Here is a 268,388-nt window from a genome sequence, read left to right on the forward strand (position 1 = left end):
CTACACCAACCACCTCAGTGACCAAAAAGCTCGGAGCCACACTAGACTTCTGACATGACAATTTAGCCTGAGTACAAAAGGCTTCATGCTTGGTTTTGAACCCCCTTACCCCTCTTCCTCATTCCAGGGCTAAAATCATAATAAGAGTGCAGATGGAGAGGAACAAAGTGGTCTGCTTGCAGACTCAATCACCAAAATTACATGGAGCCCAGCCCCCAAACCCCTCCTTGTTCAGTGGGTCCCTACGTAGCTCACAAATGCTTCTAGTGGTCACAGTGGTCCTTTTGTGACCCTAGCCTGCCCCCTGCCCCCCTCACCCATGCTCAGCATCCTCCCATGCTCAATATCCATCCCTTCCTTGCTATTCTGCCATAACCCCTTTACCATAGCGTCTGCCCCTGTCATCACTCTCCTGATGCCGTTCCTCTTATCCTAGCCACCCTTCAGCTGGGCTCCGGCAGTCACAGCTCTACCCCCTTGGCGCCTTCCAGTCTCTGGTTCCATCAGTTGTCACTGATAGACTCTGTTTCATGAAGCATTTCCCTCTCTGTGCAGGAATGTGATGCCAGGCACCTGATTGGTTGGACTGGAGGTGAGGTGAGTTCACTGCCAGGACCAGCTCTCTGGGAAGCGTGCAAGCCGTTGGCATATGTCCCCACAAACCAGTCTAGAGAAATGCTTGACAAAATACTCAGCTCCCAAAGAGTCCTTATCTCTTAGATACACACACTGAAATATTTATGGATGAAATGATACAAAGTCTGGGATTCACTTCTGAACAAAACATGTGGGAGGAAGTGGGTGGGGATAGATGAAGCAAGACTGAGTTAAGAAGTACTGAAGCTGGGTGATACTTTCCGATTTTTTTTTGCGTGTTTAAAATCGTCCATAAAAAAAAAAAGTTAAGGGGGAAAAAGGCCTCACATTTCACTTTACATCACTGAAATGATATATTAACGTTTGGATATATTTTACTGTCTAAATAATTGCGTAGATTTAAAAAATAAATAAACCCAGGCATACAAATATTTGACAAAACCATCATTTTCTGTAGTCGCTGGGGTCACAGCAGAGAAGAGAAAGTACTGGATATCTTGACTGATGCTCCTCTTGAGACAATAATGTTCCTGTCCTCCAGAGAAGAAACACATAAAACTCTAGAACTTTATTCCAATAATTTGATTCAAAGAACTGAGGGTATCATTTGCGAAAAGACAGTTTAACTTGATTAAGCAGTAATTGTGACTCTTTAGGATGGAGGTGATGAACTGGCTTGACCTGTCTCAGAATTTTCATTCATTTAATTTTCAGGCAGCATATTAGCATTCAAATCCCTTTGGATCATGAAACGGTGGTTTTTAGCCTCAGTGCAAATCTAAGAAAAACAACTTGAGAAATGGATAGAATTTTCTTTGGAATGCCTTCACCTGCCTTTTCAGAAACTCCCATGAGGCAGTATGATGTAGTGCAAAGACCACAGGCTTTTGAGTCAAAAAGTTGACTTGACTTCCATTTTGGACACCTGCTCTGTGACTTTGGGTAAGTTACATAACCTCTCTGAACCTCAATTTCTTCATCTGTAAAAGGGGCCTAACAGTATCTACTTTACAGGGAAGCTGTGAGAATTATGGATAAATGGATGTAAAATGTGAGTTCCGTCACAGACATTCAGTTAATGGTACCATATTGTTTTTATAACTGCCTCTTTCTCTTTAGCCCACTCCATATCTCCCAATATGATCCCTAGCACACGGGCAGAATCCAACAAATGTTTGCTGAATTACATTAAACCTGGAGATGGCAGAGTTCGTGGGACGAAGTAGTAAGACTATACCAGAATCCCCCCTTGGCAGGTCTGTCACTCATCCTCAGGAGAGCTTCTCTACCTAACTGTCCAAGCCAGACAACAAGGACCCACTTGTAACGTCTCCCTCCTCCTCAGATCTGATCAATCGCCACATTCTCTCCCTTCAAGTTCACAATCATCCCTAGAATCCTTCCACTCCCTCCAATTCCTACTACTACCACTTTAGTTCACAACTGTCTTCTCTTTCACCTTTTCTACGGCAAAGTCAGTTCTCTTCACATCTGTTCTTGCTCCTCTTGCTCCACATCTTGTTCTCCTCCCTTTCTGTTCATTGTAGCTGGAGGGATTTCCTTTCTTTTTTTTCTTTTGAATTGCGGAAGAATTTAAATATTCACAAAAATGGAGAGTATCATGTACCCGTCATTCAGTTTCAACAATGATCAATGAGTGGCCACTTTTGCTCCTTATATATTCCACCCATTTTGTTCAATGTGCTCAGATTATTTAACCCAAATCCAGAAGTCCTAGCTTTTTGCAGGGATCATTTCCCGCATTTAGAATAAAATTCTAATTTCTTTGCGATCTGATCCCTGTTGATTTCTCCAGCTGCAGATCTCAATTTGCTATTTCCCTTCCCCAGACGCAGTCAAACCTATCAGCCTGCACATCACCCTTCAGAGGCCCCTACGCTAGGGTGTGTGCCCCGTGTCTGTGCTGTCAGTACCCTGTGCTTCTTCTCTAATTATACATATGTAATTTGGTAAGAAGTCATGCACAGTTGTCTCTCCTGTTGGTCATAAACTCCATGGGCATAAGAACTGTGTCTATCCTGTTCCTTGATGAGGGACCCAGAACGTAATTCAATACCTTCGGTGTCAGAGGCACTTAAGCATTTGTTGAACGAGTTTCCCAAGAAAGGTACACAAAAGCCACATGCATTGCATGGTGTAAATTGCTTATAGACTGATGTCCTAACCTTCTAAAACCACAAGAACAATGCTTAGGCTTTTAATTTTCAGTGTATTTTATTATGTTCAATATGTTGTATATTCCATAGGACTATGAAAAAGATTATTAGCTGTATTATGCTAAACACTGAGGATTCAAAGATGAATAATACACGATCCTACCCTCAAAGAGCTGTGTCTCCTAGAAAACACAGTCATGTGATTATTTGAAAATTGGTAATTTCTCATGTTTTATGTATATAAATCAGAATATTTAATTAGCCAGAGAATCTGTAAAGTGTCGAAACACTAAGAGTAAACGTAAATTGCTATAAAAATAATAGCTAATATTTATTGGGTCCTTCCTTTGGTCCAGGTATGGTAAAAAGCATATTTCATACATGATGTCATTTAATCCTTATTATACCCTTTGAGATATGCTTTATTCCCATTTTGCCAATTTTTTAAACTACTAAGACATTAAAAGCTTGGATAACTCTAAGTGACTCAGGATTTGAAACCAGGGAGTCCCAATTCCAGAGGGAGGACCCCAACACTCTTTGTTGGGGCCGGCAAGTAATCTTTGAGTACTGCTGCAAGAAAAAAACAAAATAAAGGACACTTCCCAATTCATCAGTGCTTTCTGTGTGGTGTCCTGGTTTCAGATTCATGTGTACACACTTTCGTAGGAAAACAGCATCTGTTGAAAAACCTGTTACTGATAAGGTCGGGTTCCTGTGTGCCCAAGGCACTAACCATTGAATGTGAACTTTGTACCAAATCTTTCCTATCAAGAAATATAAACTAGAAACTCTCAAGTTGGAACGTGACCGCTGGCTGTGAACCTAGCCTGTCTTCTCAGCCAGACGGAAAGCTCCTCACATTTCCTTCATTGTACAGTGTATCTTGTCTTCTTATTTCCTACAGATAGGTTCTGACCAAGAGTAAATTTATTATATTTTAAAAGGGAGAAACTGTTAGGGTAAATTACATGCATGGACTCTGAACCATGAAAAACAACTTTCAATTAATTATGCATGTTTGGGAATTTGTTTTTAAATTTGTTAAATGGTTTATTTTATTTTATTTTTTTGAGGTAGAGAGAGCATGAACAGGGGAGGGGCAGAGAGAGAGGGGGGCAGAGGATCCAAAGTGGGCTCCTCACTGACAGCAGCGAACCTGATGTGGGGCCCGAACTCACTAACCTGGAGATCATGACCCAAGCTGAAGTCGGATGCTCAACCAACTGAGCCCCCCAGGCGCTCCTGTTTTTAATTTTCCCTTAAGAAAAATTTCCATCATATACAAAAGTAGCTCAAATGGTGTAAGAAACCCCTTTGTACCCATCACCGTGCTTCAACAATGACCACCTCATAAGCAATCTGTCATTGATATTGCCACTGACTTCTACCCTCCTTATTTTATTTTGAAGCAAATGTTTGGGACTATTTTGAATGCTATGTTCGGTTGGTAAAATGTAGAATTATGGAATCAATAGAATAAATAAACATGAATTTGTCAGCAAGATACCTGGGGAAACAGGAACAAGAAAGAGGAATAGGTTGGGGCACCTGGGTGGCTCTGTCGGTTCAACGTCCGACTTCGGCTCAGGTCACGATCTCACAGTTCCTGAGTTTGAGCCCCGCGTCGGGCTCTGTACCGACAGCTCAGAGCCTGGAGCCTGCTTCAGATTCTGTGTCTCCCTCTCTCTCTGCCCCTTCCCCGCTCATGCTCTGTCTCTCTCTGTCTCTCAATAAAAAATAAATGTTAAGAAAAAAAATATATATATATTTAAAAAAAAAAAGGAAGAAAGAGGAATAGGTTGTGTGGTTTTGACACACAAAAGACAGGTGTGCTGGCCTGGATTGTTGGCAGCATTTGCACAGGCAGACAATAATGCACCATGTGCGGAAAGTTTTGGTTGTGGACAAGGGAATATGGTGGGTCTACCTGTGAGGTGGTGGTTTAGCACACCACCTCTTCCTCTTGTTCTGTCCTTCCGGCATGTTCCCACCAATGTAATGAAGTCATTTGTTTGTGCATCCATATTGCCTCCCTGTCTGGCCTAAGCCATTGTTGCATGAAAGGAACCCCAAGGTCCAATCAAAACATGAAATGAGCCACACGGGTAAGTTTACGTATTCTAGTAGCCACATTGTGAAAAGTAAGAAGAGGAAACGTATGAAATTAATTTTAGTTTCCTACTTCATTTAACTTTATATGAAATATTATCATTCTAATATGGCATCAATATAAAAAATTATTAAAATGTTTTACTTTTCTATCCTTTATACTAAGTCTTCAAAATGCAGTGTGTTTTTTAAAGTTACAGCATATCTCAGTACGGACCACTGATATTTTAAGGGTTTAATAGCCATACGTACTAGTGGCTACTGTATTGGACAGAGCAGCCCTTGGGAACTCAGGCAGTGGAGTCAACAGCTACATTGCAATTAACTTGAAAATAATGCCACCAGGGGCGCCTGGGTGGCTCAGTCGGTTAGGCGGCCGACTTCGGCTCAGGTCATGATCTCACAGTCTGTGAGTTCGAGCCCCGCGTCGGGCTCTGTGCTGACAGCTCAGAGCCTGGAGCCTGTTTCGGATTCTGTGTCTCCCTCTCTCTGATCCTCCCCCGTTCATGCTCTGTCTCTCTCTGTCTCAAAAATAAATAAACGTTAAAAAAAAAAACCCAAACAAAAAAAAAGAAAATAATGCCACTAAAGATTTCTGGTAAAAGTTGAAGTGTATTGTGTATATGCTGGGCTTCTCCAGGAAATCTACTGAGATGAGCAAGAGAAAACAACAATAAGAAAAAATTTAGACAAGTCCATCTAAAAACAAGGAAATAACTGCAACGTCCAGAACCCGGGCTATGAAGAAATGTGGCTCTTAGGATCTTAGGCAAGGTGGCAGCACGTTTAGAAAGCATGTTAGTGGTTCCTGAGAAGTGCTTCTTCATTTACAAGTATGGTAAAGTGCAGTGGTTCTGGTTACTCAAACCCTGGTTCTGTTCTTTATGTCATGTGACTTGAGCAAGTTATTTCATCTCTCTGTGCCTCTAGTTCCTCATCTTTAAAATGAGCATCATAAAATCTAGGGCGGTTGTATGGACTGAATCAGGTGATAGCTGTAAAACACTTAGAACTATGCCTGGCCCATATGTTTACTTCTCCATAAATGTTAACAATTAAAAGCAAAAATAAAACAAACCCAATAGCAACCGTATTGTGGATGGGGTGCCTGGGTGGCTCAGTCGGTTAAGCGTCCGACTTCGGCTCAGGTCATGATCTCACGGTTTGTGAGTTTGAGCCCTGGGTTGGGCTCTGTGTGCTGACAGCTCAGAACCTGAAGCCTGCTTAAGATTCTGTGTCTCTCTTTCTGCCCCTCCCCCACTCACACTCTGTCTCTCTGTCTCTCTCAAAAATAAATAAACATTACAAATTTTTAATAAAAAAAAAGAATTATAGATAGACCAAGAGGAAAGTGGAGCTGATGATAAACTGAATTCCTTTTTTTTTTTTTTAAGTTTATTTTGAGAGAGATAGAGAACATGCATGCGGGTGCAAGAGTTGGGGAGAGTCAGAGAGAGAGGGGAAGAAAGAATCCCAAGCAGGCTCCACATTATCAGCACAGAGCCCAATGTGGGGCTCAATCTCACAAACCGTGAGATCATGACCTGAGCTGAAATCAAGAGTTGGACGCTCAACCAACTGAGCCACCCAGGCGCCCCGATAAAACTGAATTCCTAAGTCATTTTTATTTTCTCTGAAATCTGGGTTCTAACCTGATGAGATTGCTTGGAGGTGAGAAGAAGAGAAAAGAAAACAAAACTGGCTTTGCAGGTGCTGACCAGCACCCATTAGCACAGTTTAACACAAAATCACCAGTTATCATCCAGGAATCATTATAACAACCTCCTACTTGGGCAGCCTGCTCACCTGGACGGAAACTGTTCCACCAAGAACGAGGATGACACAGATAACTTAGAGCATTCGGAGGCAGCATTTTCACTTTGAAGCTGCTGAGTGACTATGCCAGCTCACTCCCCTGACCCTCTCCAAATTGTTATTGAACAATAGGCAGACCCGGATATAACGTATAGAGGTGAATCAAACACAGAAAGTGCAGCTTAAGTCATGCATAGCCCAACTGAAAAAACAAAGAGAGAGACATGTATGGGAGGATATTTAAGAAAAATACTCACTCTCAAAGAATTTAAAAAGAACCTATGATTCAGGAGTAGAATTCAGTGATTCATCACTTGCATGCGACACCCAGTGCACGTCACTGAATTCTACTCCTGAAACCAATATTGCACCGTATGTTAACTAGAATTTAAATAAAAATTTGAAATAAAAACATACAGAATGTAATTTATAAAAAGAGAGAGGTAAACCAAGAAACATACTCTTAACCATAGAGAATAAACTGATGGTTACTGGAGGGGAGGTGGGTGGGGGGATGGGTTAAATACTTGATGGGGATTACAAAGGACACTTGTCATGAGCACTGGGTATTGTATGTAAGTGATGAATCACTAAATTCTACACTTGAAACTAACATTACACCGTATGTCAACTAACTGGAATTTAAATAAAAATTGGAAGAAAATAAATAAATAAAAATAACGAACCTGTGATTCATTGAACCTATGATTCAAGAGCTTCAGGAAGACATATGAAAGATCAGAAAGGAAGTAAAATGGCATCAACCAGGAAAGAAATGAAATGACATTGAAACCATTTTGGAAATGAAAACCACAACAGAAGTGCTAAGAAGTAAAGATACGTTTGTAAAAAGAATCAATGACTTGGAAGATGGGCTTGAGAAAATATAGCAGTCAGAGGTAAAGGAAAGACAATGAGTCATGATAGGACGGGTGACCCAAAATATGGCACCCATCAACCTTTCTCAGAAAAATTACTTGCAAAATCTAGACAATCAAAGGACAGTTTAAGAGAAAGAGTTCAAGAATGGGAAAGACACTGCCTTAATGGGTCGCTGGTGAGAAAGGAATCATTTAAATACCAAACTAAGGTGAACAATAGCAAGAATTATCACAAGAATTATTACAATGTGTTGCAGGTTTGACATCATCAATGTAAACAATTAATCAGGTGTCCAAGAGAGCAAGTGGGGCATCAGGGCCCAGAGGCACCAGCAGTGAGGCATTCATCAGAGTATTTGGGCATTGTTTCTGTCTGCAGAAGTGCACTTGGCTCTCTGGTCTGCCCAGAGATTCTGTGAGCTTCCTTTTAAAAAATTTATTCTTCTGCTTAAATTAGATAGAGTAGATTCTGTTGTTTGTCAGAGAGACTTTGTCTGACAAGCCCTTCACATAGCATTTAAGAAAGACAAGTATGGGGGCTCCTGGGTGGCTCAGTCAGTTGGGTATCTGACTCTTGATTTTTGCTCAAATCTTGATCCCAGGGTCGTGGGATCAAGCCCTGCATTGGGCTCTGCGCTGACAGCATAGAGCCTGCTTGGGATTATCTTTCTCCCTCTCTCCCTGCCTCTACCCCACTGGTGCTCTCTGCCAAAAGAAATAAACATGTAAAAAAAAAAAGAAAGAAAGAAAGAGGGGCACCTGGGTGGTTCAGTCGATTAAGCATCCAACTCCTGGTTTTGGCTCAGGTCATGATCTCTTGGTTTCATGAGTTTGAGCCCTGAGTTGGGCTGTATGCTGGCAGCATGGAGCCTGCTTGGTATTCTCTCTCTCCCCTTCTCTCTCTGCCTCTTCCTAACTCATGCTATCTCTGTCTCTCTCAAAATAAATACATAAATAATAATTTAAAAATAAAAGAAAGACAAGTATGTGGTCACAGCAGTGAGTGTGAGGGGAAACTAGTGGTCAGTTGGTAGGAATGTTGTTCCAACCTTTTGAAAGGGCAATTTGGAGGGGTTGATTAAAATTCTAAACATAGGGGCGCCTGGGTGGCTCAGTCGGTTAAGTGGCCGACTTCGGCTCAGGTCATGATCTCGCGGTCCGTGAGTTCGAGCCCCGCGTCGGGCTCTGTGCTGACAGCTCAGAGTCCGGAGTCTGTTTCAGATTCTGTGTCTCCCTCTCTCTGACCCTCCCCCGCTCATGCTCTGTCTGTCTCAAAAATAAGTAAACATTAAAAAAAAAAAATTCTAAACATAAATCCCTGTGACCCAGAAATTACTCTTCTAGGAACCTATTTTACATACTTAAACACAACTTTCATTCACTCAACAAATCTATACTGAAAACTGCTAGTTGCTGGAGATCCTGCAATAAACGAAACCAATCTCTACTCTCAAAAAAAAAAAAAAAATCCTTACCCTCTTGGAGTTCACATTCTGAGGCGGAAGAGTGGAGGGAAAACAGTAAAGAAGGTAAACACTTCAAAGATACAGTACGTTAGAAGGTGAAAAGTGCTAAGGGGAAAAGAGAATGCAAGAGAGGGAACCAGAAGGTATCAGGCACTTGGTAATTTGTGCTCAGGGAAGACACTCATATGAGTAAAGACTTGAAGGAGGTAGAATATCAAATCATATGGTATTTGGAAGAAGAGAGTTACAAAAAGAGATGGCAAGTGCAAAGGCCCTGTGGCAGAAGCGTACCTGGCACACAAATAATAGGCCACAAGGAAGCTAGTATGGCTGGAACAGAGTGGAATATGGAAGGAGACAGCTCAGAGAGGTAATGGCATTGGCGGGCAGACAGAACAGTTTTATAGGCCATTGTAAGGACTGGTTTTTCACTCTGAATGAGAAGGAGATCACTGGAAAGTTTTGAGCAGAGAGGGATAATATCTGACCTACGTTTTAACCTGACTATTCCAGCTACTGTGGTGTAGATGGATTGAGGGAGGGCAAGGGCAAACACAGGGAGCTGTTCAGGAGGCTATTCCAATAATACAATCAACAGGAGGGTAGTGGCTTGGAGTTGGTGGGGTGGGGAGGTAACAGTGGAGTGGGGAGACGTGGTTGGCTTACAGGAATTGGCCAAAGCATAGGGACAAAGATGTTCAAGGCAATGTTGTCTGTAATTGAGAGAAACTAAAAATAACCTAAATGTCTAGTAATAGAAGGCAGGTTAAATTAGGCAAGTTAAATTATGGTACTTTTTTTTTTTTTTACTTAAAAACTGCAGTTGAAAGCATGTATATTTTTTAAACTAAAAATCTAAGTAATACTAATTTTTATATTTTATTTTATTTTATTTTTGAGAGAGAGAGAGAGACAGAGTGAGAGCCAAGGAGGGAAGAGAGAGAGAGACATATGCAATCCGAAGTAGACTCCAGGCTCCAAGCCATCAGCACCGAGCCCGATGTGGGGCTCGAACCCACGAACTATGAGATCATGACCTGAGCCAAAGTTAGATGCTTAACCAACTTGAGCCACCCAGGCTGCCCATGAGTAATGCCAATTTTTAATGTTATTCAATTTCCGCAAAGAGGGATATGAGGTGGTTTCAACAAAACCATGTTTTTGGACCATGAAAACATCTTGTTTGGTAATTAAAAATACAAACCTAGAAGCATTGAAAATAGAGTTTCTTATTTTAAAAAGATTCAAACAGAAATATGCACTTGCATTTGTTAACCTACGGTACCAGTAATTCATGACTATTTGCTACAAAGCACATAATTCTATTCTTTTACTTTTTTTTAATTTTTCATTTATTTTAAGTAAACTTTATGTCTAAAGTGGGCTTGAACTCATGACCCTGAGATCAAGAGTGGCATGCTCTACTGACTGAACCAGCCAGATGCCCCTCTATTCTTTTTTTAAAAACAACTTTTGGTACAGCAGATATAATCTAGAAATTGAGGAAACAAGATTGAAACTTTAAGATTGACTTTGTTCCAAAGCATCTAAGACAAGAATAGGCAAAAATATTTGTCTAGGGGTGAAATTGGAAAGTGGATATGCGATTCTGAATCACCATGAGGCTAGGTATCCATCTGGTGGAGGCCAGGAACTCTATCAATGATCATTTATTAGTCACACACCATATGCCAAGTACTGTGCCTTGTGCTTTTATGATAATTTCTAATTTTACAATACATAATCTAGGTTCACAAATTTGCCCAAAGTCATTAGGTAAAAAAAAAGAAGAAGAAGAAGGGCTGAAATTCATACTTGGATTGTTGCATTGTCTCATACCAAAACCCATTCTCTTTCGGCTATAATACTCTATATCAGGTAGGGTATCAATCAGGATTTCTTTCTGAGGCTTTTCTTTGGAAGGAATAATGTATCCATTAGGACTGTATTCAATTGCTTGTAACTATTCAATTGCTTGTAACAAAACCTGACCGAGAGTGCGTAAAACGAGTAAGGGAATTATTCTTCTCATGTCTTAAGTACTGCTCCTCCTTTTTCTGGTGTGTTGTTCTGTGGCCACAAATCGGCTGCACCCCCTCCAACTTCACAACCACCTCACGGCCGGAGGCAAACAGGAGGAACTCTGTGACAACTGCGCAACGGTCCTAAACAGTAAACTCCTCAGGACTCGCTAGGAGACTTCCTCCTACATCTCATTGGCCAGAGTTGAGCCACGTGACTGCTCCGCAAGGCCCGCTGGGAAGATCAGCACTTTTCGCTCCACTTACTGCCTCCCTGACCGAACTCTGCGTGCTCTTAGGAAAGTAGGAGAAATGGGTATTAAGAAGGCAGTGAGCAATGACGGCCCCATGAAGAATATCGGACAGAACAAGGATGTTGGGGGAGGAACAGCGACCTCAGAAGTGCTGCTGGATCTAGTGGATTCCAGGGGCTCTGGGCAACTCTGTTGATGAGTTTTCGTGCAAGAGAGGCAAGGAAATGTTCTGAGCAGCCTTGGGCTCAGCTTCAATTCTGTTATTATGGAAGGAGAGAATAGATATTGGGGAGCAACCAAGGGCTCTGCCTCAGTCCCGCCACAGGCCCCTGAGACAGGGTTCCCCTTGGGAAGGGGTCTGATGTGCACAGTCGTGTGCTCCGGAATCATTTCTAGGCAGGAGGGGTCTGGGGCAGTTAACTCAGGCTTTGGGGGATGGAGGGAGAGCAGTAGGCACTCGAGGATACTTGGGGTTGCTGGGAGCGTCTGAAGACAAATTCGGTCTCCTGGATTGGCTGGAAAGTGCCAGTAATAGTGCGGCTAGCCCCTCAAAGTCACCTCTTCCCAGCCCTGTCACTAGCAAGTCTTCATTTTCCTCTTGGATGAGTAATAACCCTACCTTGTAGGGTCGGTGCGAGCTTAGTTTGACGTGATGCTTGTCCACCTCCTGTTTTATATACACTCCATAGACGGCGGCTGTTATTTTTGAGAGGAACATAATCTGGTCCCCTCACGCTCGCTGCTCGACCTCAGCTCACATCCTTTCCTTCTCAGCTATGCTGAGTCACATGCCTTTTCTCTATCAGAACGTGCACACCCTGCCCAGCTTTCTGCTTCTGGCTTTGCTCACGGTGACATCTCGGCTGAAACACTTCACATCCTGGTGAATCCTATGGTCCTTTACTACACCAGCTCACCTCCAGGAATTCTCTGGGGAAGTCCTCAGTTCCAGTAGCTTCGCACACTTAAACTTCTGCCAAGGCTCGGTTCTTATTGCACCCTCTGGCGGGCGTTTACTAGATTCCTCGTAGAGCCAGTCCAGGCTTTCTGAGGGGTTAAAAAAGGCCCAGGCCACTCCCCTTGTTCAAGGTTCTGCATGAAAAGGAGGAGGAAATTGTGCCACATTTTAAATGTTTAGACGACTGGGAACTTGTAGGTGTTCAACAAATACTTGTTGAATAAATACAATATTTTAGCACCGTTGTTGATAAAAAAGAAAAAGACAATGCAATGTGATTGTGCTATTTGCAAATGTGCTATTTGCAGTTTATATAAAACTGTGAATTCAGAGTGCACTGCAGGCTTTGCTTAGTGGCATGCATATTTCAGGTTCTGTCACCCTGCGTGTACCTTCATCTGGAGACAACTGCCAATGGCCCTGCCCACCCTACTGGGGACGTAGATTCTCCTTGGGTTGGGGCTGGGGCTGAGGCTGGGGCTTCAACGCCTGGTACACGGCAGGGGATGTCACCAAGCGGCGAGTGGCTGCAGCTCTCCCCTTTCTCTACCCCTCTCCCAAGGATCCGGGGTGGCGGCTTCCATCGTTTGTCGCCGCCCCACCGGCAGGCGGCGCCCCTCCGGCCAGCCTCCCGGCGGGGTCGCGACGGGGCGTGCGTGTTTAAAGTCGGCCCCCCGCGGACGCCCGCGCTTCCTGGCGCCAGGCGGCTAGCCGGCCGCAGCTGGGGCTTCGGGCCGGACTCGCTGCCCCCGCCCTCCTCCTTTGAGCGCTCGGGGCGGAGCCGGGCGGGCGCGCGGGGCTCCCGCCCCTCTCTCGGCGGTCACCTGGGGCTGGGCGCAGCAGGTGTCTGGTCTGGCACCCAGCGCCGGGAACGCGGAGCGCAAGCCGGAAACCGCTGCACTTCGGGTGAGTGCGGGGGCCGGCGCCCGGCGGTTCGCACCTGCTTGCTCGCCCCGGGGTCCAGAGTGGTCAGCGGCGCCCGCGTTTTCTCCGGCGCGCGTTGTTCGCGTCGAGGAAGGAGACGAATTTCTCTTACAGGGATTCAGAAGCCGGGGTTTACTACTTAAGAGATCCTGGAGTGGGGCGGAGGGCCCTTGGCGGAAAGCTGCAGACGCCCGAGCCTGACCGCTTCGGATTGGGGGTTATCGCGTAGCCTTCGCGCCGGCGGTCTGTAGTGGGTTTCTGGTCCGGGGTCCGTGGCTTGGGTTGGCCAGACATTCGCACCCCTTTTCCAGTGGAGATAGCTTTTAAACATAACATAGGTGATGTAGAAATGGTCTATGTAATTTTCCTCTCCTGGCACCCAGAGGTGGATGTAATCAGTCACGTACACAGACGCACGTGTGTTCGTTGGGGCGGACCCCGCGTCTCCTCTCTTGGCCCTTCCGCGTTGGGGACCGTGCCCCCGCGCGCGCCGGCACAGAGATTAAGCCCCGAGATTTTTCAGGGCTGTTTGTTCTACGAGACCGTGGTACCCTGGTTCGTTCCTCTTTCCTGGCTGGCTCAGAATTCCTTCTAGATAACCTGGGGCTGCTCTCCGGAACTCGTCATCTGAAGCTCCTTTTTCTCACCTGGGCAGGTGGCCCTGGGAGGCGGCGGCCGGGGCCAACCCCCGAATTCCGGAGGCGACCGCCAGGACCTAGCCCGTGGAGGAAGGTCCTGCGAGGAAACCGGCTCGCTCCGCCCCACCTTTTGCAAAAGACTCGGGTAAGGCTGGGATATGCTCTAACCTCATAAATAAACCCACACGGATCAGAATTGCAAAGGACGCGTGCTTCACTGGCCGTGAGGATTGCTAATCGCTTCAGGTCAAATCGTTTCGCTTGTGCTTCTCAGATTTTTTTTTTTTCTAAACGTATTTAATTACAAAAATGACTGCTTAACATACGTGTCTGACGTTTTTTAAACAAGCCTTTAAGACCGGAGTCTCTGTGGTATCCCCAGAGTTGAATCATTGGGAATTTGCCACTAGGGATCAGCGCGGCTGCCGTGAGAATCACGGGGAAGGGGGAACCTGCGGTTTAAACACTGTTGAAGAGACGTGACACAGCAGTGCAGTCCGTCTGCGAACGTTGGTTGGATTCTGATTCGAAGGGGAAAAAGTTCATGAAACATTGAGCCAATAAAAGAAATGTGTACTGGTTAGTTGATCGTACTATAAAGTAAATATTAGTTTTGTTTAGTTATTTTTGGTAATGGTGTTAGGATTGTGGTTGTTAAAAAAAAAAACCTTTAAAAATACATACTGAAGTTGAAATATAGGTGGAGGGTTTGCTTCAAAATAAACCACTTTGGGGCAACACTGCTAGTGGAAAAGTGAGGGGGGAGCTCCAAAGGAGATTGGCTGTGAGTTGTTAATAGTTGAAGCGGGATGAAGGGTGGGGTATGGAATTCCTTACACTATTGTCTGTACTTTCCTGTGTTTGGCATTTTCCTTTAAAAGTAACACCACCACCACTGCCAGCGGAGCGTTTGTTTGTTTGTTTGTTTGTTTGTTTTCCTGACGCTAGGTTTGGAGGGCACCACCAGTGAGTGTTTCTAGAAGAGATTCAAGGCCTTCCACAGACCCTCACTCTTTGTAAATCGGGTGTAAAACCTGCCTCTTCAGACTCCTAAAACTTCTTTTTCTCCCTCGTGGGGTGGTGCTTTATTTTGCTCAGAAGGCATAGGGTGTTTGCTGAGTGCGACAGAGCTGAGGGGATCAAGTTGATGCAGGTGGATGCTGGGTCAGCCCTTTTGATACAAAGGGTATTAGCAAGCCTAGGGGTTGAGTTGTGTCCAGACAGACAGGTTGTGTAAAATGTGGTAGCAGTTTTTCTGAGCTGCCCAAATCCTTTCCAAGTTATGCACATCAAGAAACAGCTCAGAGTAGTAAACACAGTACTTATCCATTTAAGATTCGTGTATACTTTTGGAAGCATGGTATATACATCAGTAAAGAGTGTACATTATAAAAACAAATCACTAGGTAAGTGGAGGTCTACTTATTGCCTGAAAGAGATCTTAACCTATTTGTATTGCCATTTTCACCTTGTTTGCCCCAGGCATTATGACTTGAAAGTGTTTAGCAAAGAAGCAACCCCTAAAACATTCTGTGGTGTTCTGTTTCCTTTACCAGAACCTTGCTTTGAAGAAGGGGCTGGGTGGGAGGAGTAATATCTGTATATTCATCCAACTTGCTCATTTTTTTCCTCTAGATTTATTATACAATTCCTGCTCATTCTGTCATGCTTGATTGGTAATTTGGAAACATGGCAATTGCATGAGGGAGATTTTAAAGTTTGGGGTGGGGAGAGGCATACTCCTGAAAGGTAAAAATCCTTAGTAGCTTCAGCGGAACTGATTTTAATGCCTCTTTGCTTTTAAGAGAAAACCTGTCCATAATAGTTGAAAGTTGAAGTGTTGGTGCTCCTGGGTGGCTTAGTCAGTTGGGCGTCTGATTTCTGCTCAGGTCATGATCCCACGATTCGTGGGTTCGAGCCCCCCATTGGGTTCTATGCTGACAGCTCAGAGCCTGGACCCTGCTTCGGATTCTGTGTCTCCCTCTCTCTCTGTCTCTTTCCCCTTCACGCTCTGTCTCTCTCTCAGAAGTAAATAAAAATTAAAAAAAAAAAAAAGTTGAAATGTTAGATCAGGCCCCTCAGCCTAGACCTTGCTGGTGTAGTCCCATTCGTGTAAAAGAAGTTGTAAAGATACTTTAAGTCAGTCAGTTGAGGAAATGCCAAAGCATGTCCCACTTTTGTCAAAGGGTGTGGAAAATAAGAGAATTGACAAAAATCCCCGTGCCTTTGGAAAATGTCATAGTGATGGTACTTCAATGAATGTGTGGCCTGTGGCTCAGTTTTCTTTGTGTGAGGAAAAGAAATATTGCAGCTGTTAAGTGACTTGACTTTCTTCCTCGGTTGTCTAAAACAAGGTGTGGAGAGAGAAAACAGACTTGCTGGGCCCTTATGTGACCAGGCAGTGACCTAATGTTTCCTCACCTCTGTGTAAGGATGGTGGGACTGGACCCTGGGGAGTTGATTGCTAATCGCTGTTTTAAAGAAATTACCACAACTGTGACTCCATCTTCTCCCCACATCGCCTTATGGAAGGGGATAAACACATTTAGGAAAGCAGATTGCTGCTTTGTTGGCCTCGAAATGAGAGGAAAGGGTGTTGGCAATCAAGCCGATCATACTTTTCTAAGTTGTAAGCACCCTGCTTTTATCTGCATCACTTCATCCCATCCTGTGAGGTAGAGCCTCAGTGCTGGATGATTATTCTAGTTTCTAACAGATGAAAACCATGAAATCTGAAGAAGTTAAGATTAGGCTAAATCGTTTCTTTAGAGTTACAGGGGAAGGAAATTTGACATTTATGAAGAGTTCATGGTAGTCTTCGCACACACGTTTTTAATTCTCACAAGTCTCCCATCAGCCCATTTTGCAGATGGCATGGCAGCTAAGTAAGGTTAATGATGGACTTGAAGTCTTGCAGCTAATAAAAGCAGAGCCAGGATTCAAACTCAAATCTGTTGGGTCTTCGCGTGGATTCTCCAGCCCCTCCGCTGTCCATACTGCCTTTTGCAGACAGCTGAGCTACACACCCAAGAGTTGGTTAGTCAGTCTAGGCGAACTGTCTTTTGACTATATTCAACTGCCTTGGTTACAGACGGGGTCTGGGCCACATGCAACCAACAGAAGTTTTATCGGGACAGCAGAAAGTCAAAACAAAACAAAAAACAACAACCAAAAAACCACCGAACCAGTGTTGAAAATTTGAAGATTTCACATGTGCTGCCCCCAGGAATTCCCGAAGGCGGTTCTAGAGCAGAGTTGTGCCCCCCTGTTCCCCTGGCCTCCGCTACTCTCTGAAGTGTCCTCCGCTTTGAGACTGGCTCTGTCACACTCACAATGTTGTTTCTTCTACAGTGAGCAGTCTTTTTATGCATCTGTCCAAAAAGGGATAACAAAAATAGGTTCAGAAGCTCTTGTCCCAAGAAAATTGGGAAAGCGCATATTCACCTGAGGGAATGAAGAGTCTTGTTTTCTCTGCAGTGTTTCTATGTCAGAAAGATACAGGCTATGTCATCATTTCCCCCACACCCTGCCTGCTGTGCTTATTACACAGAACTTGAGAGTTTCCTACCCCTGCTATACAACCCAGATGGAGTGATGTGTGGGCAAGACACAGAGGAAAGGGGTACCCCCAATACCCAAACCACTAACTCTCTGTGAGTGGGAATATGGGTCTTGTGCACCAGGGTGTTCCGTGGGGAGAGGGCGCCAGCAAGCCCTCCCTCTAAGCAGCCTGACACTGGGACCCGTGTGGATCCTCCAGCTCGTGCGTTGGCTCTCCATAGCCGCTCTGAGGGTTCCCAGGACTTGCAGGGGTGCTCCCCACTCTCCCATCACTGCCCACCGGTCTGCAGCCAGTGACAGGTCCGCTCCTACCCACTGCTTAGGCATAGCCCCATCTGAAGCCTCTGCAGGAATGAGGAACTGAGGTGCCCACAGTCCAGCCTTTGAGAGATTCCTGTGAGGCAAGTTGAAGGATGGCCTGATTTCCTCATCTTGAAACTTTCAGTTAAGGGTCATGGAACAGATGTTCTCACCTCTGTTCATATCTGGAGTTTTATTACAGTTGAAGCTTCCTTTCTGATCTTTGTTTCCTTCCCCTGAATTCTGAATGTTCATAGATCTGGGGTGTGGGCAGGGGGCGGGTAGAAAAGAGAAAAATACCCTAAATGAAACCCCGTTGGAGTGGTTTTGAGGAAATGTCAGGTGATGTTTTGAGGCCTTTGTTACTAGAACTGTCAATGTAGGCATGTACTTACCCTAGCATGATAAGAAAGAAGGATGGAGGGCTGCAAGTAGAATGTCTTGTTTAGTTGAAAGTAAGTTGAGAGACTGAGCTGTGTGGGAAATGCTAGAACAGCTGGTTGATTGGATCTTTTCCGGAGAACTCGGATCCAGGTTTGTGGGTGCCTGCTCCCTCAGATAGGTGATTACTAAGGCCCTTGCCAACTGACAGATGGCATGGGAAAGCGGGTTGATTGCCTACTGGCCAGACCAAACAGAGGTGAGGCCGTGCGATCCTGAGTGTGGACTATCACGAGATCACTGTATTATTTCCGGTTCTTCTGCTACCTAGCTGTGTGTCCTTGACCTACTTTTTTCAAACCACTCTGAGCCCCAGTTTTCTCCTGTGTAAAATAATAATACCCATCTTGTAGGGCTGTGTGTATTCCGTGGCCCATCAGGTGTTATGGAATAAGGATTCACCATGGGTCAGCTCTTACTGTTGTTGGTAGGGCTTGCCTCCTTCAATTTTGCTTTTATTTGTAGGACTTTCCCCCATAGTTTTAGAAGGCAGGCTATAGGTTCCCAGCTCTGATCTCCCTGTTTTCAGAGTGAGCCAAGAGCTGCCCATCTGAGCAGCCTCATGGCCTTAGAGAAATGTTCTACAGGACAAACCCTAACAGGGTGTTTGGTGTAGCCACAGCTTTGCAATTGATGAAGAGAGCTAGGCCTGAGCCCATGGCTGTGAACCCTGAGCTTTGGCTCTGTTGTTGGGGGATTAAAATCTGCACAGACTCTGGAAAAGAGACGGACTCTCCTGGCATTCTGTGTGGGTGCAGACCCGTCCTGTTGTAGAAGAACAGGCTGATGTCAGCGTGGAATAGGGAGATGCAGGAGTCCCAGCCCCACCTCTGCCACTGCTTTGTGGGGGCTCGTGGCAGACAGAGCACTCTGCGGCCAGTGCCTCGCTGTCAGCTGGGGATGAGCGTTCCTCGCAGGAGTGTTGTGAGAGGCTAACAAAAATTTTGTGAAATCCTGACACAGGTACAGTGACATACTGTGTCCCACTTGCCCCATGTTAGCAGTGAGATCATAGAGCTGGTAGACCAGCAGGTTTACCTTTTAACCTGGAGAAGTAATTAAGAGGCTATTAATTTTTACATAGCATTTTGTAGTTTTAAAAAAAGAGCTAATTTGATCATCGACCAGTGATGCAGGTTTATGTATTTGTATTTGTTTCTGTTGCCTTTTGTTGCCTATCAGGAGAGGGACACAAGTGAAGTGAGGTTCAGGCCAGAAATGAACCCAGAAATGGGAACAAGGCAAAGGCTGTTCATTTTGCTTTATTAGAGAAGGTAAACATGAGTTTGTATTCCTTATGCCCTTAAGGAATCCTGAGGAGCCTGATATCCTGGGGAGGGAAAGGGAGAGATTGATGGGGTGGTCCTGAGAAGCAGAAAACATCCATTCTGTACAGGGAGGCTGAATGGAGGGGTGGCCAGCACCCCCAAATCAGCCAAGACAGAGGTTGCTCCTGTTGACAGCTTCTGCCCAGACCTGTTCGTGGAAGTGCTAGCTGGGGGTCAGGGAGAAAGGTAGTGGGCGGATGGTCTCCTTCCTCCTGCCCCTTGTCCAGACTTGTCGGCTCTGCACTCCAACCTGCCCTCGTTAACCCATTGCCTTTCTCCTTGTTTCTCTTATTCCACTCCCAGCCGGGTGGTCCAGTGAGCCCTCTTACAGCCTCGCGCTCCCACCCCATCCCCCAACTAATAGGCTCCCAAGCCTGCTCCCTGTGATGAGGTTTTTGGGGTGACCATGGGGTTCGTGGGGTCCAGAGCGATGACCAAGAAAGAATTCTTGAAGACATCTTTGCAAAAAGGTGATTTTATTGAAGCACAGGAACAGGACCAGAGGGCAGGAAGAGCTGCCCCGGGGCCATGAGGAGAGACTGGTTACATACTACCGTGTTGGGGGAGACAAAGTTCTGGGGAAGTTTCCAGTGAGATTTTCATACGCTAAAGAAGACTCACAGGATACTGGAGGCCTTGGCTAGTGTCAAGCTAAGGTGGTTTTTCCCTCTACAAAGCATTAGCATTAAGACAGTAGGGACTTCCTGGAGGAACATTTTACTCTGCTAGCCTCAAGTATTTGTCAATGGACTGCAGGTTATAAGGAAATTTAGTTCGATCTGCCATTTCCTTCTGCCTTTGTTTCCCACATCACTATGGAGGGGTGATGGAGACTTAGGTCCTGCGGGACTATGATCTCTATCAGTTAACCATTTGTTTTCCACCTTCCCTTTGTTCTTGGGCCACCAGGAGTGCCCGAGGAATACCACACATACTCCACCTGGTGGGGGGGGGGGGGGGACGGGCAGTGTTTGTGGCCTGTTAGCTTGCCTTATGCTCCCTCATCACCTGTAACCAGCCCTTGAATGGGTTTCTCTCTGCTGCCGCCTCCATTTTCCATTGGTATCCTTGCATCCATGATCGTAATCACATGCAAGCTCCTTCCTGTCAATTTTCTTTTATTCTGGAAAGGAGAAAGGAAAAAAAAAATCTTCTATTACCCCACTATTCAAGGACCCAAAGAACGTTTTGGTGTATTTCTTGCCAGTTTTGTTGCATTTTACTATTTGCTTTTTAAAAAAATAATTTTAACATTTTATAAACATTTAATTCATTTTATGTTAGCATTTAAACAAAGTTCTCATACCGTGATTAAAATTTATCGTTCCATTTTCATGTGATTATAAATATTATAAATATTATTTGTAATAATTGCGTGCTATTTCAGGCTTTTTTTTTTAAGCCATCCTCTTAATATTAGAGAACTAGGTGGTTGCTTATTTTTTGGTATTGTAAATCATTCCAAGTTGCATTACATAAACCTGTGATTCTGTGATATAATAAGAAATAAATATATTTGGCCTTCATCCAAGGTTCTGGTACCAAGCTCCTGGTGAGGGGAGTGTCTTTTGTTATTCAGAATAAGTACCTTTCCATTACACTCAAATTTATGCTAATGAGGCAACTCTAAGGGCTGGTTGCCAGGGGAGCCAACCATGTGATTAGAGGGGTGGGACTTTCAGCACCGTCCCCATCCCCTTCCCCTGAGCCCCCCCCCCCCCAGGGGGCTGGAGATCATCTTAATAACTAATGGCCAGCTATTTAATCAGTCATGCCTATGTAATGGAGGTTGGTGATCCATCAAGATGCTGGGAGGGTGATGTGCCCGGAGTGGGCACAGAAGCTCTGCACCCTTTCCCTGTACCTTGCTCTGTGCATCTCTTCCAATTGGCTGTTCCTGAATTGTATCCCTTATAATAAACCAGTAATAGTAAAGTGTTGGTCTTAGTTCCAAGAGCTGTTAACAAGCCTGAGGAGGGGGATGTAGGCACTCCCAATTTTTAACTTGGTAGACGTGTAGGTGACAACCTGGCCTTGTGGCTGGCTGGCATCTGAAGTGGGAAGCAGCCTTCTTGTGGGGCTGAGCCCTCACCCTGTGTGGCCTCCGCTAACTCTGGGTGGTGTCAGATCTGCTTGGTGTGGAAAACCTCACAAGTTTGGTGGTAAGACGTGTTATGTGTGGGGACAGTGCTTTTTACCTTCTGATTCCATTTCACATTATTTGGAATGGACTCCTGTAAGAATAATTACCGAGTCCCAGGTTTTGAATAGTGAGTTTTCTTTCTGATTACAAAAGCAATGAATTTTCATTGCGAAGGATCCATTGAGTGTAGGGGGTGTAAAAAGTAAATGCGCCCATCCCGTGACCAACCAGAAAGTCACTGTTGGTGTAGTTTGTCCTGCAGGATGTGTGCATCCACAGTTTTGCTTGTCCACGTGTGGCCCATGGACAGCAGCCTGGACATCGCCTGGGAACTTGTTAGGAATGGAGAATCTCTGGTCCGTGCCAGACATTGAATCAGGATCCATTTTTTAACAAGACCCACATTCAAGTTTGAGAAGTGTTGGTTTACAAGGCCGTGATCCTACCAATCACAGGGTTCTGGCATTGATTAACTCTGATCTGTGTATATACATACGTTTTTCCTATTCACCCAGTATTGAGATGGTACTCTCTACCACTGGTTTTCAGCCTCCCAACCCCCCTGCCCTAAGACCATCTGAGGACAAGAGCCCACTCCCCTCAGTAACACGGATTCCAGGATCAGCAGAATCTCTGGGAAGCAGGGGGAATACCACGATGCTCCCCTGTGAGAAGCCCTGATATATATAGCTTTTAGCTTGCTTCTATCATTGAACATCATATTGTCAGCATTTTCTAATACTCTTTCCTGCAAAGCTTGTCTTTCATGTCTGCAGATAGTGTGACTATCATAATTCATCTGACTACTTCCCTGCTTTAGGCATTTAAGTTTTTTTGATTCTTTTGAGGGAAGAGAGTCTTCTGTAGGCTATTATAAGTATGCCCTAGTGAGCTGCTCATACAGTACTTCCTTCCTTCAACTCTGATTATTTCCTTATGATAAATCCCTGGAGTGGAGATAACTGGGTCAAAAGCCACGAACATTTTAAACCTCTTTAAATCTACCAGGAGTGTAGGAAGTACCCTGACACCGAACCATTCTGCGCAGTGGTTAGTGTGGTCTGTAGACAGACTCTCTGGGGAGCAGAGGTCATGGCTCATTCAGCATCACCCCTGCAGGCCTGGCTTAGAGCAGACTCTAGGTTATGACTCTAAGGGGGGTTGGGAGAGTGGAAGGGAAGTTACTGGAAGGGTGGTGGCTTCCTGTGGTGGTGGCCTTCCCTTCCTCCTAGCCTGAGGCTTGAGTTGTAAGAGATGCCACTGAGCTGGCCACAGCTCCAGGTCTATCTTACAGTGGTAAGGGGCAGGGTGGGGGGGTGGGCTGTGTGTGTGTGTACATACATACGTACCTGTAGTTGAGGCCTGACTCTGTTGGACTTGACTGGCCCTTGACTTGGTTTTGCTTCCTAAGTCTCAGACTATTAGGCTAACACTTTTTCTTCCCATGACTAGACCAAGAAACTCACATTAAGCAAACATTCTGAGAGGTACACTATGATTCTGACATAAAGAAAAAGTGAAATATCAGCATTGTAATTGAGTTGCAATTTGGACTTGGATGCCTGGAAAATATTTTTGGCCTTCCATAAATATTTTTGGAGTGAATGAATGAATGAATGTACAAAGAATAAATGAGTCTGATTCTGTTTCCATAACATACAGAAGTTGAATATATATGTGTGTATCATATGACATAATTAAAGCATTTAAAAATGAGTATTGTTGGGGCGCCTGGGTGGCTCAGTCGGTTGAGCGGCCGACTTCGGCTCAGGTCATGATCTCACGGTCCGTGAGTTCAAGCCCTGCGTCGGGCTCTGTGCTGACAGCTCAGAGCCTGGAGCCTATTTCAGATTCTGTGTCTCCCTCTCTCTGACCCTCCCCCGTTCATGCTCGGTCTCTCTCTGTCTCAAAAATAAATAAAACATTAAAAAATATATATAAAAAAAATGAGTATTGAATCATTAGCCACTCATTTTTATTAACTATTTGACATGTTATGGTTTCCGAATAGACACACACATAACCATACCATCTGGAAATAAGTGTGATTGATTGATTCAGAGTTTGTCTAATAGTAAAGTTTTTATAGAGTTTTGGGAGGAATTTTTAATCATTTAAAAGTTTATTGAGGTACATAAGTAAAATTCTAAGTGTTGTGTTTTGATCAGTGTATGCACCCATATAAACATCCCAGTCAAGATCCAGAATATTTTCATGCTCCAGAAAGTTCTCTCATGCCCCTTTGCAGTCAATCTCCCTACCCTAGAGGCAACTGCTGTCCTGATTTCTAGTGCCATACATGAGCATTGCCTGTTCTTTTTTCTTTTTTTAAGTTTTTTAAAATTTATTTTTGAGAAAGAGACAGTGTGAGTGGGGGAGGGGCAAAGTGCGAGACACAGAATCTGAAGCAGGCTCTAGGCTCTGAGCTGTTAGCACAGAGCCCGATGTGGGGCTAGAACTTGTGAAACACGAGATGGTGACCTGAGCTAAAGTTGAACGCCTAACCGACTAAGCCACCCAGGTGCCCTGACTTTGCCTGTTCTTGAACTTCGCATATATGAAACATAATTTACATTATATACAAATATAATATTTGTAAATGGAATAGTATACATTAGAACAAAACTGCCTTTTGTCAACAGGTTTTTGAGATTCATGCATATTTTGTTTCAGTAATTTGTTTCTTATTAATAACTAATACTCTTTTTTTCAATATACACAATTTTTCCATTCTCCTTGGAAGAGCATTTGGGTTGTTTCCAGTTTGAGGCCATTATGATGAATAAAGCTGCTATGAACAATCTTGTACAAATTTTTAAAACAAACTGTTTTAGGGGCGTGTAATTTACATGCCATAAAATCCATCCATCATAAGTGTACAGATCTATTATCTTTATAGACTTTTACACTCATTACCACATTCTAATCTTAGAACATTTCTGTCACTCCCAAGGTTTCTTCATGCCAGTTTACAGTCAGTCCTCTCCTCTAAGCCAGGACAGCCATTACTCTTTCTCTCTCTCGCCTTTTTTGGATATTTCCTAAAAATAGAATCCTAGAATATGTAGTTTTTTTGTGGCTTCTTCCACTTAGCATTGTAGTCTTGAGGTTCGTCCACGTTGCCACATCTGTTAATAGCTTGTCCCTTTGTATTGTTGATAGTATTCAATTTCATAGATATACCATATTTTGTTTATCCATTTACCAGTTGTTGGACATCTTAATTGTTTCCAGTTTGGGCCATTATAAATCATGTACAGGTGTTTGTGTGGACTTATGTTATTTTTCTTGGGTAGATTCTTAGGAGTGTAATTACTGGATCATATGGTAAGTTTAACCTTTTAAGAAACTGCCAAACTTTTCCCAGAAGTGGCTGTTACAATGTTAGAGTCTCACCATCAGTGTATGAGGGTTTTGATTTCTCTACATTCTCACCAACACTCAGTATTGTTAGTGGTTTTGACTATAGCCGTTCTAATGGATGTGTGGTGATAATATCATTGCAGTTTTTTTTTTTTTATGTTTATTTATCTTAGAGACAGCATGAGTAGAGGAGGTACGGAGAGAGAGGGAGACACAGAATCTGAAGCAGGCTACAGGCTCTGAGTTGTCAGCATAGAACCTGACACGGGGCTTGAACTCATGGACTGTGAGATCAGGACCTGAGCTGAAGTCAGATGCTTAACTGAATGAACCACCCAGGCAACCCTCTCATTGCAGTTTTTAATGTATGTTTCCCTAATGACTAATGATGTTGAGCACCTTTCCATGTGCTTGTCAGTCATTCATGTTATCTTCTTTGGTGAAATGTTTAGTTAAATCTTTTGCTCATTTTCGGGCACGTGGGTGGCTCAGTTGGTTAAGTGACTCTTGGTTTCAGCTCAGGTCATGATCCCAGGGTCATGGGGTCAGCCCCATGTCAGGCTCATTGCTGAGTGTGGAGCCTGCTTAAGATTCTCTCTCTTTCTCTCTCTCTCTGCCCCTCTCCCCTGCTCTCACACTCTCTTAAGAAAATCTTTTGCTCATTTTTAAAATTGGGTTGTCACTTATCTTAGTTTCAAAAAACTTTAAATATTTAAAATATTTAATAAAAATTCAGTTGTTTAAAGTCTTTTAAAAAGTCTTTTATCAGATATATGATTTGCAAATGTTTTCTCTGAATCCATGACTAATCTTTTTATTTTCTTAATGGTGCCTTTTAAATAAAAAAACTTAAATTTTGATGAAGTCTGTTACCTGTTTTTTTTTTCTTTTATGGTTTGTGCTTTTAATTAGGTATCTAAGAAATATTAACTAACCTCTTACAAGCCTTTTTTTTAATAGACTTAATCTTTTAAAGCAATTTTAGATTTATAGCAAACTTGAGCAGAAGGTACAATTGCCAAAGATTCCCAATATACCCCCATTTACCCATATACCTCCACACATGCATAGCCTCCCTGGTTACCAGCATTCCCATATCAGAGTGGTACATTTGTTGCCATTGTTGAACCTACATTGACACATTTATAATTGCCCCCAATCCACAGTTTACATTACAGTTCACTCTTGGTGGTATATATTCTGTGAGTGTTGACAAACCCATAAAGACATGTATTTACAGTTACAGTATTATACAGACTGATAGTAAAAATGCTCCGTGTTCTACCTGTTCCTTGCTCCCTCCTCTCTATCTCCTGGCAACCACTGATCTCCATAGTTCTGCCTGTTCCAGAATATCATGCACTTGGAATCATATAGTATGTAGCCTTTTTAGATCGACTTCTTTCACTTAACAGTATGCAGTTTTTCTCCATGTCTTTTCGTGACTTGATAGTTTTGCTTTGTTTTTTAAGCCCTGAATAATAAAGGTTTATCCAAGGACATTTTGGTTGCTTCCAAATTTTGGCAATTTGAGCAGTCTTTTGTGTGGACGTAAGTTTTCTTAAAAAAAAATTTTTTTTAATGTTTTATTTATTTTTGAGAGAGAGAGCGAGAGCGAGAGCGAGAGCGAGCCTGTGTGTCCATGAGTGGGGGAAGGGCAGAGAGAGAGAGGGAGACATGGAATCTGAAGCAGGCTCCGGGCTCCAGGCTCTAAGCTGTCATCACAGAATCCAACGCAGGGCCCAAACTAACGAACAGTGAGATCATGACCTGTTGATTAACACATATTTTGTATGTTATATGTATTATATACTGCATTCGTGCAGTAAAATAAGCTAGAGAAAAGAAAATGTTAAAATCATGAAAGAAAGTACATTTATAGTACTGTACTCTATTTATTGATAAACATAAGTTCCTGTTGTTTGCGTACAAGGTGAATCATCTGTGTGTCAGTACCTCCATCAGTATTGTCTTATATGGTAAAAACACTCTAGCTATTGTACGTATTACTAACACTAGATGTCAAAAATGAGGGGCGCCTGGGTGGCGCAGTCGGTTAAGCGTCCGACTTCAGCCAGGTCACGATCTCGCGGTCCGTGAGTTCGAGCCCCGCGTCAGGCTCTGGGCTGATGGCTCGGAGCCTGGAGCCTGTTTCCGATTCTGTGTCTCCCTCTCTCTCTGCCCCTCCCCCGTTCATGCTCTGTCTCTCTCTGTCCCAAAAATAAATAAAAAACGTTGAAAAAAAAAAAATTTAAAAAAAAAAAAAAATGAAAGGTAATGTGAAAAAGAAATTGTGTTTATTTACAGGTATAACGATCCATGCATTGATAACACAAAGAGGCAACAATATGATTGCTTTATGGTAGCTAGCCTATACACTAATGAATGAATCATTATAAATTTTTTTTGGCATACAGTATTATAGTCCTATTTGTATGACAGTGTTGAAAACATTGTTACATTTTTTTAAAAACCGCTTACCTGTAATGATAGGCTGATACATAATTTCTCCAATCAGGAGAGAAAGGGGCATGTTGTATGGTAGAGTTATTCTTTGAAAACAAACTTTAAAACAATAAGAAAAATAACACATTATTAATTTTATATTATCACTCAGCTTATGCCTATGTAGAGGAGGCTGTCTACAGCCTCGTTTTTCATACAAGTCTTGTACGCGATGTTTTACGTGATGAATACTTGGGTGGTGATGACGAGGATATAAAAATGTGTGATACAGTTCTTGCCATATAGTTATTAGATTTTTCACACGAAGACACTTTTTTCCCAAATACATATAACATAAGCTTATTAACTGGATGTCATGATGATTATTTACTGTTCATTAAGTGGAAGTAGACCATGATAAAGGTCTTCATCCTATCATTGTCACATTGAGTAGGACGAGGAACAAGAGGAAGGATTGGTCTTTCCTGTCTCGGGTGGCGGAGGTGGAAGAAATGGAAGGGGAGTCGGGAGACGCAGGCACACTTGGTGTAGCTTTATGGAAGTATATCATATTTTCTGTCTGATATTTCTTGCTTTTTCATTTCTCTACAGATGTTTCTATGTGGTACCAATCCTCCTACCACCAATTTGCTTTAGCTTTAGTTCTCGTATCCTAGAAGAGTCCACATCATAAAAGTAGAGAGCAGTCTTGAATAATCAGAACACTTCTGCCAGATTGTCTACTGTCCACTTATTTTCTGGCACTGCTTCTTTTTCTTCCTCCTTGACATTGGTTCGGAAGCACTCCAGTCATTTTCTGTTAATTCTGCAGTGCAGTGTCTGTTAGCTCTTCAAAATCCATATCTTGAAACTCTTTAGCCCCACCTTTTTTTTTTTTTTTGGCCATATCTGTAGTTTCTGTCTTTGGCTTTGTTGTAAATCCTGTGCAGACATGCTCAAACTGCATCTGGATGAAGTTTTCTCCAGCAGGAATTTGTTTCAGGCTTGATGGCATTTTCATGCTTTTTCTTTAACAATGATGGCATTTTCAATAGTGTAATCCTTCCAGACTTTCATGACGTTCTCTCCATCAGAGTTCTCTTCCATAGAGTACCGTGTGTAATGAGCCCTAAAGGTCCTTATGATCCCCTGATCTAGAGGTCGAATTAGACATGTTGTGTTTGGGGGCAAATAAGGGGCACTTTGATCCCTTGGTGTTGAACTCCTAGGGTTGTAAGTGACCGTGGGCACTGGCCAATATCAAAGGAACTTTAAAAGGGAATCCTTTATTGGCAAGGTACTTCCTGACTTCAGGGACAAAACATTAATGGAACTGATCCAGAAAAAGGGCTTTTGTTGCCCAGGCCTTCTTATTGCACAACCAAAAGACTGGCAGCTGGTGTTCATCTTTTCCCTCCAAGGCTTAGGGGTTAACAGCTTCATAGATATGGGCAGTCTTTATCATCTACCTGACTGCATCTACACAACAAGTAGCGTTAGCCCATTGCTTCCCGCCTTAAATCCTGGTTCCCACTTCTCTTCCTTGCTAGTAAATGTCCTTTGTAGCATGTTTTTTTTTTCCACAATAAGACACTTTTGTCTTCATTAGAAGCTTGTTCAGGGGCTGCCTTGGGTGGCTCAGTCAGTTAAGTGGTCCACTCTTCATTTCAGCTCAGGTCATGATCTCATGGTTGGTGAGTTTGAGCCCCACATCTGGCTCCACGCTGACATCCTGGAACCTGCTTGGGATTTTCCCTGTCTCTGCCCCTCCCAGGCTTGCACTGTCTCTGTCTCTCTCAAAGTAAATAAATAAACTTAAAAAAAAAAAAAAAAACTTGTTTAGGCAGATGGCCTTTCTCCCCAACATTTTTCTTTATGGTGTCGGGGAACTCATCTGCTGGCCATTGGTCTGCAGAGGCTACTTCTTTTATCTTGACATTTTTTTAAAGCCAAACCTCTTTCTAAAATTATCAGACCATCCTTTGCTGGCATTAAACTCTCCAACTTGAGATCTTTACCTTCCTTTTGCTTTCAGTTGTCATATATTTTTTTTTCTTGAATCTTTTTAGAGTCTGTACGTAAGCCTTTTTTATAGCAATGCTCTACCCACATGAAAGCTGCATTTTCAATACAAGATAAAAAGGCATTTTGCAAACAGTGTAAGATTTTGAACCTGCTGGTGTGACTTCACAAACTTCCCTCCCCTCCCCACTCCCCACTTCCCCTTCCCTCCCCTCCCCCTCCCCTCCCCCTCCCCTCCCCCACCCCTCCCCTCCCCTCCCCTCTCTGTCCCCTCCCCCACCCCTCCCCTCCCCACCTTTCCCTCCCCTCCCTCTCCCCTCCCCTCTCCTTTCCTCCCCTCCCCACCTTTCCCTCCCCTCCCTCTCCCCTCCCCTCTCCTTTCCTCCCCTCCCCACCTTTCCCTCCCCTCCCTCTCCCCTCCCCTCTCCTTTCCTCCCGTCTCCTTTCCTCCTGAATTCAGCCATCTTGACATGGTGAGCAGCCGCAGCTGCAGACCTCAGTCTCCAGTATGTATCAAGCAAGCCAGCTCATTCTTGCAATATCGTGACTTCTCTCTGCTTCTTGGGAGCACTCCCAGCGTCGCCGGTGCGCTTCGTATGGGTCCCGTGGTGTTATTCAAGATTTACGGTATTGCGCTAAACACGAAAAATACGTGAGAACTGTGAGAAATCACTTTTTACTGCGACGTGCATTTCATTTCACTGGAGAGGCACGCTGCTCACGCGGAGATGGTCAGCGTCACGGGGCGTCTTGAGGGGATACTTGCAACCCTTGAGCCCACCGCAGACGGGGATGGCTGTGAGGTGATGACATCGTGCAGTACGAACTACAGGTGGTTTTACGCAGTTCCGATTCTATACCGCATCTTTGTGCTTGTTTACGTTTTTCTCGACAGCAAATGGTGCCATGTTAAGTGGCGGTTAAGTTGAACTTGTTACAACAAATTTGTGGGTGTTTTATGGTAGCAAATGATAAAACTGACAAGTATAATACATTTTCGTATATTTTATGCATTTATGACATACCTGACTTTCTCTTTATTTTTTCCGATATTTCTAGCCTACACAGTTTGTGTCTGAGTTTTTTCAAATCGTTGCAGACCTCCAAAAAATTTTCTCGTATGTTTATTGAAAAAGAAACCCGCATGTAAGTGGGCCTGTGCAGTTTTAAACCCTTATTGTTCAAGGTCCGCTGTATATAAACATGATCTACCTGGTGGTAGTGCCTGGGTGGCTCCGTCGGTGGCCTGGGTAGCGCCTGGGTGGCTCCGTCAGTTAAGCGTCCAGCTTCGGCTCAGGTCATGATCTTGCGGTCCATGGGTTTGAGCCCTGCCTTGGGCTCTGTTCTGGCAGCTTGGAGCCTGGAGCCTGCTTGGGATTCTGTCTCCCTCTCTCTCTGCCCTTCCCCCCGCTCATACTCTGTCGCTCTCGCCTTCAAAAATAAAAAAAAAAAACATTAAGAAAACAATATTTAAACATCCAGAAATAGTTTTACTTTCCCCTTCTAATCTCTGTTCCTCCCTGCCCCCCATGCCCTTGCCTCACTGAACTGACCAGAACATCCTAAAATGTTGGATAGAAATGATCAGAGAGATATTCTTGCCTTTTTCCCAATTTTAAGGGGAAAGTGGTCAGTCTTTCACAATTAAGTATGATGATAGATCATCATTTCTCAAGTTCTTTCATAATTAGGTATGATGATAGATCATCATTTCTCAAGTTCTTGAGGAAATTTCCAACAATTCTTACTTTGCTGAGAGGTTTTTGTCATGAATGGGTGTTGAATTTTGTCAGAAGCTTTTTGGGCACCTCTGAAGATTATCCTATGATTTGTTTTCCTTTATTCTGTTAATGTGAATATGTCTCTTTTACATAGGGCACCTTTTCCCCAAATTAAAGAAAAAGTATTAGGGAAAAAAATATTACTCAATTTTAACACATGAACATTTTGGCATCATTCATGGAATATATGTTCAGGAGCATGATTTAGACACTTTGAATCACATAATCTTCATAAAATACTTTATAAACTAAAAAGCACTGTTTAGGTAGAATTATTTTACTTAAGGGATCTGCCTGCTCCCCAAAACTTGCCTTAATCTCTGAAACTTCTACCATTAGTGTTATGCTTTTAAAAAAAAATCAGTCTGAGGAGATGTGTATGTTGTGTTTTCTGAATCCTAAGGGAATGGAAACAAAGCAGGCAAGTGTTTATGATAGTAGAATAAGCTGGCGCAGAACTCAGGTGCTGTTGTGGTTGGCCAGGCTATCCCAGGTTGTGTGAGGTCGAGAAAAGGCTGTCCCTTGGGCAACTGGCTTGGTTCATATTTTCAGCAATGACAAATGGAGCCATGGTTTTAGAAGCCGTGGACGATGGAACTTAAGGAGTGTCCTCTTCTCTGGTTATTGAGTCATCCCAGGAGCTGCGTTCAGTAGCTTGGGACTTCTGAGTAAGGTCTCAGGAACTACAGAGCATATATTTCTGATTAGTATTTCCCAGGTCATTAAGAGCAAAACTAAAGTTGATGACAGTCACTGAGAACTAGGAAGCCGTCTCTAGCTCCATAGTCCTGTGATGACTTAACCACTTTTATGAGCATGTTTGCTCAGCAGTTATCTCATCTGTATTTGGACATTTCTGGTGGTGGTGTAAACACTAGTTCCCAAATGAACGTATCCTTCTTTCGAACAACTCCCGTTCTTAGGACCCTTTCCCTATTGCTATTATGAGTCCCTGTCCGGTATTTAATTTCTTTAGGTATATTGATATCTTAAAGTTTGGTACCAAAAAATGGATAACTAATACAAGGAATAGAAGTCCTTTTCCCTTAATTCTGAGATTTATACTTGTATTAATTATCTGTTCCCACCAAAATGATGGAGAGGTGAATATATGTGTAGAATCTGCAGTAAATAAGACACAGTCACATTGTGAGGAAAAGATACATTAAAATATACATCACCAGAATGTTAATTTACTATATTTAAGCAAACGTAGGACATTGGGTAAAAATTAATGTGGAAAACTGAATCATATCACTATAACCTAATTTTTTTAAGAACGTTGGAAGGATCTGGAGGAAGCAGGGCACATATGTTTTGACTTTCTCATACCGTTGATTTAATTATGAAAAATGTAATCATCAGCAACCCAGGGAAATGTAGTTTAGGTCAGATAATACCACGATTAGATGGTGGGAAGGTCATACAGAAACATTATTAAGGATATGGTGCTGGTGTGGATAGCTTTGATCAGTTATAACCTTTTACAGGTCAGGCTGAGACCTAGTTCTGTTTAATTAGTTTTAATCCATAACTAGTGATGTACTGTCTACATATTTGTAGGCCAGAAATACTGGAAACAAGTAAAGATAACCTGGATAAATTGGGTACTTACAAATTGGACAGGGCGAAATGAAGGCTAATGAATTTTATAAGTAGGAAGTTCACATTGGTAAATAATTGCCTTTGTGCCTATTCCTGGCAGAAAAAAGCCCCTGGGCCATAGTGAATCACAAGGTAGTGGAGCCATCAATAATTATAATACAAGTACATGCAGAATACCACATTTCGTAAGTCAGTGCTCTGGTTCAGAATATTTATATGAGGCTAAGAGCAGGCACAAGATACAGTGAAGGCTTATAGTGAATAAAAAATCTGAAATAGAAGTAGGAACATATGCAGCAAGAGGGGAAAGATATGAAAAAGAACCAATTAGAAATAGTTTGTATTGGGGCGGCTGGGTGACCCAGTTGGTTAAACGTCTGACTCTTGATTTCGGCTCAGGTCATGATCTCACGGTTTTTGAGTTTGAGGCCCATGTCAGGCTGTGCACTGACAGTGTGGAGCCTTCTTGGGATTCTCTCTCTGTCTCTTCCCCTCTCTCCCTCTCCCTCCCTCCTTCTCTCTCCCTCTCCCTCTCCCTCTCCCTCCTTCTCTCTCCCTCTCCCTCCTTCTCTCTCCCTCTCCCTCCTCTCTCCCTCTCCCTCCTTCTCTCTCCCTCTCCCTCCCTCTCCCTCCTCTCCCTCCTTCTCTCTCCCTCTCCCTCCCTCTCCCTCCTTCTCCCTCCCTCTCCCTCCTTCTCCCTCCCTCTCCCTCCTTCTCCCTCCCTCTCCCTCCTTCTCCCTCCCTCTCCCTCCTTCTCTCTCCCTCTCCCTCCTTCTCTCTCCCTCTCCCTCCTTCTCTCCCCCTCTCCCTCCTTCTCTCCCTCTCCCTCCTTCTCTCTCCCTCTCCCTCCTTCTCTCTTCCTTTCTCTCTCCCTCTCTCTGTACCCCTCTACCACTCACAGTCTCTCTCAAAATAAATGAACTTAAAACTAAAAAAAAAAAGAAGTATTTTATATTAAGTAGGATGGGCTAAAATGCTGTAAAAATAAACCAAAATTGTAATGGCTCAAATCTAGTACAAGTTTCTTTCTTTCATGTCCCAGTCCTGGGTGGGTATTTCAGGTCATTGGGTGGCTCTGTGCACTCAGGGACCCACCTGATGGTAGTTGTGCTGCCTTCACCATGTGTTCTTCAGAGTTGCTCTGGTTGTCCAGGAAGGGGGAATGAGCTCAGCCCAGGAGTGGTGAATATCACACATGCTCACATTCCTTTGGCTAGATATCAGTTACGTGTCCATACCGAACGGCAAGGGAGTTTCCTGGATAAATATAGGTGCTTCGAAAAGGAAGGGGACATATATTTTGAGAGTTGCTAACAGTGTCTGCCATACCTCTAAGAAACAACAGCTAAATTGACAGCAGGTTTCTCATCAACAGTAGAATTTAGAACATAGGAGACCAATATTTCAACTTAGAATTCAGTACTAGTTAAGCCATCATTCAAGAATGAGGGTCAGAAAGGGGAAAGATGGCAGAATTAAAGGCTCCTGAGCTCACCTCGTCCTACAGACACACTGAGGCAATAATTACATCTACGCAAGTAACTCTGAAAACAACGTGAAGATTGGCAGAACAGATCTGCTAGTTGTAGACAGAAGGCAGTATGGAAAAGGGTTAGATGGTTGGAATTGCAGTCTAAAGCCAAACTCCCTGGCCTGACTAACTGTAGACGGGAGGGACATCATAAGCATGGAAGACTGAGGGAATCCGACCCCACACTGAGCACCTTGTCCCTGGGGACCCTCACTGAGAAGACAAGTCCCTTTAACATGGCTTTGAAAATTAGCCTTGGCTTAACTCTGGAAGAGCCAGTGGGTGACAGGAAACCAAGCCCTTGCTCTTAAAGAGCCAGCATGCTAAATAGCTTGCCCAGAGACCCAGCACAGAAGCGCAGTTTGAAAAGCACCTGGGGTATGCATGAAGCAGATTCATTGACTAATTTTATAACATGTGCTGTGGGGGCAGAAATCTGCAGGAGATTTCTCCTGGAACAAAAGTGCTGGTGGGCACCATTTTTCTTGCCTTCCCTTAGCCTAGATAGCCAGACACTTGTAGGAGCCACTCCCCCCCCCCCCCCCCCCCCCCAAGATCTGGGCTGCTTTATTTCTTTTCTTTTCTTTTTTTTTAATATACAGTTTATTGTCAAATTAGCTAACATACAGTGTATACAGTATGCTCCTGGTTTGGGGGGTATATTCCCGTGATTCATCACTTACATACAACACCCACTGCTCATCCCAACAAGTGCCCTCCTCAATGCACTCCTCAATGCCCATCACCCATTTTCCCCTCCCCCTCTCCCCCATAACCCTCAGTTCTCTGTATTTAAGAGTCTCTTATGGTTTGCCTCCCTCTCCATTTGAAACTATTTTCCCCCTTCCCTTCCTCCATGGTCTTCTGTTAACTTTCTCAAGTTCCACATATGAGTGACAATATATGATATCTGTCCTTCTCTGACTTATTTCTTTTAGTGTAATGCCTTCCAGTTCCATCCACGTTGTTGCAAATGGCATGATTTCATTCTTTCTCTTGCCAAGTAGTGTTCTATTGTATATATAAACCACATCTTTTAAAAAAATTTTTTTAAACGTTTTATTTATTTTTGAGAGAGAGACAGGGTGAGTGGGGGAGGGGCAGAGAGAGAGAAACATAGAATCAGAAGCAGGCTCCAGGCTCTGAGCTATCAGCACAGAGCCCGATGCGGGGCTTGAACTCATGGACCGGCAAGATCATGACCTGAGCTGAAGTTGGACACTTAACCAACTGAGCCACCCAGGTGCCCAAAAAAAAAACATTTGGGCTTTTTCTATAATTTGGCTATTATTGAAAGCACTGCTATAAACATTGGGGTACATGTGCCCCATGCATCAGCACTCCTGTATCCTTTGGATAAATTCCTAGTAGTGCTATTGCTGGGTTGTAGGGTAGTTCTATTTTTAATTTTTTGAAGAACCCCACACTGTTTTCCAGAGCAGTGCAGGAGCCACTTCCAACACTTTCCATCTGTCTTGCTGGCACTGTGTGCTCTGGCCCAGAGATCCCCCCACAGACCAACCCCACCCAACCCACGCACCTTTGCAGGCACCACTGCAAAGTGACTCATACCCTAGGGAGACAGAGGAAATAACTCCACATACTTGCATACCCTCAGTTCCTGCAGCCAAGTCTCTTAGGTAGCTGAGCAGGGAGCAAACTCTGCCTTTCATTGTGCCTGCAGCTGTGGCAGAGGTTAATTACAGATACCTGGGCTGAGTGTGGGCCCTAGCCATCAGTGAGCCTACCATAGCTGCAGTTGGTCCTTTCAACAGCATGGGGAGTAAACTGTGCCCAGTGCACTCATAGTAGGTGAAGCAGGTCATTGCAGCCAGCTGGGCTGAAGGCTAGCCCCATCCACCAGCATGTCCACAGCAATCGTGATACAGTCAGAACGGGAAGGTTGATGCAGCCCACAAAGGGGATACCCCTGGAGAACTGGTATGGTGATTAGTGGGGATCATGCTATGGGGAACCACAGGACCTTTCTACACAAGGCCATTCCTTTCAAGACTAGGAACTGACCTAGCTCACACACAGAGTTAGATAGTAATCAGAGACTTAGACAAAATGAGAGTTAGACAAAGAGTTACACAAAGAGTAGACAGAGAGTTAGACAAAACATATTCCTCTGTCCCAAATAAAAGCACAAGACTAAATCATTGAAAAAAAGCTAAATGAAATGGAGGTAAAAAATATGCCTGATAAAGAGTTCAAAGTAATGGTCATGAAGATATTCACTGGACTTGGGAAAAGAATGGATGAATGAACTCAGAACTTCAACAAAAAGATAGAAAATATAAACAAGAACCAGTCAGAGCTGAAGAATGCAATAACTGAAATGAAAAATACAGATGAAGGAATCCATAGCAGATTAGAAAATATAAAAGAAAGGGTTAGCAATCTGAAAGAAAGGGTAACGGAAAGCAGCCAAGCTGAACAGCCAAAAGAAAAAAGAATAAAAAATGAGAAAATATTAAGGGAACTTTGTGACATCATACTGCATAAATAGAGGAAAATTATGAAAGGAAAAAATTCACAGGTAAAAGCAGACCTATAGTAAAGGTAGATTCACCACCAACAAAGCCAGGTATGGAGGTTAAAACACTATAGTAGTAAAATCAATTCTATCTAAAATAAATTAGTCAAGGGGTACACAAAATAAAAAGATGTAAAATATGGCAACATATACATACATTGTGGAGGAGGGAGTAGAAGTTTAGTGCTTTTAGAATGTGTTTGAATTTAAGTGGCCATTAATTTAATATAGACTGTTATACACATAGAATGTTATATATGAACCCAATGGCAACCACAGATCAAGAACCTATAATAGATACATTAAAAAAAAAAAGTGGAATCCAAGCATAACACTAAAGAAAGCTATCAGTCCACAAGAGAAGAGAGCAAGAGAAGAAAGGAACAGAGAAGAACTAGAAAAATAACCAGAAAACAATGAACAAGATGAAATAAGTATATACCTATCAATAATTACTTTAAGTTTAAATACACTAAATGTTCCCATCAAAAAACATAAGGTAACTGAACAGATAAACATCTATATGCTGCCTGCAGGAGACTCACGTAAGACCTAAAGACACACACAGACTGACAGTGGAGAGATGGAAGAAGATACTCTCCATGGAAGAAAAAGCTGAGGTAGCAACTTAAATCAGAGAAAATGGACTTTAAAATAAAGACTGTAAGAGACGAGGGCATTACATAATCATAAAGGTATCAATCCAAGAGGATATAATGATTGTAAATATCTATGCACTCAACATAGGAGCACCTAAATACATAAAACAAATATTAATATAAAGAAAGAAATTGAGAGTAATAAGATAATAGTAGGGGACTTTAACACCCCACTTACAAAGATCATTCAGACAGAAAATCAACAAGGAAACAATGGCTTTGAATGATACATACAGACCAGATGGAATTAACAGATCTATAAAGAACATTTTGTTGGGGCACCTGGGTGGCTCAGTCAGTTAAGCATCCGACCTCGGCTCAGGTCATGATCTCACGGTTCATGGGTTCAAGCCCCACATTGGGCTCTGTGCTGACAGCTCAGAGCCTGGAGCCTGTTTCAGATTCTGTGTCTCCCTCTCTCTCTGTCCCTCCCCCACTCATGCTCTGTCTCCCTCTGTCTCAAAAATAAATAAACATTAAAAAAAGAACATTTTGTCCAAACCAAATACACATTCAAGTGCACATGGAACATTCTCCAGCATAGATTACATGTTTTAGGTCACAAAACAAGTCTCAATAAGTTTAAGAAAGATGGAAATCAGGGATGCCTGGCTGGCTCAGTTGGTAGAGCATGCAACTCTTGATCTCAAGGTCAAGAGTTTGAGCCCCACATTGGGGATAGAGGCAAAAAAAGATAATAAAATACACTTAATAAGATTGAAATCATATCAAATATCTTTTCTGACCACAATGGTATGAGCCTAGAAATCAATTATAAGAAAAAAAACTAGAAAAACACAAATAAAAACTAAAACATGATACTGAACAACCAATAGGGTCAACAAAGAAAGAAGTTAAAAAATAAATGGAGACAACTAGAAATGAAACATAATGGCCCAAAATCTTTAGGACACAACAAAACCAGTTCCTAAAAGGGAAGTTTATACCAATACAGGCTTATCTCAAGAAACAAGAAAAATCTCAAATAACCAATCTAACCTTGTACCTAAAGGAACTAGAGAAAAAAGAACAAATAACACCACAAAGTGTTGTAGAAGAAAGAAAATAAAATTAGAATGAAAACAATGAACTAGAGACTAAAAAAAAAAAGAAACAAATAAAATATTGGTGAAACCAAGAACTGGTTGTTTGACAAAGATATACAAAGTTGATAAACCTTTAACCAGATTCACCAAGAAAAAAAAGTGGAGAACTTAAATAAAATCAGTTATGAGAAGGAGAAATAAAACCAACACCACAGAAATGCAAGTGGTTATAAGAGAATGCTGTGAAAAATTATATGCCAACAAATTGGGCAACCTAGAAGAAATGGATAAATACCTGGAAACAGACACTCTTCCAAAACTGAATCAAGAAATAGAAAATTTGAGCAGACTGATTACTAGTAACAAGTGAATTGGTTACAGGGGCACCTGGGTGGCTCAGTCAGTTGAGTGTCCCAACTCTTAATTTTGTCTCAGGCCATGATCTCACAGTTTGTGGGTTCGAGCACTGCATCGGGCTCTGCACTAATGGCGCAGAGCCTGCTTGGGATTCTCTGGCGCTCTCTCTCTCTCTCTCTCTCTCTCTCTCTCTCTCTGCCCCTCACCTTCTCCCCCACCCCTTTCAAAATAAAATAAACATTTAAAAAAATGAATTGGTCATCAAAAAAACTGCCAAGAAACAAAAGTCCAGGATCAGGTAGCTTCACAGTTGAATTCCACCAAACACTTAAAGAAGAGTTAATACAACTATTCATCTTAAACTATTCCAAAAAATAAAAGAGGGAGAAAAATTTCCAAATTCATTCTACGAGGTCAGCATTAGCCTGATACCAAAACTAGTCAAAGACCCTACAAACAAAACAAAACTATAGGCCAGTATCCCTGATAGACATAGATGTAAAACTCAATGAAATAATAGCAAAGATAATTGTAATACATTAAAAAGATCACTCACCACAATGAATTGGGATTTATTCCAGGTGTGAGGGTGTTTCAATATTTGCAAGTCAATCATTGTAATGCATCACATTAACAAGAATAAGAATAGAAAAAAACATACTTCAATAGATGCAGACAAAGCATTTGACAAAGTACAACATTCATTGGTGATAAAAACCCTCAACAAAATAGGTGTAGAGAGAACATACCTCAACATCATAAAGACCATATATGAAAAACTCACAGCTAACATCATACTTAATGGGGGAAAACTGGGGGCTTTTCCTGTAAGATCAGGAATGAGACAAGGATGTCTACTCTCACCATCTTTTTTCTTTTTTTTTTTTTTCTCAACGTTTTTTATTTATTTTTGGGACAGAGAGAGACAGAGCATGAACGGGGGAGGGGCAGAGAGAGAGGGAGACACAGAATCGGAAACAGGCTCCGAGCCATCGGGCCAGAGCCTGACGTGGGGCTCGAACTCACGGACCGCGAGATCGTGACCTGGCTGAAGTCGGACGCTTAACCGACTGTGCCACCCAGGCGCCCCACACCATCTTTTTTCAACATAGAACTTGAAGTCCTAGCCACAGCAGTCAGACAAGAAAAAGAAATTAAAGGCATCCAAATTGGTGAGGAAGAAGTAAAACAGTCACATGATACTATGTATTAGAAGCCCTAAAGCAGATGACATGATACTATGTATTAGAAGCCCTAAAGATGCCACCAAAAACTATTAGAGTAAACGAAATCAGTAACGTTGAAGGATACAAAATTAATATACAGAAATGTTTTGTATTTCTATACACTAATAATGAAGTTGTAGAAATAAATTAAGAAAATCCCATTTGCAGCTGCACCAAAAAGAGTAAAATACCTAGGAGTAAATTTAACCAAGGAGACGAAAGACCTATACTCTGAAAAGTATAAGACATTGACAAAAGAAATTAAAGACAGCACCTGAACAGACATTTTTCCAAAGAAAACATACAGAGGGCCAACAGACACATAAAAAGATGCTATCACTTATGATCAGGGAAATGCAACTCAAAACCACAGATATCACTTCCAGCAATCAGGATGGCTAAAAGCAAACCCATGGGAAACAACAAATATTGGTGAGGATGTGGAGAAAGGGGAGCCCATGTGTGCTGTTGGTGGAAGTGCAAACTAGTGCAGCCACTGTGGAAGACCATACAGAAGTTTTCTGAAAAAAAGTAAAATTAGAAATGCCATCTGATCCAGCAATTCCAATACTGGGTATTTACCCAAAGAAAATGAAAACGAATTCAAAATGTATGCACCCTTATGTTTATTGCAGCAGTATTTACAATGGCCAAGATATGGAAGCAACTTAGTGTCCAAAGATAGATGAATGAGTAAAGAAGGTGTATGTATACATACATATACACACACAATGAAAATATTACTCAGCCGTAGAAATCTTTCCATTTGTGACAACATGGATGGACCTAGAGGGTATTTGAAATAAGTCAGACAAAGACACATACCATGTGATTTCACTTCTATGTGGAATCTAAAACACAAAACAAAAAACAGACCCTTAAATACAGAGAACAAACTGGTTGTTGCCAGATGGGAGATGGGTGGTGCAATGGGCAAAATTGGTAAAGAGGATTAAGAGAACAAACTTCCAGTTACAAAGTAATGTGTGTATTTAATAATAGAGTGACAGTGTCATATAGTAACAAATGATGAGTTATTGTGGTGAGGAAAAAAAAAGAATGGACGTCAGCAGTCACTATGGAGAATTTGGTGATAGCTAACAAAAATATATGAACATTTCCCCTTTGACCTAACAGTTGCACTTCTAGTAATTTTTCCAGAGGAAATACCTCCACAGGTCATTTTTGTAGAAGATGCTTAGAAACTATAAACCAGAAACAGGTTGTAAGTGGGTGGTGGGCGTGGTTGAAGGAGGATAAGGATGGAAATAGGACTTTTCTGAGTCTCCCTTTGTACGTAGTTTTGACTTTGAGCCATGTAAATATTTTACATATTCAATTACATAAAATTAAGTGTAATGAAAACAAAGCAAATCTTGTAATTGAATATCAAAGAGCAACTGATAATCAAAAACAAATTGATTATATAAACACAGAGTTTAAAAAAAATTGGGGGTGCCTGGGTGGCTCAGTCTGTTAAATGTCTGACTCTTGATTTTGGCGCAGGTCATGATGTCCTGGTTCATGAAATTGAGCCCACATTGGGCTTTGAGCTGACAGTGAGGAGTCTGCTGGGGATTCTGTCTCCCTCTCTCTGACTTTCCTCTGCCATGCACACGCTCTCTTTCACTCGCACTTTCTCTCAAAATATATAAATTAAAAAAAAACAAAACAAAACAGGAAGTCAGGTAACTTTCAACACAGTTCTCTGACTACACCATAATGGCATATGGTCTAGAGACAAAAAGTGGGAAAGAAATGTTGCCCTTTATTTCTGTTGGCAATTGTGTCAGTGTAGTAAATCAGAAACTCAAAGTTCGTGAGTTTGAGCCCCGGGTTGGGCTCTGTGTTGACAGCTCAGAGCCTGGAGCCTGCTTCAGATTCTGTGTCTCCCTCTTCTCTCTGCCCCATCCCCACTCATGCTCTGCCTCTGTCTTAAAAATAAATAAAACATTTAAAAATTAAAAGAAAAAGATTTACAGTTAGAGCCATATCCAGTGTTAACATTTATAGAACTCTGCGAAAACCACCCACAGCTAACCAATGTCATATGTATGATTACAGTTGCATATCCTTTCCTGAACAACTTTTTTGTTTTCCTTTCATCTTTTTTCTTCTTTATTTCTTTATGTTTATCACTAATTCAATCATAAACTCTTCCCTATTCTGTAAATCTCTTCAAGTACATTCAAAAGTATTTGGAATTTTCATTTTCTCCTAGAAATATGCTCTACTCTGATTTAGATGGTGTGTTCTATAACTGGTGTATAAATACACCTTTCTTCCCAGCTAGGGATCCTTCTTCCCCTCTTCGAATGCATTCTCTGTTTGCTGAATTGTATATCTTTCTCTTTTTTAGTTTAGTCTCTTGTTTTGAAGGGGTATGCCTTCTCTTGGCTTCCTAAGAACTTCACGTGATGCAAACATTTTGAGACCTCACATACCTAAAAATGGCTTTGCTTTATGTCTATACTTAATTGACCATTAAGCTTGGTATAGAATTCTACGTTGCAAATTAATGATTTCATTAAAGACTTAAAAGCTTTTTAAGCTAGTACTTAAACCATGTGTATAGTTGAAAGTTTTACCAATTTGTAAATAACTTAGTTTTTCCTTATTTAGTATATTTAATTTTTTGAATACGTAATACATTCATGTGGTTAGGAAAACTTTTGTAGTAGGGAAAACGTATATATTGGGAGTCTCCATCCCATCCATGACCCCATCTGCCAAGTTCCTAACCTACACGAACCTCTGTAACCGTTTCTAACTTCTGAAGTGTCATTCCATAGTTTCGTTACGCATACATGGAATATATATGTATATGTAAATGTTTTTATTTATTTTTGAGAGAGAGAGAGAGAGAGTAGGGGAGGGGCAGAGAGAGAGGGAGACACAGAATCTGAAGCAGGCTCCAAGCTCTGAGCTGTCAGCACAGAGCCCTGTGCAGGACTCGTCCTGAACTGCAGGATATTACCTAAGCTGAAGTTGGATGCTTAACTGAATGAGCCACCCAGGTGCCCCATGGAATATATTTTTTCCTGTATATCCTTTTTCTCTCCCCTTTTACACAAATAATGATATGTTTTATGTACTGTTCTGTGTCTTGCTTTTTCCTTAATAGTGTGTGTATCTTGGAGACTTGCCCATATCAGTGTGTGGAGAGTTTCCTCATTTTTGAAAGATGGCTGCATAGTATTGCATTGGTTAGGTGTATAGTTTATTTAACGGTTTGCTTATTGATAGACATTTAGATTGTTTGCATCCCTTTCTTCTCATGAACAGTACTTCTGTGCATAAATCTTATACACTAATTTTTCATTCACACAAGTAAATTTATAAGATGAATCCTTTAGGAGTGGAATTTTTGGGTCGAAGAACGTTGGTGTGTTTTGTAATTTTGATGTATAAAGCCAAATTCTACCTACCAGTTACATTCCAACAGCCTCACAGATACTCTGTTGATGAATTGGAGGCAAAACAGTATAGTTTTTAAGAGGCAAACAGCATAGTTTAAATTGTTGTTTTTCTTTTTTGTAAGTAATGCTGACCATCTTTTCATATGTTTAACAGCCCATTTTATTATTCGTGTGCGTGAATTGTCTCTTCAGAGCAGATCCCCTGCTCGTTTTACAATTTCACTACTGGCCTTAGATTTCTTTTTTGATTTCCAAGAGTTCTTTATATAGGGAGATTAATATTTTACAATGTTTGGGTTTTTTCCCCCAGTTTGTTCTCTGCGTTAGGTTTTTCCTGTGGTTTTTATGCCCAGAAGGTTTTTGGGTTTTGGGGTTTTTTTTTTTTTTTTTTTGGATGAACTTATCCTTTAGAGTTAAAGGTATCTCTGGCTTCCAGTGTTGCTGAGGGGCCCGATTCCATTATCGTTCTTTTGTTTTACATTTATTTTTAAAAAAATAAAGTACAGATACAGAAAGCCATACACAAAAATGTAGAGCTTACGGAATTATACAGCAAACTCCCTTGTAACCAGCGGTCAGAACTAGGCCTCTGCCCTGTATAGCCCTTCTTTGTGACCTCTCCCATTCCTGGCCCCCTTCCCCCAAAGTAACAGCTCCTTGAACAGTCACTTTCTTGCATCTCTAAAAGATCATTTTATCACCCCAAGTGTATCCCTGGAGAATTTGATTTAGTCTTATTTACTCTTTTAAAAAAATTGTTTGAGTCCTTTTTTTTTGAGAGACAAAGGGAGACAGGGCATGAGCAAGGGAGGGGCAGAGAGAGAAGGAAACACAGAATCCCAAGCAGGCTCCAGGCTCTGCTGTCAGCACAGAGCCCAAAACGGGGCTCAAACTCACAGACCTTGAGATCATGACCTGAGCTGAAGTCAAAAATTATTTGAGATCTTAAGTCTCTTTTTTACTCTATAGACTTCTTCTCCATTCCTTGTTTCCTTTGTTCTTATACTGAAGAACTGAACCATTTGAGCTTCAGAGTTTTCCAGTGTGATTTTGCTGATTACACACTCACAGTACAGCTGTCCTCAGTGTTTCTTTCCTTTTTTAAAAACAGCTTTATTGAAGGGCAGTTGACATACAATAAACGGCACATACTTAATGTGTACAATGTGATGCCTTTTGCCATATGTCTGTACCCATGAAAAGATCACCAGCATCAGGATATTAAACACAACTACCACTCCCAAAAGTTCCCTGCGTCCCTTTGTAATTTTTTCCTCTTGCCTCTCCCTGTCTCCTCTGCAACTAATGATCTGCTTTCTCTTAGTATAGACAAGTTTGTATTTTCTAAGATTTTCTACATGGAATCATGCAGTGTGTACTTTTTGTTTCTTTTGGCCTGGCCTCTTTTCATTCATCTTAATTATTTTGAGATTCATCTGTGTTGTTGCAAGTTTGATACTTTATTTTTATTATTATTATTATTATTATTATTATTATTATTATTATTGCTGAGTAATATTCCACTGTGTGAGTACACCACTTTTTATCTATTCAGTTGTTGATGTTTGTGTTGCTTTTGTGTCCTCTGTATTTTTTGCAAATTGGCAGCTGATCTAGAGATTTTATCAGACTCAGTTTCAGTCTGTAGGAGGTACAGAATGTCTAGTTTTCTCCTGTTGTGATGATGATGGCAATAAGTGCTTAATGCTCACACCTGTTAACTCATGGGTGGGAGGTTGGGAAGAGCTGGTGGCAAAATGATGGAATTCTAAGTCTCCAGTTTTTCATTTTGCAAGTTGAAACCCCCTTTAAGGGATACTTCTCATCTACTACTTGGTTCCCCAGTGGTACATCTCACATGGGGCAGAGTAAATGTCTTATTCTTTCCCTAAATTTACCTGTTTTCAAGAGATCCATTCCATCTCTCATTTCTTTATATGAAACCTGTTTTGTTTTGTTTTGTTTCTCTGTTGGAAAGCTAGTAATTGCTTTGTGGCCACTGTTTCGAAATTTCCAATGATGTGTCTCAGTGTGGGTCTGTTTTCTTCCAGCGAGGTGGGCACTGATGGACTCTCATTCTAGAAAATGTTAGTCTTTTCTTTGATTTCTTACCCTCCAGTTCATTTTCTTTCTGTGACCCCATTATTGAGATTTTGCACCTACTGGATTGGTTCTCTAATTTTCTTGGCCTTTATCTTCTTCTAAGTTTTGGGGGAATTCTCTGAATTTTCTAGCTCTTGTTCAGCTTATCATTTCTGCCATGATTATGTTTTTAATTTTTTTATTATTTACTTTTTAAAACATTTAAATCCAAATTAACAGTGTAATAATAATTTCAGGAATAGAGTTTAGTGATTCATCACTTATATATAACACCCAGTGGTCATCCCAACAAGTTTCCTCCTTAATGCCCGTCACCCATTTAGCCCATTCCCTCACCCACAACCCCTCCAGCAAACCTCAGTTTGTTCTCTGTATTTAAGAGTCTTCTATGGTTTTTGTCTCTCTCTCTGTTCTTATATTATTTTTGCTTCCCTTCCCTTAGGGTCATCTGTTTTGTATCTTAAATTCCACATCTAAGTGAAATCATATGGTATTTGTCTTTCTCTGACTGACTTATTTCGCTTAGCATATAATACACTCTCATTCCATCCATGTTGTTGCAAATGGCAAGATTTCATTCTTTTTGATCGCTGAGTAATAATCCATTGTGTATATACCACATCTTTATCCATTCATCTGTCGATGGACACTTGGGCTCTTTCCACACTTTGGCTATCGTCAGTGCTGCTGCTATACACTTTGGGATGCACGTGCCCCTTCGAATCAGCACTCCTGTACCCTTTGGATAAATACCTAGTGGTGCAATTGCAGGGTCATAGGGTAGTTCTGTTTTTAATTTTTTTGAGAAACTTCCATACTGTTTCCCACAGTGGCTGTACCAGTTTACATTCCCACCAGCAGTGCAAAAGGGTTCCTCTGTCCCCACATCCTCACCAACATCTGTTGTTGCCTGAGTTGTTCATTGAGCCATTCTGACAGGTGTGAGGTGGTATCTCATTGTGGTTTTGATTTGTATTTCCCTGAGGATGAGTTATGTTGAGCATTTTCTCATGTGTCTATTAGCCAGTCTTCTTTGGGTGTCTTCTTTGGAAAAGCGTCTATTCATGTCTTTTGCCCATTTCTTCACTGGATTATTTGGGTTTTTTTGGGTGTTGAGTTTGATAAATTCTTTATAGACTTTGGATACTAACCGTTTATCTGATGTGTCCTTTGCACATATCTTCTCCCATTCCATCAGTTGCCTTTTAGTTTTGCTAATTGTTTCCTTTGCTGTGCAGAAGCTTTTTATCTTGATGAGGTCCTAGTAGTTCCTTTTGCTTTTGTTTCCCTTGCATCTGTAGACGTGTCAAGTAAGAAGTTCCTGCAGCTGAGGTCAAAGAGCTTGTTGCCTGTTTTCTTGTCTAGTATTTTGATGGCTTCCTGTCTTACGTTTAGATCTTTCATCCATTTTAAGTTTATTTTTGTGTATGGTGTAAGAAAGTGGTCCACATTCATTCTGCATGTCGCTGTCCAGTTTTCCCAGCACCATTTGCTGAAGAGACTGGTTTTTCTTCCATTGGATATTCTTTCCTGCTTTGTCGAAGATTAGTTGACCATACATTTGTGGGTCCCTTTCTGGGTTCTCTATTCTGATCATATTGATCTATGTGTCCTTGTGCCAGCACCATACTGTCTTGATGATTACAGCTTTGTTATACATCTTGAAGTCCAGGATTGTGATGCCTCCTGTTTTGGTTTTCTTTTTCAGGATTGCTTTGGCTTTTTGGGGTCTTTTCTGCTTCCATACAAATTTTAGGATTGTTTGTTCTAGTTCTGTGAAGAATGCTGGTGTTACTTTGATAAGGATTTTATTGAATATGTAGATTGCTTTGGGTAGTATTGACATTTTAACTATATTTGTTCTTCCAGTCCATCAGCATGGAATGTTTTTCCATTTTTTTGTGTGTCTTCTTCAATTTCTTTCATAAGCTTTGTATAGTTTTCATTGTATAGATTTTTCCCCTCTTTGGTTAGGTTTATTCCTAAGCATTTTATGGGTTTTGGTGCAATTGTAAATGGGATCAATTCCTTGATTTCTCTTTCTGCTGCTTCATTATTGGTGAATGAAAATGCAACCAATTTCTGTACATTCATTTTTATATCCCGTGATTCTGCTGAATTTGTGTATCAGTTCTAGCAGTTTTTTGGTGGAGTCTTTTGGATTTTCCACATAGAGTATCCTGTCATCTGTGAAGAGGGCAAGTTCAACTTTCTCCGTGCCAGTTTGGATGCCTTTTATTTCTTTGTGTTGTCTGATTGCTGAGGCTAGGACTTTCAACACTATATTGAAGAACAGTGGTGAGAGTAGACATCCTTGTCGTGTTCCTGATCTTAGGGAGAATGCTCTCAGTTTCTCCCTGTTGAGGATGATATTAGTGGTGGGTCTTTCGTATATGGCCTTTATGATCGTGAGGTATGATCCTTCTATCTCTGCTTTCTTGGGGGTTTTTATCAGGAAAGGATGCTGTATTTTGCCAAATGCTTTCTCTGCATCCATTGAGAGCATCATGTGGTTCTTATCCTTTCTTTCATTAATGTGGTGTATCACATTGATTAGCAGATGTTGAACCAGCCCTGCATCCCAGGTATAAATCCCACTTGATCGTGGTGAATAATTCTTTTAATGTATTGTTGGATCTGGTTTGCTAGTAAGTTGAGAATTTTTGCATCCAAGGTCGTCAGAGAAATTGGTCTGTAGTTCTCCTTTTTAGTCAGGTCTTTGTCTAGTTTTGAAATCAAGTAATGCTGGCCTTATAGAATAAGTTTGGAAGTTTTCCTTCCATTTCTATTTTTAGAACAGCTTCAAAATAATATATCTTAACTCTTCTGTAAATGTTTGGTAGAATTCCCCTGGAAAGCCATCCTGGACTCTGGTTTGTTGGGAGATTTTTGATTACTGATTCAATGTCTTTACTGGTTATGGGTCTGTTCAGATTTTCTATTTCTTCCTGTTTCAGTTTTGGTAGTGTACATGTTTCTAGGAATTTGTCCTTTTCTTCCAGATTGCCCGATTTGTTGGCATATAATTGCTTATAATATTATCTTCTGTGGTGTTGGTTGTGATCTCTCCTCTTTTGTGATTTTATATATTTGGGTCCTTTCCTTTTCCTTTTGAACAGTCTGGCTAGTGGTTTATCAATTTTGTTAATTTTTTCAAAGAACCAGCTCCTGGTTTCATTGATCTGATTTTTTTTGGTTTTTGGTTTTTGTTTTTACTTTGATATCATTGATTTCTGCTCTAATCTTTATTATTTCCCTCCTTCTGCTGGTTTTGGGCTTTATTTCCTGTTGTTTTTCCAGCTCTTTTAAGTGTAAGTTTAGGTTGTGTATTTGAGACTTTTCTTTAGGAAGGCCTGGATTACTATATACTTCCCTCTTAAGATCACCTTTGCTGCATCCCAGAAGTTTTGGGCTGTCGTGTTTTCATTTCCACTGGCTTCCATGTACTTTTTCATTTCCTCTTTGATTTCTTGGCTAACCCATTCATTCTTTGGGAGGATGTTCTTTAATCTACAAGTATTCATGTGTATACTTGAATTTTTTTCTTGTGGTTGATTTCAAGTTTCATAACACTGTGGTCTGAAAATACACAAGGTATAGTCTTTTTTTGTATTTGTTGGGAGCTGATTTGTGACCTAGTATGTGATCTGTTCTGGAGAATGTTCCATGTGCACTAGAGAAGAATGTGTATTCTGCTGCTTCAGGATGAAATATTCTGAATATATCTGTTTAGTCCATTTGTTCCATTGTGTCATCCAGAGCCATTATTTCCTTGTTGATTTTCTGCTCAGATGATCTATCCTTTCCTGTAAATAGGGTGTTGAAGCCCCCTACTGTTACGGTATTATCAATGAGTTTCTTTATGTTTGTGATTAATTGATATATGTATTTGGGTGCCTCCATGTTGTGGGCATAAATATTTATAATTGTTAGATCTTCTTGGTGGATAGAGCTCATAATTCTTATATAATGCCTTTCTTCGTCTCTTGTTACAGTCTTTATTTTAAATCTAGTTTGTCTGATATAAGTATGGCACTCCAGCTTTCTTTTGATGACCATTAGCATGATAGATGGTTCTCCATCCCCTTACTTTCAATCTGAAGGTGTCTTTAGGTCTAAAATGAGTCTCTTGTATGGGAATGCAAGCTGGTGCAGCCACTCTAGAAAATAGTATGGAGGTTCCTCAAAAGAACTAAAAGTAGAACTACCCTATGACCCATCAATTACACTACTAGGAATTTATCCACGGGATACAGGTGTGCTATTTCGAAGAGACACATGCACCCCCATGTTTATAGCCGCACTATCAACAGTAGCCAAAGTATGGAAAGAGCTCAAATGTCCATTGATGGATGAATGGATAAAGAAGATGTGGTATGTATGTGTGTGTGTGTGTGTGTGTGTGTGTATGTATGTGTGTGTGTGTGTGTGTGTGTGTGTGTGTGTGTGTATGACTCGGCAATCAAAAATAATGAAATCTTGCCATTTGCAACTACATGGATGGAACTGGAGGGTATTATGTTAAGTGAAATTAGTCAGAGAAAGATGAAAATCATATGACTTCACTCATATGAGGACTTTAAGAGAAAACAGATGAAGAGAAGGGAAGGGAAACAAAAATAATATAAAAACAGGGAGGGGGACAAAACAGAAGAGACTCATAAATATGGAGAACAAACTGAGGGTTACTGCAGGGTTTGTGGGAGGGGGGGATGGGCTACATGGGTAAGGTGCACAGAAGAATCTACTCCTGAAATCATTGTTGCACTATATGCTAACTAATTTGGATATAAATTTTAAAAAATAATAAATAAAATTTAAAAAATAAATAAAATAAAATTAGTGTCTTGTAAGCATATAGATGAGTCTTGTTTTCTTATCCATTCTGATACCCTATGTCTTTTGTTTGGAGCATTTAGTCTATTGACATTTAGAGTGAGTACTGAAAGATATGCACTTAGCGCCATTGTGTTTCCTGTTATTGTTTCTGGTGATGTCTCTGATTCTTTCTAGTCTTTGTTGCTTTTGGTCTTGTTTTGTTTTGTCTTTTCTCCACTCAAAGGGTCCACCTTAAAATTTCTTGCAGGGCTGGTTTAGTGATCACAAACTCCTTTAGTTTTTGTTTGGGAAACTCTTTATCTCTCCTACTTTGAATGACAGCCTTGCTGGATAAAGAATTCTTGGCTGCATATTTTTCTGATTCAGCACATTGAATATATCCTGCCACTCCTTTCTGTCCTGCCAACTTTCCATGGATAGGTCTGCTGCAAACCTGATCTGTCTTCCCTTACAGTTTAAGGACTTTTTTCCCTTGCTCCTTTCATAATTCTTTTCTTGTCTGTGTATTTTGTGAATTTGACTATGACGTGCCTTGGTGATAGTCGGTTTTTATTGACTGTAATGGAAGTTCTCTGTGCTTCTTGGATTTTGATATCTGTGTCCTTACCCAGATTAGGAAAGTTTTCCACTGTAATTTACTCACATAAACTTTCTCCCCCTTGTTCTCTCTCTTTATCTTTTGGGACTCCTATAATTCAGATGTTATTCCTTAATAAGTCACTGAATTCTCTAAATCTTATATCGTGATCTTTTGCCTTTGTTTCCCTCTTTTTCTCTGCTTCATTATCTAAATTGATGATTCGCTGCTCTGCTTAGTCCATCCTTGCCGTCGTGGCATTCATCGAGATTGCATCTCAGTGACATTTTTAATTTCGTCCTGACTAGATTTTATTTCTTTTATCTCCTCAGAAAGGAATTCTATGCTTTTTTCAACCCCAGATAGTATTCTTGATATCATGATTCTCCCTATTCTAGTTCAGACATCTTGCTTATATCTGTGTTGATTAAGCCCCTGGCTGTCATTTCTTCTTGTTCTTTCTTTTGGGGTGAATTCCTTCATTTTGTCATTTTGGAGGAAGAAAAAAAATTAATAAAATAAAAAAATTAAAATTAAAAACAAAAATAAAGGAAGCTAGATCTTTGGTGTGTTTTGGTCTGCTTGTCAAAAGAATCTTTTTTTTTAATGTTTGTTTATTTTTGAGAGAGGGAGAGACAGAGAATGAGCAGGGGAGGGACAGAGAGAGAGGGAGACACAGAATCCAAAGCAGGCTCCAGGCTGTGAGCTGTCAGCACAGAGCCTGATGCGGGGCTTGAACTCATGAACCTCAAGATCATGACCTGAGCTGAAATCTGACACCCAACCAACTGAGCCACCCAGGTGCCCCTTCTTGTTGAAAGAATCTTAATAGAACAGAGAAAAAAGGGAAAGAAAAAAAAAAGAAAACTTTAAAAATTAAATTATAAAATAGAATAAAGGAAAATGAAATAGAACAAGAAATTTTAAAAATAATAAAAAAGGAAGTAAAAAAATAATAAAAAGATAAATATTCCTTTCTGTATCCAAGAATGAGGAAAGGAAAAAAAAAATTTAAGCAAAAAACAGAAGCTAAGAAAATGAGTAAATGAACCAGCAAACAAAATGAAACCCTAATGAAATTACATCCAGTTTCCCCTAGAACTGAAACTATGCCTTCTCTAGTCCTATAGTTTGTACCCTAAGCAGGTGGAGTGACTCGTGCTGTTCTTCTAGGGGATGTGCTTGGAAGGCACAATTGGACAGGGCTTGGTGTAATGGCTCCATTCTCCACTAGGTTGTGCTGCTTAGCTTACTGGGGTGGATCAGTGTGGTGTGCATGTGTGCATGCACGTGCCTGGGAGAGGTGGAAATGGCTTCCCCCAGCTCGCTAGTCTCTGGCCTACCCGTGATCAAGCACCCCTCTTTTGTCTCAGGCCTCCATCCCTGACTCTACCCTGTCCATTTCCAAGCCATCCGCCCGCCAGGTGGCACCTCCCTCCAGAGTTTTAGCTCACTTGGGATTGTATTTCAACACCCCACACTTCAGAGACCCCTGTGGCTTGGACCCACGCCGACTTTCTGGGAGAGGGTCTCGCTGAGCAATGGCTGGATGCCAGCTTTCCCCAGAAAACGTTTGTGTGATCGCATAGCAGCAGAGTTTCAGGGATTACAGCAATCCAAAATCACAGCTAGCTCCAGGTTTTATCACACTCTGGCATCTTTGTCCCAATACCAGCAAACGTGGCTGCTCTCCGGGGTCTGCTGGGATCTTTGCCTGTGGGGAGGCTTTATGGCCTCCACCAAATCACTCCAAGTAGGGGAACCACTTCTCCCTGTGTGGTACATGTACCCCTCAGACCTTGCTGCCTGCTCCTGGAGATTCGCCGTACCTCCTCACCAGAGCGCTGCCAGGCACTGAGCTCCAAAACTTCAGACTCCGCGCTCCACTGTTTATAGAATTCTGGTGGAATTGAAACCCTCTCCTTTCTCCCCATCAGTGGTTTTGGGGAACAGATTTCTTGTTCGACTAGTCCCCTGTGAGTGTTTTCACCCTTTCTCTAGCTGCTTTTGAGGGAGTGCTTTTCTTTTTTCTTTTTTAACTTTTTAATTTATTTTTGAGAGAGACAGATACAGAGTACAAGTAGGGGAGGGGTGGGGAGAGAGGGAGACACAGAATCTGAAGCAGATTCCAGGCTCTGAGTTGTCAGCACAGAGACATGTGGGGTTCAGACTCACAAACTGCGAGCTCTTGACGTGAGACGCAGTCAACCGCTCAACTGACCGAGCCCCCCAGGCGCCCCTTGGGGGAGTGCTTTTCTTGCACAGTCCCGATGCACCGCACTCCCTCCTTTTCCCTTTCACTGTCTTCTCCACAAAAACGGCTCCCTACCCTCAGAGGCTTTTCTCTCCCCCGGTTGACCTCTCTGCATCCTGTACCTGTCATGTTCTGTAGCTCAGGTTATGCAGATTGTTGTGTTAATCCTCAGATAAATTTCTTTTTTATTTTTTAATTTTAATTAAAAAAAAAATTTTTTTTAACGTTTATTTTATTTTTGAGACAGAGAGAGACAGAGCATGAACAGGGGAGGAGCAGAGAGAGAGGGAGACACCGAATCTGAAACAGGCTCCAGGCTCTGAGCTGTCACCACAGAGCCTGACACGGGGCTCGAACTCATGGACCGTGAGATCATGACCTGAGCCGAAGTCAGACGATTAACCGACCGAGCCACCCAGGCGCCCCTCCTCAGATAAATTTCGTAGGTGTTCAAAATGGTTTGGTGCTGATCTGGCTGTGTTTCAGGGATGAGAAAAGCTGAGGATATCCATGCTGCTCTGCCATCTTAACTCCTCTCTGCCTTGATCATATTTTTATTTTCCAAAAGCACTTTTTTGTTTTCTTATTGTTTTAAAAGCCTGTCTTTTTGTTTTAATGGACACAGTATTTTCTCCCTGAAAACAATGAGTTTCTAAATAAAGTTTTCTTCTAACACTGATTGTGTCTGTTTCCTCCAAGTTGTCTTTTTTTCTCCTTGTGGGTTGACATCTCATTAATAGAGATTTTCTTTGAATTATCTAGGATGTTTCCCTAGGGAAGATTCAAGGTCAGTATCATTAGATATTTTTTGTGATAGTAGTATTCCTAAAATCCAAGTGGGGAATAGAAGGCTAGAGAGGTCTAAACTTTTTTTTGTTTTTAATTTTTTTTTAATGTTTTTACTTATTTTTGAGACAGAGAGACACAGAGCATGAGCGGGGAAGGGGCAGAGACAGAGGGAGACACAGAATCTAAAGCAGGGTCCAGGCTCTGAGCTGTCAGCACAGAGCCCGATGCGGGGCTCGAACTCAGACCGTGAGATTGTGACCTGAGCTGAAGTCGGACGCTTAACCAACTGAGCCACCCAGGCGCCCCTGCTTTTTTTTTTTTAATGTTTGTTTATTTAAAAAAATTTTTTTAATGTTTTATTATTTATTTATTTATTTATTTTTAATGTTTATTTATTTTTGAGAGAGAGAGAGAGCACAAGTGGAGGAGGGGCAGAGGGAGGGTGGGCGGACAGAGGGATCCGAAGCGGGCTTCATGATGACAGCAGCGAGTCCAATGTGGGGCTCGAACTCACGAACTGCAAGATCGTGACCTGAGCCGAAGTCGGGCGCTCAACCGACTGAGCCACCCTGGCGCCCCATAATTCTAAGTTTGTCATGGGTCAGCAGCTCTGGTTTGAATGCTAGTGTCTGTCCATCAGCCACATTTACTGGGTGTCCACTGTTTCCTGGGTCCCTGTGTTTTTCTTATTGGCCATGTTAAATATTGACCTCCTGGAATCCACAAGTAGCCGGTAGTAGCCAGCGGTTAAGCAGGCCAGGTTCATGGCATCTGATGATTCCATCAGGAGCGTGATGGGCTTCACATCCAACACATGGAGCTCTACCCTCACCAAGCTTTCTTCCTCGGTAAACATCTCGATCCTTTTGACGTGGCTGAAGTCAGCTAAAAGAGCCACCAGATTGGTTTTGGTGTTTATGACATGGCTTATGCCATATCGGGGCCCCACCAGAAGAGTCACTCCTGAGCGCTTTTCTGCCTGCACTAATGTTGCCTTGAACACGCGACCCCCGTACAGTCGAAGATCACTGAGGAACTTGAGATAATGGACCTTGGCTTGCAGTGCAGAGAGCTTTTTACCCGGTGGTACCAAGTTTTGATTTGCTTTGACAAGGTGTGAAAGTGCTTTCTTTATGTTCTTCTCTTTCATGCTTTGCAGCACAGCAGAGGGAAGAAAAGTCTCTAATCCCCATTCTTTTTCGATGTATTTGAGGGAGATTTTCTGTGTTTGCTTGGTGGTGACGGTTGCGATGTACATTTGCAAGGCTGCCAGCCGCAGGGCTATGTCGTATTTCAGCTCGGGCCCAAATCGCTCCTGAACCACGTCGTTACAACTCTGAACGTAGAGATACTCGAAAGCAACTGGATCTCTCCGTAAAAGGTCAATTGGATCCTTCGGGACAAAGCTAATGCGGAAAAGACACTTCATCTTATGGGAGCTGGGCCGCTGTGTCACCTGAGTTAGAGTCTCCTGTTCATGAAGCAACAGCAGCTTGGTTCCGGCCCCTTCCGTCCTCTGCTCCAGCATGAGGGAGAAGTGTTCGATGCCTTTGATGGAGAGCTTCTCTTGAAGAGTTAAGATGACATCCTTTACGGAGGTGCTGCAGTCAAAGCGAAATGATTTGGTCTGCCCATTTTCCAGATACACTTTCAAAACATTTGGCATAAAAAGAAGTGAATTATCCTTAACAGTTTCCGACACTTGGCCATTGATGATGACCTCCTCGGAGAATCGCACTTTGACTGGATTGGACTTTAATCTTGCCTTTTTTGCAGCACTAATAAATGCTGATTTGAGAGAAGGGTAAGGCTGAATGACAGTGAGGAGGATTGATTCTTTGCAGCTTCTGACCAGGTCGATGACCCGCTCCCTCGGCGCAGCGCTGACAGGCTCATCATTAATCATTACAATCTGATCTCCCGGAATCAGCTTGACTTCGGAGGGGCCACCTGGTGTTACAGAGCGAACGACTACTGGCTTTTCACTCCCCGCCACAAAACCAAACCCCAGCACGGGGTCCCTCCTCATCTCCACACTCCGTGGGGCCGGAGGGACGATTTGGTAGCTCTCCAACCGAGGGTCATCAAAGGGGATGGCCTGTGTCATGTGATTGATGAAGCAGTCCCGGCCATCCCGGTTCGCAGTCATCTCCCATCCATAGGGTGGTACCTGGTTCAAGCCCCAGGTTCCCGAGGGAGGTGGCCAGCCTGAAGACTTCGTCCTGTGGCTGCTTGTGAAGTCATGGTAGCCAGCGTCGTACTGGGTTCTTTGGCACCTGGGAAATAACATTCCTGCAGTTTATGGCCATCATCACAAGAGGCACTGAAAATGATTTAAGCAGCTAGATCACAGGATATAATGCAGGAACAGCCAAATGGAAGAGCTTCCTAGGGCGAGGCATAGGAAAAGGGCATGTGGCCTCCAAGGCCTTCCAGGCGGGCCACTTCCCCCACAACCCCGATGTGTTCACCATCCCGGAAGCTCCTGTTTTATTATTTATTTTTGAGAGACAGAGCATGAAAAGGGAGGGGCAGAGACACACACACACACACACAATCCGAAGCAGCTCCAGGCTCCAAGCTGTCAGCACAGAGCCCAATGCGGGGGCTCGAACTCACGAACCACGAGATCATGACCTGAGCTGAAGTCAGACACTCAACTGACTGAGCCACCCAGGTGCCCCATATGTTTGTTGATTTTTGAGAGACAGAGACAGACCACGAGTGGGGAAGGAGCAGAGAGAGAGGGAGACACCGAATCTGAAGCAGTCTCCAAGCTCTGAGCTGTCAGCACAGAGCCTGATGTGGGGCTTGAACTCAAGAACAGTGAGATCATGACCTGAGCCGAAGTCTGCGCTTAACCAACTGAGCCACCCAGGCACCCCGAGGTCTCAAACTTTTAATGTGTGTATTTTTCCTTGATCTCTTGTGTTTTTAACATGGTATCCCTCCATTCTCAACTCCTTCCAGACTCCAGAGACCATGGAGACAGTCATCTGTTGCACTGAGTCCGTGAAGGGATCTGGGATCCAATCGTTTCTTTCATTTGTAAATAGTCCTCTAGTTTTTAACCCCATCTTTACATCCCTTTCCAAAGTTACCTGAGCCAACAGTTCTTGAGTCTTTTGAGGGGCCCTGAGGTGTCAATTAGGTTTCCACTGTGCCTGCACCACTGCTAGCTGTCCTCAGTCTGTTATCAGTATATGTGGTTCATTTGAGGATTTTATTAAAAATGCAGCTTAGGGCGCCTGGGTGGTTCAGTCGGTTGAGCATCCGACTTCAGCTCAGGTCATGATCTCATGGTTCATGAGTTCGAGCTGGCGTGGGGCTCTGTGCTGGCAGCTCGGAGCCCGGAGCCTGCTTTGGATTTTGTGTCTCCCTCTCTCTGCCCCTGCCCCACTCACACTCTTTCTCTGTCTCTCAAAAACAATGAATAAATGTTAAAAAAATAATAATAAAAATAAAGATTCAGCTTGATTCAGCAGGTCCAAGTTGGAGCCTGAGATTTTGTATTTATAACAAGGTCCTAGGTGATGCTTATTACACCTCTCCTCCTCAGACCTTACTTTGTATGTCGCAAGATGCTAAGTCATTTACCATTCAGCCGTTCATTTTCCAGTGTCTGGGCTTCCCCCCACCCACCCACGCCACCCCCATGTCTACTATCAAATACCTTTGTCCTTGGAGGTTTTGGTCTTTTAAAAAAATTCATGAAAGGGGTACTTGGGTGGCTCAGTTAAGTGTCCAACTTCGGCTGAGGTCATGACCTCATGGTTCATGAGTTTGAGCCCCACTTTGGGCTCTGTGCTGATGGTTCAAAGCCTGGAACGTGCTTCTGAGTCTGTGTCTCCCTCTCTCTCCTCCCCTCCCCTGCTCGTGCTCTGTCTCTCAAAAATGAATGAACGTGAAAAAAATATTTTTTTAATTCATGAAGCATTTCAAAGATACATACAAGTAAATAATCATTAATTTATGGTCAATCCTGCCCCATCTACACTCCCATCAACCCTCACTCCAGCCAAACGCATAGTGTTATGTTTAGCAAATTACAGAGAACAATATTTCATCTGTAAATATTTTAGGATATATTTTTATTTAAAAATTAAAAGAAAATTTAACGTTTATTTCTGAGAGAGAGAGAGAGAGTGCGAGTGGGGGAGGTGCGGGGCAGGGGGGACAGAATCTGAAGCAGGCTTCAGGCTCTGAGCTGTCAGCCCAGACTGAACCACCCAGGTGCCCCAAATGTTCATTTATTTTTGAAAGAGCGAATGCGGGCAGAAGGGACAGAGAGAGCGGAGGGACAGAGGATCTGAATCCCAGAGCCCAATGTGGGGCTCAAACTCATGAACCATTAGGATTATGACCTGAGCCAAAATAGAACGGTGAACTGACCGAGCCATCCAGATGCCCCAGGATATATTTTTATTTTTTTAATTACCATATTAAGTTGTTTAGGGCTGCCATAACGACGTATTAGAAACTGGCTTAGGGGGGCGCCTGGGTGGCGCAGTCGGTTAAGCGTCTGACTTCAGCCAGGTCACGATCTCGCGGTCCGTGAGTTCGAGCCCCGCGTCAGGCTCTGGGCTGATGGCTCGGAGCCTGGAGCCTGTTTCCGATTCTGTGTCTCCCTCTCTCTCTGCCCCTCCCCCGTTCATGCTCTGTCTCTCTCTGTCCCAAAAATAAATAAAAAAATGTTGAAAAAAAAAATTTTAAAAAAGAAACTGGCTTAGGGGCACCTAGGTGGCTCAGTCGGTTAAGCATCTGACTTTGGCTCAAGTCATGATCTCACAGTTTGTGATTTCAAGCCCCACATTGGTCTCTGTGCTGACAGCTCAGAGCCTGGAGCCTGTTTTGGTTTATGTGTCTCCTCCTCTCTCTGCCCCTCCCCTGCTCATGCTCTTGTCCCTCTCTCAATAATAAACGTTAAAAAAAAAAAAAAAACTGGCCAAGATCAAGGTCTCAACAGATTTGGTTTCTCCTGGGGCTGTCTTCTTGGCTTATAGATAGCCACCTTCTTGGCATGTCCTTGCATGGCGTTTGCTCAATGTGCATCCAGTCCAGGTGTCTCTTGTGTGTGTCCAAATCTCTTCTTATAAAGATACCAGATTGGATTAAAGATGAATAATTTAAGATAGTTTAATAAGTTAAGATAATTTCAAGATTATCTCTTTAAAGGCCTCATATCCAAATACAGTTACATTCTCAGGTACTGAAGTTAGGGGCTTCAACCTAAGAATTTTGAACATGGGAGAACACATTTTAGCCATCACAAAATATTGTTACGATACCAAAAATTAATAAGTCATTAATACCTTCAAATTCCTCAGCAGTGGTCTAATTTCCAGTTGTCCTATAAGTGTAATTCTTTGTTTCACTGAATTCAGGTAAGTTCTACACGTTGATACATCTGAAGTCTCCTTTAATCTTTTGTTATTGATACATTGCATTGAACATACAAGTTGTCTTATAGAGCTTACCACCGCCTGGATTTTGCTTATTGCATCTCATGGGGTTATTCAACGTGTTCTTTTGTCCTGGTTTTTGTTTTTAATTTTTTTTTTTTTTTTTTTTGTAAATAAGTAGTTGAATCTGCAGGCTTGGTCAGGTCCTAAGTTTTTACCAAGTCTGCTTCTTAGGTAGTGGTACATCCTTCCATCTCTCCCTTTGGGTGTTAATAGTTAGTGATGATCATTGGCTACCTCCATTTAATACATCAGGAATTACAGAATGGTGATTTTCAAATTTTATTATTCCATATTCACTCATTAGAGTGCTTCTCTAAAAGTAAACACCCCATCACTATTCTTTCACCAAGTAGTACAGTTACTATAGAAAAGGTAGAAAAAAAATGCTTGATTCTTTCCTGTTTTTACTAGTTTAAACACATAGTGACTCGGTTTCTGGTGTACTCACATATGACAAAATGACGTTTGCTTGTTCATTTTATTTTTCTTAATGTTTATTTTTTGTTTTGAGAGAGAGAGAGAGAGCATGCGAGCAGGGAAAGGACAGGGATAGAGGGAAAGAGAATCCCAAGCAGGCTCCACGCTGTCAGCACAGAGCCTGGCGTGGGGTTTGATCTCATGAACCTTGAGATCACGACGTGACCTGAGCTGAAATCAAGGGTCAAGCGCTTAACCGACTGAGTCACCCCCGGCGCCCCTGCTTATTCATTTTAGAATCAAGTACCAATTAAATTTGTTAGTTTAGTGGTATTATGAGAGTGAGTAGAGGTAATTTCATTTATTCAAAATGCCATCTTTCACTGGAAGTCATATCATAATTTATGTAGCCCATTTCTTATTGTTGGATATATAACTTAACACTAGGCTTTCACTTGTATATCCACTAGTGTGAGGTGAACATCCTTAAACATAAATAAAATACTCTCATATTCAGTGTAGAGTTTGAATCTTGGAAAATGTATTCTCTTGTTGAACCAGCACCCCAATCCAAATAAAGGACCATTTCCATCTCCATGGAAAGTTCCCTGGTGCCCCTCTGCCCCAGCCTGGCCCCAGATTTCCACTGATGGTCTGTCTGGCCTTACGGATTTGTTTTGCTGTTCTGGAATTCCGCATGATTGGGAACATGCCGTCCGTACTCTTTCCTGTCGGGTTCTTTCCATTCAGCGTGTTTCTGAGATTTCTCTCTGCAGATACAGTATTTCTGTGTCACTCAGTACTGCATTCCTTTTTATTGCTGAGACGTGCGCTGTATGAATATGCTACAATTTGCTTACCATTCTCCTGTTGATGTTCATATGGAACATTTCCAGTGTGGACCCTTGGTGAACAAAGCTGCTGCACACATTTGTGGCCACGTTTTGTGGACATAGGTCTTTGTTTCTCTTGGGTGGATAGCTAGGAGTCGGATTAGTGGATGAAATGGTGATTGAATGCTTAACATTGTAAGAAAGCTCCAAATGGATTGAGCAGTGTTTGAGAGGTTCCTTGCCAACACCTATACTCAGTCTTTTAAACTTTGCCATTCTAGTGGGTGTGCAGTGGTGTCTCCTTGTGGTTTTCACTTCCATTGGTATCTAATGTGTCCGTTCAGATCTTTTGCCCATTTCTCTAAAGGGCTAATTGTCTGACTGAGTTGTAGGAGTCCTTTTACATTCTGGATTCAAGTCGTCAGTCACATATTTATTATGAATATTTCAATTTCACTTCCACAGTCTTTTGTTTCCAGGTTTTTATTTAAATTCCAGCTAGTTAACATTACAGTGTAATATTAGTTTCAGGTGTTTAAGCGATTCAACACTTACATACCTCACCCAGTTCTCATCACAAGTGTACTCCTTAATCCCTACCACCTATTTAACCTATCTCCCTACCCACAGTTAGTCTTATGATCCATTTTGAGTTTATTTTTATGTATGGTGTAGTGTAAGGGTTAAGTTTTCCCATATGGATATCCACTTTCCAGCACCAATTTTAGAAGAGGGTGTCCTTTCCCCCCATTAAATTACCTGGCACTTTTTTTGAAAATCAGTTGACCATAAATGTGTGGTCTGTTCCTGGAGCCTCTTCTGTTTCATTGATTGATTGATTGAACTATCCTTAGGCTGATACTATTCCTCTTCCCTCTTTATGTACCTTTATAACAAGTCTTAAAATCAGGTAGTAAAGTCCCCCAACTTTGTTGTTCTTAAGGATTATTTTGGCTCTGCTCAGTCCTTTACATTTCCCTACAAATTGTAGAATCAGCTTGCCAGGGGTGCCTGGGTGGCTCAGTTGGTTAAGCATCTGACTTTGGCTCAGGTATCTGGGTTGGTTAAGCATCTGACTTCATGATCTCACGGTTTGAGGTCAAGCCCCGTCGGGCTGTGTGAGGACAGCTTGGAGCCTGGAGGCTGCTTTGGACTCTTAAGTCTCCTTCTCTGTCTCTGCCCTTCCCCTACTCACGTTCTGTCTCACTCTCAAAAACAAACATTAAAAAAAATTCTTTTTAATAAAATCACATATACTTTAAAAAAAAAAAAAAGAATCTCCTTGCCAGTTTCACAGCAAAAAAAATAACTGAGTCTTTCAACTCATGGTAAACGTCTTCACTGATTTAGATCTTTGTTTCTGTATTGTTTAAAATTTTCAGAATACTGTACCAGCATGTGCTTTGTCAAATTTATCCTAAGTGTTTCATATTTGTAATGCTATTAGTGTTTTTATTTCATTTTCAATGGTTTATCACTAATATATAGAAATAGGATTTTTTTTAAGTTTATTTATTTTGAGAGAGACAGAGTGAGTGGGGTGGGGGCAGAGACAGAGGGAGACAGAGAATCCCAAGCAGGTTCTGCACAATCAGCATGGAGCAGGGCTCGAATTCACGAAACTGTGAGATCATGACCCAAGCTGAAAACCAAAAGTCTGATGCTTAACCAACTGAGCCACCCAAGTGCCCTTGATTTTCTAATGCTAAACCAGGCTTTCACTGGCTGTGATATTAGGGTATATTAAAGTTTGGTATTTCTTCCCTAAATGTTTGGTAGAATTCATCAGTGTAGACATCTGAGCCTAGTAGGTTTTCTTTCTGGAAAGGTTTTTAAGTGCAAAATCAGTTTCTTTAATAGAGATTGTTAGGGATCTTTTTGAATGAGATTTGGTAATGTCCTTCCAGAAATTTGTTTCATGACAGTTGCCTCACTTATTAAAATTATTTGTAATGGTCCCTTATTATCCTTTTTTTTTTTTTTTTAATTTTTTTTTAACGTTTATTTATTTTTGAGACAGAGAGAGACAGAGCATGAACAGGGGAGGGGCAGAGAGAGAGAGAGACACAGAATCTGAAACGGGCTCCGGGCTCTGAGCTGTCAGCACAGAGCCCGACGCGGGGCTGGAACTCACGGACCATGAGATCATGACCTGAGCCGAAGTCGGACGCTTAACTGACTGAGCCACCCAGGCGCTCCCCCCCCCTTATTATCCTTTTAATGTTTGTAGGCTCTGTAGTGAGGTTATCTCTTTCCCAAGTTTGGTAGGTTCTTGCTCAGTTTGGCTGAAGTTTTATCAATTTTATTGTTGTTGTTTTTCCAAAGAGCCAGCTTTTGGTTCATCGGTTGTTCTGTTTGTTTTATTATAAACACCATTATTTTCTGCTCTCTATAGCCTTCCATTGCTTACTTTGGGTTTAATTCACCTTTTTTTTTTTTTTTAAGTTTATTTATTTATTCTGAGAGGGAGAGAGGGCAAGAATCCCAAGCAGGTGCCACATGATCAGTGCAGAGCCAATGCAGGGCTCGAACTCATGAGCCACGAGATCACGACCTGAGCTGAAATCAGAAGACGCTTAGCAGACTAAGCCACCCAGGCACCCCACACCCTTTTTTTAAGGTAGAAACTTAGGTCACTGAGACCCTCTTTTCCAAATATAAGAAGTATGTATAGACAAACATAAGAAAATCGGGAAAAAACAGTGCAAAAGCAATTAACGTATTGGAAATTAAAACTGAATTTTTACTTACCAATTTTCTGACATTTGCAATGTTGCTTTTCACAGTTGTTTTCTACTATAGTTTTTTTTTTTTAATTCTGATAATACAAATAATACATGCGGTTAAATTTCAAATTATGTGGAATTGCGTTTGTTAGGATAAGGCATAACAAATAATCACAAAATCCTTGCAGCTTAACACAACAGACTTTTATTTCTTGCCCGCACCATACATTCACTGTGAATCATCAGGGGCTTTGCTCCACACAGTCACTCAAGGACCCACGTCGACAGAGGCTTCACCATCTTGAGCTATTACCATCTGGAACACACGGCCTTTATATTCCCTATGGCAGAAGAGAACACTGAAGGGGGTTCTCTGCAATTAAATGCTTTGGCCTCATAGCCCTTTAGCCAGAAATAGCCACTTCACAGGCTAATCGTAACAAAGAAGTGAAATCTTTCTGTGGGCCTAGAAGCCGAGGAGTAGGTAGGAGTGAATACTGTAATTCTATACTCCAGGAAAAAATAGAGATTACTTCTCATTCTACTGTGAGATAATCCCTACCTACTTCCTGTATTCCTGCCTGGCCTTTCTGACCTTCTTCATGGCCAATCTATGTTTGGGGTTGGTGGGAATTACTCCTGTGATCTGATTCATATTTGATTCATATGTGATTCATATTTTGTTCTACCTTTGCAGCTCTAACATTTTATAAGTATGTGAATTAGACCTGTGAAAGGGCAAATCAAGAATCCTTTGCTACATGAAAATTTCACATTTTTAAAACCTTGCTTTAGAGTATCTCTGAAATGTACACAAGTAACTGGTAACCATGGTATTATCTAGGGAGGGAACTGTACTGGACAGTGATCAGTTGGGGGTGAGGGTGGGCAGGATGAATAATTTTTACAGCAGACACTTCTGTTGAGTTTTATACCGTGTAAATTATATTACCTATTTTTAAAAAAACAAGTAAAAACTTTTATTTTCTGCATTTTCTTTCTATATTGAATTATACCATGTAAATGAATAAAAACATCGGTTTCTTCAAAAGTTGTCAGAGTCAAATGACATTTTGTTTTTTTTCACTGAATTTTGACATATCAAGTAAGGACCGTATCTTGAAAAGTTTATTTGCTTTTCAGAAGAATAAAATTACATTATCCAAGTAGATCAGTTAGTTATAGTCCTTTGGGTACCAGTAATCAACACAGTCACTTTTACTTGGATGTCACCTATTCAGAAAGCTTTTTCATGTACATAAATGGGTCCCTTTTTACATTTCCAGTTGTGAGTTGAGCCATAATGTAGCTTACTGTCCACTCCCACTTTTATCAGTCATCCAGCCAGAAAATGTGCTTATTAACACCTGAGCCTCTTTCCTCATGGGGAAAAATCTATACCTTCCGTGATTATTGTAAGGGGAAGGCGGAAGGTATATAAACCCCTGGACAAGGCTCAATACATTCGTTATTTAGCCACAGGCTTGCCTCCGTTCATTGGTTTCAGCAAATCTAACTACAGTGCCAGTTCCATTTTCTGTATGAGAGTAGACCGGGATGTTAATCCTGCTCCCCTTCGCATACTGCTGTTTAATGCAAATCATTCTGTCAAGCTTTTCTGAGATTGCATGGTGCAACTATTTGATTATAATATCACGTATACACCTTTTTTATTTTACTCTCAAACTCTCATGAATGTACACAGGACTTTGTAAAAGCTACATGATGTACGATATTGCAACTGATTAAATGTAGATAATTGGGCAGCCTGCTATTGAGCTAGACTAACCAGAGCAATCTGTGAAATGTGAAAAAAAAATGCCACTCTGCTCACTAAATCTTTTTGTTTGGTAAAATACAGTAATTTTTCATTACAAAAAAAAATGTTCCTTATGTTAATATGCAACAAGTATCAAAAGGTCCTGAAACCAAACAGTTGGAGAACTTCTGGTTTGGACTCTGAAGCCCGGGAGCGAACACTGCGGTGCAAACAAGGTTTTATCAAATAGGTGCCATGTTACGTGTACACATATCTCAGGGTCTTTGGGAGACTTCAACCTAAATGTATCCCCTTTCTTCCTTTTCCTGGAAAAAAAAGAATATAAGCAGTTAATTACTGCCTCTAATGCCACAGAAAGTTATAGTTTTTCTAAGCAGAGAACTAGAGCCAGTAGATGACATTGAACTCCCATTAAGACGGCTATTAATGATGGTTATTTTTGTTTTCTATCTTTCACACAGAGCTTGTTCACACTGGTATGCCAGGTACCAAGAGTAAGATCACCGAAGGCAGTAAAATTGAAATTGGAAGACTGTCAGCCAAGAAAGACCTACTAGAGGAAGCAGAGTGAGTATGTCAAGTGTTGTGTAGTGTTAAGAATTAACTGGGTTTTAAATAGGAAACCAGAGACCAGATCAGTGAAAAGAAATCATGGTTTGTTTCCCTCCGGCCCTGCTCATTCTTCCAAACTAGCCAGGTTGCAGTGCAAACCCAAAGATGCCTTAAAAAGGACTTCCACATTAACTATTTACATTGTATATGAAGCATATGAATTAATTCATAAATAGTTTAAAAAGTCATTCAGGAAAAGAGCCGTATCTTACAAATCTCTGGATCCCTGCAGTTCATGTGGACATTTTTTCAAGAGAAAATTCAGGACAGGTAGCCTATCAGAGGATTTTTGTCTTGCTTGGGAGGTTTAAAGAACAAAATACTGCAATTTTGAATACCTTTTTAGTGGTTCATGGGGGAAGTGGGACACAAAATTGGTATGAGAAAGTTTTGATTCGTTTCCACAATCACTATGTTCAGGGACCATCATAAAATGACTAAAACCCTGTGTTCCGATAGACTTCTTTCAGCTGCTTTTTATTGCCTCAAGTTGCGTATCTAACCAGGGCCTTTCCCCGCTCCTCTCTAGTTTCTTTCAGCTTCACAATTCTCTTACACACCCAACTTGTCTTCGTTCTTCCAGTCCTCTTGTGAAGAGGTTCATGGCTAGTACCTTGGTGGCTACAACTGATCTTTATCCTCATCATCCCTTCTTACTTTCTTCCTCCAGAGACTAGCCTGCTTCTCTGTCCTTCCAGTTGGCCCCTCTCTGAGAGCCAGTGATGAAATGGACCTCAGGAAACATCCCTCAGATGTTGACCACTTAAACATGGATTCTTTAATCTGTTTAATTTTGGATGAGTTATAAAGGTTAAAACTACTTTATACAGGTAATTCTTTTACCCTAAAGATATTTTTTTAGACGGGTCTAAATATGAACCTACTCTTTTTACCTTTTTCACACCCATTTTAAACCAACACCGCCCATGTTTTTCTCATGTTTATTTAACTTTGACAGAGAGCACACACGGGTGAGCAGGGGAGGGGCAGAAGGAGAGGGAGAGGGAATCTTAAGCAGGTTCCATGCTTAGCACAGAGCCCAACTCAGAGCTCAGTCTAATGAACCATGAGATTATAACCTGAGCCAAAATCAAGATTTGGATGCTTAACCAACTGAGCCAGCCAGGCACCCCAACACTGGCTATTTTAAAACAGCCTTATTTTCTCTTGTCACAAGAACGACTTCATATATTCTTATCGTTCCACCCGGGTTTCCTTATCCAAGCAACACACTTTTAAGGCCAGTGGCATTTGTCAAGGTGGTAGTTATGATTCTCTGCCTTTGTACATCAAATCTGAATGGAACTTTTTTGGCAGAGGGTCAAGTTAAAACTGTATAGATTTAAACTATATATATTTGAGTATAGAAAACAATTGAGCATACAAAAGAATTTCATTGGTTCTTTTCTACCTATGTTTATAAAAATAGGTATAACTGATTTTTTATAATTGTCTTTATATATATATACGTGTGTGTGTGGGGGGGGTAAATACCTAATTTGTGTATCTTAGTAAGTCATCTTATAACATGGTAGATTTATAGCCATGACACTATGTTCAAGAAAAAGTAATTTATGACTCTTGTTAAAGAATGTTAAGGCAGACTCTACTCAGGACCTTTGCACTAGGTGCAGGGACCACTACAATGGGATTTTGCAGTGGGGTAGCGATTAGGCTCAACTCTGAATGCAACAAGGAATAGTAGAAATTTATAGCCAGGGAGCGAGGTGGAGGTTAGTAGAGGAGTATTATTGAGGAAACATCAGGGATAAGGAGGGATTCTTGCTAAGGCAGGCCAGAGTGATAGATCATCACTGGGGGATGGTGCGGGATGAGGAACTTCATCAGATATTGAAGGTCAGATTCTGGCTAACCACACTCAGCAGGATTCTTGCTAAAGTTGGGACAATGAAAAGACGAACACAGAAGCTGAAGAAATCACTGGAACTCTCTACTCAAACGTGGAAAGACTCAAGTTAGGGTTCAATCTGTCCAAAGAACTGATCGCCTTCTCTCACACGGATTTTTTTCTTTACCCTCAGATAATATCCTCAACTACTCCCTTGAAATTATTTAATCATCATTTAACTGGTTTTAGGCACATTGAGTTTTTTGTTTTTTACTTTTCAGGCTTGGTGTTCCCTTACTATTTTCCTTGAAGTTTGAGAAATTCAGAGAAACCTATAACACTATAAATACTCGATGTGTACTCTTTTAGTCACTTTCTGTATAACGTCTTAATAATTAGATGATATGTTGCTGCACAATTTTGTAAACTGCAATTCACTTAAACATTCTGTAGAAATTTATTTTTAACATGTAACAAATTCATAAGGTTAACATTTAACAAGTTATAGAAGAGGAAGAGTCAAAACTTCCTCCTATCCCGAGAAGCAGTTTTAATAACTGCATAATAGTACATTATTAGGATGTGCCATGTATCATTTTTTTAAATTTTGTTTTAATGTTTATTTATTTTTGAGAGACAGAGAGACAGAGCATAAGTGGGGGGAGGGGCAGAGAGAGGGAGACACAGAATCCAAAGCAGGCTCCAGGATCTGAGCTGTCAGCACAGAGCCCGACGCGAGGCTTGAACTCACGAACTGTGAGATAATGACCTGAGCCGAAGTCGGACGCTTAACCGACTGAGCCACCTAGGTGCCCTGTGCCATGCATCATTTTTAACTCATCTCCAATTGTTGGCATTTATGTGTGGGTTTGTTACTGTTTTTGTTTTGTTGTTTATATAAACATTGTGGTGGAACAGTCTTAGAGAAATTTTGGTCGTGTTTTTTTTATGATAAATTCCTCGAATTTCCTTCCATTTTATTTTTATTTCATTTCATTTGGAGTAATTTCTACACCCAGTGTAGGGCTCGAACTCACAACTCCAAGATCGAGTTGCATGCTCCATGAGCTGAGCCATCCAGACGCCCCTCTTTCCATTCTTCCCCTCTGACCTTTCTTTTTCATCTTCTCTTTTTCCTGCCACCAAATGCCTTAATCACTCAAGCCTCAACTCCTATTCCTTTGCCTTTACCTAGCATTTCTTAATGTTCTCAGCCCCTGTTCCTTCCCCGGATTCTTTGTCTTGTCTGTCCAAGTGCCATAACGTGATCTTTGTCATGTCCAAAGATAAATCTTGTATCATTCTTCCCTTTATCTGTGTCCCCATTATTTTCAGCTTTACTGTTTTATATCTTTGAGTGTCAGAATGATGATCCTGCAGCCAAAAAGCTTTGAAAATTGCTATCCTAAATTTTACTAACAAAAACACAAAAAGTTGAGCGGGGGTAATGTTCATTGTCTGGAGTCAGTGAGACTGGGTTAACAGCCATCAATGATTGTTCTGAGTATTACTATCAGGTTGCTGTTTTAAGCCTGTTTTTGTCTCTGGTAGATTCGTTTTCTACTTCTCTCTACAAGTAACTAAAACCTGTACTTTTCTAGAAGTTGAGTAATTTTTATATAACATTTTGGTTAGAGATCTTAAAGTTCTGGACCATCCTGGTCTCAAAAAAAAAAAAAAATGAACAAAGTATACACATTAATTCTTCTTGATCATATTCTGTATTGTGAGAAATTTAAATTCCTATTTATATATTTACAGTTGACCCTTGAACAACACAGATTTGATGTGCAAAGGCCCATTTACGTGTTGATTTTTTTCAATAGATACAGTGCAGTACTGTAAATGTATTTTATGATTTTCCTAACCTTTTCACTAGCTTTACTCTAAGAATATAGTATATGATATATATAAAACCTACAAAATACATGTTCACTGACTTGTCAGTAAGGCTTACAGTCAGCAGTAGGCTATTAGGAGTGAAGTTCTGGTGGAGCTGAAAGTTACACACAGATTTTTCACTGTACCGGGGATCAACACCCCTACCCCCCTTCTTGTTCAAGGGTCACCTGTAATTTATTTGGGAAAATGACTGGATTAAATATGTTCTTTGAGACTAGAGGTGCTTGCTTTGAAAGGTTTAAATTAGACATAGCATCAAGGTTTTCTTTCCATTTTTCTTTACAGGGATGGAAAATAAAGTGAAGCAGTGTTTTGTTGTGTGTATTTCAGCAGGCCTTCTGCAGTTCAACTAAAAACATGACTGCTCTTTCTTCCGGGAACTGCTCTTTTCAGTACCAGTTACGTCAAGCAAATCGGTCCCTAGATGGTAACTGTCTGCTATTCTTGATAATACTTGGGAAAGTATTACTAAATACCCTCACACTAGGAATGAGAAGAAAAAACACCTGTCACAATTTTATGGAGTATTTTTGCTTTTCACTAGCATTCATTGATTTTTTACTTCTAGTAAACATTTCTATTATATACTACTACAGAGATTTTGTACTTTTAGGCGTTAGGTTTACTAAATACCACATCTGCCTATTTACTCAAATTATTTCATTTACTTACGGTTTTTTGCATTATCCGGTTTTCCTGATAGCTTGCATAGATTATTACCTGAATTTCTCTAAAACTCCAAAGCTTGCATTGAAGTGTCAAAAAATATTTTATTTCTTTACAGTAATTTTAATTTGGATTTCAGTCCTTGCTTATGTTTTGAGGGATCCAGGTATCTATCAAAGCCTGAAGGCACAGAGTGTTTATTCTTATCAATGTCCTTTCTACATTAGCATTCAGAGTTACTGGCTGTCATTTTCCATGGTGATGATTTTATTTATGGCTTTTATAACCTCTTGGTCAGAAGTGATTGCCTTGGTGCAGGCTGTTAGGATGACTTCCTATATGAATGAGACTATCCTATATTTTCCCTTTTCTTCCCATTCTAGTTATACTCTGAGCTCTAAGAAAACACTCTTGCCCAAGTTCATTATCTGTTTTCTCGGTACCTGGCTACCATTTGTACTACTTCAAGTAATTATCCTTCTACTTAAAGTACAGATTCCAGCATATATTGAGATGAACATTCCGTGGTTGTACTTTGTCAATAGTTTTCTCATTGCCACAGTTTACTGGTTTAATTGTCACAAGCTTAATTTGAGAGACGTTGCTTTACCTGCGGATCCTTTCGTCAACTGGAAATGCTGCTTCATTCCACTTACAATTCATAATCTTGAGCAAATTGAAAAGCCTATATCAATAATAATTTGTTAATGTTGCCATGTGAAAACTAATTGAAACTGACAACTACACTAAGAATCATAATTTTACAAATGGGAAAGAATGATGACTCCGGACATACAAAGATTGAACTGAAACCGCCCCCCACCCCATGCCTCCAGCCCCAACTTTCATACCTTTTCACAATGTGTCTTTTGGGGCTATGGTATTAAAAACAAAATAATTCCAAGAAAAATGTTTATGCCTGTTCTGGAACACTGCATGTTGCAAATACTAATTTAGCAAAGAAGTGAAACGAGTTAATATTTGGCCAGTAATACTGATCTGTGTTACCCAAAAAATTACTGGATGCAAACTGTTATGTAAATCCGAGATTCACTGCCAGTAACATACAAATGTAACTAAACACTTTTATTAAATTCAGAGCAAGAAAATCAAGATCATTTTGTGAAAATTATTTGATATAAATATTCTTTAACATAAGGGGAAGAGAGAGTAGCTCAATTTAAATTTACGTAATTGAAGAAAAAGAATGATCTCTGTTCTTAATGCAGATAATCCTGGAAGAAAAGTTTTAGTTGCTCACCTTACAGAATTGGGAGTAGTGACTAGGTCTCTTTCCATGACATACCAGACTCATTTTCATTTATAACTTGTATGTCACATACTTGCATGTCAAATCATAATCACATTGGCAGTGTATCACACCGTAAAAGTAAAGGAGGGCTTCTTATCCTCAGCACTATTCACGTTTTGGGTCGGGTAACTTTTTGTTGGAGACTGCCCTGTGCATCGTAGGATATTTAGCAGCACCCCTTCTCTTTGCCCACTAGATGCCAATCAAAATGTCTCCAGACACTGCCAAACTTACCCTGGTGGCAGAATTGCCCCCCTCTTGAGAACTGCTAGAGTAAATCAATCCAAATGGCAGAATCATCTGAAGTCACTTTGTTACAGATTTTGTTTAATCTGTCACAGTTTCTGAATTTGGTCCCTTCTTGGTGTTACTAAGTATACCACTTTCTAATTCGCCATTACATAGGACTGAGATACTTTTTTTTTTAATAAAGTTTTTTAACTATATTTATTTTTTGAGAGAGAGAAATAGAGAGCAAGCGGGGGAGGGGCAGAGAGAGAGGGAGACAATCCTAAGCAGGTTCTGCACTGTCAGAAGAGACCCCGATGCAGGGCTTGAGCTCGTGAACTGGGAGATCATGACCTGAGCTGAAATGAAGAGTCGGATGCTTAACCGACTGAGCCACCCAGGAGCGCCCCAGGACTGAGATACTTTAAAATATATTGTACTTCATTAGTAAAGATTTACACTCTGCAGATTTCAAATAGGCAAATTTGTAACTATTTCAAAGCCCTCATAAACTTAAAAAAAGAAATTATTCAATAGACCAGCCAAATGGAAGAGGCTTTTATTTGTAAAGAAATGAACTTACAACTGGTCTACAATATATTATTGTAAATATAAACAATATAAATAAATGATCCTGTAGGCCCACTAACCTTCCATCCAGACCCACATGAGGCAATGTTAACAATATTCTATGTGAAAATGTGCAGGTAACAAAGGTGCAATTACAAGCAAGTTTAAGCAGCAGAGTATAAGGTGCTTTAATTTAACAGTTAATGTTGCCATCAACAAACATTTGAATGTTCAATTTTACTTCACTGAATACAGACACAACAAATATGAAAATCTAAAATTCATACACATGCTACTTGTTAATATGAAAGTGCTTTCTCTTTTAAAAAAATACACCAAATGGACAGTCTTTTTACATAGATCATGGTGTGCTCTTATTAATGCAAAATTAACTTCATTTTCAGGTATACATTTTAAAACGGTAGCTATAGACACCAATCTAGGAATGCTAATGCTAAGAGTGCTAAACTATTTCATTTCCTGTAAGGAGGACTGTAATACAATATCCAATGTAAAGAATACATGTATATATAATCTTAACATTTGTTTCTGTAAAAGTAAAAAAGGTTTCCTTTCCCCTTGGTGACGCTCTGCTCAACCTGGGTGGATCAGCTTTTGAGGTTAATATGAAAGTCCTATGTTAGGATAATGGGAGGAACCAAAAGGAATTAAAAATCAGTTAACATGTGCTCAAAGCATCAAAAAAAGTTACAACAATTTGCCTTTGTTAAATCAAAAGACCATTTTTTTTTTTAACAAGGCAAGACAAAAACAGTAATTTAACAGAGGCTGGGCATGCCTGCCTCTCCTCTGTCAGTGCCCCTCCTGCACACTGTGTACAAGTCCAGTCTGCACCGCAGCTCACTCCTGACTCTGAGGACCGTTTTTAGAACTCACTTTGACTTTTTCCTATGGAAAAAACAAGACCAAGCTTTTGAATGAAGTGATTAGGAATCTAGTTAAATGTCTTGGAAATGAAACATCTAAAATTGTATCATCTTTGCCCAGCCCGTTCATTTTTTAAAATTTAAAAATACATATACAAAAAGTATGCAGTAGATATTTTAATAGCATAAAATATTTGAAAAATTAGGTAAATTAAAATATTTTAAAAGTACACTTTAACCAATACCATGGCAAATTTTTTTAAACCCAGACTATCTGGTTACTTGGATGTCTGTGTTCTATTTTCAATCAGTTTTAGATTCTAATCTATCACGTATCTGGACATTTTCCTGCTTTAAAAAGCTGTGACTATGATGAATAAAAGATGTTTTTAAATATTAGGTATTTTCATTTTGTATCTTTATGGAGAATGTTAGCATCAAGTGATGTTAATCTGTTTCGCTGGGCCAAAAGCAATTACAACATAATTTCACAGGATCCCCAAGTGGTAAGGAAACTTCACCCAATTAATCAATGCCATTCAACGTTTACTCCCCAAATAGTTGTCAATTCAAGCACGGAAGGGTTTTATGTTTACCAGTTAAAGGAAACCCTTTTCCTATGTAATACGTGTGTGCTCTCTAAAAAGTAAGTATTTGTAATAATAAAATTTATTTTGTGTAATTTCTTGCTTTAAAAACAAAAGAGAATAAAAAACCTGTTCAGCGATCTTTTCAGTTGTAGAAAGTTACTTCACTGTCAATAGTGGGTGTAAAGCTTTTGTAGTTAAAAATGTATAGTAAGTCAGCATCGGCTTCTATCTTTGTATTCTTTGTATTGTTCTGTCACACACCCTGTATAGCAACACTTCTGGAATAGATTCAAAGTGTCAAAATAATTCTGAGAAATATGGGCTGTCACAAAAGTCTCAGAATGTAGATCCTTATTAGGTGCCCTTGATTTTATAACCTAATCAGGTTTATGATTGGCTGATTTGTATGTGAAATGTGTTTTAGGAATTGTGCTGTGATTCACTCAGACCACCCCCTACCCCCACCGCCCCAGTGTCATCTAGTGAAATACTTCACCCAGTGCATAAAAGTTTCCCTCTCAGTTCGATACAGTAAGTAAATAATGTCCATGTTTGTTTTAAGCCACAATTAGAATTTTGTTTTGGAAGATTTTGTTCACTTATTACTAGTTCCTGTCATATATACCACACATTTCACATAAGTGTTCAAATGGCTTGCATTTTAAACGAATGGAAAAATGCATGAATGACAATGTTCCTATGTGTTCACAGGTTCAGTGGTTAACTAGCAAGAAGCATTTAGAAAAATGTCCTCATTTGCTTGTCTGTGTAATTTTTCTTCTCTACATAAATCCTCAAGAGAACAAAGACTATATATAGGTGAACCAGGAAATGGATGCTTAACAATTCTCTTTTAGCAAAAGCTCTTAAGTATGAAATGAACCATTAAAAAGGGAAAGAGAATTAAGCAGAAGCATTTAAAAGCATTTAAGTAGAAGTATTTAAAAATACGTAGAATCATAGTTCTAGATCTGGGAGGTACCTTAAAGATGACTTAAACACAAATCAGCATTTTGAGTAGTATAGGCTCCATACTGTATATTCAGAAGAGGAAACAGATTAAAAGCTAAGTAATTGCCTGAGGTGTCACACACCAGCTAATTCACCAACTGGAAGTAGAATTCCCAGCCCCCCAGCCAGCCTTTATCTTCATTCATCATATTCATCTATTATTTATTATTGAAGTAGATTATTTGGTACTACCTAAAGCAAAAAGAAGACTTTAACACACAGCATTCTAAACAGATTTTAAGCAGTGGACACTTCTGGCTTGCTTGAGGCAAAACTAAAAATTCCTTCTTTCTAAAATAGATTGATGTTTATTTCACTACCAGCCCCACCAGTATCTTATGAACACCAACTTCTTCACCTCCATTAATTAAAGCTCCACAAAACATGGATTTAACACTGATAATATATATTCCTTGAAGTTTAACTTTTAAGCCAATAAATGATGGCTACGATCAATCCTTAAGAAGATTACTGGAGTCAATTTAAATAGGTGGTCTAAAAGGACTTACTAAATTACTGTTATATTTAAAACTATGCCATGTTAGCAATATTTTCAGTTTTTTCCAAATTAAAATTCATCACTTCAACAATACGTTTTAAAACCTTTGTACAGGTTTTCTTTCTATGAACTCATACTGACGCCATCAATATCACTTAAAAGCAATTTACTATTCAAAAGCAGGGAAAAAAATACTTCTCTAATGTACCCTCTTCTCCAATATCTGAGAGTTTTAAAATCATCATCTTTAAATAAAATTAAATGTTCACAAGCTATAAAAAAAAAAAAAAACATTCTCGGAAAACACTTCCCAAAAGGTCCTATAAACATGGCACTTAAGAGGTGTGTGTTCATGGGTTCAAGTAGAACAGGGGATTTTCATTACAGAAGCGAGGCCTCAGATCTGAGACGCAGGGAGGCCACTCCCTTTTAATGTCTGTGAAATAAGTTCAAAAAAAGCCAAACACTGTGCTCTGGAAAATGATGCTGATTTGTATTAGTGCTTTATAACTTTCAAAAAAAAAAAAAAAAAAAAATGCCTTCTCATAGTATTATTTTAAAATAGATTAAATAAGCTCTAAAAAATAACATGTAAAACTTTAAATTCTTAAAAATTTAGGAAACTTTTTCCAAAGAAGATAATATAATTTTCAACATTTTTTTTTCTTTATTGAAGAAATGGCTTGTATTGTTGCTATGAAGGAAACTATATAGTGTACATATTATGGACTAACAAAAGAGGAATATCTTTCCAAAGACTTTTTTTTTTTTAAAGATGTACAGCTTATAATAGATTGAAATTAAATTTCAGTAAGATTGCATATTTATTTTTCCTAATACTGTATTTGTGCTTATCTAAATTAAATTACAATCTTTAAGATGAAATCAAATGCTTTTAAAGAGACTCATAAAATACCAATGTTAATGAATGTGAATTAAACAGTTCATTTTATGATCCACACTACTGTGCATCAAAGAAATAGAGGTAGGCTTCCGCTGAAATCCACACTGATAAAGAGAAAGATAGCTCTTTAGTCATCCAATTCTTAGATACAATCTAACAAAATACTATCTTAAAATGCCTTTACAACAATCTACAAGGGTGATTCAACTGTGGTATCTGAAAATGGATACTCCCTTCTATAGGTCCAATAACTCAATTATAAATAATTAACCTTTGAGTTTCTGACAAATATTCTCCAAGTACAATAGTTGTCACCTTTTTTTTTGAAGTCAAAAACACTAGCTTTTGCATCATTGGAACTACTGATAGGGGGCAGAATCACTTGACAGAGAGTGAAAGAATGAATATGGTTACAGGTGAATTTTATTGCTGTAACTGGGATCAAACCATTACAATGTATTATTTTGAACTATTGAAGGTCCTATCTATACTACACAACCTCACTCCATTAACTGTATTATTACCCTCTTGGGTCTAGAATGTTTTCCTCCTATTTGTCACTTCCTCCGTTTACCTATCCTTCACCCTGGAAAACCTTCCTTAAGGCCCAGCTACATATATGGTGCACAGGAAACAAGAGTGAACAAACACTGCATAGTTGGGCCAGTGTCCACTGCCCAAAGGTTTCACTGACACATGACTGTTAGGTGTAAGAAAGTCCTGCCCCAATTACCTTCCTAAAATTAACGCCACTACAAAATCCTCTCTAAGGATTTTCAGGCAAAAGTGTCAAGTTTTCACGCAGTTCCCTTAGGGCTGGAATAGGCTTTAGGAGAGGAAAGCAGGAAGCGAGGCCCTTTCATGCTATCAGGCAATGCCCAGTGCCAGCTGCACACAAGGCAGCATGTGTTCCTGCCATTCATTAAGGGTGAGGATCTTAAAGCCACAAAATATAATCAGTCTGTTCTAGCTGAAAATGTCTTTAAAACATTTTAACAGTGTGTCCAGCCAGGGATTTCATCTACTCAATATGGCTGTGAGGGTAGCATCATTCACGTACGTCTACAATAATTTATTCTTTCTCAAACTGTTTACACCCATATAAACACAACCGAAGACTATACAACCTATATATTGCCTTCCCACCATACTTGTGCCATGACAGTATTAGAACCTTGCAAATGCAAATGGGACTTTATAACATTTAATTGAACAAGTCAGTGATAGGGGATTCTGTGACAGATTTCAGCCTAGGACCGGTATTTGAATAAATGTCTATAATTTCACACAAAAATTATTCAAAGGTAGCAATACTTCAGACAGTTCTAAGGAAGTGTTTCAACACGCTAGGAAACAAAAACAAACAATGGGCTATCTAAAAAAAATCATTTCTACTTAAGGTAAATCATGAATATTAACGTCAAAAGTGCAGAAATTTGTTCAGTGTTGAAGTGGGACAAGCAAAGTGGCAGGTCTCTTGTCTGCCTCTTTCCCATTCTCACGCCTCTTCACTAACATGTCTTCCCCTCATTCTACCTTCTCTACTCCTACATGACAGCCCTCAAGCTGAGACTAAGGAAAATGTCTGTTTAGCGATGCCACAGCAAATCAAAAGTACCATCCTGGAAAGTTATATGCCACTCAAAAAGTGACAGGTTTTGGGACAGTACTCTGCCTTATATGACAATGATTACATCAAAGGTGCAGAGCCTGTCAGACACATGCCTACTACACTAGGCTTGATGAGAATCCATGTCATGCAAAAACATCTACAAACCAGCTCTCACTTTATTTTCTTAGGAACACATGGCTTAAAGTAAATAAAATTTGAAACTTGTAGGGTTTTTTTACTTCCCTCAAAGGGAAAAGAGTGCATCAGTTTAAAGTCAGAAAATGTACACTTAGCAAAAATAGGAAGAACTTCCCATGTTCTCGGTCATTTCTTCTCATCAATGAAAATCCTAAAACAATTTAGTAGCATGATGGAAACAGAAAATAATACTCTCCCCACCTGTATCATACCAGAACTGTGCTTAGAACTTAGAAGAGAAATGGACATCCAGTGTTATCATCTATATTCATATTTAACTGAAGCTTTGATTTTTAAGATTAAATCCTCTAGAAAAAAAAAACAGTTGCATCAATAGGGAAAACTACCAGTTGAAAGCAAATAGGCCATTTCTAAACAAAATAGCTCAGTTGAAAGAAGCAAGTACATTTTCTGGGTATGTTTTGAGTGAGGTCAAGAGAAGATCTGGACTACTCTTAAGATTACTACAAGATTTAAGATTATAAGGTGCTCTCAATGGAAATTCCCCTTCTGGTAAGCTTTCTTGGATATTAACATGGTGCTAGGCACGAGGGCTTTCAATCAGTATATAATGACTGATATTAAAAGAGACAGTAAAGAAAAGGAGAACCTGTAACATAGTCCTAATACCTTAAAGGCTATACAGATAATTTAGTTATGGGAGGTACCCATTATTGCTAAGGGAGTCTACCCCGAAATCAGTTGCTTGTGGATTATCTATGATAAAGTTTTAATTCCACGGGAGACTTTCCTGTGTGCTCTTCACCCACCCCGCACACAGTGGACCATCCTATTAATGCTTAGCCTATTCCTGTGTTCTGAAACGGCAAGATGAGGGGGAAAAGCCAAGGATATGACAACTGTCATAATGATTAACTGCTAATAAATGAAAACTGACTATAGAGTTCCTACCTTTCCTTGAAACTTTAATCCAATAATTAACAATGTGATATAAAGAAATATGTAACATAGACTACAAGCTATTGTAGGTCTGGAACTTGAGCCTTACACTATATTACACATTCTAATCCTACACATAACTATCAGTAAACATCTTTTTTTTTTTTAAACGTTACTACACAAAAGAATCCCACAAAGCATACATTCAAACAAGAGGCATCTAAAGATTAAAAAAATTACCCGCTGTATTTCTGTATAAAAATAATCAACATTCTCTAATGTACACAAAGCCAAAAGATAAATATCTGTGATGTCCTTAATGACATCTTTAGTCTTCTACTAGCTCAACACAATCTTTTTGAAAAGAGCAGTGACAATGACTGAAACCCATGGACTCTTCCCCACTTACTGAACGTCTGCCAAATATCTGTGTATGTTCCTTCTATTTTAAAACATTTCCATCGTGTGGTAAAGATAAAAAGGATTCAAACAAATTTTTTATTTCCCGACAATAAGGCTCTCAGGGCTCCCGCAACAATTTTGTTTTAATGTCATAATTCTGATAGAACACTAACTGTTCAGTGAAAAATTTTGTTTTAAAATGTTTTTTCTGTAAAACATGTACATACAAAATTATATGTGATAATCCAAGAGATACTAGTTGGTGGGAACTTTGTAGGAAGCATGCAAAGGTTTAGTCAAGGAAAAAGGAATGTGCATTCTAGCTAGACCCAGCATGTTCAACATTAGAAAAAATCCAAAGACCAAACACATATCCACTACAAACTACTGTCTTGCCAGCAAAGGCTATGCACTGGTTCATAAGGTATAATGATATTATGCCTTCATCAGTGCAGAGGAGCAGCTCTCTGCTGCTCTATGAAAGAGAATATGAATTCGTACTTTCTGAGACTCAAATTATTTGTATGCTAGTCCTTACTTTACAGGTCAATTTAGTGGATTTTAGTTTTATAGGTCAATTTAGTGGATTTTCCCTTTTTCTAGTATGCATAAAACTGGGAAAAATACTTCTGCAGAACATTAATGCTGTCTGAAATACTTCCATTGTATAATGTAGTCCTTATTATGTCTCATCTTTTCAAACTAACCCTCTGGGTAAAAAAGAGCAACATTTATCACTCCTACATCAGGGTTTCTGAACCCTGACACTACTTGACATTTTGGACTTGATGAATCTTTGTTTTGGAGGACTGTCTTGTGCACTGTGGGATATTTAGCAACATCCCTGTCCTCCATGACCCAGATGCCAATAACAACCCTCCCCAACTTCTCCAAGCTATGACAACCAAAATGTCCCTAGGCATTGTCAAATATCCCCTGGGGAGCAAAACTGACCTCTGTTGAGAACCACTGCTCTAAATGTACAAAAACTAAGAAAACTAACTTTCTCAGCCACATCAAATTCTTGGGCAAGTTTGGAATAGAAACCAACTCTCTGACTTCCAGATTAGTATTATTCATGCTAGAATGCAATCCTTTTTATAGACAAAGCAATTGTCTGACAGACATGTTTCTTAAAATGTACAACTGATATCTCGTTGCATACAATTCCAGTCACTGGACTCCTACTAAACTATTCCTAAATTACTCCTAAATTATATCTCTCATGACAACCTATAGAAAACTTACAGGGTAGAAAAATGTATAAGAAAACCGAATCAAAAGAGGAAAAATGTAAATCATTAAATTACTTTTAAAAGGATTCTTTATATTAACGATAAACATCACCTTTAAAAAATTATCTAGTATAACACGTTTCTTTGAAAAATATCATGGCCCTCTATATCAAGTCTTTCAATGTTGCATGTAACCTGTAAAATTAATTTTACCAATGTTGGCTAATTAAGAAAATGTATGATGAATTACTGTATCTGTAGAAGAAATATCAGCTTTTGATGTGGAGATCCCAATGTGCTTGGCTATCCACCACAATATATGATAACATTCTAGGCCAGCTTGAGCCTTTACCTTACAAGTTTGTTTAAGAAGAGTAAAACTGCTGTTTTCTCACAGCTTCATGATCCTGTTAAGATTCCTTCAGAGAGTTGATGCGTGCACAGATCTTTAGGGCCGGGCCTAGTTTGATATTCATTGCACTCATAAGATGGTCTTCTTTTAGCAAAAGAAGGGCCTGTCCATCAATCTCCTGTGCTCTGAATTCATCTGCGATATCTTGGCAGCCTGGAATTTGATCAGAGGATGGAAGTTAGCATTAATATGTAACAACTAGGTGTTACTTTAACAGTGACAGTTATTCTCTCAGTGGGTTTGAGTATCTGAAATACAGGCTGGGAAACAAATGAAATTTATTTAGGGTAGTCTTGGGTTCACTCCTGAAGAAGAGAGTATTTCTTGGCATTCTGAAAGTAAGAATTAATTTGATATCCAGGTAAAGCAATTTACTTGGAATTCTTGTTCTAAAAATAATAATATAGAAATAATTAGTAAAAGTCAGGAAAAATGTAGATTCATCGGTCCAGATACAACCTACCTTGACAAAAAGGATAATGGTATTACCTCAAAGCATGCCACACATATAACAAGATTGGATTAACTAGTTATTACATGTCATGAACTTATCTTTGTATAAGAAACCTTCACATGTATGTATGAAGGAATAAAATGTAATGTTCTGCCATGTGAATAACAATTTAGAAATGTTTTCTCAAATACCAGAGTACCCTTTTCGGCATCATTTGTACCTTATTCGAATTTACAACCTTCAATTGCCAAGCACATTTAAAACATTTTTATTTTTCACTCAGGAAAGAACCAAACCATCAAGATTGTAGTATCAATCTACTGTAATGCTGCTTAAATATATTACACTGCTTGACTTGTATTCCAACTTCATATCTTAGCATCACTGGACTCATCTCCATTTTTGGTAAGAAAACATAAATCCCCATTGAAATCATGAGCTTGCCCGCCTAATCTCTTACCAAACAATATTTTATCTCTCAATGTAAACCAGGTGCTTCAGCAGGTAACAATGCTAACATCTACTTGAACCTCAAACGTTTTTATTATCTACCAAAGTCTGCACAGCCAGGTTACTCAATAAACTTCCCCACGAAGGGTAAGGAAACAACCAGGGAAGGTAATGAGTTAAGGAACCAAGAAAGGAGAGAATGCAGTAATGTGGAAGCTTCCTTATAAGAGTGAAATTATAAAAAATGAATTTAAGAATAAAAACTAACAGCTTAAAATCTGTTTTATTCAAATCAACATTCTAAGAGAAAACACAAAGATAATGAAAACTAGAAATGGTTATATTACACCCCTGGATAGCACAACTCTGCTGAAATGATTATCCTGTCTATTGCAAATGTGTCATCCTCTTGTTTATAGAAGATAATGATGTCATCCCTAGAACCCCAGCACCATGCTCAAAGCATTGTTAGGGGCTAAATACATACTTTTTTGTATAAGTGAAGGACTGGATGAGTGAATAAACAAACAATGAACGAAAACAGAATCTGCCACGGAGGAGCTGTTTGTAATAGTAATAATACACTTCTTTCTGTATTTAGCTGTATGGCCTTCTCTTGGTTATTTCTTTTCTGTTTCATATATAGCAGCCAGTTTTTTAACTTCTCTATTTTAATTTCTCAGACTTAAAAAAACTGACCTTTCAAAAGTACCCTATGCAGACTGTTACAGCTTTGCCATTTACCATATAAAAGAAATTATACAGTTAAAATGGGATTACTCACCATAGAAAGCTCCCTTTCTTTTCCCAGAGGTAGCTCTCAAAACTGGGCAGACAAAACTGACTAATCTTGCATCTAGTTGTGACTTCATCCTTCTTTTTATGAAAGAACTAATGTTCTTCTCTCTTCAGTCTTACTTACAAGAACACAGGAAAAGAAAAGAGAGAGAAAGATAGGGCAGGACTTACTTAGAGTCAGAAAACAGGAGCAATGAGAAGTAATGAGGACTGTAAGAGCTACGTTTGGGAATAGAAACAAGGTGTTTTCCATGAGGAAATGTATAGCATGTTTTTGTTCCTCTGTATTGTGAGATCCCTCTTCAAATGTCTTCTGGTACTAAGTAAACGTATTAGCAAAATAATAAAGAACAAAAAATGTTTTGGGAAACCACATGATTGAGTAGGAATGCATTATCTTCAGAATTTTGGATCGATAACTCTCTTAAGCCAACCACAACTAAGGGTAGTTATACTATACATTAGTATAGAAATGAAAAAATAAATTACTTTAAAAAGAAAAAGTGGGGGTGGGGAGGCAGAAGCAAATACTCTTCCAGAAACCCATTAAAGAAAAGTGAATTTTCAAAAAATTTTTAGACGCTCAAGGTATTGAGTTTCTGACACTAGAATCTACTTCTATAAAATGGCTGGTGCCCCAGGGACTCCTACCAAACATATCCTACCTGCAGCAACCAGTCACCTTGTTGGGTTTATGTCACCAGAAGCAGCTATCAAGATGGGCATCGGCCTCTACAAACGGACATGAGTCACAACTAGACTTTGCAATGTCCAGTCACTTTTTCAGCTAAACCCAAAATGGAAGCACTCTACACAAAATTTCAGGCTGGTGAAATAGATCACTTGCCACAATGTAAACAAGTCCCAATATCAGTATTATGAAAACCAATAATCATATATTTTTAGATAATTCCTACTTTATATGCCTACAGAAAAAGTGAATCTACTACATATTCACAAATCAATAAATACCAAATAAACTGATGTTTGCATTGTAACAAGAGTTAAGAGAACTGCAGTTAGTTGAAAACAAGAATCGTTCCTCTAGAGAACTTCTGAATACACAAAACTTGAGAAGAAAATAATTTTTCACTCTGGTAACAGCTCTGAGATTGGGTATAAAGCATACCAGCTCTAACATGGTCTCACCAGGATGGTTCACAAGATGATATTACACGAAGAGAAGAGCAAACTCTAGGAGTAAATATAAGTGCCCTGAATAAAGAGGGAAGTCTATCTCAACTGGAAAGAATGAAAATATAAGAGATTACAAAATTTATAAGCTCGTTCCTTCTATGAGAAAAGTTTGAAAGTAGACTTCTTGGTGGAGGGTGGAACACAGTCCTGAATGAGCTCGAAAGAGGCTTCAAACAAGTTTACAAAGGCCAAAGGAGTACACAGAAATGAAGACAAAAGCATTTTCTGATAGAAGATTTTCTTTAAGTCACAGACATTAATTACTCAGAGAAACTTTGTGAAAGAAGATAGAACTGATCACACAGATAATCTTGTTATTTAGCCTGTCAAAGCAGTTTGGAAATAGTCCCATTTAATCAGTAAAAGGAAAGCAGAGTTACATTAAGCAGACTTACACAGTACCAAGCAATTCTAAATTATAAAGCAGTTTCCCTTTAATGATATGTAATATTCTTTGAATAACTGGCAAAATTGTGTCTCAATGAACTCAGTAAGACAAGCATCTCAAGCTATAAGCAATATTTTTTTTCAACTGAAGAAGCAAGAATGAGACAAGAATTTAGCTTTTGTTCTAAAAAAAAAAAAAAAAGCATATGAAATGCTAGAAGAATCAGATATCTATTAATTGTTCATTATTTGACCAACTACTTTCCTCAGGTTATGAACGAACCCTCCTTTCCCAAAGGAAATAGTTTCCCCCAAATGAGAAATCAGGCTAACAGTTCACACGCCCCATGTGGAGACTACTTCTGAAGAGGACAGAATCGAAGTCAAGCCCCAGGGGATCAGTAAAGATTCCAGTGTTAATTCTCATGATATCTAGACTGGCCTAAAAACTAAAATTTATTTCAGTCCTCATATATTAAAACCACAACCAGTGAAGACTCACCATCCTCTAACATACCAGTTTTAAAGCAGATTCAAAACCTCTATGGTCAGCGCTTAACTCACACCTAAGTTTTCTTAGGTGTGTGCTTCAAAATCTTCTATGAAAAATGTATCCTCTCTTTAAAACAACTGCAATCTTTCTTTAAAAGTGAGTATAACTTGTTTAATTAAAAAAAGACTTTTTTAGCATTTCTAAAACAAGGTACTGAAAAATAATAAAATGGGGCGCCTGGATGGCTCAAGTCAATTAAGCAACCGGGTCTTGCTTTCGGCTCAGGTCATGATCTCATGGTTTGAGTTCAAGCCCCACACTGGGCTCTGTGCTGACAGTGTAGAGCCTGCTTGGGATTCTCTTTCCCTCTCTCCCTGCCCCACACCCCACTCTCTCTCCATCAAAATAAATGCATAAACCTTAAAAAAAGAAAAAACAATAAAATGTCATAGAATTCTGTATATAAGGTAAAATGACAGGTTTTTTTAAAGTAGTACTAGTTCTGAATATACTTTCTTCACTCAGCACATTAACTGTAGGTTTGCTTCTGAGATAGTGGTTACCTTCATAGATTAATCAGCAAAAGTAGCTGGATTAATTTTACTAAGTCTGTAGACAAGTTCAAAGGGAATATACTTTTCTGGAAAGCTTGTGTCAAGAGAAACAGCATGATTCACAATAAAATCAAAATGGAGCAAACATTTAAAAAATTTCCTTGTTTTCCATATTCATAATGGAATGAATAAGATTTGCTGATTTTAAAAAAATATACTCTTAATATATATAATCATTGTGGGTCTCATCATGAGCAATGTTGCAATTATCTTTAGTAACCAGCCCCTTGGAGAAAGTAGATATAAAAGACTGTTGCATTAAAAAAAGATAAAGAACATAAAGAATTAAGCTGATGGAAAGAGTACCAAAATGAGAGAGCAGAAAAAACATAAATAAGAAAGTTACCCTCAATATTGGAATGGAATATCATAAATGAATTTTAGTTGTCTACTTAAAAAATCAAATTCCAGAAGTGTTCTTGATGTCTACTTATTGAAAAGAATCAAGGAATGCAGCTTCCTTTAAAAGAACCAGCTTGATTTTTTTAAAAAGAAACCAAAATGTTATATTCTAAAAGGTCTTGATTAGCTTTCAAAAATGCAAAAAGAAAAAAATATATATATAGTTTCTCTTATTTTATTTAAAAAAGGTTAAATTAGGAAATAAAGAGGAAATGGAATAGAAAAATAGAAGAGCAGAAGGGAAGAAGTGTCTGACTCAATCTCTCTACTGACCTCTCGAGAGAAATCAGACTGAAGAGAAGAGAGCACCTTTAATATCTTCACCGGCTGAGGTGTCACAGCAGAAGCAGGACTAGTCAGTTTTTATCGACTTGGGGGGTATGAGAAAATACCCAGTTGTGCTGAGGGAATAAGCAAGAGGAAACAGATCACATTTCAATAGCAAATGCCATTTAATTAACACATATACATAGTACTTCTCTAGCCCTTTAGTGCAATAGGTGTGGATGGATCTAACATCATTCCTGTGTGTGAATGCACAAGAAAAATATTAAGGCCAAAGTGGTGAATTACATACCAGGCAAAGAATGGATGAAGGCCCAGACATCATCAACTGTCCATATAGATGGCTCTGTTTGTGCAACTGGTAGCAAATCACTGTTCTCAGGCATTTTCCTAATTCTCACATCCCGGAGCTCACGTTCTCTTTCCCGCTCACTCTGCCTGCGCAGGCGTGTTGTCATAGCAGATGGAACAGAATCTTCATGAGAAGCCAAGTCTTCTTCTGCAGATGGATAAGTAATTGGAAGCTGGAAAATGTAGTACAAGTAAAATACAGCATTGCACTTTCCTTACATTTCTGAAAAGGGTATTGTACATTGAAGCAAGGTTTCTACAGACCTGCCTAAGGATATGTTCTCTTGCTGCCCCATCAGGGCCACTTGGACGACGGCCACGATGCCCAAGACTCTGATTATCAGGCTTACGATTCCAACGACTAAGTGCAAATTTTTTAGAACAGCTAACATTGTACCTAAGAAATTCAAGTAAGAAAAAATATTAAATGATATATGGAACACTCCATTTAGTATTTAATTATGACTTTAAAGTGCACTTGTGAATCAGTAAGTGCCAGATACTTCATTAAAGACTGTGATACCTCAGAAAGTAAACCATAGTAGTGTTCAATGGATTTACTTATGGTGACAGTCAAAAAATGGTCTCTGTATATATCATAATATAGCTCTCAATACATTATTGGATACCAATAGGTATTGATATTTTCTCCTAATAACAGCATGATATAGAGGATAACCAATTTACTGCAAAATAATTCAAGGCTCCAGGAAAAAAGAAGTTTGAATTAATTGTGTAGATGTTCAAACTATTTTCTTAAGTAATCTTTTCTGAAGAGAGATTAATATAGTAAGAAAGGTTAGTATAGTAGAGAGGGGGAAATCTCAAATGGCTAGTAAAAGATTTTTCAAATAATACTGAAATCAAAGAGTGAAAACCTAAAGTTGAGATTTTGAAGTTGCACAAATTCATCATAGTTCTCACTATTTAGGAAATTCAAATACACGTAATTCTTTAAAACTGGCTGGAAGATTATTTTCATTTTATCAAAACAGACTAATGTTTTTTTAATATAAGACATGATGACAGTTTAAAAAAAGTCCTGTGCGTGTTTATTGGGTTTCAAGGCCCTAGAACAGGGCTGGTAAACTTTTTCTACAAAGGACCAGACGGTAAATATTTTTGGCTTTGTAGACAATACAAGACTGTCACAACTACTGAACACTGTAACTGTAATATGAAAGCAGCCATCAGCCATGAACAATAATGAATGAGCATGGCTGTGTTCCAATAAGATTTTATTTAGAGTAAAATTTGAGTTTCACATAGTTTTCATGTGTCGTGAAATATTATTTTTATTTTTTTTCCAACCCCCTAAAAATTTAAAAACAATCCTTAGCTCAGGGGCCATCCAAAAACAGGATACACAGATGACTTGGCCTGGGTACAGTTTGCCAACCCCTTCCCTAGAAAGAAGAGCAAGGGATGCCCAGGGTGGCTCAGTCAGTTAAGCATCCAACTCTTGAGATTGGCTCAGGTCATGATCTCACAGTTTGTGAGATGGAGCCCCGCACTGGGCTCTGTGCTGACAGTGAAGAGCCTGCTTGGGATTATCTCTCTTCTCTCTGCCCCTCCACTCTCTCAGGTTCTCACTCTCTCAAAATAAATAAACTTAAAAAAAAAAAAAAAAGCAGAAGAGATAATCTAAGAAACAAATTTCTGAAAAACTAAAGAAAGGCTAAGAAAAATACATACAGTTCCTCTTTTTTTATACATCCAAAACTGCTACTGTAGGGGCACCTGAGTGGCTCAGTTGGTTAAGCATGTGACTTCAGCCCACGTCATGACCTCACAGTTCATGAGTTCATGCTCTACATCGGGCTCTTTGCTGTCTGCACAGAGCCTGCCTTGGATCCTCTGTCCCTGCCACCTCACTGTCTTAAAAATATTTTTTTAAAAAAAATGCACTGTAACTTCATATTGTCAAGACTCTTCCTGTAAGATTTCTCAGGAAAATGACAAGAATAAATCCCAATTAACTTTGCTATTGATAACTATCCTAGGACCAATATACAGATACCAAAGTGTATTTTCCTCACCTATGTTTTATGAAGATATCAGGAGGTGGAAGTAAGGGGTACCATGAAAATGAATAAGCTATTTTTTCCCTAAAAATATATATATATTTAAAAATGTGTTCACAGGGCACCTGGGTGGCTCGTTTGGTTAAGTGTCTGACTCTTGATTTCAGCTCAGGTCATGATCTCAGGGTCCCTTGGATCAAGCCCAGGGCAGAGTCTGCTTGGGATTTTCTCTCTTCCTCTCTCTCTGACCCTCCCCAACTCACACATTCACTCTCTCCTAAATAAACTTAAAAAACAAAAAGTGTCCTGATGGCCACTTCATGTTACCCTAAAACAATTCAACAAGCTCAGCTGTGTTCCTTATGCTGATCTGTGGGCTCAGCACTGTAGGTTTCTGATTTCCATTCATAGCAATTTCCATTCACAAAGCTTCCTTCCTCCAAGACTAGAGACCAGAGAAGAGAGACTAACCTTACACTCACTATTTAGTCCCTAAATATTTAAATCTCCAAGGCAGACATGTAAATAGCAGCATTTCTTCCCTGACCTAATTTATCCTCTCCTTTTTGTTCTGTCTGCATTTCTCTTATGTTAAGATCCCTAACCTTCTAAAGAAATTCACCTACGTAGAATAACTTGACAACTCAGTAATCATCTCTGGGAGGAGTGATGGTAGCATTAAATGTTCTGAAATAACTTCTAAATAATCAAGACCTTTAAAATATTATGAAAGGCTGCCCTTTTTCCTCAAAGTTGTTAATCACTTAGAACCAGAGAGCCACTAGTCTTTCTTATGGAAAACTCCCAAGTTTATTTTTTTTTTTTTTTTTAAATTTTTTTTTTTTTTCAACGTTTTTTATTTATTTTTGGGACAGAGAGAGACAGAGCACGAACGGGGGAGGGGCAGAGAGAGAGGGAGACACAGAATCGGAAACAGGCTCCAGGCTCCGAGCCATCAGCCCAGAGCCTGACGCGGGGCTCGAACTCACAGACCGCGAGATCGTGACCTGGCTGAAGTCGGACGCTTAACCGACTGCGCCACCCAGGAGCCCCTAAAACTCCCAAGTTTAAACAGGAGTTATAGAACTTGCTTAGGGCTATCAATAACGTGAGATAATATGTGAATAAAAAATTGACATGAGAAACCAAATGAAGCCATTTTTGGTGGAAAATACTTCTATTACTTACTTAAGTTTTACTAAGTATATTTAAGTGGCACCATACTAAATAGTATGTTCAAGCAAGAAAATCCCTAGATGTAAACAATTAAGATCTTATATTCTTTAAGAGAATCATCACTTCCTGGAACAGAGAACAAATTTCAAAATAATCTGTACATACACCTCACCTCTAGTGGTGAATACTTATATTAGGATTTATTATCAGCATCAGGTTTTTTTTTTTTTTAATGTAAACTAAATCTGTGACAAGGGTAACGAAGATCCTAAACATTTCTTTTGTTATTAGTACTGTTTACCTATAATATTACTATTGAAAACAGAGATTTAGAAAAGACATATTTTGCTCTCTGATAATGTAACAATGTGGAGAAATTGTGCTACAAGCTGTCCCACTTAAAAAGCTAAAATAAATAGGATATAATTAAAACATTTTAAAACAAAAAAAAGTAAATCCTGAGGTGCCTGGGTGGCTCAGTGCGTCGAGTGTCTGACTCCTGATTTTGGCTCAAGTCACAATCCCAGGGTCGTGGGATTGAGCCCCACATTGGGCTGTGCACTGAGAGTGGATCCTGCTTGAGATTCTCTCTCTCCCTCTGCCTCTCTGCCCTCCCCAGGCTCTCTAATAAAATTAAAATTAAATTAATAAAATAAAATAAACAAAAAACAAAGTAAATCTTGGTATTTTAATACTGACCAACAACCAGGTGATAAAAGAAATACTGTTTTGATACCTTAAGGATTAGTAGTCTGTCTGTTCACAGGAGAGATTCTCCCAAGCATATTCTTAACATGAGATTGCTACTTCAGTATCAGAATATGCTGTAAAACTCACTGTAAATGTTATGAATATGTAATTTTCACAGAACAAAATTTAATAACTAAATATCAAAGTAGCTCCAGATAATGCCTATTTGATATTCTTCCTCTATATTACAATATCTAGTTTTGGCCACTGGTAAACTCTACAAGTTTTTTGGTTTTGTTACAGTAGTTGTCGGTTTATGCTTTAGGAAAGTCAAGAGAATAGAAATACCTTTTGGCACAGGACATAGTACAGAATCGTTTTGACCGAAGAAATTCATTAGCATATCCCATCTTCCCACAGAATTCACACTTGAGCAACTCACTGTCCATTTCTTCTAATGTCTCTAAAAAAGAAGGAAACAAAGGAAAAAAACTTCCAAAAATTTAGTTGTGGCAAATTTTAAGCCTCTACTTTGGTTGGATGCAGCTCGTTCAGTCCTTCCAGGAAACTTAAAGGAATGGTCTTTTAACTTTTCAATCCACAGTCACTTTGGCAAGGAAAATACTACAAAAGCAACTGCATCCATCAATTCCCTCTTGCTTCTCTATAAAAACTTTATGGAATTTTCTCTATATAAGTAAGCAATGCATTTTTAAAGGTTCATTCTGCTAAGAATCCAACATACCTAAAATGTGCAAATAACTTTATTGAGCAGTGTTACAAGAAGTGAAGATGAGTAAGTAACCTTCAGGAGGAACACTTTCAAAAAGCACTGTATAGGCTATGAATTTTGGTTCCCTGTGCTATGAAGATATATAGCAGAGAACACTTCATTGTAACTGGAGACGAGGATGCCTTCAAAGAGGAGCTAAAATTTTAATATACTTGATGTCAGAGGAGCATATAAGATAATTAACCTTTTCAAAGATCTGCAATATATAACAGAAAATATAAAGATATAGATACCTAATTATAAAATAGTCCCTTTTATATGTATCGTATAAAAATAAAAATAATTTATATTAATCTTAAAAATCACAAATAATTTTGTCATTTCTAACCTCTGCTCCTTCTTGTCAGAGCACTATTAAGTTAGAATATCCTTCCCTCCCCCCCCCCCATATCCATAGTTTTCTTCAAGCCATAGCACTAGATCCAAGGAAACCTCCTACCTAAATCCTCCAGTATTCAGCAGCAAGCAATTTAATTTTCATCGCCCACAGCTTTCTCATCTGTAAAATGGGGTTTATAATACCTTTCCCAAAGAACTGCAATGACGACAGTAGGCATAAAAAAGAGGCAGTTCCATTTCCTATTTTCCACATAAGAATTAAGAGTACCAAGACCTGTAATAAGTACTTAAGAACTAAAAACCGTTAACATTCTTAAACCCACCATATTCTACCATGTTCTTGCATCACCATAATTCCTACGCCACGTTATGTAAAATACACGAAACACACTTTACTAATTAAAGCTTTTAGTTATGAGTTCCATGTGTGCTTTTCTATGGTACTCATTTAACCAAAGGCTTATTAAGATAAAGAGACTCTGAAATGTAGGCATGGATGACATATTCTCAGGAAGTTTAGGCAGTCTATCCTAGTGTTCTTGGAGAAGCAATGGCAAAGTGCTAAAGCAACATAAGACGGCTACAGCTACTAAAAACATACTCTGAAATATCTGAAGTTCCAGGGGACATCCAAATACATCATCATGACTGATCAAATCATGAACTAGCAAGAGGTCATTTAAAAAAATTTTTCAGGACTATCTTCATAAGTAAAACTCATCCGCTGAGTAGCAATGAAGAAGAAATGGTCTCAAAAGAAGTAAAACTAAAATTACTCCTTCCAATGACCTAGAAATGCCTTTTATACAACTGTGGCTCAACAACACATTCCTGGGACCTGATGTCACAACTTCCAGTATTGTTTTCACTTTGTCATGCTTGAAACCTGAACTGACTTTGAAAAGCCTATACAGGAGACAGAACCTCTCAGTCACCTACCACTGACACCAATCTGGCCCTAAAGAGTCTGGTCATCAAGTTGTTCCACTTCCAGACTACACTGAAAGCTTTGTTTAAAAAGTTTCTATTAATTAATGTCGCAATATACAACATGTGATAATAGGCTAGAATACCTTATAAAGAACAAGAAATGTTTTGGGTCCAAACAGGTATGGTCTAAGGGCTAACAACCTAACAAAAAATGAACATCAGCTTTATTTCTCATAATGAAGAGAGGAACATTAACAGTTTCAAAAATCTGTTCCTCGGGGCACCTGGGTGGCTCAGTCGGTTGAGCATCTGACTTTGGCTCAGGTCATGATCTCACAGTCTGTGAGTTCAAGCCCCGCATTGGGCTCTGTGCTGACAGCTCAGAGCCTGGAGCCTGCTTCGGATTCTGGGTCTCCCTCTCTCTCTGCTCCTCCCCTGCTCATGCTCTGTCTCTGTCTCAAAAATAAATAAAAACATTTAAAAAAAAATTAAAAAAAAAAAATCTGTTCCAACGTTTGTCAGAATTTTAACAAATTTGGTAATGTTAACAAGGCTACTTTTCTACATTGGTGAATAAAAAATTACAGAGCCAAAAGAGTTCAAAAACTGTTGCTTCAGCTAATAAAGATAGGAGTCTATGGCATAGATAGCTGGTAATTCTCCCCCTTCCATTCTTCACTTTTCTCCTACAGCAACAAATCCTAATTTGTAACAAGACATAGGGTCTCTGAAAACAAAAACTACAGTTTCTGCCCAAGGTGTGGCCATTCATGACGTGTGATGCCCTTTCCCCCAACTCACTCTTTAGAATGTGAAAATGAAGATTAACTATCTTAGAAATGAAAGCAACATTCTAGGGATGACAGAGCCCTAACACACTGGCAGCTTAGGTGCCAGAATAATCCTTACACTAAGTTTTATTCTACTGAATTAAACTGTATATACTACTAAAAGCCACTAAATAAATGACCTCACCATTTCACCCTATAGTACTTCCCATAAACAGTGAAGTACACAGTAATAGAAACACTTTATAAAATTACCTTGGGAAATTAAATGAAATATTTAAAAATTTGGCATATTCTATGTAAATATCTCTACTGTGAAACAGATTCGTCTTTTTCATGGACTACATTTACCTTATAACACTGTGCAAATTTAAAAGTACAATGTGTTAACATTTATATATGATGATTGCTATTGTAGCAATATTTAGCACCTCCATCACCCTGTTATCCTTCCTGTTTAGTGGTTGGAATACTTCAGTTTTAGTCTCCAAGCAATTATATTATGCATTAGATCTCTATGGTTTATTTACTACTTATCCTTGCTCAGATTAATCATCTTTAAATCTTTCTTTGCCTTACTCTGGTAACTTACCCTGTTAAACTACCCTTTGCCTTATCCTCCATAAATCCTTTCCTTTCTCTTCTCAACATAACTACAAGTATCAATTACATGCCAAACCTACATTCATCCTACAGATGACCAGCAGTTTCCAAAAACCTTCTTTGCATGTTACCTGCCTAAAAATCTTCAGTAACCATCCTCTTGAAAAGATAACTCCTAACTACTTGGTCAAATATCCAAGATGCTCTACAATCTGATTCTGCCAGTCTTACTTCTCATTACTTCTCTAACCCAACAGTCTACTTTTTGCTGCCCCCTTATGAAGTTACTGCACATCCTTTGTACATTTATTCATGGTTCCAACTTAAAAGGTTCTTCCTGTTCATTAACTTAAATCTGTGTTTTATCATCCCAGGTCAAATCCCATCTTTACAGAAAACTTACCAAACTGTCAATAATCTCCACCAGGTTTGTTGTTGCTGTTGTTTTCCATCAGCATAATCTTTAATCCCATCACCTAGTTCTCCCACTTCCCCTCTGGTAACCATCAGTTTGTTCTTGATAGTTAAGACTCTGTTTCTTGGGGTTTGTGTCCTTTCTCCTTTGCTCATTTGTTTTGTTTCTTAAATTCCACATGTAAGTGAGATCTTTGTCTAACTGATTTATTTCACTTAGCGTGATACTCTCTAGCTCTATCCATGTTGTTGCAAATGGCAAAATTTCATTCTTTTTTATGGCTGGATAACAGTCCATTGTATGTAAATACCACATTTTCTTTATATATTCATCTATCACTAGACACTTGGGCTGCTTCCAGTGCTGGTTATTATAAATAATGCTGCAGTAAACATAGGTGTGCATGTATCCCTTTGGATTAGCGTTTTTGTATTTTGGGGGGAAATACCCAATACTGCGATTATTGGAATGGAGAGTAGTTCTATTTTTAATTTTTTGAGGAACCTCCATAGTGTTTCCCACAGTGGCTGTACCAGTTTGCATTCTTTTCAAGTGTTCTATAGAAACAACCATAAAACAAGTAACAAAGTGTCAATAAACACATATCAGTAATTACTTTGAATGTAAATGGACTAAATGCTCCAATCAAAAGACACAGGGTGACAGGGTGGATAAAAAAGCAAGACCCATCTATATGCTGCCTATAAGCGACTCATTTCAGACCAAAAGACAACTGTAGATTGAAAAGGAGGGGATGGAGAAACATTTATCATGCAAATGGATGTCAAAGGAAATCTAGGATAGCAATACTTACATCAGACAAAACAGACTTTAAAACAAAGACTGTAAGAAGAGACAAAGGACACTATATAATAATAAAGGGGACAATCCAACAAGAGGGTATAACAGAGGATATAACAATTGTAAATATTTATGCACCCAATGTCAAAGCACCCAAATTCGTAAAATAGTTAATAACAAATACAAAGGATATCATCGACAGTAATAAAATAATAGTAGCAGACTTTAACACCCCATTTACATGGATGAACAGATCATCCAAACAGAAAATCAACAAGGAAACAGTGACTTTGAATGACACACTGTACCAGATGGATTTAACAGACATATTCAGAACATTCCATCAACCAAGTTTTTTTTTAATTGAAGTATAATTGACAAATTAGTTTCAGGTACACAAGATAGTCATTCAGCAATTATATGCATTATGAAATACTTGCTACAAATGTGTAACAATACTACTATATTCCCTATACTGTACTTTTCAGCCACGTGACTTAATTATTTTATGACTGGAAGTCTGTACCTTTTAATCTCCTGCACTAATTTCACCCATCCTCCCATCCTCTCTCCTTTGGCAACCACCAGTTTGTTCTCCATATTTATAAGTCTATTTCTTTCTGTGGTTGTTATTTTTTATTTTTTTAGAGAGAAAGAGAGCAGGGAGAGGAGGGAGGGGAGAGAGAGAGAGACAGAGTGAGCGAGCATGCGAATCTTAAGCAGGCTCCATGCTTAGCATAGAGCCTGATGTGGAGCCTGATCCCACAACAACCCTGGGATCATGACCTAAGCTGAGGTCAAGAGCCAGACGCTCAACCAACTGAGCCACACAGGCTCCCCTGCTTGTTTTATCTTTTAGAATTCACATATAAGCGAAATCAGATTGTCTGGTATATTTCATTTAGCGTAACACCCTATAGGTCCATCCATGTTGTCACAAATAGCAAAATTCCATTCTTTTTTATGGCTGAGTAATATTCCATTGTGATATATACTACATATTTATTCATTCACCTATTGATGGACACGGGCTGCTTCCACATCTTGGGTACTATAAATAATGATGCAGTAAATACAGGGGTGCATATATCTTTTTAAATTAATGTTTTCATTTTCTTTGGGTAAATATCCAAAAGTGGAATTACTGGATCATATGCTATGTCTTTTTTTAGTTTTCTGAGGAACCATCATACTATTCTCCATAGTGATTGCATCAATTTACATTCCCACCAACCATACACGAGGGTTCCCTTTTCTCTACATCCTCACCAACACTTCTTATCTTTTTGATACTAGCCATTCTGACTTGTGTGAGATGATACCTCATTGTGGTTATAAAAGCACAATGTGGTTTATCTCAACTAGTTTTAAAACTTATTTTAAAGTCCCAAGTTCATACTGTCTATATACTTCATTTAAAACTTACTATATGTTACTCCTTAGTTATCTTATATTCATCAGTTCCTACTAGGTCAAAAGCTCCTCTCAGGTTCTAGCACAGTCTAACATATGCTGTATGTCTATTATATTATAAGCCATGAATATATGGCATATGCTATGAAGCTTCCTAAACAGTTTTCCATTTTTCTCCAATGTGTACACACAAGACAGCACATTATATGTGCTTTTTAGTTTAGAATGTTCATATATACACTTATTGTAGCTATAGGCCAAAAAAAAAAAAAAAAAAAAAATCCCTGTACATTCATCTTTACTATTCTTCAGCTCAAATGAAACATTTTCTTTTTTTTTTTAACGTTTTTTTTTATTTATTTTTGAGACAGAGAGAGACAGAGCATGAACGGGGGAGGGGCAGAGAGAGAGGGAGACACAGAATCGGAAGCAGGCTCCAGGCTCTGAGCCATCAGCCCAGAGCCCGACGCGGGGCTCGAACTCACGGACCGTGAGATCGTGACCTGAGCTGAAGTCGGACGCTTAACCGACCGACTGAGCCACCCAGGCGCCCCAAATGAAACATTTTCTTAGAATAGTATGTATAACTAAAGTATTCAGGAATTAAGTGAAATTAAATTCATAACAAAAGGTAAAATGTAGACATTGTTGGATTCTGATTTGAAAAATAACTATAAAAGGATATTTATACAATTTATATAATTGAGGAAATCTCAATATGAATCAGGTACTAGATGACCACAAAGAATTACTATTAATATTGTTTCATGTGACACAGCATTATAGTTATTATATGAGAAAATGTATGCATTTTCATTTATTTAAAATCTTTTTTTTTTTTTAACTTAGTGGGTTTTTCCTTAATGTTTGTTTTTGAGAGGGGGGAGGGGCAGACAGAGGGAGACAGAGGAGCTGAAGCAGGCTCTATGCTGACAGCAGGGAGCCCAACACAGGGCTCAAATTCACGAACTGAACTGTGAGATCATCACCTGATTGACGTCAGACACTTAACTGCCTGAGCCACCCAGATGCCCCATATATATTTTTAGAAATGCGCAATGAAATGAGGACTTTTTTTTTTTTTTTTTAACAGAAAGGAGGAGGGAAGAAAAGAAGAGAAAAAGAAAAGTGACAGAAAGGAAGAAGGGGGAAACGGAGGGAGGAAAACAAAAGAGATGGATGAAACTAGCGTGGCAAAAATAATGTTTGAAATCGGGTAACAGTGTTGAGTCTGGGAGAGGATTCATTATACAATTCTAATTTGTGTAGGTTTGAAATTTCTCATTGTTAACATTTTTTTAAGTAAAAGAAACCAAACTGATCTCAATATAAGTTAGCAGTAAAACCAAATTTGATACTATCATACTCTCCCTGTTCAAATAAAAAATAAACCAGGGATGAATATATTGCAATAGTTTATAAGGTAGTAACAATGACACAGGTGCCTTCCTTTTAATAATCAGGCAAACTGTGGGCAAAGATAATTATATATTTTGTTTACCAGCATGCTATTTTGTTTAATTTAGCAAAGTACAGGCACACAGTACATGCTCAATAAACATGTGAAAATTAATTTCAGATGAAATACACTAAGATACTGAGGACAACTACTTTGACACAGATGTTTATAAAACCACTACTGTGCAGCCCTAGCTACACTGAATGTTATTTGATTCAACTGTGTTGCAAGGACAGGACCATGGTCAGAATCAATAAAAGGTATCAGTTCTGAATGTATTTGTGTTCATTCTGGAATATTCACTATTAGACTAAAGTCTTCAAAAGAGGAGTCTCTAACAATAAGAAGATTTAGTGATATTTTCCTCTTTGAACAAATTTAATTACTTCTTGATTGACAGGTACATCCTTAATACAACTGTAATTCCCACCTGACATCAAACATCAGAATATGGAAAGCCTAAAACCAAACAACCCAGGAGTTTTAAAATTGTAAGCAAACTCAGTCTGCTTAGAAAAAGAGAACTGGTTGCTTTGATGCTAAAATTCTGAACTACTTTCGTATACAGGGGAACTTTTCCCTCCCACACTCCTTCAAAGGTCAATCTGACATTATGCAAATTAAACATCTTGCTATTTGAATTATTTAGCCATTAAAGGTCTGATTAGCTTTCCATTTACTTTTGTCTTCCCAGTGTGAAAATATGTGTAAAATAAAAATCCATATAGTGTTTCAAGCAGTAAAAGTCAAAGTTAATTTAAACAGTATCTTAAGTAAAATCCACAAACCTTCAGCAATCATGTCTTCCATTTCTGTGTCAGATGAATTATCTCCATGCTTTGTATTATTCTGTAGCTCTGGCTGAACACACACAGAGTTTATCACCTGATTATCCAAAAGAGGCCTTTTTTTCACAGGCTGTTCTATTAGCAAAGATGAACGGCTCACCTTTAAACGAGACAGAGAATAAAACAATCTTTTAAAAGGTTTTTCAGAAATAACTTGGTTAAGGGGCCCCTGGGTGGCTCAGTCGGTTAAGCATCCAACTCTTGATTTCAGCTCAGGTCATGATCTCACGGTTCATGAGACTGAGTCCCATGTCTGGCTCTGCACTGACAGCGCAGAGCCTGCTTGGGAATGACTGACTCACTCTCACTCTCTCTCTCTCTCAAAACAAATAAACTTAAAAAAAAAAATCTTAAAAAAAAAAAGAACTTAGTTAAAAAAACCCTCTTGAAATGAACAGTATCTGTGATAATTTACTTGTTCAGCCAATTAGGTCAATCATTAAGAAAATTTTAGGCAATCTAGACATCAACAGTTTGTATTTCAAGTCATCACCAATATGGATGCTTCAAAATCTGTCAAATAGAACCTAGTGTTCTAGTTTAGGCAAATAGTTTAAAAATGTCTTTGGGGCACCTTGGGGGGCTCAGTCAGCTAAGCATCTGACTTTGGCTCAGGTCATGATCTCACAGTTCTTGAGTTCGAGCCCCACACTGGACTCTGGCACGAAGCCTGCTTCAGATCCTGTCTCCCTCTCTCTCTCTGCCCCTCCCCAGCTCACACTCTGTGTCTCAAAAACAAACATTAAAAAAAATTACATATTTTCATGTTTTGAAAAATATGTAACAAATTTTGATTAGCCAGTATCCTCAACTTATTTTTTTTCTGCAACAACTTTTAAGATTTTTCACATACAAAACTTTTTAAAGAGTTATCACCTTAGGATAGATCATTATTGTATGTATTTTCAAAATAAGAGAACTATAGGGCACCTGGGTAGCTCAGTTGGTTAAGCATCAGACTCTTGATTTTGGCTCAGGTCATGATCTCATGGTTTGTGAGATTGAGCCCTGCACTGGGCTCCATTCAAAGCACAGAGCCTGCTTGAGATTCTTTCTCTCCACCTCTCACTCTCCCTCTCTCTGCCCCACCCCTGCTCGCATATGCGTGCGTTCTCTCTCTCTCAAATAAATATTTTTTTAAAAAAGAGAACTAATGTTCAAAGTGTTTAGGTGATTTCTTTACAGAAGCAGAATCAGGCCTAGAACTCAGTCTCCTGACTCCTAACTCAGCAACCTAATCCAATATAATCACAAAAAGAATTGGAAAAATCCTCAAACATTAACATTAAAATCAACAACAAAATATTCACTTATGTTCAGTATACTTGGTTAAGTCATGAATACTTATTTCAGAAATATTTTCAGCAAAAACAACCCAAAAAAAACATTTACTGATTTGCTAGTGAACTTTCAGCTAATCTGAAATAGAACCTCCTATTTCTATTTAAGAATGCTGGTTAAGTCTCCACAGTATCTGCCACAGATGGTAAATGATGCTTACTATAAATTCTACATTTAACTTCAGAGAATAATCACCCGTGAACTTTTAAATTTTGTTCATTTCAGTTAGTATATACATTATGCCTCAAGTAAAACTTACAAAAGATATTACTAAAGAAACTATAATATGCAGTGCTACTAAGAGTTTACACTTCTGCTGTGTGAATATATTTAAATAATCTTTCCAGAAAACAATTTAGCAATATGTATACCAGGAGTCTTATGAATACATATGTAATGTGATCCAGTATCTGTACTTCTAAGAATTCATCCTAAAGAAATTATTACTATTTATCTTTTATTTATTTTGAGAGAGCATATGCACAAGCAGGGGAGGGGCAGAGAGAGTGAGACAGAGAATCCCTAGCGGGCTCTGCACTGTCAGTGTAGAGCCTGGCCTGGGGCTCGATCTCATGAACTGTGAGACCATGACCTGAGGCAAAATCAAGAGTCGAATGCTTAACTGACTGAGCCACCCAGACACCCCATTATGGCTAAAGAAATTATTAAATAATAGAAACCTAAAACGCCCAACAATAATGGAAGAATTACATAAATAATAGTTGTTCATAAAGCAGAGTATTATGTAACCTTTCAAAATATTCCCAAAGTACTATTTATCATATGAGAAAACAAATGCTCTAAATATACTGTGACAGATGCAGAACTGTATATATAATAGTCTTGATAATATGAAATATATATATAAAATAATACACATTGTGGTATTACTGAGGATTATTTGTTCTATCCATTTCCCATATCCTCCATTTAAAATAATATCATTACTTTTGTAATCAGGAAAAAAACATTATAGTTGACACTAATAATTATTAATAATAGAGGGGCGCCTGGGTGGCTCAGTCGGTTAAGCGTCCGACTTCGGCTCAGGTCACGATCTCGCGGTCCGTGAGTTCGAGCCCCGCGTCAGGCTCTGGGCTGATGGCTCAGAGCCTGGAGCCTGCTTCCGATTCTGTGTCTCCCTCTCTCTCTCTGCCCCTCCCCCGTTCATGCTCTGTCTCTCTCTGTCTCAAAAATAAATAAACGTTAAAAAAAAAATTTAAAAAAAAAAAAAAATTATTAATAATAGCAGCTATGGATATTAAGTGCCAGGCACTGCACAAAACAATTTATGCACATTTAATCCTCACAACAACCCTAAGAGCAAAGTATAATCTCCATTTGCCATATGAGCAAAAATGAAGATCACAAAGGTTGAGTGACTTAACAAAGGTTACAGTATGCAGCACTGCCAGAATCCAAACCCTGAGGAACAGGGAAAAAAGACTGTTGTTCCACTATCAGAATTCCTATAGGAGATCCACATTTAATACATGCAGTTAACTGAAAAGAAAGGCAAATGATGAGGCAAGCCACTATCACAATGCAAGATCTTCACCACCCATAAATCTAAAAACCCAGATGAGGGGCGCCTGGGTGGCTCAGTCGGTTGAGCGCCGACTTTGGCTCAGGTCACGATCTCGCAGTCCGTGAGTTCGAGCCCCGCATCGGGCCCCTGTGCTGACAGCTCAGAGCCCGGAGCCTGTTTCAGATTCTGTGTCTCCCTCTCTCTGATCCTCCCCCATTCATGCTCTGTCTCTCTCTGTCCCAAAAATAAATAAAAACGTTAAAAAAAAAAAATTAAAAAAAAAAAAATTAAAAACCCAGATGATTCAAAGGCCTTTGAAGGGAATTATTTTGTTTCCTTGTCTTATTTGGCTTTGACTTTGGCCACCTGTCTTTGATTTATTTTCTAAGGAAAAATGTTCTTCTCTAGATATTAGCATATAAATTACATACAACTAGTCTCAAATCATAAGACTCTCAGTGACAGAAACAGCACCTCCATTTTGATGTGAAGATTTTAAAACATTTTTAAACATTTTTAAAACATTTTTAAAATCTGACTGAAGGCAGAGATTTAAGAATGAGAAAATCTATTTGCTAATTTAAACCATCAACTGGATAACTTCAGAAATATTAGGTCACTAGGAAGTTATGATTTCATGCACTCAAGTTAAAAGTTCACAAAGTAATCACACTATATAAAAAACACCATTTTAGGGGTGCCTTCATGGCTCAGTTAAGCATCTGACTCTTGATCTTGGCTCAGGTCATGATCTCATGGTTTGTGGGACTGAGCCCCAGGTAGGGCTCTGTGCCAACAGTGCAGAGCCTGCTTGGGATTCTCTCCCTCTTTTTCTCTGCCCCTCGCCCACTTGCTCTCTCGTTCTCTCTTGAAACAAATTTAAGAGAAAAAAAAAGAATAAAAAACAAAAAAAAAAAAAAAAAGAGAAAGAAACACCATCTTAGAAACATAAGGCACTTTTGTGTAATTTCAGTCCCCTTAAAAAAAATTTAAAAATTTATTTCACTGGAATAAACTTCCAACTATCTTTCTCTAAAAATTATAAAAATCGATATCCTTAATATCCTGAAATTTTTCTTAGTTTATATATAGCAAGTATAAAAACTCTAGAAATGTATTTGGAAATATATAAAGAATATATAGAGAGAAATTCCAGGCAAGAGATTGACTTTTTTTTTTTTTTAATGTTTAGTATTGTGTGTGTGTGTGTGTGTGTGTGTGTGTGTGTGTGTGAGAGAGAGAGAGAGCAAGAGAGAGAGCGAGAGCGCGCGCGTATGCACACACAAGTGGGGGAGGGGCAGATAGAGGGAGACATAGAATCTGAAGCAGGCTCCAGACTCCACAAACTGTCAGCACAGAGTCTGATGCGGGGGCTCGAACTCACAGTCTACGAGATCATGACCTGAACCAAAGTTGGATGCTCAACCGACAGGAGCCACCCTGGCACCCCGACAGCTTTTTTGAAATAAAATTACAAGCAGTTTATTAAAGAACAATACACTACATTTAAAAATAATACTACATGAATAATTTTTAAAAATACAAATTTGCTTACTACTTACAGGAAATGGCTCCAATCCCTCCTGAATCACAAAGCCTTCAATAACATGCGTTAAAATCTGTGGTTTAACAATAGCCTGTGGAGGTTTGTTTTCTATACTGGGAATGCTGCTGGGTACAGAAGTACTATTACTCCTTGTGGTAGCAGCTGGAAGTAAGAGTGGAGGTGGAGGAACAGAAACATGTGAAGGATCTGATGGAGATTTAATTACTGAAGCACTGACTGATGCCACAGCAGGTAATTCCACTTGCTCTGAAAAAGAAAAGTCAGTTTTTATCTTTATCATTCTGTGCAGGCAAATATGAAAAAAATTCAAGAATAAACATTAACAGCAATAATAGTTAAGATCTAGTGCTTTAAAACAACATCCTAAGAACTTTATATTTAATCTCATTTAATCTTATGAGATAGAAGCCACTATTATCCCCACTTTACAGAAGGGGATAACTTGCTAAAAGTTATCATTCTAACCTTGGTTACAGGTTACATTCCAACCTTGCCCCATAAGACACAAAAATATTTTAGAATGTCAACTTAAGAATATGAAAATTGTTGCTTTTAAAAAATTTTTTAAGCTAAACAGATATTAAATTCCCTGTGTTCCTGTTTATATATTCCAGATGGCATGGGGGGGGGGGTGGTTGGTGGGGAGTACTCTGAAAGTACACTTAAATAAAAAAGGATCATAAAATCCATAAAGTAGAGACTTTTAAAGGATTACACAGCATCCATCACCTTTATTTCAAGCAGTAAGGCTAATCAAATCCATGTACATTTTTTTAATACCTCTTCAGTAGCAATGTGTATGTCAATTTGGAGAAACACTTTAGTACCAGGCAATTGCAAAACATTGGGCTGGATCACTGTGATTCCTCCCCTTCAAACTCTGGTGACCACATTAAGATAGACCCCACAGCCTATGATAGAGACTTTAGCTAGCCGTACGATAGCACCAAACTGTATGAAAGCCGTACGATAGCACCAAACTTTACTGACTGTATGAAATAGAAAGAACCGGCTGAAAGCTAAAAATATCAGTGACTAGAGATGTCTGAGAAAAATAACAAAAAAAAAGAGCACATGTGTAAAGATAACAGTATGATTTACTGAGCACTTACATGCCAGGTACTGTGCAAATGCCTCACAGGTTGTAACTCCATTAATCCTCAAAACTAGCCCAAGGGAAACAGGAAGATAAAGAAACTTGGTCAAGGACACACAACTAATTAAGTAATGGAGCTGGTGGGATACTAACCTAGGGAATCAGTTCTTGAGACAATGCTCTTATAATTGCTGTGGTAACTCCTCTCCATCATCAGTATGAAAAGGGTTGACACCACTATCAAAAATGCTCAAAATATAGCCCAGTTAGGTAGAGAAGAAATAGGAATCCCTAAAGAATAAAATTTTCAGCTAACAATACAGTGTAGCGATCATCTGTATAATCTCAGAAATGGAAAAGCTAACAATTCACACTCAAGAACACGAATGTGATTAACATCATATAATATATCTGATCACAGCACTGTTATTATAAGCCATTTATTAACCTAGTTCCACCAAATAATCCACCAAGATAAACTGTACTGGAAAACCTGTTAAAAATTACACAATCCTTGGGGCGCCCGGGTGGCTGTCAGTTAGGTGTCTGATTTCATCTCACGGTCCATGAGTTTGAGCCCTGCATCAGGCTCTGTGCTGACAGCTCAGAGCCTGGAGCCTGCCTCCAGACTGTGTCTCCCCTTCTCTCTGCCCCTCTCCCACTCTCGCTCTGTCTCTCAAAAATAAATTTTAAAAAGATTTAAAGAAATTTTTAAATTACACAATCCTTTATTAAAAATTAAACAAGAAAGTCAACAGAAAAATGCTAGTTTATTGATTTCACGGAACACATGCAGTATTATTGTATGCATGCATTACGAAACTGAGGAACTCCAGAAAAATTCTATCCCACATTACCAAATCTTCACATTTACTCATAGAGTAAAAGGAAATTAAATTATAAAATTATAAAGTGGGATTGAAAGCCATGTTTTATGTTTGAAAGAAAATATAAATCTACGGGGGTACTGAAAAATAAGATAAAATATTAATGTCCCTTACAGATTTATAGATATTTTGTTACTTTAGAAATATAAAGCTGCATTAAGTGTAATTTGGCTTATTCAGAAAATATTGCTTGGTGTATGTTCCAATTAATTTTTAGATCATACATACAAATGTGCCAATCTTACACAGAGTCCTAAATGTTGTTAAAAATAGAGCTGTAAGTTACTGACTTTTTGAAGAGGCTAATAGCTATTACTTGCCAGTATATATAATCAGCTGTTAAAAATAAAAACAGGTGAGAAACACTGATGTTATGAAAGTAGAAAAATTACTACATTCTCTAGATTTAAGATAACTACAAGAGAAAACACAAGTAATAGGACTTTGCCACAAGGTACTCTACTTATTCAAAGTCTCATTTTCTGAACAAGATCTGTGAGCTTTTTTTTTAATTTTTTTTAATCTTTATTTATTTTTGACAGAGAGAGACAAAAACAGAGTGCCAGCAGGGGACGAACAGAGAGAGAGGAAGACACAGAATCCGAAGCAGGCTCCTGTCTCTGAGCTGTCAGCACAGAGCCTGACGTGGGGCTTGAACTCACGAACTGAGAGATCATGACCTGAGCTGAAGTCGGACGCTTAACCGACTGAGCCACCCAGGAACCCCCATGAGCTTTTTTTTAACAGATGCTTTTTACTTGTATGGAATTTTTAGAGATTTACAAAAACTAAATACTGGATGGAAACAAATCCCTCTGTTTTTGCAGGGTTTGCTTATTTTATGATTTGCTGAGAGCTATTCTAAAAAAATCAACCTGTGCTTGCTCTGCCCCTTCATAGACACTACAGAAGAGTAGTAGGTATGAAGTAAATGAGAAGATTTTCTACACTGTACCTAGACAATTTAGCCTGAGGGATACACATGACAGAATCCTGAACTGTGTTCCTGAGGGGAAAAAAAATGTGAAGCTGTGTTTGTGTTCCAGTATTTCAAGTGCTTAAACTTTCTTTGTTACCATGAGTAATGCTTTTAAGGTAATTCAGTCACAGTCACAATGCAAGGTTAGTATCCAATTAAACTTTTATTTCTGTCTTCAAATCAAACTCCAGGAAATCTGCAGCAAAATTAAATCCATTTTCAGTGTAGAGAAACTACAAAGATTTAATACTATAGTTAGATTTTCCTAAATCTAGTTTTTGTGGTATTACTTTGAGTAAACAAAGGCAATATTAAACTTGTCTTAAATATTTTATCTAATTTTACTGACTAAACATTTTCTGTTTTTCAGGAGGGAGAAAATGTTGGAAGAAAACTGATTTCTCCCTTTTTGTGCCTTCCAGAGATTCTCACGGATAGTAAGGGAATAAGGGTTAGAGTTGTGGCACAACTGAAACAAAGGGATGGCAAGAGTAGCTTTGGTAGCAAAGTCAGTGTCCTGTTACAATCTGTGTCTGTACCTGTGACAGGGGTTCTTATTTACTGTAAATAATCACGAGAGTCATAAGATATTCAAGAGGACTGAATACTTACAAGGAAGACTGAATCAAGATGACTATTATCTGGATCAGGCTTTCTGTAAAGAACCATATGGGCTCCACAACTACTCCTCTTTGCCACAAGAACACGAAAGTCAACATAGACAATATTTGAATAAATGAACGTAGCTGTGTTGTATAGAATTTTATTTATGGACGATGAAATTTCAATTCTGCATAATTTCACATGGCATGAAATATTACTCTTCTTTTGATTTTCCTCTACCACTTAGAACTTTTAAAACTATCCTCAGCTCATGGGACATGCAAAAATAGATAGCAGAAAAGATTTAAAGCATGAACTGTAGTTTGCCAGCCCTGATCTAAATTAAATATTCGTAGTTTTTAAAAATCTAACATGGGGGCACCTGGCTGGCTCAGTGGGCAGAGCATGCAGCTCTTGATTTCAGGGTCATGAGTGTGAGCCCCATGTTGGAAGCAGAGTTTACTTTAAAAATGTTCTTTTAGGGGCGCCTGGGTGGCTCAGTCGGTTAAGCGGCCGACTTCGGCTCAGGTCATGATTTCGCGGTCTGTGAGTTCGAGCCCCGCGTCGGGCTCTGTGCTGACAGCTCAGAGCCTGGAGCCTGTTTCCGATTCTGTGTTTCCCTCTCTCTGACCCTCCCCCGTTCATGCTCTGTCTCTCTCTGTCTCAAAAATAAAAATAAAAATGTTAAAAAAAAAAAAAATTTAAAAATGTTCTTTTAAAAAGAGGGAAAAAAAGAAAAGCTTTTATTAAATAGATACATAGATAAATTAATTGAAATCTAACATGGAATGTATTTTTTTAAGACCCAGACAGAGGGCTATATGAGTTTTATTTTAGTAAATGTTTTAGTTTTAGTAAATGTTTTATATAATGTTTTGTAAAATGTTTTAGGTAAAATACCTAGGATTCACAGTCATGTTAATATTGTGAGGAGGAGCATACAGAAGATTTGCTTGATTTCATGAGTAGCACTAAAGTAGTGAATAAAAATTTAAATGCTTAAGGACAATGATTTTTTTAATCCATGTCTCTAGTAAAGAATTAGTGAGGCTTAATTTAAGAACTGTCTGGGAAAGAATATTTTTAAAAACGTACTCAGCTTGGATCACAAGTAATTACAAGGAATGCCAGATAGGACTCAGAATGTTTTGTGATTTCTGGAAAACATAAGTGAAATCTTTTTATAGAACTTTGATTTACCCTAATTTTTAAGCTTAGAAATAGCTTGACCAATGAACCTGATTGGGCATATAAAACATATCTGTAAAAACTACTAAAAATTAGAAGGCCAAAGTATGTTTTTCACTTGGGTGGCTCCTCATCAATTGTTTTGTTTCTCATGGAAAAAAAAGAAACAAAAAGAAAATCTTGAATTCTATTATATTTTGCTGTAAATAATTACATAAAAAACTAGTTTAATATCATTTCCAGTGGGGGTTCTATACTCACTTTATTACACTTCATTAATTTTACTTTACTCAACTTTATTACTAACATTAACCTAGCAGAAAATTTCCCCAAATTTAGGTATTTCCTCACCTAACAAAGGATGTTCGGAAGTCATATCTTCTCTGCCCACAGTTATAGCTGCTGGAGACAGTGTGGGTGGTGGTGGCGTTCTGTCCATCCGAACACATTCATCTGACTCTTCTGGCATTTCTTCTTCACACACATCTTCTACTTGATAAACCTACAATGACAAACCACACTGCCTTAAAAGGTTTCTAAAAATATATTTACTAAGGTGTTCCTAACTTAATTGAAAAAAAAAATAAATTCTAAGTGTTTTAAATTTTAAAAAGGCAAAACAACCATGGAAGCAGAGTTGAAACTATTTTAGCTTCTATTTAACAGGTTGAAAAGAAAACTTTGAAACAACTCAAATGAGGTTTTTCATAATGCTCGAAAATATTTCACTGAAAGTAAGTTGCGAATCAGTATCTAGGCTACAAATTACTAAAGTTTCCCAAAAGGTGACAGTCAAGTCAGGACATATTCTTAATTTTGAGAATTAAAAAAAAATTTTGATCTTATACACTCAATAACTAATTGGGGGATTTGCTATTGTTTCTATTAACTTCCAACTGTCATAAATAAAAATAAATGCTAGTACTTTTCACAAGCACACTAAGTAATTCTCCAAAATGACACATAATATATCAGGGACTGCGTAAAGGACTATACCCCAGGTTCTTCTTTATTATATTTATGTGAATTAAAGATTAAATTATGAAAGATAACATCTAAGAACATACAAAAAAGGTATGCAATTACATCTTTAATTCTTTAATCTTCTGACCTACTCAAGAATCTAATAAATTTTTATAAGCTAGTATCAGGTAAACAGAAAATACATGTCCTTGAATTAATACACACCCAAACTCACCACTCCTAAGCCATCTGACACATTATTTTTAGTTCTTCAATATTGTTTCATACTTACAAAGTTTTTAATTTTTTAACTTGACCTTTGCAATCCAATGCTAAAGAGTATACTTAAGAAAACATGGACTCAATCTGAGAAGGTACTATGTAACTAAAAATAACTAATTTTTCATTAAACTTAAGGCTGTTTTCAAAGTCCACTTCTAGACTATTTTTATCATTATTTAATCATTACTTTTAATTTTTTTAATTTAATGTTTATTTTTGAGAGAGCGTGAGAGACAGAGTGTGAGTGGGGGAGGGGCAGAGAGAGGGAGAGACAGAATCTGAAGCAGGCTCCAGGCTCTAGCAGTAGCACAGGGCCCGACATGGGGCTCAAATCCACGAACTGTGAGATCATGACCTGAGCCGAAGTTGGAGGCTTAACCAACTTAAGCCGCCCAGGCGACCCGATTTAATCATTATTTTTGAAAGATGATAGGTTACAAAAAACAAAACCACAAAGCAGTTCCTTTTTCTAATATACAAAGCTTATTACTTAAATTTACAAAGGTCATAAGTTTTTAAGATTAAACTGATTAATAATTATAATAAATGTTAAAACAAAAAACCTTTCAACAACATTCACACAAAACTTGAGGTGATATCTAATACTATATGTATTTTTAATACTATCTTTTAATCAAACTATTGAAAAAGCCTGGTGATTTGAAGTATATCTTGGTCAATATAAAAGTGATCAAGATTTCTAAAACCAACATAAACCAAATGTTATAAAAGGGACTATCAAGTTTCATCTACAAAGGCATAGCTAACAGCAATACAGTTTAAAAAAAAAAATTAGGCGCGTGACCCTTGTTCAGCTCAGGTCATGATCTCATGGTTCATGAGTTCAAGCCTTGTACTATTAGTGCAGAGCCTGCTTGCTTGGGATTCTTCTCTCCCCCTCTCTCTGCCCCTCCCCTGCTCATGCTCTCTCTCAAAATAAATAAATAAACCTAAAATAAAATTAAAATTAAAAAAACCAAAAAACACCTAACTTCCAAAGCCTCTAATTTTTTTTTTTTCTGAGAGAGAGAGAGAGAGAGAGAGAGAGAGAGGGAGAGAGAGAGAGAGAGAGAGAGGGAGGGAGGGAGGGAGAGAGAGGGAGCAAACATAAGTGAGTGAGGGGCAGAGATAATCCCATATCCCATGCTGACAGCATGGAGCCTGAAGTGGGGCTCAAGCTTACCCGATGTGGGGCATGAACTCATAAATGGTGAGATCATGACCTGAGCCAAAGTCAGTTGCTTAACCAACTGACCCACCCAGGAATAAAATATCTTAAAAGAAAAAAAAAAAGAAGATCTTTTCCTTTTAAAAAATTTAAAAATCCTAAAAAAATAACTTTAATCCTCCTGTTGCTGATAATTTTATACCAAATAAGATATCCGGAACTGTGATGTGAATCAACTAAGTAGGCTACATTTTTAAAAATTATTGGGGCACCTGGGTGGCTCAGTCGGTTAAGCGGCCGACTTCGGCTCAGGTCGTGATCTCACGGTCCGTGAGTTCGAGCCCCGCGTCGGGCTCTGTGCTGACAGCTCAGAGCCTGGAGCCTGTTTCCGATTCTGTGTCTCCCTCTCTCTGCCCCTCCCCTGTTCATGCTCTGTCTCCCTCTGTCTCTAAATAAATGTTAAAAAAAATTAAAAAAAAAAATTATTTGCCCCCACCCCTGCATCTGGAAACCTGTTTCACCAAGGGAGATTCCTTGCCTGTCTGGATCCTCAGAAGTGAAAGCAGTCATTCATTATTGTACAGTACAATAATGAGAGCTGCTAGTATCTGTTCACATGCCAATTTTTTTTAAATGATGATAATGTCCAACACAGATAAAGTCATCCAAAAGGAATGTCCTAGGGGTTAAAGGGAAGAAAAAAAATCTTCTAACGAGGGGCATCTGTCATAGTGATTACCTTAATTTGACAGTGGCAGGTATGTTGATCAGAGGTTATTAGAAAAGTATGGTTTTATCAACCAGTTAAGGTACACCTGTGCAGCATTCCTTTATTAGATATTTCCTTAAAATGTTTAAATTCTCTCTTTAATATTCATGCTGCCACAAAGTCTAATCATGCAAAGAACTCTGATTTTTTAAAAATAATGAACAAGTTTGAAAGGATAAAAAGAGTCACTAATAGCATATTCTGAAATAATCTATGAAAGAATATTATAAAATAATTTTCATTCTTTATAGGTAATTCTAACTAAACATATTTTCTTCCAAATCTGCTATGTAAAGGCAAAATAAGTTAATAAAAAAAAGTAGGAAATCTATCTATCACAGACATCTGGCACCATTAAACATAAAAAATCTAAGTGCAACAACTAAAATATTGAATAAGACAAAGAAGTTGATGTTTTACTCACAAGATTAGGAAACTCCACAACACAATTTCTGTTTAGCCCATAACTAAAACTATTCTAAAACTAGCAATGACTGCCAAACTTACCTCAATAAAGTACCTTAGTCCTATCTGTCTACTTTTCCTAAATAAACTGTGGGACATTTATTGGTTCTAAATTATCTACTGTCACACATCATACCCATATATCAATGAAAAATTTTAGTTTCATAAATGTATCTTTTATAATATATATTTTTAAGAACTACACTGATGGGGGCACCTGGGTGGCTCAGTTGGTTGAACGTCTGACTCTTGATTTCAGCTCAGGTCATGATCCCAGAGTCATGGGATTGAGTCCGACATCGGGCTCTGCACTGGGTGTGGAGCCTGCTTGGGATTCTCTCTTTCCCCCTGTCTCTCTCCCCCACACTCTCTCTAAAATAAAAAAAAAAAAACAAAAAACAAAAAAACGCTGATTTAACTTCGATATTCATACTTATCTTTCAAAATGTTACATCTCTTAAATAAATATATATTCCTATCTTTAAATATCTGAAACAACCAGGAAACTGAAGAAATGTGTAATTCACAAAGAAATGTGATTTGATAAAAAAAAAAAATCAGATTTGATCAAAGGTAATAGAAGAAAAACATAGTTTAATAAATTTATCTTTGAGAAAGATAAAAAATAAGATAACACAGAAACATCTACAGTATGTATGACCACACCAGTGATAGCAGAAAAATGTACTATTTTCATGGGGGGAAAAACCCAAAAAAACTCCAAAATAAGATAACGTACATTTTTTAATTATTATTTTTATATTCATTAAAATAAAATTATTTTTTAAATTTATTTTAATGTTTATTTTTATTTTTGAGAGACACAGAGAGAGAGAGAGAGGGAGAGAAAGAGAGCGCACAAGTAGGGGAGGGCAGAGAGAGAGAGGGAGGCACAGGATCCAAAGCAGGCTCCTGGCTCTGAGCTGTCAGCACAGAGCCTGATGTGGGGCTCGAACTCACAAACCATGAGATCATGACCTGAGCTGAAGTCGAATGCTCAACCAACTGAGCCACCCAGGTGCCCCGATATTTCTATCCCAAAGTTTCTCCTAACAAAGATAACTAGAAAAATAGTAGGCACAGAAAGAAATTTTACTTTTTACTTGTAATTACTGTACACTTTGAAGCCTGTGTTTTTATGTTACAATATCCACTATAAATTCTTCAGAAATCTAACAGATATGGAGACACGATAACTGAATGACAAACTTATTTCTAGATGTCCATTGCTGTTTGTCAAGTTGTTGTTATTATTTTTTTTTTAGTACTCTCTACATTCAACATAGGGCTTGAACCCACGACCCCCAAGATTAAGAACTACACGTTCTTCTAAGCCAGTGACACAGACACTCCTCTGTCAAACTGTTTTTCATAAAAGTAAATCAAAGTGGAATTCAATCTCTCTATGCATATAAACATCAATGAGGATGACAAGAATAAAGAATCTATAAATTTGCATCCTGTGAACCAAAATGTTTCCCACTGAAGAACAGACTTTGAAACTCCTTTCCTTTCTGAATTAGTGGTTTAAAACCGCTTCAGTGAGGTTTAATACAAAACCTCCTTTGGGAAGACTGTCTTCCTCAGTTATAAACTAATTATGGATTTGATCATTCTGCCTAGACATTTAACAATCTTATTTCAACTTTTATTGTAAATCATTTTATAAATTTAAAGTCTTTTAGAGAATGTTTAAAAAAAATTCTCCAGGATAATTTTCTAGGCAACAAGTACCTTTGCTAAAGGTTTATTCTAAAAATTTCACCACGATCTATCTCAATTATTCAAAACTTTTACTCCTCCCAGTGGATTTTTTCATCTTCAGATTCAATTCATCCACTCAGTTTTTTTAGCTTTTTAAATGAGAAATCTTAAGTACATATTTTCCCTTCATAGAAATTTAAAAATCACAAGTTTAGTAATTCTAAAAGATGGTCTACAGTTAATGTTTTTTGCAAACTTGGATTCTTTCCTAGAATAGATTTATTTATTTTATTTTATTTTTTTACAAAACTTAATTACAAAATGTAATTGTACCCAAAAATTACATCATACAAGCATACCTCCACCTTGAAACCAAAGCCCCTAAAGGCCCAGGACTTCAGAATGCACACAACCAAAAAGGTCAGGTAGATAAACCATACGTTTAAGAACATACAAGCCAACAGAAGGGATCTATGAAGGATAATCACCTTAAGAGAAAAAACTTTGTGCAGATGACACTGGTTCAAATGCATTCCCTTGGGGAAAAAAAATCAACTCTGTAAAGATAGCAGATGGATTTGTTTAAATAGTAATAAAATTAACGAGGGACTTTAATAACCATCACAAATTATCAAGCATGCAACCATACTACAACAAATGGCATTTTTTTTTTTTTGCCCATATAGCATGTTTGTCAGACACTGACAGATGGAAATTTCAAGCTTTTTAAATTCATAGGCATTTAGATCTAGCAATATAACATAATGTGGGAAAAAAAGTTTTTACTCTCAGTTCAGCAAGAAAGTCAAAGAGCTTCCAAGGGCTTACCACTGGTGGATCAACAGGTGCTGGTGGTTGTACTTGTAGGTTTACCGCAACAGTCTGTGGAGGAGGAAGAGTCTGAAATGGCAACTGGACCAAAGCTTCTGCAGCTGGAAGCTCCTCTTCTGACACCAAAGCATTCTGCACCAAAACCTGGCCCTGGGATAGAATTTCAGGCTGCACTTGTAAAGACTGCATAGACTGCAAGGGCAGTGGTGGAATCTGAGCTGGAGGAGATGTCGACATCTGTGGAGGGGTTGCAATTGGGATTGGAGAGGACTGCAGGGTTGAATATGGCTGGTGTGATGTTGGAGACACAATCTGCTGACCTGGGGACACCAAAGCGGACTGCTGAACTGGGCCAATGTGTACGACAGGGGAAGCTGGAAGTGGAAGATGGGATGGAAGATTCAGCTGTGCTGTAGGTTGCACCTGATTAGCAGTGGACTGCTGCAGGTTTGACCCTGGCTGGAGAGCTGATGACACAAGAGGGTGTGGCTGAATAAGTGCTTGTGGATGAATAATTATAGTAGGAGACTGACTTGGTGAATGAGGCGGTGGAGGAGACACCACTACAGACTGCTGTGCTGACTGTGACTGGCTAGGAGACATTGTTAAAGAAGGGGGATGGCTCTGAATTGGTGAACAATGCTGTGACTGGGCATTAGTAGGTGCTGGAGGAAGGCCATGGTTTTGGAGTGGCATACAGTGCTGGGATGGGGGTGGGTCTTGAGTTGGATTCTGAAGTGTGATTGGCTGAATTTGCTGTTGCTGCTGTTGCAATATCAGCTGATGATGGGAAACCTTGGGAGGTGGTGAATGAAGAGGAATCTGCTGATGTTTTATTAGAGGATGAGGCTGAATTGGAGGATATGAAGCTGTGAGAGAAAAAAATGACAATTAGTATTTTTTCCAGAAATATCATAAACATTTTTAAATAAATCTAAAGGAGGCAAGTTTTCACATCAGAATGTCATAATCTCCAGAAATCTTTTATAAGACTTTCAGACAAGAGTGATTTGAAAATATAATAACAACTTTTCCTCAGAAAACTATAAAGACTTCAAAAAATAATCTTACTGTGATAAGGTCAAAAGAAAAACTGCCTAAAGCAATTGATTCATACATCTGAAATATACACATGATTTATTCTTATTAAATTTTATAAGTCATCAGAATATCTGCAGTAACTTAACAAAGTTTATCCATCTGAATTCCTTTTTGGGGAGAAGAGAAGAAGTACCACGAACAAATGTAATATGTATATAAGTAACTTCAAAGTCATAAATATGCAATATCAAAATTCATAAATGTCTCATCTTTTCTAATCTATGTCTAAATACTCTTCCAACTAATAGTCAATGTAATTATTTATAAAGCTTCCCAAATAACTTTCCAAATTTGAGCCAGGATAAAAAGTTGGTATTATTTGACTCAGAAAATGTTTTGTATAAAAAGTAAATTCAGCTAAGCAAAACACGTGTCAATTCTGTACCACTGTTCAATAATCACTGTAACTAAGAAATAAAATCTCAGAGGCCATTCCAAATCTAGGAGAGCATTAGTTTTGCTTGCAGAGAGAATCCATGCTGTCTAAATAAATGATCTTGTTTAACTTCTCTCCCCACCCACCAAAAATAAAAAACCCAACAAAACCTACAGTGATCTATCACTGATACTATCAGTTTTCTCCACACAGGAGTCACTCACAAACAGGGATAATATATGTAAGAATTAGCAAAATCAAGTAGTAAATATTTGTCCCATCATTATGCTTCTTCTGCATACTAGTGTGTATGTTTACACAGAGGGGGATGCTGGGGAAATCCTGTTTACTTAAAAATGGACACTAGTTTCACTAGAAGATAAACTGAAAAGATTGCTTAATATCATATAAAAGCTATATACACTTAAAATAGGTCTAAAGACTCTGCAACATTTTCTTTAAATCTCAGAATGTTAAGATAAACCTTGCATCTATTTTTGTACTTAACCACATTTGTGGCAAAAAGCCTTATGAAACCTTGTAACCACTTTAACATTCTTGCATTTGGTTGGTTATCATTTAAAATTTGGAGATCCTTTAAGGAAATTAACATCTGATTAACATCTCAAAAGAGAGGGTTCAACAAATATCCACAAATTGTATTAAGAAAAATGGAGATTAGGTCTAAAATTTCATTTAACAAAATAATTCTCACATAACTAGATTAGCACTTCAAATTAAGACTGAAAATTTTACACTAGTACTTTATAAATGTGTTGATAAAGATTATATTATAGAACATTCAATAAAATCGTGAAATTCTTTTTTTTAAGCTTTTTTTTTTTTTAATATTTATTTATTTATTTTGAGAGACAGATATGGAAGGCTCATGTGCACGGGGAAGGGGCAGAGAGTCCTCAGCAGGCCTGATGCAGGGCTTGAGCTCCCAAATGGTGAGATCATAACTTGAGCCAAAATCAAGATTCAGATGCTTAACTGACTGAGTCACCCAGGTGCCCCCAAATCTTGGAATTCTAGAGAGTGCCTTTTCTCCAAAGGGCTCAAGATACTATTTTTTCCTCTTTTAAATATAGGGAAATAGAGTTTCTTCCAGGATAACAGCAAAAGCCCATTTTAATTCAACTTTTTAAGTTGTAATTAAAATTTACCACTCAAATTTTAAGTTTCTTTTTAAGTTTATTTATTTGAGAGAGAAAGAGAGCATGAGTGGGGAAGGGGAAGAGAGAGAGGGAGAGAGAGAGAATCCCAAGCAGGTTCTGTACGGTCAGCACAGAGCCCGATGCCGGGCTTGAACTCACAAACCGTGAGATGATTACCTGAGCCAAAGTGAAGAGCTGGATGCTTAACCAACTGAGCCACCCAGGAGCCCCAAAATTTACCATATGATTGAACTACAATGTACATCATATTTATGGGAATAAAAATTCCTTCTCAGCTCTAGCAAATAAGCAATCTTTTTTTATATTCTAGAGCTGATAATTCAATACTCTCTCACCTGAACTAAATTTTTGATGAGACATCAAAGTGAGTCTATATATTTTATATTAGTCCATAAGTCCAACTGATAAGCATATACATTACAGAATAATTAAGAGAATATCTGAAGCAATACTTCTTTTTACAAGAAAAGCCCTAGTGTTCTGGAGAATATCATGTTTGTTAACTTCTCTGATTTTAATAAATATTATTGTTAAGATGGGCTTATATTTGGAGAGTTGATTATCATACTCTCTCACATACGTAGAATTCTTTATACAATTACTTACAATTAAGTATATTATTAATTACACGTTATTTTTTTTAATGTTTATTTAATTTTTTGAGAGAGAGAGACAGAGTGTGAGCAGGGAGGGGCAGAGAGAGAAGACGACACAGAATCTGAAGCAGACTCCAGGCTCTGAGCTATCATATCAGCACAGAGTCCGATGCGGGGCTCAAACTCATGAACTGTGAGATCATGACCTGAGCTGAAGTCGGATGCTTAACCGACTGAGCCACCCAGGCACCCCAACAATTACACGTTATTGTAAATTATTAAACATATTATTTTATTAAATAGTTATAGCAACCCCATGAGGCAAACAGGGTACTATGATAATCCAATATATTACAGATGAAGAAACTGGGCAGTTAAGTGCACTACCTGAAATCAGCTGGCTATTAAGGGGCAGCACTGGGTCTAAAAGAACCCATAGCCCTAGCTGAGTTTGGGTTCCTCTTATGGACTGAATGTTTTTGTCCCCAAAAATGCATATGTTGAGACCCTAACCCCTAATGTGACTGTATTTGGTAATGGGGCCTCTAAGGAAGTAATTAAAGTTGAATGAGGTCAGAAGGGTGGAATCTTTACAAGAATATACATCAACATCAGAAAGCTCAATATCCTCTCTCCTGGCACTCAGATGAAAGGCCATGTGAGGACACAGCAAGAAGGCAGTCATCTGCAAGCCAGGAGGAGAGCTCTCACCAAAATCCAAACACTGCCAGACCTTGACCTTGGGTTTTCCAGCCTCCAGAACTGTAAGAAAATAATTTTCTGTTGTTTAAGCCACCTAGACTATGGTATCCTTTATGGCAGCCTGAACAGACTAGCATAGGCTTTTCACTACATATTAAATCCATGTCTACAGAAAGTGGTATATATTTTTTCCAACTAAACTGATTTTGTTTAGAAAATTTTGTTTGGAACTGAAAGCTCTAAACTAAAAGCTCTAAAAACTGCTATAAAGACTTGAACTCGAATACAGTTCATGATAATATTCAGATATGTGGTTGTTGTTCACCTTTATTTTATATATTAAAAATACATTAACTATGAAGTGAGAACTACACATTCAAAAAGAAATGATGAGGGGTGCCTGGGTGGCTCAGTCAGTTAAGCGTCTCACTAGATTTCGACTCAGGTCATGATCTCACGGTTTGTGAGTTTGAGCCCCATATCCAGCTCTGTGCTGACAGTACAGAGTCTGCTTGGGATTTTCTCTATCCCTCTCTGTCTCTGCCCTCCCCTACTCACTCTCTGTCTCTCTCTCAAAAATAAACTTAATTTTTTTTTTTAATTTAAAAAAATGACAGAAAAAATCAAATTATTTTAGCACCCTAGAAATAAATATAAAGAAATAATAACCATGTCCATTATAATAATTATTAGTCTATACTGCATTAGGACACCAGTAGATTTTTCTCATATTTGAAAGCAACTTATAGGAATAAGCATTTTTCTAAGGAAAAAGACAAATTACCAATTCAAGAATCTCAAAAAAGAAAAAAATCTTCATTTCAGACTAACTTCCCACCAACAAGTGCAGAAAAACTAAGAGTGGAAAAATACAGTTGTTTCCTAGACAGGAGATATAAATTACTTTGCATAACTGCAGTGTAAGGCTTGAATGAATTTATAAGTTTGGTAGCTGCAAAGGTTTTTGTGGCTGAGGGTGTTTCATTGGTTTTGTTTCTAATCAACAACACCATGGGAAACTGGAGTTTGGTTAGTACACGTTAAGAGATCTAAATTTGGAATTGAATTGTCCTGAGACTGATGGTTTTAGCCTACCTGTCTCCTCCATACACACATAAAATACTGGCTATCAGAGGAAGGCAACTATAGGGATACTGTCACACTATCAATGAAAAAAAAGGGGAAGAGTAATTGTCAACTTAGAACCAGGTATTGGGACTCTTGATTTCAGCTCAGGTAATGATCTCAGGGGTTTGTGAGTTCAAGTCCCACATCAGGCTCCACAATGACAGTGCAGAGCCTGCTTGGCATTCATTCTCTCTCTCTCTCTCTCTCTCTGCCCCTCCCTCCCCTCTCAAAATAAATAAACTTAAAAAAAAAAAAAAAAAAAAAAAAAAAAAGAACCAGGTATTGGGAGTTCAGTAGGACTGAAAATCTAAAAGTAGATCTCCTTGCTTGAACTCACCCTGAAAGAGGTCCTAGCTTTCTTTGAAGGTAGCATTCTCTTTGGTAGTAAACTAACCCACCCTTCATTATAATCTATCATAACTGTAAGAGTCACTAAAAACTGTCCCCTAAGCAGTCATTTCAAGTGCAGTGGGTCACTGCTTGTCCACACTGACTCCTCTATTAACACTGTCCAGAGGCTGGTTTGAGGCTGAAAATACTCTGGACAGTACAATACAAAAATCCTGTTATCAAGCCATACAGAAAATAGTACCTAAGCACACATATGTTTATAAAAAAGAATTCACACCACACTACACTATGAATGGATTTATTAATTTATACATTATAACAAAGCCTGTACTTAATTTCCAAAATTCAAATGGAAAAAAAATCAACTATTAATCCAACAAATATTTACTGTCCATCTATTGTAGAAAGTGTTTATAAGGTACAATTTATCGCTGTCAAGATTAAGGGATGAAAAGGTGAATCTGAAAAAGGATTAAAGGAGTTAATAATTGTAAAGTACTTGACATGTAAGTGCTCAATATTATTATCTTACTCTCAAAGAGCTTACTATCTAGGGAAAAGCTAAGTATATAAATAACTATAAAAGAAAAAGGACCATGAAGAAGCATAAAAATGCTATACAAGTTCAAAGTGATGAGAGATTTCTAACTAGGGGAATCAAACAATTACAAGACACTGAGGTTGGGTGCTGAGGATGCTGGCAATATTAACACAGAAGAAAGATGTAAGAGAAATAGGTTTAGGTGAAGAAAAAGGAGACTTCAGTAATATAAAATTAATCTTTAAAAAGTAATGCAGAGTTTTAAAAAGAAAGACGCTTACTTGATGAAGTTGATCAAAGGAGGGGTTTTTTAAGTTTATTTACTTATTTTGAGAAGGACATTTATTAGAAGTAACTTTTTTTTTTAATTTATTTATTTTGAAAGAGAGAGAGAGAGTAGGCATGAGCACACAGGGGGAGGGGCAGAGAGAGAGAGTGAAAGAGAATCCCAAGTGGATCCTGAGCTGTCAGCACAGAGCCTGCAAGGGGCTTGAACCCATAAACCATGAGATCATGAACTGAGCCAAAACCGAAAGTCAGACACTCAACTGACTGAGCCACCCAGGTACCCCAGGAGGATTTTTAATGAAACATATGTGATGTCTAGCCCAGTGAATGACACACACACACATACTTTCAATAAACAATAGTTGAAATAGCTACTGAAATAACATATGCAGATATATATAGGAGAAATCTAAGTATGCATGAGAAGCAAAGGAAAGGATCCAGCATGAGGGAAACAAAAGATGCTGTAACAACTACAAGAAAAAGTCAGGTGCTGGTAAAAAAAAAAAAAAAAAGAAAAAAAGAAAAAAAAGATGCAAATCAATGACACAATCAGTGTTAACTTTAAAGTAGAAAGCAGATAGCTCCTTTTCTTATTATAAGTGAACAAAGCTCAACACTGAGAAATTCTGAGATGAATAGAAGAGATGGTAAGGAAACTCATGCTGGATGGCCCCAACATTTTCAGCATGAGAACCGTGAAACAGTTATCTGTGGACAGCAGAAGGTTTCAAAGGTTGATGAGAATGAAAATGACTTAACTGACTGCCTGACATCTTCCTCTCAGAAATGAAATAAAAGACGGAAAAAAAGCAACACGGTAAGGGAAATAATTACACAAAATCCTTAGTTTTGGAAAGTGGTAAACTCCACTCACTAATGACAACTTTAAACAAAAAATATGTGTGCTTTTTTTTAGAGGTTTTAATTTTGTTCCACTAAAGCATATTAAATAAACTATAGGCAAATCTTTTTTTTTTTTTCTTCAAAGCTAGAAGGTTTTATAATAACAAGCACTGACAGGATGTGGAGAAAAAGGAACCCTCTTGCACTGTTGACAGCAATGCAAACTGGTGCAGCCACTGTGGAAAACACGATGGAGGTTCCTCAAAAAATTAAAAATAGAACTATCCTACAATCCAGTAATTACACTAATGAGTATTTACCCAAAGAATATGAAAACACTAATTCAAAAGGATACATGCACCCCTGTTTTTGCAGCATTATTTACAATAGCCAAATTATGGACGCAGCCCAAGTGTCCATCCATAGACGAATGGATAAAGATGTGTAGATATATACAATGGAATATTACTCAGCCATCAAAAAGAATTAAATCTTGCCATTTGCAACAACATACATAGGGCTAGAGAATTTAATGTTAAGTGAAACAAGAGAAAGACAACTACCATATGAATTCTTCACATGTAGAGTTTAAGAAACAAATGAACAAGGAAAAAAAACCAAAAAAACAGATTCTTAACTACAGTGAACAAACAAAGGGTTTACCAGAGGGGAGTGGATTGGGGGATGAGTGAAATAGGTGATGGAGATTAAGAGTACGCTTATCTTGATAAACAGTGATAAAGAGAATTGTCGAATCACTACACTGTACACCTGAAACTAATATAACACTATACATTAACCATAGAAGAGTTAAAAAAATTTTTTTAATCAAATAAATAAAAAATAAAAGCTATTGGTTTTACTAGTATAATGGGAGACCAGCACACAATGAAGATGTTAATCAAATGTTAACTGACCAAAAAAGTTTATTTTATTATTGTAATTTGTTTTAGCTGTTGGGCTCTTTTGGTTTCCCTTTTTTCAAGCTACAATACTGACTTTTTGTAAACTCATGAAATTCACATTTTAAAATGTTTTAAAAGCATTGTTCTTGTTCAAGTAATAGACATCTTTTGTATGAATAATGCAACTATTTTCAACAAGTTTTATCCTACCTGGTGCTATTAACTGGTGAATACTTGATGTCCGAGTGACAGCTGTGCTTCGTGATTCCAGACTTGGACTTTCTCCTTTCTTATTACTTTCTGGAGAAGGATCTCGTTGGCTGATTTTAGAACTGGTCACTGTTGTTTTGTTATGACAAATTGTCAATGACTGAGTTTGACTAGTGCTTTTTGGCGGACCATTCTGTGAGCTAGATAATACACCCAACTTCTGGCTGCGTAATGTTAAATTCTGAACCTAAGAACCACACAACAAAAAATAAGGATGAAACAGATGGTATTAATTGAGATGTGATAATCATTACCATTATAACAATGACAACAAGTTTTCATTACGCTTTTCATACATAAAGTTCCACTTTAAACAACTGATTAATCCTAAAGGAAAGGGGAGTTAGGACTCTAAGTAATCATACCTTAAATTAAGGAAAAAAATTTTTAGAAGACATTAAGGGAATCATTAAGAACAACATGAAAACAGTATGTATATAACAAACGAACTATGAATATGAGGAAATTACTATGCAACATACTGCACTTTGAAGTTACCAGCTCAGAGACAGCCAAAGGGAGGGGAGAGAAGGGTATTCCAGATACGGGAGAAAACCTGAGCAAAGGTGCAGGGCAGAAGAGCCCAGGGTGCATAAGGGAAGAAGGAGCAATTCCTTCAACTCCACTTTGACTTCCAGGCCAAGATTGTAAAACACTGAAGGTTACAAGGGCCTCATGTTACATGGGCCTCACTGTTACTACACATACAGTTAGGAGAGTGCACAAAAGATACTGTCATCCTCATACAGATCAGAAAGAGGTACCAAAAGGAAAAAAAAAACCCATTCTATCGAGATTATATGGAAACAACTCATCTTGTTTTTTTGTTTTTTGGGGTTTGGGGGGAGGGGGGCACTCATCTTGTAAATAAGAAAACTAATTCATCAAATCACCTACCCCATTGTGATAAATTATGAAAATCATTTCCCATTAACTCCTTTTTAAAATCCTGTTGTTATTGGGGCGCCTGGGTGGCGCAGTCGGTTAAGCGTCCGACTTCAGCCAGGTCACGATCTTGCGGTCCGTGAGTTCGAGCCCCGCGTCAGGCTCTGGGCTGATGGCTCGGAGCCTGGAGCCTGTTTCCGATTCTGTGTCTCCCTCTCTCTCTGCCCCTCCCCCGTTCATGCTCTGTCTCTCTCTGTCCCAAAAATAAATAAAAAATGTTGGAAAAAATAAAAATAAAAATAAAATAAAATCCTGTTGTTATGTAATACTAACTTGTCTCTGAGAACTAGATCTTGTGAACTGACAAGACTGTGCACAGACTTGAAATGGCTTACGGTCAAGGCTCCTGTCTACACCCAGGGTTACTCTACACATACTGCCAGTCTGGATGGTAGCAAGGATCATCCCAATGACTCTCACCTGAGGTTTATAACATTTCCAAAGAGCAAGGCAGAAAATGCCTCTCCAAGAGCTGCCTAACCTTTCACCTATCTGGAACGAATGCATTAAATACATTTATGCTAGCACACGGCATGAGTAGGAAATTAAAGTAAAAGATTCTAAAGTGACAAAGCAAGTGAGATACTGCTGCTTTATGAACACTCCTCAGTTTCATGTGTGGTCTGTCTCTAGAACTGTATCATTAACTGATACTCACAGGCGATCCATTCTCTTCACAAGTGCCAAATGCAGTGTTCAGCCAACAACAGACACTAAATAAATGTTTACTTCAGAGCAGTTGAAGCTTAAATCATTCTATTCTGAGCTACTGAAAAAAATTTCTATGAGACTACATAGAGCATCTTCTCTGATTTTTGTCAAATACTCCATAGCAATGTAAGTGGACTAACAACTGCTGCATTACGAAAATTTAATGCAAAAATAAAATGTGCTAAAATCCAGGTTTCTAAGCTTGCCACTGAAAGCCCTCCACAGTCTAGGTCCAAACCACTTCAAGCTCATCTTCCACTACTCCAATCCACAATATTCATTCTAGCCAAACTGTTCTGCTCACCCTTCTCCAAACACATCTTGTACTTCCTTGATGTACTCGTTCATGTACTTGAGCCCTTGACTCAAGTTTCTCTTGCCTAAAATGCCAAATACGTCCTCAAAGCTGTCTCCTGAAGTCCAATCCATTCTTCAAGGCCCAGTAAAAATCACACTGACTCTCCCAAAGAAACCTCTACAAAGTCCCTAGTTAGAAATAACGTCTCCTCTGTCTAGAATGCATTTCCCATTGAAATTGGATCACATTGGCCTACAGCACTGACAAATATCTAGCTTATTTTAGAATTACTAATGTCTCTGTCAATGAAATACTGAGACTCTGGCTGGCAGGCTCTCATCTCTGACATGCATTTTTATACTCCCCACAGCTGAGTGCTACAGACATAACAGAAACTCCACAAGTCTGAGATATTCTCCTATTTCTGATTTTAAAATATATGTTAACTGGCTTTTATTTATTTTTTTGGTAAGTATTTAGTTCTATTTATGTTTTTTTTTTTTTAGCAAACATTAAAATCTGTTCATATTTAACCAAAAAAAACTCAACAAATATCTAGTAGAGGCACATTAAAATCTTTCAGGAAGCAAGGAGAAAGAGCCTAAAATTTAACATCTGCCATAATTGATCTATAAGGTGAACCACATCACAATAATAACCAAAGGTTGAATTATAATCTAGAAAACTTGAAAGTTTTCTTTCAAATGAAAAGCATATTCACAGTAAATGAGGATTTCACACAATGAACGCTAAACCTGTAGCAGTCCATTTCTGTAGAATCATACACCTTTTCTTCCAATTTTACTTTCTGGAATTCTGAAAGAAAATATATGTGTGCCCTTATTATATATTTTATAAACTATATATTATTTATATGAAGAGATAAATTTTAGAATATGGTTGTAATAGCCATGGTCATCTCGGTTTATATGTTTACAATAAATTTCAAATATGTTAACTATACTCAAAGTATGTTACTGAGTTAATTTAGCTGTTAACAGAAAGATCGACATGTTCAGATTTCCTTGACAGAGCTTCCCTCTTGAGAAGAACCCAACCTTTCTAGATACAGAATAGTAAGGCACTCTAATGTCCAATTTGCTTTCATCGGAACTTTTCCTATGATCAAATTATGGAAACGTTCTGACTTTTAAAAATGTCTAGGTTTCACATGACTTATTTCTGCTAATTTCACACATTACATTTTTACAGTGGATTCCTCAAATACTCTCACATCAATTATTTAATTTGTTTCTAACAAATAGCGCGTGAATTACTATAGCATCCCTTCTTTGCAGATGAGGAAACTAAGATTTAATGTCAGACTGCTAACAGTGGAGTTGAGTTTCTAGTTTTTATTTTAAGCTTATTTATTTATTTTGAGAGAGAGAGTGATGAGACCACACCAGGGGGAGGGACAGAGAGAGAGAGTAGACAGTCTCTGCACTGTCAGCACTGAACCCTATGCAGGGCTCAAACTCAGCAACAGTGAGATCATGACTTAAGCGGAAGTCAGAAGCTTAACCAACAGAGCCACCCAGGCGCTCCTGAGCTTCTAGCTCTTAAACCCAAAGGGCTGTTTTCTTCTCAATTCTAAAAGCATTCCCCCGATAACATTGGTAAGATTTGTTGCTTTTAGTCCTGTATCTTTCTGAAAATTATATTTTTTTACTTATTTTTATTTTCTTGGTCATGGTAGGGAAAACGGATGGAGCATTTAAAATAGTAAATGGGGGGCGGGGGGGCGGCCCTGGATGGCTTAGTCGGTTGAGTGTCCGACTCTTGATTTCAGCTCAGGTCATAATTTCAGTTTGTGACTTGGAGCTCCACACTGGGTTCTGCATGGACAGCATGGAGCCTGCTTGGGATGTTCTCTCTTCCTTTCTCCACCCTTCCCCACTTTCATGCATGTGCACTCTCTCTCTCAAAAATAAACATTAAAAATTTTTTTAAATAAGTAATAGTAATCAAAGGTAAGATATTCCAAATTTCTTATTTTTGGATAGTATGCTACAAATAAAATTTTAATACAAAGAAAAAATTAACTGTTATACCAACTTCTGTAAAAGAGTATTAAAATAAAATGTCAACTTTGGTATTTCTCAATTATAAATTCATTGTTTAAAAATTTTCAAATATGGGGCTCCTGGGTGGCTCAACTGGTAAGCATCCGACTTCGGCTTAGGTCATGATCTCACAGTTCATGGGTTCAGGCCCTGCGTCTTGCTCTGTGCTGACAGCTCAGAGCCTGAAGCCTGCTTTGGATTCTGTGTCTGCCTCTCCCTCAGCCCCTCCCCAGCTCGTGCTCAGTCTCTCAAAAATAAATAAATGTTTAAAAAAAATTTTTAATATAATAAAATTTTCAAATATAAGTTTAAAAATTAACAAAGTGGAACACAAATATTTCAAAACAGCCCTGAATTTGAGGAAAGAATATTCAAAGTATTAGCATCCCCTACCACTGCCAGTTTGATTCACTGCCATTTCAAAACCACAATAAAGAAAAAACATTTGTAGATAAGTTCCTAAAGGTCAATCCATTCCTTTAGTTTCTCAAAGTCTATCCTTGAATTAAGTCAGATCATCACAGAGCCAAATACCTGTATCACATTGACCTGAATCCCAAAGAGTCACTTTTATAAATTATTTTGACTATGTTCACATTTAAAGATACTACTAAAGACACTGTAAGATGTTTTCTCCATGAGAACCCACAACACAACTCTAGAGCACTCTAGAGAGCATGTAGTTGTTTCCTTAACAACTGGTTTATTCTACCTTGGAAACTATGAATCATTTAAATGGTTGTCTTTCTCTCTTCACTATTAGCTACTTAAAACCTAAGAACCAAATTCATGACTCATCTTTAGATACTGTATAACAAAAATGGTGATTAGTGGCATGTGATAGGTGCCAAGCACTATGCTAAGTACTTTATGAGTACTGTCTCATTATTCCTTATAACAACTCTGAGCTATTTTAGTTTACAGTGAAGAAATTGAGGCTCAGGGCACCTGGCTGCCTCAGTCTGTAGAGTGTGTAACTATTTTTTTTAAGGTATGTTGTATCTATGCATGTATGTATTTAGAAAGTGAGAGAGCACAAGTTGGGGAGGGGCAGAGAGACAGAGAATCCCAAGCAGGCTCTGCAATGATAGTGTAGAGCCCGACACAGGACTCAAACCCACGAACCATGAGATCATGACCTGAGATGAGGTTGGATGCTTAACCAACTGAGCCACCCAGGTGCCCTGGGTGTGCCAACTCTTGATCTCAGGGTTGAGAGTTCAAGCGCCACACTGAGTGGAGAGCTTACTTAAAAAAATAAAATAAAAAAAAAGTGAGGCTCAGCCCAGGTAATAGTAACAAAAACATCTAATGAGTGCTACGTATCAGATATTGTTCTATTTTTCAACTATTAACATATCTAATCCTCACTACAAAACTTTGAAGTAAGCATTTTATAAATATTTATTTTATACTGTTGAAACTGAGGCAAGAGATCAATGATATACAATGAGAAAGTGGTAGAGCATGTATTCCAATCGGGAGAGTCTGGCTCCAGAGACCAAACTTATAACACTACGCTACACTATGACCTCGTCCAAAATCAATCAACTGTTAAGTGACAAAGCTGGTAGTTGGTGCTGAAGTCAGAATCTGAACCCGGGTCTTTCTATTCTTCCCTTTGCAAAAAAACTACTGGGTGCCTATAATGTTCTAGACACTAAATACATCTACTATTCATACTTCAACTTAACCTGCAAGTATGTATGACTATTAAACACGTTTGATAACTTGGCTAAAGTTATACAACTAATAAATACCTGAAGTGGGAAATAAAATTAAGTCCATGGAGGACTTCATGCATGTAATTTGATTCGGGAACCTCACTCCTAACTCCATGCCACTTTCCTATTTTAATTTCTGCTTTTTTCATGCATGTTTTCAATTTTTTTATCTCATTTTATTATATGCATCTTGTAAATCAATTAGAATTTTGTTGGAACAAAGTCAATCATTAAAAAAATAAACATATTCTGGAGGTTGATAATGGTCTTCCTTTATTAGGTTTACAAAACCAAAAGAAAACAGGAAGATCATTACTTCAACAAATTCACTCCACAAAGATATATCAAAAAGGCTCACAGCTCAGGTCATGATCTCCTGGTTCATGAGTTAAAGCCCCATGTAGGGCTCTGCGCCGCCCCTCTCCCACGTGTGCGCATGCAAATACTCTCTCCCCTCTCTCAAAATAAACTTAAAAAAAAAAAAAAAAGTTGGAGCTCAAAAAACAAAGTTAACAAAGGTTTCATTTTGTAAATATGGAAACTAAAGTACAACAAAGTTAAGGAATTGTGGAGGGCTCACAGAGCACATTAGGAGAAACCTGACCACCATCTTTATATTCTGATATATGCAAAATGGTCTTTATTATTCCATAAATAATAAAGAGGTTCTACAAAAAGTATCAAAGAATATTACTACTCTCTCATTTTTTACCTTTTACTAAAAAATTGAGATTAAAAATATAAAGCTAAGGATGATTCTAAGATACACCTATTTCTGCCATACGTATCTAAAACATTTTTTATGGAAAAATACCTAAACAGTATCTATCATACAAAGTATTATTCTATACAATTGTTTTAACTTAAAATTTATTCTGGGTGCCTGGCTGGTTCAGTTGGTAGAACATTTGACTTTTGATCTCAGGTTTGTGAGTTTAAGCCCCATGCTGGGTTGTAGAGATTAGTTAAAAAAATAAAATCTTTAAAAAAACAAATTAAAACTTATTCAATTTAATTCATTTTAATCTTTACTGAGGTGTAACTTACATACAGTAAGATGAATAAACCAGTTCTACTGAATTTTGATATATGTATACACCATGTTACCACCACCCTAATGAAAATACAGGACATTTCCATCATCCTAAAAGTTCACCCATACCCTGAACCAGTCAATCTCTCCCACATTCAGTCCCAGGTACCATCAATCTAATTTTTTCACGATAGATTAGCTGTACTTGTTCTAGAATTTCACATAAATAGAATCACAAGGTAGATACTGTCTGGTGCCTGCATTATTTGCTATTATAATGTTTCTGAGATGCATCAGGAGTTTGTCCTTTTTTATTTCTGAGTAATACTCCATAATTTGTTTATCCATTCACCAGTTTAAAGACATTAGTTGTTTCCAGTTCAGGGCTATTCTGAATAGAGCTGCCACAAACATTCATTTACACATCTTTATATGGCTATGTTTCCACACCTCTCAGAGTGAACACCTATAAACAGAATTGCTGGGTCATATGTTAAGTATATGTTTAACTTTTTTTAAAATTTTGTTTGTATTTATTTATTTTTGAGAGACAGAAAGAGACAGAGCATGAGCAGGGGCGGGGGGGGGGGGGGGGGGAGAGGGGCAGAGAGAGAGGGAGATACAGAATCCGAAGCAGGCTCCAGGCTCTGAGCTGTCAGCACAGAGCCTGATGTGGGGCTTGAACCCATGAACCGTGAGATCATGACCTGAGCTGAGGTCAGACACTTAACTGAATGAGCCACCCAGGCACCCCAGTATACGTTTAACTTTACAAAGAACTGACAAACTGTTTTCCAAAATCACTGAACCATTTTACAATCTCACCAGCAATATTATGAAATTGTGGTTGCTCCACATTCTCACCAACGCGTGGTATTATGAGTCTCCTTCATTTCAGCCATTCTAGTGTGTAGTGATATTCACTGTGATTTTGATTTCTAAAGGGATTAATGATGTTGAACATTTTTTTCATGTGCTTATCATGGCCTTTTGTATATCTTCCTTTGCAAAGTGTTAAATCTTTGGCCCATTTTTAACTGAATTGCTCACGATCTTAATTGAGTTGTAAGCATATTTTGTATATTCTGGATACAGTCTTTTGCCAGATGTATGTACTATGAACATTTTTCCTCAGTCTATGGCCCACCTCTTCACTTTGGTAACAATGTTTTTTGAAGATTTTAATTTTGATAAATTCCAATTTGTTATTTTCTTTCATGATTAGTACTTTTTGTGCCCTAAGAAAGCTTTGTCTACCCTAGTGTTGTGAAGATAATGCTATGTTTTCCTGTGGAGATTTTGTAGTTTTGGCTTTTACCTCTAAGTCTACATTGTACTTCTAGTTTACTTTTGTGAATGGTGAGGAGAAAATTAAGGTTCGTTTCTTTCATAGTACCAAACAAGATAATACTCTATTCAATTTTTCAAATTAAAAATATCCCCAATTCACTTTTAAACTTAAAATCTATCTTGACTTATTTATTACACAACTGCTTACAAAACAATCTACACAAAAGAATACAACTCACATAATAAGAGCAATAAATCTGCCTTATAATAAAACAAACATATATAACAGCAAAACCTCGTTAACTTTCACTAAGGTCAAATAACCTAAATATCTGTGTTTAATGGCAATATAATTTGTTTTGTTTTGTTTTGATTGGTTTTGTTTTGTTTTTAATATAATTTGTATAAAACCAAAAAACCTTCTTGAAGTTCTCATGGTATTTTATTAAATTCCAATCTGAAATGTACGACAGAGAGCACTGTAACCATCAGTAACTTAAACACAACGTATGCTTATCTTTAACCTGAATATCCAGACCTCAAGTACCACATTATGAAGCAGACAAGCTCACCTGAGTAGCTGCAGACTGACAGGAAGATGACGATGACGACGAGACAACAGGAATGTCAGACTGTACAGCAGCCACAGTGGTAGCGGGTGTGAAAATCAGCTGTACAGACAGAAAAACCAAAAAAATACCCTAAGACAAAAAGAACGTGTCCCACACACAATGTATAGCAGGCAAGAGAGACTGAAATTTGTGACAGAAAGACAATGCAGTTTAGGATTGTCTCCTAAGCAAAAGGTTTTACGTGACAAAGAGAAGTTTCTAATAGAGAACTAAAAAAAATAAAAATTAAAAAAATAAAAAAACCATAAACAGTTTGAAACAGCTCATGATTCTGATGAGTAGAAAAATAAATCAGTGCTCAAAAAAGAAAATGTATTTTCGTAATATGAAATCCTCATACCAAATTTTGCCCCAAATAAGCTATTATGATGCTTAAACTTTTGCCAGCTTAAAACTATGGCAGAATTCCTAAAATGGAAGTTATTTACAGTGGACAACCATAGTCACTACTCTTGAATACAAATTTCAGTGAGAACCTGAAAAGAAACACAAAAGTCTTTTCAGTGTTCTTCATCACAAAAGATAACTATGCTACAAACTACACTATAGTATTTCACTCAGCCACATGGGATCTATAGTACAAACCTAGGGTGCCCTTGATTTTAAAACTATTCATAAAGAAATATTCATTCCAAATGTAAATGCCACAACATGTCAAAATACAACAATGAAACACCTGCAAAAAAGCTTCACATCAAATAAAGGAAGACATACTCGATTTGTTTATCATCACCATCTCTTCAAATGTTATTTTTTAATATTGAAACAGAATGCCATTAGTTTAAAAAGGCAATACAATCCACTCAGAGATTATCCAATCCAATTTAATAAATTATGAGAGTTATTTCAAACAATGTGTAAATGCTCTATTTGAAAGTTGCATTACAAATTATTCAGTTTCCTATTTAAATTAAAATTACCAGTCAAGAGATCTTTTAAATTTCAGTTCTTTATATGCTAAGTTTAAATGAATTAACCAAGTATAACTTTCACAAGAAGGTAATTCCCAGAATAAACAGCTGAAAGCAGGAAACCTCAAGAGAAAATGTTCTATGTAGCTTGAACCATGTGAACCTGCAAGTTTTATAAAGAGGTCAAAGTGGTCATTTCAAATAGTTCAGTCTAATTTTAAAGCATATTATTAATTAAATAAGATCTCCTGGGGAAATAAAATCAGAAATATGGTAATGTCTACTGAATAATCTGTAAATAAAAGGTCGGTCATGTCATGGTTTCCTCTTAGAAATATGATGGAAAACTCTGTCATTTTAGTGGAAAACTGGTGATCCAGATATATATTCCATTCACTGAACAAAAAAGAATATAAATAAATATATATTAGGCCAAAGCTCTTGTCTAGCTACCCGTAAAGACACCAAATAAAGTAAATGTCAACAATTTCTACATTCCTTAAAGAAGCTCGATAGTCAAATTAGGAAATCAGCAGGTACTCAAATAAAGAATAGCCAAATTAACATTCCTGTATTAACAAAAGATCAAAGTAAACACAAGAACACAAATACCTCTCAGATTTTGAGATGGGAATGACCAAAGCTAAAAAGCATCTGGTAAACTACCAGGAACTCCAATCCAGATTTCAGAAGATTCCACAACATAAATTCTAACTTAACAGTTAACCACCAAGTTTTCATCAAATTTAGGATGTCAAAGATACACAATGGCTTTCATATCACTGCAACTCTCAATTATAATACTGTCAGATGCCATCAGTTATAAATGCATCTCAGTTTCAGAGATGTAAAAATGTGAAAAAGGTTTGAATTCAATAAAACAATTAAAAAATAATCGCTCCATGTTACAGAATCTGTTAGCTTCCCAAAGTTGCTACTATTTGATACACCAAGAAGGCCTACCAATTAAAAGTAGAATTTTTCATGACATATATGTATAAGAGCTAAGCACACATATAAAAAATTTGTTAAACATTTCTTAAATATTAAAAATGCCTCTTATTGCATCAAATCAAGAAACATTTTGATCTCTCTCAAGTCCTTAAACACTGAAAAAATTTGGTAGCTCGTATCTTACCATTTGAGCTCGGAGATACATTTGAGCTTGGCTTGCCGTTAGGGTAGGGGAGGTACTCCCTAGTAACATAGTCTGTTGGGTAATACTGCCGCTGGTAGAACTGGAAGCCTGGGAACGGCTTATTAACTGTGCAGGTGTAGGAGAAGTGGAGAGGTTGATCTAAGGAAGAAAACATATTAGGTCATAGGCTTCCATTTTTTGTTTCCGTGCCAGTGAATCTCACCAAGCTGCAGTTAGGCAATCAATGGTATAAACTATGGCTAAGGAACCTAAAAGAGAGGGCTTTATCTTTGACGGAGCCTCCTTCACTTCTCTGGGCAATTATCTGCACATATGCAAACAACACTATGTACTGATTAGTAATCAGGAAAATTTTTAAGGATATCCTCAAGGTGTTTTGATAAGATTCCAGCATCTTAAAATATCATTTCCACTACCTCCTAAAAATTAGGGTTAATGTTCCATTATTTTAATATTCCTTATAACACTTGAATCAACAGTTTATACTATTTTGTCAGATTCTGTCACATTTCGAGGGTTTTCTCAAGTGAACAAAAATTAAAACACAGATAATCCATTCACATATATATATATAAACATACGTGTAACACATAATTAGTATAACGTTCTCCCTCAAAAGCTCTCAAAGAATACAATTACTACTTGTCAAACGGAAAAATCCTGAATACTGATTACAAAATTAAATTATAAGCACTACCTTAAAGTTAAAACTGCTGTTAAAAAAAAAGAAAACTAGTGCACAGTCTATCTCTAGGATACATAAAAAACTGATAAATGGTTATTATCTATAAAGGCAAACTGGGTGAGGCAGGTAGAGAACAAAGGGAAACACATATAGCCTTTATCTTTCCAATTTCACACCACATGCATATATTATCCTTTTTTCATATTTTTTGTGTTTTCTCTATTTTGATTTTTTAATGTTTATGTATTATCCATATTAAAAATAAATATTTTAACAAGAGTAATATAACCTGACCTCCAATACTTTAAAATTAAGAAATAAATTATAAAGCAGTTTATTAGACTTTTGATTCAAGCGACAAGGTAGACTAGACGAATACATCTATGTGCCCAAATACACTCACTGAAATGCCAAATCAACAAGAAAAACTAGAATACAATTGAACTCCTAAAGGGCAAGGATTGGGGGGTGGAATTCCCAGGTTCCAGAAAGGAAGTAACTCAAAGATGTAAGCTCTAGCTGACAGGAAGGCAGTCTCAGGGGATCCTGGTCTAGAGATAGAAGACCTGATTCTGAACCTATTTCAGGCAAGAGCTGGAGGTAAAACCCCTATTTTGAGCCAAGATCTTCAAAAGCGGTGCTCAGTACGTGCAAAGGGACTGGAAATGCTCCACCCATGTGCCCTGAGAAGCAGCAAGGGAGCTTGCCATCTGCCCTGCCTTCAATGGAAGGAGAGAGGCTCCGATGAGAATCATAACACCAGGCTTGCACCATGTGGGGGATACAAAATCAAATTTACACCACCTGCAGTTCCATAACCCATCCCAAAACATTAGCATTTAAAACAGTTCAGGACATCTGTTAAAATGAATAAGGTATCTATCTGTTAAACTAAGAGTGACTGGAGGAAGCTAAGTGAAGGATATATTGGAGGTTTTGCATAACTTCCTAGGAGTCTATATTTATTTAAAAATAAAACCATTAAAAAAAAAACAGTATAGTGGGTACACAAGAGTTGGTTAATGAATTCTCTAAATTTATCTGTTATCTTTTGATTTAAAAAAATATATGTACTGGCACACCTGTGTGGCTCAGTTGGTTAAGCATCTGACTCTTGATTTCGGCTGAGATCATGATCTCACAGTTTGTGATTTCAAGCCCCATGTAAGGCTCTGCATTGACAGCTCAGAGCCTGCTTGGGATTCTCTCCCTCTCTCTCTGCCCCTCTCCTGCTCTCTTTCTCAAAATAAATAAATAAACATTTAAAAAAATAAAAATACGGGCTCCGTGCTGACAGCTCAGAGCCTGCAGCCTGCTTCAGATTCTGTGTCTCCCCTTCTCTCTGCCCCTCCCCTGCTTGCACTCTTTCTCTGTCAAAAGAAAACAAACGTTGAATAAATTTTTTTTATAAAAAAAATACAAATAAAAAATAATATGTGTACTTAAATCTAGAATTCAGTGCATAAAGGCAATGAATATCATACACAGAATTATTCTGCAATATGGTTTTTACTCCTGGCACACCACTAAAATCCCATTAGCAATAATCACCAATGTCTTCCATCTAACAAATTCAGTGGATTCCTTCCAGACCATTCCCTCTCAATCTTCTTTACCAGCTCTTCTTTCTGGCCCACCCCCAGAGTGTTCATGTTTTGTTCTCAATACTTTTCTTCATGAATTCCTAGATTATCACATCTACACTACCACAGTCTCAAAAAAAAACCCTCAAATCTGATGGTTCTCAATCCTTGATTATAAATTCATTCAGAGCTCCAGATCCAAATACCTACAGAATACATCTTTCTGGATATCTCTTATCAACTCAAATTCATCGTGTTCATACACCAAACTCATTATAATTCCTTCTTAAACCAGCTTCACCTCAAATGGCCACAGGTATCCTCTAAAATCCCATAAGACAGATTATATGGAAGTCATCCTGAATCTTCCTTCTCCTTTACTAACATACAAAATCGGTCACACCTTACTGTTTATACATCTTTATTTTCTTCATTTTCATTTTGATTTTTAATCACTTAGTTTGAGAGTTTGGGCCTATGGCACTTCCAGCTAGATTACTTTAGCAGCTGCAAACTGACCTCCATGCCTGAAATCTTGTTTCCTCTTACTTGCCATATAGTCTTTCCCTGATTTAATTAACTGACCATTTAAAAATCTGGGTAGCTTCAACCTCCCCTGACTACCTCTCTAGCATCAACTCCTTTCACTCCTCCATACACAACTTTCACATTAGCCATATGAAGCTACTTGCAATATCATAATATCCCAGGCCTCTGTGGCCCTAGTAACAATGCTCTGGACTGGTTTGAGCATCCCCTTAGCCCATGCCCCACCCCATCGGCACCTAGGTAGTGAACAACCCTCTTTCAAAAATCATCTGCTCTAATAAGCTTTTTTCAGGCATCCCTACATCCCACAGTAGAACTACTTCCCTTCCTTTTTGCTTGTTATCATCCATATACTTCTAGCATATACTTCTATCTCACTCTTATAAACAATAATTTCTATAAGGTGGGGGATCATGGACTATTTGCCTTAATATATCCAATATATACAAAAGTACCTTCATTCAATAAGTTTACTGAGTTAACGAATGCCATGTTATTTTAAGGCACACTTCATAATTTTAATTAATATATAAGCCCAACACAGAGTATCAGTAGATGTGTATGAGAGAAAAAAAGCCATTTTGGTACAGTCCCTAACAAAGCAGAGTAAAAAGGCAGAGGCAGTGTGGTAATATTAGTTCAACTCTATTTTTGATGTGCTTTATAATAAATTATTAATAGCCCCCTCCCAAAGCTTTTTATTTTCCTATACCTCTACAAATGGACACTTTGAACAAAACCTTGCTGCAAAGATTAAATCACTTAGCAGGGTAAAACTGGACTCAGGTTTTCTGACCCATGTGCTTTGGCGTTCAGAGTTGTCTTCTACACCCTGATCACTTGCTAATTTGGGTCATTCTGCAGTAATAGTGCCATGGCACTTTTTTTCGTCAGTGGAAGGAAGAAGGGGAGGGGCGGGGAGGAACTCTAGTAAGAATAGACCACACACTCTAAACAGAAACACAAAAAAAAAGTCTTTATAAAAAATGATTTGCTGGTAGCTAAAATGCCTGAGAGTGCTCTGTAAGGAAGCAGAACACAAAGTACAAACAGAATGCTTTTCTTTTTCTTAAAAAAGAAAAAAAGGAAGTACGAAAACTAAATTGTAACTTCCTCACCACCTGCATTCCATTCTGTGCAGGCTGTAAGATTAAAAAACCAATATCATGTTTATTTTTAAGTTCCACATAGCAAGTGTCTCCTCACAAATGCCTAACCCATGAGGGCAAATGTATCTGTGCGAGAAGTCCATCTCCATAACTCATCTAACTAAAAAAACTTCCTTTCCTTCCCACAACTGATAAGCCTCTCCTCTACTCTCTGCTTTGGTCTGTTGACCTGAACCAGAGCCCTTAACTGTTTGGATTATATTCTCTGTTAATTCCATCCCAACATTCCTAATTTCTTATCACTTTAAAGCCTTGGCCAATCCTGTCACCTCATACCCAAAGACCCATACTCCATAAAGGACCCATACTCCTTGAGCCCTTATTACGGAAGCTCTCTTCCCAGTTGGAAGCACTAATTCCAAGAGTCACCAGAGAAAACCACGTATACCAAGAAAAGCCATTTGACTCCCAACCATCTTGGTATCTGCCCAAAAGGAGGTTACATAGGGTGTCCGGCCCAGAATTCTCCCTAAAGCCAAAGCCCATTTGAGAACCACTCCTGTTATATGACTGATCAAAATCAATCAGGTATGTCTACAGAGACATAATAGTTCACAGACATTAAAAGGATAATATATATCTGTAATATTCAATGACAGGAAAATATCTTTAATGACCCACTGAAGAATGAAAAAACTGTAGAATAACATATAGAGTACATTCCTTGCATTCCCACTTACATAATTATCTGAAAATGTCTTCATGTATACATACATATCACATGTGAAAAACACGTTGAGAGAAAAATGAATGCATAGTATATACACACAATAATGCACTCATAAAACTGTATGTGATTAAATTTCATATATATATGGATACACACACACACCCCTCTGGAAGAACAGTCACCAAAATTTAAAGGTGACTAATCCCCACTACGGGTAAAATTTGGGATAATGTGTATTTTCTTTTTTGTCTTTTCTATGTAGGTGTTACTTTAAAATAGGAAAGGAAATGTTATTTTCCTTTTTTTTTTTAACGTTTAGTACATTGTTTTGTTTTTACCACTTCAATGCAGTGTATACCTTTTCCTGGCTCATTATTCAGTGGGTATTAGTAGGTAATTCAAGTGTCTAGAATAATAAAATATTAATATTTCAAATAATATCTACCCATTTCGATAATATCTAATATTTCAAATAATATCTACTTAAAGGATTTCCTTTAAGAGACTGCACGCTTTTTAAATTTTTTTTAATGTTTATTTTTGACAGAGAGAGAGAGAGAGAGAGAGAGAGGCAGAGCATGAGCGGGGGAGGGGCAGAGAGCGAGGGAGACACAGAATCTGAAGCAGGCTCCAGGCTCTGAGCAGTCAGCACAAAGTCCGACACAGGGCCTGAACTCACAGACCACGAAATCATGACCTGAGCCACAGTCGGACGCTCAACTGACTGAGCCACCCAGGCGCCCCAAGACCGCACACTTTTAATAATACTATGAAATAAAATGTGTATTCTATTTATTATAGAAAACCATTATTTCTACTATCTGAGATTCAAGCTATAAACATAACAGCAAAACAAACAAGAAACCTCATAATCTCCCATTTGCTTTCAGATTTTGACATCTTAGAAAAACTGCAATGCTGAAACAATTAAAATATGGTAAGTAACTTAAAATGTCCAGCAATGGAGATGGTTATATAAGATAAAGCGCATCCATACTATGCAACACTATGCAATAGCTTAAGTAAGATTGAATTCTGTGTGCAACCACATTTCACCACATTTACTATCACCATCACAGTCTAAGTCACTAATCTCTCAGATAACCATTAAAAACCATTTAACTGGTCTCCCTGCTTCTATCTTTGCCCCCTAGAACCTAACACCGCCACTAAGTTAAAACCTGTCTGAGATCATGTGGCTTCCCTACCGAAATAGCTCTTCTCTCCAATAGCTTCGCAATTAAATGTGAGTAAAAGTTTTATCATCTCTTCCCAACTGGATTACAATTACCTCTCAAATGTCATCTCTACACCACACTCCCACTCTCTCATTCCACTCCAGCCACACTACCCTCCTCTCTGTTCCTCGAGCATGTTTGCCTCCTTCACTCTCCTTCAAATACCATTTTTATTCGCAATGCTTTCCCTGACCACCCTGGTTAAAAAAGCAAATTCCCTCTCCCCATTCCCCCTTCTTGCATTATTCTTCTTTATAGCACTTACCATCTGACATATTACATACCAGCTTACCATCTGTCTATCCCTAGCTCCACAAGGACAGAGAATTTGTCTGTTGTGTTGCTGTGCTCCCAGCACCTAAAGGGTCTGGCACATATTGAATGCTAATAAATATGTGTCGTATAAGTGAAATGTATGAATGAAAAAGAATCATAGAACTGGGCTTCAAAATCTCATCTTGTTTAGCACCATAAGTAGAAAGCTATCACAAACAAGGTTTTTCCTTTTTGACTAAATAGTACAGTGAATGAAAATCAAAACACCCAAGATTAATGTAGATCCCAGGACCAAAAGACAACAAAGAAAAAGAGAATGAGATACAAACAGCTATTGAGTCATTTAGAGACTTATGATTGCAATTTTCAGCTACATAATCCTTTCCAGCTGAAAATGCCCATAAAAGAGAAAGTATATAGAGAATGATGGCACTTCACTTACATTAAAACAGACAAATAAAATTAACTACATAAGTCTATCTGTTTACATTCATGTATAAAAACACACAGTAATAGGAAAGCCTGACACAAAATTTTTTCAGGGCCAAAGGGACTACTGAATCAGGATGTCCCTTCTACTTTATACAATTGTAGTGTATGTCCCTTAAACAACACGAGTACGTTTGTGTTTTATTTAGGCAATATAAAAATTAAAATAAAGCTCTTCAATCTACTTCCTCAGAGATAACAAATGACTAACAATTTGTTGTGTATCACAGATTTTCTTCCTGAATAGTCAGGCAGATATATAGATTTTTTTTTTAAGTAAGTTAAATGACAGGAATTCTGTTTCCAGGAAGATAGAGATACTTTTCAGTATCCCGCCCACTAAATAAAACTAAAAACCTTTGATGTTACATATAAAATAAGCATAAGAAGATCCCGAGAGGTGGAGAGAAGCAGACTGGCTAAGGACCTCAGAACCCACTGAAACATGTTGTTGTGAGGTCCCTGGGTTTTCTTTTTGTCTTATAGAACCCCAAATTTTAAGCTGAAGTAGTCAGTAACCCAGAAATAGAAATGGGTACAAACAAAAAAAGCCCCAAAAGCAGCCTGTTCTTTCCAGCCGAAAGACCAAGAAAGAGGCTACCTACAACATGGAAAACTTTTAGACAACTGCTCTACTCTAGCCAAACACCACAGAAAACACTGTGGCCCACCCACACCAGCAAAAACTTCCACCTACACCAGGATGTAATGAGGTACCCCAATTCTCCTAATCCTTCCAATGGATATGCTTCAGAGAAAACAAGGTAGAGAGGCAGGACTTTCATCCCAGCCAGGCAGTAACAGACTTACCACCACCAACCCACCCTGTCCTTGCAGTATCAGTGGAGCAGTAACAGGTACTCTTACTCCCCTCGCTCCCTCCAGCCAGGACTCTCACCACCACTCAGCAATTATGAGTGTCAATAGAGATCAAATGGGTAACCTGGACTTTCTACCCTCAGACGATAGTAAGGAGGTGGCACACATTCCCTTTCAGAAGCTAGCCAAAACACAAAGTTTAAATATGATACACTCATAATACTCAAAATATTGAGGTTTCAATCAAAAATCACTCATCAAACTAAGAACCAGAAAGACCTAAGCTGAATACAAAAGACAATAAGTAGATGCCAACATCAAGATGAAAGATAAAATTATCTGGCAGATTTTAAAGCAGTCATCATAAAAATGCTTTGAACAAGCAACGTGAGCCCACTTGAATGGAAAAACTCTCAGCAAATAGAAGATACAAATAAGAATCACATGGAAATTTTAGAACTGAAAAACAGAATAACCTAAATATAAGTTAATGAGATCATACTGTAATTTTTTGCTTTTTTCACTTAATGCCTAATGAAAATGTAAGTCTCTGTATACACACACATTTTTTAGCTATAGTATTCCACTGTACGAATTAACTATAATTTGTTTAATCTTTAATTAATGGGCACTTATTTATATTGTTTATAATTTTTCACGATTATAAACCATGCATAGTTGTATAATTATGTCATTTCTGCATGATTATCTATGTCATAATTATCTGTCATTTTTAGTAAATGACGTCACTAAAAATAACAGTAAGTGAAAGGGAACGCATAGTTGAAATTTTCATACACATTGACAAATAATCTTTCAGAAAGGTTGTACCAAATACATTCCCACTTATAGTGTATGAGTATACCTACTTTCTCACATCCTTGCCAATAATGGGTATTGACTCAATGTTGTTCCTTGTTTTCTGATTTAAGAGATGTCCTTGTTTTTACATACACTTCTTTGTTACTAATACAGTAAATACATTTTCATATATTGAGAAGCCAGGAATTTTTCTTTGAAAATTACCAATACAGGTCTTTTGTGAATTGTCATTGTTTATCTTACAATTATAAATGAATCCTTGTTATTTCACAAATATCAGCTGGTTAATCTACAAGGTACTAATATATTTTTAATCATTCTGTTGGTTTTTAACTTTGTTGCTTTTTTTTGCAGCAGAGTTTTTAATTGGTTTGGATTTCATTTTGGCAAATCAAATTTAACTAAATCTAAGTCCAATTCAGTTAAAGTACAAAGGCATCAACTTGAACACTCAGTCCCAACTACTTTTAAAACCAAACAATCATAAAATCACCACTCTCACTACTGATCAAAGTCTAGAATTAGTCTGTTTTAATGAGGTTTGGAAAGAAGAGGATGCTGGCACCCACTGATTACCTATATATTCAATTAACAACAGCCTTCTCTACAGTTTCAACCCTAAATCACAATGACTGGATTTTGACTCCGTTGTTTAATAATATTCTATTTCTCCATTGGGATCCCACTCCTACTCTAAATCCAAATCTATGGATCTGGCTGATGACTTGACAACCTACCTTCTAGCCCTTTCTCCTACTGGAGGCTGGACCCTTCCCGGTGGGATTTCACTGTTGATCTGGAATCCTACCTTGAAATAACCAAAAACTGTGAAAAGTTTCTAGACTGCCACCTGACATGGCTCATTAGTATCACTACCTAGAGATTTCTGCTACCACACTCTTTCCCTCTTTTGGAGACTGACCCATACTTACTAAGCTACCTTGGGTATCATAATTTGGATAGCTAGTCAACTCACTTGAGCTACTGCTCAACTGGGATATAAAATAAAACAAATGCAGTGTATTTTTTTTTTATTTTCCTGGACATCTGCTCTCCATGCTTACCTCTTTCCCCCCACCAACCAATCACAGGTTCTGGCATGTTTTATCATACATACAAGCCTGCCTGGTTTATGACAAGCAGCACTAATAATGTCATAAAAAAATAAATACAATCACTGGAATCAGAATTTCTGTGAAAGTCACATACATAAATTCATGAGAGAAAAATAGTTTAAAAGGATACCTTTTAATAATTTGAAAATCTCTTTGATATTTATGACATTCCAGTATTTCAAAGAATAAAAAAATTTGCCCATAATTTTTTTTAACCAGCTCACAAATGTTTACAGTGCTTGCCTTAACTACCAATGTATTAATTAAAGACACATCGGCATCAATAACCATAATTATAGTATTAAGGCTTAGGGCTAGATTACATTGCTTAAATTTTTCTTTTTCAGTCTGTTTACAAGTCATAAGTAACATCTTTTTTTTTTTTTTTAAGTTTATTTATTTATTTTGAGACAAAGAGGGGAGGGGCGAGAGAGAGAGAGAGAGAGAGAGAGAGAGAGAGAGAATCCCAAGTAGGTATGCACTGCCAGCACAGAGCCTGATGCAGGGCTTGATCTCACGAAGTGAGATTTAACTAATTTTATTCATGTTCCAGGATACTTCCATGCCAAAAATAGGATTTTTAAATTAAAAATGTCAGTAGCCATAAAAATAATCATATGCTCCTATATATGTACTTAGTCAGCAAAGACCATACCCCTAGCTAAAGAAATACAGTACAAGTTATCTGCAATTCCTTAGCAATCTACAACTAAACTCTACTGCAGTCGATTTTACAAAGTATCAGAGTATTATCATCTGGGATCAGGAAAAATTAGTTAGAAAGGATATTATTAGGTTAACTCAATGGTTCTCAACCAGGGGCAGTTTTGCCTTCCAGGAAACATCTGCCAGTGCCTAGAGACATTTTTGGTTGTCACACTGTGGCAATGAGGAGGGCCTACTAGTATCTAGTGGGTAGAAGCTAGGGATGCTGCTAAGGACCCAAACAGTGCACAGGATAGCCCCCCTACACACACAGCAAAAAGTTATCTGGTCCATAACGTCTACAGTGGAGGAGACAGAGAAATCTGGAACTAACGAAATGTGAATATGGACTACACTGTTAAATTTCCTGCATCTGACCATTCTCATGTGGTTTTGTAAAAGAACAACTTTGTTCATAGGAAATACATATTGAAGTATTTAAGAATAAAGGAACATGTCTCAACTAACCTGCAAATGGTTCAGAAAAAGATGTCTGTCTACACGTATATATGTAGAGAGAAAGAATGAATGATAAAGCAATGAACCAAATGCTAACAATGGTGAATCTGAGTAAAAAGTATATAGAAATTTTCAATATTCTTACAATGTGAAATTCTATCAAGATAAAAAAATATTACATGCCTATAAATTTCTTTTAACTGGGAAACTGCACAATTTCTATATATGTGCAATATAGCAAATCAGATTTACTCCTTTCTCAAAATAAATTACGTTATCTTAGGGTGCTGGGTGGCTCAGTCATTTAAGCGTCCAACTCTTGATTTTGGCTCAGGTCATGATCTCACAGTTCGTGAGATTGAGTCCCGCATCAGGTTCTGTGCTGACAGTGCATGCCTGCTTGGGATTCTCTCTCTTCTACTCTCTCTGCCCTCTCCCCTGCTTGCGCTCTCTCTCTCTCTCTCTCTCAAAATAAAAATAAACTTCAAAAAAAAATTTTTTTTAAAGTTACGTTATCTTGAATGGATACTTGTAAATTGGCCAAGATAAGTCAAGTAAGCATAAGCTGAAAAGTATTAATTTCTAAAATGTGAAGTGTCCAAAAAAAGCTAGAAACATTTAGATGTCTACCAAGGGTTGACATTCTTTAGTATATTGCAGGGAATACATGGCCTAATACTCCTGCATTGTACATTTCAGGCTTTCAATACATACTGAAAACTGCCATAATTCTGAATCACATAAAATCTGAGAAAAATCAGCAGGAAAACATATATAAGAAATAATACAAAAACATTTTTTTTTTAAGACTCAGATTTTCACGGCGCCTGGGTGGCTCAGTCAATTAAGTGTCCTACTTCAGCTCTGGTCATGATCTCGCAGTTTGTGAGTTCGACCCGTGTCAGGCTCTGTGCTGACAGCTAGGAGCCTGGGGCTTGCTTTGGATTCTGTGTGTCCCTCTCTCTCTCTCTGCTCCTCCCCTGCTCATTCTCTCTCAAAAATAAATAAACATTAAAAAAAAATTTATTAAAAAAAAAACTCAGGTTTTCAGAAGCTTAACATTAGCTCTGAATTCTTGAAACTTATCATTTCTATTTCTACGCACTTATCACTTAAGTATCAATCAACAAATATACAACAGCAACTTTGTAAATATTAAGTTCACTTTTGGAAAGCAGTAATTAACATTTTTAAATCCAGGAAAAAATTTAGGGCACTTACAGATGTCTGGGACATACTTGACTGTTGTGTGACACTTCCTGTGGGGGATGTAGATGGTCTTCCACTGGACAAACTTGCCTAAAATAATAAGATCTTTATAATATGTCTATAAAAATCTGAAGTTAAAAACTTTCTGGCACCAAGATACCAAAAAATCACAATAAAAGTTAAAACATCTAGGTATGAACCAATGCAAAATTCAATTCACAGTCAACACAGATTAAGCTTTGGCCCAACAGCTTAAGAAAAAAAGGAAAAAGTTGAATAATGAAAACGAAGGACCCAAAGGCTAATCTTATTTTAAGAGCTGCACTCATTGTCAGTTTCACTCTACAAGTCTCTGTCTTCTTTCAAGTGGAATCACCACTCCAACGTTATGAAAAAGAAAATAGAGCCACATCAAGTGCCAGTGGGTTTCAGTTTCCTAACTTGTATCATGAATATGAAGTTATTTAAAATCATACTACAAAGAAGATGCAAGAGCTGTGTTCCTAACAGAAATAAACCTTTTTCAGGTTCAATCAACTGAGATCCTCCTCTCATAAGAATATTTAAGATTAAATCTTCACATACAATCTTATTTAAATAAACAGAGTAAGAATGAAAATCTTTTTTAAAGCAAGCATTTAATTATAAAAATATCCCGTTATCACTAGGAAGTTATGACTAGATACAAGAAAGGTGCATGTATATATATTTTTATACAGAAAATTTCTGGAGGAATATATACTGAACAGCAGCCACCTGTGAAGAATGAAAAACAGCAGTGGGTCTAGAAAATGAACACCTCCACTTTACCTCTTATAAACAATTTTATACTGCTTGATTTTTTTTTTTTTTTTTTACTGCTTGATTTTTTTTAATGAATGTAAATTATTTATATTAAAATTTTTTTCACTGAAATGTAAATACAATTCCTGTAACCCTAAGTATTCACTGTTGTACCCAGAATTTTATCACCCACAAAACCATGACACTAGCATAGTATTTCTGCAATGTAGATAAAAAGAAGTGGGACGGAGCTAGCAACCGAGTAACATATAAAACATATCCGTACACTTTTTATTAACTTCTATCTGGCAGCCTATTAATTTAAGACAAACTAATGACAGGACATCTGAAAATTCCGAAATAATACCCAATATATCTATTTTCAGTAATTATCTGCAAAAAATGTGAACTTTTGCCAACTTTACCTCATAAAGTCTGAATTCAGTTAAGTCTCACCTGAACTGCAGCAAGGCTCTGAAGCTGGGAGCTGCTTAAGTGCTGCTGCTGGAGGGCTGCGGTGTGTAGCATCAAGTGCTGCTGCTGAGCAGCGTACATCTGCTGAAGATACTGAGCAGCAGAGCTGGGGGGGCGATGCAATGCCTGCTGAATCACCTGTGACGAGTCAATTGAACCAATGTCAAATCATGATCTTAATGTTAAGCTGAACCATGAAGTATAAAACAAGCGGTGGTTTAAAATTTCACTACGTTAATATTGAGGGTAATGTTTATTAACATAGTTCTCTCCTAGTTACGTATGACTAAGATTCGCTAATCTGTACAAATCAAAGCCACCCAAAAGAAGCAATTCACAAAAGAAAAAAGAGCCAAATAAGCACCTGAAAAAATCTTCACTCTCATTAGTCAAAATTTACAAATTAAAACAAGATACTATTTTCCAACTTTCAGATGAATAACTGACTTATTTTAGTGTATGCGCTGCCAAAGCAAGAACTGAATAACTGACTTAAAAGAATATTACCACTAAATGGGGAAACAGATAACTCTCACAGTGTCAGTAAGGATGTAAACTGGCGTACTGTTTTAGAGAAAACTGGGTAGCATTCCGGGCTTGGGTATAGAGAGGAATATGCATTTACAGCCATTACAAATAATAACATAGATCAATGCTGCTCAATATAGCAGCCACTAGCCACATGTGTCTCCTGAGCACTTACGAATGCAGCTAATGCAACTAAGAAAATGAGTTTTTAATTTTACTAAATTTTAATATAAATAGCCACAAGCACCTAGGAACACAATACACCTGTATTGTACAGCACAGACATATCTACTTTTAGCAACAAAAAAAAAATTCCCAAATATATCATTTGGTGAAAAAAGCAGATTACTAAATAGTGTATAGAGTAAGATACCATTTTATATTAAAATATTTGAAAGACTATTCAGGAAAACATTAAAAGACTACCAATAGACAGCTAGATTCGAGGAGATTTTTACCTTCTCATTTGTACTTTCCGTAAATATCTGGAAAAAATCTACAAGCAGGTATTATATAAATAATCATGTAAAACTATAAAGCTACTTCCTGTTTTAAATTATTAGTTTTTTTTAATGTTTTTAAATGTCAGATTCCTTTCAACATAAAAAAAAACTATTCTAACTTAAAAAAATTCCTGAAAAACTGTTAATTACTGTGAATATTAGTAAAATATAAAATCTGATCCTGAAACTTCACAAATAGATACATGTAGAAAAGTATTCTAAAAAAAGAGAAAAAAATCCTTGATCTGTCCAAACTCATAAGTCAGACTAGACCTCTCCTCTGCAACCACATTCCAAAGTCACACCATGCCCCACAGTGATCTGAAACAGCACAAAACCCTACTCTCAGGATCAAACCACAGTGTTCAGAACTAACAGAGTAATTGAGCCATAATCCTACAGCTTGAGGTCTGAGTCAGGACACCATGAACCACAGAGCAATGAATCTCTTTATCCAAATTCCAAGAAACGTATTTCCTTGTTTACTTTCATGTATTCATATCTCATCTCTCCAACTACAGATTGGCTGTATCTGCTACAGACTCCTGTCACAATATCAATGTACGCTTTTGACCTCTCAGGAGACGACAGACCAGCATTAAGCAATTTAGAATTACAGCAGTACACCTTTTGGGTCAGGTAAATCTATATATGTTCTTCGAATTCCATAACAAAACTAAAGTCAAGCTAAAATAAAAGATAAATATAATCTATTTGACACATTTTTGTCAGTGTAGCCATTTCTTCTATTGTCAACACAGTCTTTCATTATTGTTCAATGACACACTGATGGAAGAGAGACTCCTAAAAGGCAAGTTAAAGGTGCAACACATTGTTCTTATTTTAATCTTTAAAGAAACAAAAAGGGTAAAGAGAACTCATGGGACTGGAAAAGAATGCTGGACAGTATTAAAGAACTACTTAGGTAATTCAATGAATATTGATTTGACTGTACTTTAGAGGAAGCAATTCTATCACCTCATAAGAACTAGTATAAGTGCTATTTGTGAGAGATACCTATACCTATCCTTCTCCAGTAACATCTTATTTTTTATTAACACATTCAGCTTAGATAAAAACTAGAGATCAAAATGTCATATTAAAATACCACATCAACCACATACTCAAACATCTAGATACTCTCTCCTAGATCCCTTGCCGCAAAGAAGGTAAAAAACATTAAAAACACATTCCTCATTCCAGTTTGAACTTTTGCTGGACTGACTCAATCTTCAACAACTCTGATTCTACCCCATGGTAACTTCAGAATTCTAAACAACACAACAGTTAAAAGCCATTATGCTGGGATATCCAATCTAGAAAAATGGAGTGGAGAGAGGACTATATCGCAACCAGGTTAAGTTATTCTCAGAGTAGAATGAAACATAAAAACTCACGGAGTGATTAAAGGCACAACTCTAAAACCAGACAATCTACTAGCTATGTGAATTTAGGAAAAGTTAATCTATTTAAAACATCCGTTTTCCCATCTGTAAAATGGGAGATAACAGCATCCACTTTACAGAGGTGTGGTGAGGATTAAAAGAGATAATCCAGGAATGCCTGAGTGGCTCAGTAGGTTAACATCCTTTGACTCTTGACTTTGGATAAGGTCATGATCTCATAGTTTATGAGTTCAAGCCCTGCTTCCAGGCTTTGCACTGGCAGTTCAGAGCCTGCTTGGGATTCTTTCTCTCTCTCCCTGTCTCTGCCCCCTCTCTCTCTCTCAAAATAAATAAATAAACTTTAAAAATAAAAAAAATTAAAAAAAAGAGGGATCCCTAGGTGGCTCAGTCAGTTGAGTGTCCGACTCTTGATTTTTAGCTCAGGTCATGATCTCATGGGTTTGAGCCCCACACCAGACTCTGCACTGTCAGCAGGGACCCTGCTTAGAGTTCTCCATCTTTTCTCTCTCTCTGCCCCTCCCCTGCTAATGCTCTCTCTCAAAAATACATAAACTTTAAAAAAAAGATAATCCACGTAAAGCATTCATCAAATGCTTGCCACATAGCAATTATTCAATAAATATTAGCTACTGTTATTGATTGGGAATATATAATGTGCCCCACACCGTTTTAATGCTTCCTTTAATGATCAAAGTAACTGAGGAACTAGGTGGTCTCATCCTCATTTTACAATTTCCTGATGGTCAAAGAGATCATGCCTCTCAGCCAAGACACATAGCTACTAAGGATTAAGAAAATGGAATTCAAACAAAGAGCATATCAGACTACAATGCCCATGCCGTTTTTATGAAATACCATATTGCCTCAACCTCATTATAAAAGTTAACCAAGTAAACTTAATTTTGCAACCAAGTGAAGAGACTAAAACTTTTCCTAAATATTCCCTTCCCCCCTCTGCCCCTAAGAACTTTAAATGATTCTTCTGCTTAGGTTCTTAAGCCACTTGAGTTTAAAATGAACCTCTAGGGGCACCTAAGTGGCTCAGTTGGTTGGGCGTCTGACTTTGGCTCAGGTCATGATCTCGTGGCTCGTGGGTTCGAGCCCTGCATCAGGCTCTATACTGACAGCTCGGATCCTGGAGCCTGCTTCGGATTCTGTGTCTCCTTCTCTCTCTGCCCCTCCCCCACTTGCACTCTGTCTCTCAAAAATAAACATTAAAAAAAAAAATCTTCAAAAAAAAAAATAAATAAATAAAATGAAATAAAATAGGGGCACCTGGGTGGCTCAGTCGGTTGAGCGTCCGACTTCGGCTCAGGTCATGATCTCACAATTCGTGAGTTCGAGCCCCACGTCGGGCTCTGTGCTGACAGCTCAGAGCCTGGAGCCTGCTTCAGATTCTGTGTCTCCCTCTCTCTCTGCTCTTCCCCTGCTCACATGCTGTCTCTCTCTCAAAAATAAAGATTAAAAAATATTAAAAGAAAAAAAAAGAAATAAAATAAACCTCTTAACACATCCACAGACCTGAACAGATCTTCCTAAGTCTATATTTTGGTTTCAAATATAAAAGAACCTAGAAAAGCCTAGATCCATTCTGTATATTTTGGCTGTAGGCTGAGTGTCTCCACATTGTAGCAGCCACCTAGAGAACTTCCAATTATAATTTTCTTGACATATGGTTTTATAAGCCACATGCTGACAAATGTAAGCCCTTTCAATAGAAGGATTATTGAATAACTTTTGATTGTTTCAGATATTAACTATTCTAACTGCACTCATTTAGAAAATATCATGTGACTCATTTGAGGACGTAAAACAACAGGTTCACCCGGCTTAAGAGAAAAATAACGGCATCCTAAGTCTTAGCCCACCCGTCATTATAACTGAAATACCTGTACAGCGTGTCGGTCTGAGCCACTGTAGACAGAGATCTGTGGCTGCTGCATTCGAGAGGAGGAAGTGGTGATAGTTGTGGTGGTGGTACTACTGGCTGTTGTCGACACAGAAGATGTGCCAGGGTTTGCTTCACTATCCATAGCTGTACTGTGGTCCTTGAATCTGTCAGGTAACACAAAGGGTTTGTGTCGGCAAAAGCACTGTGTTACAGGCTTTAAAGAGTATTTAATTATTTCAAAGAAATAATCAGCAACAATCTAAATTTTTAAGACAACCCTCATAATAGCAGAGATAGCATACAGTCACCATAAACACTTAGAAAGGAAAAGTACTTCACAAATATATAGCATATTTGATAGTTAATACCTTCTAAATTTGAGTTCAAATAATTCAGGATATGCAACTTAAATAAATCCTGGCCTAAAGTTTATCTTTTCATTATTGAAAGATGAGTGAAACCGAAACAAGTTTATAAAAAAATACTATACTTAAAAAATAAATACTAAAGCAACATCAGAATTTAAAATATTTCTTTACTTTCTTTTGACCAAAGTCATTCTTAACTATTAAAATAGGATGCCTAAGCATTTGTGTTCATTAGCTTATTTCTGGTTACCATATACACTCTGCTTTTAAAATGTTCTCTTATTAATTTTAAAAATAATTTAAGATTTTATTTTTGGGGGCGCCTGGGTGGCTCAGTCAGTTAAGCATCCGACTTCGGCTCAGGTCATGATCTCGCAGTCCGTGAGTTCAAGCCCCGCGTCGGGCTCTGTGCTGACAGCTCAGAGCCTGGAGCCTGCTTCGGATTCTGTGTCTCCCTCTCTCTCTGCCCCTCCCTTGCTCATGCTCTGACTCTCTCTGTCTCAAAAATAAATAAAAACATTAAAAAAAAAAAGATTTTATTTTTTAAGTAATCTCTATACTTGATGTGGGCCTCCAAGGGGCACCTGGCTGGCTCGATGGGTGGAGCACACAACTCTTGATCTCAGGGTTGTGGTGAATTCAAGGTCCACACTGGGTACAGAGCTTACATTTAAAAAAAAAAAAAAAAAAAAAAAAAAAAAAAAAAGTAGGGGCGTCTGGGTGGCTCCATTGGCTAAGTGTCCGACTTTGCTTCAGGTTCGTGATTTCAAACCCCGCATTGGGCTCTCTGCTGTCAGCACAGAGCCTGCTTCAGATCCTCTTTCTCCCTCCCCACTCATGCTCTCTCTCAAAAATAAACATTTTTTAAAAAGTAAAAATAGTAAGTTTTTATTAACTCACAGCGGCTTTTCCCCTAGTCTACAACACTGTCCACACTACACCTAATAACTCTGGTTATACTTATAAGCAGATTACTCCTGGAAAACAGAGCAGCTGACAACAATTTCCTCACTTCCTTCCAAAAACCTCCTTTCATAAAGAACTGCTCCAAATTTTGAAAACCCGTAATTATGTTACTTTCCTCATGTATGGACAGTAAAGGACATTTTTGTACCAGACTTTCTGATTCCTTCAAACTCACTTCATTGTTGTGGTATAAAATCCCACTTAACACTGAATCTACAACTGAATAAATTCAAACAACATTTTAAGTCAAATCTGAGGGCCTCAATATTGTTAGAAAGTAAAACTTAGAAATGCACCAGAATGGTGAAAAGCACACTACGGATTTTATCTTTCTTATCCAATCTTTTCTTCTGAGAAGCAAAATCTGCCACACATCACATCAGCATCATTGACAAGAATGTAGCAAGAACACTTTCTACTTCATGAAAAGACAAAGGAATTTGGCACTAATTCTGCATACACACACTATTCCCATATGGTGTCTCTTTACGTACAAATTTTCTTTGTTCTTTACACCATTTATGCAAATAGTATTTATAGGCTGTCCAAGGAATTAAAAGTAAAAAAACAAAAAAAACAAAAAACCTCAATTTAATAAAAGTGAAAGGAAAATAGTAGAGGAAAACAGCTGACTTCAGTTTTTTGATTAGTAAATGACTCACATCTTTATGCTTCTCTATGGTTTTTTTTTTTTTATACTTTTTCAAACTGCTTTCCAATCATCAAATCATACGTTCAACTCATACAGATTTAGTGGTAGACAAGGTAAACTTTTTGCCAAATTGCTGGCTGTCAAAACTCTTACCCATGTAGCAGTGATATGCAAAAAGCCAGTTTAAATTCTGGTCCTTTCAGACAGCTATTCTGCACAACCACGTCCTCAAACTGAAACCCCATGGTAAGTTCGTTCACTAACAAACCAAAGATGGTCGCAGATAATCCGAATTCTAGGCCCAAATCTAAACATCAGTGAGCAGGAAGGACCAAACCATTGTATCACATTTGGAGACCTGGCACAAAAAAACAATTTTACTAACTCCACCGTCTGTGCGTAGTACTGTCTGCAAAATACAGCTGGCAGTCGTGGTGCACAAGAGGCCTACCCAGGAAACACGAAGTTTGAGTAGCTAACTAAGGACATCATCACACCACACCACCGCACAAGAACATGGCTCTCTAAGGCAGGCGTCAACACTGCAGCCAGAGACACAGGGGAAATAAGGTCTTTCTTTCCGGGGTGTTTCAGCCTGGCCAGACCCGCAGGAGCCCCCGCCGCGATAAGGCCCGCGCTAGGACACCTTCTCCACGCCTCCTGGGGGAGGGCGGTGAGCAGCCTCGTCTCAGGTTCTCCCTCCGAGGAGGAGTGGGGTGACGCCGGGGCGGGAAGGGGGGGGAGCGCTAAGGAGGCCCGGCAGTGCCCGCCCAACCCTACCCAGCCTCCGCGGGCCCCTGGAGCGGGCATCCGTGACGAAGCTGCCCGCGGGGCCCACTTGCAGGGATGACAGCGCCTGAGGGGCCCGCTGGGGCCCACCTCCCGGAAGACCCCAGCGGTCGGGGTCCCTGGGGTGACTCTGCCAGCAGGGCCCGGCCGATTCGGGATCACACGGCGGAAGGGGCGCTCCCGCCTGGAGGTAACTAGACCCTTACAGTTGGCCTCCGCCCCCCTATATGGGCCAAGCGGGCTCCTCCAAGCAAGATAAGGAACTCCTGGGTCTCCCTTTCCCTGCACTGCCCTCCAAAGAGCCTTGAGCTTTCCCCTCAGGGGACTTGTCGCTGCCCCACTCGCCCCCCGGTTACGACATCAGTCACCAGCAAGCCACTCACTCCGCTTCCGCCATCTTCTCTCCTCCATCACTAACACGGGCTGCGCATGCGCCCCCCGGCGGCGAGCGGAGGGGCGGGGTCGACTCAGCCCGGGGGCCCCCCCCAAGGTCACGTGGCGTTCTCGTCTTCCAATCCCCCCTCCCACCAGAGGCCTTATTCGCTCGGGGAAATGACCAGGTTTCTCCAATTTAGCTGCCAGTATCTCCCCTCCAATCCCTCCCTTTCTCTTGCCGATGGTCATCTTCTTACGGAGGGGTCTGTAACCAAGATATAAAAAGTTCTGCTTGGACAGTTAACTTAAAATTTTTAAGAACATCTAAAATATACCAAAGCCTATGCAAACTGCCATAAGTGAAATGAAAGAAAATACAACCGAGATTGGATGAAGTTTCAGTGGGAAAGGAAATGCTTTGGTGGCTACCGGGCTTGTTACCTAGGGCTTATTGAAGTTGGGGGTACAAACAAGCAGTTCCTCTCTCAGCCTCAAAAATTGTGTTCCAGACCCTGTGAGATTAAGGAATCACCATAATTACCCTATGAATGTTATTCACGTCTTCCGCATGAATTTACTGAGCATTTAGTAGGGATTGCAAACTTGAGCACCGGAAAGAATAAGCAGGAATGGCCACCGGTTTGCTAATATGGTTTGCTGTACAGTGTATATGCTAACTACACTGAGGCAGACTGAGACAAATAAATAAAGATGACTTTTAAAAATCTGTGTCTTCCAAGAAATTTTAATATCAAGAGTGGGGTGTTTTTGTAGAGATATCCGTTCAATGTAATAAGTATTCTGAAACATCCATTAAGTGTTTTGGAAACCTTAAGTTCATGAAATAATCAATCTTTACTGCCCTTAACAGAAAAAAAAGTGTACTGATGACAATGTCCTTTGGTATTTCTAGACCTAATTTCAAGACCTGAAAAATGAAGTATTGATATAAATCTATCATAAAGTGTATTGTGGTCTAATGAAAAGTATACTTAATCTTAGAAATCTTGTGCTTTCAGGCTTTCCCTAGGGAAGGAAAAAGAACATTTCCAGTGTAAACTAAATTGTCAGTTTACTTCTTTTCCCTCCTCTGAAAACATAGTTTTTTTTGTTTTTTTTCCTAAGGATTTTATTCTTGGGGCACCTGGGTGGCTCAGTTGGTTAAGTGTCTCACTCTTGACTTCAGCTCAGGTCATGATCTCACGGTTATAGTGTCAAACCCCGCATCAGGCCCAGCTCAGAGCCTGCTTGGGATCGTCTCTCTCTCTCTCTCTCTCTGCCCCTTCCCAGCCCATGCATGCATTCTCTCTCTCTCTCTCTCTCTCTCACTCCAAATAAATAAACTTTAAAAAAAAAAAGATTTTATTCCTAAGTAATCTCCACACCCAAGATAGGGCTCAAACTCACAATCCTGAGATCAAGAGTAGCATGATATTATATTTAATATATATATTTTAAAAAAGAATAGCACTCTATTCTGACTGAGCCAGCCAGGCACCCTTGAAAATGTGGTTTCTTTACTTCATTTTCTTCTCTGAGGGCAGTGCCTTTCCTACTACTCCTAGGAGAACTCACTAAAAAAGTCCCCTTTGAAAAGTCCCTTTGGATACTTAAAAATATTACTACTTTTTCTTTCATTTCTGACATGCTTATATGATGGCATTGTCATTTGACTCTCAAGAATCAAATTTCCATTGGTATTGCTGAAATTTTTGGTTAGAGAAACAAAAGTGGAGAAATTACAGTCTTAAACCTAAAGACAGAAAATGTCAAAGGAGTGTTTGGGATAAACATGTTAGGTAAAGTATTTTAGGTAAAGTCAGACCAGTATTGCTTTTTGAGAAACATTTCTTTTTCTTTTTTTAATTTTTTAATATTTATTTGTTTTTGAGATTTTGAGAGAGAGAGAGAGAGAGAGAGAGAGAGAGAGAGAGAGAGAGATGTGCAGAGTATGAGCGGGGTAGAGACAGAGAGAGAGAGACAGAGAATCCGAAGCAGGCTCCAGGCTCTGAGCTGTCAGCACAGAGCCTGATGCAGGGCTCGAACCCATGAACCGAGAGATCATGACCTGAGCTGAAGTCGGATGCTCAACTGACTGAGCCACCTAGGCACCCCATTGAGAAACATTTCTAAAGTTGATAGTTATTAGAACAACAGCAACCATGTATACAGCCTTTTTACTAAGTGCAGACTCATTTAATCTGCACCAAAACCCTGGATATAATTAACATCATTCCCATTTAGCACAGAGGTAGAGTAAGGCTCAAGGCGATTAAGAATCCATAGTGTCTCTGCTTGAATGTACCAGAAGCAGGATTCTAATTTCCATCTCCAAAGCCAAGGTTTTTTTTTCATGGCAGCATTTAGAAAGCCACTGTGTGAAATGTTAGAAGAGACAAAGTATGATGAGGGACTACTCTTAAGACATTTATCATCATAGCGGTGCCTGGGTGGCTCAGTCAGTTAAGTGTCCGACTTCGACTCAGGTCATGATCTCTCGGTTCATGGGTTCGAGCCCTGCATCAGGCTCTGTGCTGACAGCTGGGAGCCTGGAGCCTGCTTCGGATTCTGTGTCTCCCTGTCTCTCCGCCCTTCCCATGCTCATGCTCTGTCTCCCTCTGTCAATAATAAATAAACATTAAAAAAAATTAAAAAAGAAAGAAATTTATCATCACTTACCTGATCAGAGGAAGGTATTTTCCTTCTTTGTGATTTCCTTTTTTTAATTTACTTTTTATTTTATTATTTTTTAAATATAATTTATTGGGGCGCCTGGGTGGCGCAGTCGGTTAAGCGTCCGACTTCAGCCAGGTCACGATCTCGCGGTCCGTGAGTTCGAGCCCCGCATCAGGCTCTGGGCTGATGGCTCGGAGCCTGGAGCCTGTTTCCGATTCTGTGTCTCCCTCTTTCTCTGCCCCTCCCCCGTTCATGCTCTGTCTCTCTCTGTCCCAAAAATAAATAAAAAATGTTGAAAAAAAAATTTTTTTAAATATAATTTATTGTCAAATTGGCTAACGGACAGTGTGTGAAGTGTGCTCTTGGTTTTTGGGGTGTGATTTCCTAAGGAAAGGATGTATATGGCATGCTAGCGAGTTGAACTTCTTTCTAAAGTTTCCAGGAACCATAACCTTGGAGAAGTGTTAGGATCCTATTTGGTTTTAGAAAAACCCCTCTAGCTTTGTGAAGGGTAGATTGGAGGAGAATGAAAATGGAGACAGGGCAACTAATTTAGAAACTATATGAATCCTAAGAGAAATAAATGATAAGGGCTACAGGAATTGAAAAGAAGGCAAGATGAAAATTTCAGTTCTGTAGTTGCATTAGTCACACTTCAAGTGCTCAGTAGCCACATGTAGCTAGTGGCAACTACATTGTGCAGTGCAGATATAGAACATTTCCATCATTACAGAAAGTTCTATTGGACAGTGCCAGTCTGGACTCTAGGTCAGGGATTGGCAAACTACTATTTCTGCCTTAATCGGTTTGGGCCACTATAACAAATACCGTTGACTGGGTAGCATAAACAACAAACATTTCTTTCACACAGTTCTGGAAGCTGGCTGGGAAGTCCAAGATCAAGGTGCAAGTAGATTCAGTGTCTAGTGAGAGCCCTCTTCCTAGTTTGCAGACAGCTGCCTCCTTGCTGTATCCTTCCATTGTAGCAGGATTGGGAACCACAAGCATATGGGCCGCTTCTTCATGTAAACCACTTGTGCCTTCAGGGTCTGCTGGGCCCTTTCCATTTCATGGTGCAATGCTGCTATGCACAACCAACTTGGTTTGGTAAGTCAGATGACACTCAGTTTATGATGGATAGCTCAGGTCTCATGGTAACTGGGTGACCCATTTAGTCTCTATTCAGGCCCAGTAGCAATCCAAGATCTGGTTCTCAAAACAAATTATCTGCAGAGGACAGTGGGACTTTTTTCCAAAATTCTAAGAGCTTGTATGCACTATGATGCACCTGTAAGGGCCTATCGAAGGCTCCAAACAGCATCCCCATCTGCAACATACACTCCAAGCCCCATTGGATCTGTTGGATCATCTGGCCAAGTGGCAATGCAGCTTGCACATAAGCCTGGGCCTGTCACAGAGCCTTCTCTCGTCCGGAGCCTTATTCAAAATTAGCAGCTTTTTAGGTCACTCAGTAAATAGCATGGAATAAAACACCCAAATGAGAATATATGTTGAGTCCATATTCCTGGACCCCTAGAAACTTCACTGAGGTGGAAGCCCCTAAGGTCTTTTTGGATTTTATTTCCCACCTTGTGACATGCAAATGCCTTACTAATAAGTCTAGAGTAGTTGCTACTGCTTGCTTACTAGGTCCAATCAATATATGTCATCAATATAAGGGACCAGTGTGATACCTTGTGGGAGGGAAAAATGATTAAGATCTTTGTGAGCCACATTATGACATAGGGCTGAAGAGCTGATATACCCCAAGGTAGGACAGTGAAGGCAAATTGGTGGCCTTGCCATCTGACAGTGAGCTGCTTCTGGTGGTTTTTACTAACAGGTATCAAGAAAAAAAAGCATTTGCCAGATCAGCAACTGTACACTAGGTACCAGGGGATGTGTTAATTCGTTCAAGCAAGGAAACCACATCTGGTACAATAGCTGCAATTGGAGTCATCACCTGGTTTAAGCTCATAATTGTCCACTGTCATTTTCCAGGATCCATTTGTCTTCTGCACAAGCCAAACAGGATTGTTGAATAGGTGTGTGGTAGCAGTAATCTCTGCAGTCCCTCCAGGAATGGGCTTACGATTTTTCTGGGCAGAAGTGGTTCCAGGGGCTCCCACTTGGCCTTTTCCACCATATTAGCCCTCATTTCATAGGTCAGGGAAACAATGCAAGGATTCTGCTATCTGCTAAGTATATCTATTCCAAGTATGCATTCCAGAACTGAAGAAATAACCACAGGATGGAGTTGGGGACAAACTGGGCCCACTGTGAGATAGACCTGAGATCCAACTCCACCAATCACCTAACCTCTATAAGTCCCTCTTCTGACTAATGGGCCATAGTGACATTTGGGTTTCCTGGAATCAATGTCACTTCATAGCCATTGTCCAGTAGTCCCCAAAGGGTCTGATTGTTTCCTTTTCCCCAGTGCACAGTTACCCTAGTAAAGGTTGTAGGTCTCTTTGGTAGAGGCTAGAGAAAGATTAACTATAAATTTTTGGTAGTGTCCCAGTGGCCTCCCTTTCATTTAAGGGTTTCTGGGTTCTGTAAACTGGCCGGAGTCTGAGAATTTGATTGAGGGGCTGTGACTCTCTTTTTATGATACAGGTTAGACTTTTGTTTACTTAACCAAAGACTTCTCTACTGATCCAGTTCAAGTAAGAATTTAGTAAGCTCCCTATCTATTTCATTTCTAGGAACACCATGATGAGCCAATGACATAGGTCTGCACAAGCCAGACTAATTACTGCTTTGACTCTGCTGTCCATCATGGTAACCATGCCCACTTAGCCTTTAGTACTTAAGCGCTGCCACTTGGCCCCTGCCACCCTAGGATCTGATTACTCCTATTGCATTTAGTTTCCCAATCGGTTGAAGCAGTTCCCACTGTAAGTCTGGCCTGCAGAGAAGAGTGATCGCAGAACTCTTCTGCGTGCCAGGGCGCCTCTCATAAACTGCTGCAGGGTGAGTGTGTCCCCCCCAGACTCCGTATATTGAAGCCTGAATTCCCACCGTAATGGTATTTAAGAGCCTTTGGGAGGTAAATAGATCATCAGGGTGGAGCCTTCATAAATGGAATTAATGCCCTTATAAGAAGAGACAGGAGAGAGAGATGATCTCTCTCATTGCCCTGTGAGGATACAGCAATAAGATGGCTGTCTGCAAAGCAGGAATAAGCCTCTCACCAGACACCGCAACTGCCAGCACTTCACAGCCTCTGGAACTGTGAGAAATAATTGTTCACTGTTTGAGCCACCCAGTCTGTGGTATTTGTTATAGCACCCCAAACTGGCCAACGCCAGCCCATGGGCCAAATCCGGCCTGCCACTTATTTTTCCTACAGCTCTCAAGCTAAGAATTTGTTTTTATGTTTCTAATGATTGGGGTGGGGGAGATCAAAAGAAGAATGATATTTGGTGTCAAGTGAAAATTATGTGAAATTTAAATTTCATTATCCATGAAGCAGAGTCTTATTGGAACACAGCCATGCCTGCTCATTTATGTTTTGTTGTCTATGGCTGCTTTTGTGCCACAAGGGCAGGACTGAGGAGCTGCAACGGACCCTATCATGACCCTCACTCACTAGGTGGCCCTCTACAGAGAGAGTCTGCTGACCTCTATTCTAGATCATGGATCACTCCATGCTGCACCTTTTCAGAGTAGTTAATACAGCACACACACCATCCCATACCCCAACTAGACTGCGATCACCTTCGTAAGATCCTATGTGGTGAGGTGAAAAATCCAGCAGACCCAGATATGAATACTGGGCTCACTACCTTATGCTTGAACAAGTGATTAGACTGCTTCAGGTTTTAGTTTTATTATGTGAAAAAGAAAGGAGTGACGACACCTTATAAGATTGTTGTAAAGTCTTAAAAGGCCAGATGTAAAGTCTAAAAAAGTCCTCGTTTGTTTTTTAACTTCACTCAGATTTGCTCAATAAATGTTATTGAGTACACCTAATACTCAATAGGGTTTAAATGCTTGGTGAGGGAATAAATACTTGAATATTTGGATGAATGAGGCGTAAAATTCTAGCATATCCTGAAAATTGGAATGACAACAATGTATAGACATGCTTTCTGTTTTCCTTGAAAGCAATCTACTAAAACCAAGTACTTTTACGAAACCAAATAGTGTTGAAACTGAAGACAGTCTCTAGTCCTGCTCCTCTTATCTGCTCTTGCCGTAATTAGTATGCTAATCATATGCTAAGCCATTTTATCTTCCCTTGTACACCTGTGGGTGGCACCAAACATAGCTCTATCTCCCCAGGGGCCGCATAGTAGAAACACAGAGCACGAAAGCTAGAAGGGACATTAGATGTCATGTGATCCATGCTGATGAAGAATCCCAGGCAAAAGCAGAGTTTGAACCCTGACCTCCTATGCACCCAATCGAGAGGTTTTTTGTTTTGTTTTGTTTTTGTCTTGTTCCACAAAGCCTTACCTCAAACATATAGGTGGCTCAATAAACACTGGAAGATACTATGAACTTTCCATTCTGCCTTTATGCTTTTGTTGTTTAGCATTGTGACAGCCTAGAATTGTTAGAAGCATGGCTGTAGAATCAGACATACTTAGATTTGAATAATGGCTCCACCACTCCTTAACTACGACCTGTGGCAATCCTGCCAGCTCCACCTTCAAAACATAACCTCATCTCTGGCCACACCATGCATGAAATCATCAAGAAATTAACCAAATCTGCTACTTTTTCTTCTCTTTCTTCTTCGTCTTCATCTTCTTCTTCTTTTTTTTTTTTTATTTTTTTTTTTAATTTTTTTTTTTCAACGTTTTTTATTTTTTATTTTTGGGACAGAGAGAGACAGAGCATGAACGGGGGAGGGGCAGAGAGAGAGGGAGACACAGAATCGGAAACAGGCTCCAGGCTCCGAGCCATCAGCCCAGAGCCTGACGCGGGGCTCGAACTCACGGACCGCGAGATCGTGACCTGGCTGAAGTCGGACGCTTAACCGACTGCGCCACCCAGGCGCCCCCTTTTTTTTTTTTTAATAATCTTTCATTTTATTTTTATTTATTTATTTTTATTTTTTAGAGAGAGAGTGTGCCAGCAGGGGAGAGGGGCAGAGGGTGAGAGAGAGATTCTTAAGCAGTCTCCACACTCAGCACAGAGCCCGACATGGGGCTGAATCCCACAACCCTGGGATCATGACCTGAGCCACAATCAGGAGACGAATGTTCAATTGACTGAACGACCCAGGCACCCCCAAATCTGACCACTTCCACTATTATCCACCTAGGCCAGGCCACCATCACCTTCTGGACTGCTGCAATAGGCTCCTGACAGGTCACTCAACTTCTAGCCTTATTCCTCTACAGTCTATTCTCTACATGGTAAGTAAGCTTTTAAAACTGTAAATCAGGGGCACCTGGGTGGCTTTGTAAGCATAGCACACTTTGTAATTATGTGTTTGTTCACTTGTTTTCTTGCCTATCTTTTCTCTCTAAACTGTGAATCTCACAGGACAGGGACTAAACCTGTTTAGTCCCTTACTGTATATTCAGTGCCTAACACAGTGCCAGGCACTTAGTAAACTCTCAATAAATAAATGTTGGAAGAATAAATAAGTACATAAGTCACTCACCCAAAAAAGTGTATTTCATCTTTGATCTTTCATTTCCTGTACATGATGAATGGAGCATTGCCTTCTCCCCGCCCCCCCCTCCCACCCCCAGTTCTTTATTTACTCTTAGTTAAGGAACCATGCCACAGTTGTCTTGATTTGTACCTGAGATTTGCTTTAGTTAGGTATGGTAAGGTGACAGACACAGGAACACCTGCCTTTGAAAGAAGAGTTTATTATGTACAGCTTCCAGGTGGGGGTTGGGGGGTGGGGTGGGGGGGCATGCCACACTATGGGGGCCACTGGGGAAGTACCAGTGTCCATTAGGAGGCAGAAAGAGTGAAAGAGAAAGCAGGGCCAGAGCATTCATTGTGGTTTCTGCAGGAAGGAATGGACAAGGCAGTGTAAGAAAGTTTGAGCAAATTTGGGATAGGATAATTTGAATAATTTTAGCAGGCTCTTGTCTATAGGGGTGGTCTCTAGTTGCCCAATGCCTGACCCTAGAGTAATTTAGAGCAGGGGGAATAGTGGCTTGTATATGAGTTAGATAAAGGAGGTGTTTAGGGATATAAAGTCTGGGTGGGTTGGTTTGCATATGAAAGGTATGGTCACAGGGGAGTCATTTGCTATCTCTAGGAATTAGCTAGCCCTGGGAAGGCCCCTCTGTCAGTAAGGCCACCAACATGTCAAAGCCTCACAAAATATACAGAGTAAAAAACAAGATTAATACATGTCCAATTTAGGTATTATGAAAGTTTATTCCCTGATCAAATTCTTCAGATTGACTATAAACCATTATTACTATGTGGTATTTTAAATACGCTATATATTTATGCAGAGTATAGTATGATATACATTCATGTCAGAATAATTTCTGCTGTAATGATTTAATATATATAGTTTATTCAAATAATTTGTGTAATATTGATGTATTATTTTGAGAAATGCTTCGGTTATTCATTTGAAGTAGTTTTATAGAAATAAATTAAAACATTTAAAAGCTGATAAATTTCTCTTAGCCAATACTATACTATTTAATCTACAAATAAATTACGTCTGTCTCGGGCACCTGGGTGGCTCAGTTGGTTAAGTGTCTGACTTAGGCTCAGGTCATGATCTCCAGGTTTCTGAGTTCCAGCTCCGCATCAGGCTGTCTGCTGTCAGCACAGAGACCACTTGGGTCCTGAAGCAAATGAGGGACAGAGAGAGGGAGAGAGAGAATCCCAAGCAGGCTCTGCACTGTCAGAGTGGAGCACAATGCAGGACTTGAACTCAGGAACCATGAGATCACAACTTCAGTCAAAACCAAGAGTTGGATGCTTAACAAACTGAGCCACCCAAGCGCCCCAAGAAGTAGCCTATTCTTTGTAAGAGGTATGGAATATTTTGCAGGGAATTAAATGTGTGTGTGTGTGTGTGTGTGTGTGTGTGTGTGTGTTTGTGTGTGTGTGTAGGAATCTTTGTCTAGTTTAATGCAGGAAGATAGGCAAAGCCTGGAATCTAGAGTTAACCTGAGTTTAAGCACTGGTCCTGCTCATGTCTAGCTGGTTGTTATTAGGCAATTCATTTCACCTGTTCGCATACCAAGTTCACCAACATTACCAGTTGAGCTTATTGGGAAAAATCAATTAATCTGAATGTGATTGTATTTGTAAAAGTGTTTTGTGACTGCAGTGTACTATGCACATGTGTCTAGAATTTATAATATACTGCAGGGACTTTTTCAGAGTAAGAATTCAGAAGGTTTTTCATTGTTGTAATTGTAGAAATGTTCAAGGGCAAGATTAGAGGAAGGAACACTAAAAATTGATTCAGGAAAAGAATAATAATTCACTGTCTATTTACATAATGAAATTTTGGATTTGAAGGGTACTTTCCATCAATGAACTTCAAAGAGCTTTGAGATGTTTGTTTATTTTCACAATATTTTGAAGTCAGCCAGGTTAACGTTGTCATCATTTATTCTCTGAAAGGGAAATAAATTCACAGCAAGTTACATAACCTGCTTCAGTCAAAAATAGAGCCAAGTCTTTCAATTTTGCCATGTAGTGCTCAGGCTGGAGATTGGACTGTTCTCAACAATAAGTACTTTTTTTTTACTGGTATTATCTAAGATTTAGTTTTACCAAAATACTAACTGAAGTAAGCGATTAAAATATAGAAAATGTCACCAAATAATTATTTAAAAAAGTTTTTTGAAGTTTTTAAAAAATGTCTTTTGAAGTTTATTTATTTATTCTGAGAGAGACAGAGCAAGTGGAGGGGGGAGAGAGAGGGTGGGAGACAGAGAATCTCAAGTGGGCTCCTCACTGTCAGCACAGAGCCCAATTCAGGGCTTGAACCCATGAAACCGTGAGCTCATGACCTGAGCCAAAACCAAGAGTCAGATGCTTAACTGACTGAGCCACTCAGGTGCCCTGTCACCAAATAATTATTAACAATTCATTAGAAAATAGGCCACATCAAGTGCCTCTAATATGCCCAGATTTGGTTTACATTTAATAAAGTCAAAAATCTGTATCGTCTCCTGAAGTCCCACAGCTACCATTCTTATCTAGTTTGGGCTACCCTTCCCTCTGCTGTCATCTAAAGACAAAGTATCTTCACATTCCTCTTCTCTTTAAAACTTCAGTGGATTTAGGACTAAATCATAGGACCAAATTCAAAGTTCCTTCTTTCGCGTACAGACTATTTTCTTTTTTTTTTTTATCACTTAAAAAAAAATTTTGTACGTTTACTTTTATTTTTGAGAGAGAGAGACAGACAGAGCACAAGTGGGGGAGGAGCAGAGAGCAAAGGAGACACAGAATCTGAAGCAGGCTCCAGGCTTTGAGCCATCAGCACAGAGCCCGATGTGGGGCTCAAGCTTATGAACCCTAAGATCATGACCTGAGCCGAAGTTGGACTGAGCCACCCAGAGCCTCTATTTTCTGACTCTAAAACACCTTCTTCTGCTTCCTGCCTTTCTTCTTAAGCCTTATTGAACTTCTCGCCATTCAGACCCAAGCTAGGCCTTTCCCTGCTCTGCCTTTACACTCAACATTAATTCCACCTAAAATAGCAATATGAGGTTGAGGGGAGAAAGAGAGGGCTATGCTTGTTGAATACTTACTCAGTGCTCTACATACAGTATCCTATCTAATTTGCACCCATGAAGTAGGTATCCTCTATTTCGCTGATGAGGATATTCATTTTAGTGAGATTAAGTAAACTGTTCAAAGTCACACAGCTAGTATGGCAGGACTAGCTTTGGAACCAAAGTCCAACTCCAAGATACATGTTCTTCCCTTTTCAGTATGGCTGTCTCTCTCCATCCATTGTTGTCAGCCAGCATTATCCTTCAAATTCCACTCAATGTTTTCCCCCTTTGACCTTCACAGCCTCTCCCAGATGGAGTTAGCTGCTCCCATAGTACTCTGTTTATACTCCTCTATGAGTACATATATTTTTAATTGAGGTATAATTTACACAATATAAAATCCATCTGTTTAAAATACACAACTCATGGGACCCCTGGCAGGCTCAGTTGGTAGAGCGTGTGACTCTTGATCTCAGGGTCATGAGCTCGAGCCCCACCTTGGGGGTAGAGTTTACATAAAAAAATAATAATAAAGCATATAACTCAGTGTATATTAAAAATGTTGTGGGGGCGCCTGGGTGGCGCAGTCGGTTAAGCATCCGACTTCAGCCAGGTCACGATCTCGCGGTCCGTGAGTTCGAGCCCCGCGTCAGGCTCTGGGCCGATGGCTCGGAGCCTGGAGCCTGTTTCCGATTCTGTGTCTCCCTCTCTCTCTGCCCCTCCCCCATTCATGCTCTGTCTCTCTCTGTCCCAAAAATAAATAAAAAACGTTGAAAAAAAAAATTTAAAAAAAAAAAATAAAAATGTTGTGTAACGACCACCACAACTAATTTCAGAACATTTTCATCACTCCAAAAGAAACTTCATGATCATAAGGCAATCATTTCTTTTTTTTTTTTTTTTTAAGTTTATTTATTTATTTTGGGAGCGAGCGTGTGTGAGTGGGGGAGAGGCAGAGAGAGAGAGAGAGAGAGAGAGAGAGAATCCCAAGCAGATGCCACACTGTCAGTGCAAAGCCTGATGTGGGGCTCAAACCCACGAACTGTGAGATCATGAACTAAGAGCCAAAATCAAGAGTCCGAAGATCAACCAATGGAACTACTGAGGCCCCCCAGCAATCATTCTTCATTCACCTTCTCTGCAATCCCTGGCAACCACTAATCTGCTTTTTGTTCCTTTGGATTTGCTTATTCTGGACATTTAATATAAATGGAATTACACAGGATGTGGCTTCTTAGCATAAAATATTCAACATCAGCGGGGCCCCTGGGTGGCGCAGTCGGTTAAGCGTCCGACTTCAGCCAGGTCACGATCTCGCGGTCCGTGAGTTCGAGCCCCACGTCAGGCTCTGGGCTGATGGCTCGGAGCCTGGAGCCTGTTTCCGATTCTGTGTCTCCCTCTCTCTCTGCCCCTCCCCCGTTCATGCTCTGTCTCTCTCTCTCTCTGTCCCAAAAATAAATAAAAAAACGTTGAAAAAAAAATTTAAAAAATATTCAACATCGTCATATCTTTCAGGACTTAATTCCTTTTTACAGATAAATATGATTCCATTTTATGGATATACCACATTTTGTTATCCATTCTTTAATTAATAGATATTTGGTTTGATTTCACTTTTTAGCTATTACAAATAGCACCTCTATGTATTAGTTTTTGTGCAGACATATGTTTTTAATTTTCTTGGTTATATAACTAAGAGTGGAATGTCTGGGTCATACTCGGTGTTTTATATCTTAAGGAATAGTCCAGCTGTTTCTAAAGCAGCTTCACCAGTTTAGATTCCCACCAGCAATGCATGAGGGTTCCAACTTTTGCTCATCTTTGCCAACATTTGTTATTATCCACCTTCTGATTATAGTCAAACTAGTGGGTATGAAGTAGCATCTCATTGTGATTTTGAGCTACATTTCTCAAATGACTAATGATGAATACTTTTTCATGTTTTCATTGGCCATTTGTATGTCTTCTTTAGGGGAATATTTATTCAAATCCTTTGCCCACAAAGAGAAATTGAGTTATGTGTCTTTTTACGGTTTAGTTGTTAAGAGTTACTTAAATATCTGAATACTAGTACCATATCAGATATGTGATTTGCAAATATATTCTCACATTCTGTGGGATGGTTTGGTTTTTTTTTAATTTTTTTTTTTAACGTTTATTCATTTTTGAGACAGAGAGAGAGACAGAGCATGAATGGGGGAAGGTCAGAGAGAGAGAGGGAGACACAGAATCTGAAACAGGCTCCAGGCTCTCAGCTGTCAGCACAGAGCCCGATGCGGGGCTCGAACTCACGGACTGCGAGATCACGACCTGAGCCGAAGTCGGACACCCAACAGACTGAGCCACCCAGGCGCCCCTGTGGGATGGTTTTTCACTTTCTTGATGGTGTCCTTTGAAATACCAGCGTTTTTAATTTTGATGAAGTTCTACTTATCTTTTTCTTTTGTTGTTTGTGTTTCTGGTGTCAGTCTAAGAAACCATTGCCTAATCTTAGGTCACAAAGATTTACTACATTTTCTTCCAAGAGTTTTATAATTTTAGCTCTTACATTTAGATTTTTAATCCATTTTGAGTTAATTTTTGTAATGGTTTGAGTAAGGGGTCCAACTTAATTTTTTTGTACATGGATATCCAATTGTTCTGGCATCATTTGTTAAACAACAACAACTATTTCCCCCAATTTAATTGGGTTGGCCCTTGCCACATGATTTGATTTTATTTTTAATGTTTATTTATTTATTTTGATAGAGAGAGAGAGAGAGAGAACAAGAGCATACACAAGTAGGAGAGGGTCAGTGGGAGAGGGAGGGAGAGAATCCCAAGCAGACCCTGTGCTGTCAGTGCAGAGCCCAACACGGGGCTTGATCCCAAGCACTGTGACATTGTGACCTGAGCTGACATCAAAAGTTGGATGCTTAACCAACTGAGGCACCCAGGCACCACTTACCGCATGTTTTTCAGTAAATGTTGACATACATCTACTACTGTGAACTTCCTAGGGTTGAGTTTCTTGTATTCCTATCTCCATGTCCAGCATGGGAGTATGACATAGTAAACTCTCAACTAACATGCTCAATGAATGAAAATCTGATTGGAAATTCCTAGTGTCGACCAACAAATACTAACTGCCATAGGCTTTGCTGGGTCCTGGGGAAGTTTTATACAGAAAGAAAGCTCACAGTTTAGTGAATTTTTCAAACCACAAGTTCCTAAGAGGCCCCAGAATCTTATAATTCTAGACTGGAATGGATTTTGGAGATCATGGGCCCCCTCGTTTTTCAGTAAGACAAAAAGCAGACCTTGAAAGGCTAAGTAGCAGCCTGTGGCCTATCTCATGTAAATTTGCCAGAGGGACCCAGATCTCTTTGAAATTACATTCTATTACAAGTTAACAAAGGACTTTTCAGTGAGTCCTTGATAAAGCATTTTTTCAGTTAGTCCTTGATAAGTCCCTTCCAGATGAAAGACAATTGCTTCTGTTTTATATCACACTTATCTTCAGAGATAACTGCTATCAGAGATTGAAAACAAAATTCCTCCAACCTAGCTGTACATAATTACTCCTCTCTCTGAATTTCTATAGATCATACTTGCTCTTGCACAAATTAGCAATGTCTTCTGTATTGCCCTATTGCTTTGAATTGTTATATAATCTTGAATTATTATTTATCACAGGTTTATGTGTGACCTTCTCACCTAGACTTAGTGGCAAAATTTGGATTTTACATTTTATTGTATGAAACATAGAGCCTTGTGCCGAGGAGACCTGCAGTACCTGTTTCTTGATATTATTTGCATATTTAAATAATTCATGTTTAAAATCAGAAGCTAGTCGGCCTAAGTGTCATTCTGTTTTCCCCATTCCACAGATAATAAGGCAGCTTACTCAGATGCTCAGGGTGAGAGGCTCTAAGGGAAAAGAGTCTTCTGTCTTTTGGAAATTTTCTAGCGCCTCTTTACTTGCCTTCCTAGAGGAATGGAGAGACTAGAGACCCAATAATTTAGTACAGATGTATACTTAAATATTTCTTAATATTGCTATTAAAGCTTTTAAATTCTATTAAAAGGATAAGAAAGATTGGCAGCATTCCTCTAGGAATTGAGTAAATTAAACTAACTCTCAAGGGAACTCTGCGTTATAGTTTTAAATTACTGAGTCAGAAAGTAGAGAAAGACATCCTGTTTCTCTCCTTAAATCAAGCTTGCTTTCTAGTTATGAGGTGGAAAAAGACGACAGAATAATCTAGCCTCATACTGAATAGTGCTTTGCAGGACATAACCAAAATCTTTGAAAGTGTTTGAGTCAAAATGTTACTTATTCTTTTTATTTTTAAAGACTTTATCTTTTAAATAAACCCTACATCCAACATGGGGCTCAAACTCACAACCCGGAGGCCAAGAGTCACATTTTCTACTGACTGAGCCAGCCAGCCACCCAGAGTTAAAATTTTAAATTGAGATGAAATAAAAGGTTGCTGAATAAGACAGAATGAGTATGTCATGACCTGATACTCAGTATACAGTCATGCATCTATGGGAATACAGTGAGCCTATTAATTGATTGTGATGAGAACAAATTATGTGTGGGTTAAAGTGATTCTCTAATTACAACACATCCAGACAGCATGTTCCCACATGGTTAGATCATGGAAAACAAATAAGAAACAAAAAATAAATAAATAAATAAAACTAAGAATTTTGTGAAGTTAACTTTTTTCTTCATCTTCCAGAAACTGCTCATTCCCTATTTCAAATTCATGACATTTTAAAATTATGCTAATCAATGAAACACTCTGGAGCAATGATAAAATCATTGTCATTTCACTTCTCTGGACAAAATGAGGCCTAGACTTTTTGCTCCTCAAAGTCATCAGTGGATCAGCAGCATAAGCAACCCACCAACAATGGTTTGAAATGCAGAATCTGGGTCCCATTCTACACCTTTTAAATCAGAATCTACACTTTGATAAAATCCCCACCTAATTTGTATGCATGTGAAAGTCTGAGAAGCCTGATTTAGACGATATAACGTAACTTCTTAGTTAGTAAATTCTACCCACCCATGATTCTAGCTGAAACATTCCAAGTTGGGTAAAATGAGAGTCACTTCCTTACAAGTTGTGTTTGACTTGAGTAAATAGATTGCTCAGCAAGTTGAACTAACTTTTCAGGTCACAGCTTTAACAGCTTAAAGGCAAACGGAAAATAAAGACTTGCTCTGCTGGTTTGGTGTTGCCAGCTTCCTTCCTCTTTCACTGAGATGAATTTTAGTATTTAAGTGGACATGAACCGACGTAAAATTATTTAAATGTCAAGTTAAACAATGTAATATATGTTGAATACCTAGAATTTTCTAAATGTCAAAAGACATTAAAAGGTAAGATTCCTGCTCTTGAGGTACCTAATGAAGACAGTGGCCCGGCTTTGAAAGTCTCTGTGTCTGGAGCCCTTTGCTGATTCAATTATAGAATGATTCGTAGTTTGTTACTCTCTGGAATAAGAAGCCATACGAATCCAGTAAAATATCTCATGCTCAAGCTGCAGGATGATAAGCTCCGTGTGCAGGTGAACTAACAGGCAGCTTTATCTCTGGAGTGCTGTTCCCAGTGACACCGTATGTGTGATTAAGCAGCCAGAAATCATTATAGACTATGAGCTCTGCTTTTTCCTCTGATTTCTCTGTGGCCCAAAATAGAATATGGTTTAATTCAAGGTCAACAGAAATTCAATATGAAAGCATTTGAATCCAATAGGAAGTAGGTGGAGGCTGTGGAGAAAATAAGCAAGTCCTCTATGGGAGGAGAGAGGGGTTAGCAACCTTGTTGGGGAGAGGAGTTACTCCAGACGCTGTAAGAGAGAACTAGATTACTGAAAAAGGCCTGTGGTGGGGTGGCTGGGTGGCTGGAGCACAGAGAATTTAGTAGACAAGGTTTACATTTTCAGTTGAATGTGCCAGCCTCAAGAACAGGTGTGCTTTTTCAAATTTGGAGGGTAGCTTACATTTAACGGTTTTTTGCTGCTGGTGACAGCGTACTTGGTATGCAAACATCAGTAGACAGTGATACTTCAAATTCAAGTTTTTATGGGTTAATGGAGGCTCTTTCAACAATGTCATTTTACCAGTCAACTTTGTGCCTTTCAATCTAGCCAGACACAAGTGGGTTCTTCTGGATCCCAGAGAAGACAAAGTGGTATTCATGAGCTGTTGCAATTTTTCTTTATCGCCTGGGGCACACAGCTTGCTATTTTGCATTTTTTCCCTCTTTATTGGTATACGTCCTGACATTCTATCTGGATTGGACCTTTCTTGAAAAGGAGACAATAGTGCCTGGCACCAATTAACCCAATAGGAGTTAATTATGGTGAGATTTCTTTGACCTCTTTGAATATTCAGCAACTTTCATCAAGTAAATGTTTTATAGGGGTGCCTGGGTGGCTCAGTCGGTTAAGCATCTGACTTCAGCTCAGGTCACGATCTCGTGGTTTGTGAGTTTGAGCCCCATGTCAGGTTCTGTGCTGACAGCTTGGAGCCTGGAGCCTGCTTCGGATTCTGTGTCTCCCTCTCTTTCTGCCTCTCCCTGACTTGCACTCTGTCTCTCTCTCTTTCTCAAAAATTAATAAACATTTAAAAAAAAATTTTTAAGTAAATGTTTTATAATTTTTTGCATTACTGACTCTACCACTTAATGGAACTCTCCACTGATGGCTCATTAAAACAAACATCTTCTTTCAGGAGTTTTTTGTATTAACATAGCGTGGCTTTATATTTTAGGAATTAAGTAATTAGGGGCACCTGAATGAAATCAAGCATCCAACTCTTGATTTCAGCTCAGGTCATGATCTTCTGGTTAGTGAGACTGAGCCCTGCATCCAGCTCTGCACTGACAGCACAGAGTCTGCTTGAGACTTTCTCTCTCCCCCCTCTCCATCTCTCCCCTGGTGCACTCGCTCTCATAATAAATAAACTTTAAAAAAAAAATTTGTTAAGTAGCCCAGCCTCAGGACATCCTTATCAAATAAGTCAAAAGCTTATCCTTTTCTTACAGATAAGAAAAATGAAGCAAAGTGGTATTGTTCAGTGTCGAAAGACATAACTGAGAACTCAATATGGGCTAGGTACAGGGGACACAGTGATGAACCAATTACAGTTCCAGCATTATGAACATGCCAGCAAGAAAACAAACTATGATACTGTGCAATGCGTGTGCTATATATGATATATAAGCAGAATGTAGAGCAGGAGTACAAAGAGGAAAAATGAAGAGAATGGGTATGTAATGGCCTAGGGAGCAGAGGTGAGTTTGTAAATGGTTCCTAGAGAAAGAGTGGCATTTGGCCAGGACTGGTGGGGACTGAGCATGGGAGGGCATTTCAGACTAAGCAGAGGATACTATATATGGTACTATATATACAAAGACAGGACTATGTTGTCATTGGTGTAAATGAGCTTCATTTTCTGTGATTATCAGGGAATATAGACATGAATATTAAAATTCTTTAAGTTCAAAGGGAAGACATTTTATTTTTTAAGATTTTATTTTATTATTATTTTTAAATTTTGTTTAATGCTTGCTTATTTTTGAGAGAGAGACACACAGAGAGAGAGAGAGAGAGAGAGAGAGAGAGAGAGAGGAGACAGAGTGCAAGCTTGGGAGGGGCAGAGAGAGAGGGAGACACAGAACTGAAGTAGGCTCCAGGCTCTGAGATGTCAGCACAGAGCCCGACACGGGGCTTGACTCCTTGACCGCGAGATCATGACCTGAGCCAAAGTAGAATGCTCAACTAACTGAGCCACCGAGGTGCCCCAAGATTTTATTTTATTTTTTCAAGTTTATTTACTTATTTTGAGAGAGAGAGAGAGAGAGAGAGAGAGAGAGAGAATGAGTGGGGGAAGGGCAGAGATGAGGGAGAGAAGGAGAATCCCAAGCAGGCTCTGCACTGTCAGTATGGAGCCTGATGTAGGGCTTGAACTCACAAACCGGGAGATGATGACCTGAGCCTAAATCAAGAGCCAGCCGCTTAACCAACTGAGCCACCCAGGTGCCCCTTAAAGATTTTATTTTATTTATTTATTATTATTTTTTTAATGTTTATTTATTTTTGAGAAAGAGAGAGAAAGGGAAGGGAGAGAGAGAGAGAGAGAGAGACAGGATCAGAAGTAGGTTCTGCACTGTCAGAGCAGAGCCCAACCTGGAGCTTGAACTCACGAACTGTGAAATTTGACTTGTGCCGAAGTCCAGTGCTTACCCGACTGAGCCACCCAGGCACCCCAAGATTGTATTTTTAAAGTAATCTCTACAGCCTACATGGGGCTTGAACTCAAGACCCCAGCATTAAGTGTTGCATGCTCTACCAACTGAGCCAGCCAGGCGCTTCAAAGTTATTCCAAAAGCAAAACAAGTTAAGGCTAAAACTGCTATATGTCATTCTCTATGGTGTGGGAGTTAATTTGGGGACCCATAACGGAAATAAGTTTGCAAGGCTGGAGTGAAGGGAATACTCAGATAACTTGAAGATAAAGTAGGCAATGTCAATAGGGCAGTGAGAGGACACAAGAAGGGGAAAGAGAAAGTCATGGGGGTATTGTCAGCTCTCCATTCTGAAGAGGCAAGGTGAATTAACACAATAAAAACTAAACTCTCTCACTAACCTCAGCTGTCAGAACTCCACTCAGGAGTTTTGCCGCTGCTCTTGAAGGTTAAATGAAACAATGTAATATTAAGACACTATCACAGGGGACCTGTGTCTACTATTTATTATCTCATTCACCATTTTCCAAGCAGGTTATTTTTGCCTTACATTGGGACAAGTACTCTTGTGATCACAAAATGAGAAAATGTTGGCCAAAATCTTTAAAATCTCTTAAGCCTGTGGATTTGAGGATTAACTAATTTTTACAATTAAAGTTATTGCAGTGAGCCAAAGGCAGGTTAATTCAGCCTAGCACTCAATGTTTATCTCTGCAAGTCACAAAGTGCCCCCGCTCAAATGATCCGGAATTGCAGTTTAAACACTTTTTTTCTCCTTTTAATGACATTATCCCCTGCTCAATGTACCACTGAAGAATGCTAGGTTAAGGGCAGCAGGCTTAACCAAAGCTGAGGGTATTAGTAAACACTGTTTCAAGCACAACAGAAAGAAAATGGGCTGTGGGAGACTTGTTCACAGGGTCTACCATTGACTTCACATTTTATATCATTTGATTCTCAATTGAGGAAGAGACCACAGAAATCCAGTAGCAGGATTTATCAGTTGACATAAAGAACATGGCAAACAAATTTTCCTATTTGATCCTGACTGCAGGGCACACTGGTGAGGCTAATTGAGACTGAACATAAAGGTCAAGCTCTTCTGATTATTCTTGTTAGAGCAGCTTAATCTGCAGCAAGGAAGTCAAATTTTCCTAAAGATATGATCAATGCGATGCCATGTTCCTTTTAAACCTTTTTACAGAGTTCTGTGTTCTCTAAGCTAAAGAGATGGCTCAATAGTTGCCAGGGATTTTTGTTGTTGTTGTTGTTACTAAAAATAACATAATTTCTGTGACCTGATCATCCTGTATGCATAACTCTTTGTGCCTTCTGTTTTAATTGCATTACATTGACTTTAAAGATCAATGTCAGAGCACTTCCAGAATGGAAACATGAGGAGCTTCCTATATATTCTCCCCAGTGAAACAACCATAACTGAAGAAAATTATAAATAAAAAATGACCATTGGCTCAGACAATGGAGCAATTTATGCCCTAGGGCATTGTCAGAAGTAGTGGGGCAATCATTTACCAATTAGTGGAGGCTCACAGTTGGGAGTAATATCAATAAAGGCAAACCAGCCAAAAGCTTTGATAGGAAGATGAGGGAAACTCAAAGAGAACCTGACTAAAACCACTGTCATCCCCAGTGGAGGGAGGAGGATTCAGGGTAACAGTGTGCACACGGAAGCACTGAGGAGACATCAGAGCCTCCTGCACACTGTGGGGGACATAGACTATACAGAACTAGTCTGGCCAAGTCACTAAACAAATGAACAAGCCAACAACAACAATGACAACAAGCCCTGGAGCCAGTACGGATCAGTCTCCAGAGTTGCTAAAATGGGAACGTAAATAAAATAGTGAGACATACAGACAGGCGATTGGGACCCAGGCACATAGAAAGTGCCATTGAGAGGACAAAGATATTGGACTTAGCAGACAAAGACTTCAAAACAGCTATTATAATTATGTTCAAAGAGCTGAAGGAAACAGTTCTTATGAGTACAAATTCAAAATTCCTCAACAAAATACTAGTAAACTGAATGGAGCAACCTATAAAAAGGATTATATGCCATAACCAGTTGAGATTTGTCCTAGGAATGCAAAGTTGGCCTATGTCCAAAAATCAGTTAATGTAACATATCATATCAATAGAATAAAGGATAAAAAACATGATTATATTATCTTGATAGAAAAAAGGCATAAACAAACCCCAACACTTTTTTTTTTTTTTAAGATTTTATTTTTAAGCAATCTCTACACCCAACTTGGGGATTGAAATTACAACCATGAGATCCAGAGCCGAATGCTCCAGGACTGAGCTGTCCAGGCACACCCCCCCCCCCCCATAGGAATTTTTATTAAGAGTTTATAATCCAAGTTTGTAGCAGCTGAAGGACATCATGCCAGACTAAGTGTCACACCTAACTCTGATGAGTTAATCCTCCAACCCTATTTTATCATAGTAAAGAAAGGTATTACCTTGATTATTCCAACCTTTTCAGCATGTATTGGTACTGGGACTTATGTAGGAGCTGGATTCATGCTACCTGTAATTGCAATATGTGACAGAGCCAAGATCAGTGGAAGGTCAGAGACTAGGCTACAAGGACGGGTTCTTTATATTGTAAACTTCGGTGAGCCAGTGTTTATAGAAAATAAATGCCGGTGGATGGATTGGATAATTATTGTGAACCTGTTCCATGCAATGGCAATATACAAGGGATATTGGGGGCTGCAAAGGAAGAAACGTCGGTCTTCCATCATACCTTCTAGGTGAGTTGCCTCCTTTATTACGTTCATTATTACATTTGTTACATATGTTATTAAATTCTTTCCATAAAAGAGCCTGTGCTGAGTCTGTAACCAATGTTCCCCAAAAAGGCACTGTATGATTGAGATGATATATGTAATTGGAAGGGAAAATTCATCAGAGAACAAAGTGTAGATCGTGACGATGCCCAATCATTTCCAGTGACCTCAGATAACCAAGCTCGATTCAGGGTTTCCAAGCCGAATACTCCCGATGGCGTACAAGCTGGTGACACAGTCGGCTAGAAGGGGAGGATGGTTTCCTACACAGAGATCCCCCAGTCCCAGAATCCCACCGGGACTCCAAGTCCCAGAAACCCGCAGGGCAAATCTACCCCAGTCCCTAGTCGGCTGACCGCGGACGCGACCAAGCTAGGAAACCGGGGTGAGATGCCGTAGTCTTTGTCATCTACTGTTTTTCCTGTAGGAATAGGGCTTTTTTACGGAGAACTTTGGCGTTTCCTCAGTCACAGCTTCCACGAAAGGCCCCCTCCCGGCCTATCTGATGTGATAGGCAGAGTCTCCCATCCTCTCTCTCCCTTTTCCTAGCCCCTGTAAGAATGGTTCAGCCGGGCGTTGAGGTTCCTTGAGTTGGATCTATGGTTGCGCCCGCCCTCCCCCGGAATGTGGGCCTTTGGAGCAAGCGAGGTGGGAGGGACCCAAGCGGAGAGGCGTGCTGGGCCCGGGCGGCGGGAGGAGCCGCGCGGTTCCGGCTGCCCCGGCACGGCGACCCTTGGGTCCGCGCCGCGGGCGGAGTGCACAGGTAGGCAAGCTGCAGCCGCAGCTCTGGGTGAAGCTCGGGTAGCAGAGTGCCCCACGGCACCCGGCGCGCACCCCGCACCCTTGGCCTCCGGCGTTCAGGCGGGGGAGTAAGGAGATGCCGACCCAGAGGGACAGCAGTACCATGGCTCACCCGATCGCAGGAGGCGGCAGCGGAGATCATTCTCACCAGGTCCGGGTTAAAGCCTACTATCGCGGGTGAGTCTCCCAGAGTAGGCGTGGGAGTGGGAGGGGAGAGGAAAGGCCCGCTCGACTTGGACTGGAGGAGGGGAGGGTGAGGGGCTGGAGATGTTGTGGGCGGATTGGTCTGGGCGGGCGACTCTGGGGACTCGGGGTGGGTGACCAAGTGATCCGGGGAGGAGCAAGGGGCGCTAGGTTGGGGCACCCCACGGTGTGTTGCAGGGCGCCCGGGAGTCGCGCGGCTGTTGGTCCAGATTAGGGTCCCAGGGAGGAGCCTTGGAATAGAGTAGATCCACCTGGTGGGTTCGAGAGAGACTCGCCTGCTAAGAGATTTACAAGGACTTTACGTCATTAAGGCTGAATGTGTTCGGGCTGAGAGTTGATTCCGAGTGATGCCTCAGTTAACTGAGTTTGCTGTAGGTTTAGAAGACAGGACTACTTTAGTTTGCTGGCCCTTTTGGTTGTCAGAAGGCCTAAATGCTCTGGTTCTCAAAGTCAGGTTTACCTTCATCGTCTTAAGTTCAAGAAGTGTATCTGGATGCCTGTGTATTAGACATAGGAATTATTATTGAAGAGTAAAGTTGATGGGTTTTCAGGGATGAGCATTAGGTACGTATGTCTTGCCGAGATTAGTTTATGTATGTGTAAATTAAAAATTTGTGAACGCTTCTTTGTCAGTGTTTCATCAAGGACCATTTGATAGGGTGAGATACTGCAAAGAGAGAAGAGGACGAACCGAATTTTAAAGTCTATGATTTTTAGTCGTATTTTTACGTAAGTTCTAACTCCGGTGCTTACCAGAAATAATCCAGTCCTAATATCGTTGTATTAAATCATATTCTATAATCAGTGCCCTGAAGTATTCCCCTTCCCTTGAATTAAGTCGTGGTTTGGAATTTGAGAGAATTCTATTTAGGAGCATTGGAAAGGTGAAATGTTAGTGTGGGCATGAAGATTTGAAACTAAGGGTTAACAGAAAACCTGATGGCTTGGGCCTGTCTTACTGCTTGTTCAAGTAGAAGTAAATTGCTTTAAAAAAAACCTCAAGCACTAGGAGGTTAAAACTGCAATGCATACTTTTACATTCCAGAGAGGATCAGTGAAGATAGCAAACTTTCAAAATGCTTCTCTTGTTTTGATTTCAAAGGAAATAGAAGCCCTAAAACGTCTTATTGATTCGATATAACAACTTACTGGTTTGCCTGCTGCCATGCAGCCTCTGACCTCTTGTTAGCTTGACTGTCTTCAGCAGTAGTTTACAAGAATTATTTAGGAAAGTATCAGTGTTTTTGCTTTTAAATTGATCACAGAGGTCTTCATTTTAAAACAATACCAAGAAGTGTGTGTATGTTTTTTTTTTAAGTTTGTAGTGGTCATGAGAGCTGTTTTGACTTGAGTATGGTCAGCTATGAACTTTGCACTGTAGGGGAGAAAAGCTTTTCTTCCTTTACCTCACCTTTAATTTGATAGATGAGATAGTTCACTTTCCATGTTATAATGTCGACGGACAGCCCATGAGTTGTTAGGTACAGAGAGTAAAATATGTGGTATGTGTTTCTTTTTTTAAAAGGTGTCTGATTATTGACAGTTAAAAAAGTTAAAAATCAGCATACTCACATGGTGGGAATGTGCACACTTTGTAGATGTATAAATTAAGTTCCATCCCATCCTTCCAACTTTCAGAGGTATACTGTTGATAGTTTATTTCTGTTCTACTGGAGGTTGTCTTTATTACTTTAAAAGTTATACTTCTATTTTGTGATTCAACTTTAGTTGGTACCTATTGATTCCTTTCTCTGAAGGATAAGACATTGGGTGAATACTACCTTTTGCTTGCCCTTCTCCTGATTGGTACTTCTCAATTTTTAATTGTTAAACTATTGTTTTTAGTTTTCTGGTTTACCTTTATGACTCTGACAATACAAAATTCTTGTCTTATTAAATTGAGATAGTTCCCAATGATTCCAACTATGCAGAAGAAGAAATTAGTGCTTCTTCCTTTTTGCCCATTTTTATTGGTTTGACAAATCTAAATAGGCCTAGTTAGTAAATTAAAATCATTGTAAACTCCTTTGGAAAGAAACCAAAGTCTGCTATATTTTAGGAATTTAAGTGTCATTTTTTCTTGGCTTATTGCTACAACTGTTTTTATAAAAGAGAATAAGGACATATAACCCTTTTAGTGCCTAAAATTTTCCCAAGACATTCAAGTTAACATTTCATTGTTTTTGTTTTTTTTTTAAACCTATGCATTTTTGCTAAGGAATGAAAGAAAAGCCCTTGCCCATTAGTGCTTCTTATTCACTGAACGCTTTCTAATAGTGCCTTCATTTCAAGCCTTATTTAAAGACAACATCGGCATTCTCTAAATTGTACCAATTTCTGTCCCCTGAAATTAAATCTGTTAAGATTATATGTTTATTAACAATAGTCTAAGCTGGTGGTTATGATATTACATAGTCAGCTGCTCATTACTACAGATGAAACTAAAATGAGTCACCAGTGAGGATAGCTAATAAACAAGTTGGCTAACTAGAACACCTACCTGCTTTTTAAGTAGAAAATCCTTCCTTTATGTCAAGAAATGTAAGGACACTCTGCATTTGAAAACGTTGCTTTTCCTTCAGATCTTGTGAAAGGCCATTATCAGAAAGCTTTCTCCTTATCCCCTTCTAACAGTATTTCTTTCCAGTGAACGTTGAATTTTGGAATAGCCAGAATTTTTTAGTGAATACATTGCCTTCTTTCAGAGATGTGTGTGGTGTTGTCATTCAGTTAAATTTGTTCTTAGTGCAAATGTCATGTCTCCCTAGATATAACAGACATTTAATTGGATTTTTTTCTAGTTTTTAAGCAGGAGATTAATAGCATTAAGACACTGATTATATTGGAGACCACCTAAGAGTGGCTCTGTGACGGCCCGTACACCCTTTTTTCCTTGACACGGGAGCTTGTCAGTGAGTAGCTTTCCTTCAATCATTAGCTAGTAGTGTTAGGAGGAAGAGAAACAGGTTTTGTTGGTTAGTGATAGATTGCTATTTTATGGGCTTATCCTTATATTAAAGTTACTTGATATTATGGGATAGAGTTTAACAAGGAAATGTCTGGACTCCTCATTTCTTTACATCACAAATGTGTGGGAAATTTTGCAAAAAGGTTGTGAAAATGCTTTTTAAACCACTGCCATTGAACAGTTACAATAATCTAGAGGATTCTTTCTGTGAACATCTGCAAATAGAAAGAGATTAACTACTTGTATATTTGGAATGTATAGCTGGTTCAGTGAAGAAGTATGCAGGATTTTTCTGTGAACAAGTCTTGGCAAGACTTGTTTTTAAAAGTATTGCAAAATAATTTTAGCAATATAAAGTATATCACTATAATGTTCTAAGGAAATACAAATAGTCTCTTGAGTTGGGAGTTGGGGGGAATGTTAGTTACCGGTCCTGGAGCTTCTGGCCTGGCACCGAACCACAGGACAACTGATCCATAGTTTTATCAGAGAAAGAGAAAGGACTTGGTGGCCTGGTGCCAGAAACCAAAACAGCTCTCTCAGAAATTTGAATCAGGTAACAAAGAGATAAATTGCTTGTTAGCAGTGAACACTGGAACTGAAGAGTGAAGGGAGAGGTTCGGGAGGCCAAGACTGACCATGTACAAACGGCAGGTCTGAGAAAGCAGAGGAGAAGGAAGCAGTTCCCTGTAGAAAAATTCTTCCTGGAGGTCCATGAAAGCTTTCTAATACAACTCCCAACCCTCTTGTTAAGGTAACTTGAGTGTTTGTTGTTTTATGGTTGCAATGAGCATCATTAAAGCCTGAATTTTTAAAATTCCATTCTTGCTTAGGATTTCACGTATTACCTAAAGTGTATTTAAAGTCACTTTAATAAATATTGTTGGACACCTACTGCCTACTATAAGGCAGGCACGTGGTCCTAGGGTGGGCACAGAGGATGTAAAGGTGGATAATACACGGCTCTGCCCTTGAAGGACCGTGAGACTTATAGGAGGAAAGATCTAGAAGAGCTAATAAAGGAGTGTGTATGTGTTTATGTGTAAGGTATTTGCAGGGTTGGATATTGGGGAGGTGTTTGGGGTAAGAAAGGTAAACCTTCCTAGAGGATGAACTGTTTGAGGCTTTTAAAAGATAAATAGGTTTGTCTAGTGGATGAAGATGTTGGGGAAGGGGGCATTCCAGGCATTGCACAACCGTGTGATATATTTGGGGAATTCAGATCAGTTTAGTTGTTAGTGCCATAGTCCTTCCTTATTAGGACATGAAGTGTGAAGCTGGCACTGATAAGAAGTGAGGCTAAGAAGAAGGCTCACAGGCGCTACTCATGAAATTCTTGAATATCATACTTTGGGCTTCGGACTTTTTCTCATTGGCGGTTTTAAGTCAGAGAGATATACATACTGAGATTTTCATATTAGAAAGGTCAGATTTGGAACCAGTATGGACTATGAATTAGCAATGGATGAAGACTGATTTGGAGGCTTTGGAAGTAGTCCTGGTGAGAGATTCAGAGGAGGAGAAGAGGATCTGGATTGAATGGCAATTTTAGGGAGTAGAATCCATATGAATTACAGATCGATTGCCTGTGGGGAAGAGAGAGGGAATCTGACAACTCTTAGGTTTCTTATTTGAGAGAGACTAGGGAATATAGAAGGAAGAGATTAGTGAGAGGAGGTAACTCATTTCCTGGAACAAGTAACCGAATTTTTAGTTCATCATGCTTTGGGGACATCCAGGTGGAAATGGCCAGCATTAACTGAACAGTCATTTATTGTGAGCCTGCTGTGTGTCCTAAGCCCTGTACGTGACAGCTAACCTACATAGGAATGTGGCTGAGAATGATGATTGAAACAAAAATGCCACCAGTTACCAAATGCAGATGACAAAGACAAGGCACTAAAACTAAAATTTAAAGATACAGACGTACCTAAAATGGAAAGTTTCCCTTGTAGCTTCTCATCCCCACTTCCTAATGGTAGCCATTGTTAACAGTTTGGGGTATTCTACATTATATTAATATATCTATAGGTATAGATATGGATACACACATACCCTTTTATTTTTCAAGTGAACAGGTTCATATTTCTACACACATTTCTGCAGCTTGATTTTTTTCATTCATGATCTTCTTTCCATGTTAGGATAGACAGGGATAAATACATATGTAGAGAGTGATCCGCTTACTTTTTATAATTGATGTATAGTGTTTTCTAGTATTGGTACACCATAATTTAATCTTTTTTTGTTTGTTTGTTTAACGTTTATTCATTTTTGAGACACAGAGAGAGAGCATGAGTGGGGAAGGGGCAGAGAGAGGGAGACACAGAATCCGAAGCAGGCTTCAGGCTGTGAGCTGTCAACACAGAGCCCAGTGCGGGGCTCGAACTCATGAATTGCAAGAACATGACCCGAGCTGAAGTCGGACGCTCAGCCAACTGAGCCACCCAGGTGCCCCCATAATTTAATCTTTTTTCCTGATTGATAAGCACAAAAAGTTGCTTTCATTAAATCACTAATTCAAATTATGCTAAGGTGACATCCTCATATTTAATATATATTTTTGCAAACATGGTCCAAAATTTGCCTATTTTAAAACTTGACCCTGTCCTCCAAACACTTATCAATTTACATTCCCAACAACAGTTTACAGTGAAGTGTTTTCCTTTTGTTCCCATTGCACATTACTGGTCTTTAAAAATGTTCCCAATAGAATAGGCAACAAATGTTAACTTTTTTTTACAACTATCTTTTTATACATACTGATCATTTTTATTTCCTCTGTGGGTTGTTTATTCATATCTTTTGCCCAGTTGTCCTCTTGGATTCTTTCTCTTTTTTTCATACATTTATTTGAAGGGACATTGGCATGTTGTCTGTTACAAAAGGTGCCAGCATTTCTCTAACCTGTTGCTTGTCTGGAGTTTTTCATTTTTATTTAATCAAATCTGTCGTTTTAAAAATTTCTTTATGGCTTCTGGGTTCTCTTAGGTAAATGTACTTCTCATTTAAAAATACTCTATTTTTATGTCTGTTATGCAGCTTTTCAAGTGGTTATCAATAAATCTGATATTTGGGGGTTTTAATTATTTGTGGTGTATTGATAGAACTTAATTTCTTAAAAAATGTATTCTAATACTGCTATTGAATACGTTCTTTCGCCACTGATTTGAAGGACAACTTTTTTCTATACTAAATTTCTCAGATGAACATAAGTACTTTCTATTCTGTTTCATTGATTTTTGAGGAGGAATGTGTTTTTGCATTGGTTTAATTATTGTGGTTAATTTTGATATATGTTATGGAAAGGTCATTTCATTAATTTTCTATTTCCAGATTTTCTTGGCTATTCTTACACATTTATTTTGTCTTCCAGATCAGTTTTTGAAGGTTTTTGTAGGTTTCAAAAAAAAAAAAATCTTATTTTGATTTGGAATTGCATTGAATTTACAAGTTAATGTCAGAACTGATAGTTTTATAATACTGAGCTTGGCCTTGTAAGTATGTGGCATAATACCTATTTATTGATTTTTTTTCGTATTTTTCAGTAAGGTTCCTGTCCCTTAGATCTTGCACATTTCCCATTAAATTTATTCTTAAATGCTTTATAATTTTGTTGCTTTTGTGAATGGGACTTTTATTCTCATAGCCTTATTTTATACCATCTATTTTTGAATATTTAAGTGGAACTGGTCACCTTATTCTAATTCTTAGTTAACTATCTTAGAATTTCTAGCTAGATAATATCATCTGCAAATAACAGTTGTGCCTCTTGTTTACTATATATCTCACTTCTTTTTCTCGTTTTTGTTTTTTTTTTTTAAGTTTATTTATTCTTGGAAGAGAGCGAGCATGTGCACGAGCAAGAAAGGGGTAGAGAGAGAATCCTAGGCAGGCTCCATGATCAGTGCAGAGCCCCATGTGGGGCCCGATCTCACAACCGACTGAGAGATCATGACCTGAGCTGAGATCAAGAGTCAGACGCTTAATCGACTCAGCCACCCAGGCACCCCCTTTTCTTATCTTAACGATTGCCTGGGTTTTCCAGTGTTGAATTTTAACAGTGAACTTTTATCTTAAAATATTATCAATAATTAGAAAAATTTCACAGATTATCTTCAAAGATACCCAGTCTCCTTTCATCTCTTTGATGTATGCTAAAGAGCATAGAAACTAACTCTGAGAATGTACCCAGTTGTGCCAAGAACTGTGATAAGTGTTTTGCCCTTATTTGTATTCATAACAATATTCAGAGGTGGGTATCATTATCTGCATCATATCGATGGTAACGCTGAGGCTTAGTAAGCCACCATACAAAGCTGAGTCTTACCCTTCAGAAAAATTTCTCTTTCTCCTTTTACTATATTGATGGGGCTTTTAAAAATCACTTTTTTGCTTTATTGTCAAATTCATATCTCACAGTTCTTTTTGAGCCAATTTTCTGTCTTCTTGATCATTAAAAAATAGAACTTGCTTTATGCCTGTCAATGAATAACAATTACTTTGAGGAATGATACTGTGATTTATATGAAGTCTCTTTCCCCAGAACCTTCAGCCTAGTGATTTTACCATCCATGGATAATTCTGCCTAAATCTCTTATATCAGTGATTACAAATAAAACTTTTTTCTGTTTATACTACATTTAATTTTGGAGAAAAGCTTATTTTGAGATAGCAGAAGGATTGAACTGGTGGTTCTTTTTTCAGGTTTATTTTTAAGAGCCATTTGTCCTAAGGAAAAACTTTAGATTCTATATTTTAGAACATAGGAACATAATGAATGCTTAAAGCAGTTTGTCTTCTGAGGCCCAGTAGCAAAATTAAAACTGCCTTTTTTTTTTCTTTTTAAAAACTTCAGCTAAAACTATATCTAAATTTTCCATTTTGGGAATCTTTGTGGTGAAGCAGAATATATTCTGTCAAAGACCAGTGGTAAGATAATGTATGCTAACACTGAAGTTAAAACCAGAGAAAAAAAATCTTTCATGCATAATTTGTTTTATACCTTTAGAATGTAATATCTTTATTTTGCAGCTCATTTTTAGCTTTAGTGCTATAATAAGAATCTGGTGTTTGTGGAGGGTATGAACATGGTGCTTTCTCAATTACTTAGAGAAGTGTTTACATAAAACTCCCTTCAATGTTTTAGTTCCTGGAACTTAAGGAGTGGTCATTGATAAAGCATAACTCCTTCCCCGAGTCTCCTTAGGATGTTTGTACTTATGTTTTTTTTTTTTTTCAACGTTTTTTATTTATTTTTGGGACAGAGAGAGACAAAGCATGAACGGGGGAGGGGCAGAGAGAGAGGGAGACACAGAATCGGAAACAGGCTCCAGGCTCCGAGCCATCAGCCCAGAGCCTGATGCGGGGCTCGAACTCACGGACCGCGAGATCGTGACCTGGCTGAAGTCGGACGCTTAACCGATTGCGCCACCCAGGCGCCCCGTACTTATGTTTTTTTAATGATTATACAGATGTTTTAAAAAATATTTGTATGTTCTGATAAATGTTTTTTAGTTCTTGAAAAATAAGATTTCTTAAAAATCCGTATTGTATACAGACATGCTTATGTATGTGTTAATTGTAACTCCATGTGGACCTTAATAAGAAAGTCATATTTTGATGATGCCAGATATTAATTTTTTTTCCCTTGCATTCAAAAAAGATGTCATCCTTGTACTTTGCCAGAGAACTTCTATGGAAACCTTTCCTTCTCTTCTGACTTAATTCCAAAATATAATCTCCCAATCCTTATATCCCTTATACTAGTAAACTTGAAGGTATTTTGAAAGAAAAATTGTTGTAAGGTAAGGATGTTAGAAGAAGGAACTATTTTATATTTTTAAAATAAAATTTTAAAATATTTGAAACAATTTTATTTATAAAAAGTCATTTTAAATTGTTTTACATTTTAGGGGTGTGTTGATGGCTCAGTCAGTTAAGCATTTGACTTTTGGTCTTGACTCAGATCATGATCTCATGGTTTGTGAGCTCGAGCTCCATGTCAGGTTCTGGGCTGGCAGCGTGGAACCTCCTTGGGATTCTCTTTCTCTTTCTGCCCCTCCCCTGCTTGCTTACAAGTGTTCTCTCTCTTTCTCTCTCTTAAAATAAATAAACTTCAAAAAATTGTTTCATATTTTATTTTTTTATTAGAAAGCAAATTTTATAATAAAATCATACCTTTATATGGTAGAGAAATTAACAATAATCTATACCATTCAGAAAGGTCTAAGTACAGAGTACATCTTCTTTCCATCTGTAGTCTCTCCTCAATTCCAGGTTCCACCACCTAGAGTTAACTACTTTTAAAATTTTGTTTTGTTTTATTATATCTGTTGATAGATATGAAATAAGAGGAATTTAGTACTACTTGCCATTTCTCGTGCCTATTTTTAGTTCTTCTAATAGTTATGTTTGTAAGTTAAGTAATGTGCCTTCTTCTGCTTTTGTTTTTAATTGCAGCTAAAAAAAATTAAATTTATCATCTTATCTATTTTTAAGTGTACAGTTCAGTAGCGTTAACTATATTCACATTGCCATGCAACCAATCTCCAGAACTTTTTCATTTTGCAAAATTGAAACTGTACCTTTTGAACAATTCCCCATTTCCTCCTCCCTCCAACCTCTGGCAACCACTGCTCCAATTAAGTGGAGTCATACAGTATTTGTCTTTTTGTGACTGGCCCATTTCACTTAGCATAATGTCTTCAAGGTTCATCCATGTGTCAGAATTTTCTTACTTTTAAAGGCTGAATAATATTCCTTCGTGTTTATATATCACATTTTATTTATTCGTTCCTCTGTCAGTAGACCCTTGGGTTGCTTCCATCATTTGGCTATTGTGAGTAATGCTAGTCCGAACATGGGTGTACAAATATCTGTTGGAGTCCCTACTTTCAGTTCTCTTGGATATATACCTGGAAGTGAAATTACTGGACCATATGGAAATTCTATTTTGAAGTTTTTGAGGAACCTCCATACTGTTTTCTCTAGCTGCTGAACTATTTTACATTCCCACCAACAGTGCACAAGGCTTATTTCTCCACATCCTTGTCAACACTTGATATTCTCTGTTTTTTTGTTTTTGTATTTTTTTTAAAGTAGGCTCCATGACCAACATGAGGCTCGAATTCACAACCTGAGATCCAGTCAGATGTTCCACCAACTGAGCCACCCTGGCGCCCCTGGTTTTGTTTTTGTTTTTGTTTTTTTGATAGTAGTTATACTAATGGGTGGGAGGTGATATTTCATGATGGTTTTGATTTGCATCTCCCTAATGATCAGTGATGTTGAACATCTTTTTTTATTTTTATTTTTGAAAAATTTTTTAACGTTTATTCACTTTTGAGAGACAGGGACAGAGCGCGAGCCAGGGAGGGGCAGAGAGGGGGGGAGACACAGGACCCAAAGCCAGCTCCAGGCCCTGAGCTGTCAGCACAGAGCCTGACACGGGGTTTGAGCCCACAAACTATGAGATCATGACCTGAGCCAAAGTTGAATGCTTAATCAACCGAGCCACCCAGGTACCCTGAACATCTTTTCATAGGCTTGTTAGCCATTTGTATATCCTTTTTGGAGAAATGTCGATTCAAGTCCTTTGCCCATCTTTTATTTGGAATATTTGTTTTGTTTCTTGTTCCCTGCTATTTTTAAATTATTGGTTTTAGATAGAGTATTGATTCTCCGCTAGGAAAGAAACATTTTGAATTTACACTTTTACTTTCTCTACATCTTGATTTTTCTTAGTAATTTTTATATTATAAAGGTTTATAACATTATTCTTTAACTTACAAATTTTTCTTTAAAGAAATGAATGCTTATGTAAGTGTTAAGCACTTGAAGAGCTAAGTAGTATGATTAGATGCTTAGACAAGGAAAAGTAATCTTGTGTCAATAAAACTTTTCTCTTTTAATTTTTTTTTTTTTAACGTTTATTTATTTTTGGGACAGAGAGAGACAGAGCATGAACGGGGGAGGAGCAGAGAGAGAGGGAGACACAGAACTGGAAGCAGGCTCCAGGCTCTGAGCCATCAGCCCAGAGCCCGACGCGGGGCTCGAACTCACGGACCGCGAGATCGTGACCTGAGCTGAAGTCGGACGCTTAACCGACTGAGCCACCCAGGCGCCCAAAACTTTTCTCTTTTAAAGGTTCCTCATAACTGTGTTGTTTGGGGCTAGTATGTTTTCTCAGTCACTTTTACCCATCTGTTTTCAGTCATCTGCGATTTTTCTTATGCTTTCTGGTCTGCTGCTGGTGACTTTTTTGTTTTCTAGGACTTTGATAATTTGTCATTTCAGTTATCTGTTGTTTCAACGGGCCCTTCAAATGAAAGGATATAGATATGTGTTCCCTCTGCCATAATGCACCAGAAGCCTCTGAGTGTTGCTTTTAGAAAGTTACATGACTTTTTATCTCTCTAATTAGGCTTCGCTTCTATTTAAAGTATTATGTGAATATATAGCGTTTTTTACATTTACTGAACACATAGGATCCAACATGTGACAACTCCATTCACTCAACCTAGAGTAATTGAATGTCCACTCTGAGCCAGACACTGTTTCAGTTATTGGTGATATAGCAGTGAGCAAAACTAAGTGCCTGCTTTCATGGATTTTACATTTAGTCAAGGGAGATAGACTAAAATATGTATAATTTACATATGCTGGCACAGTATTTTCTCTGAAGAATAAAAAATTTAACTAGTGGGCTCCTGGGTGGCTCAGTCAGTTAAGCCTCCAACTTTGGCTCAGGCCATGATCTCAGGGTTTATGAGTTTGAGCCCGCATCAGGCTCTGTGCTGACAGCTCAGAGCCTGGAGCCTGCTTCAGATTCTGTGTCTCCCTCTCTCTCTCTGCCTGTTACCCACTTGTGCTCTTTTCTCAAAAATAAATAAACATTAAAAACAAAATTTAACCAGCTTCACATACTAAAGTAGAGTAATTTATTTTATTTAAAAAGTATTTATTTATTTGGTGAGCATGAGAGTGGAGGGGGGCAGGGAAAGAGGACACAGAGAATCCCAAGCAGGCTCGGCCCTATCAGTGCAGAGCCTGATGTGGGGCTCAAACTCGTGAACGGGGAGCTCATGACCCAAGCTGAAATCAAGAGTCAGATGCTTAAGTGACTGAGTCACCCAGGCACCCCAGAATATACTAATTTAATATCCTCATCAGGGATTTCATTTTTCATTAGCCAGTCTTTTAAAAGTGAGATTATGTAACCATTATGTTCTTGTCAAAAAACCATCTAGGAATAGATGTGCATTGGGTAGATTCTACTGTGGAAAGTGGTGTCTGGTGTGCAGGAGATTTACTCAGGTCGACGGCTACGGAAGGGAAGGCAAGGGAAAGAAGTAGGCTTAGGTAGGAGGAAATCAAGATGCCCTAAAGTCTCAGCAGAACCCTCAGTTGACCCTCCCAGGAGTTCTGAAGATGAGTTGATACTTCAGAGCTTTCCTGAGTTGTCTACGACCTTTATACCCCCACATGGAATCAGTCATTCACTGTGGGCTGCTCCAGGAAGTGGGTGTGACCATAGGTGAGATTCAGATCTCTGAAGGAGACTGACAGCTGGGGATTATCTACTGGTAACATGTCCAGCAGCTGGTATAATAAATGCTCCGTTGCTAATGGGGGATTTTGGGGTGGGGGGGGGGGTCAGATCATAGCATCCACCACAGGTGTCATTAGGATTTGGTTTGAATTCTTCTATTTTTTAACTGTGAGAGACTGGCAAATATTCCTTTGTGTTTTGATTTTTAAATCTGTAAAATAGGTTAGTATGTCCAGTTTGACAGTTCTTGTGAAGATTATATAGATAAAGTTTATTTTTTTAATTTTTTTTTAACGTTTATTTATTTTTGAGACAGAGAGAGACAGAACATGAACAGGGAAGGGGCAGAGAGAGAGGGAGACACAGAATCTGAAACGGGCTCCAGGCTCTGAGCTGTCAGCACAGAGCCCCATGCGGGGCTCGAACTCACGGACTGTGAGATCATGACCTGAGCTGAAGTTGGACGCTTAACCCACTGAGCCACCCGGGCGCCCCTGATAAAGTTTGTTTAAATACCCAGAGCACACTCAGTTTTCTATAAATGTTTATAGGCAAAGGAAATAAACAGTGATATTTCCTTGTCAAAAGTGCATTTTCTGGAAGATGGATTTCTCTTAGAAAGTATTTCTTCTACATCCAATTAAGAAATGTTTGAGTCCTTCTTATATTTTTTAAAAAGTATTTTGGGGGCGCCTGGGTGGCGCAGTCGGTTAAGCGTCCGACTTCAGCCAGGTCACGATCTCGCGGTCCGTGAGTTCGAGCCCCGCGTCAGGCTCTGGGCTGATGGCTCGGAGCCTGGAGCCTGTTTCTGATTCTGTGTCTCCCTCTCTCTCTGCCCCTCCCCCGTTCATGCTCTGTCTCTCTCTGTCCCAAAAATAAATAAAAAACGTTGAAAAAAAAAAAAAAAAGTATTTTGTAAACTGTTATGTATATATGTTATATACACATATATAACATGCATATGTATATACACAAATTTAAAGAACTGTTGTTATAGGAAAGTGTAGGTTGTAATAAGAGAATTTTTTTATTACTTTCAAAAAAATGCTTTAAGATTCTTCCAAATTGTAGCTGTCTACTACCATGACAATTGGATTTCTAATTTTTAGATATTAAATTATTTTTTATTAATATTTGTTTATTTACTCTCGAGTTAGTTAATATGCAGTATAGTCTCAGAGTCCTCATTATGTTAATAGTACTGTGACTCTATGAAACAGTCCGAGGATTTTTGTCTCCCAGTTGTATACAGTTTAGTTGAGGATGTGTTATCAGTGTATGAGTTAAATAACAAAAGATGAAACATAAGATACATGTTGGACAGGTTTAAAAGTATGGACCATTGGGCTTATGTGGTTAAAAACTGTTTAATGGAAGTTGATGTTGAAGTGCCTATTAGAGAATTGATCCTCACCTCCCTCTATAAACTGGGAGGGCCTTGAACCTCCCTCTAAATACTGGGCCCAGTATTAAAACTTGGGTCATCAAGGTCTTATGTGTGGGAGTTATGAGTAAACCAGATGAGTGCAGTAGAGTATTTGTATTGGGAATGGTGGGTTCAAGTTGAGAATGGGAATTAGAACCAGATCATCAAAAGGTAGAATTACAGGTTTAGGAGACCTCTACATAGAGATAGTAGTTAAAACATTGAATATGAATTAAGTTTCAGAGAGAAAGAAAGAATGACAGAAGATGAATGTGAGAGAGAATGTAAAGAGTACCTTGTGATTGAAGATCAAAGGAAACTTAAGCGTTCATTCAGTATAGCCGACGGAGAGCCAGGGAAGCTTACTGTTATGAAAGCCAAGGCAAGAAGTTCTCAGAGGCAGGGATACAAAGCTGTGAGATGCTTAGAAAGATTATCAAGAAAAGGGCAATCCATTTTGAGGCTCTGCTCTTTGCTTACCTTTGATAGCCCATAAAGACCAGTTTTAAACTTTTTTTTTTTTTTTTTTGTGCAGATGACTAAAATTTGAAATTCCTTATTTCCTACTCTGTGTTCTGTGTTCCAGCTACCCATTTCTGTTCACAGTTCCTTCCTTTCTTGAACAGGTATTTCTTAAGCATCCGTTCTGTGCCAGGCACTGTGTTGATTGCTAGGAATATAATGAACAAAATAAAACCCCTGCTTTCACCAAACTTACATTCTAGCTGGGGTAGATGGTAGAATATAAGCATTGGTTTACCTGCTCAAGTAGTAGAAGAGGTTGGTCAGAGAGGTAGCCAGGGTCTCGTAGACTCCACTAGGGACTTTGGATTTTACTCTTCATGAGACAGAAAGGCATTTGAAGAGTTTAAAACAGAAAGGACATGAACTACATTAATTTTGTAAAACTGTTAGGACAGAATTTGACACATAGGCATCACTCTATAAATTTTTATTAGAGTCATTCAGTCTGTTTGACTTACATTTGAAAGGTGATTGTGTCTGGCTACTGAGTGGAGATGTGATCATAGGGAGCCTTCTCCTGGCTCCTTGGAGGAAGTCCCAGGCCTCTGCTCTAAAACTGTTGCGGTTTTAAATTTTATACTAAATAGCCACTACGTAGATTTATTTGAATACTGTTGCTTATCTAACACTAATACAAACAAGTACACATTTATGTCTGTTCCTATGTTCTTTGGGTATCTACCTAAAATATTAGTCTTATTTTAAACCCAATTTTGGCAAATGGGAATTCTTTGGGAAATGGTGAAAATGAAGGTGTGAGGTCTAAAAATCATGCCACACAAAGAATGGGTGATGGTCTCATGGGTGGTTAATTTGTGGAAATGAGGGCTGGGGAAGAGGACTTGACAGATCTTGGTCAAATTATTGAAGAGCTGTTTCTTAGATGAAGGGTGGACTTTTGGGGGAGGGGAGATCTGCAACCTGTGATTGGAACAGATTTCAGTTAAATATAAGGCAGAAGTTCATCAATAATAGAGCTGTTCATCTGCGAAGTGCAGTGCCTCACAAAAGAGTGAGCTTTTGATAACAAAATTAAAGCCAAAGTGGGACAACCATCAGAGCTGTTAGGGTGGCCTACCTGAATGAGAAGGGAGATTGAATGAAAGTTTCTCACAAATCCACTATTTTTACTTTTTTTTCTACTAAGTTTATTTGAGAGAGAAAAAGCATGAGAGGGGCAGAGAGAGAAGGAAAATCCCAAAGAGAGAAATCCCAAGCAGGCTCCATGCTGTCAGCACAGAGCCCGATGTGGGGCTTGAACTCACCAACCGTGAGATCATGACCTGAGCTGACACCAAGAGTCAGAGGCCCAGCCAACTGAACCACCAAGGCGCCCCCACTATTTTTACTTTTAAGCATTATTTAATATGGATTTTTTGTTTTTACTTTATGGAGATAGTTTACCGGAAGCAATGCATGTTGAGGCACTCACAAAATAACTGATGTTCATCTGATTTTCAGGCACTTAGTGTTATGTAGAGTATTATTAGTTTTGGTCATTGTCAAACTTAAAACTCCTTTTTTTTTTTTTCTTTTTCTTTTTCAGGGATATCATGATAACACATTTTGAACCTTCAATCTCCTTTGAGGGCCTTTGCAGTGAAGTTCGAGACATGTGTTCTTTTGACAACGAACAGCTTTTCACCATGAAATGGATCGATGAGGAAGGTGAGTGGTAAAGAGAGGGCTGCCTGTGTAAGCATTGATTTAAGATACTATTTTGTCATTTGTTTTCTTTTTTAAAGTTTATTTATTTTGAGAGAGAGAAAGAGAGTATGTGCACACACGCATGAGTTGGGAAGGGGCAGAGAGAGAATCCCAAGCAAGTTCTGCACTGACGACTCAGAGTTCCATCCCACAAACCGTGAGATCATGACCTGAGCCGAAATCAAGAGTCGGATGCTTAATCAACTAAGCCACCCAGGCACCCCTGTCATTTGTTTTTAAAATGTAGTAAAAGTTCAAATTAATTAGGACTATTAGGTATATTAGAAATTTTATGTTATTCTTATTTTGCTTCAAGCACTTAAATAAAAAGAATACCAAAGGGTACAATCTTTGTTTTGTCCTTTTTACTCCAAAATAGAGTGAAATTAATGTGATTTGTTTTCCACCATTAATGTAAACATCTCATCAAATAGTGTTACATTTTGCTTTAATTTTGAATATGAGTATTGTCTTATATTTTAGAGATTACCTTCAATAATCTGGCAGTATTTTTTTGCTGAGTACTGTAAATACTTCAAAGAAAGTGCTACAGAATAAAAGTGATTGTGATAGCCATGATTTCAGAGGTGGTGGCAGAGACTTGATACCTTAATGACTTGGACTCAGAAACATCTATTGAACATCTGTGTGTGAAGATAGAAATTTTTTATTTTTTTATTTTTTTTAATGTTTATTTCTGAGACAGAGACAAAACATGAATGGGGGAGGGACAGAGAGAGAGGGAGACGCAGAATCAGGAGCAGGCTCCAGGCTCTGAGCTGTCAGCACAGATCCCAACGCAGTGCTCGAACTCCCAAACTGTGAGATCATGACCTGAGCCAAAGTCGGACGCTCAACCGACTGAGCCACCCAGGCGTCTCTAAGATAGAAATTTTCTGCATTCACACTCATAGTCTCATAGGGAGATGGACATGTAAATAACAAATATGATAAGTTGAACATAAACGCATAGGCATCTTGGAATCCAAAAGAACCAACATCTCCATGTCCTTGAAATATTCGTGATGTTTGGACTAAAAATAAAGACTAGAAGTTTTTGAAGTGGAGGAGGTGAGGGGAAAACCACTTCTGATGAAGAATTAGAAAAGAGACAGAGTTGTGAAGAACATGGTATATGTGGAAGAGCGGTAATTCACTAAATTAAAGTGCAAGGTGTAGAGAGGTGTGGACGAGGGCTAGATCCTTGCTCCTTGGTGTGGTCTGCGAATTTTTGGAAAATGGGACTCTCAGGCCCCATCACAGATCCCTTGATCTGAACCTACACTTTAATAGGGACTCCAGGTGAGTGGCATACGTATTTTTTTAAGTTTATTTATTAAAAATGAAGTTTATTGGGGCGCCTGGGTGGCGCAGTCGGTTGGGCGTCCGACTTCAGCCAGGTCACGATCTCGCGGTCCGTGAGTTCGAGCCCCGCGTCAGGCTCTGGGCTGATGGCTCAGAGCCTGGAGCCTGTTTCCGATTCTGTGTCTCCCTCTCTCTGCCCCTCCCCCGTTCATGCTCTGTCTCTCTCTGTCCCAAAAATAAATAAACGTTGAAAAAAAAAAAAACAAAAAAAAAAAAAATGAAGTTTATTTATGTATTTTGAGAGAGATCACGCACATGCATGCATGTGCAAGCATGAGTTGGGGAGGGACAGAGAGGGAGAGAGATTCCCATGCAGGCTCCAAGCTCTCAGCATAGAGCCTGACAGCAGGGCTCAACCTCTTGAACCGGGAGATCATGACTTGAGCAGAAATCAAGAGTCAGATGCTTAACTGACTGAGCCACCCAGGTGCCCCAAGTTGCATGAATATTAAACTTTGAGAAGCTTAGGATTCAATCCTGGAAGCCTTTGCAAACCACATTAGACTTTATCTTACATGATGGAACGTCAATGAAGTATAATTTAAAGATACCCTAATTAGGGGCGCTTGGGTGGCTCAGTTGATCAGTCTTCCAACTCTTGATTTTGGCTCAGGTCATGCATGATCTCAGTATTTGTGGGATCACCCGCATCTGATTTTTCCGCTGACAGCGTGAAGCCTGCTTGGGATTCTCTCTCTGCCCCTTCCCTGTGCATGCCTACTCACGCTCTGTCTCTCAAAATAAACATTAAAAAAAAAGGAAGACGCCTTATATATACTAGTTTTGTATTATGACTTCCTCTTAATTGTGAATGGAATTTCATTTTAAGGAATGTCATAATATTTAGCTCAATATTTGGGGCATTTCTGTGTTTTCTGATGTGAAAAGTACTGGAAAGATATCCCAACTCCAAGCTATAGATAAACTCAAACGCATTGTTGTTTTCTAAAGACATTTTTTATTTGATTTTATTTATTTATTTTTAAATGCTTATTTATTTTTGAGAGAGAGAGAACGTGAGAAAAAGAGGGGAAGAGAGAGGGAGACAGAGGATCAGAAGCGGGCTCTGTGCTGACAGCAGAAAGCCTGATGTGGGGCTTGAACTCATGAACTGAGAGATCATGACCTGAGCTGAAGTCAGACTGCTCAACCGACTGAGTCACCCAGGTGCCCCAAGACATTTTTTTAAAAAAGGTTTTTAAAAAAATTTTTTTAATGTTTATTTATTTTTTATTTTATTTTATTTTTTTCTTTTCTTTATTTAGTTTTTAAAATTTACATCCAAATTAGTTAGCATATAGTGCAACAATGATTTCAGGAGTAGATTCCTTAGTGCCCCTTACCCATTTAGCCCATCCCCCCTCCCACAACCCCTCTAGTAACCCTCAGTTTGTTCTCCGTATTTATGAGTCTCTTCTGTTTTGTCCCCCTCCCTGTTTTTATATTATTTTTGTTTCCCTTCCCTTATGTTCATCTGTTTTGTCTCTTAAAGTCCTCATGTGAGTGACGTCATATGATCTTTGTCTTTCTCTGACTAATTTCACTTAGTATAACACCCTCCAGTTCCATCCACATAGCTGCAAATGGCAAGATTTCATTCTTTTTGGTTGCCGAGTCATACTCCATTGTATATATGCACCACATCTTCTTTTTTTTTTTTTTAAATTTTATTTATTTTTGGGACAGAGAGAGACAGAGCATGAACGGGGGAGGGGCAGAGAGAGAGGGAGACACAGAATCGGAAACAGGCTCCAGGCTCCGAGCCATCAGCCCAGAGCCTGATGCGGGGCTCAAACTCACGGACCGCGAGATCGTGACCTGGCTGAAGTCGGACGCTTAACCGACTGCGCCACCCAGGCGCCCCTATACACCACATCTTCTTTATCCATTCATCCATCGATGGACATTTGGGCTCTTTCTATACTTTGGCTATTGTTGATAGTGCTGCTGTAAACATTGGGGTACATGTGTCCTTTCTAAATAGCACACCTGTATCCCGTGGATAAATGCCTAGTAGTGCAATTGCTGGGACGTAGGGTAGTTCTATTTTTAGTTTTTTGAGGAACCTCCATACTGTTTTCCAGAGTGGCTGCACCAGCTTACATTCCCAGTGTTTATTTTATTTTTGAGAGAGAGAGAGAGAGAGAGAGAGACTGTGAACAGGAGAGGGGCAGAGAGAGAGGGAGACACGGAACCCAAAGCAGCCTCCAGGCTCTGATCTGTCAGCACGAGCCCAACGCAGGGCTCAAACTCATGAACCGTGAGATCATGACCTGAGCTGAAGTTTAATGCTTAAACCACTGGTGCCCCTAAAACAGTTTTATTTAATTGCTGTACTCAGTGTGGGGCTCGAACTCATGACCCTGAGATGAAGAGTCACACATTCCTCAGACTGAGCCAGGTAGGCACCCCTTTAAAGACCTTTTTAAAAGTTTTTCTAAAGTAATTCATGTACTTATGTTGGACAAGGTTTCATTTCAACCTGCATGAAATTACATCATTACCTTTTTTTTTTTTTTTTTTGAGAGAGAGAGTGTGTGTGAGAGGGGGAGGGGCAGAGGAAGAGAAAGAGAGAGTCTTAAGCAGGTTCCATGCCCAGGAAGGAGCCTGATGTGGAGCTCTATGACCATGAGATCATGACCTGAGTGGAAATCAATCAAGAATCGGATACTTAACCGACTGAGACACTCAGGTGCCCACCATCATTACCTTTTTCAGCACTGTATAATATTCCATATTGTAGATATTTCATGATTTATTTATTTAACCCTTTACTGATGGATATTTGGACTATTTCTAATGTTTTTGCTACCATAAGACAATACATAATGCACATCTTTATATGTAATTTTGTGCTATTGTATGGGAGTCTCTCTGTAGCCAATTCATAGAATATGTCCTTCATAAATTTTGGTAGCTAGTGACAATTTGGTATCAAAAAAGGTTTGAGCCAGTATATGGCACAGTTACATTGAATGAGAGCATCTCTTCACTCATGCCCTTGCTCACCTCAGATATTATGAGTTTAACTTTTTTTCTTGGAATCTGATCGGTGAAATACTAGCTTGGTCTTTTAAATTCTGTATTATTCAAGGGTAAGGCTGAATATCTTTATTCAACCACTTTAATCTTTAAATAAGTAAATAAATAAATACTTATTAATAATTGTATATTAATAGCCATATATTATATATTAATAATTAAATATTAAATTTAATCTTTAAATCTTGTTGATTCTAAACGGTGTGGATATCTCACAGTGTATCTTCAGGCTGAAAATGAGACTATGTAATTTAGAATTTAGCATAGTACATACAATATAGTTAGCATCAATAGTTTGATCATTATCATGAGCTAATGTTATTCTCATTTTTTTAAAGGAAGCTCTATACTCAGTGTGGGGCTTGAACTCACAACCCAGAGATCAAGAGCCTCATGCTCCACCAACTGAACAGCCCCAGTGTTATTCTCATTTTAATTCTGTGCTGATCACTTCATGCCATTTACTTGCCACTTAGGGAGGGTTTTTTCAGTTGGTGGTTTTCAAATTCGTGCACATAGGAATCACAGATAATGCATTTTATTAAAAGAAATTGATTTAGAGATAATCCATTAAAATTTTTTTTTATTGTACTCTCATACTTTGTAATGTCTTTACCTGGGGAGCTCTGTTCCCAGATTGTTACAGGGCTGTCTCTTTCCTGTCATTCAGGTTACTCAAATGTCCTGTCTCCAAGAAGCCTTTCACTTCTATTCACTTTGTATCTTATTTATATGGTAGAATGTAAGCTCCACGAGAACAGAGTTCTTGTCTTTGCCATGGAGCTCCAAAGCCTAGAGCAGTATAGTACACTCAAAAAACATTTGCGAATTGTACAGAAGGCTAATAGCAAGCCTTTCCACAGTGTAGTTTTATGTTTGTTATTAGAGATTTAAGCATGGGGTGTTGTGGTTTATTCTATTTTTTCCTAACATAAAAGCATCTTTTAATTAACAGGTGCACATAGTAAATTAAATTATCTGATGAAACAGTCTTATCCTTTTATAATGCAATTCAAAGTTCTTTCTCTCTAAATAGCTGTTAAGTGTCCTAATTTTCTGGGGAAAACTACAAAACTATAGCCCTATCCAAGTAAAAGGTTAAACTTTCTATTAAGGTGTGTTGATTCCCATGTGATCCTTCTTACCCTGGTTAATTGTGATACCAGTCTTTTCTTAATTTTAGGTATATAGAACCAGTAGTAATTATTTTTAAGCTCCTTGCAATTATTTTTCAGTTGTAATTGTGTTGCCTTTATTTTTAGCCATATAAGCATGGGGGTTTGCTTATCTGGAGAAAAAATTCTCTCTAGAATCACTGGAAGACAGGACTATAATTTCTCTGGTTTATGAGAAACACTTTCTAGAAGCTAATCTTTTAATTGTGGGATTTTATATTAGGGCGAGTAATGATCATAAGCTTGCTTCATTTCTTTAAGTAGATTTATGACAACTGTTCTTTTTCCTTGTGTTTAAAACCAGTTTTAATGATTTGTTTTGATGTGCCTGTGGGAAAACTGGTTTGCTTAATCTAACTAAACATTTTAGAATGAATAGTAATTTTGTAACAATTGTACCTCCCTTCTCATGTGGGGAAAGTATATGGGGCAGAGAATGATAAATGACTTTATAGTTCATCATATTTTTTTTTAATTTTTTTTTTATAACGTTTATTTATTTTTGAGACAGAGAGAGACAGAGCACAAACGGGGGAGGGGCAGAGAGAGAGGGAGACACAGAATCGGAAGCAGGCTCCAGGCTCTGAGCCATCAGCCTAGAGCCCGACGTGGGGCTCAAACCCACGGACTGCGAGATCGTGACCTGAGCCGAAGTTGGATGCTTAACCGACTGAGCCACCCAGGCGCCCCAGTTCATCATATTTTAATTGAGGCTGTTTTTCCATAAGGATGTGCTTTAAAAAAATTTTTTTTTATTATTTATTTATTTTTGAGAAAGAGCAACTAGGGGAGGGGCAGAGAGAGAGGGGGAGAGAGGGAGACACAGAATCCGAAGCAGGCTCCAGGCCCTCAGCTGTCAGCACAGAGCCTGACGCGGGGCTCGAACTCACGAAACGTGAGATCATGGCCTGAGTCGAAGTCGGACGCTTAACCGACTGAGCCACCCAGGCACCCCAAATATTAAGTATTTTCTACATTTCTTTTTTTCTTAAGTTTATTTATTTATTTTGAGAGACAGAACATGCTTGTGCACTTGTGTGAGGCAAGGTGGGCGGAGGGGCAGAGAGGGAGAGAGAATCCCAAACAGGCCTTGCAACTGCAGAGCCTGATGAGGGCTTGAACTCACAAACCATGAGATCGTGACCTCTGTCCCTCTCCCCGACTTGTGCTTTCTCTCTCTCAGGTAAGTAAGTAAGTAAGTAAATAATAGTGTATGTTAACAAAAATACTGATTTGTTTGAAGGAAAAAAATGTCTCTGTGGATCCTCAGATCCCCCTAATAGCCGCTATAAACAAATTGATGATCTTTTCATGTGAATGTACAACTAGAAGTTATAGGGTAACACTTTTTTTCTTTCTTACAAGTAGCCAAATACTGTACAAGCTGCTATTTATTTTTTTTTAAATTTTTTTTTTCAACGTTTTTTATTTATTTTTGGGACAGAGAGAGACAGAGCATGAACGGGGGAGGGGCAGAGAGAGAGGGAGACACAGAATCGGAAACAGGCTCCAGGCTCTGAGCCCTCAGCCCAGAGCCTGACGCGGGGCTCGAACTCACGGACCGCGAGATCGTGACCTGGCTGAAGTCGGACGCTTAACCGACTGCGCCACCCAGGCGCCCCTACAAGCTGCTATTTAACCCACTTTTTCCTTTAACATCTTGTGGATATCTTTCTGTATCAGTGTATGTAGATTTATACAACGTTTATACAATGTGACTGTATATAACTTTTTTTATCATCACATTCAAGAAGTTTAATACTGACATATTATTTAACATATGGTCCATATTTAATTTTTTTAATATCCTTTTTCAGTTTCTTTTTCATTTTTCTAGGACTTTTTCCCCCTGGATATAATCAATATTGATGTAGTGTTTTTGGCTCTCATGTTTCTTTGGTTTCTTTCTTTCTTTCTTTCTTTTTTAAATTTTTATTTAGTTTATTTTTTTAATTTACATCCACGTTAGTTAGCATATAGTGCAACAATGATTTCAATAATGGATTCCTTAATGCCCCTTACCCATTTAGCCCATCCCCGCTCCCACAACCCCTCCAGTAACCCTCTGTTTGTTCTTCATATTTAAGATACTCTTATGTTTTTGTCCCTCTCCCTGTCTTTATATTATTTTTGCTTCCCTTCCCTTATGTTCATCTGTTTTGTGTCTTTTTGTGGGTGTGTGTGTGTGTGTGTCTTAAAGTCCTCATATGAGTGAAGTCATATGATATTTGTCTTTCTCTGATGGACTAATTTCGCTTAACATATACCCTCAAGTTCCATCCACATAGTTGCTAATGGCAAGATTTCATTCTTTTTGATTGCCAAGTAATACTCCATTGTATTACATCTTCTTTATCCATTCATCTTTATCTTCTTTATCCATTCATCCATCTTCTTTATCCATTCATCCATTGATAGACATTTGGGTTCTTTCCATACTTTGGCTATTGTTGATCGTGCTGCTATAAATATTGGGGTGCACGTGCCCCTTTGAAACAGCTTACCTGTATCCCTTGGATAAACACCAGTAGTGCAATTGCTGGGCTGTAAGGTAGTTCTATTTTTAATTTTTTGAGGAACTTCAATAGTGTTTTCCAGAGTGACTGCACCAGTTTGCATTCCCAGTGTGGTTGTGCATAATTTATTTAATCAATCCTCCTTTGATGGATATTTGAATTATTTGTAGTGTATAAAAAATATTAGTGCAGAGAATATCTTTGTGCATATGTTTTTTGGGCACCTGCACTGTATTATTTATAGGGTGAATTGCCTAGAACTGACGTCCAAAAATATTGTACCTTTTGTTATATTTTTCAGCAATAGCATATGTAAGTTATTTACAGCCTGTAAAAGACTATGTGAGGGAAAAAATATTTGATTTGCAGAGAGTGGGAGAGGATATAATTTGGATGTAGTTCTTTGTTTTCTTTATTAAAATTTTTTTTAATGTTTGTTTATTTTTGAGAGAAAGAGTACGAGTGGGGTAGGAGCAGAGAGAGAGAGGGAGGCACAGAATCCGAAGCAGGCTCTAGGCTCTGAACTGTCAGCACAGAGCCCGATGCAAGGCGTGTACTCAAGAACCGTGAGATCATGACCTGAGCTGAAGTCAGACACTTGCCTACTGAGCCACCCAGGCACCCCTGGATGTAGTTCTTTAATTCATGTTACTGTTGGGTTCAGTAGGTGAGATTCATGGAAATTTGAAATGCAGGTAAGCATTCTTTGACATAAAGAGTATATGTGGAGTGTTTCTGAATCTGCGAGGTTAAACGATTAAATCTGATGTGTTCATAGGGTGGACAATTGAATGTCAAGATGTAACAAAACCATACTTAGGATGGAAGGAAACATTTCATATGATATTTTACAAACATCTTTTTAAAAATTTTTTAATGTTTATTTCCTGAGAGAGAGAGAGAGAGAGAGAGTGCAAGTAGGGAAGGGGCAGAGAGAGAGGGAAACAGAATCTGAAATAGGCTCCAAGCTTTGAGCCTTCAGCACAGAGCCCAGTGAGGGGCTTGAACCCACAAACCACGAGATCATGACCTGAGCTGAAGTTGGATGCTCAACTGACTGAGCCACCCACGCGCCCTGATATTTTCCAAACATCCTTCCTCTGATTTTCTTTTAGCTGGTGTGTTAGGAGCTTCATACTTTTTCTCTACCACCCCACATTGTATATTGACACTGTATATTAAGTGGCAAACATGTCAGAAGGAACAGTGAGGAGAAAACTTTCTGACTGAATGTATGTTCAGTGTGATGTCAGTTACCTAGGTAGCAGTATTATGGATCCAAACCTGAAAATTAAAAAATGAAAATTGACATCAATAAGAAAAAAATCTACATACTCCTTGAGCAGATCTTGCCTTGTAATTGGTATTTTCCTTTCGCTTAGAGAACTTCTTTTAACATTTCCTATAGTAGAGGTTTGCTTTTGATTTATTCTTTCCTCTTTTTCGTGTCCTTATTTTCACCTTTAAAAAATGGTTTTATTGAGGCATAACTGACACACAATAAATTGTACATGTTAATATTAAAAGTGTACAATTTGATGAGTTTTGACACTCAGGAAACCATCACCACAAGTGAGATGGAGACCATATCTGTTACCCCTAAGTGTTTCTGTATACTTTGCAGTTCCTCACTCCTACCCATCCATCCCAAGCAACTACTGATTTGTTGGCTGTCACTGTTGATTAGTTTGCGTTTTCTAGAGTTTTATAGGAATGGAGTCATACAGTATGTACTCTTTTTTTGTGGGAGCGGGGACGGGTCTGGCTTCTTTCATTTGGCAAAATTATTGATAATGTGTATTGTGTGTATCAGTAGTTCATTTCTTTTTATTGCTGAGTGGTATTCCATTATGTGGATCTACCACAGTTTATTTATGTGTTCCCCTGTTGATGGACATTGAGGTTGTTTCCAGTCTGGGGCTCTTATGAACAAAACTTCTTGGTAATCATGTATAAGTCTTTGTATAGATATATTTTCTTTTCTCATGGGCATATGTCTAGAACTGGAATGAATGGCTGGATTATATGGTCGATAAATACCATGGTTTAAAAATAATGTAGGAAAAGAAATATTTGAAAAAGAGATGAAGTGAGGTATTGTACCTCAGGCAGATTCTCGGGCTGATGATTTTTAGAGAGGAGTTTACATGGAAGTTGAGGGTCTGGAAATTGATACTGTTTTTTTTCTTTTTCCTTTCTTTCTCTCCTTCCTTCCTTCCTTCCTTCCTTCCTTCTTTCTTTTTCTTTCTTTCGAGAGCATGTGCACATGCAGGGGAGAGGCAGAGAGAGAGAATTCCAAGCAGGCTCTGGGCTTCTGCCCAGAGCCCGATGCAGGGCTTGATCCCACAAACCACGAGATCATGACCTGGGCTGAAATCAAGAGTCGGACCCTTAACCGGCTGAGCCACCCAGGTGTCCCTGTGAATTGATACCTTTTAAAAACTGTCTCTGCCTGGTCATCATTGGAAAGTCTTCCTATACTCCCAGGGGTAGAGTACTCCACACAGAAGGCAGCTAGATGACTTAGAGAAGTACTCAAGTATTTCTTTTACTTCTGGCCTCTGCCCCAGCTCTGTGCTTTAGGTGTTCTGCCTGGTAAACTCTGGGTGCTGCCACTTATATAGCAGGCTGTGTGGATGCCTGACAGGCAGAGGGATCAAATGGGGGCCCACGTAGGAGAAATCGCTTGCAGTGGTAGGATGGAGATGAGTTAAAAGGTGAGGCAAGCAAGAGTGGCCGTATGAGCCTGATAAGGCACCAGGACTCCCAAACTTGTGCTTTGTTCTATGACGAGGTCTGGCCTTCTTGTTGGCATTTCCATCTTTGATTACATTGTCTTCCTTCCCTTTCTAAGGGACAACTACTACCATAGGTTAAGTTTATAATCAAACTTTTCTCACCCATATCCCTTCATCCCCAAGGAACCACTAATATGCCTTCTGTCACTATTCTATATATATAAATAACAAAGTAGTGCTTTTATGTGCTATTCAATTAATATAAATGGCATTATTCTGAAGCACATATTCTGAAACTGCCTTTTTTCACTGGGCATTGTCTTGTCTCTATGCACATTATTCATGCACATAGAGAACTAGTGTACTTCTTTTTTTTAATTCTTTTTTTATTGTGGTAAAATATACCTAACATAAAATTTTAACCTTTTTTTAAGTGTACAACTCCGTGATCTTAAGCATATTCATAATTTTATGTAAACATCCCCACTACCCTCTTCCAGAATTTCCCAAACAAAATTCCCAAAAAAAATCCCAAACAAACTCTATACCTATTAACTAATCCCAAAACCTTTTTTTAAGTGTACAACTCCGTGATCTTAAGCATATTCATAATTTTATGTAAACATCCCCACTACCCTCTTCCAGAATTTCCCAAACAAAATTCCCAAAAAAAAATCCCAAACAAACTCTATACCTATTAACTAATCCCAAAACCTTTTTTTAAGTGTACAACTCCGTGATCTTAAGCATATTCATAATTTTATGTAAACATCCCCACTACCCTCTTCCAGAATTTCCCAAACAAAATTCCCAAAAAAAATCCCAAACAAACTCTATACCTATTAACTAATCCCAAAACCTTTTTTTAAGTGTACAACTCCGTGATCTTAAGCATATTCATAATTTTATGTAAACATCCCCACTACCCTCTTCCAGAATTTCCCAAACAAAATTCCCAAAAAAAAATCCCAAACTCTATACCTATTAACTCCCCCCCCCACTTTCCCCCTCCTCACATGCCTTTCTTATACTTTCTGTCTCTATAAATTTGCCTTTCTGTTCCTATAAATTTCTACTATGAATTTGTCTTTAGGTCACCTTTGTTTTTGAAAGATAGTTTTGCTGAGCAAATAATTCCAGGTTAGCAAATTTGTTTTTGCATTTTGTGCACCGTCTTCTAGCTTGTATTGTCTCTGATGCAAATCTTTGGTCAGTGGCCTTTGTTTTCTATGTAATGTGTCTCTTTGGCTGCCTTTAAGATTTTTCTGTTTATTGTTGGTTTTAAGCAGTTTGATAACGACGGGCCTTAGTTCACTTTTATTCATGTTTTGTGTCTTAAGCTTTATTGAGCTTCTTGGATCCATGGGTTTTTATGGTTTTCATCAAATTTGGAAACATTTTGGCCATTAGCTTTTCAAATTTTTTTTTCTGTCACCACATCCCTTTAGGGGACTGTGGTTAACATGAATATTAGGCCTCTTAAGGTGTCATAAAGCTCACTAATGTTCTGTTCATTTTTTTTTTTTCCCCAGTCTTTTTCTCTGCATTTCATTTTGGGTAGTTTTATTGCTTGTATTTAAGTTCACCAGTTTTTTCTTCTGCAATGTGTAATCTGCCATTAATCCCATCTAGTATAGTTTTCATTTCAGACGTTATAGCTTTTATTTCTAAATGTTCAGCTTGGGCCTTTTAAAATATCTTCCATCTTTACTTAACATGCCCAATACCTCCAGCTTCTTGAGCATATATTGGATATAATTATAATAACTTTCAGTAACCATTTCTATAAATTTCTTTCATCTGTCAATTCAGGGTTAATTTCTGTTGATTGATGTTTCTCCTGTTGTAGGTCATATTTTCCTGCTTCTTCACATGCCTGGGTGTATTTTATTGGATCCTAGACAATGTGACTTTTGCATTATTGGGTATTGGATATATTTGTAGTTTTATAAATATTTTTGAGTTTTGTTCAGGTATACATTTAAGTTACAGCTGATCCTTTGTTGCTTATTTCCAGTATCTTGAACCATTTTTTTTTCACTTGTTTTGTATAGTTTTTTTGTGTTTTAGGTAGAGGGTTAAATCAGTTCTTGTTACTTCCATCATCTCCAGAAGTGGAAGTTGAAGATGGGCAGCTTGATAGGATGGCATATGCTTCTGTAACCACTGATTTCTGCCTCCTAGAAAAAAGGAAGAAACCAGAAATCCATTACTGTTGTGATTGAGCCTAATATTGAAAGGATGACCACCTAAACACTGTAGCATTCTTGAAAAATTTTTGCAAATCTATGTTTTAAGCAATGCAACCCTTCAAAGCAGGGAATACATGGACTTTCACAAGTGGTATGTAGTATTCTGAACCCAGTATCCAGAGGTGGAATGGCAGCAGAAAGAAGGTCCGGTGGGAACAGAATGAGTCTAAATCTGTGGCAGACTCAAACATCAGGGAGAGGAGCGTTGTGATGCTATCTCAGGCAAATGTTAAAGGTGGCCAACCTTGGTTTTATGCTGTGTAGATTCTTTCAAGTGTGGGGCACTGAACTGAGTCATATGCTGAGATACCTAACATAAGTATGTTTTAAGTTCTGCGTCTTCTCAGGTTATTTTGTAAATAATTGAACCTTGCATATTTATTAAATACTTGAGGTCCAGTGCCCTAATTTGGTTCTTTCTATAGGTGAAAAGAACATGTAGATGCATTGAAAAAAAGACTTGATCTGCTGGTTATAATATACAGATTTTATTACCTTGAAATTCATTGATACTGAGCAGATCTCATTCTGGCTGTATGCCTGTTTTAGGATATGAATATGTACTTTAGTAATAGAGTAGGCTTTCAGAAATAGCTTTTCTCCTGTCTTTTCTTTCATGATGATTCTTTTTTTTTTTTTTTTTTTTAAATTTTTTTTTTCAATGTTTTTTATTTATTTTTGGGACAGAGAGAGACAGAGCATGAACGGGGGAGGGGCAGAGAGAGAGGGAGACACAGAATCGGAAACAGGCTCCAGGCTCCGAGCCATCAGCCCAGACCCTGATGCGGGGCTCGAACTCACGGACCGCGAGATTGTGACCTGGCTGAAGTCGGACGCTTAACCGACTGCGCCACCCAGGCGCCCCTCTTTCATGATGATTCTTCACGGAATGTTTTGCTTCTGAGTTATGTGCCCTGCTTTATCAGGCATTAAACAGTTGGCCCAAAAAGGTAATACTTGAACCACAGACATTCAGTCCAATAAAAATAGATTTGGATATACATAATATCAGTAATTAACTCCTATTTTCACACTTCCTTGTGATTATTCAAAAGTGTCGATCTCTAGGTAAATACTGCATACAGGTACTTTACATGGTCTAGGTTTCAACGAACAGCAGGCAGGTATCGGTCTGGCAAAAAGACAATGTCTAGCAGAAGGAAAAGATTGATTTTTTAAAATATGGTTCTAATGATACTTTCTTTATTTTAATTTTTAATTTTTTGTTTTTTAGAGAGAGCATGTACAAGAGTAGAAGGGACAAAGGGAGAGGGAGAGAGAATCTCAGGCAGGCTCCATGGCCAGCGCAGAGCCCAACGCGGGGCTCAGTCCCACAACCCTGAGATCATGACCTAAGCCAAAATCAAGAGTTAGACGCCCAACTGACCGAGATGCCCAGGCGCCCCTGGTTATAATGATACTTTTAACAATAGTTAATTCCATTCATGGCATTTAATCAAAGTGCAATAATATAAGTCACATGTATAATGGACCAAGCATACTATGAGTTAACTTTAAAAATATGATCTTTAGTTTTCCCATCATCCTCACAATATAGGTAATGGCCCTCTGTAGAGAGAGATAAATATATATACACACATCTATATACATATGAATGACATACATATATTTCTTATTGTTTAAACACAATCTAAGGTGAGCTTAAATGTATTTAAAATGTATTTAGTTTCCTCACCTGGGGAGTTGTAAATGAAGTGTTAATTAAATTTCAGACTCCTATCTCTAGAATTCTTTGAATATTTCATTATTTAGAATTAATTTAGTCAACTGGCTTATTTGTCTAACTGAAAGAATAATTTACACACTTATTGATGTGTGAAATTCTCATTATTTTTATACTGCTTTTTTATTTTTGGCTTACACTTAAATCTTCTGTAGAAACAAAAGTTTTTTTAAAGCAATGTCAAAAATGAAATGTAATTATATTGCCTTTCACTTTCATAAATGTGGCAAAATGGGAGAAATTTGCGTACTAAAAAAGTGAGTCTGTGTGTTTATTTCTTTGAGGCAAGCAAAGACAGACTTTGTTTTTGGACTAGACTGTTACTTTGTTATCAGACACACTTTTATAAAAATGCTGCAGTAAACATTTTTTTCTAAAACAGTTGCACTGAGATATAACTTATTACTTAAAGTGTATAATTCAGTGGTTTTTAGTATATTCACAGAGTTGTGCAACCATCACTGTGATCGATTTCAAAACATTTTGTCACCCAAAACATAAACCCCATTATCATTAACATTCACTACCTATTTCCCTCTAGGTTCTTTACCCTCCACAGCCCTTAGATCAAGGTAACCACTAATCTACTTCATGTTTCTATACACTTGCCTAATTTAGACATGTCATATCCATACTTACTCAATTTTGATGGACATTTGGGGTTTTTTTTCACTTTTTTGGCTGTTACAACCGGAGTGAACATTTGGTTTCAACTTTTTGTGTGGACGTAGGTTTTCATTTCTCTTTGATACCTACCAAGACTGGAACTGCTAAGTCATCTGATAACTATGTTCCATCTTTTAAGGAGCCCCCATTGTGTTGGCTGAAGTGGCAGCACCATTTTACATTCCCACCAGTAGCATATGAGGATTGATCCCAGTTTCTCTGCATCCTCACCAGTACTTGTTATTGTCAGTATATTGAGCGCTGATCCAAAAATGGTTTATCTGTGTAACATGGTTGGGTCATTTTGACCTCGCTGTTTTTCATCTAGCCACTCGAAGACGCCTATAACACCAAGTTATAAAGTGAGCAAATGAGAGCACCGATCTTTCTTTTATGTAGATAATACTCAAACCAGAAAGTGTATTGGAAGAAAAGATTTCATCCGTAGTCACAACGTAAATTTTGTTTTTAAATCTAGGAATAAACTTTCATTTTTTTTTTTTTTTAATGTTTATTTATTTGAACCTGAAGCAGGCTCTAGGCTCTGAGCTGCCAGCACGGACGTGGGTGTCAAACCCATGAACTGTGAGATCATGACCTAAGCCACAGTGGGATGCTTAACCAACTGAAGGTTCAGTCTAGGAATAAACTTTAAAGAAATGTGTAGAAACCACATAAAGAAAACTGAAACAGAAACAACTGGATGCCATAACCAAAACTGTGGATGAATGGGGTGAGGAAGAAGCATCATGTAAAATGAGAGCTCCCTACAGATCAATCTGTAAAGAGCACGACCTCCAAAAAATTTCTGTTCTTTTTTTTTTTCATTTCTTTTTTTTTTTTTTTTTTAACGTTTATTTATTTTTGAGACAGAGAGAGACAGAGCATGAACGGGGGAGGGTCAGAGAGAGGGAGACACAGAATCTGAAACAGGCTCCAGGCTCTGAGCTGTCAGCACAGAGCCTGATGCGGGGCTCGAATTCACGGACCGCGAGATCATGACCTGAGCCGAAGTCGGCCGCCCAACCGACTGAGCCACCCAGGTGCCCCACCCCCCCAAAAAATTTCTAATAGGGTGTTTTTAAAACTGACAATTTTATCTGGAAAAATAAACAGGAAAATTCTGGCGAAGGAACTGTAAAGAGGGAAGATTTTTCCTAATTTTGTATGTCAAAAAATACCATAATCACATATATAAGAATAGTAACAACTGACAGAAAATGTTTGTAACATTTACAGAGGATTGTTATCTCTAATATAAAATAATTAGGTCAAAAAGAAATAGATGAAAAATCTACTTAAGGGGGTCTAGATAGCTAATTCATGAATGACAAAAAAACAGGGGGTGCCTGGGTGGCTCAGTCATTTAAGTGTCCGACTTTGCCTCAGGTCATGATCTCACGGCTCTTTAGTTCGGGCCCATGTTGGGCTCTGTGCTAAAAGCTCAGAGCCTGGAGCCTGCTTCGGATTCTGTGTCTCCATCTTTTTCTGCCCCCTCCCCCCCTTCCCCCCACACTCACACTCTGTCTCTCTCTCTCAAAATTAAATAAACATTAAAAAAATTTATAAATGACAAAACTCAGAAATTACTAACAATTAACGAAACAAAGATTTTAAAAGAAGGCATTTTCACCTGTCAGATTAGAAGATATTTAAAATTTAATGATTACTTGTAGGATCTTAGGATAGATACTTAGTTGACTGCATTTATGATAACCTTTTTGCAGTTACTGTCATTCCAAATTTTGGAATAATTGTCAAAATTTTAAATGGGCACACTTTAAACCAATCAATTATCATGAGAAGTATCATGAGAAGTTATTCAAACATAGGAAAAAATTCATTTCAAGAATATTTACTATTCACTAATAAAAAAGGACTGAAGTACTGATACATGTTACAACATGGATGAACCTTGAAAACATTCCAAGTGAACAAAGACAGACATAAAAGACCACGTATTATGTGATTCCATTTATGAAATGTCCTGAAAAGGCAAATCTTAGATACTGAAAATAGATTAGTGGTTGCCTAGGTCTGGCAGTAGGAGGAGAGGGTGGGGGGGAAATGGGGACTGACTGCTAATGGGAAAGGAGCTTTTTTGAGGAGACAATGAAAATGTTCTAAAATTGATTATATCGAGAGTTGACAGCTCTGTGAACAGACGACCATTATACACTTCAGCTAGGTAAATTGAATGCTATGTGAATTGTATCTCAATAAGATAATTATGAAAAATTAGGTTATCTTTAGGCTTTTCATAAAATGTGAAATATTATCCCCTTTAGGTAAGGCTGTTCAGAAGAGGCATTTATTTGTCCTGGGTCTTGTAAGATTCACAGGATTTCAGGATTCAAATTGAAAGATGGTAGTAAGGTGTTTGTTACATAACAAATCACTTCAAAGCCTAGTAGCTTTAAAAAACCCATCACTTTATTTATTTATTTTTTTTTTAGTGATTTTTTTTTTGTGTGAGAGAGAGAAAGAAAGAGAAAGAATCTTAAGCAGGCTACATGCCCAGCACGGAGCCCGACACAGGGCTCGAACCCAGGAACTGTGACATTGTTACCTAAGCAGAAATCAGGAGTCAGATGCTTAGCTGACTGAGCCACCAGGCGTCCCAGTCCCACCACTTTATTTTGTAATCTCTCACACTGGTCTCCGTTGACTGGCTGTGCTAGTCTCACATGAGGTCTCTCATGCAGTGGCAATCATATGGCAGCTGGGTCTGGAGTGACGTAGAGGCTCATCTGGGATACTGGCCTAGTTGGTTCTCCCTCTCTGTGTAACCTCATCACAATGAGGTGGTGTCTTGTTGATTTTCTTAATGATGAGTGATACTGAACATCTTTTCATGTGCTCATTGACCATTTGTGTATCTTCTTTGGAGAAATGGTCATTTGTTTTTTCCTTGCCTTGCTTTTGGTGTCATAGCCAAGAAATCATTGCCAAATCCAGCGTCATAAAGCTTTCTCCCTATGTTTTCTTTCATGAGTTTTGTACTTTTCACTCTTGCATTTAAGTCTTTGATCAGGTTTGAGTTAATTTTTGTTAATGGTGTAAGATAGAAGTTCAACTTTATTCTTTTGCATACGGTCATGTTTGGGTATTTTATTGTGAATTTTTGTTAGTTTTTATAGGTGTATAATGATATTGTGATCATATTAAGGAATTTTAATCTAGACTTATAAGGATTTGTTCACAATGCCATGGTGGAAGGGAATAAGTGAGTGGGTATGTAGGGGGAAGCAAAATTTGGTAACATGTTTGAAGATTTCCAAAATGAAAAGTTAAAATAGAGTTGGTAAACCAGGGGAATGGTGTTTTAGAAACCTAGATGCAGTTCTATCCTATAGATGGTTACTAGGGAACTTTGTTAGATGCTATAGTGAGATCAATTAGAATAAAGACAGAAAAGTTGCTATTGGTTTTAGCAGCTCTTTTCATGACCTTGGATATAGCAGTTTTTGTAGAGTGTTTGGACTAAAACCTGATAGCAGAATTTTGAGAAATTCATGGAGGACAGGAACACAGAGAAAGCAGGGTGGGGTCACTCTGAATATTAAGAAAAGTTATTTCTAAAAATTTTTTTAATGTTTATTTTTGAGAGAGAGAGAGAGAGTGAGCACAAGCAGCAGGAGGGGCAGAGAGAGGGAGACACAGAATCTGAAGCAGGTCCCAGGCTCTCAGCTGTCAGCACAGAGCCTGACGCGGGGCTCGAATTCCTGAACCACAAGATCATGACCTGAGCTGAAGTCGGACGCTTAACTGACTGAATCAGCAGGCACCTCAAGAAAAGTTACTTCCAGAGGTGCCTGGGTGGCTCAGTCGGTTAAGCATCTGAGTCTTGATTTCGGCGCAGTCATGATCTCACAGCCTGTGAGATGGAGCCCTGCGTCAGACTCTGTGCTGACAATGCAGAGCCTGCTTGGGATTCTCCCCCTCTCTCTGCCCGTCTCCTGCTTGCGTGCACATGTGCTCGCTCTCTCGCTCTCTGGCTTTCGCTCTCTCGCTCTCTCAAAATAAATAAATTTTAAAAAGTTGTTTCTAATAAATCTAAAGTATTGTAAACCCGTGATTTAAAAAGTACAAAAGCAAAGTAAGAAGTCAAAGATCAAAAGCCCTACCCTATATTTTTCCCCTTCTTCTCACCCACCCCCTCCAGTTTCAGTCTAGGGTTTGCTCTTGAGGGTGTGGCTACAATGGAATGGCAACCCGAGTGTGAGGGAGATTGTTGAGAGGGGGACTCAAACATGCCTGTGCCGGAGAAGAGCTAGTGGAAGGAAAGAAAAAATGCAAATGGAACTGAAAGGGCTAATGGGATAAGGCCCACAGGAAGGTAAAAGGAAGAGATTCAGTAAGGGAATCGCCAAGTTGGAGAAAGGTACAGAGGCACTCATTTCTTTGAGACTGGAGGAAAGCAGATGGCTTCATTTTTCTCTCGTGAGTAATAGACATAGTTCTCTACTGAGAGTGACTGAGGTTTGGATAGGGCCGGTGGCATCTTGTGTGTGGTAACATTTGGTGTGACCACAGGAATGAGCAGAAGCATTGCAGTGTGGAGGACCCAGCTCGGGCCCCAACTGTGATCTAATTACTTTTTCATTGAGGAATGCCATCATTCAGGGAGATGTGCCATCTCAGTCTTTGCCAGGGTGACTCAGTTCTTTGGCTGGTTGACTAGGAAGGTGTTTCTTCCTTAGTCTTTCTGTGTGTCCATTTACTAAAATGATGTGTTTACATTTAAAAGCAGTTCAGATTGGACTGCTGTTTAGTCCAGAGTACTTAGTAGCTGTGCTTCCTTTCTGTGAGCCTCTTGAGCAGGCTCTCAGGTGAAGGCAAAATTTGGCAGAATGATTACATGGAGACCTCTAACCGACCATATTGTGGCAGTGAAACCACTTTCACTTCCTCCTCTAGAGAGATAGGTAACAGAAAACTTGTCCCTGGCAGTTAGTCATACTGTAGTGACAATCCAAATGTGGTCGGGGTGGATTGTGTTTGCTATATTTTGCGTATACTTTATATGTTATTGAGAATTAAATGGCTTATATGTATCAAATTTGGTATCTATGAATTTCATGTAATATTTTTGGGAAATAGAAATGGAAGTTATGTAGTTACTTTAGAGAATAGAATTGGCTAAAATTTTAAGTATCTAAAGACTTGTCCTTGTCAAATATTACTTTATGTATGTATGTAATTGTTTTTCCTCAAGATTTTATGTAATGGAAATTATGTTTTTGCTCAAGATTTTATGTAATGGAAATTGTTTACTAAACATCACATTTTAGAGGATTTAAAAAGTGAGCTTTGCTTTACTTTACTTTTTATATTTTTTAGGAGACCCGTGTACAGTATCATCTCAGTTGGAGTTAGAAGAAGCCTTTAGGCTTTATGAGCTAAACAAGGATTCTGAACTCCTGATTCATGGTAAAGGAGTAGTCATTTCTTACTCTTCTAGAGCTGTATTTTTTTTTTTTAATAATCCTGTATTCTTGTCCATTTTAAAACATCATCATGATGTCATTTGCTTAATCTCTATCCCTCATTGCTATGTAATTGTTCAGATTTAGTCTCTCAAATGCTAGAGCAAATAAAATCACCTTATAATCTTGGGAAATTTGTTATTTGGGTTTGCCTTCTTGGATATTACACTGAATATCTCTCAGTTTTTCACAGCAAAGTGTAGGATAGAATTTAAAATTGAGTGCCCACTGGAATTCTCCTAAGTCATTCCCTTGCAGTTTTGTAATGTATGCAAATAATGATCTCCAAAGAGAAGGTATCTTAAATGTCCTTTCTTTTATTTGAAGGTTAACAGTGAAACTATTTACATAGTTATAGAGATTACGTAGTTTTCTGCAAGCCTGCAAGTCGCATCGTGGTACAGAAGAAGAGACGAAACTCAGCCATCATGTAACTGGTGCACTGTAGACCTAGTTATAGAATCTAGGTCTTCTGGTTCCAAATCTATGTTCTTTTCATTCTACTGTGCTACCCCTCAAATTTTTTATGTACTGTAGTACCCACTTAATATGGCACATTTAATTGCAATTCGTTGGCGATATTTCATGAAACATTTTTAGGAGCTTTTGGAGACCAGACCTAGGGAACTCTTTAAAACTCAAAACAAACATGAATCTCCCATAAGTATAATGAGTCGACACCTTGTTATTATTCCCATATACTTTTCTTTACAGTGTGTTTTTCAAAAGTGAGTAGTTTGATATTCTTCTGTCTTCAGAATTTGACATAGTGACTTCCAAAGGGATCCATAGTCTAATTTGTTGAGATCCTAGCAGAATTTTAGTAAGTCATCCATTTTGGGGGTCATCTCTTTTTAGAATAAAACTGCAGTGAGTGTTTAAAGAAGTGACTGATCAATAGTATTAAATAGTTTAAGTTTTGTTTGGTTTTCTGAAAGAGAGAGCACGCACAAGCAGGGGAGGGGCAGTGAGAGAGGAGGAGAGAGAATCTTAAGCAGGCTCCACATGCAGCACAGAGTCCGACACAGGGTTCGATCTCATGACCGTGAGATCATGACCTGAGCCGAAATCAAGAGTCAGACGCTTAGCCAAGTGAGCCACCCAGGCACCCCACTTTCGTTATTTTTACCCTATATCACATATCTGTTTTTAGAAGTTGGCTTATATTTCAACTTTTAAGAATATGTTAGCAACTGTGCTTCTCATACTCTATATTCTTTATTAAGCCATGTCCTTCTGTACATCACAGACTACAGCTGGTTGTCTAGTTCATAAATATACTATGTCTTTATATTCTGTCTCTCTTTTTTTTTTTTTTTTTTTTAAACGTTTTATTTATTTTTGAGACAGGGAGAGACAGAGCATGAACGGGGGAGGGTCAGAGAGAGGGAGACACAGAATCTGAAACAGGCTCCAGGCTCTGAGCTGTCAGCACAGAGCCCGACGCGGGGCTCGAACTCACGGACCGCGAGATCACGACCTGAGCTGAATTCGGCCGCTCAACCGACTGAGCCACCCAGGCACCCCTATATTCTGTCTCTTTAAAAAAATGGCCTGAATTATCATGTTTATAAATTTACAGTTTATAAGATAAAACTTATATTTTGTTGGATTTGGGTACATGTTAATCTTGTGAACTTATTCTTAAATTTAGTATACATCTTTTAAAAATTGTAATGGTTTATGTTTATATTTGTATACATTTTTGTAATTTAATTTTAATTCTTCATTGTAGCAAACTTTACAACAGAGATTTAAGGAAATAGTTAATTTCTCTAAGGACAAAAGAATCAATTAGTAATGTTAACAGGGAGTAGAATGAATAATTTGAGCTTCTAATGCATTTGTTTTTGGATGTTCACTTTCATAAAAACTTCTTCATATAGCCTTGGTAAAATGGATCCCTTGAAAAAATATTGACCATATGCTACGTATCTTATGTCAAGAGAGGGTAAGGTTGAAATTTGGGTCAACGTTTTTGATATTAGAATTTGACATTCTATGTAATTTGTGTGTTTTAAATATGCTGTATTAATTTTAGTTTATTTTCTTTCAGTCTTCCCTTGTGTACCAGAACGTCCTGGAATGCCCTGTCCAGGAGAAGATAGTGAGTGTGTATATATACTTCATATTTTTGAGAATAGAGTTATTTATGGTACAGTGGCACAAGTGAAAAGAAATCAGAAATAGAACTTTTAGTCCGTTTGATTTCCTTTCCATTCTTAAGTCTAATTTAGTATATCTTAGCAACTGCCTAAACTCTACCTTTGCCAGATCACAATCAGGCAGTTCTTAGTTACAAGTTACTGACATAAGTGTCTGTTGCATGTTTGAAGAGAAAATTAAGTTAATTTTAAGTCATGTTTCATCCTGGTTTTTAATTTTTGAAATTTTCAAACTTGTGGAGAAGTTGAAACATTGAAAACAAAGATACAAAGGTATCTTTTGCCTCCATTCACTAATTATTAACATTTTCTATGTTTCCTGTATGTCTGCATCTGTATGTGTTCACACATAGGCAGAGATGTATATACATAAGAAACATGCTTGTTTCATTTTTATTTTTTTGGTGTACCATTTGAAAGTAACAAGATGCTTCATCTCTGAATACTTGAGCTTGTGTAGTTAGAAATGTTAGGGATTTTCTTTTGAATGTCCAAGCTGATGGTTCCCATTAGTGAGAGGAATTGAAAGTTTGTATATATACACACTTACATACAGTCAGTAGTTATTGCCTTTGATATCCAGTGTAATGTATTATTACTTGTGGATACTACTCATTTTCATTTGTGGTTTCTGCACATATCCATGACTTTAGAGAGAAAAGTAGTAAATGTTTTCCTTTGAATTAAATGAAAGAGTTCTAAACTTTCAGCTCTGTGACTCTTCATGCAACCTGGTGAGAAGGAAAAATTAAACAGCTATGAGTGTTTGTATATAGAGTTGATTGGGGGCCGTGTAATATATATAGGAAGATGGAGAAATATAAGGAAGTAGGTAGAGCCTTGAAGCTCTAGTGAAAAATTTAGGTTTGGGTTCAGCTGAGAATATTTTGCTGGAGTTCCAGTGGTGGATGGACCAAAGCCAGTGTAGGCTGCCTTTACACAGCTGTTGGAGAGGCAGCTATGTTCTTTGTCCGGTCTGCATTTTTTTTTTTTTAATTTTTTTTTTTTTTTAACGTTTATTTATTTTTGAGACAGAGAGAGACAGAGCATGAACAGGGGAGGAGCAGAGAGAGAGGGAGACACAGAATCTGAAACAGGCTGCAGGCTCTGAGCTGTCAGCACAGAGCCCGACGCAGGGCACAAACCCACGGACCGTGAGATCATGACCTGAGCCGAAGTCGGACGCCCAACCGACCAAACCACCCAGGCGCCCCTCGGTCTGCATTTTTGAAAGACTTGCCATTGTAGCAGGTCTTGGTTCCAGAGTCCCATCTCCAAATCGATCATGGGTCTATAACACACTTTCCAGATAAAGTAATAATTTCCTAACTTTTCACTATATTTCATGCTCATATTCACTCTTTAAAATTTGCTGGTGGGGATTTGATACCACTTCTCCCCCAGTATAATAAATGTTACTAAACTAGAGCATGGAGGAAGATTAATCACTATTAATATGGTCTCTTGGCTCTTTTAATTCCTCGGCAACATTAATATGCTTAAATTTAAGGTATATCGAGTTGTAGTTTCATGAAAGCTTCTGAAGATATTTCAGGTTAAGATATTGTTAACAGAAACTTTCTGCTTTGGTTACTCCTAACAGAATAGATAAATAAAAATTAAAGCATTTATATTTAGGGTTCTGTATTATGCCATCTTTAGATTTCTAATTTAGAACATTTCAACTGGTCTGTTTTATCTTAATTTTAAATTCAGTGCTACATTTGCTTTAAAATATGAGTTTAAAAACCTAATGGAATCTTTCCACAGTATTAACTATCACTATGGAATATTACTATTAATGACTAATAGACAATGTATATAACAGTGATCAATTTAACCAAAATTACTCAGGTAGATTAGATTTGATCTTTTGGAACCTCTTAATTTGTTTAGAAAAAGTATTACTGTAAAAACTATTGGGTTAAAGATTATTGGAGGAGCACCTGGGTGGCTGAGTCAGTAAAGCATTCGACTTGGGCTCAGGTCATGATCTCACAGTCTGAGTTCGAGTCCTGCATCGGGCTCTATGCTGACAGCTCAGAGCTTGGAGCCTGCTTCAGATTGTCTCCCTCTTTCTCTGCCCCTCCCCCCCCCCCTCTCTCTCTCTCTCTCTCTCTCTCTTTCTCTCTCTCTCTCTCTCTCAAAAAATAAACATTAAAAAAGTGAAAAAAAAAAAGATTATTGGAGAAGATAATATTCCTGAAATTGCAAAATGTCCCTTATAGAACACCTACGAAAAGTAAAATGTGCGTTTACAATGAAGAAAACTAGGAATCACTGCCTTTAACGGAGTGACTGAAACACTAGTAAGTGGGAGTCAGCAATCTGACATTTGTCTATCCCGTAATGTTATACAATAAGCAACACATATCGCCTATGTATTATTTTTGCCAAGAGTATTTAATACTGATTCTAATGAGGAAACAGACAAATCCAGAATGTGGGACATAACGTAAGACAACTGGACCCTGTTAAAAAAAAAAAAAAGTCAACATCACGAAGACTCAACAACAAATACGGCACTGTGAATATTTCAGCATCCATTAAAGAGACAAAAAAGGTATAGCAACCAAATGCAGTGCTTAAATCTTGATTGGATCCTGGAGAGAAAAAGAAAGCTATGAAATACACTCCAAGGACAAATAGGGGAGTTTGCCTATGAGCTGTATGTTAGGTGACGATTGAATTAATGTTGATTTTCTCAATCATGGTAATGGTATTGTGCCTAAGCAGAATTAGGGGGAACGTCCTTAATCTAAGGCAGTGGATATTTAGGTGTTTAAGGGTGAAGTGGTATGTCTGCAACTTACTTTTAAATGATTCCAAGAAAAAAAGCAGGTGTAGAGGACAGAAAGCAAAGGTGGCATAATGTTATTAATTGGTAAATCTGTGTGAAGGATGCAGGTGTTTCTTGTTCTGTTATGTCGATTCTCTGTGGGCTTAAAATTTTTCAAAATAAAAGTTGCGGGAAAATTAAAAAACACAAAAGCCCGAATGGTTATTTGAACAGTTTTACTCCATTGGCTTTGTTTTCATTTAGTTCCTCGATGCATCTATTTTAGTTTTTCACTTTGTTTTTATCCAAATATTTTTTTTCTTGCAGTGAATATCATGAAAAAAATCACAGACTTAATTATAAAAAGACTTTACTCACACTTGCTCTTCTTTTTTCTTTTTTTAACTTTTTATCTCTCTTCAGAATCCATCTACCGCAGAGGTGCACGCCGCTGGAGAAAGCTTTATTGTGCAAATGGCCACACTTTTCAAGCCAAGCGTTTTAACCGGGTAAACCATAGTTTTTTAAATGTTTGATAATTTGAGATATCTATTTTTTCCCTCACTACTGTAAAGTCTCGTTTTCCCTTTTAAAGGAGTAAATAGGGTGACAACATTCCCAGTTTGCCCGAGGGCAGTATCCCTGTTATCTCCAGGTAATTAAAAAAATTTTTTTTTAAATGTTTATTTATTTTTGAGAAAGAGAGACAGTGTGAGCAAGGGAGGGGCAGAGAGAGAGAGGGAGACACAGAATCTAAAGCAGGCTCCAGTCTCTGAGCTGTCAGCACAGAGCCCGATGCGGAGCTCGAACCCACGAACTGCGAGATCATGACCTGAGCCGAAGTCGGCGCTTAACCGACTGAGCCGCTGAGGCGCCCCTTGAGATAATTTTTAATAGCCTCTCCCTTCTTAAAACTGCTCCAGAGTGGATGATTAATTATGTGGTTATCCTAGCTAAAATAAAGTTGGCTTTTTATTTTATTTATTTATTTTTAAGTTTTATTTATTTAGAGACAGAGAGCATGTGTGCATGTGTTTGTGGAGGAGGGGCTGAGAGAGAGGGAGACAGATTATTCCAAGCAGGCTCCGTGCTGTCAGCACAGAGCCCGATGTGGGGCTTGATCCGATGAACCTTGAGATCATGACCTGGGTCAAAATGAAGAGTCAAATTCTTAACCAGCTGAGCCGCCCAGGTACCCCGAAAGTTGACTTTTTAAGTATAATTCCAAACATCCAGAAAATAAGCAAAGTTTATTTTGCAAACCAGTTAATGCTGTAATTTTAACTTTCAGTTTTGAATATAATAATTGCAAAACACTGACCTAGCTTTAACTATGTACCAGGTGCTTTTCCAAATGCTTGACGCATATTAACTCATTTAATCTTTACAACAACTTGTGAGATAGGTACTATATATTTCTATTTTATAGGTGAAAAAACTGAGGTATGGGGCAATTAAGAAACTTGCCCAAGATGACACAGCTAGTAAGTGGCAGAGCCAAGGTTTGAAAGACATTTCCAGTAGTCCATGTTTTCACTCCACTTGATAACTACAAATATATGGATCCTATTTCCATTGTAAAACTAGTGCCATGTTCTGGATTCATTAATGCAAATAAAAGCTACCACCTGAGGTTTACAAAAGTCCTTTTCTCAGTAGCACTAATATTTGAAAACCTTTGAAATAATTACTTTAGGTATTAATCTTTAAGAGAGCAGGGCTTTGCTTTGACTTCTGAACATTCTGGAAGGTTTATGTTTGCTTGGGAGTCCTTGCATAACTTTTTCTGTCATATGGTTTTCAAGTTTAATTCACTTTTACTATTTTCAATACTCTGAATTTATGTGAAGACTAAAAATTCTTGAAGTTAGAAAACAACATGCTTGCAAATTTCACTCTTGCAAACAAAACTCTTTTCTGTTCAATTTTCCTATTCTAGCTTTGGAAAAGTTATGTATGATGAAGGGAACTGAGTTAGAGAAGAAAGCCACTTATTTTCACTATTTTATGAGCAGAATGTTGGCAAATAATTGCGACTGTCTTTTGGTTAATAAAATACTGTTGAATTATTCTTTCCAGCGTGCCCACTGTGCTATCTGCACTGACCGAATATGGGGACTTGGACGCCAGGGATATAAGTGCATCAACTGCAAACTCCTGGTTCATAAGAAGTGCCACAAACTTGTCACAATTGAATGTGGGCGGCATTCTATGCCACCGGTAAGACACAGTTGTCTCTTTTTAATAGAGCATTTTCAGTAACACTACTAGAACAGAGGGCTAAAATACGGAGGTGCTAAGGAATCACAGTTTTAACAGTGTTGTTACAGAATGTAACTTTACAGTCCAGTTGATCTATGGTGAGTTTTGGAATTGTTACTACAAATTTGTAGTACATAGGTAACTTCTTTATTTAATTTGCTACAAAATCATCTGGTCTCAATTAGGAAGAGGTAGGGAAAACCATTTAAGAGACTTTTTTCTCTTCTTTAAGCCAAACTCATTAGTTTGTAGCTCCTGTTGTTCTGGAGCATCCACACCAAACAGAGATCAGCTAAGAATAATCAGAGGCTTCATGTTTGCTATTTAAAGTATGAGATTACTAGGTAGAGACTTTTTGAATTAAAAAATTTAATTTTCACTTTTTCTTTAAATATGCAATTAAAACATGTTGGTTATAGAATAAATAGAGGATACAAATGAATAAAGAGAAATTAAATACAAATCCCTCATGAGGGGCACCTGGGTGGCTCAGTTGGTTAAGCATCTGACTCATGATCTCATTCAGGTTTTGATCTCAGGATTGTGAGTTCAAGCCCTGCATTGGGCTCTGCATGGGGCATGAAGCCTACTGAAAAATTAAAAGTTAAATTAAAAATATAAAAATAGGGGCGCCTGGGTGGCTCAGTCGGTTAAGCGGCCTACTTCGGCTCAGGTCATGATCTCACAGTCTGTGAGTTCGAGCCCCGCGTCGGGCTCTGTGCTAACAGCTCAGAGCCTGGAGCCTGTTTCAGATTCTGTGTCTCCCTCTCTCTGACCCTCCCCCGTTCATGCTCTGTGTCTCTCTGTCTCAAAAATAAATAAACGTTAAAAAAAAAAATTTAAAAAAAAAAAAAAAAAAAAAAAAAATATAAAAATAAAAATGCCCCATGAAATGTCCTATCTAAAGGTAATTGTCTTGGTGTATATTCTTCCAGACCTTTTTCTTTGCAGATTTATATGCATAAACATTTAAAATTTTTCCATTCTATATGGATGTAGAATAATCTATTAGAATAGATTATAGAATAATCTATATAGAATAATCTATAATAATTGTATTCATATAGAATAATGGAAAACTTTTAAATACATTTTAAGAGTAGATATAACAGTATAATGAACTAACATATATCAATCATCCGGCTCCCACGGGTATCAACTCATGATTGATATTATTTCAGCTATACACCCCCCATAAGTGACCTGCTGTCATCCTATATAATTTTGAAACAAATCTAAAAGATAAGAACTCTTTAAAAACTAACTGAAAAACAAATTCCTTATATCAAATACTCATCCAGGCAGTGTTCAAAATTTCAGTTGCCTCATAAATGTGAAAATTTTGTTTTTACAGTTTTCATTCTGAATTAGGATCCAACTGAAGTCCATATGCAGTTGATTGATATGTGTCCTAGATATTTTCTAACTTACTGATGCTTCCATCTCTTTCTCTCTCTTGCTTTTGTCCCCCTTAAAATTTAAATGTAGAAGAAATTATGTTGTCATTTAAAGTGTTGCAGAATTTCTCTCTTTGCTTCTCCATGGTTATGTTTAAAATGTTTCCCCATCTTCTTTATTTTCTGTATGTTATAGTTGAACCTATACTTAGATTCTGGGTTTTGGTTTCTGTGGGTTGTTTTTGAGACTGCTTCATAGAAGGTGGGGTGTTTATCCATCAGAATGTGCATAATGTTTGATTTGGTCTCATTCTTTTACATACTTTTTAACAAAAATGAGATCATATATATACTGTTTTCAACCCATTTTTCTCACTCAACTATGTATTTTGGTCATCTTTCTATATCTGTCTGTCTATATCCTCATCAATTTTAGCATATTTTGTTATATGTCTGTGTCATGATTTACTTAATGTGTTCCCTATGGTTGAACATTTGACTTGTTTTCTGAATTTCCCTGTAAAGAAAATCATAATGAACTTTCTGATAAATAAATCTTATTATTTCCTTAAGGATCCAGAAGTAGAATTACTGGCCTAAAGGATATGCATTTTTAAAGAGATCTGGAGACATCTTTCTAAATTGCCTTCTAGAATGAGTGTACCATGTTTATTCATAATACCTTCTTTGGACATTGTGAAAATAGGTTATTATTAGTGACTCTTGGCTATCATAATTATTTAGCTTGTTCGTATAAGCTCAGGAATGGGTTTGTAGTTAGGGAGGTGAAAATCCCATCTTAAGGAAAAAAAACAAAGGCCAAAATTTGTGAACATAATTTATTTAGGGTATTGTTGATATTCTTGAGTATTCTTAGGTGATGGAATGACTTGTGTACATTTATAAATGTAGGAAGAAAGGGGCAGGATTAGTGATTATATTGATATTTTAGGATGGATGCTAAACACAATGAAAAATCCAAAGGCCTGTCTTTAAGACAGGCTTAAAATTACAATGGTGTAGGGGAGCTTGGCAGGCTCAGTCAGTAGAGCAAGTGACTCTTGATTGAAATGAGTCCCATGTTGGGTGTAGCGATTACTTTAAAAAAAAAAAAATCTAAAAAAAGAATCTATAACTGTATGACTTAATGTTCTTTCTCAAGTTTACCCTTTCTTGCTGGTATTCATTAAACCTGGATCCAAGATTAATGAATTAGTAGCACTTTAGTTTGAGTTAACATTTTTCCTGAGGTTATTGGCAGTTAGTGGGTTAAGTCAGTTTCTAGAAGATAAGTCTTTTCCTTATTTGGATCATTGGCACTTTTGAGAATCTTCAGAAAAATGGGAAAATCCATGAAATTTTAGGTTTATAGACCATTTTGAAGTCCATCTCTGGACTCAGCTAAGGAACGTATGTACTAATGACTTCTTTTGTTAGAGATGTAAAGTGAATGTATGGAGCTCAAAGGAAAAATAGTGTAGAAGAGAAACAGATGAGAGTATATAGAAGTTTAATTTGATTGCTAATTGATGGTCTGAAGTTAGTATTCTGTTTCTTCTGTTATCTGTAAAATGTGACTAATGTTACCTCATTCACAAGAATATTGCATGGTTTCATATAATAAAATTAAAGTAAATTAAATATAGTAAAAACAATTCTCACTTATTAAGTTATTCTTTCAAGCTTAAATTTTAATATGCTGTGTCTCATCAAAATAATGTTGTTTCTGAATTAATAGAGGTATTGGGATTTAAAAAGAACCCACTAAATTACTATATCTTTGGAAATGTTTGTAGGAACCAGTGATGCCCATGGATCAGTCATCCATGCATTCAGACCATGCACAGACAGGTAAGAATCCCACTGGTACTAACCATTGTTCGTCAACAAAGTATCATTTAAAGACTTCTTTAGGTAACTCTTTAACTTAAATTTAAAAACATTTATGTTGTTGCCAAAAGAAGTTAGGTTACCATATTTTGCGGTGGTGTTATCGGTCACAATATTTAACATATACCTGTGGCATTTTAAGAAGACAACTATGTAAATTACAACAAATGACTCTTCCCTAATTCAGGTGAATTTCTTCTGAGACCTTTTTAAAATTCAACAAACCTAGTTTTTTCAGTAATGAAAACATACTGATATTGTGGGCCACGTTGACTATGTTCAGGTGATCTGTTTTTATTAAAAGCTTTATTATCAGAAGTAGAAATTATGGGGGCGCCTGGGTGGCTCAGTCGGTTGAGCATCCCACTTCGGCTCAGGTCATGATATCACAGCTCATGAGTTCGAGCCCCATGTCGGGCTCTGTGCTGACAGCTCGGAGCCTGGAGCCTGCTTCGGATTTTGTGTCGCCTTCTCTCTCTGCCTCTAACCCACTCGCATTCTGCCTGTCTCTCTGAAAAATAAATAAATAAACATTAAAAAAAAATTTAAGATGTAGAAATTATGTAAAAGATATAGAGATGTAGTATAGAAAATTCAAAAAAGATCATGTGAGTTCCAATGTCAAATAGATACAGAACCTTAAATATGTATCTGGGAAATTTGGAGAGCTGTTAACCAGGACAGAGCATACTGATCTCAGAAGAGTCAAGAAAAGGAAGATGAGGGAGTTTTTCTGGAAGGACAGAATACAGTCTCTTATTCATGCAATCTGTGAAATATGGGTGTTTTTGTTTTGTTTTGTTTTGTTTTGCCCCAAGTAGTTCCAAGGAATAGAAACCTGTAGTCCAGTTTTTGAGTATGAAGAAAGTGAGGAGTAAAAACCAAAGGCCCCCTCTCTCTATGCCTTAGTCATACTAAAATAATTAAGGTTTATGGAGTCATCCTTGTAGAAGGAATTGATTACTTTGTGAAGAGGAGAAATATTTTTAAAAAAACAAAAATATTTGTTAAAATCAATACTTGGCTGTTAATTGGTTCTTGTTCTCTACTCTCATTAAAGATTAGGAGTTGACTCATAAATACATACAATTTATTACTAGTAGGACAAATATTCCATTTTAAATAGTGAAAACTTGAGGGTGCCTGGATGGCTCAGTTGGTCAAGCATCTGACTCTTTTTTTTTTTCTTAATTTTTTATATTTTATTTATTTGGGGTGGGGGGGAAGGGGTAAAGGGAGAGGGAGACATAGAATCCAAAGCAGGCTCCAGGCTCTGAGCTGTAAGCACAGAGCCTGATGGGGGCTTGGACTCACAGACCGTGAGATCATGACCTGAACCAAAGTCAGATGCTTAACCCACTGAGCCACCCAGGCGCCCCAAGTATCTGACTCTTGATCTCAGCTCAGGTCTTGATCTCAGGGTTGTGAGTTCAAACCCCATGTTGGGCTCTGCTCCGGGAGTAAAGCCTACTTAAAAAAATAAAATTAAATAATGAAAACTTATTCTGAAATAGAAACTTAAATCACGAGAACACTTTAAGTCAAGCTCAGTTAACGGGTACTATTGTTTTTCTCCTTTTTTTTTTTTGTGGGGGGGGATTGGATTTTCAGTAATTCCATATAATCCTTCAAGTCATGAGAGTTTGGACCAAGTTGGTGAAGAAAAGGAGGTAAGATAATTAGTTTTATTGTATATTACATCATTAGCTTTTTAATAAGACTTGACAGTTAAAAAATATGAAAATTAACTTGCTTAGATTTTAAATCATAATGGTAAAATGCAGGAATGATTTTTAATGATGTTTGAGTTTTATTCTGATTTAATCTAATAATTGCTAATTTCATTTAAATTAAATCTGGTGGGATAACTTCTTTATCCTTTTATTTATTTTTTTAACAGGAGAAAATCAAATTTAATAACCATACAGGGGTAACTTATTTTTATTTAAGACATCATAATCTAAAAAATTATTAAAATTTTAATTTAATATAAGAGTGAGGTTTAGAATACTTGGTAGTATTATTAAGATATATTGTAGATCCTTCCATATTATGGGCTAGTTGTTTATTTCAAGTATAAATGATTAAGCATCTTAAATACTATTATTTTTTCTATTAAATGTTTTATCAACTTTTAAAGCAGTAAGTTTTTAGTTAAAGATATTTAATTAAAATAATATTTAAAAAAAAATATCTTGTAGTGAAAAAGACTTAGGGGCACCTGAATGGTTCAGTCAGTTAAGTGTCTAACTCTTGATTTCAGCTGTTTGTGATCTCATGGTTCGTGGGTTCAGGCCCCATGTCGGGCTTTGCACTGACAGCACAGAGCCTGCTTGGGATTCTCTCTCTCCCTCCCCCCACTCTTTCTGCCCGTTCCCCACTTGGGCTCTCTCTTTCTCTCAAAATAAATAAATAAATCTTAAGGGGAAAAAAAAAGATTCATCATGTTTCACACCTTCCACTCCCACTTTGACTTCTGAGAGGCAGCTCTTTTTAATCATTTCTAGTTATGCCTATGTTTATAACTCTTCAATTTTCCAACTTTATATATTGCAGGCCAGAAAGATTTTGTTCACAATTCCTCCCCCTTTTTCCATCTCTTTCCAATATTTGATAGGTATATTATGTTTTACTCCTAGTTACCTTTAAAAAAAATCCCAACTTTGGGGCACCTGGGTCTCATTTGGTTAAGCACCTGACTTGATTTCAGTTCATGTCATGATCTCCCAGTTTGTGAGATCGAGCCCTGCATTGATTGGGCTCTGCACTGACAACGTGGAGCCTGCCTGGGATTCTGTCTCTCCCTCTCTCTCTGCCTCTCCCTTGCTTGTGCTTTCTCTTTCTCTCTCAAAAATAAACAATGAATAAATAAATAAATAAATTCCCACCTTTTTATTGTGGAAAATTTCAAACACAATTAAAAGTAAACAGAGTAGTATAACAAAGCCCCTGTATCCATTACCCAGATAAAACAGTTATCAGTATATGGCCAATGTTGTTTTGGCTATCCATTTCCCTTATTCCTGTATTATATATACTCCTTTATTATATTTTATATTATCTGCATGAGATAATCTTTCTTCTTGAAAAACTCAATATTTCCTTTAGTGAGAAGGTACTAATGATGTATTTCTTTAGTTTGCGTTTGTCTGAAAATGTTTGTATTTCACTTTTGTTTTGAAGGCTATTTTTATAGATCAGCAGGGTTTGTTTTATTAGATCCTTTAAAGGTGGCATACCACTAGTTTCTGGTTTCTGTCTTGTTAGTGATTCTGTGAAGGTACTGTGCTTTTTGTTCCATTTCATTCTCTTTTGTAGTTTCAGTTAACCACATTTAATTTTTTTTTTAATGTTTATTTCTAAGACAGAGAGAGACAGAGCGTGAGTGGGGGAGGGGCAGAGGGAGACACAGAAGCAGAAGCAAGCTCCAGGCTCTGAGCCATCAGCACAGAGCCCGATGCGGGGCTCGAACTCACGAACCGCGAGATCATGACCTGAGCCAAGTCGGATGCTCAACCGACTGAGCCACCCAGGCGCCCCCAGTTAACCACATTTAAAGTCTGTATATTACCTTTCCTTCTTACCATTCTATGCTTTCTTCATCTACTCTAATCTGGTTTCTTTTACTCTTCTTTATTTATTCTTGTTATCACATCAGATTATTATTTCTAGATTTTTGTGTGACCCTTCTCTTGAAACCTCATTCTCCTTCAGTTTTCATGATACTTTTTTTTTTCTTTTTTGTGCTTACTAGTTTTTCTCAAAATTTGCTCTTTGTTTTCTTGATACTCTTCACTTGAGAAAATTCATACTTAATTCTTATGGGTACATGTTGATTGTATGTGGAGGATTTTGCAGATGTGTTAAAACAGATTATCTTCGGTCTTGTCTATAAATTACCAGAAGCCCAAGTTTCTAGTTGTAAATGGATTATAAGGCTGGTTTTGTCATTCCAAAAGAGCTTGGTATTGTGTAGAAAAGAATGTTTTCCATTAGTTAAGCTGCCTCATGCTTATTTTCTGTTTATAGCTTCCAAAAATATCTCTGAATATATCCGCTCATTAGTCCAGATTTGATATATCAAGCTTCCAGTGGACTCTTTAATCTTGCAATCCCATTGTATCTTGTATCTTCAGTATGAAAAACCAAGCCCATTATCTCAACAGCTCTGTTAATCTTATCCTATGTGCACTTTGTTTTTCTGTCAGTATTACCTCCAGTCTCCCAGTCATCAAAGTTAGTGTCATTTTTTTTAATTCACGTATCTCCATTGTCTTCATACCCAAAGTTATCACATCTTAAGACATCCTTTAACATTTCTCAGATTTCAACTCTCTCTCCGTTCCTATCAGTACCCTTCTGACCTCAACCCATGAATTCATCCTTTCCTTGAGTAGATTATATCGTTTGGAATGAATAAGAAAAGAATTATTAAGAACTTAAATCAGAAAATACTTAAAAAAACATCTTAACCAGGTACTGGAAATATAATGTATTATGCAAAATTCCTCCAGGTATAACTATTTGATATTAATGTTCTCGACAGGCAATGAACACCAGAGAAAGTGGCAAAGCTTCATCCAGTTTAGGTCTTCAAGATTTTGATTTGCTTCGGGTAATAGGCAGAGGAAGTTATGCCAAAGTATTATTGGTGAGATTAAAAAAAACAGATCGTATTTATGCAATGAAAGTTGTGAAAAAAGAATTGGTCAATGATGATGAGGTAAGTAAGCACAATGATGTTTTATCATTTCTGAACTGTTAAGTTGGCTTAAGTGTACTACTTCAGAGAAAACCTCAATGTTTTGTCTTATCATTTCAGTCTACATTTCTAAATATATGCTTCAAACAGATTACATAAGATATATTTAGTGTAATCTGATGACTACTAGATTTTTAAGAAATAAAAATCAAGCCATATTATTATCAAGGAAAAGTACTTGATCTTTGTAGAAGTTTTCTAGACTGTTTCATAATACTGAAAGATTTATTGGTGTTTTTGTATATAAGCTGTTGTTTCATGATTATCATGAAGCAGTAGTAGTTAGTTACTTACTTGTATTTGTGATAATTGAATTACTAAGAACAAATTTATCATAGTTTTGATGATAATTCAGTTTGACATGGATTTCTTTCATATTTTGAAATAGGATATTGATTGGGTACAGACAGAGAAGCATGTTTTTGAGCAGGCATCTAATCATCCTTTTCTTGTTGGGCTGCATTCTTGCTTTCAGACAGAAAGCAGGTAAGATTGAAAGATAATGGAATGATTCCTGGGCTCTACACCTTTTGGTATATTACACAGTGAAAACTGCTTTCTACTATAAGCCGGAAGCGGAAGACATGGAGATGGACACAAGAGTACTCTGCTTAAAATTTCCTGCTACTCATACTCCAATCAGTGATAGCCATCTAACGGTGGATCGGCAGTAGGAAATTTCCTGCTTTGGGCAAAAAAAAAAAAAAAAAAAGACCAGGTCATAAATATGGCACTAAAAATCTAACTTTTTAAGTATCTTCAAGATTCTAGTTTTAGGACTTAAAGTTTCCTAGAGTTTAACTAGAGAGAGAAATCCTAACTTCTTTACCTTAAGTGACAGTTAAATAAGACTTGTTTTGCAAGGGCCAAAGTTGAGGTGAGAGTAAGAGGCTCTGGATTGCTAGTGGTACTACTTTCAAATGGAAGAAGCAGTTCTCACAGTTATGCTGGTTTACTTTTTTGTGTCTTCCATGATTAAACAGGTTTCTTCTCCAACTACCCTTTGTTTCTGCCAAATTCCTAGAGTGTTTGTTCAGGATAAATCTGGAGAATGCTCTCTATGTTGTAACTGCTCTCTATAGTGTTTAGAAATGCAAAGTTACACTGCCTCGTTTTGGATTTTGGTGTCATGTGCTCTCTCCTGTGTTTTTTTATTTTTATTTTTTAAGCCCACTGACATGTAAAGTTCCTAGAGTTAAGCCCTGCTAATTTTCTTTCTTTCTTTCTTTTTAATTTTGTTTCTCCCACGTTTTCATTTAAATTCCAGTTCATTCACATACAGTGTAATATTAGTTTCAGGTATAGAATTTAGTGAGTCATCACTGACCTATAACACCCAGTGCTCATCACAGGTGTCCTCCTTAATCCCATCACCCATTTAATGCATCGTCCCCATCCACCTCCCCACCAGTAACCATCAGTTTGTTCTCTGTAGTTGAGTCTGTTTCTTGGTTTGCCTCTCTTTTTTCCTTCCTGTGTTCATTTGGGTTTTTTTTTTTTCTTATCTCTTCTGTGTTTTAGATTGTTCTTTGTCATAGAGTATGTAAATGGAGGAGATCTAATGTTTCATATGCAGCGACAAAGAAAACTTCCTGAAGAACATGCCAGGTACTGTTGGATTTTTGTCTGGGGTCGTGGGTAGGGGATGCTATGGGACTTTTTATGTGCCAGTGTTTGAAAGGGTAGATAAATCACTTATTTTGATACTAGTTAATTTTTTGGAAGTCATATAGAGGCTAAGGTAAAAGTTTATATTATAACATATGTGTAACATTATGTATTTACATATATTAACGTAAGTAATTGAAAAGTATAAAAACTATTCAAGGGGAAGCCTTCAGTTTACTAAACCCAATTATTTTATCTATTCAACATCCACCATTGAAATAATTGATGGATTTACACTTATTTGTATATGCTTGAGAGTAATAAAACAATTCCTCTTAAGGTTTTATGTAATTCTGACTATTCTTCCTGTAATTACAATTTCTGAATTGTTCTGCCTTTGGCTTTTTTTTCTCTGATCTCATACATGTTGATGAATAAGAAAAGATCATTAAATATTATTTATTTATTTGTTTATTTTCTGTCCTTAATTTGACATCATTATATAAGATTGTAAATTGCTTATATGTTGGGGGAATTAGGTAGGGAAGGATCATGGCCTTGGAGAAGTTTAATTCATCAGTGCCATGATTTGTTTTGTTTTGTACTCATAATTAGCAATAATTCTCACCCTGTTGTGCTCCGCAAAAGATGAGGCGTATGAGTTTGTATATGCGTGTGACAAAGGTTAAAGATTTTATTTTTGTAAGTACTTAGTGGAAATCTTTTTTTTTTAAATTTTTTTATTTTTTAGTGTTTATTTTTGAGAGAGAGAGAGAGACAAAGAGTGCAAGTGGGGGAGGGTCAGAGAGAGAGAGGGAGACACAGAATCTGAAGCAGGCTCCAGCCTCTGAGCTGTCAGCACAAAGCCTGATGCAGGGCTCGAACTCACAAACAGTGAGACCATGACATGAGCCAAAGTCGGACGCTTAACCAACTGAGCCACCCAGGTGCCCCAATTTAGTGGAAATCTTGCTAATACATTGATTCTTTCTTATCAAAAAGAGATACTATCCTTCAATTTTATAAAAAGGTAGAAATTGTACTAATCTAATCTCAGACCAAACTGTGTTTTGTTTTACTTTCCTGTATGTTCATTTATTTAGTCTTTATTAAATGGTTGCCCTTCATAGCAGAGCCGCAAATGACATTTCTAATTGTGACCAGAGCCTGTATTTATTCCTTGTTTGTTCAGCTGGACATGGGGAAAGTAGTTTTTACGTATTAAAGTGTCAGTTCTGGTTTTGTGCTTTTCTGGGAACCAAAGTACAAAATAAGGGCTCAGGTTCTCTATTCATAGAATTAAGTAACTGAGAAGGTTTGTGTTATGTACCTCCAAACATGATCATGATAACATTCCCCAAAGTAGCAATAAACCAACTTGAGTGTTTTATTCTCATTGTTCAGGTCAAAAGTTCTGGTTATCGCCAATGAGTTAGTGGCAGTTTTTAAAAAACCCTCTCTTTGATGTTAAATGGTATGGTTGTAGGATAATTCATTTTCTAGAATTTTGGTATGCATTTTATAGTTTGAGTTAAACTTTTAGTTATTTTTTTTTTTTTTTAATTCTAGACCAATCAATGATTCTTAGCATTTGGAGAGATCATTTGTCTCTTAGAGAAGTGATAGAAGCTATGGAAACTCTGTAGAGGGAGGAGATGTAGGTGTACACACGTACGCACAACTGAGCCTCTGGTTGTAGCAGTGTGGACTGTCTGAAGTCTATGGAAGGACCCAGATTAAGAACTTCTGTTTGAGACTTTCAAATTAATAATTTTTTGAAAAGTATGGGTTCAATGTAGACTGGAACTTCTGTAATAGTGTTTTCGGCTCAGGTATTTTTTTCTTTATTTCTTTTTAATTTTTTAAAAGTTTATTTATTTTGAGAGAGCAAGCATGTGCGAGAGAGTGCACACACATGCGCGCATGCTCGAGCAGGGGATGGGCACAGAGAGAGGAGAGAGAATCCCAAGCAAGCTCTATGCTGTCAGCACAGAGCCTGATAGGGAGCTCGAATCCACGAGCCACGAGATCATGACCTGAGCTGAAGTCAGACACTCAATGACCTGAGCCACCCAGGCACCCTTAAGATATTTTAAAGTGTACTTCAGTTTGTGTTTTGGTGTCATTTCTAAAAACATAGGGAGAAAAAAATCTTTTGACACGATTTTGGTGTTTTCATTTGCAGATGGGGATAGGACTTAAATAACCTCTTCTAGAAACTTACCACAATTCCGAAATTTGAATCAAATGAGTTATTTTTCTTTTTAGATTTTACTCTGCAGAAATCAGTCTAGCATTAAATTATCTTCATGAACGAGGGATAATTTATAGAGATTTGAAATTGGACAATGTATTGCTGGACTCAGAAGGACATATCAAACTGACTGACTATGGCATGTGTAAGGTGAGAGGCATTTCTAGTTAATCAGAAGGTCTCAGCAGCTCATAAAATTGTTTTGGTAAAATAACAATATTTAAAGATGGAGAAATGATTGCTACCCTGTTTGGGATGCTTTTTGGAATTTTAGCACAAAGAAAAATATACATGTTTTCTAATCATTTACAAAAGTCTGTATTTTCTGTGACTGTTATATGTGCTATAATAAGAGTTAATTTCTTTTTATTGTCTGTAACATTTTATTTTGAATGTTGTGAAAGTATGGGAGAAAATTTGGAAATAAAAATTGTCTGCAATCCCATGACTTTAGCATAACTACTTGCGTGTCACCTTCTAGTTTTCGCCATTTAATTGTGACTCGTGATAATGTATTCAAGATTTTCCCAGGAAATGTATCATTTTTTGTATTTAAAATTTAAATATCTTACATAAAGTACAGTAGAACAAAATAAGAATTTCAGTTACTCTCAGGACATGTCCTTTATTTCTCGGACCTATATTCTTTTTGTAACAGTTTTTTATTTAAGAGTCCAGTGTTTTTCCACAAAATGTGTAGGGTGCTACTCTCCTTGTTGTAGTAGCTGGGCCAGAATTATCTGCACACGGTAATATGGCAACAAGCATGTAAACGTATGGATCACATTCTCCCATTTACCTGACGGAAGTGCCTCCAGAGCTTGGAGACTATTTAAACTATTTAAATGCTAACATTAAGTAAGACACTCTAGCAGTATTGAAGATTTAATGTCATTATCTCTTGATAATGACCTTAAAAGAAAATCTTTACCTCAGGTATTTTTGCTTTTAGGTACAAAACTCAGGCATTTTTATCTTTTCTTATATTAAATTTCTATTTCCTTAAAATTTTCTATTATACACATCTTTAGTTATAAACAAGTAAACATTTAGTAGGCAAACCCCTATATATCCATTTTTTATGAGATTTGTGATACCTTTTTTTTAATCTCTGTCACTTTTTTACCAGGGGATTTTTTTCTTATTTCAAAAGAAAAATGTCCTATAATTTGTCAAAGGAAAATAAAGCTGAACAGCAACAACAAAAAACCCATTAAAAATGTTAACCTTGTTAGAAAGTGTATACACATTAAAACAATAGTCTTTATTTTTGCATGCCAGATACTGTTTTGTTTTTTTTTAATTATAATAGTCTGCTTACAAGAGTCTGAAGAAATGGCATTCTTCTATGTCATTGGTGAGTGTATGCGTTGTTATAACTGTTTGTAAAGCAGTTTGGTGAGGATGTATCAGGAATCTGAAAGATATACAGGCACACTCTTTGATTTAGAACTTCTGCCTCTGGGATATTCTTTTTTTACATTTACATCCAAGTTAGTTATCATATAGTGCAATAATGATTTCAGCAGTAGAATCCAGTGATTCATCCCCTACATATAATGTCCAGTGCTCATCCCAACAAGTGTCTTCCTTAATTCCCCTTGCCCATTCAGCCCACCCCTGACCCAGAACCCCCTCCAGCAACCCTCAGTTCTCTATATTTAAAAGTCTCTTATATTTTGTTCCCCTCCCTGTTTTTATATTATTTTTGCTTCTCTTCCCTTATGTTCATCTGTTTTGTACCTTAACTTCCACATATGAGTAAAGTCATACGATAATTGTCTTTCTCTTACTGACCAATTTCACTTAGCATAATACACTCAAGTTCCATCCATGTTGTTGCAAATGGCAAGATTTCACTGTTTTTGATTGCCGAGTAATACTCCATTGTGTATATATACCACATCTTCTTTATCCATTCATCTGGACATTTGGGCTCTTTCCATACTTTGACTATTGTCTATAGTGCTGCTATAAACATTGGGGTGCATGTGTCCCTTCGAAACAGCACACCTGTATCCTTTGGATAAATACCTAGTAGTGCAATTGCTGGGTCATAGGGTAGTTCTATTTTTAATTTTTTGAGGAACCTCCATATTGTTTTCCAAAGTGGCTGCACCAGTTTCCATTCCCATTAGCAGTGCAAAAGGGTTCCTCTTTCTCCACATCCTTGCCAGCATCTGTTGTTGTCTGAGTTGTTAATTTTAGCCATTCTGACAGGTATGAGGTGGTATCTCATCATGGTTTTGATTTGTATTTCCCTGATGATGAGTGACGTTGAGCATCTTTTCATGTGTCTGTTAACCATCTGGATGTCTTTTGCCCATTTCTTCACTGGATTATTTGTCTTTTGGGTGTTGAGTTTGATAAATTCTTTATAGATTTTGGATACTAACCCTTTGATACATCATTTGCAAATATCTTTTCTGCCTCCGGGATATCCTGAGTAAATTTTTTGGCCTATGAGAAAAGGCTTATGACCAAAATTTTTTTCTTGTAGTTGGTGATAAATATTTTAAATATTTTAAATAATCTAAATGGCTGGTAAGGAGAATAATTAGGGGAAATTATAGAGTGACCACAAAACATAGCATTATAAAGTCATTTAGAAGATGTTTGCCAAAACTTCATAACAATATAAAATGTTTATAAATAACATTAAATAGAGTTTTAAAGTATGGCATTGTCTGTTTCTTTTTTTATTTTTATTTTTTTAAACTTTTTTTTTTCAATGTTTCTTTATTTTTGAGAGATAGAGCACAAGCAGGGGCAGGGAGAGGGGGAGACACAGAATCCGAAGCGGGCTCCAGGCTCTGAGCTGTCAGCACAGAGCCCGATGTGGGGCTCGAACTCACGGACCGCGAGGTCATGACCTGAGCTGAAGTCGGATGCTTAACCAACTGAGCCACCCAGGCGCCCCTGGCATTGTCTGTTTCTATATGTGTTGTTGTATGTTCTATTATGTAGCATCATACATTCTGTTTACTTTTACATATTTTTGAGGTTATTATAATGGGCATGCATTACTTAATAAAACTCACAAAAATGAATTGCCTTTTACTTAATTGTAAATTTACTGTTAGTTAGCTTGTTTTTATTTTTTTTTCAACGTTTTTTTTTTATTTATTTTTGGGACAGAGAGAGACAGAGCATGAATGGGGGAGGGGCAGAGAGAGAGGGAGACACAGAATCGGAAACAGGCTCCAGGCTCCGAGCCATCAGCCCAGAGCCTGACGCGGGGCTCGAACTCACGGACCGTGAGATCGTGACCTGGCTGAAGTCGGACGCCCAACCGACTGCGCCACCCAGGCGCCCCAGTTAGCTTGTTTTTAAACTATCTTTTTATTGTTGATATCTTATTTAATTGCCTTGTGGCCAGAAAATGGTCTGAATGATATTAGTTCTTTGAAAATATATTGAGATTTCCTTTGTGACTTAGTATTTGGTCAGTATCCCATATGTACTTTAAAAAGGATATATAAACTCTTTTTTGCATGCAGGGAGTCTATGGCCTTCACACTCTCTCTTTTCTTTCCCCTTTTCTTCTCATGTACACATAGATTATACATATTTGTATGTATGTATATTATATGTAGGTATATACATATTCTATGTATATGTATACATATGTATAATATGTATATGTATGTATATACGTATTATATGTATGCATACATATGTATATGTATAATATACATACGATGTATATTATATATGTATATGTATATTTTATATATACATATAATATATATATTTAGCTTTTGTCAAATCTTTTTCTGCTTACTAATTTTTTTGTCTGTATGATATGTCATTTTCTGATACAGATGTTTTGAAATCACCTGTCATGATTTGGGATTGTATTATCAGTTCAGCCTGCTATATCAATATACTGTAGACTAAGTGGCTTAAAAGACATTTATTTCTCATAGTTCTGGAGACTGGGAAGTTCAAGATCAAAGTACTAGTAGATCCAGTGTCTGGTGAAGGCACTCTTTATGGTTTGCAGATGCATGAAGGCACTCTTCATGGCTTGCAGATGGGTGAAGGCATTCTTCACGGTTTGCAGATGTGTCTTTTTGTTGTATTCTTACATGGCAGGGAGAGAAAGAGGGAGTTCTCTTCCTCTTATAAAGACACTAATCCCATCATCCCTAATAACTAATTACCTCCCAAAGTCTCCGGTCTCCCAGTGTTATCACATTAAGTCTTCAACATATGAATTGCGGGGGTGGGTGGGGGGGCATACAAATGTCCATTCCATAGCAGGGATTGTGAAATTCTTCTAATTTGTCTATTTTTACTTTGTGTTTTGAGGCTGTGTTGTTAGGTGCATACAGTTTGTTATAAATTTTTGGTGATTGTTCCATTTCTCAGTGTGTAGTTTTTCTGTTATACACATTAGTGTCTTCTGCCTTAATTTTTTCCATCTAGTAGCTATTGAAATACAAAGCCAAAAAATTTGTGCCTTAGGAAAAACAACCAACAGTGCTTGTGTTAGCAGGTGGGATTTAAAGTGCTTTTCTTCATAAAATATGATTCCTTTTACTCATATAATTAAAATTTTTATATTAAATTTTTACCTGAATATAAATTATTTCAAGTATCGGGGCGCCTGGGTGGCTCAGTCGGTTAAGCGTCCGACTTTGGCTCAGGTCACGATCTCGCGGTATGTGAGTTCGAGCCCTGCGTCGGGCTCTGTGCTGACTGCTCAGAGCCTGGAGCCTGTTTCAGATTCTGTGTCTCCCTCTCTCTCTGACCCTCCCCCATTCAGGCTCTGTCTCTCTCTGTCTCAAAAATAAAGAAATGTTAAAAAAAAAAAAATTAAAAAATAAATAAATAAATAAATAATTTCAAGTACAATTTTTTTTTTTAATTTTTTTTAATGTTTATTTATTTTTGAGACAGAGAGAGACAGAGCATGAGAGAGGGAGACACAGATCCAAAACAGGCTCTGGGCTCTGAGCTGTCAGCACAGAGCCCGACACGGGGCTCGAACTCACAGACTGCCAGATCATGACCCGAGCCGAAGTTGGACGCTCAACTGACTGAGCCACCCAGGCGCCCCTCAAGTACAATTTTTATTTTAATTGCACTGTCCACCAACATCAAATGAGGACAGGCTTTCTTTAAGCTATTTAGGGGCAACTCATGATTTTAATAATAAAGACAACTGTACTAGTAATATTTTATTTAAGCTTAATATATTACCTGTAGATGCTGAGCTTATATAACAAATGAAATAAAAGAGATGAATTTAAAAGATAATTTTTGATCTGATTATTTCTTTTCTCTTTTTTTCTTTCTTTTTTATTTTTTCTAAAAGGAAGGATTACGGCCAGGAGATACAACCAGCACTTTTTGCGGTACTCCCAATTACATTGCTCCTGAAATTTTAAGAGGAGAAGATTATGGTAATAAATAAATAGGTGTTATTTTAGCTAAGTGCTAGATGGGTGGTTAAATGTGGTACCCACTGCATTATAATGCATTATAATGTACTCTGTAGTATTTAAATACTAATCTTATTAATATAAACTTCCTTGATCCCCTTAAAACCTACATGAAAACCCTAAAATATGAAATAAGAGACAGTGGGACCTTAGCAGTATTTGGGGGTACAGATTTGAATATTTTATTAATGGCAACACTAAAAGTTCTAGGCACTAATCCAAGCAGTTTACATTATATTAACTAAATTAATCTTCTCAATAATCCTAGGAGGTAAGCATTGTTAATTAGAAACAATTAGAAAGTGGCAGAGTAAGGATTTAAACTTTAGCCATGTGACTACAAAGTCAAGAACCCCTGGAAGATTGTTCACATTTCCTGGGATATTTCCTCCAGGAATCTGAAGAATGAGGGAGAGATTGACTGCTTGTCAGGAACCAGAGAATATATTTATCTCAAACCATTGGACTTCTTGGGTTCTGGCCCTCTGATTTCAGCAGATGTGAAGGAGGATGGTACTTCTGACAGCGTTCAGAATCTGATTCCAAGGTTCTTCAAGGATCTTTAATCGACTAGCAGAAGATCAAGTTTCAGACCCACCAAAGTTATTCTCAAATACAATTTAATTATATCCTCAAAAAAAAAAAAAAAAAAAGATACAGACTATGAGTCTGAAATTACAGGCATATTTGGGAGAAGGAACTTAGTGTTTCATTTCCAATATTTTTTCCCCAATATTTTATTTTTAAAGTTATCTTTTAGGTACCTCCCCTTGTTGATAAGTGAAATATTCCTATAATCTTCACTGCCAACCATGATAGTTATAATGCATTAGAGTTTATTTTTCATTATGTTTAATTTTTAATTATACAATGAAATGAATCTCAAGTTACTGACTTTTAAGAATGCAGAATAATTTGTTGCTTCAAAAAAATTCCTTTTTTGAAGGTTTCAGTGTCGACTGGTGGGCTCTTGGAGTACTAATGTTTGAGATGATGGCAGGCAGATCTCCATTTGATATTGTTGGAAGCTCGGATAACCCTGATCAAAACACAGAGGATTATCTCTTCCAAGGTAATTTGCGGTATTTTACAGATTCTCTGTGAATAACCTGTTCTAGAGTATGAATGAGGATGGCTCAGATTTTTACCTTGAGTAAGAGGAGAATAATTGGACAATATACTTCTTAATATGTAGGTCTTCATTTTTTTTTTAATATTTACTTTTGAGAGAGAGAGAGAGAGAGAGAAGGAGAGTGAGAGAAGGAAGGGCAGAGAGAGGGGGAGACAGAGAATCCCAGGCAGGCTCTGCACTGTCAGCACAGAGCCCAACGTGGGGCTCACACTCACGAACTGCAAGATCATGACCTGAGCTGAAATCAGGAGTCAGATGCCCAACCAACGGAGCCACCCAGGCACCCCTTCATTTTTTTAAAAATATATCTTCCTACTTCTATTCCTTCAGTCCCATTTACCAACTACTTTCTCATACTCAGAAATATAACAAAGAAGTTCCTTCAGATTGTATATCACAGAGATTAGAAGAAGGAATCCTGTGGCTAGAGAGGAATATCTTTCCACATGGACCCCGAGGCTGAGTGCATAAGTCCAAGAACAATATGGAGGAAAAAGTGGGGTAACAAGAATATAAGAAGATCAAAAGGTGAAGAAAAGAAGGCCCACAATTGGAAATACAAAGACTCAAACAGGAAAAAAAAAAAAAAAAAAAAGACAAGGGATCACCCCCTGCTCCCAACACCCAGTCCAAAGATTTCCATGAAATTCTACATTTAATAATTAAGGCCATCACAGGAAATGAACAGCTGTTTCATGTAACAGAAAATCCAGATGGCCATGGAATATATGAAAAAGCATTCAGCTTCACTAGTAATTAGGGGTTTGCACATTAAAACATTAATGAGCTACTATTTCCTGCCCGTGCATTTGCCAGAAATTTTAAAGTCCGATAATACGAGGGCTGGTGAGGATGTGGATGGAGTAAGTGGAACTCTCATAGACTGCTGGCAAGCAGTGAAAATTGATTTAACAGCTTTGGAGAACAACTTGGCAATGTCTAATAAAATTGAGTATAGTAACATGTACCTCACATTTTGTAGCTATTAACTCATTTAAACCTCATAACAACCCCATGAAGTAGGTATTATTTTTATTCTAATTTTACAGATGAGGAAACCGAGGCACAGTAAGGTAGTCAAAGAATAAAATATGCACGTAAATGATAAGGACAGCATTCAGAGAAGAGGCTCTCTGAGAGGGAAGGAGAGGAGCGAGCCTGAGAAAGCACATGAGACGCTGAAGTAGTATATGTAATACCTTATTTTTTTCTTCGAGAACACCCTGAAGTAGCTCATAATAAAAATGTAAAATTGAAGCTATGTAAAAGTGAAATATAATGCCACTATTTTATCTTTCTAGTTATTTTGGAAAAACAAATTCGCATACCACGCTCTCTGTCTGTAAAAGCTGCAAGTGTCCTGAAGAGTTTTCTCAACAAGGTATAAATTGAATGTAAAAATCTTCAGCGGTTTATCTCTGTATAGATGAAACTAAGTAGAGGTTCAGGCAGTATAATATTCCAAAACACTAGCGTATAATAATTTTTTTCAGTTAGATCTGGAACTTATCTCTTTACCAAAGAGTATTAGATCCTGAGATGAATTGTCCTTTCCATTTTGACAGTGTAAGTCACTACCAGCTATATATTACATATGGGTTTTTAATGTAGATGATATATATACCATGTACTCAATTAGGGAAACATTACATCTTTGGGGATAGCCTCAATCGTACTTACAGCTTTGTTACTCAGTTTTCTTTGGATTATTATTCATAGATCTCTTTCCTTATTGAGCGCTTGGGACAGTAGTGTTCTGTACAGATTATCATGTCAAAAGCCCTGTAATCAGATAAAATTCAGAAGAAATGAAATGCTATCATTGGTTCTTAAAAAATCTGAAGACTATTCAATTCTTCGTTGTGGTCGGTAGGTTAGAAGAATTTTAGGATCTAAGATTATGATTCTGAATGGTTTTTACTCATAACACTTCTAACACCAAATGTGTAGGTTTTTTCCACACCAACAACCAATTCTCCACCTCTCTAGACATCAACTTGGTGTATTACAATTCAGTTTATTTCTGATACTAACTACCCAGAGTTACCATCAGATTCCAGGGGTTTAAGGGCTCAGTCCCATAAAACTATCTTCACCTCAAGTGCCAGTCATGAGTCATGAGTATTGAGTACCCACATTTCTGTCTGACTTGGCTACAGAGTTGAGCTTCCCACAATTCTCACACCTCAGGTTCAGTAATTTGCTAGAATGGCTCACAGAACTCAGGAAAATAGTTTACTTGCTATCACTGGTTGGTTATAAAAAAAAGATACAAATGAACAGCCAGATGAAAAGATACACGGGGTGGAGTCCAAAAGGATCCTGAGCACAGGAGTTTCTGTCCCTGTGGAGTTAGGGTACACACCCTCGGTGTCTCCCAGCATATGGACATATTCACCAACCCAGAAGCTCTCCAAACCCTGTGGTTCAGAGGGCTTTATGGAGGTTCCATTACATTGACACAATTGATTGAATCATTAGCCATTGGTAGTTGACCTCCACCCCTCTGAAAATGAGGCTTAAAGTTACAACTCTCTGATCACATGGATGGTTCCTCCGGCAACCAGATCCCATCCTGAGCTATCTACCAGCCCACCGAGAGTCACATTATTAGTATAAACTCAGGTGTAATTGAAAGGGACTTGTGAATAACAAAAGATAATTGGCTCACTCAGGAAATTACTCACTCAGGTTTTAGAAGCTGTGTCAGGGACCTGGGACAGAGACCAGATAAGCTTATTGTATTACGGTGATCTTGGCAATCATAAATATTTTCTTAAATAAATTGTAGGTTGGAAAAAGTAGGTTGATGTGCATTTATCATCTAAGGTAAATATAGATAATGATGAATTTTAACAAAACGAGAAATTGAAGCTTTTGAGTACTTTAGATGGAGAAAGATTTAAAATGGAAATCTAAGTGTTAGCACGCTGCAAAATGAAGGTGAGAGGTTTTAATGTTCAAAATAAAATGCCTTTTATTGGAAAGGAAAATGATAACATGTTCTCATTTACAGTAATGAATAAGCCAAGACTGTTTGTAAGTTACAGCTCCTTAGTCCAGTGGGTCACATAATGGTTGTATCATGGTTATACACAGATTATATTGTTTTGTTGCTGTAATTGGACATAGAGCTTTACAAATGAGCTAAGAACACACTTGTGAAGTTTCGGGGTTTGTATATTTTGACCAGCACAATAACCTGTGCCAAAGAAATAGGTGGATGCTGCTGAAATGATTGTGCTGCTCTCTTTTCCCTCCCCTTTTCCTGTAGCAAGGAGTAGTGACCTATATCCACTATAATCACATGATAGCCGGAGACAGAGCCATGAGGAAATTGTACTCGTCACAAGCTTCAGATATTCATTTAAGTCTAGTGTTGTACTATGATGTAATTTCAGAGATAAAGGTATTATATAATAGACACAAAACCCAGGTCACAAAGAGGATGTATTTATTCTAAAGCATGATATCCATCCAGTTCTTGAAACATTTCTCTCCATCATAGGACCCAAAGGAACGATTGGGTTGTCATCCTCAAACAGGATTTGCTGATATTCAGGGACACCCATTCTTTCGAAATGTTGATTGGGATATGGTATGTAAATTGTCATTGTTTTCTATATTAGGTATCCTTATTATCTTGGGCCAAATTTTATTCTCTTAAAAGAATGTTAAAAAAACAAAACAAATATATCATAGCTTAAGTAACTTAAGCCACACTCTAAAGTGCTTTTTAAAAAGCTTTTAAAACAATAAAAGCTTAGAATATTAATTTAATGGAGCAGGTTGTAATATTAGTAAGGCCTATATCAGTGTTCAGTTTTGTACATTATTTCCATCGTCGTGAATACCGTTGAACCATGCCTGAGGACTCGCTGTGATAGGATGTGGAAGCCTCTGAGGGAAGAGGAGAAATGTAGAGGTGGAATTTTTCTAAGAACATAGGCTTGAGCTGTCATCTAATATGTCTTTCTAGATGGAGCAAAAGCAGGTGGTACCTCCCTTCAAACCAAATATTTCTGGGGAATTCGGTTTGGACAACTTTGATTCTCAGTTTACTAATGAACCTGTCCAGCTCACTCCAGATGACGAGTAAGTAACTCTATAGACTGAAATATTTCTGAAGTTATTTGGAAGTTTCATTTTTAGTGACTACACAGTGCTTCATTACCAGATTATAACATAATTGAATTAGCCATTCAGTTATGGGATATTTGAATCTATTACACTATTATAAGTTATAACGACTGCCCTTTTCTACTTTGCCTTACGTGCCTTATCTCTAATTCCCACAACAACATGATAAATCTACTTACTGTCATCTTCCTCTTACAGATGAGGAAACTGAGACCCAGACAGGGCAAGCAGAGTCACACAGCTGTCAGGTGGCAGAGTCAGGATGGAAACCTGTGCTCTTTCCACTGCACTGCACTGTTTTGAAGATGACTGTCTTTGAGTTCCTGAGTATTACTTTAAGATAGATTCCCAGAGAGGGAATTAGATCAAAGAGTGAAAATTTAAGTTTATTTATTTTGAGAGTGCACAAACACGAGCAGTTGGATGGGGGAGGGGGGAGAGAGAATGAATATACCAAGCTGGCTCCACACTGTCAGTGCAGAGCCCGATGTGGGGCTCAAAACTCACAAACTGAGATCATGACCTGAGCTGAAATCGAGAGTCGGACACCCAGCTGACCGAGCCACCCAAGTGCCACTAAAGAGTATGAAATTTTGAAAGCTCTTGATATGTATTGCCAAATTGCTTATTAAAAAGATGACATTAACTTACCAAGTCTAGCCAGCGGTGATCTGACATATTTTTTATGTGTATGTTCATCTTTTAAAAGTATGGTTTAGAATAATTTGGGCATATTTGATTGTTTACCTCTCTTTACAGATTCATTCTGTCATCTCAAGGAGGCCCTTACTCCTTGGCCATATTTTCACTTCTGTCTTGTTAATTCTTACCACATTCCTCATGCAGCTGTTCAAACCGTCTCTACATTTTGGAAGCCTTCAGTCCTACCTCTGCCTTCACCACTTCTTTTTTTCAACGTTTTTTTTTTTTTTTTTTTTTAATTTATTTTTGGGACAGAGAGAGACAGAGCATGAACGGGGGAGGGGCAGAGAGAGAGGGAGACACAGAATCGGAAACAGGCTCCAGGCTCCGAGCCATCAGCCCAGAGCCTGACGCGGGGCTCGAACTCACGGACCGCGAGATCGTGACCTGGCTGAAGTCGGACGCTTAACCGACTGCGCCACCCAGGCGCCCCAGCCTTCACCACTTCTAACGGACTAACCTTGCCTTAGCTTGACTGCAAGGATTGAGACCTGCCTGGTGTGAGCTTGCTCTGTTTTCAGCTGTCACAGACCATCTTGCATCTCAGAATTGCTGTCTCTCCCACCTCCTTTTTCTTCTTCCCTATTCTTGGAAGGCTATCCCTCTTTTGCAAGGGGTGCTCCATTTTCCTAGATCTGTTTCCTTAGCTTCTGCCAGGATTTCATTTTGTCAGTTATGTCCATTACTCCACCTTCTTTCTCTTTTCCTGCTGCTCTTCTTCTGCTTATAAACATGCTCAGATATCCTAATTTGCCCCCTGGATCTTAGCACATCTTTAAACCACCATATTTTCTTCCCTCATTTTCTTTTCAGGATAATTACTCGATGCTCATGGTAAAAGAAAAATAAATAAGCAGTATCTCCATCAAACTCCTTCAGAGTAGTCAACATTGATTGTCTTGTACTTTTCTTACTACCTGCACTTTAACTCTTTACAATTTAACCTGCTTTTTCGGCTTTTGATGGTTGAGTTGATTTGTCAATTTCTGATTTTTGTTTAATGTTTATTCATTTCTTGAGAGAGGGAGAGGCAGAGAGAGAGGGAGACACAGCATCCGAAGCAAGCTCCAGACTCCGAGCTGTCAGCACAGAGCCCGCCCGATACAGGGCTTGAACTTACGGACTGTGAGATCATGACCTGAGCTGAAGTCAGATACTTAACCGACTGAGCCATCCGGGCGTCCCTGTTGATTTCTGATTTTTAAAGCGTGTTTTGATCAGTCCTCATCTCCCCTGATGTCTGTGAAGCATTTGGCACTCATGGCCTTGCTTTGTTGGGCACTACCCATCCTGGTCTGCTTCATCTCTGTGACCACTTATCATCCTTTTTCCCCTGTCCCCTCAAGACTGAGATGTTCCACAGTCTGTTCGTAACAGCCGCCTTTTTGCTATATGCACTTTGTTCCTTGGAGATTTAGGCCAGCCCCACATCACTGATACCAGCTATTTAAATCACACCCAGCTAAATTGGCAAATGGTTTTTGAGCAAAAGGCCTTGTGCTAAGTACTGGGCATTAAAGACGATTAAGATGTAGGCCAGTCTCACAAAAAAGCTTACTGTCTACCAAAGGAGAGAGTAATGTACGAAAGTCATTATTCTGACAGTGTCATGTATTAAAAAGAACACTAGATTTAATCAAAAGATAGGAATTTGAATCCTGACCTCACCTCTTACCAACTGAGTAACCTGGGTTCAAATTTCATAACTTCTCTGAGCCTATTTCTTCTCTTACTGCCTACCTCAGAAGGCTGCTGTGAAGAATAAATGAGCCATAGTTCCTAAAGCACCCCCCACCTGGTATCTCTCCTGAACTGCATTTCTATCTGCTTGTTTAAACATCTTCCCTGGTTTGTCAGACAAGCACCTCAGACATACAAAATCTGAAATAAAGGTAATGACTTCTTACGGCACCTGGCTGGTTCACTCAGGGGAGCATGCGACTCTTGATCTCAGGGTCGTGAGTTCGAGCCCCACATCGGGTGTAGAAATTACTTTTAAAAAAGGAAAGAAAAGAAAAGAAAAAGAAATGACTCTTTATGGTCTCTTTTTCTGTTGTTCCCAATCAGTTCCTTATTTTTATTTACTTTTTTGTGCTCGTTATCCCATCATGTGTTCCTGCATTCAGATCCAAAATGTCCGTGATTATTGATGCTTCCTTTTCCTTAACAAACGATAATGTGTTCAGCTGCCAACTCCTTGTCTGTTCTTTCTTTACTTCATCACTTGTGTCAGATCCTTCGTTTTCGTTTCCATTGTCGTCAGCCCCATTCACACCTCTTTCAAATCATGCGTAGAATATTACACCATCCTCCTGATCGGGCTCATCCTTTGCTTTGCAACCCATCCTGTACATCTCCTGCAGTAGCACCACCAGTTTTTTAACCCCCTTTGTCAGAAGCCTCCAGTAACCTCCTCCTTGTCTAGAAGATAAAACCTGTCATCTCAGGCAGCAGTCACTGCCTTCCGCCCTCTCCTCCCACCCGACTCTCCAGCCCTCTCTCACTGTGCTCCAACACAAATGCTGTGTTCTGACCAGTCTCCATTACTCCACATCCCCGGGTAGTGTGCTGTTACCTTTGCTCATGCTGTTCCCTCTGTATGCCTCCTTCATTTTTACATACTGGAATCTTCTCCATCTTGCTGAGCTACCTCAAATGCAACCAGGTCTTTGATGAATAAAGGTGAAACTCCTTACTCTAGTAAGCATTACTGGCTTCCTTTAACTGGCCATTACCTTCCTCCCAGATCATCTACATTTGACATGCTTCTCTGTTCCTGTGCTTTCAACTCCAGTAAATTACTTGGCGCTTTCCCAGACCTAACATAGTCTTTCATAATTCTGTTCAGTAAGTGGTTGTGGAATGAATGCTGGCTTTCTCAATTTCTACAACTAGAAGTCACCCTTCTCATTAGAACTGTGCTTAGATCAAGACTTAGCTGTCCCATATGAAACTTAGCAGGTACTGCTTTCCCTTGTAGCTTTTCTTTATATGGGATACCTTCCCTCCTCGAAGGAAGGGACTGTATCCTGGGTAACTTTGCTCTGCAGTATGGTGTGTGCATTTAAGTATTCAAATATTCATTGGTATTACTCTTACTGCATATTAAATTAGAAACCCAGTATAACAGAATGCCAACATCTCTATACCCTATGACCCATGACCTCCCTGTGGTGTCCTCTCCTTATTCTAGGTCTTTCTATGTACTTGTCCCTATTGCCTTTTCCTTTTGGCTAACTTCTTCTGGGCCTTCTTGTCACCATCTTCCTGTTGAGGTGACTACTAAATTGAATGCTAATTCAGACCTGGATGTTCGCCTCTAAGTATGAATGTTGTTCAGGTCAAAAGTTAAGATTAACCAGAGTTGTGACAATTTGTGACTTTTAATTTCTAGCCTTCAGTTTTGGACTACCTTTTAGTTCTAAACCTGCTTACAGGATTGTTAGTCTTTTATTTTCAGTACTCTTGATTCTTCTAGAAGATGTTTTGGGATTAATCTAAACACTTGTAGATTTCTTCCCCCATAATTTATATAAATTAGCCTTATTTTTTGTTTTTTAATTTTCGTTTACCATTTAAATAAAAAGTTGAAGAAATCTAGATTATGAAAATTAATTTATTTTTCTTTCAACAGTGACATTGTGAGGAAGATTGATCAGTCTGAATTTGAAGGTTTTGAGTACATCAATCCTCTCTTGATGTCTGCAGAAGAATGTGTCTGATCCTCATTTTCCAACTGTGCATTTTGCTTGTGTTGCCATTTAATGCATGAATAAACTCGTTACCAGCCTGGATACAATGAACCATTTTATATTTCTTACCTACAAAAAAAGCATTCAGTATCTTCTATTGTTGGCTGTAAGAGTCGATTATTACATCTAACTATGAAAAAGAAAATGAAACTAGTTTCCAGACGGTCGTGTCAACATTCAGTTATACTGGTAATCCAGCAGCCTACTGATGAGTAATGAAGTTGTCCTTTTTGTTTAAAGGAAATACTTAACCACCGCGTTTAAGGCACATGATGGGATTGTGTCATAAACCTACTGTGATTTTTGTCACTCTTCATTTAGTCCTTAAAGTTTTAAATTTTGGAATAGAAGAGTAATTCAAAATACAACAACTTATATTACCTATTACTTTCTGAGTTCTTTGTGTTTAAAAATTCAGCTGTAAGTTTTATTGCCTTGGATGATTAAGTTATTGATTTTTAAGGCAACAGTTATTAAATTGGTAGTAAAGGATGTCACTTGCTTAGAATTAGGGAATACAAGTTCTCCTTGAGGAAGAAAAAACAGGCACATTTTATTAAGTATTAGATTCTAAATCATTAGCTATTTTTGAAAAACCGATGAGTGATTTCTTAGGATAGGGGTGTAAGCTTCTGAGCTTATCCCTTTAGCCAGAACTTTAACTGGAATGTTAGTAACTGTCATTCAAAGAACCAGGATGCATTTGAATGGAGCATTTCTCAGTATATAGAAAGGGAGAAAAATAGAAATTAAAAATGTTTTAAATTAAAAAAAAACAAGAAAAACACCAGAAAAGTGCAATGGTAATCCCACAGTGACTTTTTATGGTTTTAGATAACAAGGAAGCACTCCTTATCAAACTTGTAAAAGCATTCCATTATCCAGTAGAGACAGAACGTATGCAATTTTTTCCTTATAACTTAATATACATAAAAAGTATTTTATCTTCCAAATAGTGTCTTAACCTTACTCATTTATTCACCAAAACCACATTATCCATACTTTTGGACCCTGTTTATAGTATGGAGTCTTCAGTGAAATTAAAAAAGGTCAACATGAATAAATATTCAGAACACAGACATACATATTCCACAAGTTCCAGCTCCTTAAATGAGTTTTTGTTACGTGGGTAACACATATAATCAGAGTGGAATACATTTCAGGGGCAGAGTTCTTCAGATTATTTTTTATTAATACTAGTGTTTAGCAATTTATTATTTAAAGGGATGCCTGTGATAGCATCCGTTTATTTTGAATATTTTTTTAATGTTTATTTTTGAGAGAGAGCTTGTGAGTGGGGTAGGGGCAGGGGGGTTACAGAGGATCTGAAATGGGCACTGTGCTGACAGCAGGCGAGCCTGCTATGGGGCTCGATCGAACTCACCCAACTGTGAGATCACAACCTGAGCTTAAGTTGAATGCTCAATCAACTGAGCCACCCAGGTGCTGTGCCCCTAAATATTTTTTTAATGAAAAGGGATGTAAAAAGTAACAATAATCATCTAAATTACTCACAATTGGGGCGCCTGGGTGGCGCAGTCGGTTGAGCGTCCGACTTCAGCCAGGTCACGATCTCGCGGTCCGTGAGTTCGAGCCCCGCGTCGGGCTCTGGGCCGATGGCCCGGAGCCTGGAGCCTGTTTCTGATTCTGTGTCTCCCTCTCTCTCTGCCCCTCCCCCGTTCATGCTCTGTCTCTCTCTGTCCCAAAAATAAATAAAAAAAAAAAAAACGTTGAAAAAAAAGAAAAAAAAATAAATTACTCACAATTGTCCAATCTTAGTAAAATTTAATTTGGGGGGAAGCTATCTAGTCTTAAATTTATAATGATTTAAAATTTATAGGCATCTAATAATTTTTTTTTGGATGCTACCTTTTATTTGAAATGTAATTTTTCTGAAGTTTCCGACCATGTACTCATTTTTCTTCAAATGACCAAATGACCAAATCTGAAAGCAATGAAAACCTCAAAGGAAAAAGTTTATATACATTCCCATGTTTATGTAAGAAGTATGTATGTTTTTCTTAATACCTAAAACTTGTTTTAAAAAAGCAGTATTCACTTCAAATCATAAACTTATAGAAAATTCTGACATATCAGAAATATGTTTATGACCTTGCTTTTAAGTGGTACTGTCTCCCCTAGGGCATTAGTTCCCAAATTTTAGAATGGGGAACGATCACCTGGGACATTTGTTTAAAATGCATATTGCTGGGCCCACCTTAGAATTCTGTTGGGTCTTTGGGCCTTATTTTAAGAAACACTTTCTTTGAGTTATTCTTTTATTTTGGCTGTAGTTATATATTAGAATATTCATGATAAGTTTTGAGAAAGGGGTAGGCAATGAATTACTATCTTATCTACAATTTTAAATAAACTTTGAATGACTTCTTCAAGTTAGATATCTCTTCCCCCAAAAAATCCTATCCATTTTCTATCAATAATGTTACAAATGATGAACATTTTTCTGTGATGAGGTTTTAACCATTATTCAGGGTGGTCTTTTGTGTTTAAAAAATTTTTTTTTAACTAATAACATTTACTGTGTATATTTTATACAGAATTGCATTACAAATATGTTTTTAACTGTGTTCTGTTTTTTGTAGTTTTTAAGTGCCATGCCAGTTGTTTTTATATAGAAGTTCTCTCAAAATACTCAGCGGGAATAAGGCAGTTGACAGAATGTTTGGAATTTTGGTGTTCTAAGAAGAAATTTATATTGCATAAGCATGTATGTGGTCAGCTCATTTTATGTGAATGCAGCCTGAATTAGATATCAGGTATTATACTTGTTTAGTACCTGTACATTTACTTTTTAAATTCTGTTTTGTTTTATGTCCTACAGAACACTGCCTTGATCATCATAATATCTGTACTTGTGTACCGTTTTTTTTTTTTACTTTAAAATCTTTAAATAAAATGTTTAATATTCATCAAGATTGGAACATGTTTAATATGTAGCATATCAAATTTGTGTAAGAACAGGGTGTATCAAAATTTTTTCAGGAAGAAAAGTGAAAATTTTAGAGTGTGGAATTTTCCTTTACTTACAACAGCATTTTGGTAGTACTAATGCCCTATTGCAGACGTTCATCCATAAAATATTGCTCAGTGTGTTTTCAAACTTGCCCTTCTATGCATCCCTTCTATTAGAAAACAAATTAGTAAGAAATCAGCTGAACATAGTTTTAACCAGTTTTAAAACTGAAGCAAATTTAAACAGATTCAGAACAGATTATTCCCAAATTATTTTGTACCGTGATCTAAAGTTCCAGACCTTCTTGTTTCTCCGTTGTAGCTGGTGTCCATATATAACAAGCGTGAGCCTGGCACTCCACACTTACAAACCTCTTTACCTTAACTTAATGTCTTCTTACCTTCACGAGGAGAATGAAATCTTAAGTGCCTTTACTTTTTTCCTCCGTGCACTTGTCAGAGAGCTAGGGCGTATATATATTAAAACCACCAAAGACTGATCTCTGTCTGACCATTTTATTTTATTAAAGACTTTTTAAAAATGTTTATTGATTTTGTGAGAGAATCCCAAATAGGTTCCATGCTGTCAGTGCAGAGCCCCACGTAGTGCATGATCTGAAGAACCATGAGGTCATGACCTGAGCTGAAATCAAGAGTCGGATGCTTAGCCGACTGAGCCACCCAGGTGCTGCTTAAAGATTTTATTTTAAAGAAAACCAAAGCTGGAGGCATCACAATCCCAGACTTCAAGATGTATTACAAAGCTGTAATCATCAAGACGGTATGGTACTGGCACAAAAACAAGACACTCAGATCAATGGAACAGAATAGAAAACCCAGAAATAGACCCACAAATGTATGGCCAACTAATCTTTGACAAAGCAGAAAAGAATATCCAATGGAATAAAGACAGTCTCTTCAGCAAATGGTGCTGGGAAAACCAGACAGCGACATGCAGAAAAATGAACTCGGGCCGCTTGATTACATCAGGCACAAAAATAAACTCAAAATGGATGAAAGACCTAAATGTAAGATAGGAAGCCATCAAAATCCTAGAGGAGAAAGCAGGCAAAATCCTCTTTGACTTCAGCCTCAACAGCTTCTTGCTCAACACGTCTCTGGAGACAAGGGAAACAAAAGCAAAAATGAACTATTGGGATCTCATCAAAATAAAAACTTCTGCACAGCGAAAGAACCAAATCAAAACTAAAAGGCAACCAATGGAATGGGAGAAGATACTTGCAAATGACATATCAGATAAAGGGCTAGTATCCAAAATCTAATAAAGAACTTATCAAACTCAACACCCCAAAAGCAATCCAGTGAAGAAATGGACAAAATACATGAATAGACTTTTCCAAAGAAGACATCCAGATGGCTAACTGGCACATGAAAAAATGTTTAATGTCACTCATCATCAGGGAAATACGAATCAAAACCACAATGAAATACCACCTCACACCAGTCAGAATGGCAAACATTAACAACTCAGGCAACAACAGATGGTGGTGGGGATGTGGAAAAAGAGGATGTTTTTTGCACTGTTGGTGGGAATGCAAACTGGTGCAGCCACTCTGGAAAACAGTATGGAGGTTCCTCAAAAAATTAAAAATAGAACTACCCTACGACCCAGCAATTGCACAACTAGGTATTTATCCAAGGGATACAGGTGTGCTGTTTCGAAGGGGCATGTGCACCCCAATGTTTATAGCAGCACCATCAACAATAGCCAAAGTATGGAAAGAGCCCAAATGTCCATCAGTGGATGAATGGATAAAGAAGATGTGGTATATATATACAATGGAGTATTACTCGCCAATCAAAAAGAATGAAATCTTGCCATTTGCAACTACGTGGATGGAACTAGAGGGCATTATGCTAAGCAAAATTCATCAAAGACAAATATCAAATGACTTCACTCATATGAGGACTTTAAGATACAAAACAGATGAACATTAGGGAAGGGAAGCAAAAAAATATAAAGACGGGGAGGGGGACAAAACATAAGACACTCTTAAATATGGAGAACAATCAGAGGGTTGCTGGAGGGTTTGTGGGAGGAGGTATGGGCTAAGTGGGTAAGGGGCATTAAAGAATCTACTCCCGAAATCATAGTTGCACTATGTGCTAACTTGGATGTAAATTTTTTAAAAAAATAATTAAAAATAAAACCCAAATAAAAAAAATACTTTAAAGTTATCTCTACACTCAACGTAGGGCTCAGATTTACAACCCTGAAATAAAGAGTCACGTGCTTTACCAGCTGAGCTAGGCTGGCTTCCCTTGTGTCTTATTTTATCCTAATTTCAATTCTTGCTTAAAATGGAGTATAGGCAATATTAACAAAGCTCTGTTCAGGGTAACCTCTATACCAAATCACAAATATGGTTGTTTTCTTTGAGTTAGTAAAATCCCAAAACAGAGTCCAAAGAGGAGTTCGAAGCTTTAGGGAAATGGTGCACTAAGACAGTCACGAGGGCAACCGGTTTCTTCTGGAAAGTTAAAGCCAATCTCCAACCATTAAAATTCAGCAGCTTGGTTTCTGAACAACACCCAATACCGAGTCATTTGGTGTATTGATGGCCTGTCTTCCTTTGCAGATTAGCCTTAGCCCTTAAGGGACCAGTTAAGGCCCAGATAGTCTGAGTAGTTTGTATCCATAGTTTATCGTTCCAGAATATACTGGATTTGTTATGCATGGTGCTAAATAAGACAATCTGTGCCCTTGACCTTCAAGACAGGGAATGGACATACTGAGAAGATATTCATATTTATCTTGATACATAAAGTAATCAAATATGTATGTACTTGATATATATATCAAGTTATATATCCAGTTATAGGAGCCAAATAAATGCAGTAAAATATACATTATATGGTCATGATAGTTTATCAGCCTCACCAATGAAACTTGCATGAGTTTTGACATTCATATGTAATTTATGCTAGACATTTTTCAGATTTATGGTAGATAAAGCTTTCAGAATTCATATATACACAGTAAGAATTCATATATACACACATATTCTTTTGTATATTTATATTTCATTGTTTTTGGCTTTTGTGCCCAGAAATATGAATGGGAATGGGAGAGAAAATTGTTAGATGCTTCTGCTTAGATTAGGTTTTGTACAATTCATCTCTGAAATTTATGGTTAAAATGAATCCAGCTCAGAATCTGAGAGTGATTTGGCAGTACAGTTTACCTTCATGTAGCAATTTGTGCCTTACTGGCATTAACACTATATTTACTGTAATTATTATTCCTGATGTATTTATTGAATAAAATGAAATTATAATTTTTCCAAGAGTTAAGTATTTGGTGTGATCTTTTATAGGATGTCTGAAATTTAAAACTCATGCCAGATGGATTTGAGAATTTGAGAGAGCTTTATCTTTTCATTGACAGTTTAGCTGATCAGAAGCAAATTCTGATTGTGTAGGAAAACCCGTTAGAAAAGAGAAAAGAAAGAGCCAGTTGAAAAGCTCTAGCAAAATCCTTGAAAAATTAGAAGCTTTGTTTTTCCCATAAAAGGCAAGTTCTGGGTTTCTAGAGGTAGTGCCGCGTAACGACATTTAAAACTTACATGATATAAACTATCTGCAATGTGGGTGGTTATACTTGGTGACTTTTTACATTATTCATAATATAGGGGAAAATCAGGTAAAGGTAGTTAAGTACAGGAACCTATTTTAACTCACATTTTGTGGCCTTTTACAGAACATTTTCTTTTCTAAGTGAAATTTGTTACTAGGAACTCTAGATTTTTATTCAAAAGTCAGGTTTTAAAATGTAAGCGTCATAAAAGGATGTGCATTGGTGAACAGTTTGAAAGTTTGCCCAGTTTGAAACAATATTTTAATGAAGAAATCTAAATCGCTGTGGCAGACTTGATTTTGCTAAATTATTCTTACTTTCTTGATGTTTAAATTTTTAATTATATTTATTGGAGGCATTACAATGTGTCTAGCACTCTACTGATTCTGCAGAGTTTAGAAATGTTTTATTGTAAGGAATTTGTGATATAAAGAATAAATGCATTTCAGAAAAGATGGCTTAAGTTCAAGAGAAAATTCTGTGTGTATATTATCCCTTTAAGTAGGGGATATTTCCTATGATTAAAATAAAAATTAACATTCTCCCCCAGGTAGTGAGGTCTGAAACATGGAAATGGGAGACAGCGCTATAGCCTTTCTCTGAATGGGGATCCTATCTGCTTTACCACCACCAGGGGCCAGTCTCTTGCTATAATGAAGGTCAGAGTTACCAGCCCCTTAGCCCTCTGGAAGAGGCAGTATATTCACTACAGGCCAGTTAACAACAGATTCCAGGATTTCATCAGGCTAAACATGTGTATTTTGATTTTACAGAATTATTGGAAATCAACATTTGAATTGCCTTTCTGAAGGAAATCAGGAATGTGTTATATGTGGGTGTCTGGCAAGTTTTCATAGAACTGCTTTGCCTTGTGGGTGTTAGAACTTTTTATATTTATTCAACACAAATGAGGACCTACTATGTGCCAGGCACTTGGGGGATATATCAAGAAAGAATTTTGTCATATATTTATTGCTATCTGGACATTTTTCCATCTATAGAAGATACCTTCAGCTGAAAAGAAAATCAAGACTGTTTTTGGTCATTTAAATACTGAGAAATTCAGTGAAAACAAAATGCAAGAAATTGTTCACATTCTTTCATTTGTGGAATTCTAAATCAAATATTGCACGGCATCACAGATTTAACCCATGAATGTTGGTAGACCTTCAGATTGTCCATCAAAAACATGATTTCAGAAGAATTTTGACTAGGTTGCTATTTCACAAATACTGAACACTTTTGTACTGGAGGTAAACAGCTGAAAGCATCAATTTGCCAAGAAAAGGCACATTCCTGTTAATCCTGCTGAAAATTTCCACCATGCCTCAATTCCAGGCAGTTATTTACTTCACCGCCCAAAATAACCAATTGTACAATATGCCGTAAGTTGCATTCAACAACCTCACACCTTCTCCTTCGCGGGTTTTTCATCAACAACTTTTTTAGATTGTTGTTGACACCACTTTATAATTTGCACATTGTAACTTGGTAGTAAGAGTAACTCAGAAGAATGATAGCTGTCCACTTGCAAATTCTTGAAAGGATGAGTTCCTTTATTTTTATTTTTATTTTTTTTAAATAGAGGGGAGGGGCACCTGGGTGGCTCCGTCGGTTAAGTGACTGACTCTTGATTTCTGCTCAGCTCATGATCTCATGATTTGTGAGTTCAAGCCTTTCGTGGTGCTTGGGATTCTCTGTCACTCCCTCTGCCCTCCCCCCCCCCCCAAAATAAATAAATACACTTAGAAAAAAATAAAGGGCAAAGCTTGTACGTTATAATGAGGCCTGGTGTTTCGTTTCGTTTCGTTTTGTTTTTTACTTCTGTTTGATTTTCAGTGATGCCAGAGGAATTTCAGTTTCCCAAAGAAAGTTGCTCCTCAATGTCGGGTCCACCCAAAAAGGAATATTATTTATGGGTTTTAATAGCTGACGTGAGCCAGGCATATGCTAACCATTTAGCATTAAATCTAAGTAGCAGTGTCTCCACAGATTCAGGATCCAACATCCAACCACACACCAACCCCCGTCCCTTCTTTTTCATCAGTTTTTTTTCCACCACACCAATTGCCACCTCAAGACCTTAACACGTGCTGTCCCCATGCCCTGGGAGTGGGCACCTTATATCTTTCAGGCATGTGTCACTTGTACAGAGAAGACAACCTCAGGCTACACCACCTGGCGGCCCCTCCCCTATTCTCTGTTGCACTTCACACGTTTTCTCCACAGCTGCTCTCACAATGTCGAAGTATGCATTTGCCGGCTTATTTTATTATCATCTGTCACTTCCCCCCATTCTGGGAGCTGCATGAGGACAGGGGCCATGCCATTTCCACTTCCCACTGTAGTCTGGGCACCGGGAGCAACGCTTGGCACACAGACCCTCCAGGAATAGTTATTAAATGAATGCATAAATGAGCGAACGGACACACATGAGCTCTCTACTTTGGAAAGAGAAAGCTCCCAGGGGCGTCTGATTTCCCCAAGAGTGGAGATTGGCAGAGAAACTCTCAGCGCTACAGCAGCGTTGGGGCTAAGGAACCAGTACTTTTAACAGACCACGCAGATGTTTTTTCTGCTTTAATAAAGACCAGAAAACTGAGCTAGGAGAAGGCCTTCACCCACACACTAAATGCTGACCTAGGCCAAAGAAACTTTTTGCTACAGTTGGGAAGGTGAATCATTGTGGGGTTTTGTGGGATTCCCCAGCACTGATGTAAACGGAAGCTTTTAGAGAAGGCCCCAAATTTCTCAGGTAACAAATGGAAATCTGGGGAAAGGAAGGCCTCCCAAAATATTGAAGAGACTGCAACACACAGACTACGTCAGTTGATTGTTAGTTTTCTGTTTTGTAGGAAGAATTTAGGAGAGGAGAATTTCATATAGATTGCCTCTATTGCCTTAACCAAGCGAATCCTAATGAAAGTGCTCCACAGAAGCACATTTCATACTTTGAAGGTGGATTTGATTCACAGAAATCCTCAAAAGCTAGTTGGAGTCAAATCTCATGTGGGCAGCAAACCTGGGAAATACTGCTCTGGAAATTTGGACTTTAATTCCCCCTCCTTCCTACCAGCTGGTGGAAGAGCCTCTGCTGGAAATGACTTTGAGGTAAATGGGACATTTTGCTCCCTCTCTGTGGCCCACAGAGAAAGACTTAAATTCTCAGGGAAGAAGAAATGATGACCTAGAGAACATATTTTGTCTCCAGCACAATGATTCCCTAACTCTGTGCCCGTTGTCTCTGCATCGAGTGCTTCGAAAGTACCTCAGCTGCTTGCTGTGAACAAGGGGGTGGAGAGGGGATGCTTCCAAAGCTCTTCCAAGCCTCTATTTGCAGAACCCAGAGGAATATTTAATTAGTGCTGCACTCCAGGCTACTCAGAATAGGATTTCATAGGGTTGGAGTGTGCGGATGAAAAGAGAGGCCTTGTACCTCTAGTTTAGACTCCTTGTCCCTAGAAGCTCACCCAACAGCAGGGTTTTAGCCACAGGCCTGTGGGTGTCCTTTCGTGGGTGATCTCTATGATAGTAGAGAATGTCCCACCCAGAGTCCCCCTTCCTCTCTCCCCACCCTCCATCCTTAATCCACCTCCTTTACCGCATGAGTAACTGCCATTCTTACCCCATATCTCATCTCTATTGATAAGATGGGTAAGGGAAACAGGCATTTCTGGGGTTGGCGGAGGGCAGAAAAGAATTGCAATCGCTTTGCTTTTGTTTTCTGCGTTTTTTGTTTTCTTCATTTTGTTTTGTCTTTTGGTCACTTCTAAATTCCTTTTTTTTAAAAAGTCGACATCTTGCACTGTGAGGATTAATATCCTGTGGCTACGTTTCCAGGTCTACAATTAAGATTCATACTCTCTCTGCTAGCATGACTCTTGGGCCTTTGGGAATTAAAAGAGCATCTGTCTCCTTTTAAAACCTGGAGTAACATTACAAAGTCCCTTTCTATTAATGTGAGCTTAACAGAAACCATGTCTGATTTCCTCTTCTCAATTTCCTGTTTTCTTCACCCTCCGACAGCAGACAGAGATGTTATAAATGATGGTGGACTGTATCGAATTAGTGCTTTTCGTATTGTAGGTCAAGCAAGTGTAGGTGTGAGGACCTAACTGCCATCTCTAACACCATCTCTATGGGGAAAGATCTTCTATGTTCCAAATAAGGACAGACAAGCAAACTAGAAGACCTACTGTTACCGTGGAAACAGTCTCTATGTGTATGCACGGGTGGTCATACACATAACACACATAAAGGCAATGCTCTGGGGCATTCTCTCTGTGACAATCCTTTTGGGGCCTTGGTAAATCTGTGGCCTTACCGAGTCTTACTTTAAGGTAGGTGACTGCTCTAACAAATAGACTCGTAAGGGGGTAGAATTTTATTTCTTCCTCTCTTAAGGACGGATGCTCTGGGTCGGCAGCTGGAAGGATGGGGTTCTATTTCCCGTTAACGTTCAGGGGTCCAGGCTGATGGTGGCTCTGCCATCTTCAAACCACGAGAAGGCGAAAGGCTGGGAGGTATATACAGGGCAGACGTTATGGCCCAGGCCCCGACAGAGCTTGCCTCACTCAGGCTCACATTACTTCTTCGAGAACTCAGTCCTTTGGCCTTTCCGACAGCAAAGGAGGTTGAAGAACGTCAGCCCATGGTGCGTCCAGGAAGAAGAGGTGACTAGCCATGGGTGGCCTGACAGCTGCCTCCCCCATCCTGCGGCAGAATTTCTTTCAGACTGAGTCACATCAGATCAGAGGCCCAGAACTGACCCTTGGAGGGCCATCAGCCTATGTTTCAGACTTTGACAGATCGGGTGGGAAGTCCTACATTGTGATCAGAGGGTCACCACCACAACCCCCTGTTGGTACCTGGCTGCTATGTCCCGCTTCGATTTCCTTCTTCAATCCCTGGCTCCGCTGGACTTCCAGCCCCTTCCTTTGCTCTCTTCCTGTGCCCTGCTCCCAGTCAGTGTGGTCTCAGGCTCACAGTCTCTCCTTGCTGCCCAGTATCTACCAATTGAGTCTCCTGGTCTCTTATTCAGCTGCCTGTTGGATTCCCTTGGCTTTTCGCTCATGTGTCTTGTGAGTCCCATTATGTTCCTCCTAATGAGGACAGCAGCCCCGGGGCTCTGATGCCCCATGCCCAGGACACTGCCCTTCCTGATGCCCCATGCCCAGGACACTGCCCTTCATGGCCTCTCATTGGCTTTGACACTTTGGTCTCCTCCTTTGTTCTCCTCACCTCCATCTGACCTCCCCTCACCCCCCGCCCCCCAGGCTAGTTGCTGGTGTGGCCTTTTCGAAGTTGTCTATTTCACACCCAAGCACACTCAGCGTCTTTGCTCTCCCAAGCTGCAGACCACATCTGTGTTAGGGGCCTAGGGGCCAAGGCCCAGCTTCTCCTTCCTGTGAGGAGCTCCCTAGCTAGAAGTCTTCTGTGGCCCAGGCAGTACAGAAGACATATAGACATGAAACAGACTCAGTAAGAATCCTTCATTTGGCACCTCACATATGTCAACAGCCTTGTAATGGTGGGATTATTTTTATGTAGGTGACCTGCCACCCCCTCCCTTATCTAAGCTGATCTATACTTAATGAGTATCTTATTATAGCCCATGTGCTGTGGCACGTATATACTTCTTTGTTTACTCCACGGCACCTAGTACACACTAAGCACTCACTAAGTGCTGTCGATACTAGCCCTTCCCTCATCCACTTATTATTTTAAGGGAAATCCTTTTTATGTTTTTATTTTTTTAACTGTATTTATTTGTTTTGAGAGAGACAGAGACAGTGTGAGTGTGGGAGGGGCAGAGAGTGAGAGAGAGACCAAGAATCACAAGCAGGCTCCGGGCTGTCAGCGCAGAGCCCAGCAAGGGGCTTGAACTCACAAAACAGTGGGATCGTGACCAGAGCCGAAACCAAGAGTCAGATGCTTAGCTTACTGAGCCACCCAGGTACCCCAACGGTAATCCTTTTTAAAGTGAAGGTTTAGATGATTTAAGCATTGGCTACTCAGCGCTTGAACTAGTATTACCAAACAAGCAATGACAGAATAGACAATAGAAAAGGCTAAATATATAGCCCTACTGAGGAAGATTTTATCAAAAACTAAAGGGGTTGGGGTGCCTGCATGGCTCAGTCAGTTGGGTGTCTGACTTCGGCTCAGGTCATGATCTCACTGCTTGTGAGTTCGAGCCCCACATCAGGCTCTGTGCTGACAGCTCAGAGCCTGGAACCTGCCTCACATTTTGTGTGTCCCTCTCTCTGCTGCCCACCCCCACTCACTCTCTCTCTCTCTCTCAAAAATAAATAAACATTAAAAAAAATTTAAAAAACCCCAAAAACTAAAGGGATGCATCGGTGGCTCAGTTGGTTAAACTACCAACTTCGGCTCAGGTCATGATCTTTCAGTTTGTGAGTTCAAGCCCCATGTCAGGCTCTGTGCTGACAGCTTGGAGCCTGGAGCCTGCTTCGGATTCTGTGTCTCCCTCGCTCTCTGCCCCTCCCCAACTCTTACTCTCTCTTTCTCAAAAATAAATAAACATTAAAAGAATTAAAAAAAAAAAAAAACTAAAGAGAAAGGCTGTTTAAAGACTATCTATCCTAGAAAGATGTAAAGGTAGATATTTATGGACTATTCTGACGCGTGCTTTGTCATTGTACCTATAATGTGGTGTGGCTATGGTTTTAACAGCATTATAAGTACATTTTGAAATGAGAATCTGTCTTCACAAAAGTATGACAGCTATAAAGAGAAATATCATCTATGCAGGCTACAAGTTGACCTGATCAAGAAATTCTTCAGACCCTCGTTTATATCTTTTGGCTAAGTGAACCTGGAGAAGGAATTGTAAATTACAGAATAATAGTCAAAGTTTGAAAAGGGGAATCTGCCAGGTAGGAAATAAATTCTCTTTTAAAGAACCCACTTTATTGGAAATGAAGGAAAAAACTGATGGATGGCTTAAAAGGAAATGTTTGACTGAAGCCTGCCTGCTGTACCCATAGCTACCTGCCCACAAGAATGTGGCTCCCTGGTGACAGCTGCACTAATTATAGAAAAACAAGTTGAGTGGAAGAAGATGAATTATGTAAATTTACATTGACTGAAGATCCTGTTGGAGCATTAGGAATTTTGATTATTAAAAATAAATCCAAAATGTTCTTACATGGCAAAGGAATTGAACTGAAGGACAATTTGCTAGAGTCTTAGCATGAAATCTGGATCAGCAAAAATAACATTTATTAACGTTACGGTAAATTACTTGCAGGTAAGAGCCGTTCTGTGGATTTGAGAGGGAATCTAAAGTCTGTTTTGGGCTGTAAGTTTACATTTTGGTTTTTGTTTATAAAAAAAAAAAATGATAGGTACTCCCCAAATCACATTTTTTTCATAAACTCATGCTGTTAAAATAGAAGCCTGAAACTTTCTGTGTTCCATTTCAAGCAGTTTTCTTATTCTAAAGTATAAATCTAGCTTAAAAGCTTAGGATTAGAAAACAGTAAAGAATGGAAAACCACTCAATCTTCTGAAAGAAAATATTTTTTTATTTGTGTTCAAAGATGGGCCATTGAAATCAATACCTTAATAAGGATGCCAAACAGGATTCTTTACACATTCAAAAATTTGATAAAGTCAGGTTTAGTGACTGTGTTCATAAAAGCCAATGCACCTGGTAGTTAAAAACTTTGCTTAGTGAAACATTACTCAACACTTAATTTAATATGGTATAATTAAAAAGAATTTTTTAATGTTTATTCGTTTTTGAGAGGCAGAGAAAGAGACTGAGCACTAGCAGGGGAGGGGCAGAGACAGGGAGACACAGACTCTGAAGCAGGCTCCAGGCTCTGAGCTGTCAGCACAGAGCCCAATGCGGGGCTCGAACTCACGGACCGTGAGGTCATGACCTGAGCTGAAGTCGAATGCTCAACCGTAATATGCTGTAATTTTAAATGAATCTTTTTTCCTACTCAGACACCTTGGAAATGCAGCTAGATTGTTTCAGACACTCACTTAGTGAACCAAAAAAGTGACTTATTGCTTGCTACATACCGGGAAGGTGACGGGTCTGCCACGAAGGCAGCATGGTTCACAAGTTTCTTTTTTCATTCACTCCTCACCATCGCAGCACTTTAACCAAGTGAGGAAAGCACTGTTACATCAGGGTCAGAAAACTGTCTGAATGCAAATAGCCCTATGTTTATTGCCACTCTTACTCCCCAAGTTTATGTATGTTTTAGTAATCGGCAGTTCAGAGGAGAATTACCCAAGCCTTTTTCCAATGCAGATCTTTCACGATTTGTCTTCCACTAAAAACCCCTGTGCAGATAGACAAAGGACAGCTTGAGGATACCCGAGTGTTCATATTTAGCACTGACACAGCACTTTCATCTGTAATGTGCCTTACAAACATTAACTAATTAAGGGGAACAACACCCCTGCAAGGTATTTAGCAAGATGCAAAAATGAAAATCTACAAGCAAGACAGACAGGATGCATAAATCATGAAGTGTTAAATCAACAAGACCTGAAAACCAGCAGGACTCCCTCCCCCTTTTCTTGCCATGACCGTCTTTTGGGGAAGGCAAGAAGTTAGATTTTGTGCCAAATGATATGGGTGGGGGTGATGTCTGGGTAGGGGTGACTGTGACAGAGTTCCAAGTATCACATTTCCAAAAGGGAAATGTTCTACTAACTCAGAGGAAGGGCTTCAAGAATACAGCCCTTTTAGAAATACCCCAGAGAACAGAAAATCAATACAGTGTTTAATTAATCTACTGCAGATTGACTTCACATAAAGGAGCCCCAATCAGGAAAGTACTGCACTAGGAAATCTGACAGTGCACAGTTGGAGAGTCTAAGAGGGCGGGAGAATGGCCTGTGGCATAATTTGCATTTTTTGTTAAGGGGTGGGGGAGGGCATCGTGGCTGCGCTCTGGTCCTACTACAGATTTTGCTCGCTTGCTCTGTGAAAGCGTTCTCAACAGCTAACAGCATTACACAACGGCGAGTGGTAGCTTTTAGGGGAAGGAATGGAGTGTCGTTCAGAAGAATCTGCAGTTCGGGGCTTTGGATGAAAAAGGCTGGGATTCTAACGAGTTCTGTGATCCAAGTCCTGTGTCTTCATCTCATGTGGTTTAATAACCTCTATCACAAACAGGATGCTAGAAAATGAAATGGAGTGGGTGGGAAACATGCTTTGGTGCAGAGTAGATATTCCACGAACGGTAGTTCTCTTCTTGCTGCCTTGGGTGTGCTGCAGGCATGAGGCAGGTACACCCCTGTCTTAACCCCAGGAGGCCCCCACCTGAGAAGCAGTTCTAGAGTCCCGTTGCTTCTCAGATGCCCTTGAAGACCTCTGAGTCGCACTGTCTAACGCGCTGGCCATGAGCCACATGTACTACTGAGCATTAGGCTAGCTCAAATTCAGATGACCTGTCCATGTAGACTACATGCCAGATTTCGAAGACTTAGTAAGAAAAATAATGTAAACATGTTTATGAATAATTTGTATATTTATTACATGTTGAAATAAGAGTACTTTGGACATATTGTGTGTTTGTTTTTAAATGTTTATTTCTTTTTGAGAGAGAGAGCAAGTGGGGGAGGGGCAGAGAAAGGGAGACAGAGGATCTGAAGCAGGCTCCGCACTGACAGCAGCAAGCCTGAGGTGGGGCTTGAACTCACTAACCGCAAGATCATGACCTGAGCTGAAGTTGGACCTCAATTGACTGAGCCACCCGGGTGTCCCTGGACATACTGTGCTAAATAAAATATATTGCAATTAATTTCACCTCCTTTTACTTTTTAAAACTGTGGCTATGGAATACCTGAAGTTACATATGGGACTCACATTTGTGGTTCACATTGTGTTTCTATTGGACAGTTTTGTCCCAGAACATAACTCTGAAATATCTCAGCTCACATAATTCATCAATGAGAAAAAAGTTTGAGAACGCAGCCCCCAAAGTGTATTTTTTTTGCTAGAAGTTTACTTTATATACATTAGAAAACACAAAAATTGAAAACAAACACATGAATGGATGTTATAGTATCTTCTTCCCACACCTCAGTGATTACCATGTGTACCCCGGGGATGTATATGTGCCCCTTTGGAAACTGTTACCTTAGTACTGGCTAGCTCTTGATGAGGCAAAGGACCTATTTCTTCATACTCCTTTGAGTAGGGGAACCGGGTCCTTATAATCAGAGAGAAACAACATTACAATAAAAATTGTAACAACACACAGATTAAGCAAGTACAACCAAATTCAAATATTACAAATGTTGCACCTTGAGTAAGAAAAAAGGCTAGGAGGAGGCTCCCCTCAGTTGCAGCTGTAGAAGTTTGTTCAGAGAGGGGCAAGTGGAGGAGGGGCCAAGTGAGAGGCAGTGAGATCCAGCACCCCCCCGAAGCTATCTGTACCCAGGACTTTACCTAGGGACCCCTGGCTGGCTCAGTTGGTAGAGCACAGAGCACTTGACTCATCTCAGGGTTGCGAGTTCAAGCCCACATTGTGTGTGGTGCCTACTTAAAACCGAAGAGACAAAAACAGAACTTTACTTCGGATTACAAAATTGTCAAAGGGTTGAATCAAAGATTATGGGGGAAGGACTAAGGTACACCCTAGGTTCTGCTTAGTATCTTGTCTCCCCTCCTCTGTACCCCACCCCTTACAGTGAAGAGGAACAGGCTCTGAGTTTCTAAACGTTCATTCAGAAGAGAAAGGATAGAAGAAAGTAAGGAAGGAGCCAGTACTTACGTTATTAGGTTCTATGAGCAGGGGCCGTGGAGTCCTGCTCCACATAGGGCCCCCAGGGGCAACAAGACCTTTCTGATGAGAAGTGTAGGGAGATACTAAGGTTTGAAGGCAGCAGTGAAAGAAAGACTCCTCTCTCCAACTTTGGACCAAGAACTGAAGAGATCACGGACTTTGACGGGACATGGGAACCTACGTGCACTAGAGACTGGAGAACCTGCCCTGTGCATTCTAGAATACATGAGATCTTCTGGGACTCTTGAATGACCTTAGGGAGATGAGGATTCCAAATCATGACTGAGATTAATTTCTTGGCAGTAGAATGATTTGAAATAGAAATGTGGCAAGTTTTTAATGAAAAATATCTTAATTTATAAATGTACACAGTTACATAATTTGAAACATCAAATAGAAGTGAAAATAAAAATCCCTCATCCCACCTCCACAAGGTAGATTCCTACTTCCCAGGAACAACTACCTTCAACTTTTTTAGCTGTTTCTTCCCACATTTACCTCCATAATTCTAAATAAGGTATTCATATTACTTCTGAAGTTCTTGAGTTTTAGATATTACCTAAGGACTTCTCACTATGGAAGATGAAAGTTCAACTCCTTTATGCACACACACACACTTTACCTTCCTTCCTTCCTTCCTTCCTTCCTTCCTTCCTTCCTTCCTCTCAATATAGTTATATCACAACTGCACAATTTTGGTTATTTATAGAGGATTTACATTATTATGACTATTCCAGTTTTATTTACAGCAGAGCCAATTAATAAATTATTTTCCTTTCTTGAGTGATTTTTTTCTAGGGTTACCTAAAAAAAACCCAAAACTTTGCTTAGTTTTCTATTTACCTATTCGTCACTCATTCATCTTCAAACTTTCTCACTACATACTAGGGCTCTCTAAATATGTTCAAATGTTAGGCAGTGTGTCATTTTCTGTCATTTCTCATTCTCCTGCACTAATGTGGCCTGAAACATGCTTGTCATCTGGGGGTTCCCTTCCACATCAGTCTCATCTTTCTGTCCTTTGTCCTCATCTCTGGCGTTTTGTTGCTGCTTTTGTTTGTGCTTACTTTACCCATTTACTTCCCTTTTTTTTTTAAGTTTATTTATTTTGAGAGAGACACACACAGCACAGGTGTGGGAGAGGCTGAGACAGAGGGAGAGAGAGAATCCCAAGGAGGCTCTATGCTGCCAGTGCAGAGCCTGATGAGGGGCTGAACTCACAAAACCGCGAGGTCATGCCCTGAGCTGAAATCAAGCATTGGATGCTTAACTGACTGAACCACCCAACGCCCAGGTGCCCCCATTTTAATGAAGGTTCAGAAAGATGCAGATATCATTTTTTCAGGATGTGTGCTTATTGGGTAGTAGGAATGTGACATTTCCCAACCTCACTCTTGTAGAATAAAAGTCATAGCAGCCACACAGGAATAGCAGCACTTGAAAATCAGGAGCAATCCAATACCAATGACACATTGAAGAGAAGTTCCCTCTCCCAGTCGGAGCTGACTCCAGCCATCTGCATGACAGCTGGACTTCACAGAGGAATGCAGAATCCTCCTAAATTCTAGTAGCACACAGAGTTTGCTCTATAAATACCAGATTTAAGTAACTCATAACAAATTCTCTTGTAAGTTTCCAAAAAGTGGCTCTTAGACATATTGCGAAGTAAATGCTGATGTGACTGTGGGTCATTCATCTCTAAGAACCAAAGCAGCTCCTATGGCCAAAAGTAGGGCATTTTGGGCAAAACCAAACTATAATAGATTGAGGTACGGAAAATGCACTAAAATCCATGAGTTCATAAGGATGCAAAGATTAAAACTTAAAGTATTCCTTGGTCATCTGTGGAGGATGCTTATCATCCTGAAAACTGGTAAATAAAAGGCAAACATCCTGCCTTCCCTGAAAAACAAAAAACAAAAACAAAAACAAAGCACCCGTACCTGAGAGTAACCAATAGATAATAAAAGGGAGAGTTCTTTTAAAAACACATTCTAGCTAATAAATGAGGAAGGAATAGATGATATTACAACCTTTAGTGAAATAATGAATCCAAGCAATGTCCATCAATGGCCTGTTAAATCATTTGTTGAAAACTGGTGAGGAACTCGAGAATAGATGGATCAGGCTGACAACGCTTGATCAGCTGAAAACACTGATTGATCTTAATAGTACAGAAAAGAGAGACAAGTAGACATTATGTGTCTCATGTGCTGTAAATAGGAAGTATACACCACTGCCAATAAAATATTCTTGCCAACAAATCATACATAATCTGATCAAAGTCTCTAGATTTTACTACCATTATCAAGGA

The 268,388-nt window shown here is 38.6% G+C and overlaps 4 protein-coding genes across 18 annotated transcripts; 2 read left to right on the plus strand and 2 right to left on the minus strand.

Moving 5' to 3' along the window:
- Positions 1-12,931: 12,931 nt before the first annotated feature.
- Positions 12,932-71,536, plus strand: GPR160 (G protein-coupled receptor 160). 5 transcript variants are annotated; one of them, XM_058730477.1, is made up of 5 exons: positions 12,932-13,187; positions 13,861-13,988; positions 14,226-14,422; positions 65,854-65,959; positions 70,041-71,536. In XM_058730477.1, exon 5 carries the CDS (start codon positions 70,113-70,115, stop codon positions 71,127-71,129), a length of 1,017 nt encoding a protein of 338 aa, XP_058586460.1. In that variant the 5' UTR covers positions 12,932-13,187; positions 13,861-13,988; positions 14,226-14,422; positions 65,854-65,959; positions 70,041-70,112; the 3' UTR covers positions 71,130-71,536. The 5 variants fall into 5 exon arrangements, with proteins under 5 accessions (XP_058586460.1, XP_058586459.1, XP_058586461.1 ...); XM_058730476.1 differs by having other exon boundaries at positions 14,254-14,422; XM_058730478.1 differs by lacking the exon at positions 14,226-14,422 and adding an exon at positions 66,675-66,834.
- Positions 54,599-56,395, minus strand: LOC131512153 (FERM and PDZ domain-containing protein 4-like). The gene has a single exon (XM_058730473.1). It carries the CDS (start codon positions 56,318-56,320, stop codon positions 54,818-54,820), a length of 1,503 nt encoding a protein of 500 aa, XP_058586456.1. The 5' UTR covers positions 56,321-56,395; the 3' UTR covers positions 54,599-54,817.
- On the minus strand, positions 63,795-153,912 carry PHC3 (polyhomeotic homolog 3). Of its 11 annotated transcripts, none has more exons than XR_009261996.1 (17): positions 150,688-150,853; positions 146,344-146,499; positions 145,117-145,194; positions 133,296-133,454; positions 131,187-131,285; positions 122,488-122,734; positions 114,260-115,131; positions 113,920-113,967; positions 108,432-108,582; positions 103,323-103,573; positions 98,832-98,991; positions 90,851-90,965; positions 86,877-87,009; positions 86,554-86,785; positions 81,122-81,334; positions 71,032-71,106; positions 63,795-65,697 (listed from the first exon to the last, which is right to left on the minus strand). XR_009261996.1 is itself a non-coding variant. In XM_058730466.1 (16 exons), exons 1-16 carry the CDS (start codon positions 153,859-153,861, stop codon positions 81,180-81,182), a joined length of 3,036 nt encoding a protein of 1,011 aa, XP_058586449.1. In that variant the 5' UTR covers positions 153,862-153,912; the 3' UTR covers positions 72,505-81,179. The 11 variants fall into 11 exon arrangements, 8 of the variants coding, with proteins under 8 accessions (XP_058586449.1, XP_058586451.1, XP_058586447.1 ...); XR_009261997.1 differs by lacking the exons at positions 63,795-65,697; positions 71,032-71,106 and adding exons at positions 82,870-82,998; positions 86,250-86,377 and having other exon boundaries at positions 81,206-81,334; XM_058730466.1 differs by lacking the exons at positions 63,795-65,697; positions 71,032-71,106 and adding an exon at positions 153,848-153,912 and having other exon boundaries at positions 72,505-81,334.
- Positions 153,913-176,959: 23,047 nt separating this feature from the next.
- On the plus strand, positions 176,960-249,520 carry PRKCI (protein kinase C iota). The gene is made up of 18 exons (XM_058730480.1): positions 176,960-177,239; positions 193,285-193,406; positions 214,287-214,376; positions 216,489-216,539; positions 219,800-219,885; positions 221,456-221,596; positions 224,832-224,886; positions 226,537-226,595; positions 229,472-229,648; positions 230,076-230,173; positions 231,209-231,295; positions 233,564-233,699; positions 238,873-238,960; positions 239,946-240,071; positions 241,433-241,512; positions 243,640-243,729; positions 244,111-244,226; positions 248,608-249,520. The coding sequence occupies exons 1-18, from the start codon at positions 177,139-177,141 to the stop codon at positions 248,693-248,695; spliced, it is 1,791 nt and encodes a 596-aa protein (XP_058586463.1). The 5' UTR covers positions 176,960-177,138; the 3' UTR covers positions 248,696-249,520.
- The last annotated feature ends 18,868 nt before the right edge of the window (positions 249,521-268,388 follow it).

Source organism: Neofelis nebulosa, chromosome 5, assembly GCF_028018385.1.
Source record: "Neofelis nebulosa isolate mNeoNeb1 chromosome 5, mNeoNeb1.pri, whole genome shotgun sequence".
Taxonomy (NCBI): domain Eukaryota; kingdom Metazoa; phylum Chordata; class Mammalia; order Carnivora; family Felidae; genus Neofelis; species Neofelis nebulosa.

Excerpts from the sequence above, each read along its gene's own strand:
- LOC131512153 (XM_058730473.1), bottom strand. The coding sequence starts at position 56,320 with ATGACTGCGAACCGGGATGGCCGGGACTGCTTCATCAATCACATGACA.
- GPR160 (XM_058730477.1), top strand. The coding sequence starts at position 70,113 with ATGACTGCTCTTTCTTCCGGGAACTGCTCTTTTCAGTACCAGTTACGT.
- PHC3 (XM_058730466.1), bottom strand. Across the intron at positions 145,195-146,343 it reads AGAGCCTTGCTGCAGTTCAG|GCAAGTTTGTCCAGTGGAAG; the intron begins GTGAGACTTAAC and ends TTATTATTTTAG. Across the intron at positions 133,455-145,116 it reads CAAGTATGTCCCAGACATCT|ATCAACCTCTCCACTTCTCC; the intron begins GTAAGTGCCCTA and ends TTTCTTCCTTAG.
- PRKCI (XM_058730480.1), top strand. The coding sequence starts at position 177,139 with ATGCCGACCCAGAGGGACAGCAGTACCATGGCTCACCCGATCGCAGGA. Across the intron at positions 214,377-216,488 it reads TTCTGAACTCCTGATTCATG|TCTTCCCTTGTGTACCAGAA; the intron begins GTAAAGGAGTAG and ends ATTTTCTTTCAG. Across the intron at positions 230,174-231,208 it reads TGCTTTCAGACAGAAAGCAG|ATTGTTCTTTGTCATAGAGT; the intron begins GTAAGATTGAAA and ends TCTGTGTTTTAG.